At 53.8% G+C, this 281,979-nt stretch overlaps 3 protein-coding genes, 1 long non-coding RNA gene and 1 other non-coding gene across 6 annotated transcripts; 2 read left to right on the forward strand and 3 right to left on the reverse strand.

The window, feature by feature from the left end:
• Window positions 1-109,812: 109,812 nt before the first annotated feature.
• HPCAL1 (hippocalcin like 1) lies at window positions 109,813-219,189 on the forward strand. 2 transcript variants are annotated; one of them, XM_047745268.1, is made up of 4 exons: window positions 109,813-110,128; window positions 213,230-213,625; window positions 215,515-215,620; window positions 218,287-219,189. In XM_047745268.1, exons 2-4 carry the CDS (start codon window positions 213,248-213,250, stop codon window positions 218,382-218,384), a joined length of 582 nt encoding a protein of 193 aa, XP_047601224.1. In that variant the 5' UTR covers window positions 109,813-110,128; window positions 213,230-213,247; the 3' UTR covers window positions 218,385-219,189. The 2 variants fall into 2 exon arrangements, with proteins under 2 accessions (XP_047601224.1, XP_047601226.1); XM_047745270.1 differs by lacking the exon at window positions 109,813-110,128 and adding an exon at window positions 152,400-152,477.
• Window positions 219,190-229,154: 9,965 nt separating this feature from the next.
• Window positions 229,155-237,413, reverse strand: ODC1 (ornithine decarboxylase 1). The gene is made up of 12 exons (XM_047746282.1): window positions 237,229-237,413; window positions 234,154-234,301; window positions 233,748-233,880; window positions 233,311-233,484; window positions 232,953-233,125; window positions 232,180-232,314; window positions 231,982-232,063; window positions 231,707-231,790; window positions 230,833-230,995; window positions 230,638-230,750; window positions 230,340-230,554; window positions 229,155-229,631 (listed from the first exon to the last, which is right to left on the reverse strand). Exons 3-12 carry the CDS (start codon window positions 233,847-233,849, stop codon window positions 229,487-229,489), a joined length of 1,386 nt encoding a protein of 461 aa, XP_047602238.1. The 5' UTR covers window positions 233,850-233,880; window positions 234,154-234,301; window positions 237,229-237,413; the 3' UTR covers window positions 229,155-229,486.
• On the reverse strand, window positions 235,613-235,747 carry LOC125110184 (small nucleolar RNA SNORA42/SNORA80 family). The gene has a single exon (XR_007130506.1). It is a non-coding gene; the product is annotated as a small nucleolar RNA SNORA42/SNORA80 family (small nucleolar RNA).
• Window positions 237,414-255,886: 18,473 nt separating the features above from the next.
• LOC125108182 (uncharacterized) lies at window positions 255,887-259,186 on the reverse strand. The gene is made up of 3 exons (XR_007129835.1): window positions 259,158-259,186; window positions 257,644-258,016; window positions 255,887-256,043 (listed from the first exon to the last, which is right to left on the reverse strand). It is a non-coding gene; the product is annotated as an uncharacterized LOC125108182 (long non-coding RNA).
• A 3,494-nt stretch (window positions 259,187-262,680) lies between these two features.
• Window positions 262,681-263,547, forward strand: LOC125109938 (RNA-binding protein 3-like). Its single transcript, XM_047747043.1, has one exon. The coding sequence runs from the start codon at window positions 262,746-262,748 to the stop codon at window positions 263,214-263,216; it is 471 nt and encodes a 156-aa protein (XP_047602999.1). The 5' UTR covers window positions 262,681-262,745; the 3' UTR covers window positions 263,217-263,547.
• Window positions 263,548-281,979: the final 18,432 nt, after the last annotated feature.

Below are 281,979 nucleotides of genomic sequence, written 5' to 3' on the forward strand. Positions count from 1 at the left end.
CAGTCCTTGTCACAGCTTATTTGCTCATTGTCAAAGAAAAGGACATGGCTTCTGGTGTTATACATCAGCCATGTGAGCTTGGCTAATGTGAGTCTTCCCTGTAAGCGAATCTGTGCCCTGATCTTGGCACCGTAGTGAGGTTTCTGAGTTGGGTCAACTGCCAAAAGCCTCAAATGCTGTCTCTTGAGCCTTTTAGCAGTCAGCAAGCCAGTTTCAGCTATCAGCAATGTAGCTCTTCGTTTTTAGTCCTAGCACAAAGATTGTGAAGCCCAACGATGAAAAGCCAGATTAATTCCATTAACCCAGGCATTTCACAAGCCCTGCAGCCTGGGCTAGTGCAGGTGGTCATGATGTGGGCTGGGGAGAGATTTCCATCAGCTAGGCTGTCCCTCCTGTGTCCTGGAAAAAGAGCCGTCAGGGGCTGGGCCATTACTTCCTGCTGATCTGTGCTGCTTGTCTGCCATTCTGAACACAGAACATTGCTCCGAGCCCCTCGAGGCCCAGAGAGATGAATCCCACCCAGTTCTTGCCTTGAGGCCCTGGGGGCTCTGGAGAGGACTGGGGGTGTATGGCTTGAGAGGATGGGGAGGTTGGCCCTGCCCTGCCCTCACCTATCGGTACTTGGCTCTCTGTGTTTTTTCTCCTGATGGAGGGTGGTCACTTTAGGCCAGATTTCCATGAATTCTGTGAATTGGCTGTTCAGTCTGTTATGAAATGTGGTTCTGGATTCCATTGTTTCTGGAGGTTTTGACAGAATGCACAAGGAGCTAGCTGAAATTGAAACAAAATTGTAATCACCAAGTTAATGACTATGACAATACAAATAATCCAACAACCACATTAATGCAGTATTAGCTCTCATCATTATGCTAATAATTTGCTCCCAGCACTACACACAACTGTTGGTTGGGGAGCAATGGTTCACTGCACGGGAGAGCAAAGTTTGGGGGAAGTCTTGGAATTTTCTTCTGTGATCTGAGAAGGGAGAGAGGAGCTCAGATTTCTGAAGTGCCCATGGTGGGGGGCAGGATGCAGGGGGTGACAGAGGACAATCCTGCCTTGGAGAGGTGCTCAGGCTTACGTGGTGGGGACAGCTTAAATGACTGTAAAGTGAAGTGGCCTTGAGAGGAAGAGGGCCATAGGGAAGGCTTCCTGGAGGCAGCGGCATGAACTGAGCCTGGCAAGCTAGGCAGGATTCATTGGGTCTTGTCCCCTTTCTTCACCTCACTTTTCTCAGGAGTCTGCTTTTGTCCCCCTCTTCACCTCCAAAATGCTCTTAGCGAGTGACCTTCATGTTGCCAGACCCAAAGGACGTCCTCTGTCTTCTCTGGTCCCTGCAGCACGTGCTCCTGGAAGCTTTCATGGCATCTGGTTCCCACCAGCATCACCTGGCCCCCTTCTCTGTCTTCTCTGCTGGGTGCTCTTCCCTTCCTGACCTTGGAACAGGCCCCAGGGCCCCCTCCTGCCTCCTTTCTTCCCACCCTCACTGTGATCCAGACCCCTGTCTACAGAGCACCCCCCTGGGATGCCTAGTAGACTTTTTTTTTTTAAACCAGATTTCATAAAACAGAAAAATGCACGTGCTGTACGGGCACAGCTCAATGCCTGTCCACACAGTGAACATGCTTGGTGTTCCCAGATCAAGAAGGAACCCCCTCCTGCCCCTCCAGATGTCACTGTCACCGGGGGCTGGCTGTGTCCCCACTCCGTTGCCCGAGGTGGTCTTGCCTGGGTCGGTACTGGGGACAAAGGGAATCCTGGGAAATCCGGCGCCTTGGGTTCAGCATCCTGCCTGTGGACTCCTCCCTGTGGTAGCCATAACCCACCCTCTCTGCTGTTGGAAAGAGCATTCCACGTAGGAATATGCCACAGTCCATTCATTCAGCTCTTGCGTGCCAGTCTTGCTGTTTCCATTTGGACAATTATGAATAATCCTGGTAGAGGGGGTCGATGCCCGACTCTCCTCCTCACTGGGCAGACCACCTGGGCCTGCGGGGAGTTGGCCTGGCACGGGGAGAGGACAGTGCCTGTGACACTGTGTTAGCCGTGGCCTAATGGTGTTTGCTGTTGGATTCTCAGGCGTCCTGGCTGGCGTTTTTATTTATTTTATTTTATTTTTTATTTATTTTTCTGTGGCCTTTTTGTTGTAATAAGAGAGCGCGGAAGTTAAGGGAGGAATAAAGGAATGAATGTGAATGCATTTCTGTAAAGAATATTATTGTGTGTCTCCTTCCATCCATTACCGGGCTGGTCATTTTCGTAAACATTAGCATGTTTAATCCTTGCCACCATCCCTCGAGATGGGGATGATTACCTGGGTTTTAAGGAGAGAGTGAGTGGGCGACGCACATAAGGAAGCCAGCAGAGTCTGTCAGAGGAGGGGGCTCCACAGACGTGTTTGCTTGTTGTCTTTACGGAATGAGGTGACATAGCTTGTAAGTGGCCAAGCCAGGGCTTGAACCTGGGAACCTGGTGTCATCACACGGCGCAGTTCCCGCCACCCCCACCTCCTGTCTTTGGCGCGATGTGGGAGAGTGAACGGGTCCCAGCTGTATCTTGCCAGCCCCGGCCCATCTTCCTCTCTTGGGGCGGCAGGCTGTGTGGGGCTCCCTCCTGAGCCTCTGCTGTCCTCTCCCTGCCCACAACCCAACCCGGACTGTGGTGAGAGCCGGGGGCTTAGACCCAGCCCCGGGATCTGGCGCCCTCCCTCCCCTGACCTTCTTCAGCCAGGAGGATGAAATTGGCGTACAGTTGCAGTGGTCTCTGCTCACTAATTTCATTTTCTGTGTCTGGAGTAATCGGGCCTCTTGAACTCATTATGCTCATTTAAATTCAAATAATAAGCAGCTTGGTATCTGACTCTGGAGTTAGGGCTGAGGCTCTGCTCTGAGCTCTCAGAGCAGGCCTGGCGGCTCCCCGCGGAGAAACGGGCTCGGTGCAGCTGAGGAGCCAACCCTTCCACTGGGAGCTGGGGGTCACTGAGCTGGGACCATGCCGAAACCTCACCAGCCCAAGCTGGGCAGGTCCAGGAGAGCTCCCCCACAGCACACGTCCCTCTGGAGAACCAGCTGGTAGGTAGAACAGTGACCCATCAGGAGCCGTGCCCCTGAGGACCTGGACGGGATGTGAGCCCTTTGGACAGAATGGTCTCTTGGCTTTTTCTGTGAATTTGCCATTCACATCACACTCTTGGGCCAAGGGATGGATGTCACTTGGGGGCCAAATCTGGCCCTAATTTTTGTTTACCTCTGGTCCTGAGAGGTGAGGTGGGGGTGGGTGACATCCTCAAAGGGGTCCGGGACCCCAAATAGGACAAGAACCCCGCCCCTAGTGAGTGGAGACATCCTTAGTTCAGCTTGAGTGGCTGAGGGGCTGGGGACAGTGGTTCCCACCTCCTCTGATGCCAAGACAACGAGAGCGTCCCTGGGCGTCTCTTCCTCAGGCCCCCGGGGGTCCCAGAAGGCCACTGCCACATTTACTACCCACTGATTCCTGCCCTGTGGCACTGGGGATGCATGCTGAATTCCTTGTTTCTTCCAATGACCGATCCTTGGCTGGCAGTGTTGGCCTAGTGTCTGCTCCTTGGTCTGGCCCTCAGGAGCTGGGGCCAACCCCTCGGCCTCTCCTCCCATTCAGCTCCACACACCGCCCCGGCCTCCCTCTGCTGGTGATGCTGAGGTCAGACTTAGGGTCTTTCCATGAGGACCCCACAGAGAGGCAGGGCTCGAGTGCCATTCTCCAAGGCAGGATTTCATTGTATTTTATTATTTTATTTTAAAAAAGATTTTATTATTTATTTGAGAGAGAGAGAGCACAAGCTGAAGGTGGGGGGACAGAGGCAGAGGGAGAAGCAGACTCCCCAATGAGTGGGGAGCCAGACCTGGGGCTCGATCCTAGGACCCTGAGATCATGACCTGAGCCGAAGGCAGACACTTAACCAACTGAGCCACCCAGGATCCCCCAGGGCAGGATTCTTTTTCTTTTTCTTTTAAAGATTTTATTTATTTATTTGACAGAGAGACACACAGTGAGAGAGGGAGCACAAGCAGGGGGAGTGGGAGAGGGTAAAGCAGGCTTCCCGCCAAGCAGGGATCCTGATGTGGGGCTCGATCTCAGGATCCTGGGATCGTGACCTGAGCCAAAGGCAGATGCTTAACAGCTGAGGCCCCCAGGCATCCTGCAAGGCAGGAGTTTAGTAGTGCTACCAAAAAAACCAGCTCTAGAGGATGGAAGTTTAGGAAGCACTGGTTGAAACCATTCAACAGGCTTCCCTCCTGCAGGACTTGTCAGAGGCTTTATGGGCTGCTTGCTTGGTATAGGATGGGGACAGTTCCCAAACACAAGTGGGCATGACCTTCATGCCCTCTCTCGGGGTGGCAGACCCAAAGGATGTGCACTTGCGCCATGTGGCAACTGGACCAGGCACTCTCTGGGCCCTGGGAGGTCGGCAGCATCATCTCCGTTTTACAGATGAGGGACTGAGGAACCAAGAGGGCAGGGACTTATTCGGGTGCACAGAGCTCAAAGAAGAGGAGCCAGTTTACAGTGGGGTCCCCTCACTTGGAGTGATCTCTCTCGAGCCACTAGGCCCTCCAAAGTTGTTGTTCCGTGGAATGGTGTGGACCCTTTCCATGGTCCTGGGCTCTGAGTCAGTTAGGATGCCATCTTTCCAGAGATTTTATTTATTTATTTGACAGAGAGCATGAGGGGGACAAGGTCAGAGGGAGAAACAGACTCCCCACAGAGCTGGGAGCCCGATGCGGGACTTGATCCCAGGACTCCGGGATCATGACCTGAGCTGAAGGCAGTTGCTTAACCAACGGAGCCACCCAGGCGCCCAGGATGCCATCTTGTTAGGATTGCAGATACAGGGTTTTGGGGGACAGGGGCCCACTGATAGCTCTCCTGAGCTCTGGCCCAAGAATTGGGGGTGGTATGAAGGGTCTCAGATGTTTACTGGCTGGTGAGCTGGACTGGTCCTTCCTCTGTGTGGAGATAAAGGGTTCCTCTCTGTCCCTAGGAAAGCTACTGGCCATAGCTCCCCGGGCCTGTTGACAATCCGACACCCGTACCAATTCGGTGGGGGAAAACCCATTTCCTTTGTTTGGCTGGAAGCCCTGACTTTTTTCTGGCTGCGCATCTTAAGCTAGCCGAGTGGTCAGCATGAGATAAGGGCCCCTGCAGGGAGACTGGGTTCAAGTTGGGGTTCTGCCTCCACGTGCCGTGTGACCTCGGGGCTCCAGCTTTAGGAGAGGGGCATTGGACTTGCTAGTCTGCGGAGGTCCACTCTTCACTGACTCTTGACTGGGCTCTCTTGGCAGTGACAAATGTCCTGTGGTTGCGGCTGGCCAGGCCTGCCCAGGGAGGGGGCCTCCGGATACGACCACCCCCTACCACATCCCAGGAGACAGGTGCGGTCGGCTGGCTGTTCCCCACAACAGCTGCTAGCAGGGGTGAGAGGTAGGGTCTTGGTGGGGGTGGGCCAGCAGGACCCGCTCTCCTGCAAGCAGGGCCCTGGGGTCCGGTGCTCATCAGCTAAGCAGGTAATTATGCGTGCGCTTTGTTCCCCGCACAAAGAAGCTCTCAGAGAACTTTGAGAGGCTTTGGTTCCTCGCTGATTTGATTTTTTCAGAGTTGGAGTGTGAAAGCCAGGCTGAACCTGCCTAATTGTGCCTGCGAAGGCTATTCAGAGAGACCGTTCTTGGAAGGAAATCAGGACAATTAGCTCTTGGCTGCGGGGAGACGGGGAAGCGAGCTAATCATGGTGAATGTCAGCCTGTTCCCGGGGGAACCAAAGGGCACCGAGTTGGGAGAAGAAATAGCAGAAAGAGGCACATCTGCGAGGGGCCGGGTCAGCCCCCGCCAGGAGGGACCAGAAGCTGGGCCAGGACAGAGAGAGCCTGGGAGCGCCCGCCTCAGGCTGCTCGGCCCGGCTGTGTGACCTTGGGCAAGTCTCTTAGCCCCCAGGGTCTCTGTTTCCCTGATTCTGCCAAACAGTGCTGTGCAGAGTGAGCAGATGGGCCCATTCATCACCAGAGCGACAGGTGGGCGCCTTGGGCCCAGGGCAGGTGGTACCGGAAGGGCCTGAAGAGAGAGCTCCAGGGGTCAAGTGCAGACCCGGTCCTCTGGCCACTTCTCACCACCACAGCCTCCCCACCCTCCCTGTTTTCTGCCTGGGCTAGAGGAGAATTTCTAGTTCTAATGCAAGTGCCTCATCGGGCTTCCAAGCCAGGTGCAAGTTCAAGTCCCAGCTCTGCCTCTTCTTAGCTCTGTGACGTTAGGGATGCTCGGGTCACAGTTTCCTAAGTAATACATTAGAGTGCTCAGTGATCTGACCCCTAGCAGGCGATCAGGGCTCGTTGTCATTGCTCGGCCTCGGACACAAGGGTCCATGTGAGCTCCTTTCCCCCATAACCAGGGTGCGTGTGCACGTGTGTGTCCGTGTGTGTGCGTGCACGCACGTGTGTGTGTGTGTGTGTGCATGTGTGTGGCTGTTTAGACAGAAGTGTTTCTAAATGGAGTATGTGCTCTTTTTCTACATTTTTTGAATGGAGCCTGGGGAACATATTCCAGTGTGGTTTATTTTGTCCCCTTAAACAGACACAGCAGTGTTCCCAGCCACTGTGCCCGAGCCTGGCTCTCCCCCTCACCAAGTGTGTGCGATAATCACTCTGATCTCTCATTGCCTTATGGTGCGGTGGTGATTAGTTCTCGCTCCATCCATGCATGTGGGGACGATGCTGGCTAATGTCCTTGGAATGGGACCTAGCGCTTAACAAGTGCTTACGGTCATCATCGTGACTGGACGGTGCGGGGTGGCCCACTAAAGTCCTCGTGTGTCAGTGGTGATAAGTCTATTCCCCAGGGGCCAAAGTGGGCGAATCAGAGCTTGGGTTCAGCCAGTCCCGGACGGCTTGGATGACGTTAATGGTCACATATTTTAGTAACCACCCCCACCCCAAGGAGAAGAGATGGCCCTCATGGTTACTTCCAAATTTGGGGACTTAGGAGACAGATGTGGGAGTGGCCAGAGCACCCGGCCCAGAGATGAGCCAGTTCTGCCGTGTGGATCCAGGTCCCCTGGTCCCGGTGGCCCATGTGGGATGGGAGGCTGCCATGTTGGCCTCAGCCTTCTCAGCCAGGCACATGGGGATGGGCTGCCATGGGTTGCCAAGGCCACAATACAAAGCATCCTCATTTGAGTTCTATATCCTTTGGCTGTTCCTCCAATACAAGGCTGTCTGGGCTGTTCTGCCCACTCACAGGACAGTCCCCTTTACCTTTTAGTTCTCTTAATCTCAACACTTGAGAGGACGTTTGGGGGATCATCACGTACATTTCCTGGCAAGGTCCTCGTGGAACCCTGTGGGATGAAATTTCTGGCTGGGAGCAGGCTGAGACCAAATGTGGGACCTCCCAGTGGGTGGCCTCGTGGCTCGGGGTTATTATGACTGGTATCCTGTCCGGGACAATCAAGGTGGTGAAGGAGCTGAAAACATGACCTTTGAGGGGCATCTCAAAGGTCGACTGGTGGCTCAGTCGTTAGGTATCTGCCTTAGGCTCGAGTCACGATCCCAGGGTCCTAGGGTCCTGGGATCCAGCCCCGTGTCGGGCTCCCTGCTCTTTAGGGAACCTACTTCTCCCTCCAACTCCCTCTGCTTGTGTTCCCTTTCTCACTCTCTCTCTCTCTCTCAAATAAATAAAAAACAAAACAAACAAACAAAAACATGACTTTTGAGGACTGGTGACCGTACCAGGAGAACCCTTCCCTGGGAGAGACCTGGGAGATCTGCATCTGGCTTATTGGAGTAAGTGTGTGGTTGGAGGCAGTGTTGGCCACTCACCACGTGCCACACACACACACACACACATGCACGCACGCGCATATTCTCATGCTCATGTTGCTGGGGGTGCAGAGACGCAGTCTGGGCTCTGTATCGAGAAGCACTTTCAGGCAGTCGGTGGTGCTGGAAGGTGGAAAGGGCAGTAAGCAGCGCAGGTCCGTGGCTGATAGTGGTTCGCTGGGCTGTCGCGGGGTCCGGAGGTCCTTCCACCCCGGGTTTGCTGTGTGTGTGGTGGGGCTGGCCGGCAGGCCACAGATGGAGCCCTGCTCAGGGAGCTCTTTCCAGCGCCAGTCACTCCCCCCGCTGCCCACCTGCCGGGGACACACAATTCCATCTTAATGCCTTTTCAATAAAGCCTTAAAGACGACAAGCCCCATTTCCCGAGCAGAGCAGAACAGTTATTTTACACTTCATGTAATTGATTAAAATTACTCCTGTAAATTAACCAGGTCTGGCAGAGCAGAGCGAGGTGGGTGAGAGCCAGAGACAGGATGGCTTGCCCCGCAGGGAGAGATGCTGCAGGAACCGGGCAGTGGGGGCTGGTCCGAGTCCCGTGGTGAGGGCAATGGCCCTTCCCCTTGGCCCTGCTCTCCCCACCGCACCCAACCCCCTGCGCGACTTCCACTTTGCCTGCCTCCTGATACCCTACAAACCTCCGTCAGCCAACAGGACTCTGATGGCCCTCCCCAGACACTGGGCTGTACTAATCAGGCCCTTCCTCGGGGTCCGGGAGGGCTGGGGACTGGGCGGGGGCTCACTGCTCAGTGCTCACTGGGTAGCAAGTGGGCCAGGTGAGCGGCGTCCAGGTCTTATGTCTAAGCCTCCAGACTGCTGCAGGAGGTGGGGAAGTGTGATCCCACTTTATAGCTGAGGAGACTGAGGCCAGCTAAGAGGCACTGGGGACTGGGGCTTCCCCTGCGTGGCCCCCAGGGGGCTTGGAGAGGCACCCTGCTTTTGTAGGTCATCTGCAAAACCTGACGGGAGCATGCTGAGCCCCCGCGGTTCTCCTGGCATCTCACGATGAAGACTTGCTTATGAGGGTGCCCGTGTGCTCCCAGCCTCTCCGTGGGAAGCCTTGACCGCCTGGGAGGGCTGGGGCATGGCGCAGGGACAGTCTCTTATCAGGAGGGAATGGGGACACCCCTCGCTTTGCCGGGGCTGATGTCAACATGGTGGCAGACCCCTCAAGAATAAGAATGGGAGCTCGTGCCCTTTGCGACAGGATGTGACATTCTGTTTGATGCTCGCGTTCTGACACCTGTTGGGCACAATGTTTCGAGACCGGGCGCAGGTGCCGCCGCTTCCTCGCCATCTCTGGGTCCTTTGGCCTCCCCTAGAGCATCTCCCTGCTGTGAACCCCGTTACAGGGGCCCCTGTGCTGCACCATCTCCATGGCGTCGTGAGTGCCTCAGTTTCCCTGGGTTGGAAACCTCCTGCCCCACGGTGAGCGCTCAGTCAATGATCATTAGTGGAAAGAATGGGCAGATTGAGGTGCGAAGGAGCGAGTGAATGAGAAATGAATGATGGGTGCAAGTGGAGCCCCTGGATGGCTCCCGCTGCGCCCCTGATCCAGGGCCTCACCTCCGACCCTGCCAGCCTGGGCCGCAGGGGCCTGATAAACACCTCCTCACCATGGCCCGGGCCCACAACTGTGAATAGCCAGTGCCCTTGACCGTGCCCTACACAGCTGGTGGCCAGATTGGGAACTCGCTAGAGGGTGGGGCTCCCTCCTGGCCCACAGCCGAGGTGTGTGTCCAGGTGGGTCTGTATTAGGAGACAGGATGCATTGGGGCACGAAGGCGATGCCCACCTTGCTGGTCTTCCACACCGCGGCTGTGCTGGACCAGTTGGCTACTGACAAAGGACACAGCGATGGTGAAGATCCTCTTTCCCTTGGCTTTCCTGCCTCCTGGCTCACCCCTCTCTGCTCTCTGCCCTGGGCCAGGACGAGGTGGAGGTATAACTGAGGCAAAATGGAAGCCCAGAGCCTGGAGAGGAGCCTGGGGAGCGTAATTGGGTGGGGTTGGGGTGATCGGACCCAGCGAGTGTGATCAGGCGGGATCCTGGGGGAATGTCCACAGCAGAGGCCTCCCAGGGCTTAGAGCCCAGGTCCCCAGACCCTGGTGGGTCAGGCCGGGCTGTGGGTTACATGAGGATGGCAGGGGATGGCCGCGGTGGGTAGGACAGGAGAAGGCATGTTGGCTGGATCTCAGGTGAAGCAGAGAGAAGACGGGAGCAGTGGGATCTGGGCCAGCACCCCCTAACCCCACAGGCAGCATGTTCCGACCGTGCCTGCCCATCTTGAACTACTCGTGGCCCATGTTCGTGGCCTGCCCATTCCTGTTTCCCAAATTGAAGATGATCGTGGCTGTTCTGATTTCTGTTCCCTGGAAAGGCCGTGGTGGCCCACGGCCTCTGTGCAATGAATAAACCTTTGTCTGCTTGCCCAGAGGAATTATCTCCAGGGCTGTCTTGGAGACGGGTCTCAAACTGTTGGGAGGAAAACCGTTTCCTCCCCGGATTTGGGTCTGGTGGTGGGAGCCTGTGAACGTAGACGGAGTAACAAGAGAAAAGATAAAGTATTACTCGTATGCATGTGAGCACACAAAAGAAGGGGCTTAATACCCAGAGGTGGGGGATAAACTTAACCCCGGAGAGGGAAGGGACAGAGAGAACCTTTTTTTTTTTTTTTTTTTTTAAGGAAAAACTGATGCACCTTTAGGGGAACAAAATAGAAGGTGAGACTGTTGTGATGATATCTGCGCATGCGGCTGGTCTCTTCCGGCTTCTTCCTCCCCGGGGAGGGGACTGATGGCAGCCGCACCCCCAGAGAAGGGAAGCTTGGAAAAGGCTTCTTTCTGGACCTGTTGACTCCCAGATTTCTTTAGTTTAATATTATCTTCATCCCCACTCTGGGGCTCTAAGCAGGTCTCCACACTGCTCTCCCCTGCCGCAGCACCCCCACTTTCAAACAGTATAAAGATGGCTTGCGCATGAGTCCCCAGGCCCTGGCTGACATCCAGTTTATAGAGACAGGGTGGCCCACCTGCCAATTGTCACCCAAATTCTGTTCCCAAGCGAGAGGGGCGGTGGGGGTGGCGGCGGGGAGCAGTCCCAGCCCCTCCCTTCAGGCTGCCTGCCCCGTTCCCTCATTCTCTCTTGGTTCTCCTGCACTCTGGGACCCAGGGAGCTCCACCCAGGTTCCTCCTGCCCTAAGGCCAGCTCTGGGGAGCATCCTGAGGCCCAGACTCAGACTTTCTGGAGGGAAAGGGTCGGACTGCCTTTCTCTGCAGGTTCCCCGCTCTAAGGAGCACTCAGGAACATCCCAGTCTCCCCAGCCATGAGCTCCTGCACCTGCTAGAACCCCTTGCCACCTTTTGCAACTCCTAGAATGAACCATTCGTAATTTTCCCAATTAACTGTCACATTTCCTCCTTGGCTGGAACCTGGAATTTGTTTTTGAGGCTGAGCAGGTGGCTGGAGATACGGAACATAAATATATCATGCTTTGGAATTGGCTTGGTTATCATGGAAACAGATGTCCTCCCTCCTGAGAAGGGGGTTCCTAGCCAGGTTGCTGCACGATCCCATGGCTGGCTTTGATCTTGCCCGTAGGGGAGCCGCAGCCCCCAGCCCAGCGCCTGGCGCTGGAACCAGAGGGCAGCCTGGAGTAGGAGTCACGGATGCTGGAGTGGGGCGCTGGACGGGCTGTGTTCTCAGTCTTGTTTTCCTGTCTGGTGCGTGTGTGTGTGTGTGTGAGAGAGAGAGAGACAGACAGACAGAGGGAGAGACAGAGAATGAGAGAGAGAGAAAAAGAGAGGCACCGTGATACTAAGTAGACGATGTCTGGGTGGCTGATTAGCTCAGCTACCCTTGGTGGCTGCTGTCAATTTGGGCCTGTAATGGGGACAGACACAGACTCTGGCTGTGAGGTGGGTCACTTAAGGCCTGGGTCTCTCTCTCCCCTCCCTGTTCCTTCCTTCCAACCTGCCTTTCTGCCGGAAGGATCCGTGAGCCTCCCATAGGCCTTGCAGCAGCAGGGAGGGCAGGAGTCCTGGGCCCCTGCTCCCTCCCAGCCACAGCCCCTTGAAAACACAGGAGATGAACGCCTGATTAGAAATCAGATGCCAGACGGAGGCCGTTTTTTAAAAAAACAGTCTAAAGTGAGAGGCCAGGAGAGGCAGCGTCTGGTAGAGACTCTGCAGGCAGGGGCGGGCCAGCACCTCAGGGCCGCAGGCTGGTTTGAGATGCGGGGCCCGGGGCTCATCAGAGGAGAGGTCATGGAGCGCGCCCTCTGCCCCGAGCAGACGCACACGGAGCCTCTCATCACAGGTGTGGGGCCTGCTCAGACCCCAGGTGGCAAGTCTGCAGCGGGGCACTGCGGGCCATCACGGCCAGCCCCTCCTCCGCTCACTTGTAGAATGACCCAGCTTCCCCGAGGATAACCCTGGTCCCATCTCCCTGCAGGGCCGTTGAAGGGATAAAATGAGATAATCCAGAATAGAGCTTCGGAAAGAGGAAAAAAAGACCGTCTGTCAGTCTTCATGGAATATAATCTTCATGGAAAATAGGGAAGACGCACAAAGGGAGCAGAAGGAACCTCGGGCACAGGCGACTCCAAGTGGGGAAGCTGGGAGGTGTCTGTCTGCCTTTCCCGACGGCTGCCGGGCCTCCCGAGTCTGGCTCCCAGCCCAGCCCCCAGGCCTCTCTTGCCCCCATGGTGCTCCTGCCGTTGTCCAGGAGAGGGGCCTGCCGGGGACAGGCACGGGGCTAGCGGTGGGGGGCACCAGCCAGCTCCTAGCGCTCTATGCTGTGACCAGCCTGTCTGGAGGCATGATTCAGGAGCCACCGAGGAGCCGCCCTGGGTGTTGGGTCAGTGATGTCCCGGCTCCCTGTAGGACACGGTCCTTCCACATGGAACAGGGCAGGTCAGCTGGGCAGAGACCAGAACCGTCACGGACACCTCCCCAGAGCCAACATCACTTGAATAGTTTTTCTCATTAAAAATTATTGAGTGTCACCATGTGTCAGGCACTGCCTGGACACAGGGTCTTAGTGGCAAACACAATAGACAGAAACTCAGGGCTCATGGGGTCAGGGGAGGGAGAGCACCGGGAGCTGTGAGCATTTTCCCTAACCTGGCTGGGATCTGGAAGGATCTGGGAGAGGGTTCTACCTCTGGGAAGAAATCCTGCCGGAGGGACAGGGGCTGCTGTTCTAGGCCCGGGAGCCCCTATTGGCCAGGACCAGAAATCCCCTTTTGGGAATTAAAATGGGCCGTAGCATGAAGATATGGAGGGGGGGGTCATGGTCACCACGTGACCCTGGACAAGTTACAGTGTCTCGGCTCCAGATGGGGGTGCTGATCCCTCCCTCACACCACTCTGGGGAGGGCCCACCCTGCGCTGACATGCATGTGGCTCTGGGTCAACACCGCCCTCCTGTCGCTGCTGCTGCCTCCAGCCCTGAAGGAACGAGGGCAGGTAGGGAGGACAAAGCGAAGCGAGGCTCCCGTTTCCCCACTTGTCAGTGATTTATGGGCATCCAGCTCGGCTCCGAGCACGGGGAAGACGCAGCGAGTGCCCTTTTGTCTTTACTTCAATTCTGTGAGCAGAATGCTCCTGGGGCCGATAGACTTTTCCAGTAATGAAATTGTAAAAAGAATTGAGTTATGCCTCTCCAGCTTTAAAGGACAGTCCATGCCCTTTCCCCACCCTCCCTGCGATACCAGCAGACGCTCGGTTCCTCCGCTTTGGTCAGGCCCCTTGTCCCCCTTTCTTCTGACCTGTGGGTACAACCTCTAGACCGCTATCTTGCAAGGGGGGAGGGGGATTGGGGGTGTTTGTCTCACTTCTGTGCTCAGGAATAGAGACATAATTTGTGGAGTGTGGAGACCCTCCTTCAAACATGAGGAATTTCCACATGGTGACAGCATGGGCCTGGGTGACAGCCAGAGTCGCTGCCCATGGAGCCACCCGGATTGTCCCCAGGTCCTCAGTAGTGCCGTCAGGTAGGAGGCACTCAGGAAATGCCTGTCAGACAGGAGACCGAGGGTCCTTTTCCATCTCAAGCCTTCATTTCTTCTCTCTCTCCTTCTTCTACTGTTCACCAGCATCTGGCTGCTGGGGTTCAAGTGCGGCCCTGTTACTCCTCGTGTTAAACCCCGAGTCTGGTGACGAACTCTGTGCGGTTTCCTCCAAGTTCCTCCAGCTACCTGGCAGGCGTGAGGCTGGGGCTGCGCTCTGGAGGTGCTGGCTGTGGTTCCCTTTCTCTCTCCTCTCTCTCTCCTACTCCTTTGAGTGCCTTCCTTTCTTCTCCCTTCCCGAGGTCCCCTTTCTCCTCCACCACATCCCCAAAGGGCAGAGTAGCAGCTGATGCTGCTGAAAACCTCACACTTGGGGTCAGCAGGTCTTCCAGGAGCAGACGTGAGATGGAGAGCTGGGGGAGGGGTGATGGGGGCCCCTCCAGGTGCCCCTGCTCTGGGGCATCGCCTTCTGTTCTGTCTCGGTGTACATGCTTCTTTTGTTTAAAAAGTACATCGAGGTATATAACACACACAGCAGAGCATCCAGATCTGAAGTGTGTGGTTTGAGTAAGTGTCACAGGTATACACACCTGTGGTGCCCTCCCCCCCTAGTCAGGATGTAGGACATTCAGTGCCTGGAGGCCCCCTTGGCCCCCTTTGCAGGCAGTCCTTCGACTCCCTCAGCCGCTGCTCTTCCGACCCGTCGCTCTGGAATCGTTCTGCCTGCCCTTGAACTTCACATCAACGAACCATATAGTCTGTGGTCTTTGCGTCTGTCTTCTTTGGCTCGTCATCATATCCATGAGTCTCATCAGCTACATGAGCACTAGAATATGCCTTTTTTTTTAAATAAACATATAACGTATTATTAGCCCCAGGGGTACAGGTCTGTGAATCGCCAGGTTTACACACTTCACAGCACTCACCATAGCACATACCCTCCCCAATCTCCATAACCCCACCACCCTCTCCCTACCCCCCTCCCCCAGCAACCCTCAGTTTGTTTTGTGAGATTAAGAGTCTCTTATGGTTTGTCTCCCTCCCGATCCATCTTGTTTCATTTGTTCTTTTCCTACCCCCCAACTCCCCCACGTTGCATCTCCATCTCCTCATATCAGGGAGATCACATTTAGTTGTCGTTCTCTGATTGACTTATTTCGCTAAGCATAATACCCTCTAGTTCTAGCCACGTCGTCGCAAATGGCAAGATTTCATTTCTTTTGATGGTTACATAGTATTCCATTGTGTATATATACCACATCTTCTTTATCCATTCATCTGTTGATGGACATCTAGGTTCTTTCCATAGTTTGGCTATTGTGGACATTGCTGCTATAAACATTCGGGTGCATGTGCCCCTTCGGATCACTACGTTTGTATCTTTAGGGTAAATACCCAGTGGTGTGATTGCTGGGTCATAGGGTAACTCTATTTGCAACTTTTTGAGGAACCTCCATGCTGTTTTCCAGAGTGGTTGCACCAGCTTGCATTCCTAGATTATGCCTTTTTAATTGCCATGTTAATTTAATTGCCACAGGTTGACCATAACACAGTCTATCCATTCTACTCTGGACGGATGTCTGCGTTGTGTCCGACTGTTGGCTATTATGAATAAAGCTGCTGTTAGGAGATGCCTGGGTGGCTCAGTTGGTTAAGCAGCTGCCTTCGGCTCAGGTCATGATCCCAGCGTCCTGGGATCGAGTCCCACATCGGGCTCCTTGCTCAGCGGGGAGCCTGCTTCTCCCTCTGCCTCTGCCTGCCATTCTGTCTGCCTGTGCTCGCTCTCTCTCCCTCTCTCTCTGACAAATAAATAAAATCTTTAAAAAAACAAACAAACAAAAAAACCTGCTGTTAGCCTTACACAGGTTTTCTGGTGGCCACTCGCCCACGTTTGTCTTGGGAATATATTTAGGGGTGGGAATGCAGGGCCTGGGGTAGGCCAGGGTGTAGCTTTAGTACATGAGTGTGTGTGTGGCGGTCTGAGAATAGGACTGATAATGAGGCACTTTGGGTTTCATGGTTGGCCCTCTGCACTGAGCATTATACTGTAACTATTTGTTTAAGTTCAATCTTTTATTTCTGGATAGTCGTAGAGTCACCTGCAGGCGTAAGAGGACGCCTGAGTCATCCGGTGTCCCTGTTACCAGTTTCCCCCAGACATCTTGGCAAATGCTAGTCTAATGGGACCGTCCGTTTGTGGACAGCCATCCCCTCCCCCCATCTCCCTCGGATGTCCACGATTTTATCTGGGACTCATTTGTGTGTGTGTTTCTGTGGTCCTGGGCGCTTTGATCACCCATGCAAGGTGTGAGACCCACCACCACTGCGGGCACTGGATGAGGTCACCCTGGCGGTTCCCACCCCATGAGCCCATCCTCCATCTTTATACATTTGTCATGGCGAAAGTGTCACGTAAATGGACTGAAACGGTATGGAACATTTCAGGGTTGGCTCTTAGGACTCGGCGTGGTTCTTTATGAACCCAGGTTGTTGGGGGGATCGATCGTGTCCCCCTTTGTTGCTGACGGGTGGCCCGCAGCATGGATGCTACTTCCCACGCAGCCTTTCGGGAACATCTGGGTGTTTACAGGTTTTGCGTGTTCTAAGTAAAGCTGCCGTGAACACCTGTGTTCGGATTTTGAGTCATCATAACTTCCCCCGAGAGCACGCTTGCTGGGTCATGTGGCGATTGCCTCTTGACTATCTTTAGAGAAGTCCAAGTTTGTAGGTTATTCTGTTGGTGACCAATTGCAATGCAGACTCTTTCTGTGACCCTGATGTCTTCATTATGACCTCTAAGGGGTCCCCATCCCTCATTTTGAGGGAATTGGAACCTTCTCTATCTAACCTGGGTCTAGAAACATTTCCTCAGGGGAAGAAGGCGCTTTACCCCTAATGGGCCTCTCTCTGGAGGGTTCCCACTGAGACCCTCCTGGGGGGGTGTTGGAACCCACTGGCTTGGGCAGAGGACATGTCGGGTTGAAGCTCCTTCTCGCCAAAGGCAGGATCCCATGAGTTCACGGGCTAAGGTGTCCAGCCCCAGAAGCAAGATCTCTTTACCTGGGAAAATTGAAGGTGCGTATCCCCCGTTGGGTTGACTGAGGCTTTTGGGGAAGTGCCCAGAGCCCCACGGGACTCCTTTCTTCTGGGACACCCTGACTTGGTCTGTTGCCAACTTGCCCACTGGCTTCCAGCTGAAAAGAGCATCTCAGCCCGGAGAGAAGATTGTAATGAAATCATTCTCTTAACTAGAGAGAGGCTGGGCAAGGCCACTGCGTCTTCAACATCCTGGACAGAGATCGGTAACCAAATAGTTAAAAAAACATTCCAAGTTATCCATTATTTACCCCTGCTGCGTAATGCAGGAGCCCCAAGCAGAAGCCCACGGCCAGGCCCCTTTGTGTTCTCCACATTGGCCTCAAATGTCAGCCCACGGCTTGGCAGCCAGCCAAGAAGGGATTCGCCCCTTCTCCCCTTGAGCTTGTTTTATGGGGAAGGGACAGGCCTCAGGCCTCCAGGCTCGCTAGGCTCCCAGCCTGCATTGTCCTGCTCTTCCCATGAGTTCTTATCCTCCTCCAGAGCTAATTCTGGAAGTCGCTCCTCCCGATTCCTCCCAGGACAGAGTGGGTCCTCCCTTCCCGGCTCCTTCCCCCTGCGCCCCCAGCTCTCTGGGGCTCTGACAACATTTACAACCCCCGCCCTGGAACAATAACGACCCTGAGACATTGGTTTCTTAGGGAGGATGTTGTATTTCTTGATTTTGAGGAAACGCAGGCTGGAGAGGTTGCTCATGTCCCCCAAGGACACACAGTGCAGGTGTCTGGAACTTGCCTTCTGCCCATCCATTCTCCAGAACTTGACCCATTAGCTGTCTTTGCAGAAACCAACTTCAGCTTTTTCTGATTCTGTTCGTTTCCTCATTCTCGATTTGTGTTCTCATTTTTTCTCCTCCTTTCTACTTTCCTTGGGTTTATCCTGCTGTTGCTTTTGTAACGGATCCAGATGGATCTGAGCTAGTTGTTTTTTAAATTTTAATTGTTTTATTAAAGTCTAGTGGACATACGACGTCGTCTTAGTTCCCGGTGTGGGACACAGTCATTGGAAAATTGTGTCTGTCTCTCGGTGCTTTGCCAGGCAAGTATGGCCACCCAATGTCCCCAGGATCATGTGACTCCCCCCAGGGTCCCTCCTTTCTGCACGGAAGGCCCCCAGTTTCCCCTTGAGCACTGCTGTCCTGCCCCCCACGCCGTGTGCTCAGCGCGAGTTTGTTTTTCTACTCCAAATGCTTTCTCATTTTCATTGCAATCTCAAGCTGGAGTCGCACGCATACTTGACAGGCTCCCATGCTTGTTTTCGATGATTTTTTGGGCACCGAACAACCCATTTTCACGTCCACTCCTCCCTCAGGATCACGGTTCAGGTCTCCCCCAGCCGCACAGCAGGGCGGCTCCTGGTTGCCTGCCCCCCACTCCTGTAGGCTTGGCCGAGTGAGAGGCCACCTCGGGGTCACGACCACAGCGGGGCGAAGGATGAGGGGTGCGTGACCACAGGGATGCCATAGAAATAAGCAATCCAGAACGCTGGTGCTTTAGCCATTATCGGTCCTCTGTTTTGACCAGGCACCCCCTAACCGGAGCCCACCCGCCACGCATTCCCATTTTCCAGGAAAAAGGAAGGGGGTGACAAGGAACAAGGGGAGGGGAGCCATCTGAATCATGTGGTCCGGACTTCATGATGCAAGGCTGCCCTTTCACATAACCCGCTCAAATGCAGGCTGGTTCCAAATCGGGGAGCCTCCCCCCAGCCCCCAGCATGCGATGACAGGCCCGAGGTTGGCAGGTCCTTGGCAGGTGCCTGCGGGGCGGACGTGGCCTTAGACCGTGGCCTCTGGAAGGCATGTGGGCAGAGGCAGCATACACCAAAGCAGACGCTCTGGGCCTCCCCCCCGGCCCTCCCCGGTTAAGTCACCTTTCTTGGTCCGCGGGCACAACGGGGCTCTGTTTCTCATGGGCCGACGGACTCCCAGAGGCACGATCCTTCCTTTTGTCTCTGCTGCCTTTGCCGGCTGAGAGAGGCAAAGCCCAGTGACACCAGGACTGCGAATGATCTCACGGTCCGGTCTCGGAGATCAGCCCAGGCCTGGTATTTTTGCTGTTTGCATCACGGGGCCTGAAGTTCGTGAACAGCCTTGCACCCCTCCGCTCCCTGAACTGGGTCATCGTGACAAGACTTCATCTTGCTTCCCTTCCAGTAGTCCTCTTTGCTAAGCCAGCCTGACCATGAGCAGGACGACCAGCCAGTCAGGTCGACAGGGACTGGCCCAGGTTTAGCGCTGAAAGTCCAGTGTAGTGGGAGCTCCTCAGACTGGGCAGACTGGGACAGCTGCTCATCTCCTCTGGGAGGCCCCCACTGGGCAATGTTGGGCTACGCCTGTGGTTGGCAGCAAAGGGGGGAAGCAGGGACCCCGACAGAAGGGCTGGACGGGAGGGTTTGTTCCTGTGGCTCTAGCCTGGCTCGGGGCTGAGGCCCCCGTGCAGCCCCCTCCCCAGCTCCCGTTTCTCTCTCTGGCTCTGTGCAGTGTGTTGGGTGCCTGGAGTAGGAGACCCGAGCCCTTTCTGTCTCCCAGAGCGGACCCCAGTGTAGTAACGCCGCTGTCCCTGCAAGAAGGTTGGTGCTGAGCAGCGCCATGTCCTGGGGCTGGGAGGGGTTTAGTGATCATCTCGTCCTGCCAATTCGTTTATAGACGGGGAAACTGAGCCAGGAGAGGAGACTTTGCCGGATAATAATAATACCAAGTCAGCTTTGCTTCTGTGGCCTTCGTGGGTAGCCAGCTAGCCCGGGTCCCCCAGAGGGCGGCTGGGTATTAGTCCCATCCCCACCGTGAGAGCCGCATGGATATGGCTAGTGTGGGCAAATGGCCGAGTTGTCACACTTTTAACACTGATAGCAAATTGTGCAGGATGGCAGGGGTGGGGGTGGGATGTGGAAGGTTTCTGCGATGTTTTATTTGACTAATAGTTATTTTTCCTTTGTACCAGTATTTAACAAATGTTTTGGAGGAAAGACAGTGAAATCACTGTGCAGCTGCTAACGTCGGCTGGTGCTGACTTCCAGACGAGGGAGAGAGCGAGAGGAGGGGGCAGGAAACAGAGCGAGCTGAGAGACAGGGGTGCGGAAGGAAGGCTGAGGGCATTCATTCATTAATCCACTCTTCTTACAAAGAAAACTGCGTCTAAAAAACTGTTCATTACAAAACTCTGGAATGTATTGACTATATGCTTTTTAAAAGCTTTTTTATGATGGGAAATTTCAAACACACACAAATAGAGCAGAAGGAGCCCAACGTACCACATGCTTTCCAACAGTGATCAGTGCATGACCAGCTCTGTCTCACCTCTGTCCCCATGCATCCTCTCCTCTCCCAACCCGGATTATCGAGGAATCCCAGCCATTCGTGTCATCTGTCCATGGAGCTGTGTTCTCAAGCACACTACACGCATTCTGGAAAATGCCCTTAAATCTTGGCGATGAAGAATTGCTGCAAATACACATTTTTCACACCCCGAGTCTCCCCTTCCCTGCTTTTCAGCCTCCCTTCTCTGCCCTTTTGTCTCCTCCCTCACCCCACCACCTCCCCACTCTGTCCTCCACGGTCCCCCTAACCTGCGGATTCCACACTGACCGTTGGTGGCACCTGCTGGAGGTGGGCAATCCGGGTGGTGCTGAGCTGACTTCCCCACCCCCGGAACCCCCTCTCTCAGAGTTTCCTCCAGCTGGAGCAGTGGGGAGCTGGACGGAGCAAGTTCAACATTTACACAGTCAGGTCCAGAAGAGTGAGCCTCACCTGGCAGAAATCTTCAAACTCTTTAGAAGGTTCCACCTGTTCTGAATCACTGTAGAACTGTAAGTTACTAGGATCGATGACTGTGTTTGACTGACTTGCCGTTGGTGTATGGACTCGGGGCTGTGCGTTCCAGGACGGGTCATTTCGCCCCCCAGAGAATCCATTACCTCTTCTGTGAAGTGGGAAGGTTGGACCGTAACAGGGGTTTCCAGACCATTTCTGGAAGCAGAGTTCTTTTTCCCTGCAACCAGATCCTTGGTGAGCCCCAACAGTCAAAAGTGAAACCAGGGTCCCCGGGAGCAGACCTGAGATCATGCAGCCTGGACTCTCCCTGCTGCCCCTCTGTGCCTCAGTTGTCCATCTGCCCAGTGGGTGTGGTCATTGAGAGCTCCTGGGGTCAGGTATATCATGGACCTCAGTCTGGGCCTGGCACACAGTCCATGCTCAGCGAGCAGCAGCCCTCTTTATATATGACTTCCTGGCTAGGGCAGGATGGGGTCAGGGCACTGGCTGGGCCTTGGCCACCTCTCCTCTCCTCACCTTGGGCCAGCCCTCCCCCTCCACAGGGACGCAGGGACACCGGCCTTCTGCGATGTGTGTCTCACGTCCCAGAGAGGTTATGCTCTGATCAGCTCAAGTCAGACAGGGCCAGGACAAGAGGCCAGGCGCTCTGGTGCCCATGACCGTGCCCCGGCCCCTTTCCTGTCGGGGGGGGAGCTTAGAGGGGTAAATGTGGTGCTGGGGGGTGGGGGCCGTGACGCAGTCCCCGTACAGCCCACCCCCGTGGGGCCCCCAGCCTCCCATAGCACATTCTTCCCAAGTCCCATTCCCTGAAGGCTCCCAGAGCAGGAGTGACCCCGAGGCTCAGATGATCATTTCCTCTTGCTTCGGTTGCCTCTGCCTTTCCCACCAGAAGGGTCCAGGAAAATGATCAAGTCTGAAGTTAATTATAATTATGGACAACGGCAGCCTGGGTTGTCATAGAAACCCGTGGCGCCTGGCTCTGTCTGCGGGATCCAGTTCCCCGACCCGACAGCCGCAGCAGGGGACACACACTTTCCTTCCTACCTTGTCTGGGCCTTGACAGCTCTCGGGGAGAGTTTGGGAGGGGACTGCAGATTCTTGGATCCTAGCCATTTTGATCGGGCAGGAATCCTGGAGCCCAAGCAGCCAGAGAGGAGGGCTTTCTCTATATCTGTCTCTGTCTGCTGGCTCATGGTCAGAAGTGACATCTTGGGAGACGTGGATACTCTGAGGCCTGGGGATGTCCTGTGTTCCAGGTCATCGTGGTGGAGGGTCACCAGGAGAATGGGGAAGGTAGGGGCTGTGGCCCCATGTGTATCTGTGGGGCCCCAAGGGAATCACTTCGCCTCTCTGAGCTGGGGTCTGTCTGTAAAATGGGGATGGTAATGCCCACCCCCTCAGCCTATCCTGAAGATCCAAGTGGGCCTATGCACGGGCCCGACAATCAGGGGGCTTGATGTCCTTCCTCACTGCTGTCCTGGTTCCACGATAGCACTGTGGGATGGAAGAAGGGAGGGGGGGCGGTCCTCTGTTCTCTGCCTCTGACTTTGACCATTTGGCTCAGTATTCCCTCAGTGGTTCGTCAAGTGGGGTTCCCAGAGCAGGAGCATTGCCACACCTGGGAACTTGCTAGAAATGAGGAATCTTGTGACCTACTCTAGACTTACTGAGTCAGAAACTCCAGGGGTTGGGGGCGCAGCCATCTGTGTTTTGACATGTCCTCCAGGGGCTCCTGATGTTCTCTCAAGGGTGCAAACCACTGTTCTGACAGTTTGTGGATGGGACCCTCTGTGCCCCTTTCCCTGAGAAACACAACTCCCCACCCCGACCCCGTATCTGCTCTCCTTCCTGAGCCGCCGCCCCCACACCGCTCCCCTTCTACCCGCGCTGAGTCTGAGCAGGGTTCAGGATGTCAGTGGCACAGCGGGCTGGGCTAGGGCCACTGCGGGTCCCGCTTGGAGTCTGACGCCCCCTCAGGGTCTCAGTGCAGGCTGCCATCCAGATGCACAGCAGACATTCATCTCGACGGGTCTGGAGGCTGAAGTCCAGGGTCATGCGCCGGCAGACTCAGTTCTGCTGAGACCCTTCTTCCTGGCTTGCCCCGTGTCCCTGGTGGCCTTCTCTCTTATAAGGACACTAGTCCTGTCCGACCAGGGCCCCACCCAGATGCCCTCTTTAACCTGAATTACCTCCTTAAAGGCCCATCTCCATGTTCAGTCACACTGGGGTTTGGGCTTCCAAGTGGGAATGGGGGGACAAGCGTACACCCACGGGGTTTGATGCCCTGTCCTCCAGGCCTTGTCATCTTGTGGGACCCGAACATGCCGGGTCCTTGAGGAGTGAGGCCAAGGCTCAGCTGGGTTTCTTGTTCCCACAGGAGGTCTCCTGCGAGGTGCTCCTGCTGCGTCCTCCACAGACGTCTGTTCGAGAAGCTGCAGCTCTGGAAGTCCCAGTGCTGGCCCCAGTGCAGTCCCACAAATGAAAATATCGTCCTGCTGGGGCAACAGCATCCCTCTGGGATCCCGCCGTGTGCTGGGCATGTGTTATGCAGGATATGCCAAATGCGTTTCCTGCCTCCCTGCCCCGAGGGAGGGCCCGCAGTTAGTACCCCGCTTCCGGTGAGGCAGCCGGACGGGTGTTGGGGGTTGCCCGCACTGTCCGAGGCGGCGATGGCCAGACTCCTCCCCGGCGCTCGCAGGCTCTGGAGCACTGGCTGTCCGCACCCTGCTGGCCTGTCCCTGCCAGAGGCCCGGGCTGCTCTCAGGGTGTCTGCGAGGTGGGTGTAGAGCGGGCAGCGCCCCCTCCTTCGAGGGTGGCCAGCCTGTCCCATTCCGCAGGCTGCAAAGGTCAGGTGGAAACCCAGCCTGGGAGGGAAGGGGGTCATCGTGGAGGAGAGGGCAATGACTCATGGCCCCGAAGTGGGAGCAGACCAAAGCCTGGAAGCTAAAGGTGAGAAAGTCATGCGGGGCAACGGGGGACGAGGGTGCACACTCTGACTTTATGGCGTTCTAGGACTTGAGGATCAGGTCAGCTTGGCGGGGACAGGGGGCTATGTGATGGCAGAACCCTGTCCCCTTACAGCAGCTCTCAGCATTCTGGAACAGGGGGAACAGGCCTTCGGGAACCCTACCACATGGGGTGCAGTTGTCCTTGTTTGGCTCCTAGCGTTGCCTACTGTTGGCTGAAGTTTTTGGTCTCTCCAGTGTAGGAGCGACCTCAGGAAGCCCAAGCCTAAGTGGGAGAGGGACCCAGAGAGAGAGAGGTCGAGCACCATCCTCTGCCTCCTGGGTCTGGTCTCCTACGTCCCTGTTTCCTGTCTGAGGCTCTGGGAGACCCTGGTTCTACCCACTCAGGCTGATGGGGTCCCACTGGGATGGGTCCTGTGGTGCTGCCTCTCCTCCGGCAGGAAGAGCCCAGAAGGGGTGCATTTGGAGCCTGAAATCCCAACTTATGGTTCTGGTCCCTTCCTTGCCATGACTCAGCTTCCAACCCAACCCCCTCCACCGACAGCCTGCACCCTCCAGCGCGCCCTCCAGCAGGAGGCAGAACGAGTCTCTGGGCCTCTGCCCTGTGCCCTTCCTGCTGTCCCTCTCACACAAACCTGCCGGGGGCTCCCTCTCTGCCTCAGGCCTCAGGTGGGGGACTTGGGCCTTTGTCAAACCCCATATCTGTTCTCTGTAATTCTGTCCCATGTGGGTCCCCAGGGCTGGCTTGCATGGGCTCATCAATGACTCGCCTATCCCCAACTGTGTGCCCACTGGGCTGGGGATGCACAGGCAGGAGTGGGGAGCCTGGAACATTCCTCGGGCTCTTCTTTGCCTCAGAACTGCCATCTGGGCAGGGGCTCCTCCCCGCCCTTGGTCTGGGAGTGGTACCAGCTGCCCACAGAGCTGGACACCGTGGGCCTCAACATTTCTCGCTCTTCTGCTGTCCCTCTCGTTCCTCCCAATGCCCGCCGAGTGCATCCTGCCCAGGCCTGGACCTGCGCGTGGGCACAGCACAGAGATTTCTCAGCAAAACGGGCAAAGTCACAGAGCAGCCCTCCCCCTGGCCCCAGGTCAGGGCCGGGTTTTCTAGGAGCCGGCGCAAGATTGCAGCAAAGGCACAGCTGTCACACAGAGCAGGAACGACACCCAGGAATTAGCCGGGAAGTGGCCCCTGGGCTTGATGTCCCTAGCCAGACATTTGTCTCGTGGCAGGATCCTGGGCTGGAGAAGCCTTTCACAAATGAAGATAAATCTTGGGAACCTTCAGCCCATTTTGAAGCTTAATGCAAAACATAAACACATTAAGGTCATTTCAGAATCTGGAGGAGTTTGAATAATTCAGGCCCCATCATCATTTACTCCAAACGCCTCATTTCATTTTATGAGTCATCTTTGAAAGAAAAGGAAGAGAGAGATGTATGGTGGCAAATGATTCGGGACTGGAACCAAGAGAGCTGGAACGGCTACGAAGAGGAGGCTGCCAGCGTCTTGGATGGGCACGGCCGGGGCCAGTTTCAGAAGTGGTCCTGGGGACTGTCTGCCGGGCTGGGGTGCAGAGAGGTCTTAGGGGGCTGGGGGGAAGGCCAAACCTGAGTCCAACTCCCGGGGTGGGTTTGGGGGAAAGGCCTTGTTTGGCCCGGGCCTCAGTTTGCCCATCTGTGGGGGGCGGAGGGTGGGCGCCTCCCGTGCGTGCAGAGCAGCTGGATTTGTGACGTCTCTGACAGCCACGTCCTCAGATGGCCATGTTCCCAGCTGTGATCCCCTGTAGGTGAGGACCATGGCTTTACCCCTGTGCCCAGCACAGACTCTGGCCCCAGGGCCCCCGCTCAGGGGCTGGTGTCAGGACTCCAGTCCTCAGTCAGGCTGTGACTTCGGGGGGTGACATATTTCACCTCCGTCATATTAGTTTTTGGCGGGGGGTGGGGAGGTGGGGGGAAAGGGGCTAATGTACCTTCCGCTTCACCGCTGGGAGGCTCAGAGCCCATGTCTGTGAGGTGTGCAGCCCCCCAGCCCCACACCCCGGCCCAGGGGATGGCTGTCCTGGTTGTTCTGATCTGCAGACCTGCGATGTGTTTTCTAATCCTTCACTTCTGAACATCTGCGGAGTCCCGAGGTGGGACAGACACTTGTGGTGATGGCAGGGGCCACTGAGAAGAATGATGGTTTGGGCTCCCAGGGAGCTTGCTGGAGATGACAGACTGCGTTAAAATCACTGTGGTACCAGGGAAGGATGAGGGGGAGGGGAGCTGTGAGGGTCCCGGAGGTCTTCATGGAGGAGGGTGAGGGATCAGGTGGTCTCAGAAGGAGGGGTGGGGTTTGGAGGCAGAGGGGAGGGGAGGGAGGAGGAGAGCTAGCAGGACTCTTAGGGGGCACGAGTGCACAGGGGCAGCCCTGGGAACACTGAGTTCTGGCTGTGCCCATGTCATAAGCACAAGAGTGCTACACGGGTGTGCTGGGGAGAGAACTTGGTCCTGCCAGGCAGTCAAGGGGAGCAGAGACACGTTAGGTAAGATCTGGAGGGTGAGCACCTTCAGCTGGGTGAACAGGTGCGGGAGGGAGCATTCCTGGAGGAAGGGGTTATACTTACCGGAGCCAGAGAATGGGAAGCAAGGAAAAAGCCCGGTTGTGTAGAGGCTCGGGTGGACCAGTATGGTGGACGCACTGGCCATGACCCTGGTTGTGTCCAGCAGCAATGTGCTCCGGGGATGGGCTGTGATCATTGGTCATGGCAGTTCTGTGCCGGGTGATTGGTTTTAGAGATAGGGAGCTGAGCTGGTTTGGCCAGTGAGATGCTAGGGAAAACCTGCTGAAGAGTTTTTTTTTTTTTATCCAAATAATCACTTGAGGAAAATTGCTTTGTTCCCACCCTCCCAGTTTTGGACACACTTGTGCTAGAAAACGATGCCTGGAGCTCCTGTAGCCCCCTTGTGAGTGTGAGGGGCGAGGCAGAGCTGCCTACCCGATGACCTGATACTGCTGAATGGCTGAACCAGCCCTGGGCGTGCAGACCGGGTGTGGGCTATAAAATGACTTTATTCTGTAAGCAGTTAGTTCGAACGCTGCTTCGCATAAGCACGCACATTCCTCATTGATCCATTGGGTTAAGGATTATAATTTTATCCTAGAAGCAATAGGAAGCTATTAAATGGTTTAAACATTTGAAGAGGGCCATGATAGGATTATATGTGTGCCTTCTTAATATCACTCTGAAAATATATCAGTGTGATCTACTGTATCCACAGATAAAAGAAGAAAACCATATGATCATTTCAATAGATACAGAAAAAATATTGGCAAAATCCAATAATAATTCATGACAGATACTCTCAGCAAACTCGGACTGGAAAGGGACTTCTACAGTCTGATAAAGAGCACCTACACATACCCGACAGCTGACAGCATCCTTAGTACTGGAGGGCCGCTTCCCTCCAAAGTCAAGGGTAAGTTGAGGATGTTTGCTGTTGTCACCTCAGTTCAATATCAAACCGGGGGACCTAGCCAATGCAATAAGGCAAGAAAAAGAAATCACACAGACTCGAAAGCATAGACTAAAACTATTTCCATCCACAGGCGATGTAATTGTCTATGGAAAGAAAAATCCCAAGAAATCTATAAAAAAAACCTTACTAGAACTCGTAAGTGAGCCTAACAAAGTTGCAGGGTAGTGAGTCAATATACAAAAATCGATTGTATTTCATTCTGTCTAGAGTTGTGGTGGTTACGCAAACCTACATGGGATAAAATGTTAGAGAATTATACACACTCATTGTACTGATGTCAATTTCCCAGTTCTGATATCGTACTATCTCGTACTATCTTGTACTTGTACTATCTCCGTGTGCAAGATGTAATCATTAGGGAAAGCTGGGTGAGAGAACAGGAAACCTCTCTCTACTACCTTTGCCGACTTTTATGAATCTGTAATTAAATATCATGTTTTAAATCAATTATATTTCTATGTAGCAGCGATGAATGATTAAAAATTAAAGAAAACACTGTTTACAACAGCTTCCCCATCATGAACTACTTAGATATAAATCTAACAAATATGTAGAGGGTTTATATGTTGAAAACTAGGTGAATGTGACCACTGGAGGTTCATTTCTTAGAATTTTATGTTCTTTTCAATCCTCAAAATTCTCTTCTAAAATGAAAATTCAGGGCAACACCCTGAAGCTTTTCCTCTAACAGCCCTTGGCCTTGGCCAAGACCCTGCTGCGTCTGGACTCGTGTCCTCTTCTGAGGCACAGCCATCAGGGCCTCCAGACCCGTGGGGAGACAGAGGGCTGTGGAGAGGAAAGGCGGCGTGAGACCCCCTGAGGGCCATGCTGTCCCACAGACAGCAAGCCCAGGCCTCTCTGGCATCTCCAGAGGAGCCCCTCTTCTGTCCCCCATGGTTCTCATGGCTCCTCGGGAGATCTGGGCTTATTCCCAGGAAGCAGCTAGTTTAGGGACTGGCGCACAGCACCAGGAGCCCCAGAGCCCACTGTGTGGTGGTTTCTGCGGCAACCTGCAGCTGGGAGACGGGCTTGCAGCAGTTCCAGGGGGTGCCAATTTAGGAGACTGTGACCAGAGGTAAGACTGCCAGCCCAGACCCCTGCCAAGGGACAGGGGTGTGAAGAATCCAGAACCAGCCATCATCCCCCCAGTAGAATGCTCGTTAGACCCAGCCCTGTGAGGGCACTAGGGATCCAAGGATGAGCAGACTAGAGGCCGGAGGCACTAAGAGTCCACTGCTGGGACGAGGAAGGTAAGAACTAGGCCGTGACCATACGGCGGAACGGGTCTGGCAGGCCAGATGCCCAGTCTGAGCCAAGGGCCTGGGGCCACTGAAAGCTGAAGATGCCAGGAGCAGGGAAGGTGGAGCAGGGCTGGGGGCTCAAGTGGGATCCAAGGCCTGGGTCCCACTGAGACGTCAGGATGATAGAGAGCAGACCTTACAGAACCGGGATCCCCAGGCAGCATGTCCCCTCTGAGACCACAGTCCCCAGGACGCTCCCCGTCACTCAGATACTGACACCACCACTGGCCTTTCGGATGTCTGGGAAGAGGCTCTGGGATCCAGGGGAACCAGCTCTGCTTGCCCCAGAAATAAGGAAGAGGGGAGCAGTGAACACATGACTCCATGCTGTGCTCCAAACCAGCTCGACCCGCACCCCCAGCCCAGCACCTCGCTCTGGACTGGGATGTCCAGTTCCCCTACCCCAGCTCTGGACTTGCTCAGTCTCTGAGCTCTAACTCTCCCTCATTCAAAGGGTCCAGGACTCCTGCTTCAAAATATGACATGGGTCAGGTGAGGTCATAGCAGAGGACATTCTGAAGGGCTGACACGCATGCAGAGCGCTGCTGTGAACTCACCGGGAGCATGGGGCTAGAGAGGGGAAGGGCTCCACGGGGCTGGAAGGGCTCCACTGGCCAGTTCAGCCTGCTTCTGCGTCCTCGCTCCTGTGTTCTTTATTTTTGCATTTTCCCCTTCTGCTGATCTGGGGGGACATGATGGCTTCTGGGACAGGGCTGCTCAACCACCCTGGGCGGACACCCTCCAGCTGTGCTGGGCAGCAAGTAACCCAGGGACTGCGGGGAAGGAGGAGGGGATAAAGGCAGGAGATGGCCTGCCAGACACAAGTGAGGGGTTGAGGACACAGCGGCCACCAGGGCGGAAGAGCAGACATCATAATGTAGCATTTAATGAGGCTTACTGGGAAGGCGGCCCCAGCAGCTCCCAGGTCGTTCAACTCTTCTATCACGCTAAAACTCGAGGTTCGCTCCCAGGCAGGATCTGTGTGTCTGTTGCACAGTCCCCACTCCCTGATGTCCTGCTCATCCTGTCAGGATACCCAGCATGGCAGAGGCTGCAGGATTTTGGCCACACTCGCCTGGAGGTGGGCTGTGAAGGGGAGAAGGCTCTGAGAATGTCTGCAGCCGGCTGCTGGTGCAGATATCACCCTGTTCCACCCGTGGCAGCCTCCTCTGGGGGCAGGGCACAGATCTCCCCATGCATGGCCCTGATTCTTGGGTGTAAGCCCCAATCACCACTCACCCCGAAGGGGAACGCACCCCTCCTCTCTCCCCAGAGCCCATTTCCTGCCTCAGGAACTGAGGAGCTGCCTCTTTCCCACATGGGTCCCATAGACTACCACGTGGGAGTACACACTGACTTCATGGGACCCCATCCGCAGGGGCGCAGCTGCAGGAGAGCAGTTGTCTTAGCATCTTTGTCCAGGACCAGAGCAACTCTCAACTTCTGGTCCTCCCTGTGTTACCTAACATCTTGCCTGCAGTTACTTCTGTGTGCGGATCTGGAGACAAACCCAGGTTGCCCCGATGAACTCTACTCACGGGTTCCTGGGTCTTAGTTGCTAAGTAGTCAGCACCACCTTAAAATGAAATAGCCCAGACGGTGGGACACCCTGCCACCAAGCGGGGTCTCACCATCCTCCCGGCCCATTTCCTGAAGCTGCAGACTCCCTCCCGGACCACGCAAGACCGCACAGACCTCCACTTCGTCTACAAAACTTTTCTCCGGATCTCGTTGCAGAAAGAACACGGTGACTTTTCTGGGCTACAGCTTGGCCAGGAGGCCAGCGAGAGAGATATAATTACCTCGGCAGTGACAGGTGTGCCGGCCGTCTTTGCCCCGGGAAACATCACCCATCCATCAGGAAGCGCCCGGCGCCTGCCCACACCTAGCAGGGGGAGCAGCACGCTTCAGCCGGGGCCAGCTCGGTGCTAAGTTGACTAATTCGTTTGCTCAGTTGTTCAACACACATTTCCTTACTATGTAGCGCTAAGACAGTGTGGCTTAGAGGAGGATCTGGGCCCAGTCTGGCTGCTCTCCTTTCCTGATGGCCACCCATCAGCTGCTCCCATGCCTCAGTTTCCCCCACTATAAAACAGGGGACACTAATGGTATCTATACATATGGGGGTCTGTCAAACATGGAGTCTGGCTCCAAGCCACAACCCCTCTTGTTGAGAACCCCAACCAGACCAACCAACCGAGACCAAGAGAGGGCTCTATGGGAGGCAGGGGCATGGTCCCTAGAGGACGAGGCTGATCTAGTGGCCAGAAGCAGCTGCGTCGTCCACTTACAGTGCAATGAACCCTCTTATGCAACCCCCTGTCCACAGCTCCTTTGTCCTGGCCTTCCCTTCTGGTCACCCTGCTCCTACGTCTTGGCTCTTGTCCTGACAAGTGCAGGCTGGTAGCCACGAGTCAGAGACCTGGATAGGGGGAGAGAAGGATGAGGAGAAAGCATGGAGTTTGGGGCTGAGGCCGGGACTATGAGGAGGGGCTGAGTATTGGTGGTTATGGAACAGTCCATGAGGTGGCTATAGACATGAAATGGGGTTTTTGATATCTCCAGTCGCTGCCCTCAGTACATTCTGGTGAATCTTCCTTCCCTTCCTCAGAAAAGCATATCCAGAGTTTTCTCATCACTGCAATCCTGGGGGCCAGCTCGCTCATACAGCTCAATGCTTCTGTCTTGCATGGGGATTAGCTTTTCCTGTCCCTTCTGTGCCGGGGACTTAGGCCTGAAATGGGTGAAGGTAGGGGGAGGACTCTGGTTTTGTTTTTTTTTTTTTTCTTTTCATGCTCTACCTTCTCAAGGAGCATGGCAGGAAGAGAGATGTGAAAGCAACATGTGGGCCTTTCATTTTCCAGAATGTGACAGTCTGTGTGTCTGTGGGAGACTTGTGACTAGATGCTGGTTGAAAAGCAAACATCAAACATTTTGGGAGTTTCTAAAGTTAAACACACAGCTAACCTGTGACCCAGAAGTCCTCCTTTTAGGTATTTATCCAGGAGAAATAAAACACATGTTCATTAAAAAAAAAAAAAAGACTTGATAAGATTGTTTGTAACAGCTTTATTTATAAGCAGACATCTATTATATGTGAAAGAGTAAGCACAGAACGCCTAGCTTGGGATGCTACTCTACCGTAAAAGATGAAAAGAAGGTGTAGTTAGATCACAGGACATGAAAAATATAAAAGGGAAGTGAGAAGGTGAGGGGGCAGGATGGTAGACTGAGAAGGTCTAACATGTAACAGGTGACTAGCTGGTGCTTCAGGAGGAGATTACGCAGAGAATGGGGGAGAAGCCACAGAAGTCACCAGTCCTCAGATTCAGGAGCCCTAACAATTCCCAGAGAGAACAGATGAGCAGAAATCCACACCCGGACATGTAATAGCAAAACTGTGGATCACTGAAGACAAACAGAAGATCTGGGCAGCAGCTCACATAACGAGACACCTGCTCTCCAACGGCAGCAGGTAGGCTCACCGCTGACTTCTCAGCGGCAATCCTGGGAGGCACGATGCCGAAAGGAAATGAAAGCCGATTAGAATCCTGTACCCAGCCAAAATATTCTTCAAGGATGAGGGCAAAGGTACTTTCTGATAAAAACGGGGAGTAGTTGTTACAAAGAAACCTTCAACAAGCGAGTCCCACAATGTACTTTAGGAAGAAGGAGAAGGGCTTCGGAAGGAGGGCCTTGAATGCAAGAAGGAATGACTGTCTCAACGGCGATTCAGTGTGGCCAAGCTAAACTCATTATCTGCACCCCAGCCCTTTCTGCCTCCATGAACGGTGATTGTAATTACACGGGCCAGAAACAGAGAAATCATCTGATGTCCCTTCTTTCTCACCTCACCGTTATCTGATCTCCTGGAAGCCTCGGCATCTTTGCCTTCCAAGTAGCCCTCAAATCCATCCCCGTGTTTCCACCCCAACGCTGCAGCCAGGTTCTGCTACACCCCCTGCAGCAGCCTTCCAGCAGCCGGGCGCCCCTCTGATATGGTCTCCACACTGCAGCCTGGGTGACCTTCGGGAAGTGCAAATCTGACAACGTCTCCCCTCTGTTTAAAACACAAAATGGCATCCTATTACTCAGGATAGAGACAAAAATCTTTATCAGGTGAGAGAAGGTCTTATGGTCCAGTCCCTGCCTGCTTCTCACACTCACCTCTGCTGTCCCTGCCCGCTACCTCCCCAGGCCCTCTGGACTCTCTAAGTCCCTGATGTACTATCCGTTTTGCCCACATAGGCTGTTGCCTGTGTATTTGCCACTGCGCAGAGAGCCCTGTGTGTTTGCCACTGCGCAGAGAGCCCTTCCCTTCCTTCTTTTCCTAATTGATGTCCCTCATTCTTCAGATCTCAGTTTAATTGGCACTTCCTCCAAGAAGTCTGTCTTGATTTCCCTGCTGATGTCAGCTCTCCCCACCCCCTTTAATGCACTCATAGAACCATGGTACCCTCATCTATGGCACTTAATACTGGAACAATTTCACATTTATTTGTGTAATTAATTATGGTCTGGCTCCCCCGCTGGACTTCCATTTTCAGTAGAGAAAAGCCTTTCTCTTTTTTGTCTTTTTTGTATGTCTCCAGGACAAACACAAACATGGACACCTAATGAAATTCACCAAATAATGGTTGAATATATGAATCGCTGAATGGTGCCTGCTGTCCGGCGAGTCCCCTTGCGTGAAATTCTAGAATATGCAGAGTCACTTCTTTTTCACATCAAGAGAACACTGGTTCTCATATAAATGAATTGAGAGTCTGTGCAATGGGAAAAAATTGGAAATTGGGAAAAGAAAAAGAAAAACTCAGCAGAGATCGAGTTACAGCTTTTTGCAGTAAGGTGTAGGGGAGATGCAGACGGTCAGGGGGAGAGGAGGTGGGCCAATGGCAGGTGTTTGGGCGAGAGGTTTTCCGAGCAGAGCTGAGACCACCCAGCCTCCCAGAGGAGGGGCGGGGAGAGGGGCCGCTCAGCTCTGCTAAACGGTTTAAAAAAAAACCAATGGGGCCCTCTCCCCGTTTGAAAACATGCAATTCTCTATGTCTCTGGGACTGTGGTGAAGTCCAAGAGTCAGAAATAAACAACCCTGAGTCATACAATCATTAAGGCTCTGGACGTTAGAGTAGACGAACAGACACACAAATGAGCTCCGTGTGTGCATGGTGCCTGTAGCAAAGCCTCATTCTTTCTGCAACCATTCACAGTGCTCATCTTTGTGAATGTGAGATGTGTAAAGGATTATCGATTCTCTCTTTGTTTCATGAGCGGCTTTAATATTTAATTGTGGTGAACAAAAATATTTGTATGGGGGGGGCACCTGGGTGGCTCAGTAAGTTAAATGTCTGCCTTCGGCTTAGGTCATGATCCCGGGGTCCTGGGATGGAGTCCCACATCAGGCTTCTTGCTCAGCGGGGAGCCTGCTTCTCCCACTCCCTCTGCCGCTCCCCCTGCTTGTGCCCCATCCTCATCAAATAAATAAATAAAATCTTTAAAAAAAATTGTATGGGGGTTTTCATGGGTCCACTTGCAACCTGAATGCCCCCAGAGCTGCAGAACCATTGGATGTCTGTGTGTCCATGTCCTGCCGGTCCCTCGCACCCCACTGAGCCCAGCCCACGGCTCCTCTCACTGTGTCCTCTGCTCAGCACCACACGGGAAACCCGAACATCGTCCTCGATGCCTCTGCACACCATCCGCATCCAATGGACGCCCATCCCAGCGCCCTCAGCCCCTTGCATCCCGAGACCTCCTTCTCCTGCCATATCCTGCAAGGCTGCCCACCTGCTCTCCCCGAGTCTGGTCATGCCCCTGCAGCCTACTCTCCCCAGCGGGGTGAAGGGCAGCGGCTGTGAGGAGAGCTGCTGTGGGCAGGAGATCAGAGGCCCAAGGCAACCTAGAGTGAGAGTTTAGGCTGGCAAGCTCTGTGGCAGCCTGCCGGCCCCCCGCCCAGGGCCAGGTCTGCTCAGGGCTGGCTTTATCCTTCAGCCCAATGCTTGCAGGAACCCACTCTGTTTCATGGTATGGGGAACCAATGTTTATGTAGCACCTGTTACATGTGCAGGGCCCTGCTGTGGGCTCTGGGGGCAGAGGGGCAATTTCTGACAAAGGCAGAAATGTTCCATCTTGACATAAATACCAAACTCCTTACAGAGATCCCAAGGGGCCATGACAGAAGGTGTCCATCCCACAGGGGGTGGTGTCCACGGGTGTCCACTGCGGGGGTAGACGGTCAGGTGGTCCCTGGCAGACACACATGGGGCATGAGAGCTGTCCCTTGCTGGCAGACTTCTCTATTCTGTATGTGCCTCCGGGGCTGGACGCCTGTCACCTGCATGCCCCAGGCTCCTGAGCCAGCCAGGTTCCAGCTGCAGTCATCCACCAGGAGGCACTGGCTCCAGAAGAGAAGTGGGGCGTGTGGTCTGTCCACCCCCCGTCCCCCCACTCCCCTGCTGGCAAAGAGCCACAGACTGGGAGCTCCTGCTCCCGTCTGACCTCCCTTGACTAATGTCATCTACACTGATCCCAGTTTCTAATAAGGCCACATTCTCAAGCCCTTGGGGGTAGGATTTCAATATTCTAATTTGGCGGGGACACACTCAGCTGTAACAGTAGGCAGATGTGTAAGTCTTTGAGCTTCTAGTGGACGCTCTGGGCACTGGGGAAGCTGATAGCTTCCTCATCTCTGTGTACGCACCCACTGCACCCCAGCCTGGAAGTTCAGCGACTCCCTGATATCCGGGTCACCACCGCCTCTTCTTCTCTCCATTATTCCTCTGGGAGATAAACTCCTTTTTGCTTGAAATAGCGGGGTTTCTGGTTCATAACTGGTCAGTGACTGGTATGCATACCATACGACAGAAGTCACAGAAGTGATGTTCACGAAGCAACTCAGATGTGTGTGTGTGTGTGCGTGTGAAAATGGACAAGCTGATTCTAAAATTTATATGGAAATGCAATGGGCCAAGAAAACTAGATGACCTTAACACGGGAAAACAGAATGGAGGATCTATGCTGCCGGATTCCACGCCTTATTATGATACCCCAGCAATCAGGGGACGGCGTGCTAATTGCCGAGGATGAACACATAGACCCATGGGGCCGAAGGGAGATCCCAGAAGCAGCCCGCACATTCATCCTCACTTGGTTTTTAGCAAAGGTGCAAGCATCGTGTGATGGGGGAAAGGATGAGCTTTTTAAAAAAAAAAAAAAAAAGGTGTGGGACTCATTGGATATTCCTATGAAAAAAAAGTGAATTTTGATCCCTGCACAAAGGCCAATTTCAGGCAGATTGTAGGTATAAAATTTCAAAGCAAAATATAATGTTTCTAAAAAGAAACAGAATATCTTCATGACTGCGAGGCAGGCAAATATATCTTAAGCAAGACACAGAAGGCACGCTAACGACAGAGGAAGCAGTGATACATCAGACTCCATTAAAATTAAGCACATCTGTTCAACAAAAGACGCCACTAAGAAAGCGACAAGCCAAACCAAAGTGGTCGGAGAAACCCGCCATGCGTGCATTTGACCTAAGACTTGAAGTCAGAATATATGAAGAACTTCCTCATATCCTTAAGAGCGACAAGCCAACAGAAAAATCTGAACAGACACTTTGCAACAGAGCCTATGCACGGCACTGATAAACCCCTAAGAGCGATCAACTTCATTAGTCCGGGGAAGCAGACATTAAAGCCACCAGGCGGTCCCACCACAGACTCATGAGAAGGGCTGAAGTTCCAAGTCACCAGTTTTAAGAGCAGGAAGGATGTGAACCACCGTGACTCGCCTGCCTCGTGGGGGGGCACTGCTGGCGGTGTGAGTCGGGCTGGGTGTGAGCGCCCCCTGACGCAGCATGAGTCCTCATTCAACAAGTATGCGCCCTGAAGTTCACCCTGAAGTTCCTCAGATCATGTGCAGACGTTCACAGCAGCAGGTTCCCCACAGCCCAGACCTGGAAGCGATCCAGATGTTACCATAGGAACCGGCAAGCTCATGGTGTGTGCTCACGTGACGGAAAACCCGGCGCCCTGGGGAGGAAGCCACGCGCGGCAGTGGGGATGACCCCGTCCAAGTTCAAGACCCGCAGCCCTGGTCTGTCCCAGCGGACGTCAGGGTAGTGTTTACCCTCGGAAAGGGGCACGGGGGGCGCTCCACACACGTTTCATTGTTTGATCTGGTGAGCCCTTCTCAGATCTGCTGTCTTTGTGAGGATTCACTGAGCCGAAGGAAATACTGTACTTTTTCAAATAAAGAATTATGCCTCAGTTTGTGCTCCGTTGAACTTAAATTTTTACACAAAATGAAGCTCTAAGTGATTGCATGACTGACAGAATTGAAGTGACTCAAATTTCTTCCCTTGGTTTTGAAAATCACCCGGGGTCCACCCCATACCAGGAGCACCCCCCGCACACAGGTGGCCCCAGGCAGCAAGCCTGCCCACGCTCTGCGCCCACCCCGCCCTTCACAGACCCCTTTGGGCAGGAAGTCCCCAGGCCCAGGGTGCCTGGGAGAGTGGTCGGAGGGGAGGGGGGGCCCAGGCTCTGAGCGGATAGTCCCCTCAACCCTGCATGGCCGGAGGAGACCCAGAGCAGGAGGGCAGCTGGCTGGATGGGTCTTGGGGCAGTACGAGGGGCCAAGCCTGGCAGCCTTGGTTGCTGGCCTGGGAGCAGTGTGGGCACCATTTCCTGTTTCCTAGAGGAAACAGTATTGGTGACAAAATTAGATAAAGGCTGCACCCCCCTACCCACCAAAGGAGGATGTAGAGCAGGGGGCAGCACCTCCTTTAAGGAATTCTGGCTGTGAGTTTGGCATTATAGGGAGGGGCTGTGAATTTCAACGCAGGTGTGCCTGGCTGCTCCTGTCTCGGACGTGGGTGACCCCCTTAGCCAGCGTGGCCAAGGGCGGCATTCGGTCCCCATCCAGGCCTTCTGCAGTGCTCTCTGCCTCTCACCATGTGGTCTGGGCTGGGACACATCACCTTGAGCTTCCGGTTCTTAACACGCACCACGGGAAGTTCTTGGTCTTCGCTTCTGCGTGTGGGTCAATGCAGAGTCCCCAGGGCAGGGCTTGGGTCCCGGGAGGTCTCTGCTCAGCAAGACACACGAGCTGCTTGGAAAGGGACCCCCTCACTGTGCAGGAACTGGCCAAGGTCCCTTGGGTGCACCTGGATGATTATCCCTCAGAGACCCCACAGGTCTGGGAGAGAAGGAACCATACCAGAGAGTGGAAAGAGAACAGAGACCCACAGGTGGGGCATTTCCGCACAGTGATCTGAGCCAGGCGGCACCTCTGTGTTGGGCAATTAATGTTGCATTTAATCGAAACCTCTGTTAGATTCCTTAAGTCCAAGTCCTCTCTCTCTGCATGGCCTGAGATAACATGCTTACTTTCTTCGAGCTTTGGTTTCCTCATCTGTGAGAGGAGAGAAAGTCCTTTGAAAAACAGTCTATGCAAACACTGGGTTTTTCTTTTCTTTTCTTTTCTTTTTAAGATTTTATTTATTTCTTTGACAGAGACACAGTGAGAGAGGGAACACAAGCAGAAAGACTAGGGGAGGGAGAAGCAGGCTCCCTGCTGAGCAGGGAGCCTGATACGGAGCTTGATCCCAGGACCCTGGGATCATGACCTGAGCCAAAGGCAGCCACTTAACTGACTGAGCCACCCAGGTGCCCCAGATACTGGGTTTTTCCATATATGAGCACTTCCAAATGTGCTCTGTGACTTGTGGGTGTCTCCATATATGAGTAGGTCTTAACAGTTTTTTAAAAAAGATTCCTTGGTTAGTTCAGTCATGAGACACTGGGTTAAACAAAGTGAAGCAGATTTCCTTATTGCAGGACTTCTCAGGGCCTTTAAAATGTCAATATGCATCATAGGTTGCCAGGAGGGGGGGTATTATCTGTGGTATATCTCAGGCATCTCCAAAGAGCAGGGTGTGTGTGTGTGTGTGTGTGTGTGCCCGCGCACGCACGCGCACCATCTTACGGGATTAGTTAGAAATCTTGTCGTGGATATTCCGGCAACCAGTGAAGAACTTTGTTCTCATATGAACACCTGCATTTCTTTCCTAGTGCAAATTTCACAGCACAAACGGAATATAACAACATCTATTAGGGGTGAGGCAGGGGTTTTCTCTGATAGTTACCGTATATACTGCCTGGGTGTTGGGGAAAAGGCTGGGGCTTGTAAAGCCTCCAGACACATGGAAGCCTGGAAGAATCTTTTGCTCAAAAGATTTGGGGGTGGTGCTTTGTTTGCTTAAATCATGCTCCTAGCGACACTGCAAGGTGGGGTCCGAAGAGCTGGAGGCCCGCAACTGAGCAGTCTGAAGAGTGTAAATGAGAAACAGGTCTGTTTGGGTGAGTGTATCAGTTTGTTTTTGTTTTTATTGAGTTTCGGTCAATCAGTGTACTTTCTCTAGGCTGCAGCTGAAGAATGCTTTTATCAGAGGCATTTAAATTATTTAAATCCCTGCAAAGAAAAGACCGTGTTACTGCAAATCCGAAACACTCCGGCTCTTCGCTCCAGATTGCCCAGAGAAACAATTGTTTTCCGAAGGCACATGCAGGCGACGTGAGGTTTCTCGGGTGCATATCCTGCGCCGATCCTCCTTTCAGAGCAGACAGCCTGAGGTGGTCACCAGTCACCCCAGTGCACGTGTGGAAGTGTGGTCCTGGGTCCTATCTCCGCACCATTCTGTCTGCTTCTTCTTCTGGAGTGCAGACTTTCATCTAATTTTGTCACCAATACTAAATGGCCTTTCTATATTTTGACACACTGAATCACTGAGTCCGAATTTGTTCCATTATTTATGACGGCTCATGTTCGGGGATGATGAATCATGGCATTTTTTTTTTGAGCCCTTGCCTCCTGGAGCGGGGCCCTCCCTCCTCTCCTGCTCACCCCTCTTTGAAGCCAGATCCCTGGGGGGTGGGGTTGCCCACTAGGAGCCCTATGAAGGGTGGAAATCAAGATGAAAGGAAGGTTCTGGAATCTCCCAGGTCTGCAAGCCGGCAAATCCCTACTCAGCAGATAAATGGCCGGATGGCAAGAGGAGTCTACTGGAAAACAGAGCATCCCCAGGTCTCCATGGCAGCTGGGACCAAGAGAAAGTGAGCACGCGCTGCTTTGAGCCCCGTGACAAGGGAGCAGGGCGGGCCAGAGAGCAGAGCCCAGTGGCAGCCTCTCCTCCAGCCCACATCAGGCCTGTGTATGAGCACCCAGTCCCGCCTGGAGCCCAGAGCCTCGAGGCTGCTCTCCCTGGAGGGTGTGACTTTTCCACAGCTCAGTGCCAGTGTCCTCAGCTTCCTTCCCTTCCATGCTGGGACAGCTTCCCTGGGGATCCAAAATTCCTTATGCTTCTGCAGCCTTGGTCTGGTGCCCCGGCCTGGGCTGGCGTGCCGGGGGGGGGGGGGGGGGGGCAGGGCCCAGCAGTCTCTGCGTCTTGACACTAATGACTGGGTTGGAGGTCAGATGCCATGCCCTGACCAGCCTGTGAGAGCCTGCCCTCCTTTAACTTGGTCACTGACCGCATTGCTTGCTTTCTTCCAAGTCCTCCCTGGGAAACCTCCTGGGACCTCTCGGCTGGGGGAGGGCCTCCCTGTCCCCTTAGCTACCCTGTCTCACCAGATGCTAAATTATCCTTTGCTGCTACTATCAGTCTGGGTCTGCCTCCTCCATTGGACTGGGGTGTACCTTACTCACTTTCACATGCCCCATGCCTCAGAGTAATAACTCCTGCCAGTGTCTTCCAGGTCTGAAGCCAGGCACCCATGTCACATGCTTCTTCCAGAACAGACCCTGGGAGTGCCCACCTGCGAGGCTCTGCCTGCCACTCCGGGCTACCTCCAGCCAGATGAAGGGGACGGGACCTGACAGGGCTGGAGGAGGCGTCCTGATGGGAAGGAGGCCTTGTGTGCCGGAGTCTGACTCCTGGGAGTTTCTCACCCAGAGAGCACTCCTCTCGGGCCCTCGGCTTACAGCGGCGACTTGCAGAACTGCAATGCCGAGAGCATGGGCCCTTGGCCCGGCCTTGGCTACTGGGCCCTGGATGTCACCGCAGGTGCCCCTCAGATCCTGGTGTCGGCCACGCTGGATGGTGCTCCCAAGTGTGCTGGTCCTCATTCCCACAGAGCTCCTACTTAGGTCTGAGCATCACTAAGCACTGACCTCCTCCTCTGTGTGTTGGGGACGGGGCATCTCCCAGGATGACCGGCTGCTTATGACCGACCCTGTAGGCTACCATTTGCTTGGGACTTCATACACATCATGCCATGTAATCCTTGCAAAAATGCCACGAAATGGATACTGTGTTCCTGTCTATAGATGAGGCAACCGAGACACAGAGAAGCTCGAGGCCCAGCATCCCAGTGGTACTGAGTGGCAGAGCTGGGATTCAAACCCACTTACCTCTGTGTCCTGGTCGTGTGCATGTATCAGACCCCAGTAGAAGACTTTTTAAAGACTTATTTATTTATGAGAGAGAGCGCGCACGCAGCAGAGAGGGACAGAGGGAGAGGAGGGAGAAAATCTCAAGCAGATTCCATGCTGAGCCTGGGGCCTGATCCGGGGCTCGAGCTCATTCATGATTCTGAGATTAGGACCCGAGCCGAAACCAAGAGTTGGAGGCCCGACTGACTCTGCCACCCAGGCGCACCAGGCCAGCAGAAGCTTTTTATGTATTCTCTCTCTGATGAGACTTCACAAAACTCTAAAGGAGATGTATTGTTACTGTCTCTGTTTCACAGGTGAGGGAATTGAAACTCAGAGAGGTCAAGTGACTTACTCAAGGTCACACAGCCAGGGAGCAGCAAGGAAAGGACTCCATCTTAGTCTGTGTGGCTAGAACTCTGACCACATTTCTTCCTACCTTCTGCTGGCCGAGCTTAGAGGCACTATCTTCAGGGTGCTGGTCTTTGGAGGGGGGAGGGGCACCTCTGGCCATTGGATGGACTGGGCACCGTGTGATGAGCTGCCTTTTCCTCGGGGGGGGGGGGGCAGTCCTCCCCGAGAAGGAGCCAGCCCTCTTCCTGGTGAATAGGAGCACTGCCTCCCCTTTCCCACGGCAGGGCTGAGGCCAGGCCGTGTCAGGCACCGGCTTCACTGGAGAGCAGTGATTAGGCCTCTGAGCTGCTTGTGCTAATTTTCCTATTAAGCCATTGTTCGCAGCGGAGTAAGGCGGCCAGACTTGGGATAATTACTGGTTTTGCAGATCAGCAGAGTGCGAAGGAGATTCTGCTGTTGGTAAACAGTTTGGCAATTTGAAGAGCAAATTGTGGCTGCACGCGCACAGAGAGGATGCCAGACTATCCTCTGGAAACGCAGGGAAAGGAGGCGGCTGTCCAGGGCGGGAGCAGGGGAGGGGAGGCTGGTGAGGAAGGGGTGGGGTGGCACAGACAGAATTAAACTCAGCCTAGGGGGCGCCTGGCTGGCTCCATCCGTGGAGCATCTGACTCTTGATTTCAGCTCAGGTCATGATCTCAGGGTCATGGGATTGAGCCCCGAGTCGGTCTGGCTCCACACTCAGTGGGGAGTCTGCTGCTTTCTCTCTTTCCCTTTCCTTCTGCCCCTTCCCCCCTCTCTCTCCCTCAAATAAATAAATAAATCATAAAAAAAATTAAAATAAACTCAGCTTGGACCGCAGGCTCAACCCTGTGACCAGTGCCCCGCTGGGTTCTGAGGGGTCTTGTCCCCGGGATTTTGATCCGATGGGAGTCAGGCCTGTGAGCAGGTTCTTAAAACGGGAGCACCGGCTCAGCGAAAGCAATACCCGCGCACACCCACCAGGACAGCGGCCAGCAAACAAGAGAAAGAGGGAGCGCTGGCCCCGGGGTGGAGAAATTGGAACCCCTGAGCCACTGGGAGCGTGACGGGCGCAGATGCCGGGGAGAACCGTCTGGAGGGCCGTCAGCAGGTCAGACACCGAGTTCCTGCGTGGTCCAGTGGCCTGGGTGGAGACAAGCATCTTGTACTGCGCTCACAGCAGCGTCATCCTCGACAGTCCCAAGGTCCATCGGCGGGTGAGAGCATGAACCGTGCTGTCTGCATGGAGTATTATCCGGCCCCAAAAGGAAGGGGATTCTAACACACGGTATGACCTGGGTGAACCTGCAGGACCTCGTGCTCACGAGCCAGTCACCAAAGGACAAATACTGATGACTACTGTGTGTGGTACCAGACGAGTCAAATTTGCAGAGACGGACAGCCGGGGCCGGCGAGAGGCGCAGGGGAGTCGTTTTCTCCGGGGGACAGAGTTTCAGTCCGGGAAGATGAAGGCGCCCTGGAGACGGCTGGCTCGCACGGCAATGTGAAAGCAGTTGACTCCATGGAGCATGCCCTTAAAAACGATTAAAACAGTCAGTTTTATTTGAGATATTTTACTACGATAAAAACAAAACACAGCAGTGCTTGTGTGGGGATCTGGGAGCATAGAACTTGCTAGAAATCAGAGCAACTAGGCAGCTGTCCGTGCCCCCTGCCCCCACCTCCAGGAGATGGGTTGAGCGGGGATGACAGGTTCTAGTATCAAATACCGGTGGTGAGGCGCCCGACTCCTCAGTGATCCAGCAGGTGTCGACCACACGGTGTCAGGCACCTGCCGCCTGCGGAACCCAGGACACGCCCCTTTGGGGCGCTCCCGGCCCGAGGAGCCAGCGCAGGGCAGGGCGGAGGGCAGAGCCAAGGGCGTTCCAGGCCCTGGGGCCGCCAGGGACACGGCCAGGCTCCCTGTGAGGTTTTTTTTGTTTTGTTTTGTTTGCCGTTCCCATTAGGCCCCCATCAATAGCGAAAGGAATTTCGGGTTTGGCGGCGAAGAATGCCCTCCATCACCCAGCGCCTGTCATTTCCAGTAATGACTGTGTTCTGCTCCCTGCACCGCAAGGCGCCCCGAAGCACTTATTTTCTCAAACTCTGGAGCGGCTGCTGGGAGCTCCAGGGCTCCGGGGCCAGGGATCCCAACTCCGGCCTCTCCGCCCTCTTCAGGAATGTCGCTGTCCCAGCCAGGCGGATGGTGGCCTGCACCGGGCTCTGTGTCCCCAGGCACCCGCTTGACCTGTTGCGTTGGAGGCTGGCTGTCATTGGCGGCCTCCCTCTGAGGAGAGGCCATTCCTCAGGATGACATCAATGATGGCGATGGCCGCTTTCAGGTGCACGGCCCTTTGCAGTTAGGCCGCACGTCCCCGGGAGGCATCTCCTTTCATCTTTCCAGCCAGCCCGGGGTTTTAAGATTATCTGACTTTTCCCGGAGAGGCTCGGGTAGGGTTCAAGAAATGGCCTCACCCGACTGGTCACCGGGACGGATGACACTCCGCTCTGACGTGACCAAGGCCAGGACAGAGCTCTCCCCTGCCACAGACAGGGCTAGAGGTTCTGTGGCTCAATGACATGCCTTTTGACCTCCATAAAATGGTGTGACAGAGCTGTCCCTGTCGGCCTCACAGGCATGCTGGGGGCGCCTGACGATGTGGAAGATGGGACAGGGACACAGAAACTGGGGAGGGTCACGAGACTGGAGAAAAGGTCAGGGTTGGTGGTGTTATGTCTCTCCTCATTGACACCTTCCACCTCTCCCTCAGAATCCTTTTGGATGCTGTGAGTCAGCCTCACGCCAGGGGCCAGAGGCCAGGAGCAGCAGAGTGACAGGGCAAGTCGCATTATTTAGAAAGGAATAAAAACGAAGGACCCCTTCTGAGACACAATCAAGTGAGTGGCTAGGAGGAGCCAATGTCATGGAGGGAGCCCAGCAGACTTAATGGTGGGGCCACTGATTGAGGCCTGAGGGGAGGATGCTGGATGAAGCGAGTTAATGGGCACACGCCGGCCGAGGGCTGCCTGGCCCTTGGGTCCAGCCTGGGCTGTCCTTGAGGGCTGGGGGTCAGGGGAGCCGGCGACATTTGCACAGCCATACGAGCTGCTGGAGTTGTCCTACAGGTTCCTTGGGCTTCCAGGAACTCGGTCAAGTATGATTAAGTCAGTGCACTTGACTCATGCCTGAGATCAGTCTGGGGCTGGGGTGAGTAGGGAAGGGAGAGTCTCTCAAGGCTCCTGAATCCAGCGCCCGGGGGAAAGGCATTCTTAGCTCGACCAGACCCTCTCCCTCTTTGGGGGACCCACTCCTCATCCACCCACAGCCCTCGCCCTCGGTTCGGGGGGACCCCACGCTCCCTTGCCCCCAGGCATTCCAGAGGGGAGCATGGAACCAGGTCCGGCCAACTGCAGCTGCCATTCCCTGGGCCAGGATGGGAGGGATCCCGGCCCAAGTGCCGACTCCCAGCTGGAGCTACTGGGGACTAGAACGCCTTTCCTCATGGTTCCTGAGGCGGGAGGTAAAAGGCTGGAGGTGCCCGTGGATGCCTTTACCCTCTCTTGGGCTCCACATGGAAGAACGAAAGCAGCTGACAGAGAAAGACATCCCTGACTGGAGTCCCGGATCCAGCCGTGCCTGAACCCGGCAGCCCCCCCTGGACTTCCGAGCGTTGTGAGCTGACACCGCGCTCCCTTTTCTGTCTGAGCTCCATGGTGCCGAGTTCCTGTCATTAGCGACCAAACGCATTCCAACTAAAAATACACGAGGTATTTTAACTTCCTTAAACCTTGTTCTAAATTATGTATTGCTCCTTTAAATATAATCATTAGTGGTTGGTAATAATTTATCTTCAGGTCTTTTAATAAAATGTTCTGTTTTGTAGAAAACCCTAATTGAGTGGAGAAGCATTTAATAAAGGCGGCTTTCTTTGCTCCAACGCGGCTCCTGAGGCCTCGGCTGTGGACAAGGTGGCCGCCGCAGGGCCTGCGGAGGTAAACTGTCCTCGGGGGGCCGGCCCCGCAGGCTGGTGATGCCCATCTAGGTGCCGAGATGGGGTGAGGCCGGTCAGGGAGGCTGCGGCCCACTGAGGAAGTGCTCCCCATCCAGGAGGAGCAGAGGGCATGGGCGCAGCTCCATGTCTCAGGCATCCTGTGACACAGGTCCCCAGCCAGGCCCCTAACCCACTGGCTCATGTCATGCTCAACAGCAAGGCTACTGTAGGTGTCCTTGTCCCCGTCTTGCTGCCCAGAACCGGAGGTTCGGACCCCACTGATGAGGTCAGTTAGTCAGTGGCAAGGTAGGGACTCAAAGCCCAGTCTCTCCACCCTCAGTCACATGCCCTTGGGGATTAGAGGGACAACTGTCATCTCCTCAGAGGCAGCAGGAAATGCATTGCTGTTCCCAGCCTACAGATGGTCAAACTGAGGACCAAAGAGTTAGGGGCCTTGCCTGGGGGACAGAGGATTTCCCTGGGATCCAATATCCCGTGGGCTTCTTTTTTTCTTTTTTAAAATATTACTTATTTATGTATTTAGTAGAAAAGAGAGAGTACAAGCAGGGGGAACAGCAGGCAGAGAGAGAAGCAGGCTCCCCACTGAGCAGAGAGCTCCATGCGGGACTCGAACCCAGGACCCTGGGATCATGATCTGAGCCAAAGGCAGACTCTCAACCGACTGAGCCACCCAGGTGCCCCTCCCTGGGTTTCTTTCACTGGGTGTTCTCCAAAGGATTTGTGCAAGTCCCAGCCCCATGACCTTATTTGGAAACTGGGCTTTGGAGGATATAATCAAGGTAACATGAAGGTCGTATTGGAATAGGGCCCTAACCCCAAATGATGGTGTCCTTACAAGAGGGAAGACAGACACTCACAGGGACAGCACTTCGCTAAGGTGGCCCTGGGAAATGAGCGCACCTGGCGGGCTGGGCAGGACCTGGCTTCCCAGGACATGCAGCCGGCATTCTCAGTGCAGAAGCAGGGCAAGTGAGCTAGGGGTGTGGGGTAGAGGGGAGCCAGTTGTGAAGCCTGAGGAGCACTATTAGCTGTGGAGCAGTGCGGCAAAGCTCAATCCCGAGGAGCAGGGAGTCACAGCAGCTGTCCCACTGCCACCCCCACAGAGCTGCCCCCTTGCACTGAGAGCTCAGCAGCTCGGGGAGCCGGAAGCACAGGAGGCTCTCCTAGGGGGAGTCTGTTCAGGACGGCACATGTTGCATGGAGCACTGGCTGTTACAGGCAAACAATGAATCATGGAACTTCAAAATCTGATCATGTATTTTATGGTGACAAACATAATAAAAAATTATTAAAAAATGAAATTATGCCATTTCCATTAAAAAAAAAAAAAAAACCCAAGGGGAGTTTGTGACACCAAGAAAAGCTCAGAACCGTCAGAGACACAGATGGTGCGCAAGCATCGTAGCTTCCGGGCTGGGCTTCTGGGTGAGAGGGGGAGCCCGGATGAGGAGTGGACACATCAGAGCAGACCACTCAGTTGTATGCCTAAGTTGCCCTCGGCTCTGCGTGACCCCCTAAAGAGGGAAGGACACTCACGATGACCAGACAAATCACGTCTAAAATCCAGATTACACTATACATGAAAAAGTGGCTTTTCTTAGCTTTGAATTTCCCAAGTATGCACCCCGAGCAGTGAGGTCTTCCCTGGGCCAGGGTCTGTGGCCGGCGCTTGCCCAAACGGGGCCCATTCACTTCTCACAGCTCTGGGAACAGGGGTTACCCCTCCCCTCCATCAACAAAGGAGGATGCTGGACTCAGGTTTAGTCTCTTGGACAGGCCTAACAGTAGGAAGTGGCCGAGCCCAGGTTTGGGCCCAGGCCTGCGGGACTCCATAGCTTGGTGCACCCCTATCCCCCTCATGTCTACCTCCACTGGGGCCTTGGGCAGAGTTAGGGTGCCCACAGCCTTCTCATGGCAACCCCCTTGATCAAAGAGCAGGAGTCAGGAGGAGGCTTGGAATCTTCCATGCTGCCTCCTGCGGTGCCCCGGGGGCCTGGCCCATGTCATTTCATTGAGTCCTGTTCTCTTCCTCTCTCCGTGCTACATCCAGAGACTTTTTTAAAAGTCCGTTTTGCTGGTCTCAAAGCGTGAGTGTTTGAATATGGCATCCTCTAGGAACCCATTTTCCTGAAGATACACCTGGCCCTGGTCCCCAGGAAAGCAGCCCACCTCTCCTGCTCCCTCACCGCCCCCTGTGGTTGCTGGCTGTTGTTTTGTTCCAAGGCCAAATGCCCCTTGTCCCCAGCCCTGCTCTGGTCGACACGCTGGAGGCCATAGGCCCTGTGGACCAGGAGGCCCCTCCCATCACCCCCACTGACCTGCATCCTGTCTTTTGCTCCATTGGGCATCCCCTGTTTGGGGGTCTCCCTGGGTCTGCCCCAGGTGAGGCTGGCCAGGTTGCCACAGTGCTAGGACCCAACCAGCTTTTCCTGACCTTGGGTCACCCCCTGGGTATCCCAACCCATGAAGGGCAAGGGCTCAAGGGAAGCCCAGACAGGCTGCCCCTGAGCCTGACCTCACAGCCTCATCTGTGCCTCTAGATTGTGTGGCTGGGTGATGTTAGTTGTGGCCCGGAACTTCGCAAGCCTCTGAGACACCATTTCAACTCTGACCCAGAAGCTTCTGAAATATTAAAATCTCGTTAGCTCCCTGAACTTCTCGGGGCTGCAGAGTCCGTGACTTCCTCTGGTCTCAAAAGTCAATTTTGGATCGTGGACATTCACTTCCCTTTGCAGGGTGAGATGGGGCAGGGAACGATACCCCTCTTGGTTTCCCCTACCTGCCCCCAGCCCTTGGCTACTGCCCTGTCCTTGCTCCCCAGGGAGGGCTCGCCGGGCTGCCCTAAGCCACCCTTGCTGCTCCCCCGGCCACAGCACCCTGCAGACAGTTCGAGAGAGGAAGCGGCTCCCCACAGCAGGCACAGCTCTGATCCATTTGACCTTCCTCAGCAGACCCAGCCTCCCAGGGCGGGGGGGGGGGGGGTCGCCTGCCAACATTCTCTTTTCCCCAAAGCCCTCTGACTTGGGATTTTGCCAGCATTCCCTTAATCCCTCAAACAAGGCATTCCAGTTACATGTTGCTGGGTAAGAAATCACCCTAAAATGTGGTGGCCCCAATACCACCAATCTTTTTGTTGTCTCTCGTGGTTTCTGTGGGTCAGGGATTTGGGGAGGGTCCCATGGAAAGGTTCTAACTCAGGATCTCCTATGGCCACAGTCAGACAGACTTCGAATCCGAACAGCAGAGGCTGAAGGCTTTGGGGGCCAGCCAGGCATCGCTGTCTGGAAGTCTTGGGGGTTCTTCGGGCATTCTCTCTCATAGGCCGGTTTGGGCTTCCTGACAACATGGCAGCCAACGTTTGTCCAGCTGTTTGTATGGTGGCTGAAGTCTTCCCCAGCAAATATCCCAGTGACCAAAGCAGAAGCCGGTGAAGGGGATGGTTGGAGGGATGTGGGCTGAGATAGGTCGACTCGGTACAAGGTGAGCTTAAGCCCAAGGTGGCCTCTGGCCTGTCAGCAGCCTCCCAGGACAGCCATCACCGACTCCTGGGCCGGGGGCATGATGGCGAGCCTCCTGTCACCCCACACGGCTTTCTCTTACTCTAGGGCCTCTGGAACGTGCTCAAGCTCTTTCACCATGGACTTCTTTACTTTTGGTTGAAGTGAAAAATAGAGAAAAGCACACACATCCCAAGTGCGGGAGTGAGCACTATTCTGGTGTCTACTGCATGAGCTTCATTTCACCCGTTTTCTAAACTGAGCTGGAACCACAGAGTGTCTTCCTTCTATGCACACGCCTCTTGGGTCTGGATCCTTCTGCCCATGTCTGTTTGTGGGATTCAGCCCTACCGCTGCACACAGTTCTAGTTCCTTCCTGCTCACGGTTCCAGTTCCTTCCTGCTCACGGCTTTGGAGGAGTCCCTCCCACAACTGTACTGCTGTGCATTTTTCCATTCTCTTCCATTTTAAAAAAGATTTTATTTATTTATTTGACACAGAGAGAGAGATCACAGGTAGGCAGAGAGGCAGGCAGAGAGAGAGGGAAAAGCAGGCTCCCCTTGGAGCAGAGAGCCCAACGCAGGGCTCCATCCCAGGACCCTGAGATCATGACCTGAGCTGAAGGCAGAGGCTCAACCCACTGAGCCACCCAGGCGCCCCCATTCTCTTCCATTTTTGATGGGCATTGGGGTCCTTTTGCTTCTTGGTTAATACAAAGAGTGCCGCTAAGAACATTCCAGTACATATTTCTGGTACATAAGCGTACCCATTGTTGTCAGGTTCAAACACGGGAGCTTCTTGGGGGCAGAGGTAGCCATGTATTTCAGAAGGCTCTCAAAGGATCTGTAAAGATGAATCTTTTCACCTAGAATTACCCCTTCCTTATGAGAGAGTGGGCAGAGCTCGCTGGGCCATGCTGTAACAGCATCCTTCACCTCAACCCTGAGAAGCTTTGGAGAAACCCCAGCTATTGGACTCCGGGGTTGGGCAGACTCTGGGAAGACAGAGATGCCTGCTATCAGGACCTGGCGTGCTCAATCCTGCTTCCACGGGCCAACTGACCCTCTGAGGTGAACGGGGAGTGGACGTTTTGATTGCAGGTTAATAATTAACCATTGTCACAGTGAGGATGGAAGCTACAAGCAAGCAGGCCTGGGATGCCAGCTCTGTTCCCCAGCATCTGCACAGTGAAAGTGCGTGTGCACTTGTGCGTATGTTTATAAGAGATTTGTTATAGGGATTTTACCTTGGGCAGCTTGCAACTCTGGGGGCTGGTTAAGGAGTTCCTGGAAAGCTGTCATCTTTGCAGCTGATGCCGGAGCTTGAAGTCCCCCAGGCAGGCAGGGAGGGAGGGGACTGTAGTCCGCAGGACAGAAAGGTGGGAGGGAAGAGGAAGAATAAGCTGAAACCCTTAATGAGCTGGAGCTCACAAGGGTGGACTAAGATGCACGTCAGTCCCATTGCCTCTGACCTTGGGATGAGGGTGTCCTCCCGAAGCAGCTCCCTCATCATAGAACAAAGCACACACACCTGCTTTCTTCATTTCTTTTCTTTTTGTAACTGGTTTCTGAATTTCCTTCCCAGATTGGCCATTGGTAGGGGATAGAAACACAACTGCTTTTACGTGTTGATTTTGCGTCCTGATACTTTGCTGAACTCCTTTATTAGTTCTAATAGTTATTTTAGTGACATCTTTAGGGTTTTCTACACATAAGGTCATATCATCTGCAAACAGATCATTTTACATCTTCCTTTTCAATTTGGATGCCCTTTCTTTCTCTCTCTTGCCTAATTTCTCTGGATGGAACTTCTAGTACATATGCTGCACCAACGTGATGGAGGTGTATATCCTTGCCCTGTTCCTGGTATTACAGAGAAAGCTTTCAGTCCTCCACCACTGAATATGGTGTTTATGGTGGATTTTCCATATGTGGCTTTCATTATGTGGAGGTACTTTCCTTCTATTCCTAGTTTACTGAATGTTCTTGTCATGAATGGGTGTTGTATTTTATCAAATGCTTTTTCTGCATCAGTTGAGAGGACATATGGTCCTCCCCCGCCTTCATTCTGTTGATGGGGTGACATTGATCACTCTTGGTATGTCAAACCATCCTTGCATTCCAGCAAGAAATCCCATTTGGCCATGCTTAATGGAGTTTGCTAGTATTTTGTTGAGGGTTTTTGCATCAATAGTGATAAAGGGTTACCTTTTCTTGCAATGTCTTTGGCATCAGGGCAGTGCGGGCCTCATAGAGTGACTCAGGCAGCATTCCTTCCTCTTCCGTCTTTTGGGAAAAGTTGGGGAAGGATTGGTGTTTGTTATTCTCTAACTATTTCGTAGGATTCACCAGGGAAGCTATTAGATCCAGGGATGTCTTTCTTCTTCTCCTTCTTCTTCTCCTTCTTCTTTTGTCAGAAGATTTTGATTACCGATTCAATCTCCTTACAAGTTTTAGATTTACTCAGATTTTCTCCTCCTTCTTGATTCAGTCTTGGTAAGTTCCACGTTTCTAGGGATTGCATCTAGGTTTTCTGCTTACACGTTCATAGTGCTCTCTTATAACCCTTTTATTTCTCTACTATCAGTAGTAATGTTCCCACTTTCATTTCTGATCTTTGTAAATGGATCTTTCTCTCTCTTTTCTTTTGAAGTCATCCAAACTAAAAGTGTGTCTGTTTTGTTGGTATTTTTCAAAGAACCGACTTTTGATTTTTTAAAATTTTCTCTATTTTTTTTCTATTCTCTATTTCACTTATCTCTGCTCTGATCTTGATTCTTTCTTTCTTTCTACTAGCTTTCGATTTAGTTTGTTCTTCTTTTTCTAGTTCCTTATGCTGTAAAGTGAGGTTGTTGGTTTGAGATTTTCTTCTTTTTAAAGGTAAGCATATATCCCTACAAACAGAGCTTTTGTTCGCTTGTCTCTAAGTATTTTCTGATTTCCCTTATTATTTCTTCTTTGGCTCATTGGTAGTTTCAGACTATGTTATTTAATTTCCATGACTTCCTGAATTTTCTGGTTTTCCTGCTGTTCTTGATTTCTGACTTTATCCTGTCATGGTCAGAGAAGATACTTTCTATGATACTTATCTTTTTCAGTCTGTTGATACATCATTTGCAATCTGGTATATGGTCCATGTCATGGGAGGGTGTCCCATGTGCACTTGAGAAGAATGTGGGTTCTGTTTTGGGGCACAGTGTTCCATGATGTCTGTTAGATCCACTTGACTTATTGTGTAGTCCAAGTCCTCTAGTTTCCTATTTATTTTCTGTCTGGTTCTTCTATCTCTTATGATAGTGGGATACCAAAGTCTCCAACCATTAGTGTAGAATGAATGTATCTTTTTGGGAGACAGAATTCAACCCATAACACCCCCAACAATATCCATGTCAGAATGCTTAAAACCTGTGAATATGTTGTCTGACATGGTATAACGACTTTACAGTTGTGATTAAATTAAGGATCTTGAGGGGCGCCTGGGTGGCTCAGTGGGTGAAGCCTCTGCCTTTGGCTCAGGTCATGATCCCGGGGTCCTGAGATCAAGTCTCGCATCGGGCTCCCTGCTCCATGAGGAGTTTCCCCCTCCTTCTGCCCCTCCCCCCTGCCTGTGTGCTCTCTCTCTCAAATAAATAAATAAAATCTTTAAAAAAAACCCAAAGTAATCATAACAATCCTCATAAAGAAGAGAGGGGCAGGAGGATCAGAACCAGAGGAAGGTCCGTGAAGACAGAATTGGGAGTCAAAGTGACAAGGGCATGAGCCAAGATCCAGGGCAAACACTAGAAGCTGGAAAGGCGAGGAAATGGAGTCTTCCCTAGAGCCTCCGGAAGGAACACAGCCCTGCCCACCCATTGCAGACTGCTGCCTTCTAGAACTCGGCGAGAATAAACTTGTGTTGTTTTAAGCCACTATGTTTGTGGGAATTTATCACCACAGCCTGTGGAAGCTGGTACAATACTGGTGACACGAAAGGCCTCCTGGATCTTGAACGGGGCTGGAGCCAGGAGGAGGCCCTACATTCTTGAACCCAAGTTCAGACTGTGAGCGGTTCTCCATATGACCTAGGGCAAGTTACTCCCTCTCCCCTGCCCCTCAGTCATCTGTCTGTTCAGGAGGGAGTTGAACCACACCCATCATTTCCAGATTCTCTAACTCCCAGGCCTAACATCATCTTTCCCAGTGGGACAGGACCCACAGAGAGTCACCGATTTCCCATTATAAGAAGGGGAGACTTCTACAAACACCAGCAACTGCCCTCCATTCTCCCGTCATCTCCTGAAGGAGTGGACATGGCTACACACCTCAGTACCAAGGCCAGAATGCCAGTGGACACACTGAGCATTGGGAACCCCTCGACCCACAAATGCGGTTCTCACTTGGTTGCAGGCCACCAAAACCCTCACAGACTTGAAGCAGGACCTCTGGTCAAGGCTCCTGATGGCACCGCTCACCCCGAACCAGGTCCTGACTGGCTTTCTCCTGGCACCAGGAGAGATGTCAGCCTGTCACATCTTCTCACCCTCCATCAGATTCTGTCACTCCCTCCCAACTGTGGGATCCAGTTAGGGCCCCAATGTTAATAAGTGGAAGCCCGTCAAGACCCGTTCCCCTGAGTATGGGGGGAGGAAGGGGAGCTGAAGACACAGGCCTGAGTGCTGGGAATGCGTTCCCTTGACCTCTGCTAGCCCGAGAGTCTGGAGGTATCACTAGTATCTTCCAGAATCTTCTAGTCATCTTGTCTCCCGAGATTCTTTCCTTAAACTCACCTTAACTTGCCTCCTTGATCTCAGAGACATTACTTGGTGGCACTACTGGCTGTGCTAAGCCTTCCATCTGCTTTTCAGCTGGACACTTTCTGCCCCTGCGCTAAATGACTCCATGCCATGGTCCGTCCCCTCAGCTTCCACTGTCAGGAAAGCTTTGACTTTCTGTCCCCCTTTGGTCTTTAATGGGGTCTCAGCTTTGTTCTGACAGCTGGGAAGCTTCCTTCCGGCTGTGTTCTGTGCCGACCAAGAGAAGTGGTACAAGTGTCCTCCCGGTGAGGCGATGGTGTGGGGCGAGCCCAGCGGGAGAAGGGGGCAGTTTCCCACGCTGGTTGTCAAAGGCGGTGAACTGGTGGGGAGTGGACCGCACTGCCACTGGAACCATGGCAGTGGGTGTCTGGCCCCCACACAGGGCTGGGGCTCCTGGAACCCTGGGTCTTCCTCATTTAGCTCAGTGAGTTTCAGCCCTGGCTCACAATGGAGTCGCCTAGCCACCCCCACCCCAAATCAACTAAATCAAAGTCTCTGGGACCAGGGTGTGTGCATCGGTATTTTAGTTACCCGGTGACTTTTTTTTTTTTAATTATTTATTTATTTGTCATAGAGAGAGAAGCGAGAGTGAGCACAGGCAGACAGAGTGGCAGGCAGAGGCAGAGGGAGAAGCAGGCTCGCTGCCAAGCAAGGAGCCCGATGTGGGACTCGATCCCAGGACGCTGGGATCATGACCTGAGCCGAAGGCAGCCGCTTAACCAACTGAGCCACCCAGGCGTCCCATCCCGGTGACTTTAATGTGCAGCCAAAGTTGAGAACCAAGAGCGGAATCTGTCTTCTGAGACGTTCGCCCCCAGTAGACCAGCTAGATGGGCCGACTCTGACCCTGCTGCTCATTGCCCAGAATGGGGCTGGGGTCCATCTGGGGAGACGGGAAGGGGCTGCTCTGTAACTGAAGAAAGGGTGTTTGTGTCACAGACCAGCCCCCTATTCCCAGACTGGGTATTTACCCAAGACTTCACTGGCTCTTTACGTCTCAGTAGAAAGCACCTGGGACACTCTGCTGTGGGGGCTGGGGCAGGGGCATATACTTTCCAGGTTACAAACACACCTGTTTATTAACCTCCCTGGTGAACTTAGTGAGCCCTGCCCTTCCCTGGTCCTCTGTCTGGGGACTGGGGCTCAGGCGGGAGCCAGGAAGCCCCTCCAGCTTGGCCCCTGCGGACTGTTGGGGCTGGGATCAGGTGGTCTCTTTCCTTGTCGACAGATGCCCTCAGAGAGGGGAGAAGACCCCTAGGATCCTGGACAGCAGGGAGCAGGGCTCGGCTGGGAGCCAGCCTCCTTTGGATATCATGCTGCCTCCGGGATGTGAGCTCCAGGGTCCCCAGCTCCCCCAGAAAGCCCAAGGCCGGACTGAGGGCCTGGAGGGGAGGTAGGAACTCAAAGGAAGGGTGAGGACTCTGGGGACCCGGGGGCTGGGGGAGGGAAGCTATCCAGAGGCCTGCCCCGGCCCATGCAACGCAGCTCCACGTTCCTCTCTGACATGACCTGTTTGCGGCAGGGACCTTGCTAAGGAAGTGGAGGCCTAACCACCAACAGACACTCATCCCCCCAGTTCCCTCCTGAAAAGAGCTGCACTCACGTGAATACCAGGGCCTGCCCTCGCTCTGCTTCCTCCCTCTGGAATAATTCAGAGATGTGAGACCGAGGTTATTGCTGGAGTCCCGCTGGGACACCCACTTGGTGTTGATGACCCACCTCAGAGGAACATCAAGCCACCAGGTCCCTCTTCTAGGCAGCACCCACTGACCAGCCCCGAAGGGGCCTCTTGTCACCTGGGAGAATGATTCTCCCAGGCTTTGGGGTTTTTCCTAAGGGACTGTTAGCCCCACAAGAAGAAGAGCCACCCGGTGTCCTACCAGTCACAGATTCAGGTAGCAGGAGAAAGGATAGAGAGTGGGACGTGGGCTCAGGCAGACTGAGTCCAAATCCTGTTTCAGTCCCTTACTAGCCATGGGAGCCCCTTGGGATTCATATTAGAGCCAATGACACCCCACTGCTCCCCAGATCCCCCTCCCAGGTCTGCCTCCTGGCCTCCCTGCCCTTCCACGTACTCACATGAGTGGGTCTTAGCGGGCGGAACATGAGCGTACACCTTGAGCGGAATTCCTGTGTCGGGGATTCTGAGAAGTAAGGATGCGCTCTCCCATGTCTGTTGTCCTCTGTCAGCTGAATGCGGAGGATGTTCAGGCCCACGTAGCCGGTGGAGCCCCAAGATGGAAGGAGTCGGGGTCTCTGAAGTTCTACCTTGAGTGAGAAGCAGACCTCTGTTGTTGCCGGGCCATTGTGTATTCTGGACTGTTTGTTGTAGCATCTGGAGCTACTCTCAGTAACACTGTCTCCTAGCACTGTTGGGGACATGGAATAAAACATGCAGCAGAGCCTAGCACGGTGCCTGGAACACAGAGAACAGGGTACTTATAAGATGTTAGCTTCGTTCTTTCTTAATTTGCATTAACTTTTCCCAAGCACATGGATAGACGTGGCCTTGGACCTTTCTTGACTCTGGATTGATGGTTTAACCTATTTATAATTATGTTATTGACTAGAATGAATTATAAGATACATATAGTCATTTTATTATGACTCTAAGCTTAGACTTTGTTAGGAACCCAGTTTTGTTTTTTTTGTTTTTTAAAGATTTCTTTATTTATTTGAGAGAGAGAGAGAGAATGAGCAAGGAGAGTGGCAGAGGGAGAAGTAGACTCCACACCGAGCAGGGAGCCCAATGTAGGGCTTGATCCCAGGACTCTGGAATCATGACCTGAGCCAAAGGCAGATGCTTAATTGACTAAGCCACCCAGGTGCCCAGGAATCCAGTTTTTAAGATGCCACTATCAAATACTTTGTGTTCACAAAGCTGTGGCAGTCAGAGAGCTTTGGGTCGTAAGCGACAGAAAACCACTTCAAACTGGCTTAAACAAAATAAGCAATTGATTGGCAAGTAAAGACACCAACAGGAATGCAGATGCTTACAATGTGTATGCAGGTATGGCTGTATCCAGGCACCCAAATAATGCTTGTGAGTTCTCTCCGCATCTCTCAGCTCACCTTCCCAGCGGGGGGAAGTTTCTTCTGTATGGCCACACCCTGTCAACTCAGCACCCAGCTCAAAAGAAAAGCCCCTCCCCAACATTGCAGTTTGGGGGGGAATATTTACATTTTACACATCACACATTTGACTGCAGGGACCAAGGTGCTGCCACTACTGTCCTGAAGCAGTTTTACCAAAGTCTCCAGGCCCCTTTCTAAAAACCCAGACCAGAAACTTCCTCTGATTTCTGCCCCTCAGGCCTGCCAGACAGAAAACCAAGTCACAAGAGGACAAGCAGAAGGGACTAGGAAAATTTTAAGCTGGAGAAGGGATGCTTGAGGAGGTCAGGAAACTGTCTTCAATCTCTGAAGGGACAGCTGGATTTTGCTCAAGCCGAGGGAGCACTTTTTGCAAGTCAGGGCACCCCAGTTCTGGAAGGGCTGTCTCGGAGTGGTAAGCTCTCTCTGAAGCCATGAGGGTGCTCAGCCTGAGGGGACACTGCGGGCAGAGTCAGGACCTTGGAGAGGAACGTGCCTCGCGGCTCTGCCTTGGACCTCCTGAGCCCCAGGTTTTCTTCTGCCTAGAGGGGTAGTGATAACGCCCTCCTGGCGTGGAGATCGGATGACGGCAATTGAGGTGGTGTTTTGCAAACAGTAGCACGCTAAAACAAATATGACCAGGTTCGGTCCAGGAAGCTGCAAGGGCAAAGGACAGTGGGAGCTCAGGGTCAAGTGCATGCGACATGCAGACTGTGTGTGTAACCATTAGGGGGAGTCAAGGCCTCTGAGGCCACGAAGGGGTGCTGACTGGGTGCCATGGGCCAGGGCTCTGTAGAGGCCACTGACCAGAGTCTTCAGCTTCCTACAAACGCCAGGCTCCCTCTGTAGGGCAACGGATACAGGACTTGAGCAAGCTTATTGCTGAAAGAAGGTGTGATCAGTGCTTTGGGGGGAATGTGGGGCAGGATAAAGGAGGCTGAGTGCGGGCGCTCAGGTGCTGCACGTTCACAGACCTCCAGGAGAAGCTGGGGTTCCAGCAAGAACAGGAAGCGTGTGAAAAGTCTGAAGCCAAGCTTCCCACTGGAGCTGGTCCCGCCCCGTGAGCCTGGTAGCCCCGGTTCCCACTGTGGGACTCCCCCACTGGGCTGAGCTCAGGAGCCACTGGGACGAGCAGGAGGGGGTGGAGCAGAGACTCTTCCTGTAGGAGAGTCAGGGAGACTCAGAGAGACCGAGCCACCCTCCCCCCAGGCCCCCCCAGGCCACCAGAGGTCACCAGGGCTGGCCTGGAGTTTCGGGCATGCCGGCAGACCAGCAGACATCATCTTACCGACATCTCAGGAAACACAGACCTGTGTGTGCGTCCTTCTAGCCACTTCCTGTCAGTGGGCTCCAGGCCAGCCCCTGTCCACTTTCCTGGGAACATCCTAGGGGGCGGCTGTGGGCTGCAGAGTAGGCAGAAGAGGGTTCTAATCCCCGCTTGACCCTGGGGCTCGGGATCTACCTCTGGGGGCCTTTGTTCCTTCTGGAAATGAGGAAGATGGCAGCCCTTTTAGGGTGATGGTCAAAAGGGTCACGACCAAGGTGTGGAGCCAGTGCCTGGCTTATGGGAACTGCTCAGGAATTCCCGGCAGAAATGGGGGTGTGGGCAGGAGGCAATGGGCCTTGAGTGGTTGTAGTGGTCTGGACCCTGACCCCAGCGCTGCCATCCTCCCAGTGGGACTGTCGGGAATGTCCCAGGAGATGATGACGGGACAGGGCTCCTCAGGGAAATAGGAGGCACTGCAGATCATCCCTGTTTGGGGATTGGGAATTTTCCAAGGAGCTTCTCAGCAGCTCATCGTCCTCAGATATGGCTTTCCCTGTCATCCCAGGACTGTTCCTGAAAGAGGAGGAAAGTTATCCCATAACCGCTTCCTGTCCTTCCCATCCCGGAGCACCTGCTCATGAGGATGTGGCAGTGACTCGTGACTTCTGACTAGTGCTGTGGAGTTTACGAAGTGAAGCCACATCTGCTCTCTCAGCTTGCCCTCAGACACCCCCAGGGGTTATGTCTTACTGTACCCATTTTCATAAATGAGAAGACTGAGGCCCAGAGAGATCAGGTGCCATCCTCAGGTGTACACAGCTGGCAAATGCTGAGCCCGGCCTAGCCCAGGGTCTTCTGGAACAGGGTGTGTGTGTACCTGCTGTCTTGACGGGTCCGGTGTATTTCTGTCACTAGCACCACACCCTTTGGTTTTCTGCCTTTTCCGTGCCCCAAAGCTCCCTGTTTGGATTCTAAGTTAAATGGTCTGAAATGAAGGCCATGATGGTTTCTACTATATCCCTGATGATTTGAAGGGGTTCAGCCTAAGTGGGAGAGCACAGCCCACCCTGTAGAACTGGGGGAGAAGGGAAAGTAGTCAGCTCCCCGCTGCCGTCTGCTTCTGGTGGACTGATCCCAGTCTAGCTTTTCCCAGCACCACACGGGCACTTCCCTGCCCGCTGTCCTCCCTTCCACTCCTCCCTCTCCTATTCCATCCTCCCAGGACTCCCTGCCGCTCTGGCCACCTGCTCCCCCCAGCTCTCCAGGAGTCCACACGCAGACACCCCAGCGGATCCCCACTGGGCACTCTCTAGGGACAGTTCTGTCTAAAGATATGGGCGTGGTCCAGCGGATCCTGATGTGCCCTCATCCCTCACCACGGGGGGCCCACCCTCTCCCCCCAACTCTCACCACTGGGGACCCACCTTCCCCCACCTCCGTCCCTCACCACCGGGGACCCATTTTCATCCAGAGGCAGAGCTCCGGACCCTCAACCAAGTCAGCCAGATGTTGCCAGGTGCTGCTCCCCTCCCTCCTTTACCCTGAGTGAGCCATGTCTCACTCACGGTACCCATTGTGCTGACGGACCCTGAGACAGATGTTCTAGATCCAGGGGCCGCCAGGAAAAGGAGGGAAGGAGCCCCTCCAGTTGCAGGCCGAGCCGGTTGGGGGTGTAACGGAGCCTGGGACCCTGTCTGGGGTAGAAGGTACGTCCCAGATCCAAAGAGCTAGCGTTTGGAGACATCGGAAGGGTCCTGTGGAATGCGTGACTCCGACTGAGCTCAGGTAGCTGGCGGACGCGGGGGCGGGTGAGTCACGCATGGCTGTGGGACGGATCCCCAGAAGTGCCCTGGAAAAGTACAAAGCCATTATTTACAGGGCGGCGTGACGCCAGCTTCCTTTGACATCGATTGTCGCTGGGCCGCTGCTGCATGCATTTCTGAAAATGCCTCCGGTGGGTGACATTTATCAGATCAAGTGCTTTCTAGTTTTATTCCCCAAATACATAGACAATTCTCTTTGAAGCTAACGCTGCCAGCCCACCCGCGCCTGCGCGGTGAACAATCCGATCGGAGGCGGCGCCGCCTCTCCTGCCGGCGGAGAGAGGGGAGAGCGGGGCGCGGGGAGCGGAAAGCCGGAGCGACTCGTCCGCTTCAGCCTTCTCCTTCCTAACGGTGCTGTGTTGGTGCAGATGGGGTGAGGAGGCAGGGCCCTGTCCCTGCTGGTGTTGTGCACAGATCTTTGGAGACACTCAGGCCACCCAAGGGCCTTCCTGCAAACTGACCCCCGAGCTGGGCTGCAGCCAGGGCCGCAGTGGGAGGCGTGAGCAGCAGCCGCCCTCCTGTTGGTGTCCAGCTCCGGAGAGCTGTCCCTCCTGTCAGCCAGAGGGGCTCCACTGTGGGCCAACACGAGGAGTGATCAGCCCTGCGACCCCACCCCCCCAATTCATGCTCTCTTGCCACCTGTTGGAGGAAGCGCTGTGTGCCAGGCCCTGTGCCAGGCTCTCCATGGTCATCCCGTCTACCCCAAGGGATAGATTTTGGTCTCCTCCCTTTTTATGGGCAAGAGGGTTTCCTCACCCAAGGTGACCCATCTGGCGTCGGGCAGAGCTGGGGCGGTGTCCCTTCTCTCGCCCTCTCTGCTGCGCCCATGACCTTGACACTGTTGCATCTGCTCTTCCTCCCGGCACACACGGGCTGCCCTGCCAATGGCTCCCTAGGCTGGGCTCTTCCCAGGGTCAACCCTGAACCTCAGGACACGCTGAGGGGCCCTTGGCAGAACCCTGGGATAGAGGAAGCCAAGTCTGAAACCCAACGCCCAACATCTTACCTCTGATTTGGAGAGGCATCCCTCTAGAGGCAGGGCACAGAGAGGTCGAGATGGTCTCCCAGGCCCTCCGGCTCCTGCTCCTGCTGCTGCGGCGTCCTGTGATATCCTGGGAGAAGCATGAGACCAGTCACTAGACAGAAGACAGTTCCTTCGGAGGGGCGTGTGGACACCGACAGCTGAGCACGGTCTTGGTCAGGACAGCCCCGCAGGATGGCCAGAGCGAGGCCACGCACACCCTCGCTCATCAGCTGCTCCTCTCCGGACTCTCGGGGCTGCCGGCAGGGGCAGCCATACCCGTCGGCGGGTAAGGCAGTGAAGCCCAGACACGAGAGCCCTGCCTGCTGCCCCCTCCACAGAGGGAGGAGCTCCTTCCTCCTGCCTCTGGATGGGCACTAAGTGGGTGAGCGCTGTGACGTCTCAGACCCGCGGGGTCATCTGGTTCCACCCTCTTTCTGTGCTCGTGAGGAACTGAGGCTCAGGCGGGCGGTGTCCCGGAATTGGAGGCAGAACCTTCCAGAAGTTTCACCCATTGTGGATGGATCTCGGCTGTTAACTCACGCACATCTGTGGCTGGGTCAATGATGCTGGTCCACCTGTCACCCTCCCACCGCGGGCTGCCTTGACGGCGTTGGTTTTCCTAAAGCTCCCTCGTCGCCCTGAGCCCTGAGGCCTGAGAGTCCCCTCCCGTCCCCCTACCGCGCCAGGGGAAGGTCCAAGGGCCTGGATCCAAGGAGGCTTGGTGCTAGGCAAGACAGGAAGGAGTGTGACTCCTTACTGTGGGCCCCACAGAGGCCTTGGGGCCAGGTCTCTCTGCAGCACCCCCCCAGGGGACAGAAACTGCCTGATAAGACATCTTGTTGCCCGAGATGAGCTGTCCTTTCCAGTTGGCTTCCGTGGAGTCCCCACCAAGTCCCTACCTCAGCGGCCCAGCTCCGCACAAGGTCTCAGGTGACCCTTCAGAGGCGGGGGTTGGGGGGGGAGCCAGGGGAGGGCACTGGGCCTTCCAGCCCACCCCACCCTGAGGTGCTCAGCCTGCATTTTCAACATCTACTTAATTCTCTTTCAAATGGAAAGAAAAGAAAAAAAAAAAAAAAAGGCCAAGGGAAGGTCCCAGAAGCTCTAAAAGGTTTTCACTGCTCGGAGCACTTAGGCTGCTGGCTGAGTGGGGAAGTGGCAGGCGTGCTGCGGGGAGGGCACGCAGGGAAACAGAATCACAGGCGGAGTTTTCCATCACGCTCTCCTCCCGTCATGGTGTGAGTCCCTGTGAGGGGGTCCCTCAAGACAGAGGCGTCTCTGAGAATCCTGGGGCACCTGCTCCCTTCAGCGCCGATCCCCAGCCACCCACTGCGTGCCCTCCTTCCTGCAGGGGGAGCAAGGGGATCCCAATGCACGGGGTGAGTCAGAGGTGGGCTGGGCTTGCAGTGCTGGCAGAGAGGGGCGGGCACCCCATGCCTAGACGCACTCCAGAGCAGACGAGGCCCTACTGTGTGCTAGCTGCAGGAAGCTTGGAGGGGGGAATCCTAGGCAGCAGCACATCCTAACCCCAAGGAGGCCCGCTTTCTCAGGGGAAAGTAGTTAAAAGAGGCCCAGAGCCCGCACCGAGCCGTAGCCTCCTTGGAGACCCCTTAACTCACACCCAGGCCCTCAGCCTCACCATGCCCCTTTCACACCCCCGCAGATGGCTGCCCCGGCCCAGCCGAGAACAGTTCACACAACACATTCACTGACGTGCACTTGAGCTCCATCCCACGGCGGGAGGTGCCCAGAGCAGCACACATGGGGCAAGGCCCGGGGGCTGCAGCGGGTTGCCTCATCTCCCCGAGCCTCAGTGTCCTTGTGTCAAATACAGCTGGTCACATCTCCTCCCTGGGGAGTCCATCTGTGTAGCTGGGGCCTGCCTGGCTAGAAGGCCCTGGAAAAGACCACTGCGCTGCACGCACACGTGTACACACATGCGCCATGCGTGTGCACACACACGTTAGCTGGGACACCAGGGCTGAGCAGAGGTCTGGCAGGGAAGAGCACATGAGCAAAACTTGGGGATCTGGGTCTGCATGTCCTGGTGGGAGCGAGGGGGACTGAGGCGGTGGGCAGGGCCGGCTGGGGGGCCAGGTTCCTGCCTCTGTGGATCCCAGTAAAACCCCTTCACACCACAAGTTTCCTGGGGTGATGGGGGTCCCCCAGCCAGGAGCGTTTCCCAGGAATGGCTGCTTCCTCCCTCATCACGGTCTCCCGTCACGAAAGCCCAGGCCGGTATCTGCAGTTCGCCTTTTCCAGAGCCGCAGCCTCAGAGATGAATCGTTATCTGCAAACACTGCCTACTCCTCACGGGAGAGGCAGGGCATGAGCCGCTGCTGCTGGCAGTTCGGAAGGAATGAGGTGGAGGCCGTGAGGGGCAGGAGGCAGAAGATCCGGTCTGCAGGCTCCGAGCAGGCCGACGACCGCGGCCATGACGGGTGCCTGGACCTTTGGGGCTGTGAGTTGTTAATTCTCACGGCTCCCCCAGCCGTGGGGCAGGACTGGAGGCGGGGGCTAGACTGTAGGTGACCACATCCACGTTCAAGCCCAAATGTCCACTCGAGAACCGCCCCCTCCAAACTCGCCCCCGTGACCAGCCAACCTCTTCCCAAGTATCTTTGCATCATTCAGCCTGTTCTTTGGGCGCAGAGATTTTATAAAGCAGGTCAGCCAAGGGCACTTCTGACTCAACCTTGTATTTCTAAGAAACACTCACATTCATGTGTAGCCCTCCCCAGCCACGGATTGGCCCCATGCCGCTGACCTCCTCCACACTGGGTCACCACAGCCGGCCCAGCTCAAGCCAGCCGGAGTCTGGAGTAAATGCAGGGACATGCTGTTTCTCCACATTTTTTTTTTTTAAAGATTTTATTCATTTATTTGACAGAGAGAGATCACAAGTAGAGAGGCAGGCAGAGAGAGAGAGGGAAGCAGGCTCCCCACTGAGCAGGGAGCCGGATGTGGGACTCGATGCCAGGACCCTAAGATCATGACCCAAGCCGAAGGCAGAGGCTTAACCGACTGAGTCTCCCAGATGCCCCTATTCTCTCAATTGTTAAATGGAGTATTTAGTTCTCTGGGGATGTTGGGGTGTGTCCAATGCTGTGACGCATGTATGGGGAGGGACCCTACTCCCACCTCACTCTTCCTGACGTTGGATCATGGGATCTGCGGTTGGATGAAGCTGCATCTTCGGCTGCTCACACGAGCCTGTTTCTGTGCCTGGTGTCCCCTCCTGCAAGTGGAGAGGTGGCAGCAGAGACCGCTCAGGCCTCTCGTGGCTCTGGGCCCTTCTGGAGGACACCCCGGCCGGCGCACACCAGCCAGGACTCCTTGCCAGCCGTGGGGCCCCAGCCCGTCCCCGCCCGAAGGCACGAGTCCCCCGGGCTACAGAGCCAGGACATAGACGCCGCCCAAAGCATCCGTTGCTGTCCTGCTCTGTGACGGTGGGGTGTCGAGAAAGGGGCAGCCCCAAGAAACTGCCTCTGACCTTCGCTAAAATTGGGTCCTAAGTCCCAAGGGGCAACTGAAATGAGGATGAAAAATGAGAAAACGAATTGAGGGCACCGGAGAATGTTAAAAATATGCGTCTATATTAATGGAAGCCATGAACGCAGGCAGGGCTCCCACAGGCCATAAAGCGCTTCTGTGACCATCATTATTATCATCGTCAGAACATTCAGGGCCCCAGGGGCCCCGTGGAGCACCTGCTCCTCCAAGCCTCTTGTTCTACCTACAGGGAAGCTGCCCACAGCTGGGGGCGGTGGGGGGGGGTTAGGGGGCAGGGACGTGTCTGAGGCTGCAAACAGAGCGACCCTAGGCCAGGGAGACATGTAGACCCAAACACACCCCTGGAGGGAAGGACCCTTGGTCAGCCTCGAAGGGGCAGGATTTGGTGTGGGAGGGAGGGTTGCCTCAGCCCCTCCTGGCTACACAGCGCTTATCACTGGGCCTGGCATGTTATCGGTGCCTAATAAACTTCGCTTACTGCCTTCATTATTCATATTGATCAGTGGAGTGGAGTGACGTGAGGACAATGTTTGCAGGAAATGACTTCTCCCCAGCGGACTGAGTAGGGAGGGAAAAGCAGGGCTGCGCCAGCCCTGGGCCAGGTGGGGAGGTCAGAGAGGCCAAGGGTGTGACGCCTGGGTTCACAGACACAGCGGCGACAATCAATGATGGGAGCCCCTGTTCCCCCTCCCGCCAGGCTCCTCCCGCAGTCTTTCACCCCTGCTGGCCTACAGACCCCACCCTGGGCAGACCCCTCTCCCTGGAGCTCGCCTGGGGCAAAGGGCCTGGTTCACCCCGTCTGCTCTGGGCCTCGGTTTCCTCGTATATTCAGTGAGCCCCAAGAACCCCAGAAGCCTCCGGCTGGAGAACAAGCCCAGGATTGCCTCCTGGGAAAGTTCTGTGGGGCTGGCTCAGCCTTTAGCCTCACGTGATGTCCTCTCCATGGGCTGGGGCCCCGCACGATGGAAAAAGGAAAACTTTCCTTGCCCCCAGTAACTAAACACAGAGACCAGGCGAGGGAGGGCGTGGAGAAGCCCCAGTCCTGCCCTGGCAGGAGCGCACCCAGGACCCCAGCCCCTGCAGGCTCAGACCCACCTGCGGAGCCTGGTTCCAGGACTAGAGGGTGGGAGGGTGGAGGCAGAGGGTAGAAGAGAAAAGGGGAGAAGAACGGAAGGTGAGGGGCTCTGCCCCCTCCCTGGGTTCCACCTGACTTGTCTGCACAATCGGGAGGTGTATTGGGGTGGTTTTCCCCGCAAGTGACAAAATTCAGTGCTCACTGATTTCCGTGATAAAGTCTATTTGCTCTGCTGGTCTCTATTTGAAATATTTCATAATACAAATACAAACATGAAAATGAGTGCTGAAGGGATGAACCGCTTCGTGGATCCATCAAGGAGATGTAATGGCTCACCTACAGAAAGCCCAGGCGTTGTCATTTTCAGGCCTGGTTAGAAGGGTTCTGGCTGTTTCTCTGCAGGTCTCCGAGCTAAGCCAGCATAATGGGGACACTCCCAGTCACCGGGGTGAACGCAACCTCACCTGCTCTTTGGACACAGACGGGCTTTCCCACAACCTGATTCGGGGCAGGACCCTCGTGAGAGGCATCCCACTGGCCTCGCACGGTCTCCTGGGTGCGGACGAGGCCGATCACAGCCGGGATAGGCCATGGAGCAGGATAGAGAGCCCAGAAATAAACCTGTCCTTGATGGTCAGGGACCGTGCAACAAAGCAAGCAAGGATGCACAATGGAGAAAAGACAGTCTCTTCAATAAAACGTGTTAAAAAAAAAAAAAAAAACCAACAAAAAACCAGACAGCTCCACGCAAAAGAATGAAACTAGACCGCTTGCGTACACCGTACACAAAAATAAACTCCAAAGGGATCAAAGACCCGAGTGTGAGATCTGAAACCATAAAACTCCTAAAAGCAAACAAAGGCAGTAATCTCTGGGACATCGACCTTAGCAACGTAGTTATGGATCTGTGTCCTCGGGCAAGGGAAGCAAAAGCAAAAAGAAACAAGTGGGACTACACCAAAATAAAACACCTTTGCACAGCGGAGGAACCCATCAACAGAACAAAAAGGAAACCTCGTGACTGGGGGAAGATATTTGCTAATAATATGTCTGATAAGGGGTTGCTATCCCCAAAACACAAAGAACTTCTGTAACTCATATAATCCAATTAAAAATGGGCAGACACCCTGATTAGACATTTTCCTAGAGATCATTTATTTATTTATTTATTCGAGAGCGAGAGAAAGCACGAGCAGGGGGAGGGGCAGAGGGAGAAGCAGGCTCCTCGCTGAGCAGGGAGCCCCATGCGGGGCTCGATTCCAGAACCCTGGGATCATGACCTACGTTGAAGGCAGACGCTTAACCTACTGAGCCACCCAGGTGCCCTGAATAGACATTTTTCTTTCCAGAGAAAATACACAGATGGCCAACAGACACATAAAAAGATACTCAGCATTGCTCATCATTAAAAAAATGCAAATTGAAACCACAATGAGACATCACCTCACCTCTGTCAGAATGGCCAGGCTCAAAAAAACAAGTAACCAGTGTTGGTGAATATGTGGGGAAAAAGGAGCCTTGTCACTTTGGATGGGAATGTAGTTTGGTGTCTCTGCATAGAAGCCTCCAGTGGCATCAGTCCCAGGGCAAACCCCAACTCGTAACGCCCTGCAAGTCTTGGGCCTGGTCTGGCTCCGCCCCTTCCAGCTCCCTTTCCTGTCACCTCGGGTCTTCCTCCTCCTGGACACCCAGAGCTGCCATGTCCTCAGGGCCTTTGCTCGAGCTCTTCCCTCTGACCTCTGAAAGCTGGGCTCTTCCCGTCCCTCAGGTCTCAGTGTCACCTCCGTGGAGAGGCCCTCCTCGACAGGAGTCACAAAGCTGGGATACATGGAAGGTTTGGCAGGTTGGGGGGAATAACAAGACATGTGTCTGTTGGACAGAAATATCCTGGGAGGTCCCATGCGTCCTCTCCCACACCCACCAGTCTTAACTTCTGACCCAACCATCCTGCTTGCCTAAGCAAAGAAACTCTCACTGTGCAGTCCACGGGGCTCACTCTGAGTCTACATTTCACTCACTCATTTGCATGTGCATGTGTGTGGCGGCCTGTGCAATGGTGCCCCACATGCAGCCGTGTGTAACCACGACCACCATCGAGATCCCTGACGACGCCACCCCTCAAGGCTCCCCACATTGGGCCTTTGGAGTCATGCGCGCGTCCTCTCTTCTCCCATCCCGAAGGGACAGCTCTGTTTCCACCTCTGTGATGACGTTAGTTCACGAAAGCCACAGAACTGGGGTCACGGGGTAGGTATCCGCTTGAGATGGGCTTTTTTCCGCTTCCCATCACTTCCTCGCGTTCTGGCTGCACTGCTCTGTGTTTCAAGAGTTCATTTCTGGGGTGCCTGGGTGGCTCAGTGGGTTAAGCTGCTGCCTTCGGCTCAGGTCATGATCTCAGGGTCCTGGGATCGAGTCCCGCATCGGGCTTTCTGCTCAGCGGGGAGCCTGCTTCCCTCTCTCTCTCTCTCTCTCTGCCTGCCTCTCTGTCTACTTGTGATCTCTCTCTGTCAAATAAATAAATAAAATCTTTAAAAAAAAAAAAGAGTTCATTTCTGTGTGTTGCTGCAAGGATAGAACTCGGCTTTTTTAACCATTAACCCCTTGAAGAACATGGATCATGTCCACTTCGGGGTTACCATGAATAAAGAAGCGTTTCCGGAACAGGCCTCCAATGAACTTGTTGGAATGAAGAAAAGTAGAAGCCGGAGAACACTGTGTGTCTGTCGTGGTCCCGGGAAAAGGGATGGTGGGTTGAGCCCGCAGGTTGGTGGGAGAGACAGAAAGATGGTCACATCTCCCTTGTGTTTGAGGTGGAGCCAGTGAGGTTTGCTGACGGGGAGAGTTGAGAGCAGAGAGGAATCTTATGATTTGGGCTTAAGAAATAGAGCAGACAGTGGTGCGACAGGGTTGTCGCTGTGTCTGAGCCGGAGGGCGGGATGGAGCCACAATATCCGCACGGCGAGGGCGCTCGGGTCGGGGTCTCAGACCGCGCACAGCTGGAAGGAGCTGAGGGTTGAAGGCCTATGCTTGCTGCCATGGGGTCTGCAAGTCCCAGAGATTCCCTGCTCGCCTCCCATCACCTTCCCTGCCGCTACTCCCCAGCATGGAGGGAGGCTCTCAAACTGGAGTGTGCGTGACAGCCCCCCAGGACATTTGAGCCCTGGCCTCAAGACTCCGAATTGGAAGCCTGCGTGCGGCTCAGGACTCTGCTGGCTTCACCGGCTCCCACGGTGGGTCTGGTGCAGTGGGCCTGAGCCGAATCTTCCAGATCCATGCACAGCCTGCAAGGGTCTGTGGGGGAGTGTGGAGGGTGCACGGGCCCCATCACGAGAGCCCCCGTCACAGTGAAGCCCTTGTGTGTTGGGGGGGAGAGCAGGGGGAGCTCTTGGAGGGAGATGAGGTCAGTCGTTCGTCCTTAACAGAGAAGGGTGTCACCCTTGAAGGTCTGGAGACCGCAGCCCCCCGGTGAAGGTGACAGCAGGGAAAGAGTGGGGTGTTGGGGACATTCCCCTAGAAGGAACTCGGCTCCAGCGCAGCCTGTGTTCTGCTCGAGGGGAACACACCTTGCACTCCACGATTCAAGCAGGGGACGATGCTGGCACAGCTGCCGTGGGACAGAAGTCTAGGGGGCGCTGGGGGGCCAGTAGGGGGAGAACGCTGTCTAACCCCCGGGGTGAGAGGAGCGGGCTCCTTACAGCAGCGGACTCCCCCCCGCCACCGCCCTTCCCGAGATCTTCTCTGTGCACTGGTCACTGGCCCCTGGGTTGCTGGGGACATGGAGGGAAAAGCAAGGAGGCAGAGGGCAGCGGGGGCTGCATGGCTAGCGCAGCCAGATGAAATAGGGGGTGCTCAGTTAAATGGGAACTTCAGATAAACCCCAAGTAACTGCTTTGTATTGGTCCCAAATAAGGCACAGTTCTATTTGCTCAATCTGGCTGCCATGTGTGCATAGGACACGAGGGCCTTTTATACACTAAATACTCTGCTGAGTGATACTTTCAACTCTGCCCTTTGTTCTGTTAATTAATACTGATGGGATGCCTATTAGGTGCAAGGACCATTCCAGGGGGAGAGAGGGATTCGGCAGTGAGCAAGGCAGGTGTAAACCCTGCCCTCTTAGCACCTGCCTTGGAGGAAGGGGACAAGAAGGAAATAGGCAGATAAAAATATAATGTCAGGTGGTTAAAGGGCTAACTAGAAAAGAAAGAAGATTAATGGAGGAAGGGGGGCTCTGTTGCTAACCTATGTGGGGAAGAAGAAAGTCTACTCTAAGCAAAGACAGGCAAGGAGGTGAGCATGCCTGAGGGAGGCACTGCAGGTAGAAGGACCAGCATGTGCAAAGGCCCTGAGGGTGACCTGCTGGGAGACGTACAGGTGCAGAGAGGCTGGAGCAGAGGGAGCAGGGGCTGGTGCTACAGGGAACAAGGTGGGAGCAGGGCCCACGTGATGTCAGTCACCACATGGTTTGGTTCTGAGCAAGACGGGAGCCCTAGGAGGCTTTCAGCCTAAGGAGCCCAGGAGCTGCTGTCATGTTCGAAGGCTCACTCCCGCTTTTGATACTGGATCTCATCCAATCCGCACAGCGGCCCTGCACTCACTCTGCAGGTGGCCAGATGAGGGCTGGGTGCTCCTGGGCGCTTGTCTGCCCTGCCTGCTTGCTGATCTCCAGAAGCCAAGGAAGGACAGGACTTAGAGGCAGCACCCATTGGCAGCAGGAAGGAAAGGCTAGTCTGAAAGCTGCTTGCTGGGAGGGGAAAATGTCACTGTCGTCCACCCAGGTAACGGGACAGGAGGGGCCGGGCAGGCCCACGTCCATCACAGAGAGAGAGCTGCATACCATGCCCTGCATGGGCACCGGCGTCCCCTCTAAGGGTAGCCTGGGGCTCCCAAAGCAAGCGGTTCACCCACGTTCATGACCAGACTCAGGTTCAGGAGCCCCCATGGCTTCCAGACCCAGGAAGGGGCTCTGCAGTTGCTCTTTGTGTTTTCATGCATTTTTTTCAATCACTTGTGTCCCACAGATGTTTCCCGAGGGCCTGGCAGGTGCCAGGGGCTCTGCTAGATGGCCTACCCAGGATCATTCCAGAAGGCAACAGTAATGGCAAAGCCAAGGACAGGGCAGAGCAGAGCAGACGCAGAGCAGATGAGGGGGTGGAAGATGGGGGAGACCAGAAAGCCCCCCTGAGAAGGGTGCATCTAGGCCAAGGAAGGAGAGCCTGGACAGAGCTGCAGGGGGAGGTGGCGCCAAGCCCTGTGTCATCTGTAACCCCCAGGTGGGCATCAGATCTCAGTGCCTGGGGACGGCATCCAGTGGGTGTCAGGCTGAACTTGAACCTGGCCTTGGGGATGGCAGTCTTCACTCTTATGGGCAGCTGGGGTATGAGTGCTCCCAGGAGAGGCAGGGTCATCCTTCAGCGGCCGGCAGAGCCCAGATCTCTGTGGCTCTTTCTGTCCCCAGCTGCGTCCCTCTGTTTCTGGTCTTGCGTGGTCGGCCTGTGATCCCGGCACCCTAGCTGACCCCAGGGGAATCCCCTCCAGCCTGTGGTCCTGGCACCCCATAATGGCCTTCGGGTGAACACTCTGGCCTGATAGGAGCCTTCCTCCTCCCGTCCGGGACCAGCCCTGCATTTTGAACTTATTCGGAAAGGTCTGCTCTCCAGGGCTCCTCCCCAGCAGGGAGTGGGGGCAATCGCAGAACCTCGACGCCTGATGAGCCCTCGGCCGGCCCAGCTCAGTGCGCCTTCAGGTCAGGGGTGGCCTCAAGGTGGCCTCTTGACTGCCCCTGGGCCCCCGTCTCCATGCTTGGCAAAGCCAACTCTGCGGTTCCAAGGATGGCTTTCCTCTCCCTGATCTGGCAGGACCACGGCTGCCTGCAAGGTGGTGAGTCACAGCCAGGCCGGTGGGCGAGCCCCGCATCCAGCAGCCACCTACAGACAGCCCTGCTGCCGGCCGGGCTGTGGGCACCGAGCAGACACAGATGTGGGGAAATGCTCGTCTTCCTTGAAAAGTCCTCTGCGGGGGAGCTGTTTGCTGGGCTCTGTGTGTATGTGTCTATGTGCGTGGGGGGGGGGGCGTGTGTGGTGTGTATGTGTACGCGGTGTGTGCATATGGTGTGTGTGTGTGTGTGTGTGTGTGTGTGTGTGTGCGGTGTGTGTGTGTGCATAGGGGAGTGTGTGTATGTGCATGTGCACGAGCGTGTGGAGATCCTTGTGGACACTTGGCCGGGGGTGCCCGGATACACCATCAACACAGCCGCGGTCCCATGGAGCCTGGGGGTGGAGCGGGGGGGGGGGGGTTGTGCTGGTGGAGAGGTTGGGGGTTGGGTGCCCCTTCTCCAGACTTCTGCCCCAATGCCCCACACTCATCATGACCACCCAGGCAGGAGACCCCCCAAATCATGCTCTATGTCTGCCCTGTCACCGCCACCCCACGTCTTGCAACCATTTCTTGACTCTGTTGGATTTCCCCCCACCCTTCCCAGACAGCAAGAAAAACTGGCAAGTAGCATAGCAGCTGCAAGGAAGGGTGCCGGAGTCAGGGGTTCAGAGGCTTTTCTGGGAAGGGGGCTTCTCCTGGACTTCTTCCATTCTCAAGCTGGAGAGGATGTGGGCTGGGAGCGTTAGCTAAATTCTTAGGGCACCATCGGGAGGCTGCTCTGGCAAACAGTACCGGCTTTCTGGAATGTGCGGGAGTCCCGTTAATTTCAGCCCTCCCCTGGGCTCGCTGGTGTCCCTGAGGCCACCCCGGGACATCACTTGCCAAGAAAGAAGTAGAGGCCCAGAGAAAACAGGCAGCGGGTGGCAGAGTGGGAGCCAGGGCCAGGGCTGTGGGAGCCCAGATTGGCCCTTCCGTCTGTCACCGCCGCAGAGCCGGGAGTCTGCTCGGTGACCTTCACCTACGCCACGCCTGGCACCTGGGAGGGCTGGCGGGGTGGGGGGCTTCCACCGGCTAAGGCCCCCTGACTATAAGCCCACTTTACAGATGAGAAAACAGAGGTTGAGCAAGCTGAGGGATCTTTGGTGAGGCCGAGAAGCTGAAGAACCTGGAGTCAGTCCAGGGCTGTCTAGCTCCAAGTCTGGCTCTCCTCAAAGTCCTCCGGGCCAGGGGTCCTCAGGGAGGATAGGTTGTGTTGGGGCATGGGGTGGGGTGGGGGGTGTGCTGAAGGTGGAGCCCTCCTGCGGTGGGAGTAGGCAGGGTGGCAGGAGTGCCACGGGGAGGACAGTGTGCAGAGCTGATCCAGGCTGCTCGGCCCAGAGGAGTGGCCCTCCCAGGGCATCGAGCCGCTGTTGCTGGGCGCAGGCGCAGGTCAGAGCCGTTCCCAGGAGGGACAGAGCCTTCTGCATATGCTGCTCGTTGTTTTGCTTCCAAGGAAAAAAAAAATTAACCTTTGCCCTAGCCAGCTGAGCGTGTCCCCAGGTAGCTCGTGACTGAACCCCCACAGCTCCCCGGTGGGGGGGGTGGTCACACTGCCAGCTGGAAGCCCCCACCAGAACCCACATCCAGGGACCAGGGCTCACTTTTCTTGCTGAGACCTGGGAGGTTGCTGGAAAGGGAGGGGAGAGGCACGATGGAGGGAGGGCACATCCAGGGTGACCCCCTTTTCATGGCCTTCTTTCACATGCCTGTGAAGGATGGGAGTGGGAGGTGGCCTGGCAGGGCACCCCTTTGTCCCCCTGCTGCTGGAGGAGGGGTCTGCTGATCACCCAGGTGGGCCTGTTCCCTGGGAGCCTAGGGAAGGCTTGGGTTAGGGTTGGGGTTAGTTCACTGATTTAAATATTTGACTCATAGAAAATTAGCCTCCTAGAAACATCCAGAATAATATTTGACCAGATACCTGGCACCATGGCCCAGCCAAGCAGACACACAGAATCGTTGTTATTATTGTTATTATTATCATCATCATTATTTTGCTCTGATCAAGAGGAGACAGACCAACAGGACAGAAAAGGAACCTAATGGGTTGGATGCTGAAAATTCCCCGTCTGGGTGGCCGCCATCATGGGGGACCCTGAGGCCCGAAAGGAGTGTGAGAAAAGGGGTAGAAAGCCTTGGTGGTAACAGACGCCTTGAGTGTGGTGCTTCTGGAATTCGCCAGCAATTGTTAACTCTCTGGGGCCTTGTAAGAGTTCCTGGCCAAGGAACCCCAACACCATCTCTCGACTCCCTTGAGGTTGATGCATCCGTGCTCTACTCAGCTGGTCCCCATGCAAACCTGGACCCCACCCCCTGTCTATGGGACCTGTCATAGGTGACAACCCCTGGCTCCCTCCTTTCCCTGAAGCTGAGGGTAGGGCCAGAGCCCTATATCGGGGTGCCAAGATGGAAGTCGAGACTTGTGGTGTCATTCTGAGAACCTGGGGTGGGGGGCAGTGCCGAGACAGGCTCCCAGCGGGCCGGGACACTGGTGAATGCAGGTGGAAGGGACCCAGTGGGGAGTGGGCTGCCTAGGGCACTGGTGATGGCCTGTGGATCTTAGGGTGGCCCAGCCAGGGGCCCTGGACCCTGTGAAGAGGCAGAGGAGACCGTCCTGCTCCTTGTCCCTCTCCTGCCCCCAGCACCCTACCCTGGGGGGCCGCTGTCCTTGTCTATACAGTTCGCCCTAGCTCTCCATGCTGTGCCTGGGGCTGCAGGGGCGTCCCAGGTGTGGGGGTCAAGGCTGCCATAGTACCCAGCATTTGTCTTCCCCAGCCCTGGAGCCCTCGCTTGCCTGCTGGTGTCTATCGAGACTCGCTTTCTGGCCGTTCAGCTCCCAACCCCCAATACCAAATACAGCTCTCCGGGTTCCAAGGTGAGCCCCCGCCCCACCTATGGGAGGCGCAGTTTCCAGGAAGGAACTCGGGAAGGTTCTGATGCAGGGTCTCTCCCAGGGGCCTGGCTGTGCTTCCTGCCAGGAACTCAGTCTCCTTCATGCCCTCCAGCCCCTACCTGGCCAAGGCAGGGAGCACTGGCAGGGGCTGCTTCCAAGTTCTTCTTCCTCCCTCTGTCATTCCAGCGGCCCAGAGAGAGAACACATTCCTGCTAGACTTTTCCTTTTCTGATCATGAGCAGCATTTGACCGGGGATGGACTGAGCCAGGCTGTGGGTTGGAGAATGACTCTGATCACACAGCTGGGGTTTGTAAATGTGCTGGAGTCTTCCCTGCCCTGGGCCTCCCAGGCTCAGACCCGCAAAACCCAGAGCAGACTTGTCTGTCTGCAGTGAGCATGATTGTCCCTTATTGTTACCAGGCCTAGCACCTTCTCCACCCTCGCCACACTCCCATACCACCTCTGTTACTGGCATCGCTGCCACCAACCACTTATTACATCTTCTGTTTGGTGGGCACTGCTTTATACCCTCCTCACACCATATCTTATCAGATATGGCCCCAAGCAACAAACAAGCCAATGCCACAAACAACAAGTGATGAGATTATATCCAGGGACACACAATATACCTGGAGCTTTACTGGAGGTTGGTCGATGGGGGACATGGTGGGCTGACAACTCTGGGAGGGATGGAGGGAGCTGCGTGAGCCCCCAGGGCCTGAAGGAGGCTGTGGGGGAGGCGATCCACCCGGAAGACAAAGTTCTGCTCCAGACCCTCTCGGGGACCACCTTGTTCTCGTGCCCTGCCTGGGTCTGCCCTGTGCTTGTTTTTGAACCTCATGCAGAAATAGCTCAAGGTCGCACACTGTGTTTCTGTGCCTAGCCCGGGCCTGGAGACACCCAGCAATGTAGCCTCTTAGAATGCCCTGGTATATCGGGGGCAAAACACACTGCTCCCTTGTCCGTGTGGCCCGTGAAGGTGAGCTCACGCTTGTGCGATGTGAGTTCCCGCCCCTGTGGGCTCCCCTCCTTTGTGCTGGGCTGCCATTGTCTCTGGGACCTGCTCCCCACATCCCCTCGGCCAAAATGCTTTCAAGAAATGTCAGGGAGGAGGGTAGCACAGGGGTCTTCTTGTTAAAAAAGACACCGGGAGCCAAGCGGGTCTGGGAAGAAGCAGGGGCACAGAAGGAGGCGAGGGCTGGGACCGCGAGACACACCCTTTCCGCAAGGGCCCTCCCTCATTCTGCAGCCGGGACCACCATCAGGCTGGCGTCAGGTTAAGGGAGCTCCTGGGAAGGCTGCGGTACTGGAGCAAAGCATTGCCCTTTCGCTTCTCTGAGCCAGGACGTAGGCATTGATGACCTTGGCTTCCTTATAAGCAGTACCTAATACCTACCTCTCCATCCCCCCATCTGTCTCCCGGAGCAGGAGGATCAGGTCAAGACAAAGGCGCTTTGCACACTGCAACTCAAACGAGAAACAGGCCATGTTGTTCTGCATCTGTCTGGTAGGAGTTTGTTAATCAGCTGTAACTAAAAGGAATTTCTTTATTTATTTATTCCATAAACATTTGCAGAGTGATATCCCCAGTTGTCTTTGTGGAAGCCACCGGCCCAGTGGCCAGGTTGCTAATACCACCCCATGCTGTTAGCACAGAAAAAACAGGACTTCACAGCTAAGCTGGTCTGTGGTTCCTATTTCTTAAACCACCAGAAAAAAAAAGCAAACCCCTGTCAGGCGGGAACCAGAGGTCCCCTCCAAGATCACATATCGGGGAGCACAAAGCAAGCCCATCGGTGGATCCGTTCCCAGGGGCCCCCAGAGCTCCGAGCCTGCCGCGACGGCCTGGGGCAATCAGAGCTCATGCCCAGTGATGCGCCCATTGTGCTGAGTGAGGTGACAGCCTTTGCCGGGAACCCTAGAGCCTTTCCAGCAGAGGAGAGGCTGGCCCAGCCTTAGTGCAGGTCTGGATGTGGGGCCGGACCTTGGGGAGCCCAGAATGGACCCAATCCCTGCCTCTGTCTCTGCCTGTGCCCTGAAGCATGGGCCCCAGGGGTCCCGCCGAGGTTCCTGCCTGTCTCCTGCACGGCCCACAAGCTCTTCTCTTCCTAGGTTCCCACTTGGAGCCTCAGGAGAGGCAGCGGTGGGGCGTCCCCGAGGGGAGTGAGTGCTCTGGCTCAGGCGCCTGCACACAGAAGTCCTAGGAGCCTTGGGGCTGCTGTGTCCCAGGTGGGAGAGGGAGGGCCAGTGTCTTCCAGGACTGACTCCCTGGACCCTCACAGCACCTTGAGCAGGAGGCTCAATCAACACCATTTTATAAAGAAAACAGAATTCCAACCAGCTCTTTGTAAGTCCAAAGGGCCTTCTTGCCTGAGGCTGTCATTAAATCTTGGAGCTTGGGCATACTGGAGCCATCCCAAGGGGCATCTAAGGGCAACAGTGGAGCCGAGGCATCCCGGAATTCCACCCCCCCAAATGCGGTGGGTGCTCTCTGCCTCAGTTTACCCAATATCACCTAGGTACATCACCTCGGAGACGTCCTGGACAAATGCAAGTTCACTTCCAAATTACAGGGCACAGCCATTCTCCAGAAGGATGGTTAATGCCCATTGTTCAGGGCACACCTCAACTGCCTAGCACCCAGGAGTGGGGTGTGCCGTGTTGGGAAGGGGGTGATTAAAACTTTATTGCTCTATTAGCTTTCCCTGTGGCAGGCCCAGTGCCGTACTTTGGAGACAGGTGAATTAAGCTAAGTCATTGTCCTCAAAAAGCTAAGGACATAGGGAGACAAGGAATATCCGGGGCCTCTGGGAGGCTCAGTCGTTTTAAGTGTCCACCTCTTGCTTTTGGCTCAGGTCATGATCTCAAGGTGGTGAGATCAAGTCCTGGGTCAGGCTCTACACTCCGTGTGGACCTGCTTGAGATCCTCTCTCTCCCTCTCCCTGGACCCTTCCCTTCCCTCCTCTCTCAAATAAATGAATAGATCTTAAAAAAAGAAGAAGAAGAAGAAGAAGAAGAAGAAGAAGAAGAAGAAGAAGAAGAAGAAGAAGAAGAAGAAGAAGAAGAAGAAGAAGAAGAAGAAGAAGAAGAACCAGGAGGCTTTTGGTTGCCTATGGAAGAAATCTAGACCATTCCAAAAGGAATCGTCTTTGGCCCACATGGCTGCGGAGTGCAGGGTTGAGGCAGGCCTTAAATGATTCTGTCTGGGCTCTCACTGTCTCCTCCACGCCTCTGTCCTGTTTATCTCGGCTGCCCTGGGCACATTAGCCTGATGCCCTCCTGCTTCAAATGGGCCCCAGACTTAGGAGGAAAGAGAACTGCTCTTTCCTCTTTTGGTTTGCTAATTGAACTAAACTAAAAAGAGAGAAGATCACTCCCTTTCAGCAAGCATATGGACGATCTCCTAAGGAGGGTTGTATAGCGAGCTTGGGTCCTAAGCAGACGTCCACAAATTTCAGTGGCTGCAGTTTTGGCTGGGGTTAGCTGATCTTCGGTCTTTGCATTCAGCTTTGCCCCTGAGTTGCGGGCGCAGGCTCGCTCCCCGTGCATCTGCTCTGGCGGGGCTGAGGGTGCAGCGGGCACCCAGAGAAGCTCTTTTCATGCTGATGGGAGGGGAAGTGCAAAGCTTGAGCAGAAACACTCAAGGCCTCAAGCCAACACTCAGAACTGGCACCTTCTCTCTCCCTCCTAGTCCTGGGGTGCGGTGGTCGGCAGGGGTCCCTCTTCCCCTTGTTCAGGTTGATGGTGTGAGGAGGTGGGGCCTTTGAGAGGTGCTGAGGTCCCAAAGGTTTGGGATCAGCGCTCTGATAAAGGAGACCTTGGAGAGCTCCCTTCCGTGATCTCTGTGAGGGTCCGGAGGAAAGATGGCCATCCAAGAACGAGGCAGCAGGACCCCCACCCAAGACCCAAGTCTGCTGGTGCCTTGACCCTGGATGTCCAAGCCTCCAGAAAGGTGAGAAATAAATTTCTGTTGTTTTTAAGCCACCCAGACTGCGGTATTTCTACTATAGCAGCTCAAATGGACCATGGCCAAACCTGAAAGATGAATGTGGGAGGGGACACTTCAGTGTCATGTGGCGAAAGTTCTGACTGCAGGAAAGGTGAAGGGTCGGAGCCAATCACACCTTGACCACAGTTATGATGGGCCTGATGGGCGCACGACATCATGCTGTGATGGGTCAGGTCCCAGCCAGGTGCCTGGATAGAGGGCCCCCCAGAACCCCAGAACCTAGGGAGAGGGTGGACAGCTCCCCAACTGGGTGCTGGGCAGACAGAACCCCACGCACGTCTCCTCCACTCAGGAAAGCAGGCCTCCATGGGACAGAGCTGGCGTGAACCCAGAGTGAGGGGAGCCTGGAGGGGCTGGGGAAGCCCTTCCAGAGTGAGACCCCCAAACTGAGGCTTGGGTGTGGGCAGAGGGCCATAGGAGCAGGGGAGCCAAGCATGAAGGGGACCGCCATGCAAGGAGAGTGTTTGGAACCCGGGTGGCACGCAAGTGGCAACAGTGGGGGGTGGGGAGGCAGGCAGTGGGCAGACCACAGAAGGGCCACGGCCAGGGCAGGGGCTTGGAGTTGGTCCCGAAGGCAATGGAAATCCCTGTGGGGGATTAAGGAGGGACATGATGTGATCAGCCCAATGTGCGGGAGGTGACGCGGGCGGCAGCAGGAGGATACATGGGGTGGGTCCTGCAGACAGTGAGGGGACGAGAGATGCGGAGGCCAGAAAAACGGAGAGAGGCCATCCAGAGACACCCGGCACGTTGATGGGGGAATCAGCTTCTCTCCAATGGGAGATAAAAGAGGTGGGGAGGGGGGTGGAGTGATGCCAGGTACACCGGTCGGGGACAGCTTCTGCTCTAGCCGAGGACCTCACCATCTCAGGAGCTCGACACAGAAATCTGTCACTCAGGCAATAGTCAGATCTGGGTGTCTGGGGGGTGGGGTGGGGGGCAGCTCTCCTGGGCAGCTAGAGGTAAGCAGAGACCCGGGATCCAGGCGTCTTCCATCTTGTAGGGCTACCCTTTTGCCACATGGCTCCCAAGGTCACCCTGCGGGCTGCCTCCCCTCCAGCCCATTAGGAGGGAAGAGGAGAACAGAGGGTGAGCACAAGAAGGTGGTGATGGGCCAGGCCCGAGAGAGCCGTAAGTCACATCCGCCATCCACCCCAATCCCTGAGAGGCCTGATGGTCGTCTCCGCAGGTATCTAATCGAATGCACTGCCAGGGAGGGGCAAAGAGGGCAGGTGGGCGATCTGGAGGAGGAAGACCTCCGTGGGGGCTCTGAACAGAGGAAGGAGGAAGGAGTTCCTACCAGAGCCGGAGTCCAGGGAACACCATCTTGATTCTGGGGACAATGGGGAGTCATTGCAGATCTTTGAGCCCGGGAGTGACTTATGTAGACTGCTTTGAAAGGAAGGCCACCCCTGGGGCCCCCCACAGGGAAGGGAAGCTGGGGGGTCTAGTGGCCTGGGGTCAGGTTCAATGAGCGTTCTCTGAGCCCATGACACAGGGAGGGGTTTGGTTCTTGTTAATCTGCATGGAAGCTTATTCCTTTTCTTGAAGCTATTTTTGTTTCCTGATTAAAGCCAAATCCACTGAGAAAATTTTTGTTAGGAGAAAGCCTCAGACATTAGAATCGGGAGAGAGGAAGGTTGATCTGGACCCAAGTTAATGGAGGTTTTCTGTTTTAGGTTTCTTTATAGTTTCTGCAAAATACGTGACTGCTAATGTTTTCGCTTTCAGTGAAAGCAGAGACTGGGGATAAAAGAAAATCAGGAAATTAATCTGCTTTTTCTCTAATTGAGACCTAACCTATTTTCCCTTTCATTTTCTTTCCCTCATTCATCATATACTTCCTTGATTCTATTTTCAGAGTCTCTTGTTGGTGCTTTACAAACCCCTCCTGAAGCTAGGCTCCCCGTCCCTACATTTGTGCTTCATGTCCTTGTTCCCTGGTGACCTGATTCTGAAACCTGATGATTGTCAGGTGCTTTCCGGGGTGGGAGGGGAGGGGTGGAGGAGGGGAGGCCATAGCTTCCCAGTGAGCGTCCCCTGCCCCTCCCAGTCCACCAGCACTACCAGCTCCAAAGGCAGGCGACACCCTCGTCCTTGTTGGAGAGCCCTTGGCTTTCTCCTTACCTGGTGCTTTTTTGGTTACGTCTTCTGCATGTCACCTTGGTCCATACATTCTTCTTCTTTTTTTTTTTTTAAAGATTTTATTTATTTATTTGAGAGAGAGCGCAAGTGAGCACAAGCAGGGGGAGAGACAGAGGGAGAGGGAGAAGCAAGCTCCACGCTTAGCAGAGACCCCGATGAGGGACTTGATCCCAGGACGCTGGGACCATGACCTGAGCCGAAAGCAGAGGTTTAACCATCTGAGCCACCCCAGGTGCCCCTGGTCCATACGGTCTTGAGCTCAGTGTCGTCCCAAATGCGGCCCCTTGGCTCTGGTTGGTCATGGCTTCTGACGCCTGAGAATAACTTCATCGTGGATAATGTACTCTTCTCCCACAGGTGCTTAAAACCATGCACGTTCAAGAGGATGAGAACACAAGCTCCAAGTCCAAATGTGAGAATATTTGCAAAAAAATTACTTGATAAAGGGCTGTTACCCAAAATATACAAAAACCCTTAAGGCTCACCAATAAACAAATAACCCGACTTTTAAAAAAATGGGCTAAAGACCTCAAGAGACATCCCACCAAAGAAGACACTCAGATAGCAAATAAGCAGATGAAAAATGCTCCCCCATCATCGGTCTTGGGTGAATCGCAAACGAAAACCACGACAGGACAGCAGTTCGCCTCTCGTGGCTCAAGTGCAGAGCTCCGCCAACACCAAATGCCAGCGAGGCAGGACAGGAGAGCGACAGGAATGCTCGCTCACCGCGGGCGGGAATGCAGAAGGGGCTGCCACTTTGGAAGACCGTTTGGGGATTTCTTACAAAACCGAACATGTTCTTACCGTATGATCCAGCTGTCGTGCTCCTTGGTGTTTCCCCAAAGGAGCTGAAAGCCACTGTCTACACAAAAACCTGCACACAGATGTGTGTAGCAGCTTTGCTCCTCATCACCAGCGTTTGGGAAGCGCCCAAGACGTCCTGTAGCCCGTGAGTGGATAAACCGAGGTCGTCCAGACCATGGAGTATTACGCAGCACTAAAGGGAAATAAACTATCAAACCATGACAAGACACGGAGGAAACTTACATGTATGGTTCTGAGTGAGATATTCCAATCTGGAAAAGCTGTAGACTGTATGATTCCAGCTACATGACGTTCTAGAAAAGGCAAAACTCCAGAGTCTATAAGAAGAGCAGTGGTTGGTAGAGGTTATGGAGGGGAGAGGGGAGAGATGATCGGCAGAGCACGGAGGGTTTTTAGGGCCCAGAAACTACTCTGTGTCTATGATCAGGGTGTTCACATGCACCTGTGTATGTGCCCAAACCCCTAGAATGTCCTACACTAAGACCAGACCGTGATGTCAGCCATGGACTTTGGGTGACACTGCCGAAGACAAGTCACTGTAGGGTGGCCAACCATAACAAACGTCGCGCTCTGGAGGGGGCTGTTGATAAGGGGGAGGCTGTGCCTATGTGGGGCAAGGGGTAGAGGGGAACTCTCTGTACCGTCCTCCTGTGAACCTAAAACTGCTCTAAAAAATAAAGTACATCCAAACCCAAAACACCACATGTTAATTCCTTTACCGTTCTGGAAGTTGGAAGTCCAAAGTCAGGTTCTCAGAGCTAAAACCCAGGCGCTGGCGGGGCTCCTGGGGAGAGTCTGTCTCCTCGCCTTTTGGTTCTGGGCAGCTCCATTCTTTTTTTTTTTTTTTTTTTTAAAGATTTTATTTATTTATTTGACAGAGAGAGATCACAAGCAGGCAGAGAGACAGGAGGAAGCAGGCTCCCCGCTGAGCAGAGAGCCCGATGCGGGACTCGATCCCAGGACTCCGAGATCATGACCTGAGCCGAAGGCAGCGGCTTAACCCGCTGAGCCACCCAGGCGCCCCTGGGCAGCTCCATTCTCGTCCCACGGCCCTTCCCGCCACCTTCAAGGGCAGCAGTGGGGGCATCTCCAGATCTTTCTCCGATTCATCTTGCCATTTTCTCCTCTCTGGGAAAAAACTCCTTTTGCCTCCCCCTCCTAAGGCCGCCCGGGGATGTGTTTAGGACCCACAGGTGATCCCCCAGGATAAAAGTCCCATCTCAAGAACTTCAGCCACACCTGTGAAGACCCTTTCTCATACCAGGGAACATTTACAGATTCCTGGGATTAGGACACGAGTGCTTTTGGGGGCTGTGACCCAGCTGACCGCAGGCAGACAGGGGCCCTGAGCTGCACACGACCCTGACAGGAGGCGGGCAGCCCAGAGTCCCTCCCTGTGGCAAGAGCACCCCTGCGCCTGGTCCCCACCCCAAGCAGTTACTCCCTGGGGTCGGCTTAAGGCTGACCACCCCCAGGACCCCACTCTCCCCTTCCCAGTTCTGGCCCATCTGAGACCGGTGCCCAGAGTTTCAGGGTTGGGTGGGACCTTGGGATGATTCCCCTTCTGACCACAGGGGACACTGTGAAGCTCATGGCCGGGAGGGCCAGTCCGCGGGAGGGCAGACTTGACCCCCGGGACCTGTGTGCCCTGTCTGAGGCTCTTCACTCACACTTGCAAGTCCAAGTCCAAATGTGGACGGAACTTCTCTGGAGGAGGCTGCCCCAACCCCTGGACCCAATGCCAGAGGGGCTGGCCCCTGTATGGTCCTTTGTCGCTGAGGCTTGTACCCCTAGGTCACCTGCTCTGGAGGAGGAATTCAGCTCACCTCCTTAGCAGACATCCTACTCTGATTCAGCTGTCTCCTCCCCACCTCCTCTGAGCTCCCAGGGAGGTGGTCCTAGGGGCTCCTGGTGTTCTGCGGTCCCCAGGATGGGGGAGGGGGCGTGTTCTTCAACATGAGTAATGGGCTGCCTGGTGGCCAGCTTGGGCCCTCACTCTCCAAGGAAAGGGTCCAGGATTTGCTGACTCAGGACCAACCTCGGTTTCCCCGGGAAACTTGTGTCTCCTGGGGCTCAGGGTTCTTTCTTGTACCATGAGGGTAAGCTCTTGAGTCCATCCCGTTGAGTGCCGGTTCCCGAATTCCCAAGACTGGCTAGCTTTCAACTTGACCAAGCCCAGGGCAATGATGAGGTCTTGGTTGGTTTTCATTTTTTGTTTTACATCTTTTTTTTTTTTTTAAAGATTTTACTTATTTATTTGAGAGAGAGAGAAAGCACATGGAAGGGGAGGAGTGGAGGGAGAAGGACAAGCAGACTCTGCGCTGAGCACAGAGCCCGACATGGGGTGCGATCCCACGACCCTAAGATCATGACCAGAGCCAAAATCAAGCGTCAGACACTCAACCAACTGGGCCACCCAGTCGCCCCAAGGTCTTGCTTTTTTTTTTTTTTAAGGTTTTGTTTATTTATTTGAGAGAGTGTGTGTGCAAGTGGGGCGTGGAGGGAGAAGCAGACTCCCCACTGAGCAGGGAGCCCAACATGGGGCTCTATCCCAGGACCCTAAAATCATGAACTGAGCCAAAACTGGAAGCTTAACTGACTGAGCCACCCAGGAGCCGCGCTCCCCCCACCACACCCCCGACCTCCCACCCCTGCCCCGAAGTCTTGGTTTTTAAAGACTTAACAAAGTGGCTCTCAAACTTTTCACTGCAGAGCGCCTGGTGGCAGAGTCTGAGAATGTGTGGTCTGGAGGGTGAACGTCTTAGGGTATCCCAGGGGGCCTGCCTATAAACCAGAAATGTTCTTGAAGATTCCCGATTCTAATCCAAAACACACAAACATAGTTATTTTTCATTCACTTCCATAAAATATCTATGTTTGCTTGAACATAAAAGTTATGCTTTCCTTCCCAGTCTGTGAGCAGAGAATGCCCCGGGAGAGCCCAGCACCAAAGCAGGTGCCTTGTGTACTCTCAAAGCCCACCCTCTGAGGCACTCACACCCCAGTTTGAAAAGTCCAGATTTCACAGATACGGGGTTCTTTGTAAAAACAAACACACAAAATAAAACAAATGACAAACAGAAAAAAAAAAAAAGAGGGAAAGACCTTTATTGACTTAGCCCCACAAGTGAGTTGTTTATATGGGGTTTTTAGGAACTATTCCAGGATTGTGGTAGAAAAATACACAGGTTCTATTCTGTGCCTCTCACATCTCCTCCCTCCTTTACCCTCCACACTCTGAGACCTGCCTGGAGTGAGAATGAGGACCCAGACCCACAAGGCAGGCTCCCCCTTTCTTTGCCTGTTCCCAGCAGTTTGGAATGACTGAGGAGGCTGCCCTAATCTCTGGCTTTGTTCCCTTCACCTTTCTCGACGTCCTGTGAACTTTCTAGAATTTTCTGACTCACAGATGGCATCTCCACGAGGACACCCCCAAGGAGCTGCCCCAGTTCCCCCAAAAGCCTCCAGACGGTCCTTGGCCCCTGAGGCTTGTCCCCCTTGGTCCCTGTAGCCTTCCTTGTGTCCCCCTCTGGAGGAAGAATTCAGCTCACCCCCTCTGCAGACGTCCTGCCCGATTTGGTGAGAATTCCCGAGCTTTCCGGCTGCCTTAGGTGTGAGCGCCCAGTGGGCTAGTGTAGGAAAGTCCACACGAGTCCGTGAGGGCCCCGGGTCTCAATCCAGATTAAAACTTTACACGGCGGGGGGGCGCCTGGGTGGCTCAGTGGGTTAAGCCTCTGCCTTCAGCTCAGGTCATGATCTCGGGGTCCTGGGATCGAGCCCCGCATCAGGCTCTCTGCACAGCAGGGAGCCTGCTTCCCCCTCTCTCTCTGCCTGCTTCTCTGCCTACTTGTGATCTCTCTCTCTCTGTTGAATAAATCAATAAAATCTTAAAAAAAAAAAAAAACTTTACACGGCGGCTCAGTCACCTCGCTGCTCCTGCCCCTGCCCACCGCCTGGTGAATTTAAAATATTCAGTTCCACAGCCCTGTCTTTGGGGCCCTGCACTGCGATGGGTCCTGGCCTGGCGGCCCCGGAGAGAACAAGCAAAACAATTCCCCAGAACTGTAAGCAGGTGGGGAGCTGTACCCAGCGCGCGCAGCGGGGGGGGGGGGGGGGGTTGGCGATCGAAGCCATCGAGGGGCACCTCTGACCAGAGGACGTCCCTGGAGGCTACCCTGGGGCCATGTTCCCCCCAAGCTGCCTTTCTTCATGAGGATCTCCAGACACCACCTCTTGTGTGGAGCGAGCTCCCTGCCTGCTGGCACCGCATGCCCCGCAGCAGCTGCCCTGCGATCCCCCCACCCCACCCCCAGCTCTGCCCTCCGTCTGCTCCCAGGAATGGGCCGTTGCAGGCTAAGGTTTCCCTAGCTGACGGGGCAGAACCTGCCAGTCCCCTTTCTCCGACAGCTGGGGGTTGGCTGCGCGCCGAGTCTCGGCTTGGGAAACGAGGCTATAAAATTGGAAAAGATACCCTCCCTCCCCGCAGGTGCCCGCAGCCTGGTGGGGAGGCAGACCCGTGGGCAAACTGGGCAACAGCTTGTCCCCGGACAAGCACACAGGCCGTGGAAGGAAGAGACCAGACCCACCCGGCGTGCCCCAGGAGGCAGTGAGCCGAGGCAGGGCTGGAGTGTTCCTCCTGCAGTCTGCGGGCTGGCCTCACCCCTGCCCCATGCCCCTGCCTCAGCCTTCAATCACTTTCTGTTCCAGCCAGTGTAGGCTGGGCGCCTTGTGCTGGGAGCCGTCTGGAGAGGCCCCCATCAGTGATCATTATGATCCAGCGTCCCCGACTGTAAGAGGCCACCTACTAAAAGACGTACCTGCAATGGCAAAAGAGCGTGGGGGGAGGGACACCCCAAGTGTAGCTGGATTGGGATCAGGATTTTACGAATAGTATCCCATCACGGCAGGGGCAGGGGACGCGGCTCAGAAGCAACGAGATGTGGTGAAGGAAGATGAGGTAGGAAGCAAACCGCACCACAGAGATGGTAGTGCAGTGGTTCTCAAAGTTTGGTCCAGGGGCACCCCTGCAGAACCCCAAGACTGGCTCGAGGAAAACTAGTCCGATAAAAATAATAAGACATTAATTGCTTTTTATTGTTCTTGTTCTCTCATGAATGTGCAGTGGAGTTTAAACGCAGAGTCCTCTATCAAGCTGAACATCAAAGGTATTTGCAAAAATGTAAAAGCATGATATTTTTCTCACTAAATTTGAAAATACAGGTTTTTAAAATTTTTTTTAATTTTAATTTTAAAATTTTTTAAATTTTTTTTTTAAATTTATTTGACAGAGATCACAAGTAGACAGAGAGGCAGGCAGAGAGAGGAAGGAAAGCAGGCTCCCTGCTAAGCAGAGACCCCAATGCGGGGCTCGATCCCAAGACCCTGGGCTCATGACCTGAGCTGAAAGCAGAGGCTTTAACCCACTGAGCCACCCAGGCGCCCCTAATTTTTATTTTTTAAAAAGATTTTGTTTATTTATTTGATGGAGAGAGAGAGAGAGATCACAAGTAGGCAGAGAGGCAGGCAGAGAGAGAAGCAGAAGCAGGCTCCCCGCTGAGCAGAGAGCCCGAAGCGGAACTCCATCCCAGGACCCTGAGACCAGAGGCTTAACCCACTGAGCCATGTAGGCGCCCCCCCCCCCTTTTTTCATTTCAAATGTTATTATGCTAGCATGGAATGGACCTATTTTAAAGCAAATCAATAAGAAGTATTGCTGAAATTGTTTTAATTCCTAACCCAGTAAATATCAGTAAATATAACTCCGCTACACAAAGCAGCTTTTGGGTCCTCAGTAATTTTTCAGAGCGCAGAGGGGGTCCTGAGACTGCTGGTCTAGAGCCGGCCCTAAAATGAAATCTATTAAGATGTAACATGGGGGCAGGAGAGATGACTCTGAACTTGACGCAGGAGACAAGGGCTTGTGAGCTCTGCACACTTCATCTATCTGCCCGTCCTTCTCCTCCTGTGCCCGGGATGGTAATTCCACTCCACACCCAGTGTGTGTGTGTGTGTGTGTGTGTCCCCGCGGAGGGACTTGGCTTCAAGCTGAAATTCTGTGCAAATAATGACTTTACCACCTTTCCCGTTGTTCCTTGTGCTTCTCTGGGTATCAGGAGGGCATGTGGCCAACGAGAGTCCAACTATGGAAGCCATGTAAGTGGCAGACGGGGAGTGGTTTCTTTCTTTCTGTTTCTCTCTCTCTCTCTCTCTCTCTCACACACACACACACACACACACAAACACACACGCACACACACGCACACACATGCACACACACCTGCTGTGGGAGGTTGCTCAGGGACTGGCCTGTTTCGGGCAGGTGAGTCAGGTCTTCTGGTTTTAAGAGCCGGGGAGAGCAGACGCGTTACCAGGAACAGCGCTGGCCAGTAGGGTCACCTTGGGCATTTTTTTCTTCTGCCATAGCCTCAGTCGGCCAGCTGTGAAGTGAGAGGGTCAGAGTCTCCTCTGGGAGAGGGACTTCTCCAAGGGGAAGGTGCCCAGGGACCAAGCCCATAAGGGCTGCCTGGCTCCACCTGGCAGACGGGCCAAGGGCGTCAGCCGGGCCCTGGAGCCATGCCAGCTGGCCTGCCTGGTGCCAATCCCCTTTCCTGGGCCAACACAGGAGCCTTATCAGGTGGCCCTCCCCAAGACACCCCATCTAGAGCTGGCAGACCTGGCGCCTTGGGCTGAATGGGCAGCGTGTGTGTGTGTGTGTGTGTGTGTGTGTACGCACACGCACATGCTCACATGCTTGCTCTGCCTGTTTACACCAGAAGGACGTTTCTAATCGGCCCCTCCTTGACCTCAGGAAAACGCAGAGCCAGAGGTCTCCCCACACATCACCTCCTGCCCCAGAGGGACGGCTTGTCCCCGAGCCACTGCCCAGGGTGGAGGTAGGGAGGTGCTTAGACCCCTGAGTGCCAGGCAGGGGGTGCGGGCTACAGGGGTTGAGACCATGCGCCCCTACAAGAAAGAAATTCTGAGGGACACCTGGGTGGCTCTGTCCATTAAGCCTCCAACTCGGTTTCGGCTCAGGTCATGATCTCAGGTTTGTCTCAGGGAGTCTGTTTGAAGATTTCTCCCTCGGACCCTCTCCTAACCTGTGCTCTCTCTCTCCCTCTCTCTCTCTCAAATACATCAATTTTTAAAGAAAAAAAAGGTTTTGAACCCAAAGAATACAAAAAAACACTAATTCAGGGTTGCCTGGGTGGCTCAGTTAGTTAAATGTTAGTTAAATGTCTGCCTTCAGCTCAGGTCATGATCCCAGGGTCTTGGAATCAAGCCCCACATCAGGGTCCCTGGTCAGTGGGGAGGGTGCTTCTTCCTCTCCCCCTGCCCACCCCCCACTCATGCACTCTCTCTCCCTTGCTATCGCTCTCTCTCTCTCAAATAAATAAATAAGTAACCACGCTAACTTAAAGGGACCCTGCAGCCCAAGTTTATAGCAGTATTACCTACAATAGCCAAGACAGAGAAGCCGCCCCAGTGTCCATCAACCGACGAGTGGATAAAGAAGACAGGGTGTAGACACGCAATGGAATATTATTCAGCTGTTAAAAAGAGAACAGAAACTTGCCGTTCACAACAACATGGACGGAGCTAGAAAATGCAAGGCCAAGTGAACCATCCGAGAAAGAGAAACAGCACCTGATTTCACTCGTGTGGGGTTTAAGAAACAAAAGGACAAGCAAAGGGAAAAACTGAGGGAGTCAAAGCAAGAAACAGACTTTTAATTATAGAGAACAATCTGAGGGTTACAGGAGGGGGGGGATGGGGGCGATGGGGGAAAGAGAGGGCAGGGAGGAAGGGGAGCCCTGGTCCCGATGAGCACTGGGGGAAGTACAAAGGGTCGAATTACTATATTGTACTCCTGAAACTAATACCACATTCTATGTTAACTAAGTGGAATCAACATAAGAACTTGGGAAAAAAGAGGTTTTGAGCACACACCCTGCTGTGTACACCTTCGTTCAGCTTTGTATTATACACAAGTGTTCTGTACTGTGTTGTATAAATTACGAAACATTCCCCAAAGAGAAATTTTAAAGGGCGAATCCAATCCCACAGCGAGGCTTTATTTTGTCACTTGGGTTGTTCCCTACCCGCACCCCAGGTGGGTCTACCCCCCAGCTTGGGGGACCTTTGGAGGGCTCTAGCCTTGGGGGACCCGAGCCTGTTCTACTCAGGCTGTGCCTCCCCCTGGCAGCATAGCCCTTTCCAGGCCCAGATCCGGGCTGTCCCCTGAGGCTGGCATCGTGTCGGGAAGGCCCGGCCCCTGCAGGTGCGCCCAGCCCGGGGTGCGTTCCCACCTGCTGCCTGAAGCTCGCCGTCGTGCCCACGGTCAGCCTCTGCCCTGCCCCGTGTCAGAAGCACAGTGAGACCCCGAATGAGCAGAGGCTGAGCCGATCTGTAGGACTCTGAACCCACTCTCAGCGTGTGTGTGCACTTTGTGTGTGTGTGTGAGCCTGTACCCTCCCTCCGTTTCCTGCCAGTGCTTCCGTTGCGAGGTGTAGCTTCTGAGACTGATCGCTTATAACCCGCCTTTTCCTTCCCAGAGACTGGAGTCCAACACCCGCAGCCAAGCTGGCAAGAGGAGAAAAACCGAAGTTTCTTTGGAAGGGTGACAGACACGGTCACACGGGGCCGGACTCCCTATGCGCGGCCAGGCAGACTGCCTCCGGAGAGGCAGCTACACACACACGCACACACACACACACACCCCTCCCTGCTTTACTCATTTTCCTTCAGACTGTCTGGCCGATTCATATTTTCCTCAAGTCCTGGTGACCTCACCACGTCTTTATCGCTCCTGTGGTCGTGGCTGGGTTAAAATGTTTTCCAACTTCCTTTTACTCTTTCCAGCTGATTTAACTTTCCACGCTCAAGGCCAAACTACACACCGGCTACTCCCCGTAAGCAGCGGCGGTCCTGGTTCACACCATGGTGCAAGGTGCCGGGTTCCGAGGTGGGAGCCCCCTCCCCACACGCTCTCCACACAGGTGGGAGGCGAAGTCCTGAGAAGGGAGAGGCAGGGCTGGGTGGAGGGGACCCAGGACCTGTTCTAAAACAGGAGGGCTTCTCCTGCTTGAGCCCACGTTCCATGCTGATGGCTGAGACCCACCTCCCCCGCTGGTCACACAGAGCACGTCTCCCCACCCCCACCCTCTGTCTGCCGGGAAAACTCCTATCCATCCGTCAGGACCCGGCTGGGGCAGTGCCGGCTTTGAAGCCCACTCAGATTTCCCGGGATGGACTTGATGCTCTTCCCTCCTGTGAGGGTTGAATTCTGTTCCCTCCAAATTCATACAGAGAAGCCCTAACCCCCCTCAGAACTCCGGTGCACCAGAGATAGGGCCTTGAAAGAGGTAATTAAGGTAAAATGAGGTCACAGGAGTGGGCTCTGATCTTAGGAGACTAGTGTCCTTATAAGAGGAGATTAGGACACAGAGAACACAGAGGGAGGGCCCTGTGTGGAACAGGGAGAGGAGGGCAGGCTGTGAGCCCAGGAGAGAGGCCTCAGGGAAACTAGCCCCGCTGACACCTTGACCTTGGACTTCCTGCCTCCAAGACTGGGAGAAAATAAATGTCTGTTGTTAAAGCAGCCCACCTCCCCCACCCCTACTGTGGTATTTTGTTATGGAGGCCCCAGGCAAACTAATACCCTCCCTTGGCTTCCTTTAGCTTCCCTCCGGGCTTCCCTCCGCCCCACCCCCGGGAGCACCTGCTGGAAACATTCTCTGTGCCTCTGTTCCCCTCACCGGCCGGCCACTTCCCTGGAGAATTCGGTTCCTTCCGGGCCTGGATCTTCGACGGTTCAGGAAACGCCTCTTGGAGTGAACTAACCTTTTTTTTGGCCCCAACACACCATACTTTGTACAGTTCCTAGGTTCACCGAAGACATCAAGCGTGGACCCGGGTTCAGGTGTTTTCAGCCCTCTCAAGGGCTGCAGGGGCACCAGATGGCCCATCAGCCTCTGTTTCTCCATTTCTGACCCGGCACAGAGCATCTCCCGCTGTCCCTGGGGCGTCTGCGTCCCTGGGCGGCCGCAGCAAGAGGGACCTGATCACCTGTCAGTCCATTATGCTCCCAAATCCATTTATGTTCCTTACGCTTATTATTATAACGACATGGTAATTCAATACACATAAAATGATAAAGTAGGAATTCAAAGAGAGGGTTTCTCTATGAACGCTAAATTAAATGCTTTGAAAAAGATTCATTAAGGGTGAGCTGCTTTAAAACCATCGCTGTCGAATTAAGCTTGGTGGGACAGCCAGTGTCCACACTGGCTCCCCCCAGGGTCGGTCGCCTCTTGGTGTTCACAGCTTCTCAGAGGCTCCCCCACACGGGGTCAACACTGCCCTGTGAGACCCCAAGAAAACGGTGTCCGTGACCCTGTGTCTTCCGAGGATAAAGTAAAAGGCGTCGCAGCCTCTGCCGGACCGTCCCAGGTCATGAGTTCTGGACAAAGCTGTCCACACCTCGAGGACACTCCAGCCTCTTTGGAGAGACCCACGTGGGGAGGAGCAGGGGCCTCCCATGGGAGGGCCTGCACCTGGCTCCACTGTGGGGGTGAGCGGATTTGGAGGGCGACCCGATGGCCCCGAGCAATCCTTCTCTGGAGGGCAGGCCCGGGTGCCAGCTGGCCACAGCCTCAGAGGAAACCCTGGGACAACCTGTATGATTCACCATGTACTGGAGTCATTTGTTACGTGGCCAGAGGTAACTAGCTCCCACAGGCAAGGCCTCTGTGACTGAATCACAGAAAAACGATAAAAATCTCAGTGGAGCCCGCACTTGGCCTGTCTCTCAAGTGTTTTTAAGCTCAATTTGGATTTCAAAGAAGTACTAAGCAGGGGTCAGGAGGACGGTGTGGGGGTTGTTGGAGGGAGAGGGCATACTCTTGCTCCAAGCATGGGACGCCTGCCCAGAGACGCCTTTGCCCCTCTGTCCAAGTTGACTGGACAGAGGGGCAAAGGATTTCAGTTAAAAATAAAAATTATAGGGGCACCTGGGTGGCTCAGTCAGTCAAGCGTCCGACTCCCCGTTTCGGCTCAGGTCATGATCCCAGGGTCATGAGATCGAGCCCCGGGCGGAGCTCCACTCTCAGCAAGGCGTCTACTTGAGATTCTCTCTCCCTTCACCTGCCCCTCCCAGGCTCACCTTCTTTCTCTCTCAAAATTATTTACAAGTAATAATTATTTACAAATAATTACAAAATTATTTACAAATAATTACAAATAATTTTCCACCTTGACCAACTTTTTGTTGAGCTGAAGGGATACCAGCCCTGAGAGATCGTGAGAGGGTTTCTGTGGCCTTCTTTCTGCTGATACACGGGGATGCACCCTTGTGTGGTGACCTGAAAGGTTATGTGTCTATCAGACTGAGAATAATCGAGTTATACTTCAAACATCCAACCGGAGGCTTTACACAGAAAACAAATCCTTAAACCTAGTTTGAGTTTGGGGCAGCAGGTCCGCGGGGGGGAGGACCCCCACAGAGAGCTGTTTTTGGTGAGTGGGTGGCCCCTCCCTCCCTGAGCCGCCGCCTGACTGAGTTTTTTCTTCCTCTGTGTTTTCACGAACCGAAAGAGGGTTGACAAAGGGCCTGGCAGCTCGGCTGGCCACTGGCTTTCTGTGTCGTGCTAGGTCTGCCCCACACGGCTCCTCCCCGTGCTTGGCCACTTCCTCCCACTGCCACCCACCATCATCCCTGCCCCAGGCCCCGTTCCTGCGTATCCAGCCGTGGGCCGGCATCCAGCCCATGCCCCATGTCTTGCCGTGACCTTCTCTTCCTCACCCAAACCCTCACCCTTCTAGAGCCCTCTTCCAGCCCACGGTGCTGCCATCCACCCGGCTCCTGAGCCAAGAGCCTGGGCCCTTCTCTCCCCTGCTCCCCTCCAATCACCTCCCTTTCTGTTCTCACGGCCTGAGGACCCAAGAGTGGCTGTCTTGGGGCCAGGAGACCTGGGTCCCCAACCAGGATATGCCAGCCAGGAAGAGGGTCTCCAGCAAGAGCAATCTACCGACACCGTGACCTCGGACTTCCCGCCTCTAGGACTGTAAGAAATAGTCGCTTAAACCCCTCCCCACCCCCCAAGCTGACCACCTCAGAGACCAACCCCAGGGAATCGAGCTCTTGAGGGGCTGTTCCAACAGGGAAGAAGTTTGGAGGTTGGCCATCCAGCGTGGGCATGATGGTGACTCTCTCGTATCTGCCCTCCTGTGTGTCTCTCTCGCACGCAGCTCGGTAATTTCACTGCCTCCTGAGCTCCCTCCGGGCCCTGGGTCTGCAGGCCAGGGTCAGCCTGTGCCTCAGCCCCAGCCCTGCAGAAATGGCAGAAACGAGGCAAAGGTGAGAGAGCTGGTTCTTTCTTTGGAAAGCGAAAGCCCAGGACTCGGGGCGAGGACACACCAGAAGCATGCCGGGAGAGGGGAGTGCCATGCCTTTAGGCAGGACAGCGACCGTGCCTGTGCCCACGGCTGTTTCCTCTGGGGTGTGCAGCCGGGAGACGTAGCAGGCACTCGGGTTGAAGAGAGGGAAACACGTCTGCACAGGCACACTCTCCCAGTTCCTGCTGATCCCCATTCCCCGCAGGGCGCTCCTGGGGTCCGGGGTGCGTCCTCCGGGAAACAGGTGCAGGGTGCTTCGGCTAATTCCCAAGGTGAGGGTGCACCCTGCATGGACAGCTGCCCGGAAAGAGAGGGAAGCAGCAGGAGGCCCGGGAGCCTCGAGGGCCCAGGTGTTCCGGACTGAGTGTCCTCTGCTCAACTCCTATGTGACTCCAAGGGGAGTTTCTCCCAGGAGAAAGGGCCTTTACGGGGTAATCAGAGTTAAGTGAGATCATGAGGATGGGGACCTCATTGGATAGGACTGGTGTCCTTAAAAGAAGAGACACCAAAGAACCCTTTCTCTCTTCTCCCTCCCTTAGCCTCAAGGACACAGAGGGAAGGCTGACTTTCAAGCCCTGGAGAGCTTCCTCACCTAACAAATCTGCCACCAACTTGATCTTGGTCTTCTAGCCCCCAAACTGTGAGAAATAAGTATCTGTTGTTTAAATCACCCACTTTGTGGTATTTTGTTGTGGCAGCCTGTGATACTGTGATTTTTTTTAAAGGATTTTATTTATTGATTTGAGAGAGAGAGAGAGCGAGTGATCCCAAGCAAGGAGGAGGGGTAGAGGGAGAAGCAGACCTCCTCTGAGCACAGAGCCCGATGCAGGCCTCGACCCCAGCACCCTGGGATCATGACCTCAGCCAAAGGCAGACGCTTAACCGACTGAGCCACATGGACATCCTGATATTGTGATTTATAATAAGAAATATATATTTGGTCTTCATTTCTCCTGCTCCCCCCCCCCCCACTTCCTGGCACAGGGCTCCCAAGCCCTTGGAATTTCCTAAGTGATGAGACACTATGCTTCTTTCCAACCACACCTGAGTTCACCTTATTGAGGTGACTTTTGGTAAACCCTTGAGGGTGGGGGCTGGTTGCCAGGGAAACCAACCCCTGCGATTAGAGGCTTAGAACTTTCAATCCCAACTCCTGACTCCTGGGCGGAGAGGGGGCTGGAGATTGAGCTCAGTCACCAATGGCCAGTAACCTAACCAGTCTGGCCTCTCCAATGAAGCTTCCGTAAGAGCCCCAAAGGCAGGGTTCAGAGAGTTCCAGATTGGGGAAGGCGTGGAGGCCCTGGGAGGGTGATGTCCCTGGAGAGGGGGAGCTCCACTCCTTACCACATCCCCAGTCCGGGGAAAACCCACATGTCTGGGATCCAGAGTATTCTGTGAGTGGATGGAACCGAGGAGTTTTTCCTAGACACAGTGGGTTTGGGACCAATACTGTGAGCAAGAAGTCAAAGTCACCTCTGCTTTCTACGCTGTCCCGGGCGGGGTGCCGGGTCCAAATCTGTCCCAAGGAGGAGAGGGATGACCTGTGTCCCTGGTCACCTCTGACAAGGATGGAGCAGTAGCGAGGAGCCCACCTGCGCACAGGGAGGGCTCCATGGCCTTCTCCCTGTGCCTTCTTACCTGGCTCGTCCCAGGGAGAGGGGGTCCTCGGGCCCTGAAACGGGTTTGGCAGAAGAGCTAGGAAAGGTAGGGAAAAGCGGGGGGAATGTCCCAGCTGTGGCCTTGAAGCCAATGGAGCCTTGGGCTGTCCTCCGAGAGCCACCACGTCGCCTCTCTACATCACACCTCTCCCCCACTACCTCAACTATCATGAGGGGTCACCAAGCACCACCCAGCGCGGAGGCCTGTCCCCAGCCTGAGCCCCGCGGCCACGCAGCCCCGTCCGGCTGGCTGGTGTTCCGGGCCCTTCAGTTCCGGGCTCGTAAGCGCCGGCCTGTGGGGAGAGTTTCGTCCTTCACACCCAGCCCCTGGACCCCTATCTCAAGGCCACTCGCAGCCCAGCCCTCCCCCGACAAGAGCCCCTCATCCCCACTCACCCCTCCAGAATGGAGGGGCCCCTTTGGCCGGAGCAGCTCCCCGCCTGGGCGGCTACCCCCTGTCTCTCACCCTTGTCTTCTTGATCTCTCCACCCTGAGGCCCTCGTCTCTTCTTTTTCCTTCACCTCAGACCCCAGGGGGCCTCGATCCCCTCTCTGCAAAGGCCAGGATGGCTTAACTTCCAGACACTTCCTGGATATAAGGGGAAATATTTGCATTTTCTCCTGGGAGGTGAATTCAGCCCCAAAATGGGTTGGATCCTTCTTATGCAACAAAGAAAATGAATAGGGAAAAAAACATCATAGTTTCCGTATCAAACCAGGTTGTACCTTTATTTCCTGTCCCATGTCACTCAGCTGCTTGTTGTCAGGACTCTAACAATAAGCTGGGGGCACGGAGGGGAGTAAGACCAGCGCCTGCCCTGGCTCCACTTGGCCAGAGCCCAGCGTCACAGTGTAGAGGTGGTGCGGACTGAAAGGTGGCCCTGGGCCCCTGGGACTCTGGGGCAGAGGCTTCCGGCTAACCCAGCAGGGAAGGCAGGGAGGGCTCCCTTGGCCTGGCTTCAGGACCCAGGCCTCAAAGCACGGAAGCAGAAGGCGCTCCAGCATTCCGGGAAGAAGGGCAAGCTTGAAGAGAGAAGATACCACCCCTGCTTTCCCCCTGGGAGGTCCTGGGACTCCCATGCCTCAGGAACTCTTGGAACCAGGTGGGAGCTGGGCTGCACGGGGGTGGGGAGGGGGGCGTACTCAGGGGTGCCCTGCCATGCTCCAGGCCTCTCTGCCATTAGGGTGCAGGGAGCTGAGGCCTGTGATGGGCTTGCCTTGTCGGAGCCTGGCACGGATGCCAGGTGGAGTACAAAGCCGCATTGTGCCCTCTGGCAGGCGCTCACGGACCCCGTGCAGGGCCTGGCACCAGAGGGTGGCTGCTCCCGCAGGCTCCATCTGTGGCCAAGCAGAACCCCCTTCCCCTGGAGATCTGAGCATATCGCCCTGCACAGCAGCCTCAGCACCCAGAATCACCAGGACAAGCACCTCTCCCCACTGCCAATCTGGGCGTCCCAATGTGGGGCTTGGAAAACACAACCACAGACGCTATGCCCGCTCGTGGCCCCAAGACCTGGCCCCAAGATCGTGACCTCCGTGAACTATTCTGTCCCAGCGGCACTCACCTTTGCAGGCCTGCCTGTGACACAGGGCACTTCCTGAAGGGGAACTCGTTCGAGCCCAGCACACCCACAAGAGGGAAGGCCACGCACCGTCAGAGACGCCTCCTGAAGCTGGGCGTGGGCAGGAGTGAGGGCTCTGCCTCGGGGCCCGTGGCAGAAGCAGAAATTTGTATTTGAGTTTGAATTTAGTCCATGACCCACAGTCCATGGCTTTTCCTTTGCCTCCAATGGGCCTCCCCTCTTGTAAGGAGAGAAACTTGGGGAACGCCTTCCCAGAGCAGGAAGGGAACAGACCTGCAGAGAGGCACCACAGCGTACCCAAGGGCTATAAGGAGGGGTTGTGAGGTGCTGGGAGCCACACATCCTCTTGCGGGGACCCAGGTGACAGCGGGGAGGGTTCTCAGGGACCGAGGCAGGAGGGACTGAAGGAGCTGCTGGGCAGAGGTAGGAGAGAGCAAGGCACCTGTCGCTGAGCGGTGAGCGGCAGGATGTTCAGGGCAAAGGTCACGGTTACTTAATTCCTGAACCAGCTCTGGGAGGAACGCTGAGCCGCAAGCCCTACTTCCCAGAAATAAGCAAACCCAGACTCAGAGAGGTTGTGCAACACGCCTAAGGCTACCCAGCTGCAAATGGTTTATAGGAAGCTCAAGTCTGACCCCTGGTCCAGGGCTGGCATCTCGGAACCACAGGCCCCAGGTGCTAGAAGGGACTCGAGCTCCCGGCTGGCTGGCTGGCTGGCTGGCTGAAGGAAGTGGCTGGGCTTTCAGCAGGAAGCCGGCCTCCCGTGCTGAGTCACTCTGGCCCCTGACTGGTATGGGGCACGAGGAAGATGTGGGCCCAGCAGCCCCATGGGTCCTGTCCAGCGTGAACAAGCCAACCCACTCACCACTGGGGGCCTGCTGCACGGGTACTGGGCGAGGGCTGCTGCGTGCGGCTCTCAGCATGGGGGGCCAGGGTACAGGCAGGGAACCAGGTAGCAGAGCTCAGCCACAGTGCTCTGAGAGGGCCACCCAGGAACTGCAGGCACAGGCCGGAGCATCTGGGGCCGCTCGCGCTAGCAGCTGGAAAGGTGCTTAGGGACGTGACATTGAGCCTTGAGACAAGTTGTGAAGGGTGAAAGGTGCTTGATAAGTAGGTAATGTGGGGGCCGCTCTCTGGCCCGGAGCTGCAGGTAAGGCTGGCGAGTGCCAGGAGGAAAAAATTCCAGGGTGGGCCTGTGCAGACTGGCCTTCAGGGGAGCAAGGGAGAGAGGAGGCCTATTTTCTGGCTCTGCAGGCCTTCCGGCCTGTGGTGGGTCCTGCGTTCTCAGCTGACTCCACTCTAACCAGCTTCTGGTAGGCTCTGAGCAAGGAAGACTGGTGTGGCTCCGGGAGGGATCCAGAGCAAGAAAAGTCTGCAATGCCCTCCTGTCTTTACTGAGCTTAGAAGACAGGTCTTGGGTGCCAATCCATTGGAAGGGTTCCTACCCATGTACAGGCTTCCCTGGATATAGAGCTCTGATGGGGAGTCCTATCTGGAGAGCAGGCCTGCCGGGGCAGGGAGATGCCAGGCCTCCCCCGCCTCTGGTGCAGACAGCCGCTGGCCTTCCCTTGCCTGTGCTCTGGGCCAGGGAACTCGGGCCCGGGGCCGCTCCCTCTGAGCTGGGGCATCCTCTGACAAACCAGGACAGCTGGGGTCTCCTGGGAAGGTGGTAGGAAACCAGAACAGCCCCTGAATCCGAGCTAGCAGATCCTCCCTCCCCCCACCCACCCCGAGCAGAGCCTGGCACCCTTCCAGCTGACCCAGCACACTGGTAGTCCGCAGCCCTGAAAAGAGAAACAAAACAAGGGGCTTTACTGCCTGCAAAGCTTTCGAGTTCCTTTTCTTGCTGGTGTCTTGCCCACTCCTCCCCGGGGACAGTGATGGGGATAAAGCTTCTGCCCTGGGCTTTGGGGCAAAGGAAAAGAAGGAGGGGATAGCACAGAGTGGGAAGGACCCACTGTGGCTTGGGTGGGGCCAGAGCCCTGGTGTCTGAGTGGGAACTGTCACTGGCTCGGAGAGGAACCTGGGTCCTCTCGCCCTCCTCCACCTGTTAAGTGATGTGGGTAGAATATTCCAGGAGCCGCCTCCTGTGAGCCTCTATACCATCTGCCCAGGACTTGGCTGAGACGTTCCTGCTAGTATGTCAAAGCCAGGGGTTCTATCGGCACACGGTCTGAATGCAGGGACCGTGGGCCTAGAAGGGGCCGTCTTTTCCCCAAGCCCCAAACACAGTGCTGCACAGCCAGCCCGGGTTAGGCCTGAAGATAAAAGCCTGGCCCACCAAGCCTCTGAAGCTCCAAGCAGCTTTCCCCGGGAGATAAAAAGAACTTGGGTTACTTCTTTGTTTTGCTTTCCAAGAGGTGGGGAGGGCAGACACGGAGACCCATACTGGGTCCCTAGTTCGTGAATTCAGCCGCTTGGTGACAGCCTGCTTCCGTCCAGGCTGTCCAGGAATATATAAGAAAAGTCCTGCCCCCAGGGAACTCGCAGTTTGGTGGCAGAGACAGGCCGATACTAAGTTTGTGACAGCTGTGGGACAGACTTCCAGAGAAGCAGGACAAGCAGACAGAAGGCTTCTGCGAAGCAAGGATCAGGGCGAGGAGAGTGAGGCCCTCACCTTACACATAAGATGTAAACGGGCACCAAAAACTCAGTCCTCAAGACAATTCAATTTTAATGTCATGTTTTTAAAACTCAAAGTTGATGTAAAAAAAATCCCTGATGAACAAAATATTGAAAACTAAACAGAGACAGGCTGTTGTTTCTTGTATGAACCTGCATTATTGAGCAATGGGAACAAGTGTGTCTAATCTACCCAAGGTCACGGCCGATGGGGTCTTCTTGTGCTCTGGACAGATGTGACCGGGGCTAAGTCCTATATACACACTGGGCGACTTGGGGTTTCCACATAGAGTGGAGTGTAGAACTCGCTTCCCATTTGGGTTCAGAAATGGGACGAATTGTGATAAGTGTACAGAGCGGCGCACACTTCCCTTCAGCCCGGGGCTGTGCTGTGGTTCAGGACTCCTGAGGCGCTTCTCAAGGCTAAATGTGTTTCTAGGTGGAGGAGGGGTGGGGAGAGCCTTGGGCAGAGAGCACGGCGTGTGCAAAGGCCTGGAGGCAGGAATGCTCCTCAGGTGACTGCCAAGAAGATACAGGAAAATGAAATCTTTTGTTGTTTTTGAAAAAGCTTTATTGAGATATAATTCACATAGTATGCAGTTTACCCATTTAAGTGCACAGCTCAATGGTTTCTGTATGTTCACAGAGCTGTGCAACTGATACCATGACCAATTTCAGAATTTGTCCGTCACCCCAAGAAGAAACCCATCCCCTTTAGCGGATAATCCCGCATTGTACTCATCCCTGACTCCAGCCCTAGTAAACCATGAGTTTATTAAGAAAATAAAGTGACTTACTAAGAAAATAAGTGATTTTTCCTTTGGATGTTTGATCTTTGCAGATCCTAAACCTGTCTCCATGGTACAGACACAGATCTGTGAGGACATTTGGATTGTGCGCCTTTGCCGGGACAGCCCCAAGACCTCCACATGGTCAGTTTTCTAGCTTGATCCTTTCCCTTTTAAGCATGCAAAAAAAAAAAAAAAAAAAAAAAAGGAAAAAAAATATATACCAATCAATAACTTCATCATAGAAATCTAAGATATTGTGAAAATCGGCCCTACAGTGGTTCTCTTCCTGTCCCTTAACAGCAGGATCCGCAATTTATTTGGAACTGCAAAGACCCTTTAAGACCCCATTTATCTGGAGTGCAAAGGCCCCATTTCCAGCTTCCTTATTGAACGATGTGGCCATATGACTAAGTTCTGGCCAACGGAGATGTGAGCAGAAGCCCTGTGTGGCACTTGCCTTCTCTTTAGGAGGAGGGGATGGCCCTCTTCCCTTTCCTTCTTCCTTCTGCCTGGACAAGGATATAAATGCTGGAACTTCTGCAGCCATTCTGAGCCATGAGGTGCCCTTGAGACCAAAGATCATGGAAGGAGGAGAAACACAATAAAAGAAGACTGTGTACCTGTTATCTGGGACCATTTTTTTTTTTAAATTTTATTTATTTGATAGAGAGAGAGATCACAAGTAGGCAGTGAGGCAGGCTAGGTGGGGGGGAAGCAGACTCCCTGCAGAGCAGAGAGAACAATGAGGGGCTCGATCCCAGGACCCTGAGATCACGACTTGATCTGAAGACAGAGGCCCAACCCACTGAGTCACCCAGGTGCCCCTATCTGGGACCATTTTAATCCCAGACTTCCTGTCTCTGGACTACTTAAAAAAAATTTTTTTAAGTCAACTTTATTGAGTTATAATTTACTTAAAATGCACCCATTTTAAGTATATCGTTCATTGGGGCTTGACAAATGTATGCCTGTGCACCATCCCAGTTAAGATGTAGGCTATTTCCATCACTCCCCAAAGTGTTCTGCAGCCCTCTGCTTTCCATCCCTGCTCCCACGACCCTCCATGCAGCTGCCTCAGGTACCGCCTTCCTGCGTTTTGTCCTGTAGAATAGTTCTGCTCCGGGCTGCTCCTCAACGAGAAAGAACTAAGTGCTTATCTCACTGAAGCCAATATTTTGGGGGCCTTTATGATTTGCAGCTGATTCTAATGCAGAAGTGACTATAGATATATTACACCCAGCCTCAAAGAGAGGTTCCTAAACACGCTGTAATATTGTCTTGACTGCCGGTAGCCATCCCCTATCTTCGATTGTTCCCTAGGAAACAGATTTGGAGATGAGATTTTCAAACTGGAGGTTTATTAGGGAGTGCCGGTGGTCACGCACCTCTGCGGGAGGGAAGGGCCACAGGGCGAGGGCAGCTTCACCAGAACCTCAGCTGTCCCCATGGGGAGCTCTGAGGCCAAGGTGACCTTCAGAGATATCCTGGGCTACATGCCCAAGTTACCAGTTATTGGATGGGGGCTGAACCTGGGGAGCAGGGAAGGCAGCTCTTTTCACTCAAAGGCAATTTCCAGGGAGGAATCAGCCAAGAGTCATGAGCAGCCACCACTCCCGGTAGTGGAGGGATGCGTGTCCCGGCTCCGATGGGGAACCTAGGAAGCGTGTCACAGCAGTGGTGACACCGTGTCCTCAGGGGTTCCATGGCTGTGTGGGAGCAGCCTGCACCTGCTTGGAAGACCTTGGAGGACCACTGATGGGGCAGATGCCCCGCTCTGTGGGTCCTGCCTTCCCCTCTGCACAGGATCCCCTCCCGCCCAGGAAGCTGTGGCGTCAGATGCTTTCTCTACCTGTCTCTCGAGCTGACCCTTGGTGGGCTGTCTTTGCACACGCTGACTTTGGCAATGCCTCCCTGTGTCCTGGCCCTTCCTTATTTTGAGCTTCACGGTGACGTCACTGATGCTTCTCCAAAGATGTGAAATTTAACATCCTTCTGAGCTACGGGCATTTCTCTGCTCTGAGGATGGCTCCCTGGTTTCCATGTGTCTGCCTCATTTGGCCAGCGAAGGCTGAATTCAGGACCTGGTCTGCCTAACAACCTTCTCCATGGCAAGAGCCGTTTCCTCCACTTGGTCTGAGTGCTGCGTTCCCAAAGGTTAGGGTTCCTGGCACTCTGCCATTTTACGAGCGCTGGGCATGGCCATAAATTAGAATCCAAACTTCGTAACAGATGAAATGAGGGACGAGAGATACTGTTCGTGTTACTTTTTTTTTAATGAGAAATATTGTAAAACACAGATAAATTTAGAGACACATATATATCAGACACATACATTTCTGCAACAGAGTTGCTATCGGAACAGATTGGCTTCATATTTTTAGAAATAATGCCCGTCAGGTACAGTCGAGTAGCACTGTACTCTCTTTCCCATCTCGCGCTGTCCCAGAAGCAATCACTTACAGCAATCCCGGCGCTGTCTTTCAGCCCACGTTGATGCTTTTGCTATGTTTGCATACATTTACACAAATGTACATTGTATTGTTATAGCTGAACTTAACAGTAACATACCATTCTGTTTCCATTCTTTTTTTTTTAAAATTCAATGCTTTTTTTAAAGATCTCCCCATGTTGATTTGGACATATCTAGTTGATGGATTTTACTACCATTTATAGTAAACCGTCATGTGAATATAAGGGGCCTTTTTCACTCCTTCCCCCCCTCAACCCCCCATGCAGGACACTGAGGCAGTTTTTCTCTCCTGTGTTGGGACGTGTTGTCTCCACATGGCTTTTCGGCTTATGTATGCACAGAGGTTTTCTCCGGGTGGGTAACTGGAGGGACAATCGCTGGGGTGGGGGTATCTGTCTCTCCAACTTTGCCAGATATTGGCAAATCGTTCTCCCGAGGGACTGTTGTTGCCATTTACACTCTCAGCTCAATGCCTGGGAATGTCTCTTTCCCCATGTCCCCTTCATCACTTTGTAGCAATTATGAAGAATGCTGCGATCAACATCCAGCCCAAGTTTTGGGGTGGATGTATATTGGAAGAACTGCCAGACTGGCCTCCATAGCTGGCACACCATTTTGTACTACCACCGGCAAAGAACGTGGGTGGGTTCCAGCTTCTCCGGTCCTCACCCACACTTCTTACTGTTCCTCTTTTTTATTATAAACATGCTCGTATGTGTCAAGGAATCTCATAGAGGTTTTGCTTTGTATTTCCCTGATAACTAATAATGTTGGTCTTTTCATGTGCTTTTTGGCCCTGTACACATATTGTCCTTAGAGAGATGTCCACTCAGAACAAATCCCTTCCCATTTTTAAGTTGGGTCATTTGTCTTTTTATTGTTGAGTTGTGAGAATTCAATTTATATGCCATAGAGACTCCTTATTAGATATACAGTTTGCAAATATTTTCTCCCCTTCTGGGGGTTGTCTTTTCATTTTCCTGATGGTGCCCTTTGAAGTCCCAGAGTTTTAAGCTTTGTCAACTTTTCTTTTGATTGCCTGTACGTTTGCTGTCATACCTAAGGAGCCATCGCCTGATCCAAGGTCCCAAAGATTTACACTTGTGTTTTCTTCTAAAGCTTTATTGATTTAGCTCTGACATTCAGGTCTTTGATCCATTTGGAGTTAAACTTTTGTATGTGGTGTGAGGTAGGGGCCCAACTTCATTCTTCTACTACAGGTGACCATCTGTGCCCATCCAGTGGTTCCAACATCATTTGTTGGAAAGACTGTTCTTTCTCCCACTGATTGTTTTGGCACCCTTGTCAAAAAGCAATCGGTTACAAATGGGAGGGCTTATTTCTGGATTTCGATTTTGCTCCGTTCATCTGTATACGCGTCCTTATGCCAGTACCACACTCTCTTGATTACGGCAGCTTTGTTGCAGCGATACAGCTTTGCCAGCTGTATATTGTAAAGCGCACTTCTGCTGTTTCAGAAGACTGCCTAGGTCAGTGGTTCTCCAAGTGTGGACTCCTGACGGGCAGCATCATCATCACCGGGTAATTTGTTACAAATGCAAATCCTCAGACCAGACCCTAGACTTGTGGATCATTAACTCTGGGGATGGAGCTTAGCGATGTGTGTCCTTGCAAGCTCTTCAGGGTATTCCAACGTACGCGAAAGTTGGGGATCCCTTGCTCTGTATCCATCTAAATGACAGCTGCCGGTCGCCTATGGCTATTAAGCCCTTGAATGGTGCTAGCCCGAACTGAGATGTGTGATAAATATAGAACACACACTGAATGTCAAAGACTTAATATGAAAAAAAGAATGCAAAATATCTGATTCATAGGTTTTATAGTGATTGCATGTTGAAGTAATAATATTTCCTCTATGTTGAATTAAAAAATGTATCATTCAAATTAATTTCGCCTGTGTCTTTTTACACTTAAAAATGTGTCTGCGTATGTGGGTCACATTTCCTTTCTGCTGGAATGTGGACAGTTGGCTAGAAGGTGAAATGAGAGACAAGCAGCGCTGTGGGGGTGTTATTTCCATACCACATTAGCCGCTGAACTGTTCTGGGCACAGGGTCACCTGCTGTCCTGCTCAGAACATGTACCAAGTTCTCGGGCTGCAGGAGCGCCATTTCTCCAGAGAGAACCCATCCGGAGCTGAGCTGGAAAGGCAAGCGGCCTTTTCCGGTTCAGACTGGTTGGGGACAGCGGTCAGAGCCGGTCAGAGCTCCTGTTTGTGTTTGCCTTTGGGTTTCGTGCTTGAGCTGGAGTGTGGTGCCGCCAGACAGACTCTTGGCTGCTTCCCTCATGGTTCACCAGCGTGCAAAGGATGTCGGGCCGGGTGTGGGGCTTCCCAGGCTGGAGGCTTGGCTGGACATACTGGGGGCCTGGCAGGCTACTGCTGGGTGCGCCCTGCCTACCCCGGGTCATCGTGCGGGACACGGACACAGGCCCCCTTGCATCCAGCTGTGCCAACCAGCAAGGTACACCTGTTCCGGGGCTCCAGTCCTATGCACCGTGAGCACGCCTTGTGCAGCCGCGACTTCAAGATCGCCGCTCCAAGTCCTCAGCAGGTGCTTCGACAGGGTCTTGGGCCACTTCCCAAATCCTTGCTGCATCTGACCTTCTCCCCTGCCCTGGTCACCTGTGGGGAGCGCTATCCTGAGGAAGAAAGCTCCCAGAGGTTAGGGGGTCTTGTTCAGGTGACACAGCTAGAACGTACCAGAACTGGGTCTCCCGAGATTCCCTGGGATGCTCTCTTCTATACATTTGTACTGAGTCGGTCAGCCTTTGGTGAGCTGCTGATGATGCTGAAGGTAATGTCTTCTTATCTACCATGCCGCAGGCCCTTTTCATGCATTGTCTTTTTAAGTCCAAGGGAGACGTGAATATCCACGTTTTACAAATTAGGAAATTGGAACCCTGATTAGGGTTCCACTGGGATGGCTGAAGAGAATGTTCTGGACCTACTAAGGGGGAAGGAGGGAGGAGGGGAGAGGGAAGGAAGAAGGGAGTTATTACCAAGGTCCCCATGCGGGATCCAGACCTGCCTGTAGGTCTGCCTGCCCCGGAACCCTGCTCACTCTCCCCTGCACCTCAGTGCGCGTGCCTTAGGTGACTCCGAAAGACAGCCCAGCCCCTGAGCCCTCACCAGAGAGCCAGGCTCCCCTCCGCACCCTTCCCCTGTTCCTCGGGGAGCAGGGGCAAGTGGGTGATACACTGTTCAAGGAACAAAACAAGGTCCTGAGAGCCCCGGGTCCTGATGACCGGGTCCCAGGGTCCAGCTTTGAGACTCGAGGGGGACAGCTGGGCAGGTGGGGTGGGAAACAGAAGATGAGAAGATATGTTGGCCTGTCTTAGCTTGTGTGGCCATAACAATATCTTGAGACCGAGAGGCCTGACATTTCTCTCTCACAGCTTCGGAGCCTGGAAGTCCAAGACCAAGGTGTTGGCAGACTCAGAATCTGTTGAGGGCTCCTTCCCCGGCTTGTACTTGGTAGCCTTCTCACCGTGTCCTCGCATGGCCCCTATGGAGAGCCAGAGAGATCTCATTCCCTCCTCCTCTTCTTATAAGGCACCAATCCTCTTGGATGAGGAGCCCATCCTTATGACCTCATTAACCTTAATTACTTCCTAAAAGGCCCCTCTCCAAATACAGGCAGGTGTGCTGGGGCTTCAGTGTACGACTCTGAAGGGGCGCAGCTCAGTCCATAGCAGGGGAGTCTCTCTAGGCGAAGGGACACTCTAGTTTATCTTGATACCTGGGCACCTGCAAGGGGGAAGGGGGAAGGGAGACCCATCTGAATGTGCCTCTGAGTCACGATCCCTAGGTAAGCCATGGGTCACAGCATCTGCCTCGGGGTCCTTCACAAGCACTGGTGGACCTCAGGGAGAGGCAAGGTGGCTTCGCCCTCCCATTTCCCTGATCAACCTCTGATCCACGCTGACCCCGGGCAGGATCCAGCCATCCCAGCAAGTCTTGCTCTTGGCGCTGCGAGCAAGTTCTCTGACTGTGTCGTCCGGGTTGCACTTCTGGGGTCAGGGGCAGGGTGGGCAGCCAGAGGGCTGTATCTAGCCCAAGGGAGCGTGGTCCACTCCATCCCCAGCAGCCACACTTCTCTCCTCTGCAGTTACAGTGACACAGGACCAGAGTCAAAAGAGGACCTGGAGACGAGTGGGCCTTCACTTCTTCAAGCTTTCAGAAGCAGGGGCCTGTGGGCTAGAACCCTGGTTATTGGAAAGGACCTCCTCAGATAGGATTATCATTATTATTTTTAAAGATTTTATTCATTTATTTTGAGAGAGAGAGAGCATAAGCACGGGGAGCAGCAGGCAGAGGGAGAGGAGAAGCAGGATCCCCACGGAGCAGGGAGCCCAATGTGGAACTTGATCCCAGGACCCTGGGATCATGACCTTCGAGGAAGGCAGACGCTTAACCGACTAAGCCACCCAGGTGCCCTAAATCAGTTATTATTACGACTAATGAGGCTCATTCCTGACTTAAATTGTTTATAGCCATGGTATGGAAGACAAATTGTATATAGAGCAGGCCACCTCTTACATGTTGAATTGTTCCCCCATAAAGATGTTGAAGTCCTAATCTCTGGTACCTGTGAACATGACCCTGCTTGGAAACAGCGTCTTTGCCCATGGTCAAGCTCATTAGAACGGGCTCTAATCCAGTATGACTGGTGTTCTTCCACAAGGGGGGGGAATTTGGACACGGAGGCAGACACGCACAGAGGAACGATGACAGGAAGACATAGGGAGAAGACGGCCATCTGTAAGCCAAGAAGCCCCTGATGGAAATCAGGGGAGAGGCCTGGAACAGATTCCCCCTCAGGTCCCTCAGAAGGAACCTACCTTGCTGACACACAGATCCTGGACCTCCCAGCCTCCAGAACTCTGAGACAATAAATGTCTTGGTTTGAGCCAGCCAGCCTGGGGTACTTCCTTACGGCGGCCCCAGGACGCTCACAGGGCACCATATCCTGTGTTTGCTTGTTGCTTTGCTCTAGTTTATTAAATTCAGAAGTACCTACTGAGTCACTACGGCATGGCCCGCAAGAATGGAAGGAAGAGGTCAGGTTGTCTCTCACCTGAGGGAGACGCTCCTCCTTTAGATGTTCTGAATCGGAGGTAGAGGCATGGCGACGTGCTCACCCACTCCATGGTTTTCTCCCAGACCCCTGCAGCCAGGTAGCCCGGTGTGACTAATTCTGGTCCCTGAATGCGGACCCATGTTACGTGTGCCTCCTCTAGGCCTGGCTCCCGATGACCCTGAAACCCCCGCTTACCCTCAATATCCCCCCCGCCCCCGCCACCAGCACGATCTCTTCCCTTGTTGCTGGCTGGAAGTCAAGGGGCAGCGGTTCCTCAGAAGACCCGAAAGAAGACTCTCGAAATGGAAGAGATGTTGGTGGAATCTCGAGACGGAAGAACGCCCGTGAGGAGCCTTCCCCGTGCCCCCTGACCTGGCGTCAAAGCACAGCCCGAGTGAGAAGTGGGTCTTACGTGTGACCACGGCAGAACATGACCTACGCCACTGAACCCAGTATCTGTGGTCACCCGGCTGACGGGCCTGGGCTCGACTGGGGGGTGGGTGGTTCTCACCTACAGCCCTACCCTCTGCGCCGACAGACAGAGGAAGGCTGCTCAGTGCCCCTGGCCCCTGGTCTGCGGAGAAGGAGAGATGCGGCCCCTGGTCTGCGGAGAAGGAGAGATGCTGCCCCTGGGTACCAGAGCCATTCCGTGTGACCTCACCACAGCCCCACACGGCTGACTCTCACTGTCACTACTGCATTTAATCCCCACAGTGGGGCTGCCTAGGAGACTAACTCCCTGTGGGGCTGGTTTTGCCATTTGCTTGCTGAGAGAGGGGTCTGGGCTCTCAGACCACCTGGCCTGCCGGCCCCTCTCTTCCTGCCCAGCTGCCCACCAACGTTCCTCCCGGCAGCCTCCCGTGGTGTGGGAGTTCACTCGCGGTGTTTTTGTGGAGGAGGGTTTGCAGGAGGATTTGAGTTTTCCCCTGGAGACGCCAGAAAGACAGTCTGTCTCAGCCTAACACTAACGCCCAGCTCCACATTCAGGCTGTTTCTGTGGTTACCTTTCTTCGGGGATATTTGGGGTGGGTGGTGGTGGTAGTGGTGGGTGTGGGTATGTGTTTGCTTTTCCCAGGGCCCAGATTTTCCGGAGCTACTGGGGTGAGAGGCTCTGGGAAGCACAGTCCCTTATTCCTTCCCTCTGTGCAGGTGCCTTAGAAGGGGGACAGAGGAAGTCCGTAGGAAACACAGGTCTGTTTCCCTCCCTGACTCCCAGGCCACCTGTCCCTGGGACCGAGATGTCCACCAAACCCCTTCCTCAGCAGAGACGGAAGACCCACAGCATGTCGGGGAGGGAAGGACCAGAAGAAGCCTGCTCCTCCTCCCGTCCTTTTTATAGACGGGGAAACCAAGCCCTCCGGAGTTTCGGGGACTCGCCCAAATCACCCAGAACCGACAAAGGCGACCAGAACTGGAACTCAGGTGTCCCTCCTCCGGGTTCTCAGCTCCTTCCCAGAAAGAGGCGCGGGAAGGCTGGTGGTAACAAACAGCTCAGGGGCCTGGCGGCGAGGGGGCCAGAGGGCGCAGGGAGGCGGCCTGGGCCGAATCCGGCCTCTTCCCTTTCTGGGCCACACTTCCTGCAGAGGACCGGGGAGGCGGGGGAGTGGGCGCCGAGCTGGTCCCTCCCGGTGCCGCCTCCCCGCCTCTCCCACACCCGCAGGCCAGAGGCCAAGGGTTAGGGAGGCGGAACCCGCGCTCAGCTCCGCTCCTGCCCCGAAAGCCACCAGGCCTGGGGCCGGGTCAGAGCCTAGGCTGGGCGGAGAGCGCCCTAAAGCGCATCGAGGGACCCGGCTCGGACCGCTCCGAGGCCCGGCACCCGAGGGCCAGCAAGAGGCGTGGTTAGGGACAGGGGCGTGACCCGAGCGGGCTTGGTGGGCGGGGGCCAAGTCTGGGGGCGTGGCCGGGCGGGGGCGGGTCCGCAGGAAACTTGAGCGCCAGCCCCGGCCGCACGCCCCGCCCCCGGCCTCCGCCTCCGGGTCCCGCCTTCAAGTCCCTTCCTTCCCGGTGCTGGCGGGCGGGCCGCGGCGACTGCAGGCGGCGGACGGGCGGACCGGCGGACGGGCGGGCGTCTCCACCTCGCTCCCTCCCTCGCTGCCGGCTTCCTTTTGTTTTTCTGGGAGGCGATGAGCACAGGGCCGGCGCGGAGGCTGCGGGCGCACGGAGGCCCGCGCTCCTAGCCACCCTCCCGGCCTCGGCGCGCTAGTCCCGGGCAGCGGCCCGCGCCCGCCCCAGCACCAGCTGCGCCGAACTTGGGCTCGGGAAGCCGGCGGACCGCGTCCTGCGCCGGAGCAGGTAGGGCAGCAGGGACTGCCGGCTGCGGGCAGTGCGGGCGTGTGCACCGGCGTGAGCTGCGACCGGGCTCTCTGCGTGTGTGTGTGTGTGTGTCCGCGCGCGTGTGTGTTGGGGGTGCCTGTGTTTGCGTCGTAGAGTTGTGGGTGACCGCGGACGGTGGTGTATCCCTGGAATGGCGTATCCTCGTGGGGATCCGTGTGTGCTGTGGGTGTGCACATTTGGGGTTGCGTTTGTGGAATTGTGTGTCCGGGCGCAGTTGCTGGTGGGGACGGGTGCGGGGCGGGTGGCTGGTGTGAGCGGCTGCGCGTGGGGCGCGGGCAGCGGGGTGGGCGTGGGCAGTCCATTCCTGCGTGCGGAGCCCTCTGTCCCCCGCCGGCCGGCGCAGTGCGGAGCTCCAGGGGCCCCGGGGACAGCTGGCATCCGAAGGAGCTAGCGCGGGCCTCTGGGGCAGCGTGGGCTAGCCCTCCTGGGGGGCCGGTCCGTGCGGCCCACGTGGGTGGCAGGTGGGCTCCGGCCAGGGTAGGGGACCGGCTCGGCGGCCATCTGCTCCCTCCCCACTAGGCCGAGGGGCGACGGACAGAGCCGTGCTCCGGAGTTAGGAGACCTGGCCTCGCCGTGACCCACACTGCGACCTGGGCCAGACACGCCACCTTCTCTGGTAGAGGTTTGCTTCTCTAGCAAATGGGGACAGTTCCTCCCCCGGGGTCTGCCGTGACATTTCAAAGGAGAACGCATCAAAGATGGCTCTTGGCCCGGTGCTTGGCACATAGTAGGTGCTAAGTTAATTGAATTAGTGTCAATTGGTGCCCCCCCTTTTTTTTTTAACCCTTTTTTTATTCTTTATCTTGGGTGGGGCTATTGCACCCCCTGCCCCCCACCCCCACCCATCACACCCCTAACTTAACTGCGAAGCACCGAGATTCGAGAAAGTTTAGGCTGCCGGCTGCGCTGCCTGCTCGCCGCACCTCCCTGGCGGCGCCGCCTCGGGCGTGCAGCAGGGAAGGCTCCCGCGCCCGAGCTGGGGGTCCCTCTCCTGGCCAACTGCGGCGGCTGCTGAATGAGTCGGGAGCCTTTTTGTTCAACAAGTGCCTAGTCCCCGGGGCTTGCGGCTCACAGAGTCAGGGCGTGAAAGTGGCGCTCCCCGCAGAGACGGACCTCGGGCTCCCAGGGCATCCTGGCCGGGCCTGGTCAAGCTGAACGCCATCCCCCTTGACTCCCGGCCCATACCGAGTCCCCCTAGAGGAGGGTGTTTGCCAGGACCGCAAGTCCTGCCTGGGGCCTCGGAGTCGGACCCTTCGACCCTCCCCCCATCCACCCAAGGGCCTTTCTGTTGATCAGCCTTAGGCAGGAGCCCAGGGGTCCGGGGGATCCTTCCTCCTAGTCCTACACCTTAATTTTTAAAATATTTAGTTCGAAGCCTACTACTACCTAACACTGAACTGCAGTGAACACGCACACCCTGGAACCACGATTCGCTCTCAGGGAGAGTCCTGCCAACTGCAGCATGGAGCTTGCGAGACCCAGCGGGGCCAGCTGGCCCAGGCTGGCCTGCTGCCTTCTGCCAGAGCTGGTGATTCCTTCCCTCCATCGCTGTGGCTTCTTTCTTCCTCTCAGGACCCTTCCCAGTCGGAAAAACAAATAAGCTTTCGCGATGGGAGTTGCGGAGGGCATGGTGCATGGTTTTCTCAAAATGGAGCAAAGGCCTGGAAGGGGCATGGGGGGGCATGGGGCTGAGCAGCGGGGCTGTGCCCAGGGATGGGATGTGTCTCCCGGGGTCACCTGCCCCCGTGGGTGTGCTCAGGAAAGCTGGAATCCTTTGCAGGATTTTATGACACAGGAGCAGAAAGCTCTTGCTTGGTCTGTCTTCGGCCGGCCCCAGATGCTGAGGTCTTAGCGGTGACGGCAGGTCGGGGGACCTGGAGGAGCCAAGTGTTCATCCGATTGGGTGTGAGGGGCACACTTAGAATGCAACCTGCTTTTTTTCTGTTGCAGAAAATGATTTTATAACCTAGAGGAGAAAAGGGCTTTTCATCTGAATCCTACTATCTTCCCCATAATCAGATTGAGTAATAATGGGGAAAAAAAAATCAGGCTGGCTTTCTTAGCTCAGGAGACAGACCAAAAGCTGGGCTGTTTGTTGTTGGGGTTGCTGTTTTGTATTTTCCTGCTTAAAACCAGCCCTTTGTCTCAAGCAAACCAGTGCTTCGGCCCTAGATCTATTTCTGTTTCACTTTTGAGAGCGCCTCTAATTACTGAGCTCTTGAGGTTTTGTTGGATAATGTGCCGGAGGGAAGGCCCGGGGGCTCTGCCTCCCGCCTGCCTGCCGTGGGATGTGCTGACTTTTAGCCTTGCCTGCTCCCTTCGGGTCCCACTTGGATGCTTTCCGAAAGGTGAAAAATAGATGTCAACGTGCGATAATAATTTGGGACACCTGGCATTGGCCATCAGATGCCTGGAAGCGCAGACTTGTGGAGAAACAACATGTCAGACCCCCAGAAGAACAGAGATTTGCCCAAACCTGAGCTGGTGATCCGTTCATTTCCAATAAGCCCTCTAGAGGGAAACTCTAAGAGATAGAAAGGAGCTCAGACTAATGCCTTCAGAATTTTATCTTAATGCCCCTTTCTGGCCACTGGGCTGTGCAGAATTAGAAATACAAGCTGTTGAGGGACAAGCAGTGGCCTCTCCTTAGTGCACAGTCCCCATGGGGGCCTCCTCCTTCCTGAGCTCTGTCTCTACCTGGAGCTGCTCTGGAGTTTCATCCTGGTAAAGCAGTAGTGCTGTCTTTTGAGGGGGGGTCCTGGGGGGTGGGGGGCTGGGACCCACTGCCTTTTTTGACTCCATGTGCACACTTACTTGTAAGGCTTGCTTTTTCCCATAGAATACCCTATTGAGCGTTTGTGTATCAGGCAGTCTGTCTCCCCCTTATGCCTGTGGTCCTTCCCCGGTCCCAACTTATCCTGGGACCTTGTATGGCCACTTGTAAGTGACAAAAGCGCCCAGGTCACTTGGGGACCGGTGTTAATCCGGGATACTATTAAGGAGCCCCACAGTTACTTGGCACTACAGAGTAAGCTGTTTGGCGACTGACATTTTATCTAGATGAGGATCAAGTTTGTGTTAGAACTGAGCGTGCGAGCGAGCCCTGAACAAGCTTGTTTGTGAGGGGACAGTCTTTCCAATTTGTGAGTCGCCAGCCTAGGATCAGTGGGGGATTAGGTGTGTTTTGCTAGTGTGTCAGTCCCGGATGTCATTGTGTTTGTGGAAGGAGGGCACTTACCAACCTTAACCGTGCTCTGTCTACCTTGGGATTCACCATTCTCCTACAGTCTCATTGGATTTCTTTGGTGTTTCCCCTGCCCACACGTAAGGCCGTGCATCTCACGTGGCTCTTGTCCTCTTCCCTTTGGGTTGAGTTTCTAATCAGGGGATGACAGGTAGTGGTATATGGAGATAGCAGAATAGGCTTAGGGGCTGTCCCGGTGACTCTTGCTCCATGGGGGGGTAAATGTTTCTTTCAAATCACTTTCCACCCCCCACCCCCCCCAGAAAAAGGTTGGACTAGTGGCATGGGTTTTAATGTAACTTCCGGTAATCAGTATGGTTTGACAGGTGAACGTTTCTTAGGCACTGATGAGCAAGGTACGAGTCTAAAGAATTATTTTTTTTTTATCATCAGGAAAGCACAGTAAATCCTTTAAGAGAGCCCTGCCTTGGCCATGTCCTTTCAAGTATAATTGAATTTCAGAGGCAAAGCTTCATATCTCTGTATTTGTGAGGCATGACTAACTAAAGACACTTACGGAGAGATCCCAGGCTCTTCCTGTCACAGCCCTCCCCTGCTGGCATCAGGTGGGCAAAGATGTCTTCTTGGGGCTCTTTTCATCTACCTTTTTTTTTTTTTTTTTTAAAGATTTTATTTATTTATTTGAGAGCAAGAGCAAGCGAGCAAGAGGGAGCACATGAGCGGGGGCGGGGAGCAGAGAGAGAGGAAGAGCCAGACGCCCCCTGCTGAAGCAGGGAGCCCACTTCGGGACTCGATCTCAGGACCTGAGATCACGACCCCTGAGCTGAAGGCAAACGCTTCACTGACTGAGCCCCCTGTGTGCCCCTTCATTTACCTTCATAAGCCAAGTGCACCCCGCCCTCCCCCGCTAATCCAGCAGCCGTGTTTTCCAGATATCTGTTGCTTTGAGCTCTTGAGGTGCAGCTCAGGTTGGCAGGAAGCCAGGAGACGGGTCAGGGTGCTGGCATCAGTCCCACCTGCCTCACTTGACGATGAGAAGTTTCTGAGGAATGAGGGATGGGTCGGTGACCCTTGGCTAAGAAGCACTCAGGCTAGTTAAGTTTGTATTCCCCGGGTAAGGCTGCCGAGATCTGCAGACAGGAAGAAGGCTTTGGGGGGTGTGTGGTTCCTGTGGGAGTCTCCCTAGATTGCCTCGGGACCCTGATGCCCCAGCTGGAAGCTTCCTTTGCTCTGTGCCTCTTTCGGCCAGGGAGGGTCCCTTAGGCACCCTTCTACGTGCTCTCCTCTCACCTGGGCTCACGTCTGTGCGCTGGCTGGCAGGTGAGCAGACCTGAGCTCTTCCCACGCTCAGACCCAGCCCTGTGGTACACGCTCCGTGCTGCTCCACATCAAAGCAGAGCCCAGAACTTTCCTCCAGGCGGGTCCCTCTGCCTGTTGTAGTGATTGCCTCTTGCCTACTCGTTCAGTACAGCTAGAAATCTCAGGGAGTGTTTCTGGGCTCTTTCCCCTTTTCTTCATCCAGGAATCCTGAGTTGGTCAGTCCTCTGAGGCCCTAGCCCTCCTCTTCAACCCCACGACTCCTGTCTCTACAGGGCCAAGCTTTCTTATCCCTTATCCTGGGGCCCTGCTTCCACCTGGGTCATTGCTGTCATCAGATCACTGTGGGAAACAGATTTTGTCATCTCACTCTACACTATGGTCCCCGCCCCCGAGTCCCCCACCCCCGCTCCTCCCCACCCCCGCTCCTCCCCACCCCAAGTTCACGCTCTTGCTCTGTAAGACACCTGCTGGGTGCCTTGCTCCAAGCCGGACTCTGAAACCCAGACCCGGGCTTCCTTCCTGCCAGAGCCCAGCTTGGGCTGCGGGTTGGGGAGCCGTCCTGAGGAGCCCTCAGACCTTGATAAGAGCTCCAAGGAAGCTCCTCCCCCTGGGCTGGGGGTGGGCAGGGGGTGGGGTGGGGGGATGCTGGCTTCCAGCTGTGCTAGAAGGGGTGCAGGTGTCTGGGGGGAGGTGGGACCTGGAGGGTGAGCCTGGTGGGGTTGCCACAGCACCTGCCTTTCTTCTCTCCCACCCAGACTTCTTTATCGGCTAAACTCCTACTCATCCTAGGGGGAAAAAAAATCTTTTTAACTAACAGCTTTATTGAGATACAGTTTATATACCGTGAAGTGTACCCATTTCAAATGTACAATCCAGTAGTTTTCAGTAAATTTACAGAATTATGCAGCCGTCACCACAATCCAGTTTTAGAACCTTTGCATCACCCCAGAAAGCTCCCTCCTGCCCGTTTACTGTCACTCTCTGTCCCCGCCCCCATCCCCAGGCAACCGCCAATGGGCTTTCTGTCTCTACATCTGCCTTTTCTTCCTCCCTCTCGGTTATAGATTTGGCTGCAGGGCCTTCTCCTTGAGGCTTTCCTGGAGTTTTCCATTGAGAATTGGTTGCTCCCTCAGGCTGATCAAAGAGGCTGGGTGCTCGCCCGCAGGCGGGCCGGCCAGCTCTTTGACGCCCTGATTTGGTCCTTCTGGCCCCCATCCCTCCCCTAGCGCAGCGCTGGGCCCCTGGGCTGCTCCCAGGGCCTGTTGGCTGCTCTGCGCTCAGGTGAAGTTGCTCCCCCCCATTTCTTTTGTGGGCTCCTGAGTATCCAGCAGGGGGGTTTGGATTTAAAGTACAGAGTGAGGCAAAAGGGGCCAAACCCATTATTTATTTATCTATTTATATATATATTTTTAAAAGATTTTATTTACTTGACAGAGATCACAAGTAGGCAGAGAGGCAGGCAGAGAGAGAGGGGGAAGCAGACGCCCCGCTGAATAGAGAGCCCGATGCGGGCCTCGATCCCAGAACCCTGAGATCATGACCTGAGCCAAAGGCAGAGGCTTAACCCACTGAGCCACCCAGGCGCTCTAAACCTATTTTTTAAACGAGAAAATCTAGGATGCCTGGAGCACACCAATTCACCCAAAACCTTGGGCAGGGAGAAGAACCAAGAATGAAGCCAGGTCAAGTTCTCTCCCACCCATGTTTGGTAGCCACGATCTGCCCTTCTGGGGCTTTTCCCAGAGTGATGTTCAGTTTCTCTTGTCAGGGTCTCCAAGCCATGGAAGTTCCTTGTAGGGCATGAGTGGTGCATGCCGCGTCTCCATTTGCCCCAGTACTTGGCTCACAGCTGATGGGGTAGCAGTGACGTAAGTGTGCTTGGGCGCAGGGAGGTGTCCCAGGAGGTAGACAGACAGGGGCCCTGGGAGGAGAGCATACTTGCCTGGGTTGTGCATTTCAGAAGAACTTCCCTTCTTGGGTTATTTTTGTTCTTCAAGGAAAAGCAGAGGAGAAGACCCATTTTGCAGATTGCAAATTGAGTCACAGAAATGTACAGACAGGTAGATCTGGGTCGGGTTTGTAGGCCACTGGGTCCCAAATGGTCTCTCTTCACTGTCTGTTAACTAACAAAATTAAAAAAACAAAAACAAAAGGAAAGCTCTCCAATAGGGCTAAAAAACAAAACTAAAAGAAAGCACAAATGGGGGCGCCTGGGTGGCTCAGTGGGTTAAGCCGCTGCCTTCGGCTCAGGTCATGATCTCAGGGTCCTGGGATCGAGTCCCGAGTTGGGCTCTCTGCTCAGCAGGGAGCCTGCTTCCCTCTCTCTCTTTCTCTCTCTCTGCCTGCCTCTCTGTCTACTTGTGATCTCTCTCTGTCAAATAAATAAATAAAAAAAATCTTTAAAAAAAAAAAAAGAAAGCACAAATGGTGTCTCTCTCCTGCTGAGGCAGAGAACTTTCTCGGTAGACAGCAAGAGTGTCTTGTGTCTTTCGGAAGATGGCGGATGTTGGGGTCCGGCAGGCCTGGGTTTGAGTCAGGTTCTGTTCCGTCATTTTTCTTCTGGGTGATGCTTTCTGAGCCTGTTCATGAAGGGATTCCGTGGCCACGTTAGACTGTCACGTGGGATGTGGATGTAGAGTTGTCGTGGTGGAGTCATCAACTAGTCACGTTTCTGTGTTAAGTGGCGGCCATTACTGCTATTTAACGTTCCCGGGAGGCGTTCCTCCTCTGCCACTAAGGTTTTCTTCTCATATTCGGGTTTATTAGGCACCTTTTGACCCAGACTGTAGGAGCAAAGCATTTGTTGTGAGAGCCTGTGCGTGTGTGTGAAGGCTCCCGGAAGGGAGCTGGTGCAGGCCATGATTTGGAAGTCAGGGAGCTGCCATCTTGGATTGCCCAGCTCATGTCTTCTCAGAAGCCTTTCTGAGGGTCTCTGTACTCTGGGGGCTGCCCAAAGCTATCTAGGCGAGGTCATTCTGCAGATCTAGGTAGGTTGTTCCTCAGACCTACCCTTGATCCCTTGCCTCCAAGAGTGGTTGGAACCATTTTTGGGGTTGGCTTGCGAGCGTGCTAGTGTGCCTGGAGACTCTTGGGAACACCGGCAGCGTTTCCATTCTCTGTGGCTGTGTGTCTGGATCACAGCACGTTTTTTCCCCCTCCAGCAGCAAAATGCTCAAGTCCCTGCTTCCTTCCTGTGCATTTAACAGACGTTTCCAGAAAATAGAATTGACGACAGCTCCCCACCCTTCCCTGTCACTCCCATCCTTTCCCTTTGCCGTGCTGCAATCCATTTTTGGAGGGAAGCGAGAACCTCTCAAAATCAATCATCTGGGTTTAAAAACAAATCATTTCCAACATCGTACGATTTTCTGTATTTACATGTGGGGCTGGGGAGTCACTCCTGCCAGAGTGAGTGTGGGATGTCTAGAAAAGCCTGTGCCCCAACCGTGGGCCCAAGGCAGGGCTGTGGGTGGGCAGGACTGGTGGCTCTCTCTCTCTCTCGCTCTCTCTCTCTCAGCCCTCTCCAAAGCGTGGGGCGGCAGTGGCAGGAATAAGCCTTTATTAAAAATCCTCAGTCATGCAGTGCCAATCCCATGCTTGGTGACGCAGCCTGGACAGTCTGGCTCGGCTTCCAAGGGTGGGAGACGAAATCTGTTGGCTGCTTTGCCGTCTTTGGGTGTCTTTCTTGTAAGTACGGGAAGGTAGGAAGAGGCCTGGGACAGTGTTGAGGCTTGGCTTTCGTTCACGCTGCACCTTTGGCCCTTAGGGTCCATTCTTATTCTCTGGGGTGTGTTTGTCCCTCCTCTTTCTCTCTGAAGGTGGGATAAAGAATTGCCGCTTTTATTAGCTTATATTCTTGGTGATACGCTATTATCTGCCCTCAAAACAAATGGCCTGGCTGATTGTTTTCAGAGCTAGCTGTGAGGAGAAAGCTTATGCATTTGGGAGTGATTTTTGCTGTCTTGGAGGAAGTAGGGGGAGGGGGTTTGTAGCATAGGTGAGGAATTCCAGGTCCTCTCGGCCAGGGCCCCCCAAGCAGCGTGAAGATCTCACTGTGGCCCATTTCCCCTTCCCCTGTGCTTTATCCTGGGCCACATGCTGGCTTCCCACACACCTGTGTTATCAGTCTCACCATTACTATCCCCGTCATCACCGCCATCACTGTCATCACCATCCTCCTCCCCTCCTCCTCACTGTCATCGCCACCATCGCCGTCATCTTCTTCATCACCACCATCCCCCTCTCCACCACCATCACTTTTCTATTCCTTCTCACCATCACCACCACCATCACCATCATCATTCTCTTTCTTCTCATCACCCTCATCGCCATCATTACCATCACCCTCCTCCTCCTTCCCTCCTCCTCACCATCATCATCCCATCGTCATCATCACCACCATCACCATCATCATCACCATCACCACCACTATCACCATCATCATTCTCTTCTTCCTCCTCATCACTGTCATCACCATTAGCACCACCATCACCATCGTCATCACTGCCATCACCATCGTCACCATCGTTACCACCATCACCATCATCATTCTTTTCCTCCTCATCGCTGCCATCACCACCATCACTATCATTACCATCACCTTCCTCCTCCTCCTCCTCATCACTACCATCATTACCACCATTACCATCACCACCATCATCACCATCAATATCACCACCGTCACTGCCATAACCATCATCATCCTCCTTAAAATCATCACTGTCACCGTTACCACCATCACCGTCATCGTCATCATCACCTTCACCACTGCCATCAACACCACCATCCAGTCTCCACATTGCTTCCTCATGTTTAGGTCACTGCTTCATAGAGCCCATTTCTGTTGAGTTAGCTGTTCTTTGCCGACAGGTTGTGTGGGGACACCTACTGTTAGGAGGGTAATGAGGAGAGTTAGTACAAGATGATGGTAGGCAGAGAGAACCCAAATGGGTGGGTGATGGAATGTTACTCTAACAAAGGCTTCACAAGACTCGTTGATCTGGAATATTCTTGGAAAAATCCCACCTGTGATGGTTAATTTTATGTGTCAATTTGACTTGGCCAAGGGATGCCCACATAACTGGTAAAACTGTATTTCAGGGTGTGTCTGTGAGGATGTTTCTGGAAGAGATAAGCATTTGTGGGATGCCTGGGTGGTTCAGTGGGTTAAAGCCTCTGCCTTCGGCTCAGGTCATGATCCCAGCGTCCTGGGATCGATTCCCACATTGGGCTCCTTGCTCGGCAGGGAGCCTGCTTCTCCCTCTGCCTCTGCTGCCTCTCTCTGCCTGTGCTCGCTGGCTCTCTCTCCGTCTCTCTCTCTCTGATTTAAAAAAAAAAAAAGAGAGAGATAAGCATTTGAATTGGTAGACTGAATAAGGAAGACCCCCTTCCCCACTGTGTGCAGGCATCATTCAATCCCCTGAGGGCCTGAATACAACAAAAATGAGGGGGAAAGTAGAATTTGCTTTATTTGAGCTCTAGTGTCTGTCTTCCCTTGTCCTTGGAGATCAGTGCCCTGGTTCTCCGGCCTTTGGACTCAGACTGACACTTAGACCATCAGCTCCTTTGATTCTTGGGCCTTTGGAGTTGGACTGAATAACACCAGCTTTCCTGGGTTTCTAGCTTGCAGTTGGGAGGTTGTGGGACTCCTAAGCGTCCAAAGTCGCATGAGCCAATTCCAGTAAGTCTTCCTCGACTGAGAAATCACCTGTCTGCAGGCCCAGGAGAGACCCAGTGGTTCCTATTCTGTTGAGCTCCACACGGCCCTTCCAGGGAGGATAAATTTGGCCCCTGTTGTATTGTGTAGGCCCTTTGCTGGCCCTCTTCACCAGTGCTGGCTGGAACCTCACCTTCCTGGTTGTGCAACTGTGCTTGTCTGCCTCTCCTAGGGCAGTGGGCTTCTTTGCATGTAGAACCTTGTGGATTTCTCCTCCATGGGCCCCCATTCCTGGCATAGAACCTGGAACACAGTGGATGCCCAGATGTGTGCCTAAACCATGGCTTCCTTCCCTCGGCGGGAGGATGGTGGGGGAGTTGAAGTATTTAACCTCAACGCCTTTGCCAAAAGGGCCTGCTTTGCTGGCTGGATGTGTGATTGGCGGGGCAGCACTATTTTCTGTGCTCATCACTGATGGCAAGTGTTTTTCCCATTTGCTAAAATTGCAGCACCGCGGTGTAGAAACCATCAGGGCTTTCTGGGCTGGTGGAACGAGTCCCATCTGATTGTTGGTGTCTGGCTTTAACTTCGCATGAGTGGTTTTTCCTCTCTAGATCTCAGTTTCTTGGTTTGTTGAATGGAGCTTGGGACTAGGTAATCTCTGCATTCTCTGTCAGCTCTACAGTTCAGGAAAAATGTTTAAAAATGTAAACTTGAGAGGCACCTGTTTGGCTCAGTCCATGGAACATGCAACTTTTGATCTCAGGGTTGTGAATTCGAGCCCCACGTTGGGTGTGGAAATTACTTAAATATAAAATCTTTTTTTCTATAAAGACTCTATTTATTCACTTGAGGGGGAGAAAGACAGTACGAGCAGAGGGGAGAGGGAGAAGGAGACTCCCCACTGAGCAGGGAGCCCAATGCCGGGCTCGATCTCAAGACCTAGAGATCATGGCCTGAGCTGAAGGTAGATGCTTAACCAGCTGAGCCACTCAGGCTCCCCTTAAAAATAAAATCTTAAAAAAAAAATGTAAACTTGAGTTATAGGGCACACCCAACATAAGCATGGAGAGAATTTTCCTAGCTCAACTGACTGCAATAAAATGAACGTTCTAGAAAGCACAGACACCTTAGTAAGTGCTATTTCATGGGCCAGCACCTTGATTCAGAAGAAGCTGGTCCTGTAGAGGGACAAGCCTATGGAGCACAGATGAGAAGGAAGGGGAAGGTCAGAGGATACTGAACTTGGGGAGGTGACCTCTGTATGTTTTATCCATCCCTCTGTCATTCAGCACGTTCCTATCACTTCCTGTCCCAGGACCGGTGCTGTATATGAACTAAGAGGATGGGCTCATGGTGCAAAGGTGGTGAGCGATGTTGGTAGGAGCACAGAAGCCTGGCGGTGGAGCCGCCAAGTTCTCAGGCCCTAGATCTGGTGCCTGATTCAGGAGCTGTTGACTATCCCTTTAAGAGGACACACCCAGGGAAAACCAGTGCAGAAGATAGAGCCCTCCTTTTTGTAATGGAGCAACTCTCTTCTTGCTGGGAGGCCCTTACTGCTGATTATCACCAAACTGGTAGACTCAACTTTCTGTTTTGATTAACCATGACTCAGGGAGAATTAGGGAGTATTATAGAAGACAAGGAATTGGGTTATTCTTGGACAAAAGCGTGTGTTAACACAAACTCCTGAATTAATTGAGCTAATGTAATTATTGAGAATTCTTTGAGGGGCACCTGGGCGGCTCAGTGGGCTAAACTGAGTTTCGGTTTCGGCTCAGGTCAGTCGGGGTCATGAGATCGAGTTCTGTGTTGGGCTCTGTGTTCAGGCCAGAGTCTGTTCAAGAGTCTCTTCTCTCCCTCTGCCCTTCTCCTTGTGCTCTCCCCAACCCCATAAGCAAACAAACAAACAAATAAATAAATCTTAAAAAATAATTCTTTGAAATGAGCACATTTATGGTAATAGGCTGCTAGGTTTTTGCTAAAGGGGTTGAAAACAAGCAATTTAGGCATTTCTCCTATATATACAGGGCTGGGGAGCAAGGTATAGAACTATATGGGCAGTTTCATTCCAGTTATGTTTATGAAGGAAAAAAAGAGAGAAAAACATGAGAAGGGCTTACACTGAACTTTCTGCAGTGGTTGAGTCTGATGAGATCGTGAGTGGTTTCTCTTCCCTGCCTTTTCATATTCCTCTATACTCTGAATTTTCACCAGTGGCTGTGTATTACTCTTGCAACTCGAAGGAAAAAAAGGTTTTAAAAGAAACCCCAAGGACACATTCCTCTGGTAACCTTGTTTACCCTGTTATTTGCTTAGCAAACTTTCTTTTTATAGTCAGACTGTCTGGAACCCATGAGGTCCATAGTTGTGATGATTTGAATTAATGGAAATTTATCGTAATGCATCATTAGAATTTGCTAATCTCATCTAAATTCGATGCGGAGTAACTTTATTAACTGGGTTTGAAGAAGAATGTTGTGAGCCTTCTCAGAAATTCGCCATTTCAACATGGCAACACGCAGAGTTTGTTTAAGGTCGAGAATATGCCGCTTCTTTTTTACTTGCTCGAATTTAGGGGTTCCCTTTGTTTCTTGATCTGGGAGAGCCTTCGTGGCTCCCACTGGGTCTGTCCAGGGTGTTTGAATGAGGAGGTCGGTGTCCTCACCCCGCCCATATCTGGTCTCGGCTCTTACTGGTTTTCCTTTGCTTTCCTCACCACCAGATGTTAAGCACAGTGGCCTTCCTCCAGGGATGATCTCCTCGCTGTTTGTCGGTTAGGCTGCTGTTCCGCTCCCTTTTTGAAAATAACTTTTTCTGTTCCCCATTCTTGACCTCCCTGGCTTCGTGCCCGCCCGAGAGCAGAGCCGCTGGTCTTCATCCTCTTCCAGTTGGAGGCCAGTCTTCCCCACTCCCTGTGCTGCTCGGGCCTCGGACCTTGTGTTGACTTGGGTTGGTGTTGGGTTGACCGTCTTTCCTTACTGGCTGGGGAGCAGGACCCCCGCAGCCCTTGTTAGGGCCGTGCCTGACTCTTGGTGGCATCACTCCAGACGCTTCTTAGGCAGCTTTTTTTCCCAGAGGTTTGATCTGCCTGAGTCCAGGATACTGAGTCAGCAGTGGGAGGTTATGAAGTTGAGGCCAGTCATCAGAGGACTTGGCTAACATGAGGGATAGATTTCAGGGAGAATGAGGGAGAGATCCTGGTGGCTGGGCCGTATAATGTGAAATACCAGATGTTGCCTCTGCCCCTAGCTCAGAGTCTGCTTATAGTTTAGTTCCCTGGATTTGAAATTAAAAAAAAAAAAATCACAACTTTATGGTCTGAGGTCCATATTTCTGATCCTGAGCTAGAAAATAGTTGTCAGCAAAATTCCGTACACATCGGGTAGACTATGTCAGGATCTTAACCATAAGGAACCCATATTTAAAAAAAAAAAAATTAGTCTGGCTACAGTGTTCAGAAATTATTATTTTTGAAAGCTGGGTCCTCAGTGTATTGTAGGATTCCACATGGAGGCAGGAAGGAAGCCCTCCAAATCACTGGAAACAGGTAGGTTACCATGGAGACCGGGCGTGTCCCTGTGGTTTCCCAGTTGTCCTGGAAAAGGAGCAAGCCTGACTTCTACTTCCGAAATTATGCGTGTGAATTAAATTTTTCTAAACAAGGGTCATATGTTTTGTGGACTTAGACTAGTGATTTCTGACATGATTTTGCCCTCCTTTCTGTTTGTCTAATTGTTAATGCTGTGTGCTCCTGCCTTTCCTGCCAGAAACACTTAAAAAAAAAAAAATCAAGGGAACACCTACTGGAAACACAACCAGAACAAAATCTTTTAATAAAGCTAGGGATGCTCTCTTTAGCGCGGACGATGATTACTCCACAGTTCGGCAAATTAGTTCTACTCTTTTGTCTTGTACGCTGGGCTGGGCTCTGGGCCCTGGGGACCAACAGGGAGTACGATGTTGGGGGCCCTGCCCTTGCCAGGCTGGTGTTCTGGTTGTGACCCATAAGGAGACAGCGTGAAGCCAGGAGAGGTCCAGCGTGAAGCCAAGGAGGGGCCCTGGGCTGATCGGCAGCCAGCTCCCACCGGCAGCCACGGAGCCACAGACAGCCTCCCACAGCAGCAGCTGCAGGCTCGTGGCGGGCCTCCCTGCCTCCCTCTCCTTCTCCCTCTCCTGCCGAATGCTTCCTTCCGCAGAGAAGGCATGTCCTCTTTGTCCTGCCTGCTGCACGTTTGTAGTAAGCAAGGACCTGTGCCACCTCACCACTGGGTGGCTCGTTTTGCACAAGCTTGTTGACTGGCGGGGACCTCGAGTGGGCTTGTCACAGCTGCAGAGGCTGCCGGTAGGCACGGAGCAGAGCTGGTGGCCACACTGGGCGTCGGGGACGTTGAGGAAGCAGCAGACTCCAGCCTCTGTGCACCCCGTGCTTAGACCAGCGGTCATGGCTGCAGAGGATGCTGTCATCTGAATGAGAAAACCACCCTCAGGCCCCCAGGGTCCGGGGCCCTGAGGAGACTTCCTGCCTCATTGAGCTGCAGAGGGTGACCCCAGACTAGAGCTGTCTCTTCTTGTTTGTTTGTTTGTTTAAAGATTTTATTTATTTATTTGAGAGAGAATGAGTGAGAGAGAGCATGAGAGAGAAGGTCAGAGGGAGAAGCAGGCTCCCCAAGGAGCTGGGAGCCCAATGCGGGACTCGATTCTGGAAGTCCAGGAACATGACCTGAGCCGAAGGCAGTCGCTCAACCAGCTGAGCCACCCAGGCACCCTTGTTTTGTTTTTTTAAAGTAGCCACTGTGCCCACCCTGGATCCCAATCTGGGGCTTGAACTCACAACCCTGAGATCCAGACCTGAGCTGAAATCAAGAGTCGGGTGCTTAACCAACTGAGCCAGGTGGCGCTAAAGATGTCTCTTCTTGACACTGGACTGACTTCTGTTCTAAAAACTGTTCTTTTCCAAAGGAGAAAAGGCACCTGTGTGGACTCGGTCCCTATCTTGCTCCCCTTCCCAAGGTGTAAACAGTGCCCACTGTTGCTTCCCCAGGCAGGTCCCTTGGGTCTGTTGGAACACAGCCCCGGGAATCCCTTTCTTCATCTGACGTGGGAATTATAAAACCCTCCCTCCCCGGATTGTTGTAAGAAATCGCCATTAGAACTCTTGTAAACTACAAAGTGCTGTATTTGTGGAAAGACTGTTACCATCATTGTCATCATTAATCTTTTTATATTCACATCCTGTAGCCCCTGACCCATGGTGGTCTAACTCGGCCGCTCTACCTTGCTGGGTCTTTATGCCCGCTCCCCTCCCCCGAAACCAAATTCTGAGTCTTCTGCCCTTTCTCTTCTCCCACTTGGGGTTCCTTTTTCCCTCCTGCAAGGTGTCAGCCCGCAGCAGAGACCGGAGAACTGTATTGTCCGAGACTCACAAAAGAAATGGAAATTTGTATCTGCTCACCCGTCCTCTGGGACTCTTGGATCTTCTCCATCTTTCTAAGTCTGCCAGGAGGGGAGTCACTGGCTGATTGTATGTCAGGCAGCCTGGAAACTTACTGGTCAGATTAAAAACACTTGTTCAAATACAGACAGTCAGGCTGGGCTCAGATCAGTTATGTGTTCAGCAAGCAGAGGGCGTTCCCTGTCTGGGTTCTTGGTTCTTGGGTTATGGGGAAAGAGAACCCTCACCTTGACTCTCATCCTTTGAGGAGAGGACGCCTCCCCCCCACAACCTGGTGAGCCCCCACACGTCCTTCAAGAAGCTTTGAGAAGCTATGCCTTTTCACCTGCCTGCGCCCTGCGCACCTGTATTTTGCTGTCATTATCAGAGCATCTTTTAGAGGGAATGGCATGAAAAAGTAAGTTTTTCTTCCCAGCACGCAGAGTCCCCTGGGGAGTGGAGACCAAATGTGTTCCCGTCCATCTCTCTGTTCCCTGTTAGGCTGTGCGTTGGGGCTGTTAACTCCCCTTGCCACGGAGGTGGTTGTTCAGTGACATTGACGGGATGGGACTGAGGCAGCTCCAGAGGAAGGCTCCCGGGTGAGCCCCTCACAGTTGTACCCCTTATACTTACAGCCCTAGAAAGGTACCCCTGTCTCCAGACTCGAACCACACCTCGCTCAGGATGAAAATAGTAAAATCTTGAGTAACCAGCACCATCCCGAATGGCCCTTGATCGCGGGCCGTGAGAATTAGCCCTCATTCATTCATTCGACACACAGTCGCCCCCAGTGCCTGCTCTCTGCGGGGACGCAAGGCTGGAGGGATGTGTCCGTGGGGAGGAAGGTACCTCTTGGAGCTCCTCTTGGAACTCACCTGTGCTTCCATTGTCGCTCGTCCACACGCCTTGAACGGACACAGAAAGCATTCGAATCAGATTACCCTCTCAGTGTGATGCCGGGATAGTCTAAAGGATGAACTCCAACCTGGGGAAGGTCCTACTGTCTTCTCAGAAAAAAAAGGAGACTGAAGCAAAAACCTACTTCCAGAAAGTCAGCGAAGAATTTTTCCAAACATGAAAACGCTAAATTATTAGCTTTCTTTGGTCCGCCTAGGAAAAACTCCCTCGCTCTTGTTGTTATTAACAGGGCGAAGCCCAGAGGTTTAGTTATGTAAAAGCCAATTAAAATAAATTAAATGCAAATACTGTTTCATTGTAATGTAAATTTTGGGAACCGGATCAATCAAAGGTTGTGGAAATGCCAAAGTTGTTAAGACTTGGGTTGCCATGACAACGGCGCTCTGTCGCGAGTGGTCTGTTCCTGGGGAATTCTTGGGGAGGCCTGGCTCTTGGAGTGACTGCATCTCTGGGGGCAGGGGCGGAACTCTCTGGAGGGAGGTCCCAGTCCAGCCAGGCTACCTGTGTCATGACCTTTTGGGGAAGCCAGAATAAGAGTGCCCAGGGCTGGTCCTGCTTTGTCTGTCTTCCCTGCCCTTTGGTGAAGGTGCTGTTCTTTGTCATCTTGGCTCCTGGCCAGTGGGGACCTTACCTGCCCTGTCGCTCCATTCTGGGTGGGGGTGGAGGGGTCGGGGGGGTTGTTCGGATGGAACCCACCAGCTGCCATCACCACACCTTCTCAGGGCTTTCAGTTCAGACAAGGCTCTCCAGGCTTCATTTCATTTTGCTCCGGAGCTCCAGCCTCTGGGGCCATAATTATTTTACAGGAGAAGGACTCACAGACGTTGGGATTCAGAGCGTGACTTGCCCAAGGTCTCAGGGCCCTAAGATAGCCATGCCAGGATTGCCGTGGGCTCCTGAGTGCTGGGCAGAGATGGCGCTGTGTCCCACAGAGGCCCTGGGGACCCACACTTCCGAGCCTTTCCCTGCACCTGCTTCCGCAGAAGCCTGCTCAGAGCTGGCCCCCTCCTCCTCCAGACTCCAGCTGACCAGGCCTCTTGGTTCCTAACGCTGGGCCCAGAGCCGCCATGATGTCTCTTTTGAGGTGTCCCTGCAAAGAAGCTTCCTAACACGTACATGCGTTTAGGATGTCAAAATCCCACACAGCCGGTGCATATGAAGCCTCTGCTCTCTTAGCGGGAGGAGGGCCCGGAAGCATCTGCCAGGTGCCAATTAGTGCCTCCGCGGGGCTGCGGTCCAGGACCTTGTGGATGAGACCCCACGGGCCTCTTTCCGCTCCATGGAGGGGGGCTGGCGATGGTTGGGAGATGCTGCCGCAGTTGGGGATCCTTAAACTCTGTAGGAACGAGGTTGTTGCCCTGCCGTTATGTCACCTTCCACACACCAGTCCGTTCACACCCCAGACAGAGCGACAGCCTGATCGGTCCGCTGAGGCAGAGGCCTGTGAGACTGAGGGCTGCAGGTGGGCGGTGGGCTGCCCCGTGTCCCCTCTCTGCTGTGGCCACGCTCCCTCTTGGTGTGCCTGCCTGCTGGTGCCCAGTGAGCACATAGGGGTGGAATAATTCCAGAAGGCAGGGGTTTGCGTTGGAGGAAAGGTGTGCTCTCCCAGTCTGGCCTGGGGGGTGTAGAGTTTAATGAACTTAGCCACGTTTTCTTGGAGTTGCTTCTCAGAGTAAGCACAGGGGGTGTCCCTGCCTCACGGGGCCACGGGGCCACGAGCAGATGCTGCGCCAGGAGTCGCAGGGAGGGTGGGAGGTTGCTTTGAGTGTGTGTTGAAGGAGGCTGGTGTGTCATCTTCTCATCCTCAGACTCTTAAAGTGGATGGTGGGAACCCTGTGGTTGGTCCTGTTTTGGACACCTTGACCTCTGACACTCTTATCCTTGACCTCCAAAACCTTGGCAGGCCACTCTTTGGGGGTGTGGGGGTGGGGGTCCGGTCATGTTGGCTGGACACCCGGGCCAGGAGTGAGCCGACCTGGGGCCTCCCTTCACCTCTGCCCCCAGCCTTGGTGCCCTCACCGGTGTGTTAGGCTCCGCCGGCTTTCTGTGACTCGAGGGGAGAGTGTGCAGGGCTGGCCTGAAGTCTGGGGTGTCCTGTGTGAGGGATTCTCCTGTCTCAGTGGCAGTGCTGACAAATATATGAGACGGGGCGTTTCTCCCTCTGGGGAGAATTGGGGCACTGTCGCTTGACACATATTCTGTCTTTTAGAGAACGCTGTCCCCCCCCTCCCCCTCCCGTGCACTTTGAAGTTGGCTGGTGCTTGTTAACAGATGCTCCAGGCTCTCAGCCTGGGCCGCGGGCCACCATGTCCTCCCCCGGATCCACCCCGCATTCCAGCTGGGCTGGACCGTCGCCACCCCGCAAACACATCAGCGTGTCCTTCTGGCCTCCAGCTTGCTGTCTTTGCTGTCCCTCCCTCACCCAGCCAGAGCAAGCTTTGTGTCCGGGTGGCCAGAGCACGTGGGGCTGTTCCCTACTTTGACCTGTGGACCCCACATCTTAGAGGGACACGGCCCAGAGCCTCTCTGCTGCGGCGTCCCCAAGGAGGGGAGCCCGTGTGGGGCACGCCCTGGGGCTCCTCTTCCCCGGGACCCCAGCCTCGATGCAGCGTGTGCAAGGGTTCCTGTCTCATGAGTCTACCCAGAGTCCAGCCTCGCCTTCCCATTACTCTGTGACTTGCAGCCATGGCTGAGAGTCGGAGAAATCCTTGCAAGTGTTCTAGATTGTGTTAGAAATCTCAAAATGTGCATTTCGTGGCTGTTGGTTCTATAACCCCAGAATGTATAAAACGGCTCCCTGGGCGGCCGTGGTGGGCCTGCTGTCGGAGGGACCATACCCATTGCTTCTCTGGATCTCCCGTGGCTCCGTTTCTTGGCCCTGTGAGCCCCATGCAAGTCACTCCGAGCCTCAGTGTCCACCGCATTAACTGTACTGGCCTGGTAAGGCTGGCATGAGGATTATGGGCTCGTTTGTAGTAGAGTGCTGTGTTCGTGTTAGTTTATTAGTGTACTTTTAAGACGGAACAGGAACCAATTTGCCTGTCATCTGTGGGCGTAAGTACTCTTACCTTCAGCCATTCAGAACAAGAGCCTTGGCTTGTTCTGCCGGAGAACAGTGTTATTCAGAGCCTGGTTGTATGGGACTGAATTCTCCGGGTGCCATTCTTTGCAGCCGGCGTTCGCGCTGATGACTTACTATATATGTACTCGCAAGTGGGTAATTTATTGGTTCACACTCAACCCGTAACTTTTCATTTCCTGGCTGATGTATCAGAAGCTGCGTTTGTAGTGGCCTGTAAGTGTAGTAAGCGGAAAAGGACGTAAGCTGAGGCCGTTTCTGTCCAAGCTGTGTGTGTGCTTCTAGAATCCTGGCCCCGTGAGGCACGGAGGGGGTGGCTGAGGGGCCGCCCTGTGCACCTGGCTGTGTGTGGGCTCAGGTGTGTTCCCCAGCAGGCTGGTGGTGGCAAGGATCCCACTGCACAGTGGGGACGCTTGGGCCCAGAGAGGTTAAGCGACTTCTCCAAGGGTTCACAGCTCGGAAGTGACGATGTGCCTGGAGGTCAGGTATGTCCCACTCCAGCCTGGGACAGTGCCTCGCTTGGAGCAGGTGCTCAGTCAGGTTTTGTCCAAGATCTGGTCAACTCGCCCACCTGAATATTCTGTACTCTAGATATTCAAGCCTGTTGGGGTATGGGGGTTGTTGAGGAAGATGATTAAAATGCAGCTTCCTGGCCCCAGCCCACCTCGTTGGCATTGGGGAAAATAGGGGTGAGCCTCAGAATACCTTTGAGCCATTCCGGGGGCCTCTGAACCCACAAGTTAGAAACCACTGCTCCAGCTTTGTGGAATCCATCTCCTTCACGGTCACGTGGCACGTAGGATGGTGGCCTCCCCCACTCCTCCCACCTCCCTGGACGGGGGTCCACATTCCCGATCCTAGTAAGGTAGCCAAGTCAACCTTACATGGCAAAGAACTTGGCAGTGCAATTAATATTGGGGATCTTGGCTCAGGGACCATGTCCCAGACTCTCCAGGTGGACCCACGACCTCGAGAGGGAGGGGCCTCCTGCAGCTGCAGTCGGTCTGACGTGATGTGACTGAGAAAGGGCTGGGAGATGCCGGCCAGCGCTGCGGCTGGCTTGGCGGAGGAGGACGGGGCCACCAGCCAAGAGATGTGGGCGTCCGTTCGAAGCTGGGAAAGGCAGGGAAGCAGAGTCCCCCCGGAGCCTCCATGCAGCCCTGCAGCCCCTCTGTCCCAGCGAGGCCAGTCTCTTCCTCGTCACTTCCTGCTCTCCCTCCAGAGCGTCCCCCCTTCTCACCCCTCTGCTCCCTCGGCCCCACCCCTGCCCGTGCCCAGAGTCCAGGACTTGGGGTCTTGGGCCAGAGTGGTTCCCAGCCGCGGGGACTCGGAGTTCAGGATCCGGCGGTTTGTGAGCATTTAAGTGGTGCTGGGCCCGTCTTGTCACATTTTTCCTGCATGACGTGGGCTAACCGTCAGAGGAGGTGGAGGCCGTGACCGTGACCGGCGGTGCCTGGCTCCAGGACCCCAGCTTCTTCTCTGTAGCTCACTCCCTCCTTCCACCTGCACACTTGGCCTGCAGGGTCTGCAGCCTTCAGAACACTTCCTGTTATTTAAATCTTGGTCCTTTTGATTTTTTTTTTTTCCTTTCAAACTAGAGTCTTGACTTTGTACAGTTTTGTGGTGAGCCAGACGCATTTTCTTTTTCTGAGCGGCCTGGTGATCTCTGAGTGTGTGAGGAGGGCCTCATAACGGGGTCTGTGAGGCCCCCTTGGTGCTCCCACTGTAGACACCTCTGATGAGGAGGAAAGATGATCTCTTGACCTTTCGGGGGGACATTTACCAGGCATAGAATGTTCTCATAGGAAATGGTCTTAGTCCTTTAAGGAGAGTGGTTGGGAACATTTTCTTTGGAGAGGCCTAGGGGACTCGGGGCCTATGCCTTCCTGACCCTTACTGGTAAGTTCCTTAACTGGGCCTCTCTCTGGTGGGGGTGCTCACACATCAGAAATGTCTTCTCACGGTCCTGGAGGCTAAGTCTGGAGGCCTTCCGGGCCTTCTGAGCCGTCCTGCTGAGGCCTCTTTTCTTGGCTTGTGGACAGCTGCCTCCCAACTGTGTCCTTACAGGGTCGTCTCTGTGTGTATGTCTGTGTCCTGATTTCCTCCTCAGATAAGAGCACCAGCCAGATGGGACTCGGTCATTCCAGTCACTTCTGTAAAGAACCTGTCTCCAAGTCTGGTCACATTCTGAGGTCCTGGGGTTGGGGCATCAACATATAAATGTGGGGGAAACGTACACCTCAGCCCACAGCTGAGTTCCCATTCACATGGGAACTACAGTGCTCATCGGAATCAGGTTGGTGAGGGATTAATTTGAATGCTGATGTATTTAAGTGCTTGGCACACTCAAGAGGTGGCAGCCAGCACTAGCTGTGGAAAATTTGGAGGGACTTTTCTCGAGTGCCTCTTGCATGCCAGGTCTAGGTTCTTCTTGCTAGACATTAACTTGCTTCACGCGCCGGCGGTTGCTGTCCCTGTTGTGTTTCTGGAAGTGTGGATCCTATCCACATCTATCCAAGACCGTAGGTACCTGGGCCCCACACCAGGCTTTGGGAGTCAGACACCGCTGGGCAAGGGCCTGGGAATTGCATTTTAAGTAAGTATTCCCAAGCACGAACCGCAGTGCGTGACCCAAGCTCCCGTCCACGGCCCTCATCATTATCTTGGTCCACGCTTGCCCCTCTCCTGTGGACTGGGCTGTCCCCCCTTCCCTGGGTGGCCGGCTCCCTTTCCACCTCATGTGTCCATCTGTCCTACCGCCTGCAAGAGTGACTTCTTTGAGCCACATGGCCTCCTGCTCTACGCTCCGAGGCCTTGCCAGCAATCTGCAGAAGGCAGCTCGAGCTCAGGGGACTGCCTGGCGTCCAAGTGGGTCCTGCCTGGCCTCCTGCCCACCTCTCTGCCACACTCCAGGTGTCCCTGGCCCCAGGCTTAGAGAGCCGTGTGCCATCTGCTGAGCAAGGCACCCCCCCGCCTCCTCAGCTTCGGACGTGGCCCCCCCGCTGCCGGAGGACCCTCCCTGGCAACCCTCCTCCTGTATTTCCTCCCGCCTGTGTTCTCAAGCACAGGCTCCTTCGTGTCCTCTGTGGCCCCGAGCACCGTTTCCGAACCCGGAGACACTCAGGAAACGTCTGTCGGCCGAGTGGATGTGAGAAGTGATTTTCCAGGGTAAGAAATGAGCTCCCAGTAGCTTTCTTGAGGCCGCGTCACGGCCCGCGGCCAAGCAGAGCTGGTCATCCTGTCTTCCTGGGCGTGCTCCTCGGGCGAGGCCGTGCTTGCCTTTCGCCGAACACCCCCACGCTGTGGTGAGTTCTCAGGTTTTCTATGGTTTCGGTCTCCTTCTTTGTTCACGGCTCTTCTGGTGTCTCCAGCCGCTTCTTCCTCCCCGTCTGATCCTCTGGGGACTTGGAAAGGATCCTGGTGTCACCTGTTGTCATTTCACCAGGGAGCTCAGTGTCACCTGTTGTCAGCTCACTGGGGAGGTCTGTGTCACCTGTGTCATCTCAGGAGGCAGCCCTGTGATACCTGTCGTCATTTCACGCCCTTGGCTCCTGGCTGTGCAGTAACCCGCCGCACACATGGGCTGCCGGCCCCGAGCCTCAGTGTGAGTCCGCCCCGGGCGGGCCTGGGGTCTGGTTGAACTGGGGAGCAAGGGGCAAGCAGCCCTACCTGCCTTCCCATCTCAGCTCCCCACCCCACTCCCCATGGGTGCATTTTAGTGAGGTTCTGGGAGAAGTTCCTTTTTTAAATCCTTAGCCAAAGTGTCTGAAAACACGAACCCAGGCAATTTCTAAGGCCCTTCCCGTGCCAACCTTCCTTGGCTTCTAGAACAAATCCTTCATAACCATCTGTGGATTTGCTAGAGGTCAGTGAGGTCAGGTTGGCCTGTCCTGGCTGTCACTAGGAGCTGTCGTGGTCATCCAGAAATGGCAGGTGAGCCTGGCTGAGAGGGAAGGCAGCGTGGGGTGTGGTGGGGGGGCTGGCATTTGCCTGACTTGGGGTGTCCGTGGCGTCCCCCCGCCAGTAGCTGGGTAGAGTGAGGTGGCAGGCAGGGAGCTTGCTCCGGGTGTACAGCAGAGCCTGGGGCCGTGGCCTGGAGGGACCACAGCTTTGGGGAGCAGGGTGATGGGGGGGTCCATGCCCCAGCTGATAGGTGGAGGCTGAGCGCCCTGGGCTATTGTGGTTGGTCAGTGAGGGCACCTGGTCATCCGATGGCCAAGCCCGAGAGAGAGATCACAGCCTGCCGGTGAGCTGTGATGGGTTTCCTAAAAGTGTTTCAAGTCTCAGGCCGTTGAACTCAAAAGTTTAGTTCTGAGTGTTGATTTGCCTGGCGGTGTGTGGAGACAGGCTGCTGTATGTGCACTTCCCATGTCACGCCTTGAGCATCCTGAGTGTGTCCCTTCTCTCGGGGCAGACGTGTGTCCCTCTTGCCAAACAGACCTACGGACAGGAGAGAAGAATGGCTCGTTTTGCTGGGACAGTGGTTCCTTATCTCGCATCCTCTTCCTTCCTACTTCCATGGAAGATGCCAGAGGGCGATTCTGGGGGAAGTGACTTGCCTGAGGTCACACAGAGTTGAGGTCACACTGGGACCCGAGCCCTGTCCTGTCACCACTTTCCCCCACGCCTCCCACAGCCAACCTCCTTTTTCCTTCTCTCTCCTTCCCCGGGTCTCCTCCGAGTTCCCATTCAGTCCATGCGAGGCTTCACAGCGGCACGACGGTCACCATGTTCTCTGACCTTTTCCCAGCCGTGTGTTTAAGGCCCATCGGCCTGGCCCGCCCGCCCAGTGTCTTGGGAATTGTCTCTGTGACCCCCGTTCTTCTCTGGGCAGGTGGCGGGGTGGGGGTCGTGTGCAGGGAGGGACCCGGAGCTCCCGGCCGGCTGCTGGCTGTCAAGGAAGGAACCATCCCCACGCATGGTAAGCGGCAGGGGACCTAGACTCAGGAGCAGGGCAGGGGGTGGGCCTCTGTGGCCGCAGAAGGGAGAGCACGGCCCAGATGAGCAGGGATGGAGCCAGCAGAACTGCAGGGGGGCAGTCAGCAGACAGTCCATCGTTTATCGGGACCTCCAGGGTTGGAGGAATCTTGTTGGGCTCGTTGCTCAAGACAGGCCAAGGGTTAATAACACATCCAAGGTCAGGGATGAGGAACGGGGGTCAGGGATGAGGAACGGGGTTAGGGTTGCGGTGGTCAGATGTGGAGGGTGGGGAACTCTCACTGACCTGGCAGCAGCCAGGAGGGACTCTGGGGGGCGGGGCGACCCGGGGTTGGTCTTTCATCAGCCTCTTGGGGATTGTGGACCTGTGCAAGTAGAGATATTTCCCTTTAAAGTCACTGGTTGGGGCGCCTGGGAGGCTTAGTGGGTTGGAGCCTCTGCCTTTGGCTCAGGTCATGATCCCAGGGTCCTAGGATCTCTGCTCAGCGGGGAGCCTGCTTCCTGCTTCCCTTCCTCTTTCTCTGCCTGCCTCTCTGCCTACTTGGGATTTCTGTCTGTCAAATAAGCAAATACAATCTTAAAATAAAATAAAATAAAATAAAGTCACTTGTTCGCCTGTGACGAAAGTAATGTGTTCTCACTGTAGACTTAGGAAGCAGAGAGGGCATCAGTCGGGTGGTCATAACTTTTGTACCCGTGGAGCCTGTGCTCTGGGAGTTGGCTTGACCCCCGCTAATCTGTGAGCCCTCGGGGGGCCAGAGCGGGGTGCCCAGGAGCTTGCACGCTGTTGTCACCAGCTTCTTCCCTTCAACACCTGCAGCAGAAAGCCTTTCCCTGCAGGGATGGGAGCCAGGCTGCTGCCTCCCACACAGCTCCTCGGGGTCCTGACAACAGGTGCCACTTCCCCGGGGCACCCCTGGGGCAGGCTGCCACCTAGGATGAGCTTCCAGGGGCCTGTGTCTTCCGAAGATGCAGGTGTTTCCCCCCAAACTTTCCCCTGTAAACTGGAATTCCTTTATGCTCTCAAAACTCATGTGCTCCGGTATCAACTGTGGCCATTTTACTGTTGTGTTGACTTAATCTTTGGAGAAATTTTTCATTTTCCTGCACAAAATTCTGCATCACTTTGTAAGATAGGCAAACACAGAAAAACAAAGGGAAAAAGATCCTTTATAAAATTGTAAGCACTCACCGCCCCCCCTGTAACCCTTGTTAGGTTTCTGTTTTGTACCCCTTGAGCCTCATTTCTGTCTACAAAACGGTGTCCGTGATGTCTGGAAATGTAGGCAGATAGATACGATGTCATCTTTAATCTGTAAAAGAATTAAAGAGTGTCCTCTGTGTCCAGACTTTATAGATGTCCTATAGAGACGTATAATAAAACTTGTATATATTTTAGCAAAAAAAGATCATAGTTTCATTTCATTTTGACTTACTGTTCTATAAAGACCCATAAACGTGACAGGCCCGCCAATGCCAATGCCCAACCTCTCCTTCTCTCTGCCCGCCCCTTCCCTAGGGCGCCCCTCTGCTGAGGGACTAGGGCTGTGTCTATCTGTGTTTTGGGTTCTTGCCACAGGCGTGGTAAGAGCTTTAAACAAACATTAGTTTCTGTGTGTTAGAAATACTCCTTAATCTACTTATTATTCATATCTTTTAAAAATTTATTTATTTATTTATTTGTCAGAGAAAGAGAGCGAGCACAAGCAGGGGGAGGGGCAGAGGGAGAGGAAGAAACAGGCTCCCCGCTGAGCAAGAAGCCCCGTGCGGGCCTCGATCCCAGGACCCCGGGATCATGACCTGAGTCAAAGGCAGATGCTTAACCCACTGAGCTACCCAGGTGCCCTCTTCATGTTGTTTTGTAGTTTGGCCTTTGACGATATATCCAACACTGTCTTTGAGGTCAGTCGTAGTGATATGTGGATATGGTCCATGGTCTTCTTTTCCCTCTTTTTGTTAACTGCTGGATAGCGTTCCCTTGTCTCAATAAACCGCATTTCCCAAGTTGTGTCCAGTTTTTTCTTACTGTTACAGAGAGCGCTGTAGCGAGCACTGTGTTTTTCCTGAGTGCCACCCGTCAATCCCCCTCCTTTCTTCCTCCCTCCCTCCCTCCCTCTCCTCTCCCTCCTTCCTACCTACCTACCTCTCTTTCTTTCTCTCTTCCTTTCTCCTTTCATATAAATTTCAGGTAGTTAACATACAGTGCACTACTGGTTTCTGGAGGAGAATTCATCACGAATTCATCACTTACATACAACACCTGTGCTTATCACAAGTGCCCTCCTTAGTCCCCAGTCCCTGGGAGGGCCATGTGCCCCCCCCCCCGCCCCCCAGCATCTTTCAGTTTGTTCTCTGTCCTTAAGAGTCTCTTCTGGCTTGTCTCTCTCTCTCCTTTTTTCTTTTCCCCCTTCCCATATGTTCATCTGTTTTCTTTCTTAAATTCTGCATGCGAGGGAGATTGTATGGATTTGTCTTTCTCCGACTGACTTGTTTTGCTCAGCATAATACCTTCTAGTTCCATCCATGTTGTTGCAGATGGCAAGATTGCATTTTTTTTTTTTTTTTTTTTTGATGGCTGAGTAGTATATACACCTTCTTTATCATTCAGCAGGTGATGGACATCTGGGCTCTCTCCACAGTTTGGCTGTTGTAGATAATGCTGCTCTACACGGGTATCCCTTCGAATCTGTATTTTTGTATCCTTTGGGTAAATCCCTAGTAGTGCAGTTGCTGGATCGTAAGGCCGTTCTCTTTCCCCTCACATCGCAGTGGCTAAAGCAAACTATATGGTGAGGCCTGATGTTAGTGGGGTGAGAAGTATCGTTCCCCCCATGGGAAGGGGCAATGACGATTTTGAGCAATAAAATTTTCCATGTGCTGTGATGAACGTTTCTAAACCCCTCGCCCTCGCCACTTTGTGTCATTAGGCCTCAGGATTCTTAGAAGTAGAATTGCTAGGTTAGGAACATGCACGTTTGTAAAGATTTTGCTCTTTATTATGTTAGGTTTTAACTGTTACTGAATTCCTGTTGTAAAATTAGAAATAATTATTAGTCCCGATGACTCATTTTCAAAGGAAAAAAATACTATTGCGTGGAAATACTCCCCTGCAACCCCCCGCATGACCATAACATCTTTATTTACTTCTCGTAGCTGCTTTGTGAGGTTTGGTGGTGCAGATGTTTTATCGCTCTTTCATAAGCGAGAAGCCTCGAGGCTCAGAGAGGTTGAGAAATTTGCCTGGAATTACACAGCAAGTAATGAGGAGAGACCCTGACTCCTAGTCAGGGCTGGGCTCCTTCTCTGCCCCTCTGGCTTTTGGAGTCTGTGACGAGAAGCCCCCCAACCTTTTGTTCCCCCCCCGCCGCCCAGCTCCTGCTCCGTTTGCAGACGTGCCCTGTGGCTGGCCGTGTGGCCCTCCGAGAGGTGCCGGGCCCAGGCCCTGCGCTGAGGAAGCCCATCAGAGCCTGCCCTCCGAGGATGAGCCGGCCTTGGCGACACTGGCTTAATCGGCATTAAGATATCGCTGACCATCTTTGGACCTGGGGAGGGGATTTACTATTATTAGAAAACCTAAGGGAACGTTATAAATCCTGTTAGCCCCCAGAACTGAAGACAGATGCTTGTTTATCGAGGAGGAAGCCTCTTTCCCGGAGGTGGCACATTTTGGACCCGGGGACCGGGGTGCGTGATGGGTATGTGTTGCAATTGAAGTAAACCTCACAGGGGGGCCCAACAAAATGCCCTTCCTTCCTTGGCTCCTCGTTGAACCTCATGCCTCTTCGTGGTCTCCAGACCAGGGGAGGGAGCTGAGCTAGGAATGGATTGCTTTGAGATCGAGGTGACGTTTGTGTCATGTTATTCATTGTCTCTGGGCCTGCCATTAGCTCATCTGTCAAATGTAAAATTTGGGGCGCCTGGGTGGCTCCGAGGGTTAAGCGTCTGCCTTCGGCTCAGGTCGTGATCTCTGGGTCCTGGGATCGAGCTCTCGCATGGGGTTCCCGGCCCAGCGCGGAGTCCGCTTCTCCCTTTGTCTTCCCCTCCATCCCTGCTCATTCTTTCTCTCTTTCTCTCTCTCAAATGAGTAAATAAAATCTTAAAAAAAAGTAAAATTCTTTCCTGCCTCCTTTCCATGTTGGCTGTGGGAGCCCGTGAGATCTCTCAGAGGTGCGGCGTGAGCTGTGAATGCCTAGACCGTAAAGGGATCACCTGCTGGGAAAGCCAGAACCCAAAAGACGGCCAGTAACAAGTGTTGGTGACGAAGGGGAGAAATTAGAACTCTCATGGACGGTGGGGATGTACACTGGGGCAGCCACGTTGGAGAAACCATCCAGCAGTGTTCCTCAAACAATTAGTATATAGAGTTACTATGTGACCCGTAGCTCTGTTTGCAGGTATGTGCCCAAGAAAACACACGTCCGCACAGACCTGCACACGAATGTTCACAGCAGCGGTGTTCCGAAGAACCAGGAGTGGAAACAACCCACGTGTCCCTGAGGTGGTGCACGGATAAACGGAGTGTGGTCTATCCGTGCGATGGAATGTTAGTGAGCTGTAAACAGGAGGAAGGTGCCGACTCTCGCTTCGGCGTGAATGAGGCTAGAAGACAGGGTGCTTGCGCAGAAGACGCCAGACGCAAAGGGCCCCAACTCGTAAGATTTCACTGATACGAAACATCCAGGATGGGCAAGTCTGAAGAGACAGATAGTGGATCAGTGGTTGCCAGGGCCGGAGGTGAGGGGGGATGGGGGTGTCTTTGGGGGAGGTGAGAACGCTCTGAATTAGGCAGTGGTGATGCCCGCACAACCTTGTGGATATGCCAGGAACCACAGAACTGTGTCTTCTTAAACAAAGCAAAGCGAATGATAATGAACAATATTTTGATAAGTGATTAGGGGTAACACAAGGGGACAGGGTGCGAACTTCGAAATCCGACAGGTCTAGTTGTCGTGTGATTTTCATCCTTTTGAGCCTCAGGCTCCCTGTTGGTAAAGCAGGGGAGTTGCCACTCTAGGGGGGAGGACGGACTCGGCAAGGTGATGTTTGCATGGGCCGGCATGAGCAGGTGCTCGCAGAGCTGTAGCGCTGAGGGTTAGGCCACCTTCTCTGGGCCCGCCCTGTGTGGGCAGCGGGCTTTGAAGACGGTAAGGCACAGTCATGACCTGTGACTCGGCAAGACCCCGTGACACCGTGTTTTTGGAGGGCACTGTCCAGAGGGCCCACCCCGGTGCCGATCTTCCTCTGCTGATGGTGAGGTGACGTCCCCGATCAACCCAGTGCAAGTGGCCAGTGCAGTGAACACACCCGACCTGTCCGACGTTGTAGCTTCTTGCTGGGCTGCCTTCAGCACGCTCCGAACACTTCCGTCAGCCGACGGCTGGCAAAGTCTTCTCACCCGCAGCCTGTGTTGAAACCGAGGGCTGAGCATCTCCTGTAGTTGATTGAACACTGTCCTGAACGTGAGAAACAGAATGGCTCTGGGGACGCAGCATGGCTGTCCGTGTCTCGACGGCTTGCCCCTGTGATTGTGGGGCGGCCTAGGAGCCGCAGCTGCCACCGAGCATCGTGTCGCCAGCCTGGGAAAGACCCAAATCCAGACTCAAAGGCCAGATTCTACGGAATGCTGGCTTCTGCACACCGTCAGGTCAAAAAGTGTTGGTGGCGCCATCGTCCATCTGGGACTGGCTGTGTTCCGTAGAGCTCTGAAGTGTCCCTGCGAGGTGGACCAGGCAGGTGACAGTGGCCCCACCCATAGAACAGCGATGCGTGGTGGTGGTGGTGGCGGCGGAGGCCGCCTGGAGTGTGGCTGTGGTGGTGTCGTGCCGGCTCACTTAATCAGAGCAAGGGAGGGGGTGGAGAGATAGGGGGGTTGGAGGGGGGGTGGGGCTGGGGGGCTGGGCAGGGAATGTGCCCAAGAGGGGACAAGAGGCACCGTGTGCTGGCCTCTGACACTGGGTCACGGGTACCTGGCACTCAGGGTTCTAGTCCTCTCTCTTTTCTGTGTATTGGCAGTTTTTTTATGAGAAAAAGTTTTAAACACCGACATGGTGAGGTAGGACGCTGTTCTCTTCGTTGTGCAGAATGGGAAGTCAAGGTACAGAGCATGCGAGGTTAGGGAGCTCGCCACCTTCTTCCGGATGGTGAGGCTTAGGCACCAGGCTGGCGGGGTGGGTCCCCTGGGCCAGGGGACCTCTTGGGGTACTTGTGACCAGTACTTCCTCCTGCCAGAACCCTTGAGGATCCGGGGCCCTGTGTCCCCAGCCACGACTGATACGCTCCCCTCTTTGCCTATCACAAGAGCTCTGGGCTTGAGAGATGGGGGGGCGGGGCGGGGAGCCAAAAGGCCACAATTTGGGGATTCTTGGTGGTTCTGGCCTTCGTGGTGCCGAGGGTTCATTCACCAGATTCTGTTAGTCTGGTAGAGTCTGTGGGCGCATGACGTCACTTGATTTCTCATCCTGTGACTTTTCGAAAATGTGAGAATCAAGTGGGGGGTGGGTGCCTGCACTGCTTTCTGGCCTACCCTCCCCTTCCCTGCAGAGCAAAAGTCCCACGTACCTCACTGTGACGTTTTGTCCCTCCCTGGCTGCGTGACTTTGCAGGTGTTGTCTAACCTCTCTGAGCCCAGTTTCCTCCCTTGAACGGAAAGGATATTAACGCCTCCTTTCCTTATTCCTGGAGCTCCTCAGTGTGGGCGTCCAGAATGTTCTGACCACGTAAAGAAATGGTGTTATATGGTAGGGCCTGTTACTAGAAACTGCACGATCTCGGTAAAGGGTGATGTTTTCCGGAGGCTGGTGGAGAGATGTTCTGGTTATTAGTGTTTCTTTCCTATTGGATAACTCAGAATACTGCTTATGGTAGAAGGGGGGTATATTTGAGAGACCAGCTGTGGGGGGGCGTGGCACACCCCCTGCGGGGTGGCACCCCGTTTGTGCCCTCAGTTGCAGGCTCAGAGGGGGCTGAGCTTGCTAGGCCCATGCTGTTGCTGCCCAAAGCTTTGCTTTTAGGCTCTCACTCCAGATGCCCTGGGATGCTCCTCTGGGACTTGGCTGTCCTGCAACGCCCTGTAAATTTCCTCCTGGCCCTGCCCCCCAGCCAACCCAAATGCCTGTAGCCCCTTTCCTCTCCCGTATCTGGGTATCTGCGTGCCTGTCCTGTTTATTGCCTTCTGGGTAAGAAAGAGTTTTTAGAATCATGATGATTTTACTTAATTAACCCTCAGACTTCTGTTCTCGGGGCTAAATCGTTCCCCGCCCAAACACATCCCAAACATCTGTTATAAATTCTAGATGCTGTATTGGATCTGTCTTAAATGCCTAATGAATTCCATGTGATGGCCCGCTACACTGTAATGCATCTAGACACAGGATCTCAGTAAGATTATGCTTTCAATGGGCCGTCCTGGGCAGTTTTTCTGACAGCCTGGGTTGACGATGACCCAGGGGTCTGGATTCATAATGGAAATCTTGGCAGAGACCAAACTGTATTCACGCCATCAGTCCCTCTCTGTCAGGTTTGGTGGTGACCCCGGGGTAAGGGCTTGTGGGGTCTGGGGTCTTTTTTTTTTTTTTTTAAAGATTTTATTTATTTATTTGACAGAGAGAGATCACAAGTAGGCAGAGACGCAGGTAGAGAGAGAGGAGGAAGCAGGCTCCTCGCGAAGCAGAGAGCCCAATGCAGGGCTCAATCCCAAGACCCTGGGATCATGACCTGAGCTGGAGGCAGAGGCTTTAACCCACTGAGCCACCCAGGCGCCCCGGGTCTGGGGTCTTTAAGCAGGAACTCTCCCTGATAGGCTGGCAGCTGCCCAGAGACCCAGAAACCTGAATGGGAGACCTTGACTTTGTTAAAATCAGAAGTGATTCTGGGGCTGCTCTGTCTGTTATAACCTCTGAGGGAGGGCGGGCCCAGCAGCCGGAGCAGGGGCTGGCGGGTGGGGGGGACAGGGGGTTCCTTGCCAACAGTGCCACTGTCTTTGGGGCAGCCCCCTCCGATTACCCTGGAGAAAATGCAAATATTTCACAGAGATCCCCAAATCTGAACTTAAAGGAAGGGGTCCTTCCTTTCACAGCGGTGCTGTTGGTGTCATTTAGGTGGGATTCGGTGTGAATTAGGATGGAATTTCATGGCTGGTGAGGACTCTGTGACTCCACACTGAGCAAGTGTGGGAAGTGGGGGCTGTGTTCCTTCTCCCCGGGGTGGGGGTGCGGCGGGGGGCTCACTGCATTCTCTCCAAGGCCACAGCCCAGCATCCCCTGTGCCAGGCCAGATAGTTCTGGGTCCTGGCCTCGGGTGATAAAGACTCCAGCCCGATCAGGGAGGGGGTACACACATAATACCGCCCACGGGGACAAGTGCCCAGGGAGCTCCAGGAGGAACGAATTAGCCCAGCCTGGGCAGGGTTAGGGACGCCTCCCAGGGAGGTGCGCTCGCCTGGGCTTCTAAGGATGCTAGACGTTTGGCATGGGAAGAAGTTGTGGTGGGCGCATTCCAGGCATAAGGAACAGCATATGCTAAGGTGTCTGGGCTGTGAGGAGCCAGATATGTTGAAGCCTCTTGATAAGCATCCTTCTGTGGTTCTTTCTCTAGCTGAGTTTTGTTTTGTCACTGGTCAAGGACCAGTATGTTCCCAGGCTGGGCTGTCTGCCTTCCAGGGGCTGGGCCAGAACATTCTGGCCTGGCCTCTGAGGATTCTCTCTGTCTGTCCTGTGGCCTGAATCCAAGGCTGTGGCGTGTACGTGGCCATTTTGTTTCTCCTCTCAGCGGCCTCCGTCCCCCATACGGGCAGGCGGACCCTCAAGCCGGGGCGTGGCTGAGCCACGCAGCAGAGACACGACAGGCTGTGGTGATGGTCTGCTCCTGGTCGGGGTCCCATGTGGGACAGGAGGGAGAAGGAGGAGCTATTTCCTTCCCCCTACCTAAGGTCAGGGTTGAGAATGGTGGAGTTTTAGGACAAGAGAAACATTTGTTCCTTTTTATTCCTCTTTGCACCCCTTCCCCTAGCATGTCCCTCCTGCTAGAGACTGTTCCTTCGTAAGGTGTGCACGCCAGTAGCCCGTGGAGGCTTGTCCCACTTCCTAAAACACAGCACACTCATTACTTACCCCCCTTTCCCTTGCCTCCATTAAGGCCCATCCTCAGAGAGTGGCTTTCTTCTGGAGCAAGAGGAATGAAACCTGCTGGTAATTCTCACTAGGGTGTGAAGGACTGACCGCACCTGATCCCCGCCAGGACTCTTGGCAGAGGGTGGTGGGCCACCAGGCAGGGGAGTAGCCCAGTGTCTGCCCCCTGACTTCTGCGTAAGCCAGTCCTACTGTTCCCAGGATTCTTTCTTCTGGTTCCGGATTTGGAGGTTTCTGGAAGGCTAGCATTTTCAGGGTGAGGAGTGGCTTTGGGTAGAGGACCTGGGGGACAGGTTTGCAAGCTGCAGGTACCTTTGACTGTAGAGCCTGGACTGAGCGAGGCCCCTGCTGGCTCAGAGTGATCCAGCTGGAAGCGACTAAAGCCAAAGGCCAGAAACAAAACGCATCCTCATGGAGGGACGTTCAGATCAGCCGCAGTGGCATATAAAGTCTTTCTGCTGTTCTCCTGTTGGGAGGTGGGTAAGGGGTGAGGGGTGTGGGGGGACCAGAGAAGAGAGAGAAAGGGTCCGTCTTGGGTCTCTCTGGTGCAGGCTGGACAAATGGCCTGGGGCCGCACTCTTCCTAAGCAAGTAATTTGAGAGCCAACCTCCGGCTCAGGAAGACCCGCGCGGCTCTCTGGGTTATTGAGAACATCAGGGCACCCGTTCTTTGAAGTCACACGCAGCCCAGCCTGAGCCCGGCTTGCGCCTCCGTGGAAAGCCCTGACCTGTTGTGTTTTTAACTGGGTTATTGAGCTGTCGAAGGAGCAAGGATGAAGGGTCTCTTATTAAAAATTAAAACAAGAAACAAAAAAGGCAGGACAAGCCAAGCAGAAGAGGGAGTGCTATGGTGAACTCATCAACCCCGCGGCTTTGATCTTGGAGGACAAGGGAGATGTGGTCTTTGATGATGTCCGCTCCCCCCACGGCCGTCCTGCGCCAGCCGGGGGAGTGCTGCGCCTCTGAGCCGGGATTAATTATGTAAGAGAGCTCCGATCTCCGATCTCCCGGGCCGGCGCGGGAAGGGGCCCCGGCAGGCTCTGCCCGAGTGCCCCCGGCGTCTCAGGATTAGCCCAAGGCCCGCTGATCTGGGAAGCGTGAACAGGCTCATGTCTGGGAAGCGGGGGCACTGCAGGGCGTTTCTTCAATTCTCCTGTTATTGTCTTCATGGAACTCCAGAACAGCTTCTTGGATATCACTCTTCAGGTCCCTGAAATGGAGCCCTGTGCGGAGAAATGAAGAAAAGTATCTGGGCATCCACAGCCGCTGTTAGACCATCTGGTGGCTCAGAAATATTTTATAATCAAATGAGTAAGACGGGCAGGCGTCTGGCTCACCGCGCGTAAGAGGGTCCCCTTCTTCCCTCTCCTCCTGTTTGTGCTCCCTGCTGCCTTCGGGAAGCACCAGAGAAGCCTTTTCGCAGGTGTGAGGACAACCCCTTTGCCAGCTTTGACCTTGGGCTGGCCGGGCGACCTTGGGCCGCTCTGTGGGCTCCCTCGTCCTCACTCCGTTTCCGTGTAACATGGAGGCCCTCGTGCTCAGTGCTGCGAAGGGAATCGGGGCGAGGTTAATAGTGTGTCCTGCGAGGAGGCTGTCCGTGCTACTTGTCTTAGAAAGACTTTTTAAAAAATGTGCACCAAGGGGCACCTGGGTGGCTCAGTCGGTTAAGCTTCTGCCTTTGGCTCTGGTCATGATTCTGGGGTCCTGGGATCGAGCCCTGCATGGGGCTCTCTGCTCAGTGCGCAGTCTGCCTCTCCCTCTGTGCTCTATCACTCTCTCAAATCAATAAATAAAATCTTAAAAAAGATTGTGCACTTGAACTTTTTCTGAACAGAAATGTGATATATGCATATTCACAGTACAATATTTAAAAAATTAAAGTAGGAAATGAATTCATATTGTACAATACCCCCTGCCTCCAAAGGGGTGACCATTGAGAATTTGGCCACGTTTGGGAAGGTTTCTGTCATGGCTTGCACACACACACATGCACTCACAGAGATGATCTGTCTGCCTAAAGCACGAGGAGTAATTGTGGACACAATGGAAGTGTGAGTCTGAGTGTGTCTGACATGTGCACACGTGGTGCACTCAGAGCTCTCCAGGTCAGGGCAAGGCCCTGGCACATTTCTGTTTGTGCCTTTCTCTCAGAGGAAGTGAGGGTGCTGGTGTTGCCAGGGGACGTGGTGGGGGGGGGCAAGGCTGGCCTCCCCTGCTGTCCTGTAGGAACGCGCGTCCCGGGATGGCCAGGAGGTAGAAGGAGACAGACATACAAATGCCCGTGTGTCTCGTTCAGGACCAGCATTTGAGGGTGCTCCCTCCGTCCCCAGCACTAACTCTGTCTGCCTGCCCCCTTCCCCCACCGTGCACCGCCCCTTGTGACTTCTTGTTTTGAGTCGGGAGGCCGATCTGTCTTCTTGAGACTGTTAGCACAAAACAAACCTCCTTACACCTTTTGAGGGAGCCTAAGTCCTGAGCCAGTTGGAGTGAATGAGCCCTGCAGAGTGTCCCCCGCATTGGAGTAATGGGCAGCCGAGCTGAGAACCATAGACCCCAGATGGCTGATGATTTGCGTCAATGAGGTATGGGGAGGGCTTCATCCGGTGTGGAGTGAAGTAGAAATACTGTGTTTCTGCAAAAACGCTCTGAATTCTGGTCTTCTCCCAGGAAACTGAGATTTGCCTGGTGTGGGGTTACTTGAATCTTCTTCTGAAAGCAAGCCTGCCTTTCAGCAGGTGAACCAAAGAACTCTGCAGAGGGGCCTCTCTCAGCTCCAGCCAAATCAAGGGAGTCGATTTCAGTGTTAATTAGCTTGCAAAGAAAATGGCAATGCACTTGAGCCAGGGAATCCTGATTAGTTTGGTGTTCTGTATTGTTCCTTTTCTGTATTTCTTGTTGACCTTCGTTAATGTTGGGGTGCTTTGTCAGCTCCAGAAACAATGCTGGCTAGGACAGGGTGGCATTTCTGGATTCCTTCCCATTGTTAGCAGGAAGTAATAGAATCTGGGTCTTTAAAAAAAAAGTATTTTATTACACATTTTCTCTGCTGTAAAAGCAATGCATACTCACTGGAATGTTTTGAAAAAACCAAATGGTAAAAGGGAGATAGAAAAAAAGTGATATCTTGTCATACCTGCCGAGATAACCGCCATTATATTTATGTCCCAGAAGAAGCCCTCTTCCAGTGCCATCGACCCTGGCAGTGAGTTGCTTGATTGAAAAAGATCAGTAAAGAGGGGATCAAAAAATGATGCAGACATACCTGAACGTCTTATTTTAACATGAAACATGAATTTGTTCCACTTGTCCCCTGATTTAAGACCAGTGCCTTTCTTGTATTATGGGTCTACTGGACCTTTTTTGTAGTACCTTTTAATGCCCCATCTACTTTCTTTGATTCTCAGTTTCTATTTCTATCAAGTGAAATAGGGAACACCCTCCCAATATCATATAGTGATTTTTGTCCATGCCTAATTTAGCAGTGATCGTCCCCAAATATCCAACATTTGTTTCATAAAAACAATTCCTTTTTAACTCCTATTCCAATGGTTTACATAAAATTTAATTGTTATGTAATTACATAAGTACAACCTGTGTAGGCAGGTTTGAGGACAAGCACGGCTGAGTCTTGGTGAATTTGGAGACCAGCCCCCCACAAGCACCCGGCAGGCCCTGTTCCTCACAGGGAATGCTGAACATTCCATAGTCCAAGGGAAGTTCAGGGAGGCATCTGTGCTCATTTTACGCGATTCCTTAAGAATCTCTTAACTACTCAAGAGAAGTCTTATAATATTATCAATTCCAGGCTGAAATTTATAAATTAAATTAAACACATAACAGCTAATGTCATACTTAATGGTGAAGTACTAAAAGCTTTCTCTCTAAGATCAGGAATTGAGACAAGGATGGCCACAATTGCCACTTATTGTACTGGAAGTTCTAGTCAAAGAGAGCAGTTAGGCAGACAAACAAACAGACAAAAAACCCACAGGCAACCAAACCAAAAACATAAAACCCCATAAATAAATGAAAGACATCTAGGTTGGGAAATAAGTATTAAAACTATTTGTAGGCAAGATGATTTTGCATATAGAAGAGCCTAAGGAATCCACTAAGAACAGTCAGAGCTTATAAACAATTTTGGTAAGCTTGTTGGATACAAGACTGATACAAAAAATGAATTGGCATTTCTGTGCACTGCAGTGAAGAACCTGAAAATTAAATGAAAAAAATAAATCCATTTGGAGTAGTATCAAAAAGAATAGAATATTTGGGCATAAATTTAACAAAATAAGTGCAAGACTTACTCTGAAACTGACAATGTACTTTGAAAGAAATTAACAACCTCAGTAAATGGAAAGACATCCCATGTTCATGGATCAGAAGGCTTAATATTATGAAGAGCGCATCATTCCCAAATTATAGATTCCACACAGCTCCCTATGAAAATTCCAGCAGAATTCTTTGCAGAAATTGACAAGTTGATTCTAAAATTCATACAGAAATTCAAGGAACCCAGAATAGCCAAAACAGTCTTGAAAAAGAAAAACCCAGTAGGAGGGCTTATACTTCCCGATTTCAAAGCTTATTACAAAGCAATAGTAATCTATACAGTGTAGTACTGGCACAAAGGGAGACGTATAGATTAGTGGAATAGAGTTCAAACTCCAGAAATAAACTCTGATATTTACAGTCAATTGATTTTCAAAGGTAGTAAATAATTCTATAGAGAATAGGCTTTTCAACAAATGGTACTGGTACAAATCAACTGGTAAAAGAATGAGGTTGGACCCCTACCTCACACCGTTTATAAATATTAATGGATCAAAGACCTAAATGTAAGAGCGAAAACCATAAAACTCTTAGGAGAAAAATAGGTGTAAATCTTCTGGACCTTGAATTAGGCAGTTGTTTCTTGAATATAATAACAAAAGGATAAATGACCAAAGGACGAAATAGGCAAATAGGACTTCATCAAAATTAAAAACTTCTGTGCTACTTAGGACACTATCAAGAAAGTGAAAAGACAGCCCACAAAATGGAACACAGCATTTGCAAGTCACATGTATTCTATACTTGGACCTAGAATAAAGAACTCAGAACTTAATATTGAAAAAAAAAATAGTCCATTGAAAGTAGGGCAAAGATCTTGAACAGGCATTTTCCATGGTACAAGCCCCTGGAAAGATGCTCAGCATCATTAGTCATCAGGGAGATGCAAATCAAAACCACAAGATACCACTTCACGCCCACTGAGATTTCTAGAGTCGACAAGCCCGATAAATGCAAGTGTTGGCGAGGACTCGGAGAACTTGGAACACTTCAACACTGCTGGTAGGGATGTAACTGGTGCGGCTGTTTTGGAAAATAACCTGGCAGTTCCTCACAAGTTTAGACAGAGAGTTCCCACATGACACAGCAGTTCCCCTCCCAGGTGTACACACCAAGGAGAGGAAAACTCACATCCCCGTGAAACATGCTTGTACGTGTGGAGACAAGCCAGGTGTCCATCTGCTGATGAATGAGTAAACAAAATGTGTTAGATCCGCAGAATGGAATATTATTTGGCAATGAAAAGGAAGTCCCATTCACGTGCTATACAACAGAAGAAGCTGGAAAACAATATGCTGAGTGAATGGAGTAAGTCATGAAAGACCAAGGATTATGTGATTTCACCTTTGTGCAATGTCCAGAATGGCAAATCTGTAGAGACAGGAAGTAGATTAGGGTTGCCCAGAGCTGGGACTGGGGGCTTGGAGGGAAATGAGAGTGACTCTTAATAGGTGTGGGTGTCTTTTGAGGGAGACGAAAATGTCCTGAAGTTGATTGTGGTGATGGTTGCACAACTCTGTGCGATTGCTGAGTTGCATACCTGAGATCTGTGAGTTGTGTGCTTTGTGAATCGTATCTCAAGAAAGCTATTATTTTTTTTTCAAAGGTTTTATTTATCTATTTGACAGAGATCACAAGTAGGCAGAGAGGCAGGCAGGGAGAGAGGGGGTGAAGCAGATTCCCCGCCGAACAGAGAGCCCAACGCAGGGCTCGCTCCCAGGAGCCTGGGATCATGACCTGAGCCAAAGGCAGAGGCTTTAACCCACTGAGCCACCCAGGTGTCCCAAGAAAGCTACTATTTTAAAAACAAAACACCAGCAGCCCTGCTGTCTATCCACACTACACCCTCGACCTCTCCTCTCCGACCCCTTCCCTTTTCCCCATCTCAGATTTCTAGTAGAGGGAGGTTCTGCATGGAGGTCCCCTTGCCGTCTTTGGGACTTTGTTCCTTCCCTAATCCCTACGCCCCTTAGAATATAGAATATACCTTGATTCCTTCTCACATATTGCTGAAACTTCCCCATTCTGGTCTTGAGTCTCTTTGTTAATGGACTGATTTTCCAGTAGGTTTGTGTCTGATTCTAAATTAATTATCCTGGAAACAATTGACTTCATCCCCCATCGGCAACTGGTTCCATTGGCACAGGTCACTCATGCTGGGGCGAGACCCAGGCATGTCCCTTCCTCTCTGTCTTCTGGGGAACTGGTTTCAATATTGGGGGATCCTGAGAGCTCAGGCCTCCACAGAGAGGTGTGGAAGGAGCTTAAGGCCTGGCACTACCAGCAGGAGCACTGTAGGAGTCTCCCTGCTCTGCCAGGCCTTCTGGAATGTTCCAGATGTGGAAGGTTCCAGCTCTCTGCACTCTCTGGAGCAGAATGAAAAAGAATCTTCTAGTCTTTCTGACCAGCCAGTAAGTTCTTTAAAGGTGTTACCATTCTTGACATTAAAAAAAAAAATTGTGAGCAGGTTAGACACTTAATTTTTTATTTGAACCGGTCACTGAAAACACAGACTAAGCGAAGATGATACTTTATCAGTCCTGCTGTCAGAGGCTATCAGAGATGTGTGGTCGGCCAGGTTAAGATGAAGGCAGAGAGACTCCGCACTGCCTGGGGCTGGTAGGCCGTCAGTGGAGACACACTTCTCTGCCTGCGGTTGGTTTGCTGGAGGAAAATGGACGGGTCATTTGGCCTTTCTGTACCTCAGTTTTCTGTCTTGCTAGCCTCGAAGGTTTGTTTGAGAACCAACAGAGGCCTGTGCATGTGCCTTGAGCATGGGACCATGAGGTCAGGGTGGCATCCCATGACAAGGCATGTCCCCTGCACTCCTTTGCCTCTGCCGTGGGCACCCTGGGGCTGCAGCCGTCCTGGGGGTAGCAGAGGACCTGGGGGCATCACACAGGTGCTTCACGTGGGAGATTGGGTCTTGGAGGGGTGAGGCTGGGGGGGGTGGAGAAGCCTGAGGGAAAGTCAAATTTAGGACCCAAGGAGGGGGCAGGAGCTCCCAGACTTTAGGATCCGAACTGGCAAAAACAAACAAACAAATTAATTAATTAATTAATTAATCAGGGCCCATATAGGGTTACTACCTTTAACTTTTGTCACATAAGGGCATAAAACATTGTCACCTAAATTATTCTTTGTGATAGAAGGGACATTTTCATAGCAACAATCGTTAAGGGAAAGTGTGATCGCAGAAGAAAAGAGCGTCCTCTGAAAAGGCACCTCAACTTGTAGAGAAACCTCTGACATGGTCATCCTTCCTCTCTCCACTGCGTCTGGTCCCAGTGCTGGCAGTGGGGGGCCCTGGTGGGGGGCCACTGGTTCAGGGCCCTGTGGCTTGTGGTGGTTTAGAGATGGCAGGACTGAGACGGTCAGCTTTCTACGTGGGTCTGGATTCTGGGAAGCCTTCTTTTTCTTTTCTTTCTTCTCTTTAAATCTTTTTTATGACCGAAAATTTCAACCATAGGCAAATGCAGCAAGAATAGTAAAATACATGGTCAAAGGTCAAAGAGATTGGGGGGTGCCTAGGATGATTTAAATTGGGCCTGAGGGCAAAGCAGTGTGTATTATCTGCTAGACACTCAGGGGGGAGCCATCACTACCAGTTGCCCGCAGCTTCACTTGCCGAGATCATCCGTCTAGAACTAGGGGCCCAGGGCCTAATCTGGCCCCTTGCTTGTGTTTGCAAATAAAGTTTTATTGGCACAGCCATGTTCATTTGTCATTTAGGTCATTATCTTCGGCAACTATTGCTCAGTAGGCAAAGTTGAAGAGTTGGGGCAGAGACCCATAACCTGTAAAGCCCAAAATATTTACTCTGGCCCTTTACAGAGGTTTGCTGACCCTTGGCCTAGCATGTAGAATGCCGGAAGTCAGGTGGAAAGGGGCTGAGAGAGTTTTTATTCTAAGCACCCACGCAATGCTTGGGTTTTTTAGCTGTATTATAGTTCTATGAAGTGATCTTTCATCTGCTCTGGGCTTGCATTCTTCCAGCGACGGGGTGCTCACCCTCCAGCTGCAGTGTGTTCCAACATCGTGTGGTTCTTTTCCTTATTGTCTCTCAGCTCACTCTCCCCAACTCACTCTCCCCAAGTTGCGGCTTACAGGTCTTTGTTTGCAGCCCTGCAGGCCCAGCGGGGTTCTGTTTCCCCCTCCCTACGCACAGTCCGTCAGCTGTGCGCTCATTCTCATCATCGTCCCTTCCCTCCTTCATCCCACGGGTGTTTTCTGAGTGCCTTCTACTGCCAGGCGGTTACAGACCTCTTGGGAGCCTCAGTGCCTTCATTCTCCCCTGCACTGTAAGTGGTCCCTCCCCTCCACAGCTCCCGTGAACAGATCTCAGAAATTTGGGGTGCAAACCCAGGCCAACTTTGCCAAGTTAATGCTAGGTCAGATAACAGTTAATGCTTTTACCTCCTCCTGGCACCTTACAGGTTCCCTTGCCAAGGGGGCCTGGAGGCATCAGTGTCGTCCTTGCACGGAGGAGTAAACTGAGGCTCCTGGCTCGTCAGGTGACACCAGCCTCACACTCTGAGGCCCCGCACTGTCAAGGCGGGGACAGGCTTCTGACTACTCAGACCTTCTTTCTGCCTCTCTCTGGGTTCTTGCATAGCTCCGGGGTGGGGAGCAGGGATGGGGGCTTATCGTACAAGTGACCTAGACTTCCCAAGGGCTTCTGATCCTAAAGGTGCAGCCCTGTGCATGGGCCTAGTGTGAAAACTTGTGATGTGACCTTAGTTTTGCAAACTGCTGTTATCTCCTCCCAGCTCCTTCACCTGTCAAGCCCTCTGAACCTCCTCCACGAACCAGGCATGTCTGGTTAGGTGCTCTGGAGCACATGGTGGGGAAGACGGTGTCGTTGTGCCCCTGTAGCTCACCGGCTGTGGGAGGTCAGAAGGCAGATGGGCCTCTGCACTGGCCTTCTGAAAGCCGGGGGGGAGCAGTGGTGGGATACCTTCTTGAGGCTGGTGGTGGCAGCCAAGAGGGAGGGCATTTGGATTGGGCATTGAAGGGTGCATAGGAGTTTGCGGGAGAGACACAGCGTTAACTGGTCACTGAAAATGAAGTGGAGAGCAACACTGGGTGTTTTGTCATGACAGCTCTTCCTGGAGACTGTCTGCAACTGTGTAACTTTGTGGAGAAACACCGGAAGACTGGCTGGGAAAATCGATAAAGGCTTGACCTCCTTTGTTATCTGCTTCCCGCCCAGGGAGATGGAGAAGCTAGTTTTGCAAAGGCCTGGGAGCATTAAACTCCATGTTAGATGTACGCATTTTTTCTAAGTAGGTAAGTAATGACTTTATGCAAGTTTCCTTTGGCTCCATGTGTGTGGCGGGGAGGGGGGGCACAGGGCATTGCTCTGAGGGTCCTGGATTTCGGTACCTATTTTCTCTTATTTGGAGAGAGGAGCCCCAGGCTGAGGTGCTGGGCTGTCTCGGAGAGTGCGTTCTCTTCCCCAGGAACATTAGTCACAAACCAGTAATTTACCTCAGCAACCGCACTGAGTGGGATGATGGCGATTCGTTGGCCTTCGGCAAAACATGCTTGTTTATAACTGGCGAGAGAAGCAGCCTGAAGACATTCTGCGTGACGCCCAACTGCACGGTCACGGCGGAGGGCCTGCCCTGCTCTCCACGGACAGGGGGAGAGAGGAGGGGGAAGGGATGCGGGGGGTGGGGTGCGGGAGATGCAGAGACAGACAGCAAGAAAGAAGGTGAGGGGCGAACAGGAGGAGGGAGAGGGAGGTTGGCCCCTGCCCTGAGTCCACCCCCACCTGGCCTTTGTCTCCCCTTGGGAAGCACCCTTCGGGGTCCGGCCCCCTGGCTTGGGATCCTCAGGGCCCCTGCCTCACATCTGGGAAGGCACAGCGTCTCCCAGGTGCAGGGCTGGGCTCTCCCTCTCTCTGAGGAGCCGGGCCAACCTCCACTGCCCTCCCTCCTGCGTGGGCCTCCCCTGGCCAGATGGAGGCACCAGCTCCAACGTTCCGGGCTTCCTCGGGCTTGGGAATTGGGAAATCAGCTTTCCACTCCCTGGCAGGGGCAGTGACAACAAGCGTGCGTGGAGATCCCCCCATCCCCGCCCCCCAGCCCTCAAGGGGCTCAGTCTGGATGTCGCTGACGCCTGTCGCATGCTGGCTCCCCGCCAGGCCCTTTCCTCTCCTTATTTGTTTATTCCTTCCTTCATTTGCTCTTCTGATGCCAGCAGTGACCTTCCGAGGCAGGTCTTACTGTCTCTGTTTCATTATACATAAACTGACGCCCAGCAAGGTTAGGTAACTTTCCTAAAGACACACAGCGCCTAAGTTCATCATGGGATACCCCTTCTAGCTTGGGAGGACCTGGTGGGGGGCCTTGAATTAGGCCTCAAAGGACAGCCGAGAAGTTTGAGGCAGGGAGGGGCACGCCAGGACAGCGGGGGGCAGCAGCAGCACTGCTCTGTGCCAGGTGCCCGGATGTGGCATCACGCACACAGTCCCCTTCATCCTGCAGGCAGCCGGAAAGGCTAAGTGGCTGGGCCGAGCTGTAAAGGTAGGACCGGGACCCAGCTCTGTCTGGTGCCATAGTCGGTCTATGCCCTCTATCCACACCACCCTGGGGCATGGCCATCAGGAAAGGGCACCCCAGGGTTGGTGGTACAAAGTGAGCGGTGGGTATATGATAAAACCCTCACCTTTGTTCTCAGGGCTCTCCCATGGGGTCCTGGGCCCCGTGGCCCCAGCTTTCCCCCAGGTCTCAGCCGCCCACCTCCCCTAGGTCCAGCTCCTGCCCTGCCCTGCCCCTGTGTGGGCCTCTCCCCACACACTCCTCCAGTCTCACCACGTTCAGGGGCTTGCACCGGCCCTGCTCCCATCCCACAAACCCTCACATAACATCCTTTGCAAAGCTGTTTAAAATAGTGATCTCTCGACTCGTGGGTGAGCACCTGCTCTGGTGTTCCCAGGCTGTCTGTTCAGGGACCTGCGTCCGGAGGACCAGGGAGAGGGCCAGAGGCAGTGTGCTGGGAGCACAGGAGTCCAGGCAGCCGGGGAGTGGGGGTAGGGGTGGGGGAGGAGATGAGGGAGAGCCTCAGCAGGTGAGGGCCAGAGGATGGAATTCATGACTCTGGTCTCGCCCAGGCTCCTCCTTGGACGTGCATTTTCCTTATTACGTGGCAGCGCTAGCTTGTCTTACTTCTTCCTTGGGGGCGTGAGCTGTGCCAGGAGGCCGAGTCTCGCACCTTCTGCGGGGCTGCCGTGGCCAGGAAGCTGCCACAGGTGCAGCGGACGCCCTTGGGTGGATGCGGGAAGGAGGCTCTGCGCTGCGAGGTTCTGCCCTGATCGGTTTCACACCGTCGCTCACGATGCGTTTCCTCCAAGGAGTGGGCTAGGGAGAGCGCAGGTGCCTCTTGCCTCTTTATTGGATCACTCTAGATGGGGACCCGCCTCCGAACCAGCAGGTTCTTTGAAACATCGTGACCTTCCCTCCCCGTGAGGTGTCTGCAGAACAGTGATATTTCCTCCTGTCATTTGCCCGCCTGCAGTGGAGAGATCAAGAAACCGTGTTTTTCTCCTCCACGCAGCCCCATCCCCACCGGTGATAACGACAGAGCTGTTTTCCTGTAGGAAACGGTGCCCTCGCCTTTAGGCAGAGAAAGCGTGTTGTTGTGTTTGCTGGGAGCGAGACAGCGGAAGGTGGTGGAGGGGGGCATGGCTACGCCTTCCCAGGTCTGCACCCCCCAGAGCTTCTGCCCCTGAGGGGGAAACATGGCTGTGACTTGGGGCCATAGCCCCTGCCCGTCCTCTTCCCCTGAGCCCACTTCCTTTCACGTTTCAAACTCGGCTTTGCTGTGTGCAGCTCTGATGAGCACAGCCGTTCTCTGGGGCCCCGGGGACTTGCCGTATGAAAGAAGAGGGTTTGGCTCCAGTTTCTGGCTACATGTGTCCCTGATCGCAATGCTTCTGGTCCCACTTTATAAATGGGGGACAGATGTGATGTCTGGGTGTTGGGATCACTGGGTTGAGCCCCCCTCCTTTTTTTTTTTTTTTTTTTTAAAGATGTTATCCATTTATCTGTCAGAGAGAGAGAGAGGCAGGCAGAGGGAGAAGTAGGCTCCCCGCTGAGCAAGGAGCCTGATTCGGGAGTCGATCCCAGGACCCCGACATCATGACCTGAGCTGAAGGCAGATGCCCAACTGACTGAGCCATCCAGGTGTCCCGGGCCCCATTTTTTTAAGTAGAAAGTATGAAGAGAAAAGCAGGGGTGAAGCGGGGCCATAACCATCTAGAGAGCCTTTGGAAATATGGTCTCTGGAAATGCCAGGTGACCCAGATGACGACCGGCTAGCAGCAGGGGTGCAGACTGGCCAGCGAGGGGCTCCAGGCAGCCCCCAGGATGGAAGCGAGGTGTTGTAGAGCCGTGGCTGAGAAACTGAAACCAGGAGGCTTGGTTACCGTCTCTCCTTTCCGCCACCCTGATGGCCTGTGTGGCCGCAGCCAGTCTTCGAGTGGGCACGGGGGACTTTGCTTCTGCTCTCTGCTTCTTGGGGAGCCACGAAGCCATGGGGCCTTGTCTCTCTGGCCCTCTGCCCAGGTAGATAGAGCCTCCCACCTATAGCCCTGCGGCCATGGAAGGAAGGTTCTAGACCATTAACCCCGACCCCCACCTCCCAGGCCCCCTTGGGTGGCTGGGGCCTCACCCTCCAACCCCAGACAAACCACAGCCCTCAATTCCCGGCCTCCCGTGATCCTGACCCTGACCCTCACGCCACTGCCTGGTGGGCGGACGGACAAGACAGCTCCTCTTCACTCTGAGTAAGGTGCCCCCTTTCCTAGAGGCCAGTACCCCCAGCAGTGGTGGGCAGTTTTAGCTCCATATTTACTGATGCATTAATGGACACTTTTCAAAGAAGGCTAGGTTAACTCTGCTGTCTTCACCAGGCCCGGGAGCCCCTGAACTTGCCTCTTACTCACTTCCCTATCACCTGCGAGTCTGCCTTCTGGGCGGATCAGTGCCTCCTTTAATTTCTCCTCCTTTAATTTCTCCGTCTGTCCGTTCATCTGTCACCTGACAGTCCACAGGTCTCGTGCTGCGGGGTGTGGGATACTGGCAAGGGCCCCCAGTCTTGAGAGGGCGGTCATACCCCTAAAAGGCACATTGATGAAGGAGGCATGGGGCTGGGGAAGAGACCCTGACTCCCTGTGGTGGGTTGGAGGGTATGGGGGGCGTGTCCCTGGAAGGGGCTGCACGGAGCTGCTGCCCTAGGAGCCCCCGGGGTGAGGGTGTCGAACAAGGAGGGCGTTCGGGCTTAGGAAGCCTCCCCCAGGAGACTGAGTTCCCCAGACACCCAGCACGCGTGAGCGGGACCCGTGAGCCAAGGGCTTTGGCTGTCCCGTTGCACGAGGGACTTTCACATAGTTACTAAGTGCTCAGCTATGAACGACGAACAGTGGAAAGCAAAACCCAAAATACAACAATCCTTTCACTAAACTTTCCTTTGGAAAACAAATCCTATGTGACGGGAGACCAACCATCTTCGTAGTACGAGAGTGGAGGCCTGTGCACATTCCAGAAGAATTCTTTGGGGTTCTTTCCCTTCCTCTCTCCATTGTTCCTCTCCTGCCTTCTCCTCCCTCTCCTCTTCCCTCCTTCCTTCCTCCCTTCTCTCTCTCTCTCTCCTTTTGAACTTTTTTCTTTTTTTTTTTTGTTTTTTAAGATTTTTCTTTATTTATTCAACAGACAGGGATCACAAGTAGGCAGAGAGGCAGGCAGAGAGAGGGGGAAGCAGGCTCCTGCTGTGCAGAGAGCCCGACGTGGGGCTCCATCCCAGGACCCTGAGATCATGACCTGAGCCGAAGGCAGAGGCTTAACCCACTGGGCCACCCAGGCTCCCCATCCTTTTGAACTTTCTTCATTGCATTTTCATCCCTTGTCCCTCAGCCTCCCTCAGTAGAGATGTCAGGGCTCCTGGTATGTGCCCTGCGTTTGCGGAGCTCTGACGACACATGGGAGCGAGGTGGCTGGATGTGGGCCCTGCTCTCATGGAGCTCCCTGTCCAGCCTGTTGGTCGGGGGGCCCTATTTCTAGAATACTACCTGAGGATGGGTGAGCCTGCTGTGTAGGGTCACCTCAGGACACTGTCATGGCTCTCTGAAATTTGAATCAGTTACCCTACTTGGCTTCAAATTATCAGACAACAGAATCTCTAACCAAAGACCTTGACCAGTCCCAGCTCCCTGGACGTTTGTCGTGCCTCCTCGTCGGTGCTGTGAAACCATCGTGTTTGGGAACCTGAGATGAATGATTCGCCGGTTATTTTAAACGGATTCCCTAAGCTGTGTACACAGTACTTACCGTTGTGTTTAAAGCTCTCCATTGTTGCAGCGATTACTTTGGTACATTGGAAGGTTAGAGTCTCTCTTATGGTGATGATGTCTTTTCATAATAACATTGGTAACATTTCTGTAGCCCTTGAAAGCTTGCCAGTTGCCTTCCTATACTTTAGGTAATTTGAGTCTGTGGTATCAGCTGGAGTTACCCTCTCAACCATAACAGGGACACAGAAGCTCAGAGAGGGTAAGGAAGGTGCTCAGGGTCACACAGCTAGCGAGTGCTGGAGAAGGGGTGTAGGGCTGGTTCCACTTGACTCTGCCTCACTGAATCTGAGTTGCTCAACCAATGAGTCTTTATTGAGCGCCTACTATATGCTAGCATTATGGAGGTGAGCAGGTACACATGCGGGATCGGCGGGAGCAGGTGGTGCTCGAGTGGTGATGGGGACTGAGGGTGGCAGCTGTGGGCTGGGACCCAGGCAGGTGGGAGGAGCCCTTGGCAGGTGTGTGGCGGGCGTGTCGGGCTGTCAAGTGAGGAAGCGAAGGGGGCATCCTAGGGAGGGTGGCATGACAGCAGGCCGAGCTCCGGATGGCTCTGGGTCCTGCTTCCCAGAGAGGTAAGGCTGGAGTTCTCAGGGGTTAATGTCTGTGGAGGGGTGTTCCGGGGCGTGTGAGGGACGGAGTTTCCAGCAGTGGGAAGAACAGGGAAGGACCGTTTCTGCTTGTCTCTGTTTCCTTATTTAGATGATCTTTGTTCCTTTAGGAAAGAGAGGTGGGCCGTGGGGATGGAGGGCGGCCGAGGCCTTCACCGTGACCTGATGTAACGTTCTGCCAGTTGGCAGCTCAACGAGGGACACGGCTGCCCCGGGCGCTTATCTGCAGAACCGGATCCCGTTTCTGCGGTGGTGGGAGAGGAGGGAGGCAGTCCTGGAGGCTGTGCGGACGGCACGGAGGGCCTCTCACGGGCAAAGCTGCAGCCCCTCGTGGTCCTGTGCCAGAAAGAAGTGCCCAGCACTGGGACTGGTTTCAGTGGTGGCTTTTGCACCTGCATTAGAAAAGACGCGGTCATATTATTCTGGAACAGAGACTCCCAGGCTCAGAGGGGGAAAGCGGATTTCCCGGAGTTACACCGCGCCAGTCTCCATCTATCCCAACCTGTGTCTAACTTTATTTTTTTTTTTCTGAAGTTGACTGGAAGATGAGAAGATTTTAAATTTTTTATAAAGGCAGTGCCGAGCAGAGCCACGGAGAAACAGATTTCTCCTAAAGCTGGTCTTCTGAGGTCACTGTGACACCGTGGCAGGGAGCATTTCTGACTCTGGAGAATTCTGCAGTGTGAAGCAAGCCATGCGCCCTCGCGGGGTTGGGGGCTGGAGGTTTGTGCCCCAGCAACCCCGTTCCTGTTCCCCCGGGCCTTGGATGGTGCTGGAGACACACGTGGGACTTTTTTTTGGCTGTTCATAGAAGCTGCTAGAAGGGACCTTTTAGGATGTGCTGGCACATCGTCAGGTGTCTGAGCTCTCCTTATGGCATTCCACTTCAGTGACAGGTGTGGGGCGTCTTTATATTTCTGAATGGTGTGGCCCGCCCTCTGTCGGACCCACCAGGCAGCTGGCGGGCTAGGGTGTAGACTCCCGGGTCCTCCCAGTCCTACTGATCAGGATCTCTCGGGCTGGACAAGGCAGCTGCATGTTAAGTGGGCCCCGAGGTCACCCCTGGTGTGAACTCCTCGGCGCGGAGCCGGGATCTGGAGTCAGCGTCCGTGGGCTGCCTGACCTCCAGGGAGCTGCTTGCCATCGCCGAGCCTTGGGTTTCTGGTCTAAAAGATGGATCTGCCACACCTACCGCTTTAGGTCATGGTCACCTAACGTGGAGAAAGTGTTCCGTGCCCAGCGAGCGGTGGCCTTAACTGGGTCTGGCAAGCAGTTTGGGGAGGGCAGGTGGGATTTAGGGTGTGGAGTGGGGTGCAGGCCCCTGGGCTGGGGGACGTCCCTGCTGCTGGGAAGCTGCCTGGCCGGGATTGACAGGGGCCTCCTGGAGGAGTGGGGGCCTCTGGGAGTGGGGAGGAGGCTGCGGTTTGGGAAGAGCCTACAGTGATACTGGGTAATGGTGTCCTTCTTGCCTTTGCCCCAGGGCGCAGGCTCCAGGGGCACCCAGAAGGAGGGTCCTGCTTGGGGTAGCCCTGCTTGCTTTTCAATCCGGGCTCCCTCCCGTGGCGGTTTTCCCCGAGAGATGAGGAGGGCCCAGCGAGCCGGACACAGCCATGGGGGACCTGCTCAGCTACCTGGGTGTGGCTGTGGATGCAGGGAGAAGGGGCCGGGACCTGGACTTGGGTTTCCAGGGAGGCAGAAACTGGGAGGATGTGTGTGCAAGGGGCGGGGGCAGGGACCCTGGGGAGACAGAGCCCTGGGGAGACAGAGCCCATAAGTCCCATGGGAGGCACCCTCCCGGCTGTCCACTGATTATCAGAAGGAACTGTTCCCTTTCCTGTTGGCTGGTTTTCGAGAAACTTCCCTTCCCTTCCTTGACTTCTTGCCAAGGAGTCTCCTCTTGCCTGGATCGTTCTGAACGCTCTCCTCTCGCTGCTGTCCCTCCAGCAGGTGCAGTTCCCCCTTAAAGGAGGGGCTGTTTGAAGGAGATGGTCCCCTCCCCCTCCTTCACGAGTTCCCACTGCTTGTCTTTTCATAGCTGGGGCCTGGGCCCACGAAAGCTGGCCATACCCTGAACCGGGAGCTCCTATGTGAGGTCACCCCGGTGTCACTGGGCGGGTGTGTCCTGTCCCCTCTGACCGCCAGCCTGGAAATACCGTGAGTCCCGGGGAGCTGGATGCAAGGGATCTGTGGCCCCTTTGCCTGCACATGTGCAGACCCAGCCCCCAGAGGCAGTCGTGGGCAGGGCTGTCCCTGTGCTCCGGAACTTGGTTATCGACATGGTTTATAGGGGAGGAAACCGATGTCTTGGAGCTAGAACTCAGGTTCCCTGTCCCTGCTGTTGCCCCTCTCCTGTGATGTTCTAGGACAGTGGGCTCCTGGCTGTCTCTGCGGGCGACCCCACCTTCTGTGCACCTGCCCTAGGCCCGTGCGTGTGTGTGTGTGTGTGTGTGTGTGCGCGCGTGTGCGCGTCTGGGGAGTGGCTGTTTGCCACCGACTGAGCCCTGACTCTGGGGATGTGCTTGGAAATCAGTGCACCGTCCAGCCCCAAGGTGCACAGGTGGGGCGTCTGCCCAGAGTCCATGCAGGAGGCTGGGGGAGCTGACGCTGGCCTGGGGAGGGACAGGCAGGTCTTCCTCAGAGATGGCCATTTCTGGGGCTTGCAGCTGGGAGCCATTGCTTCTCTTCCCACCCGATCTGGATGGTTCGTCTACCTGGCCCCATAGTCTTTACCTCCCTCCCCAGCTGCAGAGAGTAAGTTGTAAGGACAGCTGACAGAAACTAGGCTTTACAGGTCACCCCACCGTCCCTCAGGCTCCCACTCATCCAAGTGGCCTCTGGTCCTCATCTCATGAACAGGCTCCCAGAAGGCAGAGTATGAGAGTCCTGAGCCGCTGGTCTGGACCAGCCCCAGGTCTTCTGGTTTCTGGAATAGCATCGTTCCTGTAGAAGGACCTCCTCGGCTGGACGTTCGTCCCACCCTGTGTCCCCAGAGGCCCTCCCCCTGAGCTCACGCAGACTGAATGTGGACCGGGGAGGGACGCTTTGTGTACCCGAGGAGCTCTCTGCTCGGCTCTCACAAATAACACAGTCTCCCTGTTTGCTTTCAGGGCTGGTTTCCCGAGAGCACTTCCCTGGTCCAGGACCAGGGGAAGCACGGGTGCCAAACTCGTGGCTTTGGCCCGTCCTGGTGTGCCCCTCCCCAGCCCACCTGCAGTCCCATTCTGTCACCTCAGGGCTTGGGTGTCACTTCTGGAAGCTTCCGATGCCTGCCTTGCCTGCCATGGGCTCCCCCACGGGCTGCTGTCCTGATTTCCACCCCCTGATGTGGACACCACTGTGAGGATCTCGGCTCCCAGCAATGGCACAGGGAAAACTTAGCACCCCGAGACTACACTGTTGTTTGGCTATCAGATGGACGATGTTGGGGGCCCTGGGACTCCCGAGTGTATCTCATACAGTGCCCTTGTTTTCAGGGCTGCACCAGCCTGGGACTTTCTGGTGGGGGCAACCAGTGGCAGGGCAGACACCGGCTCCCCCCCGTGTGTGAGGAGGGGTGTTCGGCCCAGCAAGGGGAGCCGGGAGCCACATGGAGTGGTGCCGGCCCTGCCTGTGCTGAGAGGCCCCCACGTCACCATGGGGAGTCTGAAGGAGAGGAGTCTGTCTAGAGACTTCTGGTCGTTCCTCTAGTTTATTGTCATCTGCCAAGGACTTAAGGAGAACCTGGTCCCTGCGTGTGCGGCATGTATTATGTAAGATACTTAATCTAGGCAGGGTGGGCGGAGACAGATGCGGTTCTCATGTGGCACTTTGTTGTCATGATTTGAACAAAAATTTTAATATCTCTTATTGAAAATTCATAAACTTCAGAAAGAAACCAGTAAAGCAGAAGAGTAGTTTTGCCAATTCTGATGTCCATTTTCAGCTTCCCAGCATGAATGTGTCAAAGTGCCAGGAGACGTCCTCTCCTGTTCCACAGCCCCTGCCTGAAGCTCCCGTGGGAAGCCGTGGGTCCATGCTGGGTGGGGGTGTGAACGCAGCTGCCCCGGAGCCGGGGCAGCCCTCTGCCCCTCACGCCAGAGCCGGTGCCATGTGGGATCCCTGCGCCTCATCTGATCCTTGCCCTCTCCTGTGGGACTGTGCGTGTGCACACGTGTTCATGTGGGCATCTCTGTGCACAGGTGTGTGTGCGTGCACACACGTGTGTCTCTGTTGCCAGTGGACATATATACATGCTAGTGTGCACGCTCATGTGTCCGAATGCTAACATGCATGTCAGCACGTGTGCTATGTGTGGGATGTGTGCACGCGTGTGTCTGCATGTCAACATGCATGTCTGTATGCTCCGGTGGGGGCATGCATGTACGTGTGTGCATGTGAGTTCATGTGTCTTCATGCCACACGTGTGTGTCACTGTACATATGTGCCTGTGTACTTGGGGGCATGCACTTATGTGCACATGCTTGTGTGTGCATATGTGCTCATATGTCTATGTGTCTCTCATGCATGCCAGTGTGTACATATGTGCCCATGCACGTGGGGTGTGTGTATATGTGTGCATGTGTCTGTGTGTCACACATGTGTGTTTGCCCATGTATGCAGGGGCATGCAAACGTGTGTGCATGTGTGTGTGCACTTGTGCCTGCATCTCCAACAGGCATGTCAGTGTGCATATGTGTATGTCCCTGTATATGGGGGCGCACATCTATGTGTGTGCATGTAAATGAGTGTGCATGTGTGTCTATGCACACATCCGTGTCAGTGTGTGCATGTGCGTGCATGACCGATGTGCATCCACATTTATTGGACCAGAGCCCCCAAGGGCAGGGCGGGTCCCCTCCTATCAGCTGGTCAGTGGAGCTTTGGGGTTGGCTTTGGCGTGGCTGGAGAGCCCCCTGACTCCCCCAGGTGCACTGAGCCCCCTTTCCTTGCGCTCAGTGCGGGTCCTCAGCGTCTCCAGCGGCACACCTCCTGCGCCATCGTCAGCACTTCTTTGTGGCCATGGCTCTTCCCCGGGACCACTGTTCCTCAGGGCCTGCTGGCTCTGGCTTCCTCGGGAGCCGGCCTCCCGCACAGCGCCGGGCACCAGGTCTCAAGGTCGGTGCGTGTGTTTGGGCTTGAACGGTGGCGTGTTTACTGGGCTGCTCTGCCACCCGCACCAGCAGCTCCAAATGACATTTCAGGAATTGAATTACATTTCAGTACTTGCAGAATCCAGGAATAGATCATTTGATTGTATCTGTTGGAAGTCATTGCCACAACCGGCTTCATTTTCTTAGCCAACATCTATCCCGAGTCGGGAGACATGGCCGAGGAATGCCATCATGACCGGATTTTCCCAAAAGCACGTCTCCCGAGCTGGCGGCGGCCCATGCTTTCCCCCAAGACTGGGGGACGGCTGGCACTGGACACCGCCACCGCCTGATCAGTGCACTTGGTGCCTGATCCAGTGGCAGAATCTGTCCAAAGCACGGCCAGCCCAGTCCTGCCGAAGATACCGCTTTGGGGTGGCTGCAGTGAGGAAGCTGTCCCCGCCTCTGTGGGGCCGGAGGGAGGGAGCCGTCTCTTCTGCCCAGGAAAGTCATGGAATGCCTGTGCCGGATTGCCATGCCCCATCTGGCCTTTTAGGGGTATGTTTCCTCGGGGGCTCACTTTGCTCTTCTCTCAACCCCCTGGAAATTCTCTTGGGGTTTTCCCAGCCTCACGGTATCTCAGATGCCCTTCCTAGGCCCTTCCTGCTGTCCAGGTGCTGGGTGGTTGCAGGTCCAGGAGGCTGGGGGCCGGGTGAGGACAGCCACTTACCCTGTGCTCGCATTTGGGTTCTCTGTGGAGCCGGGCCCAGGGACGGGTTGTGAATCTGGAGCGGCCTGCTGCTTCAGAGAGGTGGGAACAGTCAGCAGAAAGCGGTTTCAACCCCAGTGCACCTCCTACCCCTGCTACTTCCGGGGAGAAGGGGGCTTTCCTAAGGAACTCCTGAGGGGAGAGCCTGTCTTCCAGAAAGCCAGTTGGCAGCCCTCTGCCGCTGCTCCCATCCCCTTCCCAAGCCCCAGAGTGGTCCTTCTCTCCACCCCACCTTTGCTGTTGACTTGAGGGAGTCGGCCTGGCCTGTCTTGCTCTGGGGAGATTTATGCTTCAGGTCAAACTTGGAAAGATCCAGGTTGATGGCTGGGCCTCTGATTTCGTCTTCCACTACGGTTCCCACCTGGTGTTGGGCACGGGTCTGTGTGAATACAAGTGGCCTTGCCCTAGGAAATGAGAATCAGGTCTCTGGCAAAGGCCAGAGAGTTCATAAAAACATGCTTTTGTGTGTGGTGATTTTAACGGGTGAATGCATGTGCCCGTGGATGGTTCTAGATGTGCGTGCCTGTGGATGGTTCTAGATGCGTCTGCCCATAGTTCTAGATGTGTGTACCTGTGGGTGGTTCTAGATGCACATGCCCGTGGATGGTTCTAGATGCATCTGCCTGTACATGGTTTTGGATGTGCGTGCCCATGGATGGTTCTAGATGCACGTGCCCGTGGATGGTTCTAGATGCGTCTGCCCATAAATGGTTCTAGATGTGTGTCCCTATGGGTGGTTCTAGATGCACATGCCCGTGGATGGTTCTAGATGCATCTGCCTGTACATGGTTTTGGATGTGCGTGCCTGTGGATGGTTCTAGATGTGCGTGCCGGTGGATGGTTCTAGATGCGCGTGCCCGTGGGTGGTTCTTGATGCGTGTGCCCGTGGGTGGTTCTGGTTACGCCTACCTGTGGATGGTTCTCGATGTGCATGCCTGTGGGCCTCCTGGTCACTTTATATTTCAGCTCTACCTGACAGGCATCAATAAGCACCGCCTGGTGCAGGAGCAAGTTCCAGAACTGCAGGCCCCTCCCCCGCCCTGGGGCGGGTGGGGGTGGGTGGCCCACAGCAGGTGGGGGATGGAGATAGGGCCCTGGTGTGGCGGGAACCCTCGGAGGGGTCCCTCAGGCCTTGTTGGAGGAAGTGGTGGCTAAGGAAGCCAATATTGTCCGTTGGAAACCGTTCCCTATTAATCAAATAATAACTAATGTGCCGTGTTTGGATCCACCAGGGAAAGCACCGTGAGCTAAAAGGCAATGCGAGCTCAGGCAGGCCAGATTTAAGTTCAGCTTATGGTTTTGGAAAAGGAAAAGGCTCTGGCCTCATTAGGCCACCCCCCATGTGTCCTTGAAACCTTTTCCCTTCTTGAAATGTGCTTCTTAACATTCTGGAAAAAACAACTTTCTCCTTCTATATATGGACCTTATCTGGACGTGCAGACGCATACCTGGTCCTCTTATCTTCAGCAAACGACTGGGTTGGGCCCTGGGGAGGTGGTGGGAGGGGTGGTGGGACACAGATATTGGATTTGGCATTGTGCCCAGCCAGGTAGGGCTAAACACTGGTGTGGGGGTCCTTGCTGGAGATTGCTAGGAGCCCTTTGCTGCTTGCCTTCCTGAATTTCTCCTTTCCCTTGGAGGTGATGACTCCCCCGGTGCCCGGCAGTGCTGCAGCCCAGTGGGGCGTGTGGCAGAGGAGAGAGGGGCAGCATGTGTGCGTGTCCCACAGGGACATGCATGGAATTGGTGGCAGGGGGTGTGGGATTTCGGCCTGGCAGGTGTCCGGCCTGTTCCGCGCATTTGTGCGCACCTGCGGACACTCTAGGGCCTCGTGCAGCACTGGACTGTCTCTGTGAGGAGCGGTTGGTTCAGTCCTGACAGGAAGAGGCTCCAAGGGGTGTCAGAGGTGCTGGCCTCGGGGTGGGTTGTTGTGTCTGACCCCAGGCAGGGTCCCCCATGGAGGACAGAGGGGTGACAGTGAGCAGGCCCTCGGACAGGCTGTCCTGGGATGCCTGGACACGGGGGTCGGGCTCTAGACACGAAGTGACCACTGACACTGGCCCCTTGCAGCCACAGGAGCCTGCCCAGGGGGGTGACTCACAAAGACACCACCAGAGCCACTCGGTGAGAGAGGAAGGGTGCTTTCCTCTGTCAAGTGGCACCCTGCTCTTGGGTCACGACGGGCTTGCAGGTGGCGGCCACGTCGAGGGAGGATCGGGTTCTAATCCTGATCCCCCCACAAGCTTCTGTCCTCCCTCTCTGTGGTCCTCAGTCTCCCCACCTGTACGGTGAAGGGCTTATCTGAGGCTGTTACTGAATTGGACATGTTATGGGGTGCCGGCCCAACCCACAGCCTTCAGCCCCAGGGTCCCCAGCAGGGAGAGAGGACCCTGGAGGGACCGCATCCTTCTTCCCATGGCCTGTGGACACTAGCCTTCGTTTCCGGGTGGCCTTCTGCTTGGCCTCCTCACCCCTGCTCCGCACTTTCCCTGCAGGGCTGCTCCATGCATCTAAAAAGCGCCCCCGAGCAGCCAGGTGAGGCACCCAGGAAGTCCCCCCTGCCGAGCCTGGGCCGTCTCACCCACGGATGGCAGTGTGCGTGGAGGACAGGGACCTGGCTTCCAGCCATGGTCCTTTGCTGCCCTTGTGGCGCTGTGCCCGGGTTTGGTCCTGGTCCTGGTCGTGAAACTTCCACACAGCTACTCATGGGTGATGACACAGACAACAGGCCAGCCGCCCCCTCCTCGTGTCACGACTGGGTCTTGGGACTTTTCTCTCTCCCTCAGAGGCCCGTTCCTCTGGCCCTGAGCTTCAGAGATGATGGATACCCCGTGGGGGGTCTTCCTCTTACATTAAAGCACAGCAGCACGCTGTTGGAACGTGGGAGTACAGTGGACGGTCCCCGTCTAGTGTCACCAGAGGTCCCGATTTCACGTCTGCTTTATCTCTGCTTCTGGTCATCCCCCTGTGGGGCTGAGGAGCAGAAACACTGCATTTCCTTGGCATGAGCCACACTGGAGGGCCGTGGGCCATGCCGCCTAAGGACGGGGGAGACCTTGTGTGAGAGGCATTTCCTTTGGGCGCCGTTGGGAATCCACTCAAGTGCGTGGAGCGTCCACTCCATGTCCTCCGTCCATGACCGAGCGCCTGTTGTGTTCCAGACACTGTTCCATGGAGGGGATGCGGGATGGGGGAGGCTGGTCGCCTGCGAGCCTCCAGTGCAGCAGCCGGGGCCCCACAGCTCCCTGGCCTGGAAGCCAAGGCTGGTCCTGGAGAAGGTGGCCAGCTTGAGGGTTTCCCCCGCCCCCTGCCTCTGGAAGACCCCTGGGTACCCCCTCCCTGTCCTTCATCCCTTCGGTGCCCTCCCTGGTGAGCAGAGCAGTGCTCCAGAGCCCCCGAGAACGGGAGCACTGCCTTGCTGCCCTGCACGTTGACCTGACCTTCCAGTAAGAACGCTGAACAGGTTGCTCCCCAGAGCAACAGCTATGGGCCGGGCCTGTGAGGACAGCGGCCCTGAGTGGCTGAGGACAATGGCCTGTGGGCCTATGGGCCATGGGCCCGGGGTAAGGGACAGGTGGACAAGATTCCCTGACTGGAAGGGGAGGCAGGAGAGGAAACTGAGGCCATGGGCGGAGGGGCTTGTCCAGGAAGGGGCAGTACGGGGCCTCCCAGCAAGTTCTCTCAGCACCACACTGAGGTGCTTCTCCATGAATAAGACATGTGGTGGGTGGAGGCTGGAAGTATCATCCTTATCCTCTGACTGATAATAGAAAAATTAAAATTTAAAGTGATCTAAAGTGACAAGTGACAGGAGCGTTCCTAGAAACCGGAGATTGGGTGTGGGAGCGGATCTCAGTGTAGACGATACCATCACAAAATCCCCTGCTATCGGTGGGGTTTTAATGTTTCAGAGTTTTGTCAGCCAAGGAAATAAATAAGGTCTCCCGGTTTGGGAGATGGTGGGAGTTCCTTAGTTTTCGCCACCTCGTGTCCCAGCTCAGGGCTCAGAGTCACACCACAGTGTTGCTTCTTGTGGGAAGTCCGGGGACTTCCGTCCCAGGGACTCTAGGACACTGGAGTTGGCACCCTAGGACCTGAGGCCCCTTCCTGCCCAGATTCCCCACCGGCCTTGAGAAGCTGGCCCTCTCCCCCGCTGGCCCTCAGCCTTCTAGAGCCAGAAAAGCCTCCCAAATTGAGTATGTCTGGGCCCTTGGGCAAGCTAGAAGCCCTGGCTGGCCCGGCCAGCTCCCCAGAGATCTGTGGTGTCCTTCCTCTGGATCACCTGGCCGTGTGCTTGGGATCTCTCTCCTTTGTCCCAGTCTGGGTCAAACCTTGGGAACTCACAGTCCAGACCCACCTTAGCCCCCGCTCACCTGGGCTCCTGCAGAATTGACTTTGTGTACATTTTAGCTTCTAAGTCAGTGTTTTCTGACTGGGCCTGGGGCCTCTAGCAAACACAGCCTGGACAGGTCCTCAAGTCCCCAAGTCTCCTGACCGGCTCTTCCAGGAGCTCGAGGCAACCTGGCTGTGTAGGCAAGGCCACCTCCTTCCCTCCCTCCCTCCCTCCCTCCTTCAGGGTGTCCTAGATCATCCCCCTCACTCACTGGGCCCTGTCTTCGAGGTCAGTGGGGCAGAACACGAGAACCCAGGAGACACTGGACTGCCTAAAACCCTTACTTTAATTAGAAAAGTTATGTAATACAATACATAACACGCATCAGGAAGTTGGCGAGATATAGGACAAAAAAAAAGTCACCCATCGTGGCCTTCCAACACGATGTCCCCGCCCCCCCCCCCCCCCGCCACGTGTTCCCTTCTGGCCTTGTTTGTCTTCATACGCACCCCTGCCTCGGGGTGGGGGGGTTGCCTGTTGACCCCTGACCTGACCATTCTCAGGGGCTTTAGGGTCGTAACAGGGAGCAGTTGCTTCTCGTATGTGTATGAAGGCCAGGATGCAGGGACAGAAGTCTGCCCTGCCGTCCGGGAGCTGCTCATGCAGACGGGAGGCCTGCGCTGGCTCTGAGGGAGGTACGGCTTCAAAGCAGCCGTGCCCTCTCGGAGCGCATGGGGAGACAGGCACAGGTGTCCGATCCAAAGACAACGCACGGGACAAGAGTTTAGGTAGAGGGGGGAGCACAGTGTTGAGTGCTGGATGGAAAGGGAAAGAATGCTTTGGACTGTGTACATCCGAGAAGGCTTCTTGGAAGAGCCTCTTGGGAGGGCCTGGGAACTGAGCTGAGGGTCCACAGTGGGAGGAGCTGGGCAGAGGGGAGGCGGGCAGAGCCTTGTGCCCGAGGGCAGAGAGGAGGCGTCCTGACCCCGCCCCCCCCACACCAGAGTGGCAGCTCCATGGGACAGGACCTTGTTGGTCTGCTCACCACCCAGAACAGGTTGCCTTGAAGTGTTGAGTGGAAGGGTGGGCAGATAGGCAGGTGTCTGTGTCCGTGCCTGGCCACACAGGAGTGGTCTTTGGGAGATCTGGGCCTAGAGGGTCTTTGGAAGGATCTGGAGGGATCTGGGCCCAGAGATCTTTGGCGGGGGAATAGGGGGGATCTTCCCTAGTTAGCTGTCTTTAGGGAAGGAAATCCTACAAGAACAAAAGGGTGGGGGCAGGGGGTAGAGAAGTCCTACCCGTAATCCCAGCATAAGAGACCACATTCTGGTACCTGTCCTACCCCAGGAGAACAACCCTGCAGGCACATAGCCCTATAGATGGCATTTCGTACATGAGATCATTCCTTAGGTACTGTGTGAAAACCTCTTTTTTTCATTCAGCAGCACTTTGTTCTCTGTAGAATTCTCTAGGCCCTGCCTGGACATTCGGCTGCTCATCCTGGGGCTGGGGGGTTTTGGGGGCTCTGCTTGTCCCCAGAGCTGTGTGTCTGAGGCGTCTGGGTGAAGAAGGGAGTTCGCAGGCAAACTGGGCAGAGGGCATGGGATCGACAGCCCCCCTATTTCATAGCGTGCAGGAAATTCAAGGCAAGGCTGTCTCACCAGATGCAGAACGAGCAGGGATTGGAACCACCCTGTTGTCATTCACAGTTTTGACAGTGACCCCATTGTTGTTTGCTGGGATGAACGTGACTTCTGAAGTCAGAATCTACCTGATGGAGGGAAGCCTCAGCCTCTTTGTAGCCCTGTGACCTTGGGTGGGGGGTTCATTCTCTGACTGTGGTTTCCTCTCCTGTGCCGTGGATGCAGCACCTCCCTCGGAGGGTTCCGGGAGAAAATGAGACCCAGGAAGGTGTCTCCATGCCAGTGCCTGACACGTACCCGGCGCTCAGCAAACGTTGGTTTCCTTTCTGCCCTTCTTTTGTATCTGGGGAGAGAAAGAAGAACCAGCTGCAAAACCACCAATTAGTGAAATAATTAGGAGACTAGTTGGAGAGAAGATAAATATTTCTATTAGCTGTGACTGCTTATTAATATATAATTTTCAAAAATCCCATCCTTGTGCTGAAAATGTCATGTTGGGGATCATACAACTGTGTGCATTTGTCAAACTCACTGAACTGTGTACCTAAAAGGGGCGAATTTTAGTACATGTAAATTATACCTTAAAGAACTTGTCTTTACAAAAAAAGATCCATTCTTAATGCTGATAAAGCATCTGAAAATACCCAGGTCTCACGTTAAGGGGAAATGTGCCTGATCTAGATGAAGAAGAAAAAACCCCAACATTTAAATTTTTTTTGACATTTAAATATTTTGCTATTGTTATTTCTTCTCTTGCTATAGAAGATAGACACGTGAATTCAACAGGTGTCTATTGAATGCCCGCTATGTGCCAGGCACTGTTTTTGGCTCTGAGGATACTCCTAAAACATAAAGTAACAAAGCTCCCGCCTTGAGGACGGGGGTAGGAGGGGACCAACGTGATAACTGAGCAAATTCCATCACGTTGGGAAGGAGCTGAGCAGGGTAATGGGGAGTGGGGGCGTTGGAGGGAGGGGCTTACAATTTGAGATAAGTCAAATTATCTTAATAATTTAAGATATTTAAATATCTTAAGAAGATATTAAGAAGGTGATATTTGAGGGGTGCGTGGGTGGTGTGGTCGGTTGAGCGTCTGACTCTTGGTTTTGGCTCAGGTCATGATCTCAGGGTTGTGGCATCGAGGCTGCATCAGGTTCCACGCTCAGTGGGGACTCTTGCTTGTCCCCCACATTCTGCCCCTCACCTCACTCATGCTCTCTGTGTCTCAAATAAATAAATAAAATCTTAAAAAAAAAAAAAAAAAGGAAAAGGAAGAGATATTTGACCAAGTATGGGGACCGTCACCAGGGAGGATGGTCTAGGCAGAGCCAGTGCCAGATCCAAAGTGGGACTGGGCCTGGCGGGCTTGTGGGGGAGAGCAATTTTGGAAGCAACGGCACGTAGCCTAGCAGGGTAGCCCCGGATCACACTGCTTTATAGTTTCTAGTCTCATGAATGTCAGAAAATGCGTGTCTCATTAAAGTTCACTATAATGACTATTCACTATAATGAGACTGTTTTTTACATACTGCGTCATAACCTGTTTAACGTAACTTATTGAAAACATTCTTCCATTTTATTAAAACCATCCTTCGTGGCCCGATTTTGCAGGCTTTGGCCGCGCTTCATTCCTGGGCGTGCACCACTTATTTCACAGACCCCCCGCTGTTCAGCGCCAGGTCCTTCCAGAAGGCACCGTGGAGAGGCGGGGTGAGCTGGACGGGGCGTAGGCTGCACCCGCCCACAGTGGGTGGTTGGTGGGAGGGGGCCCAGCGGAAGCCCAGCTAAGGCATGGTACCTGTATGTCCAGACCTGCTGGGCACTCGGGATTCATTCTGGTTTTTTCCACTGCTTTAGCACTTACCCGGAGAGGTGTATGGATAGGACCTGAGAATGTCACTGGCCTACTGCTCGCAGGTGAGTCGGGACACTGGCACCCACGTGCCCGGCCGTGCTGGACCCCCCAGTGGGCACATCCCCTTCTGGTCCTGTCTTGTGCACTTTGCTTCTCCTGGCCCACATCCAAGCCCACCTTCTGGAAGGTTCCGTTTGTCTCGGCTCACGTCATGCCGCCACCTACCTGAATGTTGTACTTGGAGGGTATCCGGCAGATTAGCAACTTCAGGGTGGAGCCAAGGCCAAGTTACTCACTGTAACACACCAACGGAGGCCGGCTCGCCTCTCTCCCTTCCGTTGGGCCCAAGGGCTGTGTTTGGCACTGAAATACGAAAGTGGTGATTAGTGGTGATTCCTCCTGCCCTGAGGAACTGTCAGCCCAGCATCGAAGGTAAACCGATACACACAGAAGAACATCCAAAGTCCTCCTGGGCACAGCAGGCTGTCCTCTGAGCGGGGACAGGGGGACACGCAGAAGAAAGCTTGTCTGAGCAGCGTGCAGACAGGGGCTGCTGGAGAAAAACCACCTCACTTGGGGCCGAAGGCCTTCCTTGAGCCTAGCGGGCATTTCCAGGCCGTGGCCTCCTGTCGGCCTGGATGCTGGAGGCCAGGATGACACTGGCCCTTTGGGGTACTTGCTTGGTTTTAGGGCTCTTAATGGGATTTGTGACATTGTGGGATCCTGAAGGTGGATTCAGCTGCCTACGTCCCTGGGCATTTTCCAGATCCGCTCTGCACCTGCCTTGCCCACGGCAAAGTGCAGGGAGATAGAATTTCGATTTGGGATTGTTTTGGTGTTTTTTTTTTTAAAGGCTGCTTTGAAGGGAGGTGTGGGACTTATCTGTGCGAATAATCACCATTTCCAGGGTGCTCAGGGCTGGGGAAATTTGGTTGCAGCCGTGTTTTACCCCTTGTCTCCAAAGTAGGGCACTGCCCGGTACAGGGCCCAGCCGCTGGGGTGAGGCTACGGTCCGCTGGGCACCTGGGCTGGAGAAGCGTGTCCTTCAAAGTATTTTGGGTCTGGTTATATATGTTTGGTGCGTATTGTAAAGAAGGTGAAAAATGCAGAAAAAAAAAGAAAGATCTAAGCCCCTGTCCTGCGATTCAGAGAAATCACAGCTAACGTGGGCCGTTTCTTCTAGTTGGTATGTATTTATATATAGGACGGTGAGTGGACACAGTGGCCATACCACAAATTCATTTCATATCCCACCTTTCCAGTGAGCGTCATCGCCCATTCCCCTGGGTGGTTCACAAGCATTTATAAACTTAACTTTTAATGGCAAATCACGGAAGGTTCTAGACATGGACCCGCTTCGGCTAGCCTCTCATTTCACAGGAGGCCGGCCTTGCCCTCCTGGGGATGTCGTGGGGGTGGAGCGGGGTGTGGGCCTGCAGGCTGCACCTGCCTGCCTGCCCCCTCCCGCCGGGAGCACGGTCAAGTCTCCAGCACCCAGGCCTGGGCTGTCCGCCTGCGCAAGTCCGCGATTCCGGAGACCGGATCTGAAGTTCGGCCCCGCTGCTTCCCCCAGACCCGGCCTCCTCCTTTCTGTTTGTAAAATGCCCTTCACTGTGTGTTTCTAGAAAAGCTGTGGAGGTGGGCGAGGTGTTAGTTGTGGGGGTGACTGACGGGGCATGGCCCTGGGAGCGGGTCTGAGGGCGGCCGCCAGTGAGGATGCCACAAACCTTTTTCTGGGGTGGCTGGGTTGTGTCTTTGCCCTTAGACTTCCGCGGGCTGCTGGAGGCTCTGGCGGTGGGGGCTGAGCCGTGGTGGCCTGGGACCCCAGGGACAGCGGCCTGACCCCTCCCCGCAGTCCTCGAGCGGTGGGGCCATGGCGACCCTGGACCGCTCCCTCCCAACAGCTGCCGTGGGCTTGGCCCTGACTGCATCTGCCTCTTCCCCCACTCCTGCTGTGTATGACGTCATACCTGCTCACCGTGGATAAAACCTGGGAGGGTTGGGGGGCGCGGAATCCCAGAAGCTCTGCGAGTTTGAAAGGATGAGCTGAAAATGAGCTGAAATGTAGAGAGTTAAAGGCGGGCTTTGCACTTTGGTTCAAGTGCAGATGCGTTCATTCACGAGCGTACAGGTGTGAGAAAGACCTGAGAAGCCGTGCGAGGCAGGTGCGCACCCCCGAGTCCACGGTTGCTCCCCATTGGTCGAACAGGACACGTCGCAGCCCCTGCCCTGGAATCAGGAGTAGGCCCGGCGGCCCGTGTCCTCTGGGCAAAGTGTCTTGTAAGGGAAGGTGGACTCCCTACCCCGGGGCCACCTGGGGGTCCAGGCAGGAACCATCATCCCCACAGACGAGCTTGGCACAATTTAACTACGCCAGAGCCCATGCCCCGAGGGGGCCCCTGGAAGCTGCTGGTGCTGCTCTCTTGGCCTCAGTAAACTTGAAATTAAAAGAAGAACCCAGCTCTCAGGAAGTGTGCAACTTGCTCGGGCCTGGAGATCCCAGGCTCCCTTGCCCTGGGGCCGCCAGAAAGGTGTGTGGGCAGGTGCATGTTGGCAGAGCCCCGGGTCTCAGGCTACCCCGCTTGTGGGCACAGCGGCCCATGAGAACCGGCGAGGATCTGGGCAGGGGTGCTGCTGTGGGCAGGGCGTGGGTGGAGGAGTGTTTGCTCTTTGCCTCTCGAGTACACCCAGCCCCTAGGCTTTTTCCAGCCAAGCCAGCCGTGCGGGACCAAGCCTGAGGCCACCTGGCTGCCAGCCTCCCTGACTGTGACCCACCCAGGTGCCTTGCATGCCAGGGGCACTGACCGCAGGAGCCCACTGACTATGGTCTGTCCCTAGAGTGCCTGGGCCCCGAGGGCCTGCTTTGCCCTGCCTGGAAGGAGCTTCTTGGGAAGTCTCTGGCAAGGCTGTTCCCTACCGTCCTCCCCTCCGTGTTTCCTCTCTCTCTCTGCATGACCAACTCATATTCATCCTTTAGGTCTCTGGATGTCACCTCCTCTAAGAAGCCTTCCCAGATCCTTAGGTAGGGCTCTAGGCCTGTCCGTGCCCACGGCCGCCAGCATCCCACACTCAGCCCTTCATGGCACATGTCACCTTGCCCTGGAATCTTCTGGCAGGGGGCCTGCTGCCATCTCTCGGAGGCATCTGGGTGCCCCAGAAGCAGGTGCCACGGGGAGGCCCATCTAACTATGAAACACCCAGTAGGCCCTTGACCAAGCGAGAAGCCACCTGTGCTCCTTAAAGATTAGAGGTGCTTTGAGCAACAGTGCAGGCCTGAGTCACTGAGCCCCAGGACAAGTCTTGCCCAGGGACCTCAGATCCCCCTTCCCGCTCAGACCTCTGCCGGCCGCCCACCTTCTCCGGCCTGGGCTGCCAGGTCCAGAGGGTTGAGGGACAACGTGGATGCAGTGGGGTGGGCGGTGGGAGCATTCAGCTGAGGCCGAGCAAAGGAGACAGACGTTTACTGAGTACAGTGCGGCGGAGTGCGGACGGGACCCCCGCGAAGAGGTAGTCTGCGGGGGCAGTGGGTGGGGCCTGCTTTTAAACGGGGAAGATGAGGAGGAGATGCGGCAAAATCTGGAATTCTCCCTTTTTTGGTAACTGTGCCTGGTTGTAAGTAGCCCACGGGTCAGTTAGGGCCTGTGGGTTTGGGGGGGTGGTGCAGAGTGAGAAGGAGGGAGAGAACCTTCAGCAGACTCCACGCCCAGCGCAGAGCCCAGTGTGGGGCTCGATCTCACAGCCCTGAGATCATGACCCGAGCTGAAATCGAGAGTCTGATGTTCAGCTGACGGGGCGGACCAGGCACCCATGGATATTTTGAGGTGGGTCACCTGAAGGGCCTGTCTAGGGGGTCGCTGCCGTGGGAACTTCTACCTTCCATTGCTCAAGCTGTTTGCCTCCAAGCGGCCTCTCTGTAAGGAACGCATTTGTCAGGCTCCCTCTCCCCTGAAGAACTTGGGGCGGGGGGTGCGTTGCTGATACCTTTTGTATAAATTCCCCACCCAGGTCCCCTGTGCCACCAGAACCTCCCGTCTGTAGAGCTCTCTGATGGAACGTTTGAGACTTTGGCCTGCAGAAAGACCCCCTCTTGTGGGATCTTAAAAAAAGTTGGGAAGGGAGGTGCGCCTGGGTGTCAGTTAAGCCTTTCCCTTCGGCTCAGGTCCTGATCCCAAGGTCCTGGGATCGAGTCCCGTGTCGACCTCCCTGCTCTGCAGGGAGCCTGCTTCTCCTTCTCCCTCTGCCCCTCCCCACTCTGGCTCCCCCTTCCCTCTCCTTCTCTCTCTCATATAAATACATAAAATCTTAAAAAAAAAAAAAATAGGGCTCAGAGGGAAATGGCCACATGCCAAGTCCTGCAGGAAGGGCCGTGGCCGAGCTTCCCAGCCCACGTCAGCCAGAGGAGAGGCCCTGGGCTGCACCCTGGCCCGTGTGGGAGGAGTGTCAAGTGCGTGTGCCTGCCGTCATGGCCGAGTGTGGTCTACGCAAACCAGCCGCAGGGCTGCACGTCTTCCTGTCCTGCCCAGCCACACGACAGGTCCTTCCACAACTGACGCGAGTCCTCAACCATTGAAACTCAGCTGCTAGAGCCCCTGCCTGCTGGAGAGAAGTGTGGGGAGCGTGGGCCTGCTTGTGCAAGACGTTCTGGAGCCGGGGGGAGGGGGCTCTGTGCCCTGCAGGACTCTTGGTCCTTTATTTGGGACGGAGGGACCTGCTTCCATCAGGGAAGTCCTCACTCAGGGCGACGTTCTGTCACCAGATGGGGGCAAGCAAAGGCACAGGGGAATGTATCCACAGCAGGGGCTCTCGCCCTCTGCACAGCTGGGGGTCCAGCTTCATCATTCTGTGTGGGGGTGTGGAGGGCTCCGGTTCCCTGGAGAAGGTTCAGGGGCGTCCTTGGCCTCCACCTGCTAGATGCCAGCAGGGACCCCACGCCCCAGTTGTAATAAAAAAAAATGTCTGCAGACACTTCCAAATGTCCCAGGGGAGCAAAATTGCCTGCAGAGGAGAACCACTAAATTGTGTGTGTGTGTGTGCATGTGTGTGTGTGACAGCATGCACACACACTCCTTTCTGCAGGTGGCTGCGGGTGGGCAAGCTTGCTCTCTGGCCAGAGTCTGCTTCCTGTTACTTGCCCCTACTCGTAAAAACAGATTTCCCTTTCATACACAGACAGCCAAGCAACTGTTGACCTCCGCCCTCGGGGTGGATGGGGGGTGGCAGCGTGGAGGAGGCGGGGGCCCCAGGCTGAAAGGTCAGTCATTTCTTCAGTCGGGTCAGAAAGCCTCTTCGTCCCCAGGAGCCGGGGCAGGGCCTGGAAACCCAGCAAGCCAGGGTTGTGCTTGCGCAGACCAGTCATGGAGGGGTGGGGACAGAGGGACAAGGCCTGTCTGCTCACGTCACATGGCATGACTAGCTTCTGCAAAGAGAAAGTGGTTAGTTTTCACTCCCCACGCTAACCCTATGGCTCTGGGCCAGGCGGTGTGCTAGGCCCCCAGGTAAGACCTCATTCTTCAGGATGCCTGGGTGGCTCAGTTGTTAAGTGTCTGCCTTCGGCTCAGGTCATGATCCTAGGGTCCTGGGATCGAGCCCCGCATCAAGGTCCTTGCTCAGCGGGGAGCCTGCTTCTCCCTCTCCCACTCCCCCTGCTTGTGTTCCCTCTATTGAGAGAAACATCTCTCTGTCAAATAAGTAAATAAAATCTAAAAAAAAAAACAAAAAAACCTCAGTCCTTGTTCTGTCCCTCTGCTTGTGGGACTCCAGACGCTGGTCAGCAAGTTGTAGCAAAGTGAGCTATAGAAGGGAGTGCCCGCCGGGAATTTGGGGCGGGGTGGGGAGCACTGAGAGCTGGGGTCCAAAGGAAGGAGGGGTTCTCTGGACACTCAGGGGGCATTCTAGACAAGCGCGTAGCTCGTTGGTGGGCCAGAGCTTGGCAGTCAGAGAAACCTCCAGGTTCTCCTTCCCAACTGTGACCCGAGCTGAGCAGATGTGAATCAAAAAAGATATAAAATTGGAGATGTGAGGCTCTGCAAAGACCCCGCTGTGAGCGGCCTCCGCTGAGCGCCGGTGCGTGCAAGGGCTTTGCAAATGTTCTTTCTTGCCATCCCCCAAAAGCCCACCAGGGCACCTGGGGCCACAGAGGTGAGAACCTGCCCCGGGTTGCCCAGGGGTGCGAGGCTAGCTATGCTGTGATCGATCCAGGTGATTCCTCCTGGTGGGCCCAGCCGGGAAGTGCAGTGTCCGCCCCCCTGCTTTCCCCTCCTCCCTGGACTGAATCCTGGAGGTGTCCAGGCCCAGAAATCCGCATGCTAGCCAGCAGGCCAACTCCGGGCTTGTGTCCCTGGTCCAGACGGTCGACCCCGTGGCCCCCACGGGGGAGCGGTCAGGGTCAGGAGGCGGTGGGTAAAAGGCCAGTCCTTCAGTGTAGACGCGCTCTGCACAGAAGCGCCCCGCGTCTCCCAGGCCAGGCCGGGCTGGGCTGTGATTTTCCATTTGACGCTGGGCTGATGTCACTTGTGGCTGCAGGGTGGAAAGCCACAGTGTGGGCAGGTCTCGGGCGACAGCCGTCTACATGGGGTGACGGCAGAATCTGCTGTCTGCTCCGCAGAGCAGTATCGCTAATAGGATTTGCTGAGCCTTTGGGGTGTTTGTGGTGCCGTGGCTATTGCAGGAACTGAGGGGCTGCTCATTTGTGGGGAATGAATAATTTATTTGTGTTTTCGGATGACTTACTCCTTCATCACAGATACGGCGGCCGAGCTCAGCATGCTATGTTGGCTACTGAGTAAATGGCTTGAGCAGGAGAACTGGCCATTATCCCCATGGCTCCGGGTGCCTGTTTCCTGGCTCTTGTGAAGGCTGCGTTTTGGGGGAACCAGATCTGCCCCCCTCGGGCCACTTTCCTTTCTGTCTGTGGGGAGATTGTGCTTTCTCTGCTGGTCTCTGCTTCAGCGAGCGTGGCCCCCAGCTGGCTTGGGGGTGTCTAGAGTCCAAGCTGTGTGTGGTCACAGTCACCCTTGAAAATGTCCCATTTGCACAAATGCCTGTGCCTGGGTTGCTCCCTGCTTTGGCCCCCGACATCATCCTTCACAATGCCGTCCTTCCCGTCCAGCCCGCCCAGCCCATCTTCCTCCAAGCCCACACCCGAGAGCCCACCAGGACGCTGTGTTCCAAAAGCGACACGAAGCCCAGTGTCACAAGCCCTCCGTGGTTCAGCCCTGTCGTTCCTCTGCAGCCCCACCCCACGACTCGTCTCTGAGCTGCCAGCTCCCCGGTTCATTAATCAAGCAGGGACCAAGAGCCCCCCATACCCCAGGCACCATGCCGGGGGTTTGCTGGGAGACGCGGGAGCAAGACCCTGCTGTCCCAAGGGGCAGGGAGCCCCAGTGGAAGGGTTCCAGGCAGGCCTCACAGACCCCCAGGGTCCTGGGGACGCTGGGGACCAGGGAGGGTTGATGGCAGGGAGGCTCAGAATTGTTGTTGTCTTTAACCTGCCACACCTGCGGGGGAGGCTGGGGCCTCCAGAGGTAAACCACTGGGGTTGGGGGGGCATGGGACCACCAGTGCCTTCAGTGGGGGCGAGAGGCTGGCACCTGGAGCCTGACCTGAGGGGACCGCTCTGCAGGCAGCCTGGCCCGGAGCCCCTCTGTCCACCCACCCTTCTCGCCCCTGCACGGACCCCACCTCAGCCCTCCCCTTTGCACTGCCGTCCACTTCCCGACTTCCTGGTGCTGCCCTCCTTGCTCTTTCATCGATCCCTGAGGGCAGATTCGGTCTCCGGCGTCCCTGTGGCCGGTGGGGGACACGTGGCCTACAAGCCAGCTAGTCTCAGTGGGCACAGTTCCGCCTGCCTTTGTGGCCTTGAGAAGGTGCCTTCCTGTTTCTGAGCTGAGTTTCCCCACCCATCTTGGGGCAGTGACCCCAAGAGTGGGACGAGGTGTGGATGGATCCAGAGGTCCTGAGGTAGAGCTTTAGCCACTGCCGTTAGATCCTGGGGTCGGGCGTCGGGGCTGCACAAGTGTCCTTGGGATTCACTGCTTCCCAGGGTCCTCGAAGCTGCTTCCGGGCGCCCAAGAGCAGGAAGGAGAAGCAGCCCCAGAAGGACAGGTGACTTGCCCAGGGCCACGCGGCAGTAAGTCAGAGTCCAAATCTGAGGCGCTCTGGGCCATGTGCCTGGGAAGGGGAGCTTGGTACCCCTCCGCCCCCCGCTCCCGGCGCTCTGAGTACCTGCTGTCCCAGAGGCCTCCAGGCGGGGAATAGGTTTCCTGTCCTCTGCCACCTGGCCAGCCCCGTGGTTATGAGAGGAGGGGACTTTGGGATGGCGGGTGCAGTAAGGGTGCCCTCACACCCCCTCTCTCCAGCTGGGTCTGCATCTGGAGAGCAGAGAGCCAGGCTGTCCCCATGCTGCAAGGCTTGGCCCCCGTCCCCCCGTGACACCTTCCTTGGATCCTGCTTCAAATGCCAGGCAGAGCGGCAGGGGGGCCGGCCAGAGGCCACTCCCACAAGTCTGGGACCAGCCTCCTCCCTGGGAGGAGCAGCCGCCTTGACCGAGGACACGGGGCAGCCTCCTCTGGGCAGGACAGTGCCTCAGCCCACTTCCCTGAGTCAGAGTCCGGAGCCCACGCTCCCCTCCTCTTCCTGGCTCTGGGGTTCCAGGCAAGACCCCGAGTTTGTCTGGGCCTCGGTGTCCTCGGTGCATGAAGAGACTAATTTGCTGTGCCTACCCCGGGCTGTCCCGGAGGCCGGTTGGCGTCATGCGTGGGGACCCGTGGCTGCCGTTCACCCGACGTGGAATGCCTGTGCTTTCCTGCGCCACGGGCTGTCGTGGAAAAGGGCAGTCTTGACAGCCCGTCCCAAACCTTTTCTCTCGCTCCTCCGACCTCATTATTAACAAAACTTCGCAGGGTGTTTAAGGGAGAGGCCTGTGGCCTGGCCCATGGGCTGCGTGGTACAGAGCCTGAGCACCAGGAGTCTGCGTGTGCCCAGCAAACCCAGGTGCCTGCGTGCCCCCCACCCCGAGTTTGGGGCCCCACTTACATTTCCCCTGCGGCCACCTCATTGTTGTGATGTTGGCAGAGGCTCGATTTTTCTTCATCTGACCGAACAGGACGTGCCTCCGACACGGCCAGAGAGGAGCACCAGAACGGCGATCCTGCGGCCTCTGGTCCAGGGCTCGGGGGCATCGGGGAGCTGCGGGGTTGGGGGCAGCAGCGGCCAGTACGCGGGAGGTTCCAAGGATTCTGTTCGTGGGCATTAAGCCATTTTATTTGCTTTCCTAGAGAGTCAAGAGTGAACAAACTTGAATTTTATGTCTCCAGAAAATGTACTTTGGGGAGAGAGACCTCACTTCCTTGCTGCCCCTCAGGCCAGGGGCTCTTAGAAGCCCTTCTCCAGGGCCTGGTATTCTGGTAGTACTCTCTTGTTTTCAAAATTCTTCTGCCACAGCGGTGCTTAAACTAAAACTTTTTTTTTTTTTTTTTTTTTTAAACCGCAAGGCTCAGGGGGAAAATCAAAGGACCCCTAAAGGCTCAGCAGTTTGGAATAGAAGAAATCCAGACTTGAGCTGGATCTTGTTCTGAAATGCGTTTCATGTCATCTTGTCCTGTGGTTGGTTACTCCATGAAAGTAAGGTTTCCACAGCCAAGCCCACGGGGGCAGTCAGGCGTGCCACTATGCCCCCCTCAAAGTTGAGTACATAAATCTGAGTCACAAAGATTGAAGGTTAATAAACTGGTCAGGGATGCCTGAGCGGCTCAGTCAGTTAAGCGTCTGGCTTTGGCTCAGGTCATGATCCTAGGGTCGTGGTATCGAGCCCTGCGTTCGGGTTCCCTGTTGAGCGGGGAGCCTGCTTCTCCCTCTGCCTCTGCTCCCCCTGCTTGTGCTCTCTCTGTCTCTCACAAATAAATAAATAACATCTTTAGAAACAAACAAACCAGTCATATGTTAAAGGGTCTGAGAAGTCCTGCAGTAAAGAAACCCATTTAACTCTGTGGCAGGAAGTAATTTGCACATTTCCGTGACCAGGAGCCTCTCTTACCTTTCACATTCTGTGAGTGCAGCACCCCAAACTAATGTTCCTTGGAAGACATTGTTGGGAATACTGTATGTCAGCAAGAGCAGGAAGATGAGGACGTTTCAGCATTTAAAGGTCCTTTAGTGGAACAGTGGAGCCCCGAGGAGGATGAGACGCGGTCGTATTTTCCTTCGCAAGAGTATAAGGCATCTCGCGTCAGTTCGGACTCTGTTGAAAGGGATAGAAAAAACGGTCTCAAAGTGGGTTAAAGCAAACAAGGGTAATTCAATACCTCACAACACGGAGGGGTCCCGGCGGGACTGGGTGGGGACATGGCCTGGCTCCAGGATCTCCACCGCCATGCTGCCCCTGTTCTCCGAGCCCCCATGTGCCACCTGCAGGCCCACCCGCTGTGGCTGAGGGCGGCCGGACGTCCCGTCATTCATGGTGTCGGGACAGAGCCCGCCTGTGCTGGGAAAGCGAGGGAGTCCCCTTCGCGTCCGATGCGTTGGGGATGCTGGCAGTGTGGACCCTTAAGAGGCACCGATAACAATTGCTATAAGAGGGAATGGATGCTGGGGGACACACAATCCAAGTGCCATTTCCCTGGTTCCTTTTTCTGTTGTCCTGGCGAGGCTGGCGGTGGGAGGGGGGCAGTCTTAGAACACGCATTAAAGATCTGGGTGCTGACCTGAGAGAGCGAGACAGGAGGAGTCAGGGGTGTTGACCGGGTGCCCCTGTTGTGCTGGGCAAACTGGAGAGAGACCCATCATCGGTGGAGGGAAAGGAAGGCAGGGGCTCTTAGATGGACGAGCACATGAGGCTGCTGAACTCCGGGTTGGAAACATGGCCCTGGGAGTTCCACCAGCCCTTCGCTTTGCCAGTCCTCCTCCTCCTTCCAGATCTCTGAGAATCTCTCTTTCCCAATGATCACATGCTACCCCTGGCCGCCGTGGCTTGGTTCTGAGATGCTCCTTATGGCGGGCCCTTGCGGACAGATGACATCAATTATTATCTACCGTAAAGAGGGGAGACCCTTCCCTTGCGAGGTGAGGTGGCAGTCGGAGCGATTTCCCTTCTCCCCACCCATGACCAGCGTGGTGGTCCTTTATGGGCGTTCTAGTGCAATCTCTGTGTGTTTGTTTATTTATTTTTTGCCTTTTGACCCCTTTCACCCATTTTTCCTGCCCCACTCCCATTTGTGTCTTGGAAAGTCAGCCCTTTCAAGGCAGACTGCTTGACAAAATTCAGGAATTCCCAGTGCCTGGCCCAGAGTAATTTCTTATAAATTTCAGCCTAGTAAGTGGATGGCTGGTGTTGTGGGGAATGTAGGCTGGCCGCTCATAACACAGGGCCGTTGCTTCGTGGACGTTCACGTCCCTGGGAGCCTCCCTGGACAGAGGTGACAGCTGTGCTCAAGTGAGGAAGGTGGGGTACAGAGAGGCTAGCCAGCCTGGGGGAGGTCAGGGCTGAGCTGGCTTGCTGTCTTCCCACCATTTCACAGGTGACAGGTGACGAGAAGACACCCCTGGCCTATGGCCTCAGCCAGGCTGAGGAGTGCTGGGAATCCTTCAGCCCTGCCTGGGGTGGGCCAGGGGGGATGCAGGGATGACAGGGGGTGCTTTGCCCTCTTTGCTTGGCTTTTTGGTGAGGTTTCACTTGGGTGCATTTAAGTACGCATTTTCCCAAGAGGAGACAGCGCCCAGAAGCCCCCTCATGACTTTCTAATCCTTAGCCCCACCAGGCATAGCCAGTCTCGATTTCCATCACCGTGCATTTGTTTTCCCTGCGTTCATTCTTCTCGTAAATGGAACCCTAGAGCATGGAGTATTATGTGTCCGGCTGCTTTGCTCAGTGCCCTGCTTGGACACGTGTCCGGGTCGCGCCGCTGAGGTTCATTCTGATGCTTTGTGGTCTCCGTCGGTACGGACACCCCACAGTTCATTCACTGGTCTGTTGCAGACGGACTTGGGCATTTCCAGCAGGGGCCGTGACACATCTTGTGTTTTGGTGGACGTGTGCCAATTCTGCCGCTGGGAATTGAGCAAGAAGTTGAGCTCCTAGTGTATGCGGTGTGTGCGGGCACCTTGGTAAATAACTCAACAGTTTCTCAGAGCAGTCGGAGAGAGGCTCCTTCGGATTTGTGGCAGGATCGCAAACCCCTGGTGACGGGAGCGGCCTCGGGGGCTACCGCCAAACAGCAGGCACACTCAGTGGAAGTCAGGGAGGCCGTCGGCCCAGGTGACCAGGGGGCTGGTGCCAGGCCATGTGTGTGACTGTGCCGGGCTCAGGCATTTTTCCCCTGGGTGTCCTTTCCAGCCCTGCTCCCCTCTGTGAGACTTGTGGCCTCGGTGGGGTCCCCTCTGGAGGGCACGCAGCCCCTTGCTGTCCTTGAACCGAGCCGTGGAGGGAAATGCCTCTCGCAAGTGGCTGTTGTGCAAAACGTCTGCGCACTAGCATTCTGCGAGCGTCCTGCCTCACACCTGGGGGCCGTGCTGGAATTAGTCGTTCCTAAGACTGCAGTTCCCTCAGACATAGTCATAATCCAAAACCCATCCATCTGGACTCCAGACCCCACTCCATTTTCCTCCCTCGGGGACTTTGCTCTCTAATGAAGTTAGAGTTCAGGATATATTAAAATAATTTGTCAGCTCTTGAGCACACATCCACCCCTGGTGTGAGCGGTGGGAGAGGCTGCGGGACCCAGGCAGGGTGGGAAGTCTGTGTCCAGGTGTGAGGAGGTGTCGGGCACGGAAGGAAGACGATTTCTAGCTGTTTCCTCAGGACTGGCCAGCAAGGTCAGTGGGCACTGCATCCCTCCTTGTGTGGGTCCAGGAACTGGCCCCAGAAAGGCCCCCAGAACTGTAACTCCTAGGTGGGGCAGGGAGGGGGGCTGCCTGGGCCATTTCGGGAGCTGAACTGAGTGTTCAATGCTGTGTCCCTCCCTGAGTGTGTATCCTGAGAGACTGCCCCCCCCTTCCTGCTGTGCACTGGGTCACGCCCTTGACTGCAGAGTGATCGCGTGAGCTTGTGTCTGGGCCCACCCCGGACATGGGGCGCACATCTGAGCCTACCCAACTGGCTGTGGGCTCAGAAGTGGGGCTGTTGTCCCTGCATCTCACACACGCGTCGGGCATACACACAGCTTGTGTGTGGAGTACATGCTGTGTCTGGCGGGGGGGTCTCCGAGGCAGGGCTGCAGCTCAGCCTGCAACGTGTGCCTAGGGGACACGTCCCCGGGATCGAGGCCACCAGGCTCTGGCGGGTAGCCCTGCGGTTTGCCTACCTGCTCCTGTGAGCCTGCTCTTTGCCCTTCTGTCCGAAGACCTTGACCTAGAGTCCTCCCCACCCCCCCAAAACAGCTTTGTTGAAGCATAACTCACACGCCATATAATTCACCCATTTGAAGTACACAATGCACAAATAAATAAATCAAAATAAAGTACACAATGCGATGGGTTTTAGTACATTTACAAGTGTGTGCAACCATCCCTACAGTCAATTTTAGAATACTTCCATCACCTTGAAAGGAACCTCCCATACCCTGTGGCTGTCCACTTCTACCTCCCCATCTCCCAGGCCTAAGAAACCATGAATTCCTGTCTCTCTAGATTTCTTATCTGGACACTTTATGTAATGGGATCATGTCATATTTATCCTTCTGCGTCTGATTTTTTTCACTTGGTATAATCTTTTCAGGATTCAGCTGTGTTGTAACGTGTGTCAATTTCATTTCTTTTTATGACTGAATAATATTTCACCATATGAATATACCACGTTCTGTTCTCATTCATCTGTTGATGGACATCTGGTTGTTTCCACCTTTTGGTTATTATGCGCAATGCTGCTGCGAACATTGTGTATGAGTCTTTGTGTGGCTCTGTGTTTTCCTATCTCTTGGGTATACGCCCAGGAGCCAAGTTTCTGGGTTACATGGTGACTATATGTTTAATCATTTGAGGAACTGCCAGACTGTTTTCCAAAGCAGCTGCACCATTAAATTCCTAATAGCAATGTATGAGGGTTCTGATTTTTCCAAATCCTTGCCAGTACTTGTGTAGATCTGACTTTTTAAGTTCTAGAAATCTTAGCAGGTGTGAAGTGGTATCTCATTGTGCTTCTGATTTGTGTCTCTCTAATAACTAATGTTGAGAATCTTTTCATGTGTTTTATTGGTCTTTGTATGTCTTCTTAGAGGACTGTCTATTCACAACCTTTGCCCATACTTTAATTGGTTTATAAGTCTTTCTATTGAATTATAAGGGTTCTTTATATATTCTAGATACAAGTCCTTTATCAGTTATATGATTTGCAAATATGTCCACCCATTTTGTGGGTTGTCTTTTCATTTTCTTGTCTATGTCCTCTAAAGCACAAATCTTAAATTTTGATGAATTCCAATTTATTTATCTTAGGTGGTTTTTTTGGCTTTTGGTATTATATCTAAGGATCCTTTGCCAAATCCAAGATTATGAAGATTTAACCTTATGGTTTTTTCTAAGAGTTTTATAGTTTGGGTTCTTGCATTAAATTCTCTGACCCATTTTGAGTTAATTTTCTATATGATGTGAGGTAAGGGTCCAGCTTCATTCTTTTGCATGTGGCTATGCAGTCGTCCCATCACCATTTGTCTACAAGATACTCTTTCCCTATCAGCTAGTCGAGGCACACTGGTTCCAAATCAGTTGACCAAAGATGTGTGGGTTTATTTTTGGATCCTTAATTCTGTTTCATTGATTCTGATTCATGGGCCAATACCATACTATCTTGGTTATTATTGCTTTGCAGTAAGTTTTGAAAATTGAGAAGTGTGACTCCTATGTTGTTCTCGTTCTTTAGGATTGTTCTGACTATCCTGGGTCCCTTGCAATTCCATATGAAATTTAGAATCAGCTTGTCAGTTTCTGCAAAGAAGTAAGCTGGGATTCTGATGGGGGATTGTATGGAATCTATAGATTAGTTTGGGGAGTATTGCCATCTTAATAATGTTAAGTCCTTCTGATTCATGAACATAGGATGTTTTCCCAATTATTTAGATCTTTTTTCCCCCCAACAATATTTTATATGTTTTCAAAGTATAAATTTTGCACTTCTTTTGTTATATTTGTTCCTATTCTATTCTTTTTGATGCTATTACTAATGGAATTATTTTCTCAATTTCATTTTTGGGTTTTTCATTGCAAATATATGGAAATGCAATTGATTTTTTTTCAAGATTATTTGTTTATTTATTTGACAGAGAGAGACACACATGGGAGAGGGGAACACAAGCAGGGGGAGTGGGAGAGGGAGAAGCAGGCTTCCCAGGGAGGGAGCGAGATGCGGGGCTCCATTCCAGGACTCTGAGATCATGACCTGAGTCAAAGGTAGACGCCTAATGACTGAGCCACACAGGTGCCCTATGACTGATTTTTGTATATTGATCGTATATCCAGCAACCTTACTGAAGTGTTAGGCCTTTTTTTTTTTTTTTTTTTTAGCAGAATCTTTAGGATTTTCTATGTACAAGATAATGTCATCTGCAGATAGAGATCATTTTACTTCTTTTCTAATCCTGTACTTCATTTTCTTGCCTTATTAGCCTGGTTAGAACCTCTAGGATATTGTTGAATAGAAGTGGTGAGAGCGGGCAACCTTGTCTCAGTGCTCATCTGAGGTAGAGAGCATTTCGTCTTTCACCATTAAGTAGGATGTTGGCCTCATCAGGTTGAAGAAATTCCCTTCTATTCCTAGACTATTTAGTGTTTTTATTATGAAAGTGTTGGATTTTGTCAAGTACTTTTTCTGCATCAATTAAGCGTGTGATTTTTGTTTTTTATTTTTATTGATAAGCTATACTTCACGAATTGATTTTCAGATGGTAAGCCAACCTTGCGTTCCTGAGATAAATCCCACTTGGTCATGGTGTAAAATTCTTTCTGTTCTTCAGGTCCCTGGTTTAGGTACGCTAGTGCTTTGTTGATTTTTGGTTTTGCATCTGTGTGCATTAGAGACCTGGTCTGTATCTTCTCTGCTGAAGTCTGTCTGGTTTTGATATCAGGTAATACTGGCCTTATAGGACAAGTTGGGAAGTGTTCCCTCTTATTCTATTTTTTTGGAAGAATTTGTGAAAATTGGTATTGATTCTTTTGATGTTTGTGGAATTCAGCAGTGAAGCCTTTTGGGTCTGGGCTTTTTTGTGTGTGAGTCGTATGTCACTTGCTGATTCTATCCATTGCCTCGTCCGTCATAGGCATTTCGGATTGTCTCCTTTGTTCCAGCTTGTCTGTTCTTCTCGGGGAAGGGGTGGTGTCCGGGTCTCTCCACCGGCTCCGAGTCCTAGAAGCACATTCCTTCTGCTCTTTCGGTCACTGTTCTCATTCACTGACTCTTCTGTGTGCCAAACACGTTTCTGTGCATTAGCTCGTTTAGTTTTTACAAGAACTGGATGCACCAGGTGGGGGCGATTATCATCTCCCTTTTACATACCTAGAAACTGAGGCAGAGAGAAGTTAAACAGTGGGTCAGGGTCACACAGCGGGGCAACAGAAGAGCTAGGATTCAAGCCCAGGCGGTCCAGCCACACAGCCCTCTCCAGTGTCCTTCTCCCTGCTCTCCTGAGGCCCTGATTTCTGCTAGGAGCTGGGAGTACAAAAATAGGTCAGACCTGATCATTGCCCAAGTGACTCCCCAGGAACCCCAAACCTGAGAGAAGGCGGTATCTTATATCTAACATGAGCAAGGAGCTGGGGAAGGTGGGGTGTCAGGAAGGACCCCATGGGGCAAGTGATGTGGGAAGTGAGCTTCGAAGGAGGGTCCAGTTCAGGGGTGCTTGTGGCTTTTGTCCAGGCCTTTGTCTTTCGTGCCTCGTCTCTCCCAGGTCCTCAGCAGAAGGGCCTCACAGAGAACCTTACCCTGGGATGCTGATGGCCTCTCCCCACCAGCGGGGGTCTGGAGCAGTGGGACTGTGCCCCGTGTGTCTGTTTGAATCACCCAGGCCTCTGCACTTAGCTCTTCTGGAGAGAAAGAGGCCGAGCATTTGCAAGACAATTGCTAGACAGAAATCAGGAGCCGCCAGACATAACTCAACATAATTATTTCTGCATAATGACTTCTGCTACTTGATTCAGTCTTGAGCAACGACTGTAATCTTTATCTGTCACGGAAAGCTGGTGGCTCGGGAGCCCCTGTGGCTCAGCGATAGAGCCCGGAGGAAATTTGCAATTTGAGTTAATGGAGTGTTCCCAGGCAGCTGGGGAGACAGAGCCTTCAAGGCCTCCAGAATGATGGACCCTCCTCTGGCAAGGAAGCCTGATGGCAGTGCCAGCCGGCCTCTGAGGGGACACAGCCCACAGGCTTTGTCGCAGATGGGGAAACAGAATGGCAGAGATGACAGGGCGTGCCCAGGTCACAAGGCCACTTAGCGGCAGAGGCATACCGGGAAACAGAGCTTCTCCTCCTCTGCTCTCTTGCCACACAGTACTTTCCCCGAACGAGCTGGTATGTGCCTCTGGGACCGGAAGAGTTTCGATGGAAGGTGTCTGTGTGGACTAGGAATGTTCTCGGCTGGCACCTGGGGCCCTGAGGTGGTAACTGAGCATGTTGACTGTTGAGGGTTGCCCCCAGGAGGCTGGAAGTGGTAGGGCCTTTGTAGCGGACAGGCAATTGACCTTGACCCAAGCGCGGTCCAGCGGCATGAACCATGCAGTGCGTGTGGTGGCTGAGTGTGTCCTGGAGGGCAGGGTCTCCCTGAGAGGGCTGAGGGCTGGGGGAGCCCTTGCTCTGGCTCCAGGCTCCCCTGACCCACAGGGGCGCCTGCTCACGGCATTCCCACAGTCTCCTAGAGGCTCCTGTAATTAATGGAGAGAGCAGGCATGGGTTTAGGAATTTGCATTTTTGGCATTCCACTTAGCCACATCTGACCATGGCAAATGTCCCCAAGTATGTTTGCCCCTCTGTAAACTGGGGGTTAGAATGGGCTCTCCCTGCCAGGACTGCTAAAAGGGTGGAACTCAAGGCTTTTAGCACATTCCGCTGCTGGCTCTGTTACTGGGTTTTGCGAAGGTGACCTTGGGGAGGGCCCTTGACCCTGTCTGGACCTGATTTTCCCTGAGTGTCAAAGCAGGGTTTACAGAGCCACAAGATGGCTTAGCTAAGATCATGGACTTGAAAGTGCCTTTAAAAAATATGGGACAAGGGGGAGCACAGAGGACTTTTGGGGAAGTAAAACTTCTCTGTATGATACTGTCATGGTGGACATATGTCATCATACACCTGTCTAGACGCACAGAAGGAACGCCAGCAAGAGTGGATGCCAGCTATGGGTTTGGGGTGACGTGTGTCGACCTAGGTTCATCAGCTGTCAGAAACGTGCTGCCGTATGGGTGCATCGATCCTGGGGAAGGCTGCTCACGTTTGCCGTGAACATTTAACTGCTCTAAAAATAAAGTCTATTAAAAAAAATACATTATATAATGGATTAAAATAATACATAAATATTTGAAATACCTGTATACACGTGTGTGTGTGTGTGTGTGTGTGTGTGTGTGTGTGTGTGTGTGTCAGTGGCTCTGTCTAAAAGCTCAGTGACCTTCCCGTGGGAATTTCTGGTGGGGAGATGTATGACTTTTCTACTCCGGGCCTCAGAGCCCAGCAGGGAGTTTAAATAACGTACTTGGCTTAGAAGTTCTGTATTGGTGACTTGGGATAGAATTTTAACCCTGAGGCAAGTGCGCTCTGCTTCCGGGAACGTCTATGTGGTGCCTCTGGGGGCCCTCATTTGTCAAATGTTGATTACTTTTTGAGTGCCACTGTATACCCACCGCCAGAAGCAGAGGCAGTCCCTTCCAGCCCTCCCGCCTCTCCGAGCCAGTTGGAGGAGACGCAGCCCCTCCTGCAGGAGCAAAGGCGCGAGGGGTGCCCGGCTCGCACCTGTACCGTCCAGGGGCCGTATTTTCTGGGCCAAGTGAGCTGCTTGGCTCCCTTCCTCAGGACCACTCCAGTGAGTGTATAAACCGTGGTCACTGTAGGAGACAACCACGGGTTATCGGAAAAGAGCTGGGAAGTGTGTTTAGATTAGGAAGAAGAATGGGGTCTCAGGCGAAGGGACGCATGACAGGAGACTGAGGCTCGAGAAGGAGCCAGCCAGAGGGGAAGGCGGCTGAGAGAGCCCAGGACAGTCTGGGCTCCATTCTGGCTCTGCCGCTTGGAAGACACATGCCCTTGAGCGAGTAGTTAGCTTCTCTGAGCCTCAGCTTCCCCACCTGGAACATGGGGTTAGTCGTTACACCTACCTCATAGGGCCCTTGGGAGGATGGAACTGGCCAGTGCAAATAAGTGCCCAGAAAGTTCTTAGCGCGGACGCAGCAGCTGGTGACCGTGAGCACATTGTATTTACGCGCCCCGTCCAGGGTGCAGCCCGTTCACAGGAAGGGGTGAAGGAGGAGGTCAGCTCTCCATCGGCCACGCAGGCAGGGTGTGTGGAATGTGCTAGAAGCTGGTGGTGTGATGATTGGAGGCGGTGGGGGAGTGGTTCGGGCCACCCAGGATGCCCACGGTGCCTGGGCATCTCTTCTCACAGTGACCATGTGACTCCGAGTGGTTGGCTCTAGGTCGCTCGAGGTCGGCGACGCCTTTGGACCATTTTTGCATGCAGGGGCGGGAGCTTGTCTGTGGGAGCCCCTTTGAGCCTGCTCTGTGCCAGGCCGTGGTGTGCACGATCCCGGGGCCCTGATGGTGACCCTGTGGGTCAGAGCGTTGGGACAGGCCCCAGTGACTCAGTGACGCTGCCAGCACCCCAGCTCCGGGTGTGCGGACCGCCGAGGCCAAAGGCCACCGGCCTGGCCTGGCTTTTGCTCTGACGTGTGGTAGCTGGTGCCCTCACCCACAGCGTGGCCAGCATCTCCCCCAGAGACTGCTCCCGACAGGACCGCAGCAGGGCAGCAGGGACATATGCTCGTGGCCCTTGCCCTCGATGGCTGGACCTTCCTGTGCTCCGTGTGGGGCTCACAAAAGCTGTAGTCCCCCCGATAGGCACACAGAAGCCACCAGAAAGGCAGTGGGCTCCGGGCCGGGGCTGTACGCACCCTAAATGACCCATTGTTCCCCTCTCCTGGGTCATGGTCTCCAGCCCAGACAAGGCTGTGGAACGTGCCCCTGCAGCTTCCGGTCCCGACTGTCTCCACCTCCACTTGGCCTTGGGTAAGTCACTCTGGGAGGCCAGAGGGGCCTGGAAGCAGGGAGGACCCGTCGCTGGGGTGGGGTGAGGTCCTGCCTGTCGCTGGCATATGAGGACTTCACCCAGCTCAGTGGGAAGAGACCAGGAGTCGGGGTACAGCCTGCCCGGCACCCCCACGAGGTGGTCGGGACACAGACTCTGGGTTGTGAAGAGCCCACCCAGGTCCCGTGACCATTTTGGTTCTCGCCTAAAGCCAGCCAGGTGTTTCTAGTAGGTCGTTTGATCTGTGATGCTTTGATCTGGGAATTAGAACATTCCTGAAGCTTCTATCTCCCAGGCCTTGCCCACCTTCTACCTCCACAGAGGGGGAGGAGCTGCCTTCCCAGGGCCCCAGGGCTGAGCCTTCCTGCCCCCACCTCCTTTCTCCCCCTTTCGGCGGGGTCTCTGAAACCTTGGGTTCAGATGCCCCCTTCTCTGGTCCCACCCCTGTCCTCCCAGACTTTTCTCTGGCCTCCCAGATTTCTCCCAGCCCCTCCACTTGGCTGTCCTTCCTGCCGCCCCAAGGGTTTGACCAGCCTTTCTCACTCACAGTCCCACGCCCCTCCTGCCCTCCAGCGCACAGCAAGCCCTTGCTGGGCCCGGCCCCCAAACCTGGAACCCATCTGCTGTCCTCTCAGACAAGGGGTCAAGTCCACAGTAATTCACATGACCTATAAACCCTTGGTCTGTTTGAACCCACCACCCTCCGGGCCCCATCTCAGACCACTGCCTGCTTCGGGTTCTCGTGAGAGCAGAGGGCCTGTAATGTTGAACGTGCCGTCCAGCCCGCAGGCTTTTGCTCACTGGTGGCCTCTGCGTAGACCACCGTCCCCTTTCTTGGCCTGGCCCACTCCTGTCCATCCTGTACAGCAGAGCTCAGGAGTTTCACCCTTTCTCAATGCCTTCCTGGCCCCCGGGGCTGAGCCTACTGCCTGTCCTCTGTCCTCTAGAGGCCCTCCCTAGGGCTCCCTTGCCATCAGATGGTGTCCCCAATAGGAAGTGCTGGCTGTGCACTGAACAAGCCCCCCTGGGGGCCCAGGACCTCACTGCCTCTGCTGTGCTGTCTGTCGCTCCTGCTGGGCTCAGGGTTCGGTTCTGTTCCCAGGTGAGGAAGTAGGTGGTAAGTGGGAGAAAGGGCTCTGCCCTTGGGTTTGTGCCCTCACATCCCATTGGGTCCACTTCGTGGCCTCCCCGCCTCATCTGTAAGAGGGTCAGTCACGCCTCCCCCTTGGGGTGGTTGCAAGAGTAGAGGCTTGGGGAGGCCTCAGCTGCCCCACAACCCTTCTTCTTTTTCCTCCTCCTGCCCAGCTTCTGGTAATTAGGACAGTGGCTGTCATTAGTCACCGGCCCTGCGCTGCTCGGCCTCACCCACCCCAGGACTGTGAGCCCCAGCTGCGGCCCAGGATGTGGGGTCTGTGGCTGAAGACCAGCCAACCAAGGGGCAGGGGGCAGTGTGGAGGAAGGGCTGCTGGGGGCTCAGCCCTGCGGGGCCAGGACTAGCTTAGGAGAGCCTACCCAGAGCCCTCGCAGAAAGTCCGGACTTTTCTAGGCCCTCCAAGGAATCACCTTTATGGCTCAGCTGTGAGGCTACTATTTGCGTCCAAAACCGACCTCAATTTCCACCTTAATAAACCACCCTGAGGTGGCTGGGTGCCCGGCACCCTAGCCCTGAGGGCGTCTGAGGAGGCAGAGGCCTGGCTGCTGGTTCCCCATAAGTCCCCTCCAATGGCTGTGTGTGGCAGGTGGGTCAGACCAGCAGGCTCCCAGCAGCCTCCAGATAGCAGAGCTCGCCTCCCTGCTCCCTGCTCCCTCCAGGAAGCCTGCATCTCTTGGGCATGGGGGTCCCCCCATCTCGTGTTTGGGTGTCCTTCCTTCTCTCATCTGTCCTCCTCACCTTTGTGAAATGCTCCCGTGGTAGCCTCTGCCTCAGGGGAGAGAGGAGCTGGGAAGGTACAGCTTTCACTCATTCTATCTCTTTCCGCCAGCCCTGTGGGAGCTGGGAAACAGGAGAAAGTGGGGCTCTGTGTCCCCCAGACCTTGTCTGTGTCCAGGCACACCTCAGAGACGCTGCGGCCTCCCTTCCAGACCACAGCCACAAGGCAAGTGTCCCAGTAAAGCGAGTCAGTGACTGTTTCCGTTTCCCAGTGTGCGCAAAACCTGTGATTATACTATACTGTAGTCTGTTAGGTGTGAAAAAGCATTATGTCTAAAAAAAAACAATGCTCGTACCTTCATTTAAAAATACTCTATCACTAAAAATGCTAATCGTCATCTGAGCTTACTGTGAGTGGCCACCGCTATCAGAGAATCACCGTAACAAATAGAACCATAATGCAGTCATTTGAAATAAGGCAAGAATTACCAAAATGTGACACAGAGACGCGAAGTCAGCAAATGCCCTTGGGCAATGCCGCTGATAGACTAACTTGATGCGTGGTTGGGACAAACCTTGAATTTGTAAAAATGTATTATCTGTGGGGCGCCTGGGTGGCTCAGTCGGTTAGGCCTCTGACTTCGGCTCAGGTCATGATCCCGGGGTCCTGGGATCGAGCCCCGTGTGGGGCTCCCTGCTCAGTGGGGAGTCTGCCTCTCCCTCTCCCTCTGCCCCCCACCTCCACTTGTGCCCCCTCTATCTTTCTGCGAATAAATAAATAAAATCTTCAGAAAAAAATGCATTATCCACAAGGTATGAGAAAGCACAAGCCCGGTAAAACTGAGGTGTACCTGTACGCGTGTCCCAGCTAGAGGCTCAGGGGTTGGCACAGGTGTGTGGGTTGGGGTTCGGGGAGGCTTCTGGCCAGGTCAAGTCCTGCTGAGGCTAGTAGCTAGATGTCAGGAGCAGGAATAGGGGCCCAAGGGTCAGTCAAGGAGTGTTTCTTCCCAGCCCAGGGTCCCAGTGCCCACAGCAGAGACCCACTAACCCCTGCTCCTACCCCCACCGCTACCACCAAAAGAGATGAGGAACTCTGGGAGTCCAGTGGTATTTCTCGCACATCAGTATCCTTAGCAGTGGATGTCCTAGGTCAGGTGATAGCAAATGGGAGGACCCCTTCTTTTTACTCCCAGGCACTGGAGGAGAAGCACCTGTGTGTGAGGCCGTGGATTCCAGGCGTCCCCCCAGCAACCCTGCGTTCATTTACTTAATGGATAGTTATTGATCACACACTCTGCGCCAGGAAGCGTCTAGATTCTGGGCTTCCGATAGAGAACAAACCAGAATAAAGCCTGGCCCCGGGGACCTTGCCTTCTAGTTCTGGGGGGAGAGAGACAATGAACTCAATAAAATACGGAGGGAAAAATCAAATAGGACAGGAGAATAAAGAATGTGTGGTAGGGTTTTGGCTTTGATATAATACTTGGGAAGGCCTCGCTGGGGAGCGTGTTGAGGAAAGACCTGAAGGAGGAAGCTATTTTATATCTGAGGAACAGCCAGTGCAAAGTGCTTGTGGCAGAAGACGCCCAGGTCGTTAAGGAGCAGCAGGAGGATTGGTGTCACTGCCTGGGGATGAACAGGTGCAGGGGTGGATGGACCAGGCAGGTGGGATGGGAGTGGGCGTAGGTCATACACGGGGGCAGGACACCTGCAGTGCTAAACCCGACGAGGAACACGGGGAATAACGCGCGATCTCAGTGCCACCAAAATCAAACCATGCAGGGGACCTCCTTGGTCCTTTCAATAGTGACCCCCTCCTCAAAAATTTCATAATTATTGCTCACAGAGATCTGTGTAGCCACGGTTCTGCTGGCAAATGTTAAGTGAACAGGGGCAGGAGACTTGGGTTTTGCATGACTGGGCTGACCTCTCCTCTGGGTACTGGCCTTGTGGCCCGCAAGAGTGTTGCTGGTCTGCGGATCCCAGGTGGTCTGCGGGTCCCACGGGGCAGAGGGCTGTCCCCTTGCCGTTCTGAAGTGGCCTGCAAAGTAGAAACGGCTCCAGTTTTGAGGCAGGGCGCCGGGAGAGGGGAAACCCTTCCTGTGTTGCAAGTTGAGCGTTATTTTTATAGTGACTGGGGATGACTTTGCAACATTGCTTCCTGTGGGCATCTCCTTCAAGCCTCAACCCAGGGGGCAGGTCCTGCATGGCGGGCACGGTGGGCAGCCTGCAGTGTGGGCACCTGTGTGTGTGCATGCACAGACACACACGTGCACACGCACCATGGGCACGCACGACTCGGCTTGGCGTTCTCATCCAGTGGGGAATCCACGGAGGGAGTGTTGTTCCGGCCCAAATCAGGACTGCCAGCACCCGGCCAGGGAATCACTGTCTTGGGTCTCCCTGAGCTTCCGCTCAGGGTAGGATTCTGCATTGTGTTGGGGAGTTGAAAGGCAGAGATAAAAGGAGGGGTGCTTTACGGGCTGATCAGCCTTTGCTCCGTGCCGAAAGGGCGGGACACAGAGGGAGCCTCCACATCCAATGAATGAATGAATGAATGAATGAATGCAAGCGATGACCCCAAGATCTTGCAGCTTGTTGGCTCCTGGGCCAGGGCCTCCTGCCAGGTCCGCATCCGCACAGGCCCTTCCTCTTAGTTCGGCCGACACTGATCCTTCTCGCTTCCCAAAGCCCTGATTTCCGGGTCAGCCCACATTTCACGTTTTCTGTCCTGTGGACCTCTTGACTCTTCTTGGACCCATCAGACTGTATGTGTGGGTTTGTGGCTGAAAGTCCCCCCTGGGAACATACTTCACAAAGGTTTGCTCTGGTGGATGCACCTGGGACCTCCCAGCATCTCCCGGAGACGGGCTCCTTCCCTGAAGTTGAAGACTGTCTGGGTTGGGAAATCCAGAGAGCCAGGAAGGTGGGCCCCACGGGGCCAGGCCAAGTTCCCCATGCAAGGGCTGGGGCCGCAAAGGAGCTGGGGGTCGTCAGGCCTACCTTTTCACCCTGTGTCCCTGACTTCCTCCTTCTCACCGAGTGCCAAGTACTGCAACTTTCCCATGTTTCAGGCACCGTGCTAATTGGTTACAGGCTTTTCCCCAGCTGCACTCCGGGTGAACGGAGCTCAGCTATGTCCTTGGGGAAGAGGGTCAGGAAAGGACGTGGGCCCCAGCCTGAAAGCTAAAGTCTGTTGGTTCCTCCCAGAACACCACCTTCCGTCGCCCCCCTTTATGCCACCAGCCCTGGGGCTCGGCGCCTGGCCAGCAGAGGCGCTCACTTGGCATAGAGAAGAAGGAAGGGCATGCCTTGCCTTCCCATCTGCACCGTAAGCAGTCTGAGAGCCCCCGTCCTTCAGTGTGTCCCCAGCACGTTGCGCGCTGGTTTTCACTCGGTATGTGCTCAGTTAACGTGTGCCGATCGACATCGTCCGTGCGCGAGTTTGCACGCTGGTCTCCGCTCTCCCTGCAGATCCGTGGCTTCCGATGTTGTGATTTAAAGAATGAAAGTGGCAACGGGCAGCTTTTGTGAGCCGTCTGCACTCCTGATCGGAAACACGCTCCTAATGACAAGTGAAGCCCGCGCCCGCTGTGGTCACTGATGGCAGCCGGCACGTCCCTGTTTGGGGGCCTGGTGTTTTAGCCCGACTGATGCCGTTTTTGTTGCGAATGACTTACTGTTTTTATTTCTTCCCAAAGACATTAAACATGAATCAAATAGCATATGAGATGATTCACTGGAAGTTTCCTTCCAAGTTTAAAAAAAAAAAAGAAAGAAAAAAATTTCCGGACTAGGGAGCTGCGCCATGAACAAGCTACCGACCGGCCCCTGGTGGCAGCCAGGCACTCCGGGAGCTCTGCTGTGGGCAGCACCTCGTGCAGTGCACTTTCCTGGGGACAGAGCCACTTGTCGGCGCCCACAAACCCCCAGGGGGCTCTGCGCGTCTTGAAAACATCTTTGAAATCCGGTATCTGGGGGCGCCTGGGTGGCTCAGTGGGTTAAGCCTCTGCCTTCCGCTCAGGTCATGATCTCAGAGTCCTGGGATCGAGTCCCACATCGGGCTCTCGGCTCAGCGGGGAGCCTGCTTTCTCCTCTCTCTCTGCCTGCCTCTCTGCCTACTCATGATCTCTGTCAAATAAATAAATAAAATATTAAAAAAAAAAAAAAGAAAAATCCGGTATCTGTAATGACATTTTTTTTTTTTTTTTTGTAATGACATTTCTTACAGTTTCTATCCTTGGTGTCTTAGGATGTGGCCAGACCTCATTCATCAGGGGCATGTGAATTCAGAGTTTGGAAGCAGTTCATTTGGGGCGTGTGTGTTGTGGATTGAGCTGTCACTCAAGCAGGAGCCTGGTGGAAATTTAGCTTTCCATCTGCGACGGGGATGGGTCTGTCAGCCGGGATCCTGGGAAGGGGTGCCTGGGTGGCTCAGTCAGCTAAGCTTTGGGTCAGGTCATGATCCCAGGGTCCTGGGTTCGAGCCCTGAGTTGAGGTCCCTGCTTGAGGGAGGAGCCTGCTTCTCCCTCTGCCCACCCCACGCCCTCACCCAACTCGTGCTCTCTCTTTCGCAAATAAATAAAATAAATAAATAAAATCTTAAAAAAAAAAAAAAAAGATCCGGGTGCCTGGGTGGCTCAGTGGGTTAAAGCCTCTGCCTTCTGCTTGGGTCATGATCCCAGGGTCCTGGGATCGAGCCCTGCGTCGGGCTCTCTGCTCAGCAGGGAGCCTGCTTCCCTCTCTCTCTCTCTGCCTGCCTCTCTGCCTACTTGTGATCTCTGTCTGTCAAATAAATAATCAATAATCTTTAAAAAAAAAAAAAAAGAAAGAAAGAAAGAAAGATCCCGGGGAGAGGGACATACATTCCAGCCAAGCAAGTGGGCTTGCTGGGTGAATGCCTCAGGGGCCACTAATCCCAAGGCATAATTCACAGATGAGGAAAGCAGCCTTTTGAGGCACAGGACTTCCCGGGTCCGGGTCCAGCCCTCACCCTTTACCTGAGAAAGAATTCAGAGGCACCTTTTCAGTTATTTTTTGAGTTGGACTTGACACATTTGAACCATACTTTGACGAATTAGTCTGAATTCCTTGGATCTGATGGTATTTTTTCTTCTGTCCCCTAGTTGCCCTCCTCTTCACACCCTACATTTGTTAATCTATCCCTTTGTTCCAGACTGCCCTGTACTGTTCGGTACTGTTATATTGCTGGCCCAGTCATTGCTCATGAAGGTGTTACCTCAAGAAGTAACAGGCCCAGGGCTGTGGAGCAGGGACCGGTCTGGGCTGGTGGCCTTATCCTGGCACCCCCAGGGTAAAGTCCCGAAGCTAGCCCTGCCCACCCCTCTGCCACGTGCCCCAAGCTGGCATTTCTGCAGCCACGCTGTGCTATTTCACGCCATCACCCACACCTCTGCGGACACTGGGGACTCCCTTGAAGGCCACTTTTCAACCCTTCTCCGCTGGGAGAATGTTTTCCCAGACGTCAGCTCTGGTGGCCTGTCCCTGCCCGCCCCAGCAGAGGCCCCAGCGTGTTCTTCGTCATGTCGGGCCCACAGTGGCTGCCTTTTTCCAGTCTGGGGTCCTGGTGCCTAAGCAGTCTGTGCAGGTTCAGTGAGGGGCAGGATAGCAGATAGCCGCGGAATGAATGAGCGAAGGGTCAGCATGTCCCGTGCTGTTTTCTCTAAGATGAGAGCACTCCCAGGGTGAAATCCTGGCCGTCCCAGGCACTGATGAGTCGGAAAGGTCTTTGTCCTGGGAGCACCTCCAGCCCCTGCCCAGCCAGGCCTGGGTTCTCTTCTGCCGGCTCCCGGGAGCAGGCGGAGGCATTGGGACAGTCAGTGGCATGTGTATACGTGATGTATGTGAGCCATATGTGTGGTGTGTGCGTAGCGTATGTGCCATGTGCTGTGGTAGAGTGTGGGGGTGTGGGGGTGCATGTGTGTGTGTGTGTGTGTGTGTGTGTGCACCCTGTCCTGCACAGATCTGAACAGCCCAGCCTCCTCAGAATGCTGGGGGTCGCTCTGGGCAAATTCCAGACCTTTTCTTCAGTCTCTGCAAAGCTCCCTGTCCTTCCGGGCATTTGTCCTGTGCAGAAACCAGCTCCTATGTGGACCAGAACTGCGTAGAAGCTACAGACTCCCCAGGAGACATCTTGCCCTTAGAGCAGAACCCATCCGCTCCCTGAGGGGTTCCCCCTCCTTCTCACTCCCCTGGGGGCCGGTCACAGTGTCCGTGGCCGGCGGGAGCGGAGCGGGGCTCCCACGGAGCCTCAGGCGGCTTTGCGGGACTCACAACCTGGGCAGCCCGAGCTCGCTGGAGGCTCTGCTCTGCCCCCGGAGGACTGTCCTTTCCTTCTCTCCTTTTTTCTCATTTTCTCTGAAGAACAGAAGTTAGAATTTCAGGGACTCGGACCTGCACTGGTTGTATCTGGGCCGCTGGGATCCCAGGTTTTCATGCTCTGTGCTGAGCATGCGGGCGAGAGGTGAGTGCAAAAGCGCTGGCAGCCCGTGAGCCCTCGCCAGCCTCGGCCTCTAGCCTCAGCCTCAGCCTCCAGCTCCCAGCCTGGCTCTGCTCAATCCTGCAATTAAGCTCATTAAGCTCATTTCCTGTATCCTAAAAGCTGTGATGTGACTTCCAGATACTTGAGGTTTTAAATTCTTCAGTCCTTTTATGCCTTCATCTCCCTCTACTCTCGGCGACACGGGTCACAGCAGCAGGCGAGGGCTGTTATTCCCGTTTACAGTTCAGGAAACAGAGGCCCAGAGAAGTTATGAGACAGCCGAGACCATAAGGTGCGGCAGGGGAGCCCGGGAAGAGCACGGGCTGCCCATTTTCCACGTACCCGCTGCCCCGTGTGGCCCCTTCCGTGCACAGCCGCCACCGAGCGGGCGTTCTGGTCCCACGACGGAGGAGCGAGCAGACGCTGGCCTGAGGCACCGAACCTGGGACCCACCGCACCCCAGAGCCTGGCTCGGGGCACCCCCCGCCTCCCAGGAGGTGCCCCGCTGGCCAGGGTGTGTAGGCACCGCCTGTGGGTTTCCCTCCCGCAGGGGGTAGGAGGACGGGAGTCCGCATCCTGGCCGGGAGCATCAGTGCAGAATCTGGGGCTCGCTCGGTCACATGCCGTGTGGATCTGTCCCACGCAGGCGGGGCGGGCGCTGGAGTCATTCTGCGGCCGGACACGTGCAGCCTGGAGGCATTTGTGCAGATGTGTGCGGGCTGGCGTCCCAGATCTCCACACCTGAGAAGCACAGCTGAGCCGGGTGGGCACCGCCCCCCAAGCTCTGTGCCCCCAGGGCTGACTGAAGCGGGGGTCCGATCTATGGAGGGGGTGGGGGGGGGCTTCTGAAATCTCAGGTTTCTGTTGAAAGAGCAGCCAACCCTGGTGGGCTCCGGATCCCATCCGGGGGGAAGGCGGGTGATTCCCAGGTGTGGACTGTCGAGCAGTGAGAGAGTCCCTGAGTCCTGGGCTGGTTGTCTTGTTCTGAGGGTTTCAGGGGGCTTGGACACCCGCTGGGCATGGTGAGCGGACATTGGCAGCCTCGCCTCCTCCAGTCCCCACTTGTTCTCTCCTGGACCCTCTCCTCAGTGTTGCGTGGCTCCACAGTCGTGCTCACTGACAGTGTCCCAGGTTCTGTAGCCTCGGGTGGGCTCCCTCCCAGCCTCACCACCCCCGCATGAAGCCCTTTCCTTCATCTGCCTGCCTGGAGAGCTCCCCGGAGCCTTTAAGCCTGGCCCAGAGCTCACCTATCCGACCTCCCAGCCATTGCCTGGGGACAGGCTAGCTCTGCTTCTGGTCCCTCCTGAGGAAGCCTCCTTGTGCACAGTACCCCTGGGGCCCGTGGGTGTGCCGGGGGGGGCACTTTAGGCACCTTTGTCTTTGTGGTTCATCCAGCTGTTCCCACACCTGGCAGAGGGGAAATGGAACTGCGGGAAATGTTTGCTGGCGCAAGGGAGCAATTTCAGAAACTTCCAACCCCCCACTCCAGCCTGGCAGGGGTGGGCTCCCACCGGAAGCCCCTGAATCTGAACCTCACATATGGGTGGTCTGACAAGGCAGTTCGGGGATAAGAAAAATCCCAGGTCTTGTTTTGGATCCTACCTGGAATTCTCTTCCTGTTGCGTTAGCAGATTCTACAAGGGGGAGGACCGGTCTCTGGGGCATTTTCTCTTCCTCTGCCCTCTGACTTTTCTCCCCAGAGGCTCGTCTGTGTCTCTTCCTCTAAGCCACCTTCCTCCACTGGGCAAGTAGCTCCGAGGGCTCGTCCTTTGGAGACTCAGAGAGCAGCGATGTTGCTCTGGGGAAAAGATCCCAGCCGGAGGGGGAGTGGGAACCCTGGCTGAGGGCCACCTAGCTGGGGTGTGTTCACAGACGGAGAGAGGGGATGGCACAGGTTTGGTGATTGGACCCCGGGGTCTGACATGCCCCAGGCAGGCCCTCTGCTCAGCTATGGCTGTTCCCGTGCCAATAAGTGGAACGTTCCAAAATACCAAGTCTGGATTACAGAATGTCCCTCTTGGACCTTCAGATCTGGGCAAGAGAGTGCTTTAACGTCCTGATCTGTGATGCGCCTTCCTGGGTCCCTAATACTGGGGAAGTCACAAAATGTTGGGGCGAGAGGGTCCTAGAAGAGAAACCCATTTACTCATTCACCAGCTCCTCCATTCAGGCACTGTGCTAGGCCCTCGGAACCCACAACCCTTACTGCAGATGGATTTACCGAGCACCGAGCCCTGTTCTGGGCAACATGGGGATACAGGGGAACGAGAGGAGACAGTCAATAAATGTGTCAGTGTGGTGCCAAGGAGTAGGGAACGCTAGGACAAGGGGGCAGGGTGAGGGACCAGAGCGTGAGGGCCGATGCTATTTGAGATGGGTTCCTTGGAGGAGGCACCCCCAAGAAGACTCGAGCAAAGACGTGAGCGTTGAGGGAAGGCACCTGGAGACCAGGTGGAGGGAGCAGCACACAGCAAAGGCCTTGTGGCTGGACAGTGCTTCGGGATGAATGAGGTATTCTCTTTCCACAATAAGCTCACAGTCCAATGAGGGAAAGACACAAGTAAATGGTGTTATAAAGGCTGAGGCCATAATAGAAATGGGTTAAAAATTGGTATTGGGGTGCAAAAGAAAGAGTAATTGTTGGGGGCTGGGACGCACAGCCCCGAATAGGGAACTTGTGAGCTGGGCTTTGGAGGTTGAGTAGAAGTTCGCTGGGCAGCTGAGGCGAGCAGTCACATGGACAAACCAGTGTTGTCAGAGGCACGAGATGTGTGGGGAAAGCCACCCACAGTTTCTGCTGCATTGGCAGCTTCTGCGGGGGGGAAAGAACGTTCTCTTGGGAGTTTCTCTCTCCTCTTCTCCACCTTTTCCTTTCTCTGAGCCTCATTTAGGGCATTTCAGCCTGCGCTGAGTGGAGAGGAAGGCTCCAGACAGGGAGGGGAGTTCTAGGTCTCAGCCAAATCCCTCCCTCCGTCCCTCCCTCTTTTCTTTTATTACTATTTTTTTTTATGGCTTTTGGAGAGTCATGAGGATTTAAGCTTCGGGAGATGGGTGCAGAAGTCAAGAGGGTTTTCAGCGGGATTTCTCAACCAAAGCTCACTGGCCTGGTAAGCTGGATGCAGCAGATTTCCAGGAAGCCCTCTGAAAACGGGCTCCTGGAGGTCAGAGGGCTGAGTTTGGACCTGGGTGCACCCTGTAACTGAGCTCCCAAGGGGTCTGCCACCGCCGGCCTCTGTCCCCCTGATCTCATTCAAGGGCTTCGGCTGTTCTTCCTGAGAGAACACTTTCTACGCTTCTGATCCTCTGCCATATAAGGATCTGGGCCATCACTGCAGCTGGGCTCTAGGAAAGTTCTCGAAAATGCTTGAAATAGAACTTGTGACTGATTGGGAAATGGAAATGCCACGATCTTTCATTCATGGGTACCTGCCCCAGCTGGGTGGCAGTTAGTAATGGGCCTGTTAACAGGATGGTCATGAGCTTCAGGAGTCCCTGTGTGGTGGCCCCAGATCTGCAGGGTCCCAAGGGTCTAACCCAGGGCTGAGCAGCCAGTAGGAACGGAACATCGGCCACTTTCATGTGTCATTTTTCTAGTAGCCACGTTAGAAGGTAAAATGAGGGGCTGCCTGGATGGCTCAATGGGTTAAGCCTCTGCCTTCGGCTTGGGTCCTGATCTCAGGGTCCTGGGATCGAGTCCCACATTGGGCTCTCTGCTAGGCGGGGAGCCTGCTTCCTCCTCTCTCTCTCTCTACTTGTGATCTCTCTCTCTGTCAAATAAATAAAATCTTTAAAAAAAGAAAGAAGGTAAAATGAAACAGAGGAGATTAAGGTTATCAACATGATTCGTTTAACCCCTCGATATCGCAGACGGTGTCACTTATCACTCCACATGTCATCAGGATAGCAAAATCATGATGAGATAGTTTACATTATTTTTATGTGGGAAGTCCTCAAAGGCCAATGTGTGTCTTACTCTGTGGGCACATCTGCAAATTTAGACGGGCCACATTTTCCGTGCTCAATAGCCACATGAGGCTGGTGATTACTGAACTGGACAAATCTAGGTTATAGACAGAGAAACTGAGGCACCCGTGACGTGGACGAGGCGAGGTGAGGGGGATGGGCGGGGGAGGCGGGGTCTCCAGTCCGGTCCCAAGGAGTCCGCCTGCCTGCGTCCTCTAGGGTCCGCCCAGCCGCATTGCAGCCTGAGCCGCCCCAAGGGTGCTGTTCCTGCTGGGGGCTATCCGGCAATGGTCACAGACCCTTTGGGACAGGACTGGCCCCCTCCTCAGACCAGCTGCACTAGAAGCCAAGGCTGCCTGCAGCTTGCCTCTCACCTGCTTCCTTGGAGAAGAGAAGGGCCAATTCTCAGTATTTGTCCATTTGTTAATGAGTCACCAGAGCAAACTGCCCGTTTTCTGTGGGTCCCTTCAGCCCAGACTTTCCTGTTCGACCCCAGGCAAAACTAGCTCTCATCCCCAGAAGAACCCAAGGGTTGCTTGAAGTTCAGATTCACCGTGGATCCCACCCCTCCCCCTGCCCCCCAGCCTCATCCTGAGCTTTGGCCTTTCATAAGGACTTGCTTCCTCCCGTCCTTCCCATCGTTTTTCCTCCGAGTGCTTGTAAGTCCGCTTGGCCCAGCGAGCTCTGGAGATCTAACCCGACGAAAGCATTTTAAAGCGATGGCTGCAGTGTCGACCCACAGCCAGTGTGGAGCCGCGATTAATGACACGCTCGGTACTTGGTTCCCCGGAGCTCACCAAGCATTTGGAAGAGCTACGCCATTAAAAAGGCTTTAATTTGCTGCCGATACCTACTTTGGGTTAAATATTTTCACAGGGCTCCCCAGCTACATGTTTGCGCTTTTTTTTTTTTTTCTCTTGGAACAATTTAGCACATTAAGAACGATAGATAGAGTAACCGAGAGCCAGAGAGATGGACGGATGTAAGTGCTCCATTAACCGTCTCCCCATTCTTCCATTACTGGGAATGAAAATGCGATCTTTGATGCATTCAGAAGGCTGTTGGCTGTCTGATCCGAGCCCTGCTTGATCACGAAGCTTTTCAAGCGGAGTGAGACGGTGACTCTGATCCCGAATTGATCACCCTTCCTGGCACGCCCATTCTTTACCCCATCCATCAGCGGAGATGAGAGATTATCTGGTCTACGGATGAAGGATGGGTGTGTGCCTGAGCACCAGGGCTGTGGGGCCATTTCTGCTGAGAAAGGGGGTGGTTGCTTTGTCTCTGCAGAAAGGCTGGCTTGTTAGCATCCATCTTCCCAGCCAGCCAGTCATCAATAACGGTTCCTTGGCGTGATTAGTAAAAGACGGGTCAGTGTTCATGCAGTGTTCCCCCGCCCTGGGTCCCTGGGAGGCTGCGTGCTCTGGGCTGAGCGCCTCCGGGACAGAGCTAAAACGAGGTTCTCGGGGTTAACTGTTTCGTCTGAGTCTTCGGGAAGCATATGGGAGCTGGCCCAGTGAGGGGCTCCATTTCGCCTTCATGGGCGCCACTTCATGGTGGGGGAACTATCCGCTGGGAGCACCGTGGTGGCCTCCATCACTGCCTGTGGCCCTGGGCAAGGAAGGGACCCCAGAGAAGGTCACAGATGAGTTTGTGCTTCATGGAAACCTCACTTGTGTCTAAGATGAAGATAACATTGCCCCCTCCCAGTCTGGCCAAGGTGGCCCCTGCCTTCCCAGCGCCTGGACTCTGCCTAGAGGTGGCCTGTGGGCATCAACCTCCAGTGGCTTTTTGGTTTGGTTTTATTTGTTGTAGTAGGCTCCATGCCCAGCGTGGAGCCCAATGTGGGGCTTGAACTCACAACCCTGAGATCAAGACCTGAGCTGAAATCACGTGTTGGGCATGTGACCAAGGAGCTACCCAGGCGCCCTGACCTCCAATGGCTTTTAAACTCCTCCTTATAGATGGGGTCCGTTATCAAAGGAGCGAGACTGATATGAAGCGAAGGTTAAGCAAAGCTTTATTTGTGCCAAGCATCAAGAATCAACTGACCGGTCAGGGCCGCCCCTGAAGAGAGCGACCACTCCCAGTCTCACAGGCTACTACCTTTTATTGGGTAAAACCGCAACCCATATCTTGTTCTTTTAACCTACCGGGTTTGTGTGTCTTTTCACTCTGGTCATAATTGGCGGCCAAAAGGCGGGGTTTACGTTCTTTGGTGGTTAGGGAAGTTGCATATGTGCTTTTTACTGATTAGATGTTTTCATCTGGCCTGACTTGTCCTTGTATTCTGGGCTCTGTTATCAGGGACTAGCCAACTACACTTTACTGGTTTCCTGGACTTGCTTTTAAGTAAGTTCTTCTCGGGGGGAGGGTTAATTTAAGTTTACCGCACAAACAACAAAACAGCTGTTTAACCAAGATGGAGTTGCTCTGGCTAAGTAGGCCCTTACACTTATCTTTCGGTTTTGATTACGCATGCTGTCTTCCTAGGCAGACTACCTAGCCGCCCCCCCCCCCCCCCCGCCCCGTCCCTGTGGGAATGTAATCGTTTGTCCCAGGAGTACCACCCACCCCACCCCCACCCCATCCATAGGCACCTGTGTGGTAACTGCCTGAGCACATCGAGAACAAGAAGGTGCATCCCTGGCCATTCAGAGGGCCTGATGGGCTCCAGGAGACTGCACCCCCTGTGTGCCCAGCCTGGTGCCAGGCCCCGAAAACATGCTGATGGCCAGGGTGCCCCCACTTCTGGGCTTGGGTTTTTGGGGTACAGAGCACCGGCTTGGGGACATGTGCGGGTAAGCATCCCCACAATTAAATGACTCAGGACCCAGTACAGGGTGAGGTGGGGCACACCAACATGTAGACCTCACATTTCCAGAATCTTCCAGGGAATGCTGTATTCCCTTCCCGGAATCCTTTACCTTTCTTGGGAGGGGTCACTGCTTGTGGTGAGAGACTCCCCCACCTGGGACCTCCAGACCTGGGGATATTAGACTGTCAGGAAGAAACCCTAGTTTAGGAAGGAGGCCCTCTCCCTGCACGCAGCCTCTCAGGAACACCCTCCACCCCCCATTTGGAAGCACTGTGAGAAGGGGGACTCACAGTCTCATGGGTCAGCTTCAGGGACACACGCAGGAAGGAGCTGGCAAGGTGTGAGGCCACCCCTCGGGCGCACCGCTGAGCTCTCTCTCTGCCTGTGACCTTTCAGCTTTGGGTTGACCATACTGGTCCCTCTCCCTAATCTGGTGCCTTCCTTTCCGTAAACACGTGTTGTCTCAGGCAGAGCAGGTGTCGGGGGTTTGGCGTTTCTGTGGGATCTGAAAGAACATAAATCACAGACACATCCTGAGGCAGACCGATAGCATCATTCTGAGTGTGGATTTGGTCTTCAGCGAGGTGAGTGGACTCTGAAGGGACCGATCCTGAGCCCGCAGAGCCTAGAACTTGACAGAAGGCCGCTTGTTTCCATGGTGAAAGAGACAGGATGCTAATCAGGGTAAAGGATGAGCCATCAACGATCCGAGGCGGCCCGGTGAAGGTGCTGTCCATGCCCACGTGGCCCTCCCGTGGACCCTCCCGTGGCTCCTCCCATGGCTGCCCGCTGCAGGGTGTGGGGCAGGGGCCGGACAGCCCTGGGCCGAGTGCTGGCTTTGCCTCTGGAGCCTGCTGGCAGGTTGGGAGGGAGGCCGTGGGAACCTCCCGGTGCCCGGCCCACAGACACTAATGGCATCTGCTGACGCAGTCCGTGGCCAGGGGCAGCTGAGCTAGCATCCCGGGGCTGTCAGAACCAAGTAACACAGACCGGGCAGCTTCAGAAACATTATTTTCTGACAATCCCGGAGGCCAGAAGTCTGAGATCAAGGTGTCACGGGTTTGGTCCCTTCTGAGGCCTCTCCTGGGCTTGCAGACGGCTATCTTCTTGCTGTGACCTCGCGTGGCCTTCCATCTGTGTCTTTTTTCTTTTTGAAGATACAATTTTATTTATTTGAGATAGAGAGCACAAGAGAGAGCATGAGCAGAGAAAGAGACTCCCCGCTGAGCAGGGAGCCTGACGTGGGGCTCGATCCCACAACCCTGAATGACCTGAGCTGAAGGCAGATACTTAACCAACTGAGCCACCGAGACGCCCTTCCCTCTGTGTCTCCTAAGGGCCCCAGTCACATTGGGTCAGGACCCACCCCAATGACTTCATTTGACCTTAATTACCTCTTAAAGACCCCGTTTCCAAATCCAGTCGCATTCCAAGGTGAATTTGGGGGTTCCGTCCAGAACGGCGGCCGGCCCGCCCTGCTCACGCTGGTCCTCTCCCGCTGCACCCCACGTGGTATGATGTGCCCCCTTTGGGGACACGGGGACACACGCTGCTGCTGGTGGGAACAGCAGACGGAGTGAAGAACGAGGATGAGCAGGTGCGGAAGGAACCATCCGAGGCCCAGGCCCACCGTGCGTGGGGCTCTGCGGCCGCTGAAGCTGCAGGTGGGAGGCCCCATGGGGAGACCCTGGACAACTGTTGGGGTGCCCACCCGGGTCGCTGGCTAGGACATGCCCACAACTCGAGGAGAGCATGCCGTATCGGGGCTTCGAGAGCAGCTGAACTGATGAAAGGGTTGGAAATGAGCCCGTTTCAGGCCCACGTGCCTCTGACCTGGAAGTGCTTAAAGCCCTCAGGATGTCCTAGGTGGCGTCTGGGAGCCCTGGGGCGGGTGCTGCTCAGTGCTCCGAGGACACAGAGAGGCGAGGCTGCCAGTAGGAAGCCACGCAGCGCGTCATCCTGTGTGGGGGTTTCTCTGGCCACCCGCCGGGCCAGCTGGGCTCCAAGTTTTGCAGTCCCAAATTTGCCTTGCAGAAGTCCTAAGTGACAGGAGGAGGCCAGGAGGCCGTTTAAACAGAGCAGACAAAGCAGGGGTGCGGCTGGCAGGTTAATAAAGGGACCCTCATGGGAGCAGAGAAAGCACTTGGGAGCTGGGCTGCAGAAGGGTGCCCTGGAGACAGAGAGAGCGGAGGGTGTCCGTAGCCCTGAGCTCTGAGGGCTCTCCCTGCGGCCTGGCCTGCCCGCTCAGTGGCTTCTGCGGGGTCACCTTTGGGGGGTCCCCACGCTGCACCAGGGGCCTCCTGGATTCCGAGCTCCCCTCCGTGTGTGTAGACATGTGTGCTCGAGAACACGCCCCCAGGAGGCTGGCCTGGGCAGGGGGTGCCTCAGCGAGGGGACCAGCCTCAGGGCGGGTCTCGGGGTCATGCCCAAGGCTGCCTGGATCTGATCCCCACCTTGGAGTGGGAGCAGGAGAGCCTGTGGGTGGACAGATGGACAGGCAGAGAAGGATGGGCACCTGACCTAAGGCCATGACAACACCCACGTGGTTTCTCCCTGTGCCCTCAGCTCCGGTCCTTGGGTTTGGCAGGCAAGGCCATACCAATGGCCTGCCATCAGGCCCGCCAGGAGGACACCTGGAAGGACTGGGGAGCTGGTCTGGGTGGGGCCCCAAGAGCATGACAGAAAACGCAGAATCAAGAGGCAGCCGCAGCCCCAAACCTGGCCTGAAGGTTTCCCAGTGGACAGAGATCTGACCTGCTTCTTGGTTGGTTTTCCTTCTCCCGTCCGACATCTTGATTTCCACATTCACCTTTATTTTTCATGTAGGAATCACAGTGGTCATTACAAAAAAAAAAAAAAAAAATCTTACTAATTAACTGAGTTTCTGAAGGGACCAGAAGCAGAATCAGCGACCTGTGAATGCCAGGACTTTTGGGGGCCTTCCAGACCGTGCCGCTGCACGTCCTAGGGTGGGTCAGAGAGCTGACTGGTGAAGGCGTGGGGTTCCCTGACCTTGAGACCTTGACTTCCTGTGACCTCTCAGCTCCTGTGGAACAAAGGTCATGTGTGTCCTCGTTCTAGGACACGCTGCACTTGGCGAGGTGACCTCGAAGGTTCTGTGTGGACTGGAGTGAGGCAAGGATGGTTCCCCCAGGGCGGGTCCTACCCTGACAATTAGCTTCCTCAAACATTCGCTGGTTTCTGCTTTTTTAGGATCAGCCCATAGGTAAGGGCAGAAAGTAGAGATTGTAAACCCTGACGTTGTAAAAATGGTGGTTCTCAGAACAGAAGCTGATAAAGAAAAGGGGAGATCAGTAACTTAATCTTATGGGGAGAGAACCAAGAGGGAAGTTTCTCAATGAAGAAATAGAGGTCGGGCTATTTTTATTTTTGTTTATTTATTTATTTTTAGAGATGTTATTTATTTATTTATTTGAGAAAGAGCGTGAGTGTGCCCGTGAGCAGGGGGAGCAACAGAAGGAGAGGGAAGTAGGCTCCCCACTGAGCAGGGAGCCGGAGCAGGACTGGATCCCAGGACCCTGAGATCATGACCCGAGCGGAAGGCAGAGGCTTAACCGACGGAGCCCCCCAGGTGCTCCTTGTATGAAGATACATACACAGAGGTCAGCATTTTAAAATTGCAAAAGGATTTACAATAAAAACTCCCCATTCCAACCTTGTCCATCAGCCATCTCTCTCTAGGCAATGCCACATCCTCACGGGTCCTTGCAGACACGGAAACACGCATGTGTACATTGTTTTCTGTCTTTTTCACGAAGGGCAGCAAACTCTGTGCTGCTGCGCACTTTCTCTTTTCACTTAAAAACACATCTTGGTTACTGCTTCTCGGTACGCGGTGACGGACGCCTGGGTTGTTACAGAAATCGGGGCAGCAAGCCCAGCACATGTGTGCTGTTTTCCCGGCTGGAGTATCTGTAGCTACTCCGAATGGAAGAGCTGGGCATTTGCAGCTTTGGAAAGACATGGCCAGGCTGCCCTCCATAGAAGTTAGGAAAGGAACTTGAACTATGTAATTTAAAGTCATAAAGGGGCACCTGGGTGGCTCGGTCAGTCAAGCGTCTGGCTCTCACTCTCAGCTCAGGATCGCGAGATCGAGCCCTGTGTCGGGGGCGGGGGGGGGGGGGGGGTCTGCCTGAGATCCTCTCTCCTTCTGCCCCTCCCCCCAATTGCACCTGCTTGCTTTCTCCCACAAATGAATAAATAAAATCTTTTTAAAAAGATAAAGCTGTATAGATAACAAGTAAAAACAGGGATATGTATCATAAAGCTAATAAAACCCAGGAGGGAGTCAGGAGGACGTGCCGGGGAGAAGAGATGAGCTCCGGCTGTCCTCTTACTGAATGGGGGTGCGGTGCACACTGTTTGGGGTTCCTAAATACGGAAGCAGTTCCAAGCGGGCGTCTCCGGGACGGGGGCGGGAAACATTTCACTCTGATGGTCTCATCTTCTGTATGTTTGAAAAATGATGACTGTTCCATGTTACCGTCAGAGCCGGACCATGAAATGAGCTGGGGAGGTGACAGCTGGGTCAGTGTGTGGCCGCCATGTCACTGCGGATCAGTCCTCCATCCGGGCCGCGCCGGGAGCTGCATGGGGGGCACGTCCCGCGCTCCCACGGCGCCCGATTTGCTACTGGTCGCATTCGGGAAACATGGTGGGCTGCTCCGTTCTAATTCTAGAGCCACCCCACCCCGCCCCCCACCCCGGGGAGCTTCTCAGAGGCAAAACAGAGAGGGGACACCTTCAGAGTTTCTGGACTCCTGTTCCAAAAGCAGAACATGGTGCCGAAGAGAGGAGAGAGCCGTTCAGATCCCAGGGTCACGGGTGCGCTCGGCCGGCAGCGACCACCTCATTCCACTGATTTCGGTTGCATCCCGCCCCTCCCCCCAATTAACACAATCCCGGAGACAGGATGTGCCCACGAATGGTCCCCCTCCCCGCAGGGCGTTCGTGCACGGTGGGGGCCTCTCCACGCAGCAGCCCCCTCCCGGGGGCACCTGCCCCTGCTGACCCCCTCCCCCCGCCCCCGCCCGTCTTGCAGGGGTGACCAGCCGCTGCCATGGGCAAGCAGAACAGCAAGCTGCGGCCCGAGGTGCTGCAGGACCTACGCGAGAACACGGAGTTCACCGACCACGAGCTGCAGGAGTGGTACAAGGGCTTCCTGAAGGACTGCCCCACCGGCCACCTGACCGTGGACGAGTTCAAGAAGATCTATGCCAACTTCTTCCCATACGGCGACGCCTCCAAGTTCGCCGAGCACGTCTTCCGCACCTTCGACACCAACGGGGACGGCACCATCGACTTCCGGGAGTTCATCATCGCGCTGAGCGTCACGTCCCGGGGCAAGCTGGAGCAGAAGCTCAAGTGGGCCTTCAGCATGTACGACCTGGACGGCAACGGCTACATCAGCCGGAGTGAGATGCTGGAGATCGTGCAGGTAGGGCCCCACTCTGGCCCGCCCCGAGTCCCTCGAATGCCACCTGCCCCCTGCCCTGGCGCGAGGTCATGCAGGTAGGGCCCCGCCCCGCCCGCCCCGGGCCCCTTGCAGCCACCTGCCACCTGCCCCAGCGCAAGATGCTGGAGGTCGCGCAGGTAAGGCCCCCGCCCCCTCCTGCCCCATCCCCTCGAAGCCACCTGTCCCCTGCCCCAGCATGGACTGCCTGTCACCTGGCCGGGGAGGTCCCTGCCGTAGGGATGATAAGACCCAATATTTCTGGACCAGACCTGGGCTAAGGGCAGGGTGGGGGATCCTTCTCCGCATTTCACGAAGTCCGAGGCTCAGAGAGGGCATGTCCTAAGAATTAGCAGAGCTGAAAATCCTAAAGGAGAGGTCCCTTGCTCCCTGCTAAGCCCTTCTCGAGTCTCCGTATTTGAGACGGCGACACGCAGCTTGCCACGTCCCCAGGAGCGTGCCACATCCCCAGGATCGTGCCGCGGTAAAGGAAAACCGAAATATTAGTGGTCCCAGAGTAACAGGCTCCGACTCATAAGGAACATCTCCCCGTGAGGCCTTTTTCCCCCTTCATGCCTTCATGCCTGTCAGAGGCAGGTGAGGCCGTTTTCCAGAAAGAAATCTCGTTCGGTTCCCTTCACCAGCTGCCTGGGTTTGTGGGAGGGGAGAGAGCCGGAAGCTGCTGCTCCCTGGGGCCCCTGGAGCCGGGGGGATTCGGTTCTAGAATTCCTGAGAAGAGGCCTTCTCTGCATGTAAGGAACTTTGTGGCCCAGGAGCTAAGTCTTGAGCAAAGAGCGTCAACCCCATGAGCTCCCGCACCAGCCGCACTTGGCCTGAGGAGTGACCACCCCGCTGCCCCCTATAGCTGGTTCTCGTGCAGAGTAAGTCAGCACAGGTGGGACCTGTGTGGCTCAGTTGTCCCTTCTGGCCCTTCGCTGTAAGAGGCGGTGGGAGTGAGAATTCTTTTTCCCTGGAATCCTAGCCTACCTGTCACCCCTTTTGCAAACGGGCATGCCCATCGCTGGCTGAGCAGACCAGCCTGGCCAAAACCAAGACACATTAGGTAGGGGGTGCGCCACACCTGTGCGAATGGGATCCGGCTGCTAGGTGCCCCCACCACAATCCCAAACCCAAGACCCTTCCCCGTGGCCCCTCAGCCTGCCGGGTGAGATACTGACCTCCTATACCCTTCTCAGCATGGACTGGAGTTTTAAGTACTTCGGAAGCCGACCAAGACCTTGGAGCGGCTTGGTGCTGCCTTTGGCTCTGCCCTTGGGCGTGCTGCGTGGCCCAGTCCCGTGAGGATGTCCTGTCCCAGGGGGTGTGCACCTGTGCATTCTCCATCCTTCTGGAGAGACCTTTCTGGGGGTCACAATGTGGTTCTCCCTATGGGTGTCAGGGGCAAAATCTTGCTTGTTTTAAGCGGAGGTCTAACAGTCACACAGTGAAATGCTCACAGCTGTGTGCTGGGGAACGGTGGGTCGTGCACATATGCCTGTAAGACCACCACCCTTGGTGAGTTAGAGACATTCGCAGTCCCCCAGAAGGGTCCCTCAAGTGTCGTCCCGAGCACTATCCCACCTGCCACCCCAGACAGCCCCCAGTCTCCGGGCTGTCCCTGTGGTGTGGTTTTGCTTGATCTCTAACGTCACATAAATTAGTCTGGTTTCCTTTGCCCGGTGTGCTGTCTGTGATAGTCCCTGTGGAACATTCTGGAAATGTTCCTCTAGAAAGCTGAGGAAGGATCCTGACGGCTGCTCGCATCCCGACCTCTCTGTGCCTTTCTGTGGCCTGGGCAGAAGTTCACACCTGCCCCACCTGCCCAGGAACATTCCAGAATCTCGGAGCACATGCTTCTACGTGTCTCTTTGCAGGCTATATACAAAATGGTGTCCTCTGTGATGAAAATGCCCGAGGATGAGTCCACTCCGGAGAAACGAACGGACAAGATCTTCAGGCAGATGGACACCAACAACGACGGTAAGAAGTGGGTGTGTGTGCGTGTGTGTGCGTGTGTGCGTGTGTGCGTGTGTGCAGGGCTACTGAGAGCAGAGGTATGTTTAGAACACTTCCCTCTCCCTCAGCGGCTCCTCAGGCCTCCCCCAGCTCCCCCTGGCCTGAGGGAGGAGGCAGGATTCAGTCAGGGAGACCCGGGTCTGTGTCCTGGCTGTGTCCTCTGTGCTCCCTGTCCCCGCTGAGCCCTAGTGTCGTTTTAAAGTGCTTTTAAAATAGGAGAGACTGTCAGCCCCATGGATGTGTCCCAGGGACAGGGAGGCAGGGGCACTGATGGCACCTGGGCCCTTCTTGGGTTTGGGGGGAGGGTGCAGATCAAGGGTCCCGAATGGTGGGACCCTTGCTGTCATCCTGAGATGCCAGGCTCCCCAGCGGCCCCCAGGGGCTCTGTTGGGGGACCGTGGCAGTGGGACTCTGCAGGATCCATGTAAGAGCAGGCAGCTACGACCCGGTAGGTCCAGGCCTCCTGCCGGCTTTGTCAAGTGCAGTCTGAGAGTCAGGTTGGATTTGCTTTTGAACAATAAAAAAATGGGACATACAGAGTAGAAAAGGAAACACCCCCTGGGTTGAGCTGGACAAAAAGCAAGCTAATGCATCAGGAAATGCTCCGTAAGGTCTGCAGCGCTGCTGGCAAATGGGTTTGAGGACTGAGCTGGCCCAGGGACAGGCTTACTGTGTGAGCACAGGGGCAGAAGGCACGCCGGGCACAGCAGACAGCCTGGCAGCGGTTCCCTAGTCATGGTCACGAGTGGAACAAGACAGCCTTTAACCTGGCATTGCCCTTGGGCAGATTTAAAGCCTGGCTTCACCCTCCAGGGTAGCAAGACGCAGGCTTCAGACTCCGATGGACCTGCACCGAGTCTTGGCTCTCCTGAGCCTTGGCTTCCTCCTCTGTGAAATGGGCATAATAAATGCAGGCTCATGTGGTTGTGAGGATTCAGGGAGACGATGCCCAAAGTGCTGTGAGCACAGAGCCCTGGGCATGGCACTCTCGACCCCTCTCCCCTGCCTGGCTTTCCAGCCTGAGCTCCCCGCGCCGCTCCTCCGGAGGCCAACTGGGCCCACCCCTTCCCAGCTTGTTTGGGATCCCTGTGGTGTGGTGCGGGTCTCTGCACTGTGATGCGGGGCACCTCTGTGAGCCCCGGGGTCCATCTGTCCCAGGCCTTGGTGCGGGAAGGGAGAGTTGCTGTTGGAGAGATGAAGGTAAAGGCAGGGGTGCTCAGGGGCACCCCTTCTTGAGGGGGCTGCTAGAGTGGGCAGGGCCCTGCACGTTGTCTTAACTTCCCTGCCACCCTCCCCAGGGGTCGGGGGGGCCTGGCGGGTTCCCCCCAGCACAGCGTTCTCCCGTCCACACCCATCCCGGCCGTCAGTGTACATGGAGACGGGCTGAGCGCCAGGAACATGCCGACTGCTGCTGGACAGACCCAGACTGTGCTCAGGAACCCCCAGAGCCCCTTGGGTCCCCCGTCAGCCCCTCACCTGTCCTGCTGTCTACCAGGAGGAGGGGCTCTGCTCTCAGAAGCTTCTCGCTCTGAGTGATCAGAGTTGGAGTGGTGGGTAAAAGTCCCTACCAACCACAGGAGAGCACCAGAGCCCAGCAGCCCCTCTGTGCAGGCACAGGGCCCCGGAGAACTTCTCCTCCATTGAGGGGGCTGCTTCCCAGTCCGTCCTTGAGCCTGGGTGTTGTATTGTCTCCCCTGGGGCCAGCCTGCCTGCCTCCTGCTGAGTGGGTGTTCCTCTCGGGCAGGGGGCTGGCGGGAGGTCTCTGCCTGGAAGCTTTTGGATGCCTCTTCTGGCTCCCTGGCCCCAGCTTGCTGAGCGCATCTTCCAGACCAGGTCAGGGCTAAAGATCTTGAGATGTGGAAACATTGGTATCTTGCCTGTGGCGGCGTGGTGCAGGCCACAGGCTTCTCGGGCCCTTTACTGCCGATCTGCAGGGTCACTGTCACGACAGCCTCACAGCCACAGACTCCCCCAAGGCATAAGTCACTGGAACAGGGCCAGCTTCAGACCTAGGTCCTTCCACGTTGACAGGGGGGCGGGGGTGTCCCAACATGGCTTCCCTCCAGAACTCACTAAAGTTTTCAAACCCACTTTCCTACTCCCGGTCCTAGCAGTAACAGGGTCGGTGGTGTGGGAGGGACAGAGGATGAGGGCGTCACTGGCCGATCCTGCCAGCGAGCAGCAAGCCATGCCACCACCAGGGGAAAGCAGGCACTGGGCAGTGATGGGTGGGGGTCCCCAGCTGCCCCCTGCCCCCCCCAGCCATGGTCCCCTCAGCTCCAAATCAGTTACGGGTGACTTTCTTTCCGGACGAGTCCCACCTTTCTTACGTAAAGCCTGGGGTGGCTTCCAAAAGGATTGACGTTGTCCCATAAGCCACAGCGCCTGTCATACTCAGGGTGTGTCCTTTAAGGTGCCTGATACTTTGCCCTGGGTGGTGAAAGCAGAAAGGGATTTTCCAGAAAGGTGTGCAAAGTTAGTGGAGTCCCACTTTGGTCAAGCTTCGGAAGGTGCGAGCCTTGGACCAAAGGGGGCGTCCCCCGGTGTGGGAGCGGCGGCCGGGACCTCCGGACGCATGAAGAGTGCGGAGCTCCGGCTGAGCCGCATTTCTCCTCTCTCCTGCGCCGCAGGCAAACTGTCCCTGGAAGAATTCATTAAAGGTGCCAAGAGCGACCCCTCCATCGTCCGGCTGTTGCAATGCGACCCCAGCAGTGCCAGTCAGTTCTGAGGGGCCGGGCGCCCCGACGGTGGCGGAGGAACCCAGGCTCGTCCCGCCGTCGAAGCTTTGCTTGCAGAAGCGGACGCCGCCTCCACCGTTCCTGCTCACCGGGGCCCAGGCGACCTGCCCGGCCTGGTGGCTGGGCCTCCCTCCTCCACCTGGCCTCCTCCTGTCCCCCTGCCCGGCCCCCCACCAGGGACCCCACCCCCACCCCCCGGGGAGGCGTTTACACGCAGGGCTCACAGTTCCGGCTCCCGGGGCATGTCCCCGCCCCAGGGAGCCCGGAGAACACCGCCAAGGACACGGATGGGACTTGCTGAGATCGAGACCAGGCCAGCTGTTGTATGTGGTGTTGGCAGGTGGCCGTGGGAAAGGTGGGGACGAGAGCGGAGGGAAAGTAGACGGGCGAGCCCTCCCCGTGCATGGCCCCACCTCGCTCGTGCATTTCCTCTGACCAAAGCTGCTTGCACGTACGGATACTGTGGCCTCCTTCCTTTACGTGTATAAATTATGCCCCTGGTGAAGTGACGTGTGCCGTGTAGGTCCCGTATTTCGTGCCTCCGTTGCCTGTGATGCGTGGTCCCCCCCCCCCGCCCCAGTGGCCCGTGATCCGCCCCCGAGCCTGATTATTTTGTGGTATTTATGCGCTCTCTCAATCTGCCCGTTTCCAAGGAAATGCATGCGTGCCCAGTGCCGTGGTGACCGTCCGTCCATCCACGTAGTGAACGCAGGCATCTGTGTAAGGTCTGTCCTCCCTGTTGATTGGTCTGGCATTTCCTGTATTAAAAATGATCAAATAAATGGAATTCTCGGAGTTTCGTGTTGGCCCCCGAGAGCCTCCGGGCTGCTCCAGACCCTCGGGTCAAGGCGGGTTCAGCGGGCTGCTGTCGGTCAGCTCAGCCCCTGTCGTGTCCCTGTGTCTGTAAGTCTTCGCAGCCTTTTCTTCAATGCCTGCCCCGTTTGTGCCAAGAAATGCTCTTGGAAATAAAAGGTGACCGTCCCTGGCAGGTCTGACTCTCAGGCCCCGTGAGGACAGAGCGGGGACCCAAGCCATTGGCACGGGCCTGGAGGGAGACCTGGTTTTTCAGCCAGTGGCTGGAGGGACACCTCTGGTCCCAGCAGCACAAAACCATGCAGAAGGTGCTTGTACTGTAAGACGTTTGTCTCACACGTCAACTTCAAAGACAGCGTGCTGTAGGCTTGGCGAGGCCAGCCTCTGGAGAGAGCATATCCCTGGAGCCCCCAGGTACCCTCCACTGTACCCTCCACCCCTGCCTACCACCTCACCACCCAATCTCTCATTTAGCTTTTGTCCTCACACTTGTCTCCTTGGGGTCCCCGCAGTCCAGCTGACACAGCATTCCACAGGCAGGATAAGAAGCAACCCGGTCTTCTCTTCTTCCTGGAGAGGGAGGAGAACTTTCCAGAATTCTCCCCACCAGCTTCCCCTCTCCTTGGCTGAAACCTAGGTCAGTGCCTTGGCAGGGGGGTTTGAGGTGACCGTGACTGGCCAGTCAAGAGGCACCCTTGGCTGAGGAGGGCCCACCTTCCCCGGAGGGCATGGCAGCGGGAAGGGCTGATCAGGACTGGAGATGTATAGTCAAGACGGGCGCCAGCCGTGTCTGTCACACCTGCCTTGGGCTGCGGGGCCTCTCAGAGCCTCAGTGTCTTCTCCGGTGGAAGGGCTGAAACGGAGAGGCGGGCGATGGAGGTAAGTGGGCAGAGCCTGAACTCGGAGCCAACCTCGCAGGTGGGCAGGGGCGATGGCTGTCTCGTTAGTGAACTCCAGCTGTCCCCGAGTGCCTGGCGAGTCAGTGGCACCACCAGAGGCTCGTTCCCGGCGCGCCCCCAACTGTGGGTCTCGGCGGGCGGCACTGTCTGTGCTAGAAAGTGACAAGGTGGTGTCTTGACAACTCTGCCTGGCGGAGGGGTGGGGGGGTGAGCTTCCAGGGGGGCTCCCCTCCCATGAGGGACTTGAATTTTACAGAAGACATTAATCAGTACTGCCTGTTGGGGGCGCTTCGGGGCCAGGAATGGGGGTGGGGCATGGATGGGAATGACTGCTGTCGCAGGACCCTCCAGGGAAGCAGACCCAATCGGAGATCTAAACACACACACCCTTATTATAAGGCATTGGCCCCCATGATTCTGGAAGCTGGACAGTCCCAATATCTGTGAGCTGGAGCTCCACCCGGGAGAACCGATGGCATCATTCCAGAAAGGGTCTGAAGGCAAGAGATCAGCATCCCAGTTCAAGACCCTCAGAGCAGAATTGCCCTTGACTGAATCCTGCTCTGTTCAGCCCTTCAACAAATTGGCTGCGGCCCACCTGCGTTGGGAAGGGCCATCAGATATCTGCTCTACTCAGGTGACTAACTGAAATGTCAATTTCATCCAGAAATACCTGCATAGACACACCCAGAATAATGTTTGACCAGGTGTCTGGGCCCCCATGACTCAGTTAAAATGGCACATAAAGCTATCAGGGGCGTGTGGGTGGCACAGTTGGTTAAGTGTCTGACTCTTGTTTTTGGCTCAGGTTGTGATCTCACGGTCATGAGATCGAGCCCCAAATGGGGCTCTGCTCTCAGCACATAGTCTGATTAAGTTCCTCTCTTCTGCTCTCCCCCACCCCCGCCCCCACTGTGTGTGCTCTCAAATAAATAAATCTTTATTTTTATTTTAATTTTTTTAAAAGATATTTATTTATTTGACAGAGATCACAAATAGGCAGAGAGGCAGACAGAGAGAGAGGAGGAAGCAGGCTCCCCACTGAGGAGAGAGTCCGATGTGGGGCTCGATCTCAGGACCCCGGGATCCTGAACCGAGCCGAAGGCAGAGGCTTTAACCCACTGAGCCACCCAGGCGCCCCGAATAAATAAATCTTAAAAAAAAAAAAAAAAAAAACCCAAAACTATCACAAGTGCTTCTGCCCAGATGTGGAAGATGTGGGTCTGGGCGTCCTCTTCGACCCTGCCCCAGCAGGAGCTCACAGAAGTCAGTGTGGCCCCCCCCCACCCCCCCCACCCAAGGACCTACAACAATAGGAACCACTCCTGAAGCAGGAACGTTGTTTCAGATCTCAGGAAGGAGGCCTGGGATGTGGAGGGGAGAGTGGGAGGGCGGGGCTCGATGTCTAAGGTATTCATCTGGGCAGGTCCTGATCAAGCCCTGGGGGGCAGGGCTATACCCCCTCATTCTCAACCCTGGCTTTTCATTAATGCAGCCTGAGGCTTTCTCTGGGTAGGCTCGCCTCCTCTGTGGGAACTGGCATTAAGCCAGCAAGATGCAAGCCCCCATCTGCTGAGGGCTTCTTCCTAGGACGGACACTGATGAATGTGCTGCTGTAAACCTCCCATCAGCCTGCAAGGTAGCTGTGACTACCTGCGTGGTACAGATGGCTGGCCTGGGGTATGGAGAAGTCGCTTGCTCCAGAAAGGGGTTGCAGATTCGGGCCTGGAGCCCAGGATAAGCTCCCGAGGACCCAAGTTGGGACGACTCATAATCACAGAGTGGTCTTCAGGTAGCTGAAGCCACTTTCGGGCCCCATGTGTCTGGGGAAATGCAGGGCCTTGTTCCTGGGTCCCTAAGTAGGGCTCAGCTCTGGGCGCCCTGGCCTAATCTCCATCCCCGACCGAGGCACTGCGCGGGGCACCGCTGGGGGCCGGGAGTGGGGGGCCGTCTGCTGTGCTCCCTACTCCTGTCCGGACCTCGTAGACCAGGTGGCCCCCCGCTGGACCACTGGCACTGACTTCCAGTCCCATCACAGCTGCCTGAGGAGGGGACATCAGACTTCTGATGGGGAGGCTGGAGGCCTGCAGAAAGTCTTCCAGAGGGAGGAGAGTTTGTGCAAAAGTCCGTTCTGTCCCCAACCTTTCCCAGAGCTGCCCTGCACTGGGTTACGGGCCAGCAGTGAGCGCATAGTCCGCTTCGAGGAGCCTAGGGGCCAGAGGGGAGACTCGGGCATCCAGAAGAAGGGCCCCAGCTCAGAACTGGGCCTGACCGCCTCTAAGGGGACGAGGGGGAATGCGCCACCGAGTGGGGCGGTGGGCACAGGGCTCGGCCTATGGGGCCCAAGTCGGCCTCCCACCAGCCACCAGCCTTGGGCCGTCCTGAGTCTGCTGAGTTGAGCTGGTGCCGGGCGCGGGCTCCTTGTCGGCCGTTCCGTCGAGGGGGGCCCAGTGCGAGGCCGGTGGAGGTGGGCTCCAGGGCCCCTGGGTGCCGCGGGCAGCGGGGGGCCTGGCACCTCTGCCGGTTTCCCTCAGCCTGGGGACCCCGGGGGTCCTCAGGGAGTCAGAGCCCTGTAGCGTGGCCTTCTCCTGGGCTTGGGGGACATGCAGAAGACCTCTGAGAGGACAAGGGGTGAGAGTAGAGTAGATGGGGGAGACGCAGTGGTGCAGGAGCCCAGTGAGCCTGGGCCTGGACGGAGGCGTGTTTATGCGGGAGCCGCTCCCGAGGGAGAGCTTGGGACATGGCCACGTGGGACGCCACCCTGGGTCAGGGCCCAGAGGAGCCATGGGGTGAGTGCCGCCTGGCTAGTGCAGGGAACTGGCGAGGGAAGGCAGCTGCCCACGGAGGGCAAACTTCCCCTCTGTCCCCTACAGGACTCTTTCCAGAAGCTTCTGAGACTGCCCTAGGGTGGGGGGACACCTCTGGGCTCAGACCCAAAGGGGAGCCATCTCTGAGGAACTGCCAGGCCACCTGACTCCTGCAGTTCACGAGAGGGCACACTTGGGCCCATCCTGGCCAGTCTCCCCACCTGTGGGCTGGGTGTGTCCCCATCTCCCACATGTGTGCCACACGCGCAACCCCCCCCACCCCGCATCCCTGTTCTCCGGGACCCTGCTGCTCTGTTTCCAAGGGTCTCTGTGGTGCACGTGCTCCACCTGGTGGCGAGCAGAGAGGAGACTGGGGAGGGGAGGGGACGGGTCCCAGGGACATGCCACTGGCTCCCAGTGCTCTACGAGCCATCAGCCAGGCCCCTCGGGCTTGCTCAGGTCCCAGAAGTCAGTAGCAGAATGAGAACTAGCTGCATCACGGCCCCCAGACCGTCCCCCTTGCCCTGGATGTGTGTGCGTGTGTGTCTGTGTGTGTCTGTGTGTCTGTGGACCAGTGGTGTGTTTGGTTCTGGAGCCTCCGCAGATGGGAGCCTGGCTGGTCCAGGCTGGAGCGTGTGTCCGTCCTGTGTGGAGGGGTCACAGACACACAGCCAGGCATGTCCTATGCAGATGTGGCGTCCAGGGTCCGCTGCACCTGGCCTGGGCCTGTGTGGGCAAGTGGCTGGCTCCAGAAGACAGGGGTGAGGCTGTGTTGAGTGGTAGCCCCGGCCGCCCATCCTAGTGTGTGGGGTGGAAACCCCTGTGCCTCTGGCCTCAGCCTGGCCCGACTTGGCTGCTGGGGCTCTTGTCCCCAGTTTCGACAACAGCGGCCTTCCTGCCTCGTCCTCCCTGAACCGCATGCTCACCCACACTCCGAGCCCTTTTCAAGACTACATGCAAATGTCCCTTCCTCCAGGAAGCCATCCCCGACTCCTCCCAGATGGCTTATAGCGCCCCAGGCTCCCCTCAGTCATAGCACTGCTTCCCTCGTACTGACCTCGGATTGTCCACCCAACTCCTCACTTTGTCTTGGATCCAGTGCCTGGCCCAGCATCGGGTTAGCGACGGGGAATGATGACTGAGACTCAGCACGTGGCCCGTCCCTATTCTCTGGTGCTGCAGGGAAGCCACGGCCACCCCAGACACAGGGGCAGAGGGACGAGTCTCAGCTTGGCCAATGAGGAGCCCCGTGACCCTGGACAAGGCCCTCCTTGACGTCTCCTGTAAGACAGTGACATTGACCCTGCACATCGGCTGCCAGAAGGAAGGGCTGGCTGCAGGGCCTTGGGGGAGGGGGAAGCTACTCCCTGAGTCAACACCTGCTCTTCAGACTCCCCAGTTCAGAGGGAGAGCTACCAAGTGGCTCCTCGATCCCCCGGATGTGGGGGCCATGGGGCCAGAGCCAGGGTTAGGAAGGGACGCCTGCCCCCCCGCCACGGCCATGGAGGCAGCTCTGGTGTGGGAAGAACCTGGGCCTGGGACCATGCACAAAGACGGGGAGGGAGGAAGCCTGGTAGCCTTAGGTACCGATGCATGGAGGTGGGCGGGGACCTGGACCCTGGCTCCCAGGAGAGCACAGTGGGTGGGGATCCCATGAGAGCAGCGCCCCTCTGCCTCCCAACCCCACACTGCAGCAGGGAGGCCGAGCTGCAACGCCACCGTCTTATAGGAGAGGACAGGGAGGGCCGTGTCCAGGGCAAGAGGGCTAGTAGGCAGGGTCACCAGGTCACCTCAGGATGTGGCTGGGGTGTTACCCACTCTGGACAGGCATGGGGAGCAAGGCTGTTAAAAGGCTGGTGCAGCGGGTGTGAGGCAGGAGGGGCGATGGCTGGGCTGGGGGATGAGCTTCACCTATGGGGCTCAGGAAGAGTTTTGGGGGGCGGTGGCCTGGTTGGGGCCAAGGCTGCCTGGAGCCCCTTTCTCAAAGCCCCAGATCCACTACTATGGCTGGCCCTGGATCTCCTTCTGAGCCAGAGCACGCTCCTGTTCCCACAGACCTCCTGGCACAGTCAGGGCTCTCCAGGGGCCTTGGTCTCGAGTTTGCAGAGTGACTGGAACCTGACAGTTGGGTCACGCTCCCAGCTGGGCAGAGGAGCCTGGAGCGTGAGGTGCTGCTGCCCCCTGGTGGCTGTGGCTGGGAATGTGGTTTCAGGCTTGGGGGTGCTGATCCCCAAGGCCTCCCCGCCCGGTTTCAGAGCCTCTTGGACGTGCTTCATGACGCTTTCTGTCCCTGTTCCACTTGGCAGATGAGACTGAGGCTCCGAGGAGCGCCTTTCGTTGTTTTTGTTTTTTTTTTTATTTTTTTTTTTCCAGCGGAACAGTATTCATTGTCTTTGCACCACACCCAGTGCTGCATGCAGTCCGTGCCCTCTCCAACACCCACCACCTGGATCCAACCTCCCACCCCCCGCTCCTTCAAAACCCTCAGATAGTTTTTCAGAGTCCATAGTCTCTCATGGTTCACCTCCCCTTCCAATTTCCCTCAACTCCCTTCTCCTCTCCATTTCCCCTTGTCCTCCATGCTATTTGTTATGCTCCACAAATCAGTGAAACCACATGATAATTGACTCTCTCTGCTTGACTGATTTCACTCAGCATCATCTCTTCCAGCCCCGTCCATGTTGCTACAAAAGTTGGGGATTCATCCTTTCTGATGGAGGCATCATACTCCATAGTGTCTATGGACCACATCTTCCTTATCCATTCGTCCGTGGAAGGGCATCTTGGTTCTTCCCACAGTTTGGCGACTGCGGCCGTTGCCGCTATGAACATCGAGGAGCGCCTTTCTGTGGGCCACACCGCACACACAGGCTGAGGCTGGGCTCCTGATACCCAGGACTCTGAGGCCTCCCGATAGTGTTACGCAGTTCAATTTCAATTTCAGACAACAAATACGTGTCCCATGCAGTTTCTTAAATTTTTACTTGCTGAGTCTGGCAACTCTACTTGTCAAGCCAAGGAGCTGAGTGTGCACGGTCCCCGGGGCGGGTCAGAAGCTGCGGAGGCCAGTCCACCCCGGGCCCATCCGCTCATGACCCTCCCCATCCAACAGTCAGCCGCAGGGATGGAACCAGCCTTCGGCCCCAGGAACAGCAGCGAGGACTCCTCAGGTGTTTTCACTCGGGGGCCTACATTTGGGGCTTCACTGACCCTCCCTCATAACAACCGCCAGTGCGGGACTGGAAAGCCTCAGGCTTCAAGTTCAGCAACGCATTTGTGGGCTAGGAGAGGCTCCAAGTGGACGTGGGAGTCACAGGGCCTGCCTCTGGCCTCCGCCGTGGGACGGGACTCGAGCAATTGGTTTCTGAGCCTCTTTCCTCCCTTGGGAGGCTCGAGATTTAAGATGAGTCTCGCGGACACATGCCCAGGGCTGTGTAGTCTCCTCGGGCCCCCAGTCTCCTCCCACCCCTTTGTCTGCTCTTTCAGAAAGGCTCTGTGCACACGCGGGAATGTGTGCACACACACACGCGCGCGCACACACACGCGCACACGCATGGCCTGCTGGGTGTTTGCTCTCCCCACACTGCTTGTGCTCACTCAGGCTGGGACGCAGGCCCCATCAGCTCTGGCAGCTTCGAGCGGCCACGGGCCCCGTTCTACTGAATGCCTTGACCGTCTGTACCCGACGGTTATGTGGGCGTCTCCTACGAGTGGTTACAGTGCAGTGAAGAGCCCGCAAAGGGGTTTCTGTCAGCAGATCCTTAGAATTGCCAGGTCAGATACGATTATTTGCAACGTGGCCCAGTGGCCTGCAGAGAGGACTCCCGCCGTCGCCTTTCTCGGCAACCAGGGTGCTTAGCCGGCACCTGGGGAAACCCCTTCACCTGCTCCCCACCCACCCCCGACACAGGACCATCCGTGTTAGTGCGCTTTTGAGTCTGGAAATCTCAGACTTCTGAGTCCGTGTTGTGTCTCAGCTGCTATTGTATTGTTCTGTTAGTGACCAGAGTCCAGCTAATATGAAAAAAGGCAGCTCGGTTCACACGGTTCTCTTACCTTTTTGACTTCAAGTGTGTTTTGTGTCTGCTCATTACAACGCTCACCCCGAATGTAGGACGCGAGGAGCTGGGGAGGCCCTTCTTGCTCTTCCCAGGCCATGACCCCCCATCCCCACTACCCCATCTCCGGAGTGCGGGGTGCGCCCTGCGACCTGCACTTGGAAGATGGTCCCCAAGTGAACCGAATGCGGAGCCCGATGGGCTGAGACCCGCCTTCATCCTGGATCAACAGCTTGAGACCCCCGGGTCCCTTCCCATGGGGAGCCTATCCAGTCTCCAGCACTCTCAGGAGGAAAATCCCCCCGGCTGCCTGGTGCAGGCCCAGAGCCACAGTCACTTCACAGTCTATTAAGTCTGGGAGTGTCAGTTTTCTGTGAATGACTTTTTTTTTTTTTTGAGAGCAAGGGCACCCCAGAGCATGGGGTGGAACGGAGGGAGGGAGAAGCGGACTCCATGCTGAGCCCGACGTTGGGCTCAATCTCACAGCCAAGATCATGACCTGAGCCAAGATCAAGGGTCAACCAACCAGCCCCCCAGGTGCCCCTAGACAGTGTCATCTTTCTTCACCACTTGGCGTAGGTAACTACACGCGGCAACCGAAGACTTTCGGGGTCTCGGAGTGGACACACACCCAGCATGAGATCTCCATCCTCTTTGGCTAAACTCATCTGCCCACTCTCAGGTCTAAGGACCAGAGGTGGCCATTTGGCCCAGGCCAGGCCATACTGCCCTCCAGACCCAAACATGGCCTTGGCAAACCCCAGAAGCCCTGTCGGCTGACAAGTGGTTTAAGGAGGGGGTCAGGAGCGAGGCGGAGGCTGTCGTGTGGGTGGGAACAGGACGACCTGGGGTGGCTTCCCTCCCACTGGCGCTGCCCAGCTGGATGGGCTGGCTGAGAGCAGAGCACTTTCCAGATCCTTGGCCCATGAGTGGCAAGTACACACTCCCCCTCTCTCTCTCCCATCTAAGCTTAATGCTGCCACTAGGAGAGCTCACTCCCTTCCTGTTCACACTGAAGTCCTCGTTTACCAAGATCCCAGGCTTGGGGACTAGCTCCCGTTTCTCAACACCAATTCCTTTATTTTGAACATCCTGAGGAATCAGGAAAGGATGTGCTCACAGAAGCGGGACAGTCGGAGAGGTTTTCCCCTCCCCTTGGATCCCACTCTAGTCAGAACTATTGTGTTTGTAGCTTCTGATGTATGTTCGTACGTACAACAACTAAAACCCTATCCTCAGGTCTAGGGAGAACAGAGCTGGTGACACGCCCAGCCTGAGCCTGGCTGAGCAGCTAAAGAGGAAACTCAGCAACCACAACAATGCAGTGCCCATGGGGAACCCAGGTCTTGGGCAGGGCAGGGAAGGTGGTTTTTAGGAAATAGGTTGTTCCCCTGGAATCCACTCTACAGCACTCCCTGCCATCTGGACTCGTCTTGCCACACCTCCCCGGTGTAGCTGGTGAGACAATGCTTGCTCTGTGACAGTGGGGCCCAGGGGCTTACTAGAGACCCGTCAGGCTTTTGCACACCTTCCTTCCCCACATATGGCTACCACAGGATTGGACATGCTCTTCTTGGGGCTTCCACAGTATGAGAACCTGATGTCCTTTGGGGGCAGGAGGAGTACGAGTCGAGTAAGGGAATATAAAAGGCCAGCGGTTAAAGTCAAAGAGAAGAGAGACCTACAACACAGGGTACTGTGGAATTTATTAAAATGAGCTGACCGCCCAATGTTGTACCACATTCTTAACCTGCCGCTCTGCAACTTGTCCCTGGAGAGATGATGATAGAAGATAAGCGGGAAGGGAACATCTGTCCTGCGGCAGCGCTCGGGGGCTCCACGGGTCCTCCCCCGGCACAGCCCTGACACATGCTGATAACAAAGAGCTCTGGGTGCTCCCTCACAGCCACGTCTGGGGACATTCAGGGCCTGTGTCACCCACGCTTTTCCCTCCACCTATGTGTGGGCCAAACCCTCTGTTCTTTGTGAGGATCCACAGCAAACTTCATACAAGACTCCCAGACTCGAAATGGAAGTGCTGAACAGGAAGACGGCATTTCAATGCACTTTCAAAACACTGAAAACCACCAACTTCTAAGTTCTCTGGGACGAATTCCCACTTATAAAACATTTGAGGCAAGCCACTGGGAATGGACACACTGTAAAAACTCTCCAATGCCCAATTATTTCAAGATACTTTATTTTTAAAACAGGTCACAACACTAAGCTTTTGGCCCGTTCTGCCAAAGTACAAGCTACAAACGCTTGCTCAGCAGCGGAGGGGCGCCCCTTAGTAGCATGTTTGAAAATTGAATAAAAATCCATATAAAACAAATATTCAAATAGTTTCCATAGGAACACAGATAAGTGACCCCATCTCCTCGTCTTCCACACTGTTGCGTCCGTGCCGACCCTACTTACAGACATCTCAAAACTAGCAGGAATTAAGTTAAACGGTCCCCCCCGGTCCCCCAATCCAAGCTCAACTCGAAGCTAACAGCTACAGGAGCGGCACCTACACGTTAATGCTGGCGGAGGCACAGGTGGCCGGGGGGCGCTTCAGTCCACTCTCCCGGGCGCAGGACACGGGCAGGGGGCTGGCATCTGGCTCCTCCAGCTCGGCCGGGAAGTCGCGACTCTGGATCTGCTGCATCAGTTGCCTGAGAGATAGAAGTGGCAGGTTCAGAAACCCCAAGTCCCCCGGAACTGGGCGGCCTCCCAAGCGTCCCTTCCCCGAGAGCCTGTGTGCTCCCTTGGTCACTACATCCCCAGGAAGCGAGTCAGCACATTCCAGAAGCAAGCCTGTCTTCAGGACCACCTTTTCAGTGACAGGGAAAGCACAAGTCATGTGCATTCGTGACAATATTCTATTTACACAGAAATACCCCAGGCTTTTTTTTTTTTTTTTGAAAGAGTTACACCTCTATAAAAATCTGAGAATAGGGGCGCCTGGGTGGCTCAGTGGGTTAAGCCCCTGCCTTCGGCTCAGGTCTTGATCTCAGGGTCCTGGGATCGAGTCCCACATCGGGCTCTCTGCTCAGCAGGGAGCCTGCTTCCTCCTCTCTCTCTGCCTGCCTCTCTGCCTGCTTGTGATCGCTCTCTGTCAAATAAATAAATAAAATCTTTAAAAAAAAAAAAACTGAGAATACAGATTAATATCACCAGAGGGATCTTCCACTTATATTTTCCAAATTTCCTCAAGCATATATTCTTAATGCAGGCAGAAAATGAACTATTTTTAAAAAACCTTTTTAGTATTTACACCTAAACAAGATGATTTTCTTCTGACTCAACCAGGCAAGAGCCAGCAGAAACCCCAGGAGAAATCTGTTCTTATCAAACCAGAAATACGCGCCGTCGTCACTAACCACGTCGGCCCCGACATCACGTAGTAGATGGTCGGTCTCTGGAACCCATTGAAAGTAGAAGCAGCAGCGACAGTGTAGGCACCCATATTTTCAAACACCATCCAATCACCCACATGCATCTCGGGCAGGTCGCAGCGCTCGACAATGCGATCCAGGCCGTCGCACGTTGGTCCCCATATGCTGGTTGAATAGTACTTCTCATCTGGTTTGGGTCTCTGCACCGAGAGAGAAAAACGTTATCTAGCTGCCTCATTACAACCACAGCCTCACTGCCACGCGGACCGTGCTCAGAGGGTACCTTCTGCAGGAGGGGCTTCACGTGGGCGTGATCGTAGAGGATGCAGTTGAACGATCCGTACACACCATCGTTCACGTAATACATAAAGGTTCGTTCACTGGACTCCTCTTCATCTGGAAGGACACCAGAGTCTCAATTACCACTTTCTGTACCACCGTATAGCCATGTGTGCGATGACTCGGCCTTTATACGTACCATCAGAGCCTGTCTGTTCCTTTAAAACGAGTTTTTTGGCAATGATGTTAACTGCGAGCGTGAAGGCGGACGCAACGTAGTATCTGCCCGGCTCGGCTATGACGCGCACGCCCGAGTCGGCCGGGAAGTACTTGTCCAGGGCTGGGTTGATGACATTAGTGATCTGCAAGAGACAGTGAGGGCTGTCACCAAGGGGAGCTCACCGCAGAGAGAAAACCAGTGCCGTGACAGGACGCCAGCAGCAGGCAGGTCACGGACGCCAGCAGCAGGCAGGTTTACTGTCAAGCAACAGCAGCGAAAGAAAAACCGACAGCGGCATCTCCCTGTGGTTCCACGTGGATTTCCCTTTGGGATTTGATGGGTAGGATTCTATCAAACAACACTTTAAATTTATTACTGCTTACTGAGGTATGAAGGTGCCTAAATATTTTAATCTACCAAATACACGTCAACAGGACAGACTCTACTCTGCTCATCTCACAAAACTGTTAACAAGAAGGTGGATCTATTTCATAAACAACCACTGCAAAATGGCCCATATTTAGTAAGATGTCCATTTAAACTTCGTAACTGACTGAAACAATTAGTGTTCAAAAGTACAAAATTTAGAAAACCCTATTTGGGTAATGATGTACGGAAGTCTGCATGCTCTTTCCTACCTAATCAACTATTTCCCACAATCTGGGGGGAAACGAACTGTGGTTAAGAAAACCAAAGCACATTAAATACAATTTTACATAACAGAACTCACTGAAAATATACCAAAACATTTTTATGTTTGTACAATTTCTTTTGTTATTACTTAAAACACTTAAGTTTGGAAATACATGAAAATGGAACTTGCTAAAATAGCTGTATTTCTGTTATAAATTACCTCTTCAAATTTAAGCTTCACATCCTCAGATCCAGGAAAGCCACCACCAATATCAAGCAGATACATGTTGAAACCAACCTCAGCCTAGAGTCAAGAAAGTCAAGTCAATCGAGCAGCCAGATCGGTAACAAGCCGTAAAAATGTATGCAGCAGCTGGGTTTAAGCCTCTGGAATATGGAATGACTTCTGGAAAAGGTTAATTCTAGAACTGAGGCTCGTTACCGTCAGCCCCGCTCCCCAGCCCACAGCCCAGAACTGGGTTTACGTATACTCACTCCCATGTCGAAGACACAGCGGGCATCGGAGATGGCTTGCACAAAGGTCTCAGGATCGGTGCAGCCACTTCCCACATGGAAGCTGGGGCAAAGAAAGGAGAATATGCTATTTCTGAAAATCACTATTTATAGTGGAAGAAAAACCTGAGATGTGCACTGTCCAGTATCTTAGTCTCTGTGCCACCGCCAAGATCTCACCTGACACCGATGACATCAATATTCAGCTCTCTCGCCCGTTCCAAGAGAAGCCTGCTGATTTTGAGTGTGGCACCGAATTTAACACTGAGGCGACAGACTGCTTTGGAATCATCGGTGGCAATCCGCAAAACCAACCTAGACGCAGAAAAAGTGTATGAAATTTCCCCCGACAGAAGACCACTGATAGCCATGATTATAATAAAAAGCATCTGTGGCTGATGCCCTCTGATTTGAGTCTCATACTTTTTTTTTTAAGAATCTCTATTTATTTGGGGCGCCTGGGTGGCTCAGTGGGGCTCAGGTCATGATCCCAGGTCCTGGGTTCGAGCCCCACATCGGGCTTTCTGCTCAGCAGGGAGCCTGCTTCCTCTTCTCTCTCTGCCTGCTTCTCTGCCTACTTGTGATTTCTCTCTGTCAAATAAATAAAATCTTTAAAAAAAAAAAAAAAGAATCTTTATTTATTTACTTGGGAGAGAGTCAGAGAGAACAGAGGGAAAAGGAGAAGCAGATTTCCGCTCCCCCATCAGTCCTAGGACCCTGGGATCACGACCTGTGCAGAAGGCAGACGCTTAACCGACTGAGCCACCCAGGCGCCCCAAGACTCTCCTACAGCTTTATTCATCAAGAGGATTTAAGATTTTCTCCTCTGCCTCTGATCCAGCACACTCCTATACTTTATACTCAAGTATAGAAATCTTGAAACTGGAAACCTGAATTTGACACAACGTGTAGATTCCGTATGTGACCTGCCCGCAAACGAGGAGTCAACTCACTTTGCCTTCGGATGTGCCCTGGCAACCTTCATCAATTCAACTTCACTATCGAAAGTCATCATCTGGACTCCGTTGTTGGCAGCGTACTTAATCTGAGACACTTGTTTACAAGGATTTGCATAGATAATCCTCTCCGGAGGCACCCCAAGACTTTGGACCAATTGTATTTCAGTCTGAAAAACAGCAGTATGTTATTTATATATATGAAGCCAATCAAAGAAAGAAACAGGAAAATGGGAATTCAGTCCCCCCACTTTCACTGCTGTCTATTGCCCAAGAAACCCAACTCTGACCTGCCCTGCTGGGAGCACCAGGGCCTTCTGAGATCATCATTCCCGAGTCCCGCTGCTTTGCTTACCTTGCTGGCACAGTCAAATCCTGTCCCAATGGTAGCAAGGGTCTTCACTATGGTTCTGCTATCATTGCATTTGACTGCATAAAAGGGGGTGACCCGAGGAAGAGCTTTTAACCATCTCAGATGTTTCTTTAGAATGTCTCCCAGGTCGGCAACATAGAAGGCATCCTTATCATCCTACAGCAAGAGTGGTTGCAGGGAACTCATTAGCAGCCTAATCACACTCCCACATGCAGCCTCCCCCTGTCGTTCCCATCAGTCTCAAGGAACCCACTTTTCTTTACCCTGGTCACTATTACCACAGAGTGATTCGTAGCTAATAAATTCTGAATTACCTAACATGCCATGTTCCATTCTAATTCCTTAAGACCCCACTCAAGTTTCTCACTCAGGTGCCCATGATTTTTAAAGCTGCACTGCTAGCACGGACTTAAACTTACAGAAGATGAAACTTCATTAATTTTTTGGTCCAGAATATCCTTGGCAGTAAAGCCTTCATCGAGGAAATGGCAGTCTAATTCCGCATTACTGAAGTTGTTCATGGTTTCTTGGAGTTCCTCCAAAACGTAACAAACTGCAAATAAGGTGAAAAAATTTACTCAGAAGCCATAGCAATACTCAGCTAATTTTTTTTTTTTTTTTAATATTTATTTGAGAGAGACCGTTCGGGGGGGGTGGAGGGGGACAGAGGGAAAGGGAGAAGCAGACTCTCTGCTGAGCAGGGAGCCAGATGTGGGGCTCCATCCAGGATGACCTGAGCCTAAGGCACAGGCCTAACTGAACCACCCAGGAGCCCCAACACTCAGTAATTGTTAACAATAACCTACAACAACCATGAATACTTACATGGAAAACTAAGAAGAGATGGAACTTAAAGAAATGGTGGCCAATTTCTCACAAAGGCAATTCTCCGGAATTCCAAATCCCGCTGAGGATGCGTGCGCCCCAGTGCAGCAGGGGGAATGGTCTGATCAACACCGAATCTGCTGTCCACCTTAGGAAGGCATCAGATGGAAAGATCAGGCACGGACTGTGATGTGAGCACCCAGAAAGCAGGGCTGCACAGGCGCGTTCCGGAGATCGCTCGCTCACTCACTGGACTTCAGAATCCCATCCTTCCGGGCGTAAGCCACAGGATTCCATAAACCTCTCCACTATCCAAGGACACTGCAGATTCAACACTAGACTTTCTCAAAGCAACACACTAAATCTTTTAAGATTTTATTTATTTATTTGATAGAGAGACAGTGAGAGAGGGAACACAAGCCAGGGGAGGAGGAGAGAGAGAAGCAGGCTTCCTGCTGAGCAGGGGAGCCGGATGGCGGCTCCAGCCCAGGACCCTGGGATCATAACCTGAGCCAAAGGCAGACGCTTAACGACTGAGCCACGCAGGCGCCCCAACGCTAAAATCCTACGTGTACTACTATATACCTCAAAATAAGCACTTCAAATATTCATGCTAAAAAATCTATAGAAAGGAGGTTTCAGAATCCTCATTTCACTAAAATGGAAAAACTGTTTATAATGGCCAGTTTATTTGATTTCAGGGATACATTAACTCTTTAGAAGCTTAAGAGAACATTTCAGTAATTACTGAAAGGCGCCTTATAAACATCTACCTTCTGTTTTCCCAAAGTCTTCACAAAAGTTTTAATAACTGAAAGGCATTGTGGAAATGTCTAAACTAAACTTACTGAGTGCTCTGAAGTTTCCTAAGAATTTTCTGAGTTCATTTTTATGCTACTTTATTTTCATGTCATGAAATGCCATTATTTTTCATGCCAAAGAAAGATTTTATTTTTTTGACAGAAAGATCACAAGTAGGCAGAGAGGCAAGCAGAGAGGGAAGCAGGCTCCCTGCTAAGCAGAGAGACCAATGTGAGGCTCCATCCCCAGGACCCTGAGATCACGACCTGAGCTGAGCCTAAGGCAGAGGCTTAAACCACTGAGCCACCCAGGCGCCCCCCACACCTGTATTTTTACAGTGAGCAATCTTCATTATCAACAAAATATATTACAGCTCCTGTATCTGATCAGAAATCAGCATTCTTAAACCAGAGTTGGCGATCAAGTCAGCAATTCTGCAAATCTCATCTCATCCTTGCTTAGTTAATGAACAATAATCACATGGAAGTTAATTTCTGGCTAACTTTATGAATAAAAATAAGGAGGCAGACACAAATTATGAATAAGCAAAAATAAAGCTCGTAACATTCAGAGCCGCTGTCCTTGGGTCTTCATGAAATGTGACGCAAATTATTGATTTTACCCTATAGAATTTCTGCTAGGCAGGACTTTCTTTTTTTACTGTGCGACCCGCTTCAGTGCCTGCAGCCTACGGCAGAGAGGCCAGGCAATGGTTCGGGACCGTGGTTTGCTCTGGCATGGGACACTATGAGAGGCCCAGGGGGACGAGCCTGCCATAAATCCAAACCCATGCACGGTACAACTTGTCCTTTGTTGTGCGTTTTTTTTTTCCCCTTTCTTAAGACTTTATTTACTTTTTTAAATCTCTACACCCAACGTGGGGCTTGAACTTACAACCCCATGATCAAGAGTCACATCCTCTACCGACTGAGCCAGCGGAAGAACTTGTTCTAAGACTTGATCTAATGTGACTTTCTGGCATTGTAAACCTCCTACGTTGCTGAAACCACCTCTAGGGGAAGTCAAGAGTCTAAGGCACAGCAAATCCGTTGTGTCTATGTTCCACACTGAACGCAGGTTCACACAGTAACAGATTGTTAGACTCTTTAGTTAGGAGCTTGTTAGAAAAGCTTTAAAGCAATGTTCAAGCTTAAGCTTGGGAAATTATTACTTTGAAATGTTACTGTTAAGCATCTTTTAAAGCTTTAATTCGAAAACCTGCAACACAATAATTTCACCCTTTAGTGTTCTGTATAGCTAAGTCACTCGAAATGATGGGTCAGTGAGCACAGGACAGCACTCCCCTACTAGGAACGTCTCTCCTGCCAACCGGGAAGTATTACAAAAGAGAGACCAATTTAAGCAAACTGAAAAAAATTTCACAAGTCAACTAAATCATGCCCAATTTTGGCTTTAAATAAAGTCAACCCATTCTTTGTGCTCCCCAGACCTTTCTAAAAAGTTCTGCTCCCCACACTTACCCATTATTTGGGATTCTCAAAACCACCACAATCAGCTTGTTTGGAAAACCTTAAGGGCTGCCTCCTACGGATCAGTCTGTTGCCTGGACTGGGATCTCAATCTTCTAGACCTTTCTTAGATCTCTAAGTCATTCAAAGACTCCTCACAGAGCCGACTCTACGGCACAGCTGATGGAGAATGTACTACCGTAGTTCAGACAAGGCTATCTCACACTTGAGCTCCAGCAACTCCGGAGAACTGCTCTATCGGGCCGTTTCCTCCGTACACAGAAACTAAGAGAAAATTCCACGACAGGGAGGCAGAATGGCCTGCCTCATGCTGATAAAAGTGAGCTGAGCGACGGGAGCCCGAGGCTTGGGGCCCGCTCGTCCCTCTCCTGCACCTGCTGCCGGGCGGGCCGCATGGGTTTTTAAAAAAGAACAGCGGTTGAAAGTACCGCGGGCCTTCCCGGCAGCTTCCGGCTCCGAGTCCCCACTGACGCGGTTCGGAAAAGGTGAGACGCAGTCCCCTCCGGCCCTGGCTGCCCCAAGCCGGGGCGATCCCGAGCAGGACTGGCCGCGGCGAAGGTGGCCGCCGGGCGCGCGCAGAATCAGGGGGTCCGAAGTCCCGCTCCACGGAGGGACGCGGGCCCCGGAGGGCAGGGGGGTCAGGGACCCGCGGTCGGCGCGACGACCACGTGTCCCTCGCAGCTCCAGGCACAGGGTCAGCCCCGGGCCTCCGGCCCGCCGCGCAGGGACACGTGGCCGTCCCCCCCCCGCCTCCCGCCTCCCAACCGGACGCGCCCCCTCTCACCTTAGAGCGCTGGGGCGCCGCGGGCTAGCCCCATGGAGATGCCGCCGCCGAGCGCGCAGGACCGCCGGCCGCCCCGCCGCCCCCGTCAGCCGGCCGCCCGCCGGCCGCCCGCCGGCCGCCCGCCGCCTCGCTGCCTCCCGCGGAGGACCGCCGGCCCGAGGTGGCGCCGGAGCTCTGGCAGAGGGGCGGCGGCGGCGGAGGCTGAGGGGACTGACAAAGCCGACGCGCCGCCGCTCCGCTACTTATAGCACAGCGCGTGTCGTCATGGAGACGCACCAGCTCAAACCAGCCGCGATCGGTTCCGTCCGGGCGTCCTCCGAGGAAGGGGGCGGAGCGCGCCCGCGGCGGCCAACCCGCGGCCGGACGGAGGCTGGGGAGCGCGGGCCCTTCAACGTCAGCGGCTCCGAGCGCCAGCGGGCCCGCCCCCGGCCTCGCGCCCCTCCCGGCCCTGCGGCAGACTTGCGCACGCGCACGACGCCACATGACGCCTCCGGCGGCCTCTCACCCCTCCCTGCCCTGCGGCGAGCACGCGCACGACGCCGCGGGGCATCCCTGGTGGCCTTGCGCCCTTCCCGGCCCTGCGGCGGGCCCGCGCACGCGCACGACGCCTGAGGTCCTGGGCCCGCCGGCGCCGGCCGCTCTCCGGGACCCCAGCCTTGGGGCACGAGCGGGCGCCTGCCCGCGAACGAGGCCGAATTTCAGCATCCGCGCTGGGCAGAACTGTTCTTCCTCTTGACTTTGAGTGCCTCGTGTCCTAGGGCAGAGAAAGGAGATCGCGGGCGCAAGCGGGCCACGTGGACACCGGGTGGACTCTGGCCCCTCCTGCCAGGCGCCTCCTGTCCTAGGAAAGGGGACCTGTGACAATTCCAAGAATGGGGCGCAGACGCAGACGGGGCCGGGTGCGTGCTGAGGGTCACCTGGCAAGTCGGTGGCCCCGCTTCGGGCCGCTCCCACTGCGCCTGTCAACGTATCCAGGTGTGTTCCGTCTGGACGGCCGGCAGCGACGGCCACGCGAAGACACACAGGCGGTGTTAAGCCAGAGGCTTGTCTAGGGGCCTTAGGGGAAGGAGGTAGAGAGACCACAGGCTACCAAGTCCCTCCACTGCCCTTTACCATAGTGGACGGCATTCGCGGTGACTAGACGTCTCTAAGGGCAGGTGCGAGTGCCTCGCTTGGACAGAGCCTGTTAAGTCCCAGCACAGCGACAGTCTGCACAATGAAGCCGGAGGCAAAGCCCTAGGCAGTCAGTTATCCCTGAGTATGCAGCCCCTGCAGGAGGACGATGCCTCTCTGGGATGTGGGCCACACCCGGCTGCTGACCCCAGGGAGGGGAGAAGGAACGTGGGGGGCACTTCTTTTTTCTTTCATTTTACCATTCTTTCCCTTGAAGACAAAGTGCAACAGTCACATCCCATCCTCAAGTGTGGGGTGTGCCCCACCGGAGTGTCCCCGTGAGGATTTAAAGGGCATGGGACGCTAGTCCAGGCAGGTTGCCAGTTTGGTGCAGAGGGACCTTGGAGGAGCTCAGTGCTGTACCCCGTCCCTGGTGCAGGAGTGCTGTGTGAACTTGGGGCTATTACTTCCCTTCTCTGGGCCTCCAAGGAGGTTTGACCAGAGGATACAAGGATGTTTACAGCTGCAAAATCCCTGTGAGGTTTTGAAAAACTTCCCCTGCACTGTCCCCAGGCCCGAGGCACACCTTGCTCAACTTTATTTTTACATAGTCCTTGAGCAGCCAATGGGTGGGTACCCGGCACGGCTCAACTAGGGAAGGGAGGAGGGGAGTTATCTCCACCCTGACAAGCTTAATTCCTACCCAAGGATGAGATTAACAACCCGTCAGAGAACCAGACAGCCCAGACACAAAATGAGATAGCTTCAGAATCACGGGAAACACCGTGGTATTTGTCCCCGATCTGTGAAGAAACATTTTGTCCCAATGACAGACTTTTCCTCACATTCCAGAAGTCTCGCGGGTTCAGTGCCGTGGCCAAGTGGGGAAGAGTGTCCACACCCTCAGCTCTCTTTGGCAGGTCAATCAGCCAGCCATTGCCAGGAGAACATTGTCCCCGCTCTGCAGCCTCCTCCAGGCAGCAGGGACGGGATGTCTCAGCATGTGGGGTCCTGGTAGCGGCCTGGCGTGGAGGGAAGCACAGTCATTCCCTGTCTCGCCAACAGCTTGCTGCCCTCGGAGTGTGACCTGGCCGCCTCCCTGACTCTCTGAGCCTCTGTGTCTCCAGCCATTAAGGGAACGTTTTGGGTCAGCTCAAGCGTCCTGTTCCCGCTCAGCTGTGTGATTGTATTTTAGATATGGAGATACTAACCGAAATGAGAGGCGAGTTCTAGATTGAGGAAGCCAGGTGGTCTGCCCCTCTCCTGTACATACATGCAGCTCACTCGCGGGTCACCTGTATACGCTGCTGCTTCGGCTAGCCCGTGCCAGACGTGGAAACCCCTGCCCGCACGCCATACTTTCCTCTGGGGAGGCCCCGTCTTGCCCAGATGATCCATCTGACCCAGATTAGGAAACAGAAACAAAGGAAGGAGGCAGTGCTGCTTCCGTGAGCACTGGCCCGGCTGGCTGCAGGCAAACTCTTGGAGCGGCCCTTGGCCTAGGGTCTGGGAGTTAGCAGGGCGTGAGTCATTAAACCCAGCTACTAATCTGGATTTGGAAGACAAATCGTTGATGACTAAACTCGGCCTTTTCACATGCGTGGCATTAATGTCTTTCTGCATATTTTCGGTAGATTCTGTCGTCTCCCAGACTATCTCTTCCCTTGGAGAAAAGCAACAGATCCTTGTCAACTACGCGGTGGCCAATGCCTAAAAGTTACACTAACGTGAAGGTGAGGTTTTTGTGTTTGGAGCAGAAGCCGTAATGGCAGCAAAAAATATATAAATAAATAAATAAAAATAAAAAATCATATTGGATGTGCCAGTAGGATCTGTATCCTTAGTCATCCCACCTAAGCTACAGGACCAACTCCATGTTTTCTAGCTACCCCTACCACCGAGCTCCTTCTGGAGCCCGGGGCTTCCCTTTCCCTGGCTGGGTCTCCGGCTGCTTGTAAAATGCTCTGTGGCTAGATCGGCGTACATAAACAGCAAGCCGTTGCGCTCTGATGTTCTAAGAATCTTTCACAATGAGGCTCATGTATAAATCTACTATGTATGTTTTTGAACCAAAAAAATGAGGCTATGTCTGAAGAAGGGGTGTTTTTTTCTTCATGAACTTATTAACACGAAAGGGCTTATGAAGGTGTATATAGCAAATTCAAATTTAAGGAGTCACCTTTACTGGAAATAATTAAATAACATAAAAGATAGCACTCGGTGAACATTTACGTATCCACACGGTCGCTACTGGAATATTAGACTTCGAGAGCCTCCTGGAAAATAGGTTTGTGTTCTGTCCACATGTCCAAGGTCATCTGCTACTGCACCAGATATCTTCCCAGAAACACAAGAGTCGGCTCTGGAGTGAGGCGCGTGACCTCCAGTTACACGAAGACTTCCCAGAACGCCTGGGAAGCAGGGGATGCTCTAGTCACCTGTGGATGTCTGACTGTGTGTTTGGACGCTCTGTCACTCACCACTCACTGGCCTTGCCCTCGAATCACTTGAAGTGTTTCCAAAAATCCAGTCCACCCTCCAAGGTGGAAAGTGTGCCATCTTTGCCAATATGCAAATGATGTGCCCCAGGCACAGAGAGTTTCCGGGAGGCCCTCCTTGCTCTGAGCAACACAGGCGTCATCACAGAAGGGAAGCACCTCCAAAGTGTCTGTCAGAAGCCAAAGAACAGCTCTGTGTAAGTGGAAGTCCCAGGACATTATAAAGTGTGGTCTGATGGCCCCACCTTGACCCACCCTGGTGTGGCTCCCCAGGAAGTTGCTGGAACGCAGCCCGGACCTCCTGGATCCCAAGGGTGCCCCGTGGCAGGTCAGTGGCCACATGGTACATTGCAGAGAAAAGGTGGCCTCTGTCCAGACATTAAGAGCAGGAGTTTCATTTGACTGGCAAATTGATTCTAGCAATGCTTTCCTTCCCGCAGCCTGCCTTCCGAACCGCCTGAGGACAGAGTCCCAGGACGTCTGAACTGAGCAGTGGTTCACATATGCCACCTTCCTCACCCTGACAGCAGGACAAAGGTTTTCAGATCTGACCACTTTACTCCTTTATCTATAACTGTTCCCTGGTGGCCTTGGGCCCAGAGGGTAAAGTCTGGATGCTTTAGCCCGGCACCCAGCTGTCCCGCTCCCTTTCCCAGTCTCCTCTCCTGCACTGGGCTGTGTGCCAGCCCCCCTAAACCACCTCGTTCTGTGGGGCCTGCCTGCCTGCCATCCCAGCGCGCCTCACACAGGATGGGCACCTTGGGTCTTGGCCCCTGTCTCTTCCCACTCCCGTTGAAGTCAGGACCACAGCTTACTTACTTTCACACATCCAGTTGCTAGCCCAGTACCTGGCGCACGACAGCCACTCAACATTGTTAGGTTGGAGAGAGGGGCTCCCCCGGGGAATCTGTGACTTGTGGTTATGCGGCTGATTAGCTCATGGGAATTTCTCCCTATGTGCTGTCCAAAATCAGAGGGCAAAAAGACATCGAATATTCTTCCTGAACATTCATTCATTCAATCTGTGTTTATCCTGAGTGTCTCCTACATGCAGCTGGTGTTCTGGCCGATGGAGGATCCCGGGGCTCCCGCTCAGGGCTGGGTGCTTGGGCATCTCAGCACACCAGCCAAGGGCCCGGCCTTCCAACCCACCACCACCTCTTTTGTTCAATTTTCTCTGAGCCTCCTGGCGACTGCCTGTGACCCCACGTGTCGTGGCCCCTGTGCTGAGTTTTGCCACCGCCCCACTTCTTGCTGGAACCGTGGCGATGGGAACCCCGGGGCCAGCAAGAGTTCTTTCTCCCGTGGCGGGCAACAGCATATGGAGGGCCCTGGCGCAGTGCAGGCCTTCTGGAAAGTGTGTGCTCTGCCTGGGGTTAGTGTGAGCTCCACATCCTTGCCATGTCAGACCCAAGACCCAAGGGCCAAGAGTATCATGATGGACTGAGCCCCGGGAGGGCCCCAGCATAAGGCAACTTCTGTCTGGGCTCATCAGGAGAGCCTGTAGGAGCAACTCAAGGGGACACATGTTTTCCTGGCTCTGATTCTAGCCCAGGCCGCCTCTAGCTGCCAAGGAGGAGATGGGCCAAGGAGGTCCCTGTCCTCAAGGAGCGTGCAGTCAGAGGGGAACCCAGGTCCCAGGCGAGTGCTCTGTTTCTGGTCACCAGCGCGGTGGGCCCATGGGGTACCCCCAGCGGGTCCCAAGGACAAAGGCATGAGCAAGCTCTGGTTATTAGAAACAGTGAAGCCTGGGCTTGGGAAGACTCCTGCAAGGCTGGGCTGAGCTGTGGAGGGGCAGAGGGCACCCAGCGTCAAGGCGTGGAGAGAGGTCGCCATCCATGTACCGAGCTCCACGTGGGAAAGGAACTGAGGGCTGTATGATGGGACTCACTCCGGGTACAGCCTCTGACCCCAGGGGCCACTCCTTGGTTGAGCAGACAGATCGCAGCCTGCATTTCCCATCAGCCCAACTAATTCCTTGCTGACAACAGGACTCCGTGATCTCGAAGGGCAGGAGGAGGGCTTAGCCACCCAATGCAGATATTAAACATTCCCCTTTGGCATGCCATGCCCTGTATCATTCAAGGCCCCAGCCCACAGTTCCGTGGAGTGAATTAACATGGGAACTGGTTACAGAGATAACGGAATATCTAACAGCTGCAGAAAGCCCCTACCGCCCACAGGCTGGGTGTGAAAGGGAGGAAGGGCGCCCAGCAGAGCTGTGGCCACCACAGAGAGGCACTGACCGAGGGAAAGCAGCCAATGCCAGAGACACTGCTCGAAGCAGAGGGACAGGAGGAGACAGACATGGCTTCTCCCATCCTCCACTCTCTTCCTGGGACCTCCTGATTGGACCCTATCGGCAAGAGATCTGGCAAGCGATTTTCAGGGCTCAGCCCCCGCCCCGTCTCCATCCCCCCGAAAAACAGCCCTGACCTGGGGGTTAGGGGGATGGGCATGAGATCAAGCCGGCTAATGACAAGCACAGCTCCCTTTCCAAAGGCTTGTCAATATCTTCTTCCTGCTAACTTGGAGGACACGTCCCAAGAAGAGCTCCAGTAAGCACAAGATCACGTTTCCTATTGGCTTGAGAACAGGGAAAACTAATCACCTCGCTTGCCAAGAAGTGTCACGGAAGGGAGGCTCCAGATTCATTCATTCAGGAACACTTGACTGCCACCAAAGACCCAGGTCCTGTTGGTCTTTCTCACTTCCGTGCCCAGGGTGAGGGCCCAGCTCTCTTCATGGTTGCAGATGGCTGGCCTGGCTCTAGACATCAGACACAGTTTATAAAAGCAAAGGCTCATGGAAAGAGGGAGAAGGCATCTCTTCCTCTATCTCTCTTTACCCGAACACTACCTCTCCCCAGCGTACTTCCCTTCCCGTCTCATTAAGGGGAAAGGATCACATCCCCTTGCCTTCTCAGTCTCTAGGGAGGAGGGTGGGACCTCCCTGGTTGACTTCTACTGATTTCTATTCACCCACTAGCACTAGAAATCTTCTCTTATCTTCTGCCTCTCCCGGGGCACACCCAGCAGTGTCATCTGGGCTGGGGCCACCTGAGGGACCCGGGTCTGAAGGAGGCCAGAAGTCCCAGGAAGAGCCTAGCTCAAAGCTGGGCCCGGAAGAGTGAGAAGCAGCTGGATAACAAGAGAGAGAAGCGACCCAGATTGGATTTTACAAAGGCAGCCCTCCCCTCCCCCACCCTTCAAGACCTGATGTGCAACGTGGGCTGCCTTCGGGCTTGTTTAAACTTCCAGAATGAGGCAAAGGCGAGGCAACTTCCACCTTGCAAGCTGGGACGCTGACCTTTGGAGCCCTGGGTTACCTTGGAAGATAAGAGGCTGCCCTGAGGCCACTGTGCTCTGGGAACCCTAGGCCAGGTGAAGAGTCCCGTGCAGATGTTTTCTCCCAGCAGAACTGAGCTCCTAGCCAGCTGAGAGCCAGCGCCAGCACAAACAATCCCACCCCAAGGCAGGGAGTCACTTGGCCACCAGATGTTCTCTGCTGAAGACCCAGACGTCATGGAACAGAGACAACCCGGGCCCCACCATCCCTGACTCACCAAATCTGCACATGTAATGGATGGTAGCTTTACCCCGCTAAAGTTTGGAATAATTTGTTACATAGCCTTTACAACTGGAAGAAGCAGCTATAATGTTCTTACCAAAAATTCTGAGTGGGGCACCTGGGTGGTTCAGTGGATTAAGCATCTGGTTCTTGGTTTCGGCTCCCGTCATGATCTCAGAGTCATGAGATCGAGCCCCAAGTCAGGCTCTGGGCTCTGCAGGGAGTCTGCTTGAAGATTCTTTTTCTCTCTTCCTCTGCCCTTCCCCCCCACTGACGGGCATACTCTCTCTCCCTCTCTCCATCTCCCTCTCTCTTCTCCCTTCTCTCTCTAAAATAAATAAATCTGCTGGGCTTGCATACCCTGGTGAGTAGCTCTCTCTGGAATAGCCCAGTTTTGGGGTTATTTCCTAGGACAGGAGTCAGAGAGCGAGCTCTGGCGACAGAGTGTACAGATTTGAATCCTAGCCCTCCCTGGCAAGTCAGTTCGTTTTCCTGAATCTCAGTCTTCTCGTCTCTAAACGGGGTAGATAATAGAAGCCTCCTCTTGGGGTTGCCATGGGGATTAAATGAGATAAATTACGCATAGCACCAGTCTCCTGAATTTGACACCTGCAACAGAAAACTTTCTAATGTCCTTCTCCTTGATACAACTAAATTGTTTTCTGTTAGTAACTTCTGCAAAAACCAGCAGCAATGATCACTTTCTTGACTTGTTCTTTAGGTTTAAAACGACCAAGAAACTGTTTTAAAAGAAAAAAACTCAATTCTACAGATACCATCCAAATTGAATTAAACATTTCACGTATGAACGAGAATCCGTACCCGTCAAAGGCAAACATCCCGTGTCGCATTCAGCACACCCACCTTCTACGCAGCTTACATTTCTACACCGAAACGACAGAGGGAAGGACGGAACAATTCAAGCTCTGTCCTGCCTTCACAACCTTGCGCCGTTGTTTATTTCATTCTCTGTCGTGGGAGGTGGAGGCGTGGCTTGTTCCCGGGCTGGGCGCACAGGCCGGGACGTTCGGTGTCAAAGGCAGAACCGTCCTGGGCCACCGGGGAGGACCAGCCGGTTCGCCTCCCGCAGCTCTGCAAACCACGAGAGATGGCCGACACGCGCAGCCAGGTCTGTGTGAATCAGGGGCCGGCTACAGAACGGAGAGATTTCCCAACTACTCTGAGGCGCAGAGTGGGACGGTTATGAACCAGGGGAGCAATGAAAACGTTTCACAGACCTATTACTCAAACGGGATCATGACCGCAATGACTGTTTAGAACGAAGGAACTTTTCAAGGAGGAGTATTTCATCTGTGCCGCTGGAGAGACTTGATGGGCCAGGGGACAGTGACGGCAAGGCCGCTTCCGGTCAGCTTTATTATCGTTTCCAAATTACCTGCAGACCTGGCAGGTCCCTACTGCCTGTCCTGGGGGCTGTCTCGCCTGTCTGAACCACAGGTCCTGGTGAGCAGAAACAGAAGCTCTCATTACAGCTGGCCCTGGGCTCTTGGGAGAAAGTCTTTCCCCTCTCCGTGAGTGGGAGCATCTAACTGTTATTTTGTAGGACTGCGGGATGTAGGAATTCGCATGGTTGTTGGTTACTGGATTATTCCATAGATAATAGGTCCCTGGTGCCGGCCTTGACATTTGGGAGCGGCTCGACAACAAACAGTTGAGAACTCTCATATCTGCTTCCGAATCTACCCCAGCCAGTTTCCTCTCCTGGAATGCCTTCCCCTTAGATCTTTGCTGATTGAAATTTGCCTCATCTCTAATCAGTGAAATCCTAGTAACTACATTCCTACGGATCTGTTTACGTCTGCCCTCTCCTGGGTCTCTGGGCCGTATCTGGTCTTGTCTGGTCTCGGCTTCCTTGACGAGGTGGTTTATTAGCTTTGCGATGCACGTGTTTTCCTGTTACCCCATGAAACTGCACTTTCACAGGACAACAAGGCCATATTTTCCCTTTGTTGCATCCATTTAGAAACCAAACACCCACAGTCCTTAATTAGGTCCTCATTTCTGATGTCTGGGGTCCCATTCCATACAGACTCTTGGTGCTGACTTTAGGGTAGACATGTGTCCCAGATGACATTGTAAGGCGGGTATAAATCCTGGTTTGCCTGGGACAGTCAGCCCTGGCTTTCGCTGTTGTTCCTGTGTAATGAGTGATTGTGTCCTCTTCACTCTCAACATGTCCTGGTTTGGCTGAGAAGTCTCATTGTCCCCTCCCTTTAGGTGACCCTCCTCTCATCTCTCAGATCTTCTCATGGCCTCCTGGGCACTCCTCTTTCATTGTCTCTCTCCAGAATGCATCTGCCTGAACCTTGGGCTCAGGCCATACGCCCATCTCTGGGATTCTGGGAGGCCTGTCGCCAATGACCTTTCAGACGAGTCTGAGACAGTAGCCTGAGCTTTCAAGTTCAAGTGGCCTGGGTTGAAAGCCGTGACTGGGCTTTCAACCAACAGCAGCACATGGAGGGTGAAAGCAAGACTCAGGCAGGAGGAAGGGAGGAGCCATGAGCTGCCCGGGACCTTCACCGATGAACCTGTCTGGGCTGCAGGTGTGACAGTCACTCTCCCATACAGCGAGGACACTGTACGGCGAGGACAGTTTAAATCGGTACTGCGCTTACCAAACGCAGTCTTGCAGTAAGTATGAGAAACCTTAAACATGTTGTACCCTTGAATCTAGAAGACCCACTTTTAGGGCTCTACCTATCCACAGACAGACTCTGAAAAGCAGATGACATTTTAGTCACAAGGGTGTTCATGAAAATGTCGTTTATAATAACAAAAATGGGAAACACTTCAAACATCCAACATGAGTGGAAGGAGGGTAAAATTATGCTGTAGCCGTAGGATAAAAGAGTACTCCGTCTTTACAAGTGTGTTTATGAATGTTTTATAATGATTTGGACAAATGTGCTATGTGATAACGTGTGAACAGATCTATGAAGCTGTGTTCTGGGTAGAGCCAGTCTGGCACCTCGATGTAGCTGGAGAATTTCTCCTTGTAGGATGGCCTCACTGTCCCCAGCTCTAGATCTTCTGACCACATCTAGACTTACAGAATCTCCCACATGCTCTTATAGTTTGGGCCTTTCTGGTTGGCTCCCCAGGTCTACATGATACGCTCTCCACCCCCTCCTGCCAGCGGTGCTCACTTTCTATGCCTGCACCAGTCGATTGTCTGATGATGGAAGTGTTGGGTATTTCTTTTTTTTTTTTTTAAGATTTTATTTATTTATTTATTTGACAGACAGAGATCACAAGTAGGCAGAGAGGCAGGCAGAGAGAGAGAGAGGAGGAAACAGGTTCCCAGCTGAGCAGAGAGCCCAACTCAGGACTCGATCCCAGACCCCGGGATCATGACTGGAGCCAAAGGCAGAGGCTTTAACCCACTGAGCCACCCAGGCACCCCGTAAGTGTTGGGTATTTCTGCTGTCCAATTGGCAGCTGCGAGCCACATGTGGCTCTTGAAATGAGGCCGGAGTGACTGAGACATCAAACTTATTATATTTCATTTTGATTAGTGTAAACTTTTAAATAGCCGTGCCTGCCTGGTGGTTACCATGTCGGACCCCGAAGCTCCAGGGGAATGCTATCAATGTTGATTTCAGACGTACAAATTGCAACATTTGTACAATTTGTACAAATTGTACAACATACAAATGCCCAACGGCATTTGCGTTTTGAAGACCATCCGAACGTACTGAACCCGTGACTCCTTTCAGCCTGGCCCTCCAGGAACCGTGTTCCCAGGACGGGACTGCGGCCGAGGACACGATATTCCTTGGAAAGTCTGTTGACTCAGCGCTTTAGAAGCAAGTGGGGACGGCTCCCTGAGCCACAGGCTGGGCAGCCTCAGCTCTGACCTCCCTTTGGATGAAAGCACCCCTGTAGCTCTCTGCTGAGGTGTGAGACATTGCCGGAGTCTGAGAGCCACCCCATGACATAATTTTAACTTTTCAAATCCACTTTTTCATGCTGCTGGACAAAGGCACTTCCTCCTGCTTATAAAACCAAACCCCTTATTACACTAAGTGGACTCTCCTCTAACCATTACTCTCAAGAAGCGCTCGCTGGCCGGATGAAGGATCCGGAGGGATGCTGAGTTGCAGATTTGAAGCCCAGGGGAAGTGTAGCCATCCCTGTCCCCCATTGTGAAGTCACACATGGACAACTCCCATTTACATCACTGCACGCGGCTCACAGAGAGGCCTTGTGGCTCCCTGACTGCGGGGGTGATGGCTCCGTCCGGCTTAATTGCACCTGTGCGCTTGGGAGAATTACAGTGCTCTGACCTGCACCCTGCCAAGAGCTTGGCCAGGTTGCCTCCCTGTTCCGAACCTCACTTTTCCAGTCTATAAAATGGGAGGGAGGGACCACTGACCAAGGAGCCCTAAGGTCTCTGCAGTGCTGACTTCCTCCAGGTCTAAAATGAAGCAGAAGGAGGGAAAAGTTCCGCTCCGTGGAGTGAGTGGCCGAACAGGGCAGGAGCTCTAGCTTCCTGTGCACGAACAGAGCCATACTTCTCCGTGCTTTGCAAACACCATCTTCATGACCCACCTTCACGGAGAAGTAAACCGGTCACCTTAAATAAGGCTCGGTAAACGCCAGCTGCCTTAGCTAGAGAAGAGCTTAGGTTTTGAGGCAGACAAGCTAGGTTGGGTTCAGCTCTTAGGCTTGCCGTTCAATAGTCGTGTGACCTTGGGCAAGTCACGAATCTGTGCGTCTCTGCTTCCTCGTATATAAAATGAGGAAAACGATATCTGAATATGAGCTTGTCACTTCTTGGCATCCTTCATTTCTGCCTTTAATTCCCGTGCAACAACTGGTAATATTAGCATTATCCAGAGTTGGAACGTGGGTGCCGAGACCACGCCCACTGTTTCCATGTTGAAGTAATTCTGCAGTCCTGAGCCTTCTGACTGCTCAGCCCCCCCCACTTGAGACCCTCCCTCCCCCTTCTCCTTCCTCCCTCCATTCCCAGAAGAGCTGCAGCCTATCCCCCACGGACTCTGTTTCCATTTGATTGGTCAGTGTCAGCATAAAGCCAGTTGTTAATTTTTAAAAAATTAATAGGCTTTATTTTTCAGAACATTAGGTTTACAGAAAACTTGAGCATAAAATAGAGTTCTCATACACCTGCCCTCTTGCCCACCCACGTCCTCCCTATTATTAGCATCCTGCATTAAATGTGGTATGTTACAATTGATGAATCAATATTGAAATAATACATTATCGTCAACACATATTTTATTTTAATCAAAAACAGACTATAAAGATTGTGTTTGTTTGGTAAGTCTGCCAGCCTGCAATGAAATGTCTTCAGCTGAACATTGAGATGATCTGGGGAGCTTTCAAAATACACCAGTGCCCAGACCCCCACCTTGACAAGCAAAGCAGAAAGCTTGGAGGGGAGTGATGCCCAAGAGCCTAGAGGCGGTCTGGTATGCTGCCAGGGACAAGGACCATTGTCTCCAGCCAGCCCCGCCCTTCAGAGGGAGGCCTGACCTACAGGAGGCCTGGGGGCTCGGTAGGAATCCAGACTCTCAGGACCCTCCCCAGACCTAGTGACCCAGAACCTGTGTTTTAACAAGACCCGGGAGATCTGTGAGCACACAGATGTTGGAGAAACGAAGATCTAGAGCACGGGCTGTGCGAGTAGGATGTGTGATGTCACGTGCTCCCTTCCCCGATTCAGGGCCTTCCCACCCCCTGGAAACCCATCCAAAGGACAGGTAATGGGCCTCCGCTCTAGGTCCACACACTGGAGCGTTTAAAATTGTCAGGAGTCGGAGCATCTGGGGGGCTCAGTTGGTTAAACAGCTGCCTTCGTTCGGCTCAGGTCATGATCCCAGAGTCCTGGGATTGAGCACAACATCCGGATCTCTGCTCAGTGAGGACCCTGCTTCTCCCTTTCCCTCTGTCTGCTACTCTGCCTACTTGTGCTGTCTCTATCTCTCTGTCAAATAAATAAATAAAATCTTAAAAAAAAAAAAAAAAAAGGAATTGTCCTGGGTCTCTAGGAAAGAAATGACGTCCGCTGGGCTACCATTTCTGTGTGTCGTTATGGGTGCACCTGTGCAGAAGGAGAAGAGGGATTTTCTCTTTACTTTTTATATTTCTGGATTTTGAAAAATGAGAAGTTTGTCATGTATGTATGTCCTTCTTTTTGAGTTCACCTTGTTTTAGACAGGAAGAGGCAACATTCGGAGGTGGCCATGGGCCCAAGCCTTTGCTCGACTATTAACTTTTGTCACCGAGCAAACGACAAGAAGACCCCGGAAGAACCCACACCCCAAAATCATCTGGCCACCCTCTCCCCATTTCCTTAGTTATTTGACATTTATCTAGTGCTTCCAGTTCACAAAAATGCTTCTGTGGGCTTGGTCAACTTTAACTCTCGCCACAGCCCAGCAAGGCAATGACCCTGTCCGAGACAAGGAAAGGAAAGCTCGGGGGAATCCTGTGCTTCTAGTCCCAACAGCAGGTGCACATCCAGGCTTTCTGTCCTGAGATACTCGGGCTTCTTTAGGTCTACAGCTGAAGAACAAGCACACAGTTGGTGCCCAGTAAAGATGTACAGGCTGAATGAACAAATTAAGGGTAGGGAAGGTTGCTCTCTGGTTCTCCAACCTTGAGTTCTGGAAAGTTCTTGCGATGGCCTCAGCAGAAATGACTGGGCACGAAGGCATCATTTGCCTCCAGTTGACACCCAGCTGTATCCACTCCGGTCAGTAAGTGTGGGTCTCAGATCTGACTGGAGTCTGCTGGGGTGACTGTAAAGGGGCTTCGCAGCCCTGCCTGCTTCGCCCAGCTCCCCTAAAGGCCCCAGGTGAGGCTTTAGTGGCTAAAGGCCCTCGAGACTCAAGATGGCAGTACCAAGGCAAGGCTGCTCAAAGGCTCCCCCAGGCCGTATGCTTGTGGCTCAGCACCCACGCAAGGGTCTGCCAGAGACAGACACAGGACGCGGGATGGCTCTGAGGGGGCTGGTCCTGTGTGAGCAGCTGTGGGGAGGGCTACTGAAGGTCTTGGATGCACTTTTTCTGGACCTGCCCGCACCCTTAGGCGAATGAGATTAGGACAACCAGGATCTCATGGGTTCTAGGGCCATTAGAGTCTAGACTGACTGGTGTGCAGCATTTCAAACGTGAGCTGAGCTGGTTTTGTGGGCAATTTTGGGCAACTGGTCACCTTTCACAGGAGGGTTTCTAGAAACACACACCTTACATTCCAAGTAACTGACTTCCACACGAAATCTAGAACACAGCCCCTTCTTGTAAGTTCCAGAAGGGGGCTGCTTCCAAGGGGCCAATGTGCGAGATGGGCTGCGTGTACTGCAGAGAACACCGTCTGTCCTCTGAAAATAGTGACATGGACGGACCCCATTTCCACCTAACCTGCCCGAAGGACATGTCTCCTTAGCAGTGATCGCTTGGCCACTCCCAGCCATAGGCTAACACTCTTGCACTGAAGGCCTCTGCTCGACTTATGGGAGGAAGCCCCTTTGTGGGGAGGACAAGGTCCACCCCGTCGTGTCGTTAGCCCCTAAGTGTCCCCTCACCATGTGCTGAAGAAACAAGTCTTGCTTGGCTGTGGGGGTGGGGGGCGGCCCAGGAACTATGCCATGCTTCGGCTCTAGAAGTTCTGCCATCTAGCAGGGGCCATAAGCTCTGTATGGAGATCAGTGCAACCCAGGGCAGAAAGGGACAAGGACAGAGATGCAAGGACAGAGGGCTTTGGCTCTAGCCACAAGCATGGAGGAAAGCTTTATGAAGAGGGGCACCTGGGACCCCCCTCTGGCGAGGAGGAAGTGCTCACCCCTCTTCTCACAGGCCTCCCTGCTCCTGCTGCCAGAACCCCTTCCCCAGCCCACCTGGTCCTCCCACCTCCTCAAGGTACCTTCCAGCCTCGACGCTGCCTTGCTCCTGCCAGCCTCCGTGGGGACCTGGCCGAAGGCTCTGGGCGCAGGTTGGCTTCGCCCCGTGCGGTGGAGGGCCAGCCGGGCCACCCAGCCTGCTTGTGACTGGGGCAGAGAAAGGGCAAGCCCGGGAGGAAGTTTTAGCATCAAGCTGACCAAGACCTTGAGCGTCGGGGAAAGAGGTACTTGTGATAAGTTAAGATTTGAAAAGTTGTCTATTAGAAACATGCTATCTATAAGAAATAAATTTTATTTATATATTAAAAAAAAAAGATTCAGCAGTTGAGCCGAACAGAACACAGAGGAGCCCGCAGATAAAGGAGAGAGAGAAAGGTAGGGCCGGTATTTTAGAACTGATTTAAACCTTAAATGTTGTGTGATGATTCTTACTTTTTAAAGAGATTATCCAATAGGAAACTGTGTTAGATTTTTTTCAGATTTGCCACCCCTGAGAGAATCCTGAGTGTTCAAGCCGTGGGACTGAACTCTTATGCCTGCCCCTTGCCGAGGGGTGCTGGCAAGGGGCAGGCTCCTGGTTTCCCAAGGTTCTGCTTGTGGCTCAAACAAACATGGGGGCAGAGGGGATCCTGGGACGTCAGGACACATCTTCATGGCCCTGGGCCATTAAGCTCATTGGTCCAACACTCCAACTCAGGGACGAGGGTCTAAGGCTCAGGATCCAAAAGAGGCAAAAGCAGCACCCACCGTGGTGAGAGGCAGGGCTGGGTGACCCCCAGCCAATGCCCAGTGGTCACAGGGGACTGTGGGGAGGGCTTTGGTGACCACTGGTGGGTGTGACAATGACCTGGGGGAGGTGTGGCAGGGTCTCACGAGTCTGAGCCCAGCTGTTGGCAAAGCCAACAAGGAAACAAAAGAACGAGGTAGCACTGGTGTGAGTCGTTCAACTCCATGATGGTAGCGTGTAGGCAATGACCAAGCAAGAAGACAAGGGGGGAGAGGACATTAATGAGCACCTACTGAGTGCAGACCCTGTGCCATGAGCCTTTTGTGTTCATCAGCTCATTTAATCCTGGCAACCAGTCCCTCTACTGATGAGGAGACTGGGGTGTGCAGAGGTTGGGGCTTGCCCAAGATTAACCATAAGTCAGTACAGAACCAGAATTCAAATCCAGGCTTGTCCAACTCCAACAGTAATGTTGGAGGAAAGTGAAGCATCCTGAGCCATCCCAGTGTCTCAAGCCCCAGGGAAGGAGTTTTGCTGCCCGTGGTAAGAGGCCGTTGAGTAAGGAAGGACGGAGTGGTGTGGACAGGCCGTTAAAGCCTTCTGTTGGCGCGCTTTGGAAAGAGGAAAGGTTCTGGAGGAACCATGTCCCTTCCTGAAATGTTACATAGAGCGAGACCTTCCTAGGAGAGTTCCCGGTTAATTCATGCATCCAAGAAGAGAAGCTATGAGCTTGACCTGGCTTCCAATGACAATAGAAATCCCTTACTCTCCGGCTGTTGCCTCATGCAAAAGCCACAGCCTTTCCTGTGACACAGCCAGCTGCCAGTTGTCAGCTGGCCGAGTGACAAGATCACCCCCATCTTGGAGCCAGAACCTGGTTGGCGTTCTGGTCCTACCGTGTGACCTTGGACATGCCACTCCACTTTCTTGGCCTCCAGTGTCCTCACCTGCAAGGGAGGGGTCATGACATCACTCCAAGGAGGACCACAAGAATTAATTTAGAGGAGGTGACATGGGTAAAGTGTCCCTATGCCCATGCCTGGCTCACAGCAGATGCTTGCTCGAGTCCAAATAGGAGGGAAAAGAGGGTCTACCGGCCGGAGACGGATTTGTAGCCAAGCAGCGCTCCGATCTGAGAAGTGGGTTCGCAGGCTTTGCCCAGCTCACCTGAAGATACGCCAGTACCCGGGGGCAAAACATGAGTCAACCTCATTAATTCCCCATAACGCCTGTAAGGCCAACAACATGTACTTACCATGGGCGCTGCAATCAGTTGAGGCCTCCCCATCAATCACGCCCGGGGGGCCCCGGGGAGACCAGCGGGGCAGCCCCGGCAGGCCAAGTAGGGCCTGAGACAGGCGTTTTGCGGTCTTGTTCAGACTTAGCTACTAAATGCTTTGGGGCCTTTGGCAAATTACTTAACTTCTCAATGTCTCGCTCTCCTTATCTGTAAAATGGGGTTAATAATGCTTACCTACCTCACGGGGCTTGCTGCAAGAATTAATTAAAGTTTATGAAGTGCTTTGAGATTCCTGGATAAAAGGCCCGACAAAAGTATAAAGTATTATTATCATAATCTAGTAGGCTATAAAAGATAATTTTGCAGGAAAAGGCAAAATTTTAATTTCCATACAAGCAGAAACAAAGGCAGATATAGTCATAGAAAGTTTAAAAAAAAGTCTAGAAGATAATTTATATAATTTTTAAAAATTATACTGTGTTTGCGCCCTGCCAATAATCAATGCAGCATGATAATTAGAGATCTCAGCCAGAGGCCAGCAAATCGTAACAGTAAGTGTCTAATACCTATGCGGTATTAGACACTTTGGGTTTAAGGATTCTCTGCGAGTTCTCTCCTGGAATCCTGTGACAACCCCACGAGATGAAGGTCATCTCCCTAGGAGATGGGACAGGACAAAGTCTAGAATCTTCTCCTGGCCTTCGTCACTGCTCTTGGTGCTTGAGCTGGGAGGAGGGCTTGATGACACGTTGATCTCCCTTGGCAGGTGGTCTTTAAGCAGGTCCGAGACGCGACCACAAAGGGAAACGGAGACAGGTGGGGGTCAAGTTGTCTGATGGGAAAGCAGAGGTGTTGCCATTCTGCTTTCTACCTCATGTTCAAAGGCCCAGCCTACAGAAAGCCGCCCAGCCCGCACCTCTAGGCTTCTTTCTTCCTGAGAAAAAAAAAGAAACACCGTCTCCTCCTGCCTCTGAGCTGTGTTGGGAGAGTCAATTACCTTCTTTTAAAAACATTAATAGGGGCATCTGGGTGGCTCAGCGGGTTAAAGCCTCTGCCTTTGGCTCAGGTCATGATCCCAGGGTCCTGGGATCGAGCCCCACATCGGGCTCTCTGTCAGCAGGGAGCCTGCTTCCTCCTCTGTCTCTCTTTCTCTGCCTACTTGTGGTCTCTGTCTGTCAAATAAATAAATAAATAAAAATCTTAAAAGAAAAAAAAACATTAATAGACGATAAATAGATAGATGGGGCTTCGGGATGAGAAGCCCGTGTGTGGAAAAGTCTATATTCTTTCTTCTCTCATCTCCAAGATGAACACTTGCCCCGTGCGCAATGAAGCCCAAGACTGGGGGCTCCTGGGGCAGGTGGGCAGGCAGACCCAGGCCCTGCGGCGGATTCTCTCCTGGGGGAAGAGTGGGATAGCCACGGGCCTGGGGTCCGAGGGGACCTGGACCGATTCTAGCGTGGCCCCCAATCGCTGTGAGATTTGAGGGTGAAAGTTAAGCCCCTGTTTTGTATTAGTCATGCTTATAAAGCAAGCGAACCCGAGAAAGACAGAGCTATTGTGTTGTAGATCAGATGCCCCGAGAAACAAGAGAATGCAAGGAGGCAGAAGAGTCATATAATTTCATCGCTTCTCTGGCAAATTAAAAAAATAATACATTGAGACTTGGAAATTATAAAATGAATGGGTATCCATAGAAAAGAAAAGGGTGTATCCGCTTTGCTCATTGCAGGATCCCGGACGTCTGGGGAGAGGTCTGTGCTGGCGGGGGGAGGCTATCTGAGAAAGGACAAGGCGGGGGGTACATAGAGGCAATGCTGAAAGCACCATCGGGGTCACAGCCCACCCCAGCTGCTTGCTCTGGGCACCAAATGCGGAAGGGCCAATAACTTCCCTTTCTTCAAATCTCAGCTTTACCACTCGTTTTCTGTGACTCCGGGAGTATTTTCATTTCTCTGGGCATTTTCTTATCTGGAAAACAGGGATGCCCTCCCCACAGCGTGGCCATGGCCCCTCCGCACCTGGGGAGCTGCCCACTTTCAGGTTCCTGGTCCTGCGAGGCCCCTCCGTGCCCCGTCTGGGCTAGCTCCTTGCTGAAGGTTCTTTTAAAAAGTCTCACTTCATCGGTTTCCTCCAAGCGATCTATGAGGTGAAGTGTTAGCATCTTAATTTTACCTTCCAGAAAAAAATCTCCTTCTTCGGAAACAAAGGGAGCAAGATAAAATCTGAGACGTCATGGGGCAGACACAAGAGCCTTCTCTCGGTCTCCAGGGCGCACGCAGCCGCCTTCCAGGAAGGATTTGAACAGGAAGCCGAGGGCTTGAGGAGCACCTGGCAGGCGGGAGCTCGGAGACACTCTGTCATCTCCTGCAAGTGCCCGCATTCCTGGGCAGGTGACTAAGAGCCAGGGAGAGTCCAACACCTGGAGATCAGGCCAATGGGGCTGCGATCCCACCAAATATGGGCACCCAGACTGGCCCCGGGCTCTGTTGGCTCAGACCTCCAAGGCAGGGTTGGGCACAGATGGACCAGAGGAAGGAAATCCTTTCCCCTGATTCTTGGAATTTGAGGAGTTAACTAAGCAGTGAGGGGACTTTTGAGAGAATCTAATTTACAGATAAGGAAGCTGGGACTCAGAGCGGCCCGGGGACTTTCCTATGGTACCAAAGTAGAAGACATGCTCTTCCTGGGTGGGGAAGACCAGGGTCCTCTTACTGCATTTCTCACAGACTCACAGACATTTTGGGGGACCTCCCAGGCCTCTGTTTCCCGATCTGCAAAGCTGGGATAACAGCCGCTCCCGGGCCTGCCCCACAGGGCCGTGGGGCGGCCTGAGCGGTCACGAGAACGGAAACTATGGCTGGCAAGGCCACCTGGGGGTGGCGAGGGCCGCGGGCAATTATCTATGAACCGGGAGAGGGGGCTGGAGGCCGGGCTTTGGGGCGCTGGTATTTCTGGGCCTGCTTTTGCAGAAATGGCTTTGTCAGGACCTTGCCAGCCTTCTCTCACAGCCTCTGCTGAAGGCTCTCTCTGTTCATTCCCTGCGCTGAATCCAGGCGGGCGCCTAGCTCTGGGCCAATGCAGGCCCTGTTTCATGAGGAAGCAGGCTGGGGAGGGCACCCTGCTCCCTGACCAGCACTGCTCCCCCCACACTGGCTTTCCACTGGCCGGTGCTCCGGATGGCTGTCACTGGGTGGCCGTCTCTGAGAGGCCGTGTTGGAAGACATCAGGTTGCTGTGCGTAGCCTGCCCGGCCAGGGGGTGCGGGAAAGGCTCACCCCCTTGTGTGGCCACCTCACCCCATCCTGCAGTGGAAGCCGTGGGGGCGTCCCTGTTCCACAGATGAGGGCACTGGAACTCAGCGCTGTCAGGGGACTCACCTGAGGCCCCAGAGCATGGGAAGGCTGTGGGGAGAGCCACCTCTGTGCACGCACTCACCCAGCCTCTGGCCTCTTGTCTGTGCAGGGGGAGCTGCAGGGGGCTGACGGTAGCCTAAGCCTTTTCTAGCCACCTTTCTGGGGCCTGTGGTCTGGATGAGGTTTGGAGGGGGTCCCCGGGGGGCTCTGGCCCCTCTGCCTGAGGTACGGCGGAGGGCGGCATGTGTGGGACCTGGCCTGTCATCTTGCTGGGCCCTGGACACTCAGTCCGTCTGTGGTTAATGCGAGGAGTCCCGAGTGGGAGCTGCGGTCTCCAGGACCTCCCCGCGCGGGGCTCAGTGGGCAGACGGGAGTCTCTGTGCCTTGGTGTCCTTACCTGTCAGAGCAAAAGGGGTGGAGGTACAGATTTTAGTAATGAAAAAAAGCTTTCATACTCCGCTGAGAGAGAGATCTTCAAGATGAATGGAGACATAGAAGCATGGTACATATATAGTATGCGAACTTAAAAATTATATGTATAAATAAAAGTTATATGCATATTAGGTGATATAACATGTATATATACATGACATGATACAGATCCACATTCAAAATGTAGACGCGAGATATATTCACTCATTTTTCACAAAAAATCAATGAGTGAACGATGATTGATTTAGAATTTTTTTTAATTTATATTTTTTGAAGATTTATTTATTTGAGAGAGAGAGAGAGCATGAGCAGGAGGAGGGACAGAGGGAGAGGGAGAAGCAGACTCCCCGCTGAGCAAGGAGCCCGATGTAGGACTCTTTCCTGGGACCTGGGATCATGACCTGAGCCTAAGGCAGATGCTACTGACTTGCTTGACTGACCCCCCGGGCGCCCTCATTTGAAAAAGTAGCCTGTCAGCAGAGGGCAAGGGCAGGGCCAGAGGGGACATGGGCATGGAAACCAGATGCCTCCAGATGTGTCTTGTGCTCCCAGGCTAATTTTGGAAACTGCACATACTTACAAAATTTAGAAAGACAAAGGTTAGTAAAAAAATGACAAAGCCATCCATAAAAAAGAAAACACACTAATTAAGGAAATGTGTGTCTAACAACTTGGTGACATAAACGTCCATGGAAAAGTGGTTTCCGTTGGCACTGCGATGCTGGCGAGGACAATCGCCCGAAGGGACCCACCAGGAGGTCTACACTGCATTCGGTGGCGGTCCTCACCGTGCTAAGGTGGATGCACGGTGTGTATGAGCACAGACAGCAGGACCCACGGTGGTGCCGTTGAGAACCAAGGGTCTCAGAGTAAGAAAAAGGGGAAGCAAACTGCATGCCACATCTAAGACCGTGAAGTAAGTGCTTCTGGACTTGTGTGTCTCTGACCTCGAAGGTCCCCTGGGGAGACGCCAGAGGATTTGACATCTCCTCCTCCCCCCTAACCCCCCCACTCCCCACCTGCCCCTGGCTCTTCGTCACTGCCTGGGAGAGTTTTATGGTCTCAGGGGAACCAATGACTTAGTTCGGAGGAACTGAGTTTCGTACGTAAAACCGACAGCCAGGAAGCCCTGGAGGAGGTGGTCATGAACGGTCCCCTCGGCGCTGAGGTCTCATGGTTCTAGAACCTAAGGATGCTCAGCCGCCAGGCTTCCACGGAGCTCGCGCCTGGTTTAACGCAGCACGGAGGCCCCAGCCAAGTGAAACGGCTCCAGCACCTTCCAGCAGAGAGCTGCCTGGTCACCCCCCGCCGACAGCACTGCTGTCACGCTCTGTGCTCTGCCTTCACAGCTTGGCCTCATCACTTGGACCGAACCAGACGGGACCATTTACCATGTCCGTGAACCTGCTCTGCGCCCGGAACTTTTCCATCTGTCTCCCCACTTCCTCCTCACCAAGACCTTGTGAAGGAGAGATTGTTGACTCCATTTGCTCAGCGGAGGTGAGAGGAGCGTGAGGAGGCTAAGTGACCCAACCCCAGCAGTGCCACAGTACAGCCAGACCCCGGGTGTGGCCCGACTGAATCCAAGGCCGGTGCTCTGCCCCTGAGCCCTGAGCACCTGTCCCAGAGAGCATAGTCTCCCGGCTCTTTCCAAATGTGTAAGAATGAGTTAAGCCAACAGAGTTAAGCTGACAGAGAGAGGACTTAGTAGCCAGCAGGGGGAACGGCAGAGGGAGAGGGAGAAGCAGGCTCTCCACTGAGCAAGAAGCCTGATGCGGGGCTCGATCCCAGAATCCTGGGATCACAGACCTGAGCCGAAGGCAGATGCTTAACCGATTGAGCCGCCTGGGCGCCCCCTATGATGTCAATCTCTGTCCTAACACCGCAGGCTAGGAAGAGGACGGCCACCAGCTAGAGGAAGGAGCACCCACTCTCTGACCAAGGAAGTCTCTGAGTTGAGGCTACGGGTACCACATTTTGTTTAGAGCCAAGAATAGAAGAACAGACGCTACAGGTCTAGCCCGGAAGTTCTCATCGGGGGTGATTTGGGCCTCGCAGGGGACATTCAGCAATGTCTGGAGACACCTGGTTGTCATAATGGGGGGTGCGTGTGCCCCTGCCATCTCGGGTCGGGGGGAGGCCAGGGATGCTGCCACCGGTGTCACAAAGCCCCTAGCAGCCCCCACGACGGAGAGTGATTGGGTCCTAAGGTCAACAGCACCGCTAAGGTTGGGAAACTCGCTGTGGTCCAGACCCGGGGTGTCTGTGTTTCTCGCTGTGGTCCAGACCCGGCCCTCCCTGTGTTTCTCGTTCTGCTCGTGAGTGTTCCAGAAGCCACTCGCTCTTCAAAGCTTCAAGAACATCTCCATCGGCATGGGAGCCAGGTCAGCGAGAAAGGAAGCGTCTCTTTCATCTCTCCAGGAGGGTTGGGTGCTGGAAGACAGGGGCCTGCGAGCTCCACGTGATGCCAATTATTCAAATGGCTTCTCCTCTGAGAATCTGCTCTCCTCTGAACTTCAAACACCTTGACCAATACTAATTTAGCAACAGAACACCTCAGGAAGGTTCTGTCAGCTCCCAAACCAATTAGTTTAACTCTGGGCAAGTTTACCAAACATTCTTCTTTGATCAAAGAATTAATTTTTTTTTAAAGGGTATGATCTTCTACCCATTTGTCTTTCTTTGAAATTAATTGATAGACCAAAAAGGAGGATAAAAAAAATCCTGGTTTTGGGGATGGCATTAGTGTTCTTTCTGTAAACGGGTACAGAGAGAGGAAGAATCTTGGGGTTTTGAGGGACCCACAAAGCTCTCAGATCAGAATCCCAAGTCTCAGGATCTGCTGAAGGAGGAAGGATGCCAAGTCCTGGCTGGGCCAGGACAGGATGGAGCCCACGGCGGGCTCACCAGGTGATGGCCTCTGTTTGAATCACTCTCTACTCATGAGTAGCCCCACCTGTATCAAGCCCATTGTGGGGTGCTGGGGCTCCCACAAAGGAAGGAAATGCCATCTGTGCGCTCACCTTCACAGTCCACTGGGCAAGATACGCAGCCCAACAAACAAGGATGGTACTTTGGTGTGTCTACGGGCTGCCCGCCCACCCCGCTGCTGGAGGAGTCCGAGGTCACTGCCTTTCCCTCTTCTGAACATTTGTACCTACCTGCTGGTTCTTTTCCTGGTCTACTCAGCCTTCCAGACCCAGTGAGGGAGCCGCCTCTATCCCGAGTGAAGCCAGTGGTCTGCCTGTCCACCCGACTGCCCAGAGCTGCTCTCTGCGGGGCACTGGGCACTGGTCCTTTGTGTGTTTCCTCTTCTGCCCCCCAAGTGGGAGCTCCTTAAGGTGGGATCCTAGGTTCTTTGTGTATCCTCAACACGTGGAAGATACCAGATACCTGTGGAATGAACAATGGAGTGAATTCAGTTGGTGTATGCAAGGCACAAGGGCAGCCAGGAGTTGTGGTGAAGAAAGGCTAAAGTAAATCAAGGAAAACTTTTCAGCTGATGCTTTGTCATCACTATGTCTGCTGGTGCGGTTCTGGTATTTTCCCTCTAGAACAATGCTGACAAGCATCCAATCAAATAAATTAATATTCCCTTCCCACCATGAGAGACTCATTTCGTGGGAACAATTCCACACAGCAGTGTGTGGGTGTATGCCCCACACATCAACCCCAGCAGAAACCATAATGTGTTTGCCTGTGTCTTTCTGTCAGCAAGAGATGAGGAGGGTTTAGCTCTCCCCTCTCATGATGGTCGTTGACCCTGGTCTGACCTTGCCACTCTGTAATGGCGGGGAAATGAAGAAGAGGTGGGAAATCAGAGAGGAGAGATGGAAGAGAAATGTTGCCACTCTGCAAAGGCCATAAACTTTGTGCCTATGGAATGTTCTTCTGGAAGTTTCCATTTTAAAAAAAATCACTAATTTTTATGAAGTTTCTCTTCCCTTCAAGGTAGTAGAAATAAATTTCTCTGGTTTTGTGCGAATTGGATTTAGAGCTAACAGTGGTGGTCGTATAAACTCCGTCACACAGAGTTTAAGCCACCTCTTAAAGTTGATATTTGAATTTTTGAAGACCAACCACCATTATTAAGTTGTTCTGGGGGCCGTCATGCCACTCAGTGTAGCATGAGTAGATGTGCTCACTTGAAAACATTTATCAGCAGTTTCAAGATGGTGAAATGACCCACAATTTTTTTTTTAAAGATTTTATTTATTTATTTGTCAGAAAGAGAGAGAGCGAGCGAGCACAGGCAGACAGAGTGGCAGGCAGAGGCAGAGGGAGAAGCAGGCTCCCCACAGAACAAGGAGCCCGATGTGGGACTCGATCCCAGGACGCTGGGATCATGACCTGAGCCAAAGGCAGCTGCTTAACCAACTGAGCCACCCAGGCGTCCCCAACCCACAATTTTTTTAAATTTAATTTTATTTTCTTTAAATTCAATTTATTAACATATAGTGTATTACTAGTTTTAGAGGAAAAGGTTAGCAATTCATTAGTTTTATTTAACACAGTGCTCATTCCATCAAGTACCCTCCTTAATGCCCATCCTCCAGTTACCCCATCCCCCTACCCTCCTCCCCTCCAGCAACCCTCAGTTTGATTAAGAGTCTCTAATGGGAGTCTCTCCGCTCCTGCACAGTAGCTGTTCTTCCAGTTCTTTTGCATAATTTGCAGTACTCAAATTGACGGCCATGTCTTCTGAAGAAGGGAAGCTTTTCGTGGGAGGTCTCAACTTCAACACCGACGAACAGGCTCTTGAAGACCACTTCAGCAGCTTCGGTCCTATTTCGGAGGTGGTTGTTGTCAAAGACCGGGAGACTCAGCGATCCCGGGGTTTTGGTTTCATCACCTTCACCAATCCAGAGCATGCCTCAGATGCCATGAGAGCCATGAATGGAGAGTCTCTGGATGGTCGCCAGATCCGTGTGGATCACACGGGCAAGTCGGCCAGGGGAACTAGAGGGGGTGCCTTTGGGGCCCATGGGCGTGGTCGCAGCTACTCTAGAGGTGGTGGGGACCAGGGCTATGGGAGTGGCAGATATGACAGTCGACCTGGAGGATATGGGTATGGATATGGGAGGACCAGAGACTATGGTGGCAGAAGCCAGGGTGTTTATGACCGCTACTCTGGAGGAAATTACAGAGAGAGTTACGACAACTGAGATGAGGCATGTGCACCTAATGTAGATACACAAGGAATAAAACTTCTGGTCCAGGATCATCCTTCCAAATGGCTATATTTATAAAGATTTTTGGAGCTGCACTGACATCTGTTGTAGTACATCAACTTCTATTTTTGAACTGAGCTCCCAAGGTAGCTTGTCACAAAGAACTTTTAGAAAGCTCCATGTGTTTTTAAAATTTTTTTCTCTTTTAAATAATAATCCTGGGACTTTTGTAGAGTTTGGGTATTTTTTTCCTTCTACCAATTTTTCAGTTTGGGCTCTCAGGATTACTGATTATGGCAAAAAAATAATGTTCAGACTGTTTTTTTTTTAATAACGTGCATTTATCATAAGGAAGCATTTCCAAATGCAAGTACAAGAAATCAGCACAATTAGAGGTGGGTTTTTTTTTATTCAAGGTCCCCACCCTTGAGAATACAGAAGTTTCTTAAAGTATTTGTGAGTGTCCTTTTTTTTTAGTACTGGAAGAAAAAATACTCTGTTGTGTCTCACTAGCATTTTAGGATGTTCTTCACGGAGCTGATTAAAAAGTTTAAAAATGAAAAAAAAAAAAGAGTCTCTAATGGTTTGTCTCCCTCTCTGATTTTGTCTTGTTTTATTTTTCTATCCCTTCCCCTCTGCTCCTCTGTTTTGTTTCTTAAATTCCACATGAGTAAAATCGTATGATAATTGTCATTCTCTGATTGACTTATTTTGCTTACATAATACCTCTAGTTCCATCCATGTCACTGCAAATGGTAAGATTTCATTTTTTGGATCAATGCATAGCACTCCAGTATGTGTGTACATATCTGACCACATCATCTTTATCCATTCATCTGTTGATGAACTTCTGGGCTCTTTCCATAGTTGGGCTGTTGTGGACACTGCTGCTATGGGGTGCAGGTGCCCTTTGAGGTCACTACATTTGTATCTTTGGGGTAAATACCTAGCAATGCAATTGGGGTAAATACCTAGCAATGCAATTGCAGAATGACCCACAAATTTGCCTGTGGCAATCATGATACTCTTTAGTAGCCTGAAGTGATCTAAAGTCTTGTTAGTTCCTTGAAGATTAATGGAGAGCAGAGAAAGAGACATGACATGCTATGTCATGATTTTTTTTTTAAAGATTTTATTTATTTATTTGACAGACAGAGATCACAAGTAGACAGAGAGGCAGGCAGAGAGAGGTGGTGGGGGAGCAGGCTCCCTGCAGAGCAGAGAGCCAGATGTGGGGTTCGATCCCAGGACCCTGGGATCATGACCTGAGTTGAAGGCAGAGGCTTAACCCGCTGAGCCACCCAGGTGCCCCTGCACTGTGTCATGGAAACCAATTCGTCACTTGCGTCACTGGGCAGCGAATGAGCACTGACTTGGTTTCCGCTAACTGTAATGCTCACGGAGTACTTGCCAAGTGCCAGACCCCGTGCTGAGTGCCCGAGATACCCCCCTTGGCGGATCCCGCTGATGGGCGTGTCACCATCACCGCCGAACAGATGAGAAAGTGGAACGAAACACCGCCTGGGGTGCAGATCTCATAAGCCACCAAGCTAAGATGGGAACATGGTGGCCCATATCCGTGAATGTCGCATGCCAGGGGAACGTGGGACACAGGCTCTTGCTGTGTTCAGCACCAGGAGGAATCTTCTCCCCATCCATACTCTTTGAGGAAGGAGCCAGCAGAGGCACAGGGCCCTTGGTCTTCCAGAACGCACCCCCCCATGGAGTCAGGTGTCCTCATCATCACTCTCCGCAATCCTGCTTCCCCAGCCCCAACGGTCATCCCAACCCCGGCTCGGTATGACCTCCTGGTGCGAAAGCTTGCAATCACCAAACGACTGACCAATGACTGTCCTGGTGTCTTCTCAGCTCCCACTTTCACCCTGATTCCAGCTGGCCTGCCTCCGCTGCCAATGGACAAGCTACCCGAGTCGGGTGGCCCTCACGGGCTGTAGGCACTGTGGGGAGTGAGGTTGTCCCAGAAAGGGTTTGCGCTGGGACAGCTACTGCGTCTCATCACCCATATGAGGGACGGACGAGGTGAGAATTTCCATTACTGCTTTCTTGCTAAAAAAGCTACAGTAAGAATATACTGACCAGCTCAGAGTCCTATTAAGCAAAAACTGATAAGCTCATGTCTCCCAGTTTCCACTCCCTAAGTATTAGAGGAAAAGCCTCCATGCTGGGTCTTTCTATCAAGATACTGCGAATAGAACACACCATCCCCACCCTTTGGTCTGTTTTTCTTTTGGGTGCTAATTTTTTCCTTCTCCTTTTTTCTGCCAACCCTCCACCCCCTCCCAGCTCTACCTACAGCAACTCTCCAGGATGTCTATGCTAACAACCCAATACATATTCGCCTCACTCACATAACAACATACAAACACAGAGAGGGTTTTAATCCTATTGTTGGTGAAAACAAGGTCATACTTCATACAGGTTTTTACATTCCGTTTTCTCGAAGATGTCAACAGCTACAGCCCTAATTTACCCTTCCTAACGGTTCTATTATATTCTAAGGTGAGAGTCACCATGCTTTATTCAACCTCTTTTGACAGGTATGTATTTCCTCTGTTCCCACAGTCATCGAGGGCCACAATTCTTGAAGATAAAGGCTTATATCCTGATGTTTTAATTCTATGCTCTAGATTCCCAGGCATGGAATTATTGTTGGAATTATTGTTGAATTATTGTTGGGTTGCCTCTCAATTAAGCTGTAACCAGTAACTGAGTACTGATTCGCCCATATCCCCAAGAGTAAAAGGTATTATTGTTGTTTGTAAATTTTACTAATTTTATCATTTTGAAGAGTTATCTCAGTTAATATGAACTACCTTTCCTATACCATTAGAGTTTTGAGAATCATTAAAATAATTTGTTAGTCCCTTGGATTTGCGCTTCTATGAATTGTTTCTCCATATCCTTGATTTCCATTTTTTAACTGGGTGATTGTCTCATCAATTTCTGTATAATAGATGCTAAGCCACTGTCTGTCTCTGAATTGCAAGTATATATAATTGGCAACTTGTTTAAGGTCTTCTGCCGTGAACAGTTCTAAGTGGTTCAATATTGATAAACAAGCCTATCTTTTTTTCCCTTTTAACAGCTTCTGAGTTTCTAGAAAAAGGTTTTCTTATTGCTAAATTGTTACGTAGCTTCCTAAAAAAGAAAAGAAATTAAATCCCTCTTCTGAGATTTTTTTTTTTTTAAGATTTTATTTATTTGTACGACAGAGAGAGATCACAAGCAGGCAGAGAGGCAGGCAGAGAGAGGGGGGGAAGCAGGTTCCCTGCTGAGCAGAGAGCCCGATGCGGGGCTCGATCCCAGGACCCCGAGATCATGACCTGAGCCGAAGGCAGAGGCTTACTGAGCCACCCAGGCGCCCCAAAAGGTTTCTTGTTTTTTTTTTTTTAAGATTTTATTTATTTATTTGACAGAGATTGAGCACAAGTAGGGGAAGCAACAGGCAGAGGGAGAAGGAGAAGCAGGCTCCCTGCGGAGCCTGGCAGCCTGGTGTGGGGCCCCAGCCCAGGACCCTGGGATCATGACCTGAGCCAAAGGCAGATGCTTAACTGACTGAGCCACCCAGGCACCCCTCTTCTGAGATTTTTATTCTTTCCTTTTCTATTTAAGTTTTTATCTGAAATTGATCATTGTAAAGTTGTAAGCTTGAAGACCAATTTATCTTTTCCCATTACTAAAGACCATCATTTTCATGTATTATGTTTTTTTTAAGATTTTATTTATTTATTTTACAGAGAGAGAGAGAGAGAGATCACAAGTAGGCAGAGAGGCAGGCAGAGAGAGAGGAGGAAGCAGGCTCCCCGCTGAGCAGAGAGCCCGATTCGGGGCTCTATCCCAGGACCCTGAGATCATGACCTGAGCCACCCAGGTGCCCCTCATGTATTATGTTTTTAAACATACTTCTTTTTGCTTTCTATTTCTACTTTCCCATTTTGTCCTAGATATAATGTTCTCTTCCTATACCTATACCATATTTATTCACGTAGAGTATATTTCTGGTATGTCGTGGTTGGGAAATGTAAATTCCTCTAATTATTCTTTTTCAAAAAGTTGGTTTTTTTGTTTTGTTTTTTGAGAGAGAGAGAGAGAGAGAGCAAGCGCACACATATGTGTGCACAGGGCAGGGAAGGGACAGAGGGAGAGGGAGAGAGAATCTTAAGCAGGCTCCACACGCGGCACATAGCCCAATGTGGTCTCAGTCTCGTAACCCTGAGATCATGACCTGAGCCAAAATTAACAGTCGATGCTCAACTGACTGAACCAACCAGGTGCCCCTCAAAAAATTGGTATTCTTAAGAATTTATTTTCCCGGGGCGCCTGGGTGGCTCAGTGGGTTGAGCCGCTGCCTTCGGCTCGGGTCATGATCCCAGGTCCTGGGTTCGAGCCCTGCATCGGGCTTTCTGCTCAGCGGGGAGCCTGCTTCCTCCTCTCTCTCTGCCTGCCTCTCTGCCTACTTGTGATTTCTCTCTGTCAAATAAATAAATAAAATCTTTAAAAAAAAAAAAGAATTTATTTTCCCAAATAAACTTCATAATCATTTTGTCCAATTATCTGTCCTAAAACACAGACATACACACAAAACTCTGTTAGGGGTCTATTTCGAATTGAATTAAATATATATATTAATTCTAGGAGGGGCAAATTTAAATATATGTTATATCTTCTCATCCAAGAATAGGATATGGCTTTCCTTTTATTCATGTCTTGGTTTATATAATATGATAATATTTTATTGTTTTTTTTTAAGATTTTATTTATTTATTTGACACAGAGAGATTACAAGTAGGCAGAGAGGCAGGCAGAGAGAGAGAGAGAGAGAGAGAGGAGGAAGCAGGCTCCCCGCTGAGCAGAGAGCCCAATGCGGGGCTTGATCCCAGAACCCTGGGATCATGACCTGAGCCGAAGGCAGAGGCTTTAACTCACTGAGCCACCCAGGTGCCCCAATATTTTATTGTTTTTAGGCAAATGTTTTTCTTTTTTGTATATTGTATTCCCAAGTACTTGATAGTTTTATTTGCTGTTGTGAATATATTTTTTTCCATTTCTAATTACTTAAGGCTAGAAAAGAAACTGTCAATATTTGCTTATTTATCTTGTATCTAGCTATGTTAGCAAATACTTTTTAATTTTGGTCACTTTGCTAATTGGGGGCTTCTGAGTATATAGTCATATCATCAAGAAAAATAAATTAATTTCTTATTTTCCAAGGTTCAAATCAGTTTTATAGTATTTTTATCTTATTGCATTTGCTGGAAGCACCAAGACCAAGTTCAATAATAATAATGGTGGTAGTATCATCATTGTTTATAGTATCATCATTGTTCTTGATTTCACTGAACATTGTTCTAAAGTTTCACCATTTAGAAAACTATTCCCTGTTCCTGGTGAATGGTCTTTTTTCTAAAGTTTCCGTGATCTATTAGTTAGAATTTTTTAGGAGAGGATACAAAATGCTTGTCAAATGTTTTTTAGACTTAATCAGTCTCTGTGTGTGTGTGTGTGTGTGTGTGTGTGCGTGTGTGTGATTTTCTTTTCTTTACATTGCTCAGACTTTGTTTTCTAAGAACAGACTTTCAAGCTTGGAAATTTATACAGGCATCTATCCTGTTTCTCCTTCTTTCTGTTTTAATTCATTTCTATGGTTTAACAAAGACAAAAATCAAGGAAAATTTTTATTTTTATTTTTTTTAAGATTTTATTTATTTATTTGACAGAGAGAGATCACAAGTAGGCAGAGAGGCAGGCAGAGAGAGAGGAGGAAGCAGGCTCCCTGCCGAGCAGAGAGCCCGATGTGGGGCTCAATCCCAGAACCCTGAGATCATGACCTGAGCTGAAGGCGAGGCTTTAACCCACTGAGCCACCCAGGCACCCTGGAAAATTTTTATTTTTAAAGACAAAAGTCACGGGGAAAGTTAAAGTTAAGTTAAAGTGGGGGAAAAAAAAACAAACCAGGATGCAAAACCTTATACAGCATGATTCCAAGTCCTTAAAAAAGAAATAGCTATCTATACAAGAAGAATGTCAGGAAGGAAATATATAAGATTAGTAGAAATATGGATGCTTTTTATATTGTTCCTCATAGTTCTTTGGATTTTCAAGATTTTCTACAATCAATTTGTCATGCTGTTATAATCAGGAGGAAAAACTACATTTTCATTTTGAGATGGCCATGGCAAGATTTTTATGTCCTTCAAAGGCGAACAGCACCCAGAGCTCTTCCAGTACAGCCTGGTCAGAGCCCAGTGAAGGACTGAGGCTCACAGATTCTGCTTGGTTCCTGCCATGCCTCAATACCACACAATAATTTCATTATAGGAACCCACATTGCAGTATTTTATTTAATCCAAAGTTCCCACTCTTTCCAGCACTGAAGACGGCCACGCGATAGAGGTTCTCTGCAACCTAGCCTGCCCCGGTAGAGCCAAGTCTGAAATGGGGTCCGGGAGACCAGCCCAGTCTTGGCTCTGTCTTTTTCCTGCTGTGTGACTTTGGGAAAGTCACTTGGCACCTCTGAGCCATAAAATTACTCCTTGCTCATAAAACGGGGGAATCATACCTGGTCTTCTCTTCTTCTTCTTCTTCTGGTTGTGTGGATCAAAAATCAAAAAGAGACCATACTGGTGGGGCCATCTTCTTAACCAGCCCATGTAGTATAACCCCAAGGGATTGTTCATGCTTCCACAGAGAGAGCTCCTTGCCATCATCGGAACAGCTGATTGCAAAATAATTCTATTTAATTGGATTTATCTGAGTAGGTCAAACAATAATAATAATAATTACTGAGAGTGGTAATCATATCAAGAACAACTCACTATGCTTCTATTACATAACCCAAGCTTCTCTCCAACGCCCCGATTTGAAAGCCTCTCCCATTCACCTGCTTGTGACTCAGGAATCACAGATCAATCCTGTGCTTGGAGAAAGGCCCTTGGCCTTGTCATCCTTTCCTTGGTCTCTTCACACCCAACCACACAGTAAATATGAGAGGATTGCTCAACCTGCTTCAAAACACATGTTGTCACTGCCTCACATACAGGTATGACAGCAGATGAAGGTTTACCCCAAGGGGGTAGGGGGGGTGTCATGGTATCATCTGTTCTTTCTGCCAAAATGCACTTAAAGCACCCCTCCCTCACCCATCACAGATTCACCCCGTGGAGCCTTCAAGGATCCCTGTTCCTGATGCCCCTGTTCCAGACCCTAGTTCTTTTCTCCAGCTCCCCAGGAAGTCAGCAGGCATTGGAGGGTTGGTGTTGAGGGTGCCTGGACCTCTAAAGGAGTTCCTACACTCAGGCTCGACCTCACTTCCCTTTGGTAAGCTTCTCCTCTGATGAGACCCTGCTCATCCTACATTTCCTCCTGTGACATTTGGACACAAGAAAAGTCTCAGGTGGTTCCCAAGGGTGGAAGGAGGGAGCATGTTTCAAGAAGTGGTGGGGACACACAGGGCACAGGCCCTGGCGCTCTATCTGAGCGGCAAACATGCAAAGCCTCCCCTTTCGTTCCATCTGCAAAGCCTTCTCACCCACCAGAACCAGGGGCCTCCCTTCATATTTTACAACTTTTCAGAGAAATAAAAATCAAGCCACTTCCCAGGGAAGCCTTGGTCATTTGTCCATTTGCCTCCACCGTACTGTAACTCAGTGCCATTCTCAACCCTCGGACCTTTAGGTTGGGAAACTTTTTCTTGAATTATTTTGTTGTTATTTCCTCTCCTCTTTTCTTGGCTTCTCTTTCCAGAATGTATTCCCTTCTATTCTATTGTAAATGGGTCTTTTGCACTAGACCATTAGTTTTCCTGTTTCTCTTCTCCTACACCTTCACTTACCTTTTCGCTTTACTTCCTGGGAGAGTTCCTTAATTTTCTTGCCTTTCTATCAAGCATTTTATTATTGCTTCCTTTGTGAGTGGAATTAATATTTCTTTCAGGATTTTAATAAGAATGATTTTTTTTTTCTTTCCTCTGCACAAACTATTTCTTCTGGCTTATTTGTTTGGGTCTCTGTATTTCTAGGTCCTGGGTCCTTGGTTGTCTGAGGTGCTGAAATGGCAATGAGAAGCCCTTGGCATGTAGACAGGGCTGTAGGGTCAATTGTCTGAGGACTTTTCTTTGGGAGGGACAACCATGTGTGTATCCTTAAGTTTTTGTTTTTGTGCTGTTGGAAATTCCAAAAGGCAATGGAGTATGAAGATACAATTGGGGGTTATTTGCTAACCTCTTCTGTTTGAGAGCATGGTCACAGGGCCACACTGTCCAGTGAGGGGGACACAAGGGGCAGCAGGACTGGTTCTGTAGGTGGTGGCCCAAGATACCAGACTTGGAAGCCTGGTGGCCCAGCCAGTCTGAGGCTCCAACGTCCCTGGCTTATGTTGTTCCAAGGCAGTGTTTGGGGGCCTGTGCTCCGGGCTCACGTTGGGAGGCCTTCTTCAGGTGCCTCTGGCAATGCTGACCCAGGACCCCCCTCTGGCGAGGAGAAAGTGCTCATCCCTCTTCTCACGGGCCTCCCTGCTCCTGCTGCCAGACCCCCTTTCCCAGCCCACCTGGTCCTTCCACCTCCTCAAGGTACCTTCCAGCCTCGATGCTGCCTTGCTCCTGCCAGCCTCCATGGGGACCCGGCTGAAGGCTCTGGGCACAGGTTGGCTTTGCCCCGTGTGGTGGAGGGCCAGCTGGGCCACCTAGCCTGCTTGTGACTGGGGCAGAGAAAGGGCAAGTCTGGGAGGAACTTTTAGCATCAAGCTGACCAAGACCTTGAGTGTTGGGGTAAAAGGTTCTTGTGATAAATTCAGATTCAACAGTTGGGCCGAACAGAACACAGAGGAGCCCACAGGTAAAGAAGAGAGAGAAAGGTAGGGCTGGTGTTTTAGAACTTGTTTAAACCTTAAATGTTGTTGTGTGACAATTCTTATATTTTGAACAGAGAATCCAATGAGAAACTTGTTAGGTTTTCTCAGATTTGCCAACTCTGAGAGAAGCCTGAGGGTTCAGGCTGTGGGACTGAAGCCCAGTGCTTGCCCCTTGCCGAGGGGCACTGCGGAGGGGCTCTTGGTTTCCCAAGGTTCAGCTGTGGCTCAAACATGGGGGCAGAAGGGACCCTGGGGTGTTAGGGCCTGAAGGGCTGGAGCTCACTAAGTCAACACTCCACCTCAGGGCAGAAGGGTTTGAGTCTCAGGATCTGAAAGACGCAAAGCAGAACCCACTGTGGGTGAGAGGCAAGGCTGGGCGACCCCCAGCCAATCCATCAATAAGCATTTGAGAGCAGATTCCCACAAAACAGGATCAGTTCATAAAACTCACATTTCTATAGTGCTCTGAGAAAGAACGATGCCCCAGAATGTAGGACCAGACCAAGGAATACCAATGGCACCTACTTTGGAATTTCCGTTGGGTGAGCAGAATCACCCCGGCAACTTGGGGTGAGGATCCAGAATGTTCTGTCAAAAGAGAATGTACTATACCCACCTGGTATCTGGACAGCAGCAGGGTGTCAGTGACCCGACTGGTGGGGTTTTTCTAGGTAGCCTAACTCAGTGAGACCCTCCCGAGTGAGGAGCGTGGGCAGAATGTCTGGCAATTCACAGCTTGATTCCCCAAGGAAACTCTCAGGCTCATATCCAGTGTCTTCTGTTGTGACTGGTCTTGTTTCTGCCCTACCGGGGAAACTTCCGACTATGTCTGTCCCCTGAAACATTGTACCTCAAGAACAGCCTCTTCACACTCTCCCGAGTGTCTCCTGTGAACCTGAGTCATGGTTCTCACTATTCGCAATTCCTATCTGAACGTGCTGCATGTTGCCTGCAGGCGCTGGAAGGCGCCACCCAAACCAAACATTTAATTTAAAGACTTAGGCCCCAGGAGAGGAGAGTATTATTATTATTATTATTATTATTATTATTATTATTTATCACATTTAAAGTGTTCCATCTCTGAGCCTCTGGGTTCTCATAAAGTGAACAATGGTCCTATTTAAGCACCCAAGCTAGAGCTAAATGTCCTGAGTCGTCACTTTGAAGCAGGCTATGGAATGAGAGAAGAAGGATGGGAATTTCCAATGATGGTCAGAACGCTTGGTTTCCAAAGAGGGATTTTAACGTTCAGATATGCCATGAGATCACCAGTTTCTGGGAGCATCCCAAGGTGTTCTCTTTGGTGGAATTCACAGCTCTCTAGATCCAAAATAAGGAAGCCCCCTTGTTCTGCAAACATTCGCAAAAGCTCTAGAGTCAGTCCCTGGAGACACAGAGCTGGCTGAGCCTGGGTTACTGCCTCTGACCAGTTCACAGCGTCCTGGGGGAAGCAGATGAGTGAACACCGAGGACCAGCATGCTGCCATCTAGGAGCAAGTAGGTTACTGGAGGTCAGCATGGCATCCTAGGGAGTGGAGGGGATCCCAAGGAGCAGTCCTCTTCGCCTGAGATGCAGGCCAGACTGGGAGCATGGTGCTTAGGGGTTCTTCAGACAAACAGGAACACATTCAGAGGACCAGCCAGAAGGCCAAGGGGCTTATACCCATGTCCTGGGTGTAACCTGGAAGGACTGTAGGTTTTGAGATACGAGAAAAGTTTGAGTGGACCCAAAGAGAGGGGGAGAACATTGTTGAAAGAAATTAAAGCAAACCTAAATAAATAGAAAGACATTCCCAGTTTATGGATTGGAAGAGCTCATATTGTTAAGAAGACAATACTTCCCAAATTCATTTATAGATTCAATGCAATCCTTAGCAAAATGCCAGATGAGTGGTTTTTTGGTTTGTTTGTTTTTAGAGAGTGACAAGCTGATCCTTAAATTCATATGGAAATACAAGGGATGCAGAATGGCCAAAACAATATTGATAAGGAAATACAGAGTTGGAGGACTTACACTTGCCACTTTCAAAGCTTACTACAAAGCTACTAATTGGGTACTAGTGTAAGGACAGACATATCAATGGGATAAATTTGAGAACCTAGAAATAAGCCCATATACATATGAACAATTGATTTTCAATAGTGGTTCCGGGACAGTTCAATGAGGGAGAGAATAGTCTTCTCAAAAAATGTGCTGAGACAGATGGATAGTGACCTGTGAAAGCATGAAGGTGGACCCCTACCTCACACCATATACAGAAAATCACTCAAAATGGATCAAAGATTTTTTTTTAAAGATTTTATTTATTTATTTATTTATTTGACAGAGAGAGAGAAATCACAAGTAGGCAGAGAGTCAGGCAGAGAGAGAGGGGGAAGCAGGCTCTCTGCTCAGCAGGGATGCTGAGGCAGATGCGGGGCTCGATCCCAGGAACCTGAGATCATGACCCAAGCCAAAGGCAGCGGCTTAATCCACTGAGCCACCCAGGCACCCCTGGATCAAAGATTTTTAAATATAAGAGCTAAATCGGGGGCACCTGGGTGGCTAAGTGGGTTAGGCCTCTGCCTTCAGCTCAGGTCTTGACCTGCTTCCCCCTCTTTCTGCCTGCCTCTCTGCCTACTTGTGATCTCTTTCTGTCAAATAAATAAATAAACTCTTTTTTAAAAAAAAAAAAGCTAAAACTATAAAACTCTTAGGAAAAAAAAACACTTAGCTATGAATCTTCGTGAGCTTAAATGAGGCAATGACTTCTTAAATGTAACACCCAAAGCACAAGAGACAAAAAAAATTGCTAGATTAAACCTTATCAAAATTAAAATTTTGGGGGTGTGGCTGGCTGGTTCAGTGGGTGGACCATGTATCTCTTGATCTCCGGGTGGTGAATTTGAGCCCCACCTTGGGCACAGAGATTACTTTTAAAAAACAAGACCTTAAAAATTTTAAATGTTTTTCAAATCATCATGTTGTACACTTTAAATATCTTACAATTTAACTGTCAATCATACATCAATAGAGCTGGAAAAATTTTTTTAAATGTTTGTGTGTCAAAGGATATTATCAAGAAAGTAAAAAAAAAAACAAACCAGAATGACAGAAACTATTTGTAAATCATATATTTTAGAAGAGTTTAGTACCCACAATATATAAAGAGCTCTTATAGCTCAACAAAAAAAGACAAAGGATCCAATTTTAAAACTGGGCCAAGGTTTTGAATAGATGTGATTCTCAAGAAGACATATGACTGTCCAGTAAGCGCATGAAAAGATGCTCAACATGGTTAGCCATTAGGAAAGTGGAAATGAAAACCACAATGAGATGCCACCACGCATCAGCTAGGATGGCTGTAATTTAAAAAAACAGACAATAACAAGTATTAGAGAGAAATCATGAAAAGCAGAAACAGCCAACAGGTTTGCGTTTAAAACACCTGGATGGCTGGCAGGTGGGTGAGGGCCCCGTGGCTCCAGAGTCTGTGCCAATCCAATCCAAGCTTCTGGGGTGATTTACTAAATCCTGGATGATTTGCTAAGGATTTACTAAAATCCTCATTTTTTTTTTTGTTTTTTATTTTTTGGTTAAATACTTTAATTTTAAAAAAATTTTTTTAAATTTATTTTCAGCGCAACAGTATTCATTGTTTTTGCATCACACCCAGTGCTCCATGCAATCTGTGCCCTCTCCAATACCCACCACCTAGTTCCCCCAACCTCCCACCCCCCGCCCCTTCAAACCCCTCAGATAGTTTTTCAGAGTCCATAGTCTCTCATGGTTCACCTCCCCTTCCAATTTCCCTCAACTCCCTTCTCCTCTCCATCTCCCCTTGTCCTCCATGCTATTTGTTATGCTCCACAAATAAGTGAAACCATAGGATAATTGACTCTCTCTGCTTGACTCATTTCACTCAGCATCATCTCTTCCAGTCCCGTCCATGTTGCTACAAAAGTTGGGTATTCATCCTTTCTGATGGAGGCATCATACTCCAAAGTGTATATGGACCACATCTTCCTAAAATCCTCATTTTTAAGAAAATCTACCAGTGTAAAGTGCTATAAGACGGCCCTGACCACTTCGTAAGGCAGTGAGTTTTTTGGCACTGAAGGATTCAACAAAGCAGGGATTGATCTGTCTGGCTGAGCCCCTAGAGAGATTACTCAAGCGTAGTTTAGGAAGGCAGGGTTGGACTAGATGACCGTGCACGTCCTTTCTGACTGTAAAACACTGTAATTTCATGACAGGGTAAGAGGAGCTCTCATGAGCATACAGTAGGTGTCTAGAGGAATGTTTGCTGGGTCCAACTGCTCATGAATTACCCTTTGAGTCCCTAAGGCTTGAGCTGCCTTCAAGGTACTGAACCTTACACCACAAGGAAGCCGGGTGTCTCACCCTGGAGATGACTTGACTTTGTAGGTTCGGAGGCAGGGTCTGCCTGTCCCCTGGACTGGCACCTTGAGATCCAGACAACATAAGAAGAACAGGGGCCAGAAACACCAGTGGCGGTTTCAGGAACCTGTGTCCTCCCTGCGCTGGGCCCTACGTCACCTTTCACCAGAAGCGTCTACCTCAGCAGCTGGCCTTTGTTTGCGCTCTTCATGGGCTATTTGCACAATGCAGGCCATGATGTTGGGTCAGAGCCCACGTGGAGACGACAAGCTTTCTATAGATCACATCCTGGAAAGAGGGGAACTCCCAGGAGAGAAGACGATTACTTAACAGGACATGTACACTCTCTCATTGATTCACCCGGAAACCATTCAGGGAGCCATCAAGACTAAGCCATGTTTATTTTAGCAGAACGTGGGACAGTGCCGTGGACTCGGGTGAGCTCTGGGGACGCCCCTGTGCCCGATGAGGTCCCTGAAGTCGGTGGGGAGCTACAACCCAAAGAAGACCACTGTGGCTTTTCACGGTGGCATCATGGAGACTGACCGTTGACACACTGAGATTCCCTGAGTACTGGGGCCAGTACTGTCTGGCAAGAATCATGCTCCCCTTACACGATACTATCTGCACAGGATGTCCGCGCGCGCGGCCTTGCCCAAGCTTGGCAATGACCCAATGTGTTTATGCCCATTTCACCGAAGAGTACACTGAGGATGGGTAGAGCTGCGACAAGAATCAAGGTCACAGACGCTTTCTGTGACCTCCTCCTAGGACCCGTGGTTCCCATTTGAATCGCTGGGTTCCCATGGTGCGAACAGTCCGATGCTGTGTGACTGGGTCCAGCTGGTGTTGGTGTGCCTGTGGTCAGGACTAGAGTCCCCTGCAGAAGGGTGGGGCCGTCTCTGAGAAACGTATCCCACCCCAAACAAACCCCGCCATGGGCGCACCTGCTCCAGAGTCCTGTCCCCTTCTTCCTCCTTTGCAGGATTCACTTACTCCATCGGGGCGCCCATGACCCGGCCTCTTGTGCACTACGCAACCCATGGGGTTTTGGCTGTAGTGCTGGTCCATCCTGGTAGAACTCTCCAGCAATGGTTGCACTGTCAATCCAATGAGCAAATGTCATGTTTTGCCTGCCTCCATCTGACATTAAGATTGCTCCCAGATCCTCTTTCCATCTTGGTTTCCATGACTGCTCCCTCCTTCCTGCCCTGCTCACCCTTTATGTTGAGGTGCCCTTAACTTGACCCCCCCCCACCCTTCTCACTTTCGAGGATCCACTTGAGGGACCCAAGAGATTCGGCTGTCACCTCTCTGCTCACAACGCCGACCCTCAGTTTCCACCCATGCTGAGGAGGATGCACTCACCTCCCGGAGAGTTTCAATGGGAGCCACGTTCAGCCTTGGGGTCCATCCCACATGCCTTCCTCTCCACTTTTCAGATTCCACAAGTCATCCCAGCCAGGTATCAGGGAGGGGGGCACCCAGAGCCCTGACCGCGCCTCCATCTGATCAAAGCCCAGCCCTGCTGATTTTTCTCTGCAATGATACCAGCCCCTTTGCTGGGGCGTCCCAGCTGGTCCTTGGCTCCCTCCAATCTTTTCCCCATGGCTATGAGTGAAACGAACTTTCTGAAAATCATCTCGCTGCAAGCCCTTCTACTTGGTGCAACCTCCAGGGCTCTTCCTGTCTCCAGATGGAGGCCCAGTGATACAGGCAGCCACTGCTACCGTCGGCTGGCCACCTGCCCAGCTTTGTTATCTCCCACATGTGGTGTCACAAGTCACCCTCGTCCAGAACTGCCTGGGGCCCGCCGTGCACCCCGCATGTTCGTTCAGTCTGTCCTCCCTGCTGAAATGCCCTTCAGCAGACCTCGAACAGACCTCGTCTCCTTAGGAAGGCCTCCTTTGGGGCTCGTCTCCAGCAGATGAGCTGTTAATGGCTCCCTCCTCGATTCCGCTGCAAGCACTGGGAGCCGGCCCTCTGCTCCTGGTCTTCGATTCCCCAGCCTGCTGTAGAATCAGCCTCAGTAAAAATCGTTGCTAAATCTGTCCCATGTCAGTCAATGGGAGTGTCCCGAACCAACCCAAGAGTTGGCCTGACCCACAGACAATGATTTTCATTTAACCGTTTTATTTCGAAAAACACCAGACCTGGCCAATGTCGACAGAAGGGTGTAAGGACCCCGTGTGCCCCTGGCCTAGCCTGAACAGGTACCATCTTTGTTCCATCCTTCTGCCACCCACGGCCCCGCAGCCTGAGGGATTTTCTATAATTCAGGATTTTTCTTGCATTGAAAAGAGCATTTGCATCGGGCCATTTGATGGAGAGGAGAGGAAAAGAACCGTCGAGTGTCGTTCCGGCTGCACCGGATGCGCCGTTCGTGGATGCGCTCCGATTCTGTGTTGGGCACGTGGGGCGTGGGCTCTACGGGGCATCATCGCATTGAACTTAAGATGCCAGGAGAAGCAGGTGCCGTCACATCCCAGGTTTCCGGCTGGCGGAACAGCTCAGAGATGCTAGAATGGCTCCCAGAGTCCCAGCGGGCCGGGGGTGGCCCTCGCCCCCACACTGACCCGCGGCCCCAGCCCGCTCCATGTGCATCACTGACCCTGATGACTGAAGCTGTCCCCGGGCTGCTGGTGGCTGGTCACAGAGGCCCATTGGGAGACAACCCCAGGTCCCACGGAGCCCTGGGCGGGCATTCTAAGCCACCTCACCCCAGGAGACAGAGAGGCTGCTCACGACACACTCCCCGTAATGATCTGGGCAAGAACAGGAGCCGGGGTGCCGAGGCAAGACGGGGCCCGCCAGCTGGCGAGGGAGGCCGTAGGGAGTTCCCGGCATGATGCATCGCGGGCCGGGACCAGGGCTGGGGCGTTGTCCTGCGTGCTGGGTGGGTGACCGCGGCCGGGCGTGCGGGCTGTGATGTAAGAGGCCGTGGCCGCTGCAGGCTGCCAGGGCCACGGACTAACTTGCCTCCTCTGTCGACGGCCTGGGATCGCCTCCCCCGAGAGAGGGGGTGGGTGTGTCGGGTCCCGCAGCCGAGACAGCCGGCCCAGCACAGAACAGCCCCCACGCCACCAAGCAGCCTCTGTGGGCCACCAAGGCTCCCCTTAGCCCCGGGCCAGATGCTTGGCTGGGTCCATCCCAGCAGAGAGCACGGCGTAGGAAGAGAGCGAAATGCAAGGCAGGCCCCCAAAGTGGGGCCTCCGTGTACAAAGGAGTGGATATGCAGCAAGGTTTTCTTCTTTTGACCTAGAGAATGAGGTAAAATAAGGAAATGCTCACATATGGTGTACCTGCTGGGTGCCAAGTGGGCGTAAGCGCCCTTTATCCTACTAAGTCTTTACAACTGCCCAGTAAGGTGGCCTGCCTGCCTGCCTTCCTCCCTCTCTCCCTTCCTTCCTTCCTTCCAATATTTCTGAGCAGCCCCCAGGTGTCAGTACTCACATGGTTTTACAGATAAGGAAACTGAAGCTCAGAGGTGCTCTGACTCCCCAGGCCAGCCTGTGGCTGGTGCCGAGAGCTGCGTTCCTGTGCTCCGAAAGGGGGAACATCTCTAGGAAAATACAGTCCCCACCAGGTACTCGGCTTGGCAAGGGAACCCCTTAACCAGGAAGCCCCAGCTCTGCCCCACGGATCCCGTGGCCAGTGGGCAGTGGAACCTGGGCCCCCGAGATCCTGCCATACACCCTCTCCTGAGCCACACCACCTCCCTCTGCCACCAAAGGACTCACGGTGGTGATCACCTTAATGGACTCTCTGGCAAAATTTATAAGCTGACATAGATGTTTCTGCTTTAAATAGGAGACAGAAGATCTCTTGTGGAACAGCAAGCGGCCGTGAGCCCAGGAAGGCTGGGCGCTGGAGACAGGAGCTGGGCATCCTCCGTGGAAGGGACAGAGTCAATGCCGGGTCCTGTACCCCTGAAGGTGAATGAGTGGTACCCCATGCAGACGTGACTGCAGCTTGGTTGGCCCACGTGAGCCCTGTTTTCTAGCAGCTGAAATGTTCTGTAGAAAAGGATAAAGGTTGGCCTGGGCTGCTGTAAGGATACATGTGTCAACCACCAAGGAGAAAACTTCATACATTTCTAATAAGAGCCATCAAGAAGAGGAATGAGCTGCCTTAAACATAGTGAGGTCCCCGTCGTGGGAGGCATTCAAGCAAGGGCAGGCTAGCCTCCTGTTCAGGCCACATTCGTATGGATTGCATAAAGTCAAGGGGACTTTCCAATGGCGAAACTCAAGGATTCTGATTTTTTTGACAAACCCATTTAGGTGACTGCCTCAGGTCATTGTGCCAGAATTCCATCCGGGCCAGGATCCTGAAGAAGGAAGCGAAGGATGGCTGGAGGGGTCGTGTCCAGGGGTGTGTCTGGGGAAGCCAGAGTTCTGGGAGAGCCCCTCCCAGCTGTCACCCCAAGCTGGCTCATTCGTGTGTTTCTCTGGGGGGCCCGGGACGGTCCTCGCACTGCTGGCCCATCTCCCAGTGGCTTCCCCCAACACCCTGGCCCAGGAAGTGGGGGCAGAAGCAGAAGATCAGGTGCCCACGTGAGGCCCAAGCACCCCAGCCTATCTACACTGGCCATTGCAATAGGGATACTCTTCTACACCAGAGGTGTGACCTCTCCGGCCCCCAGGATTCGGAGCCCCCAACTCAGCTGGGCAGAAAGCACCCACTATATGTGGATTGATTTCACATGCATAAATAACAGGAATGAATGAATGAATGAATGAATGAACAATGTGCACAGCACTGCTGTGCCCTTGGACTCCTCAATCCCAAAGGCACCCCCAATGGCCAGGCTCACCGCTGACGTCTCCTGCACCAGTGGGGGTGGGAGCCGGATCGCAGGGGCCGGGAAAGAAGTCGGGTCAGCTGGGGCTCCCCCTGGAAACTCTCCTTTTTTTTTTAAATCTCTTTTCGATCTTGACTATCTCATGTCAGATTGCCATTGAGTAAGAGTTTGTGGTTAAAAAGGCTGGACTACTTCTGGTCCAAAGTGCTCATTTCATCAGTGAAGGAACCCATGACCGTGGGAGGAGGAAGTTGTCTGTCCACAGGCTACACACCCGTCCCATACCACACACACACACACACACACACACACACCATACACACACCGTACGCCCACACCACACACGCACGCACACACCACACCACACCCCACACAACACATACCCCACACAGCCCACACTCCACACACCCGGCACACCACATACACACCATATCCTCTGGGCATCCCGAGCCTCGGTGGGCCACAGCACAGAGCTCGGGGCTGGCTTTGCTCCTGCTGTTGTGACTTCTTCACATGCCCCTGCTTGGCAGCCTGCCTCAGTTTCCCCATCTGTAATGAGGGACACTGCTCCCTCTGAGGGCTGCAGTGAACCTTCCCTGAGGTAATCCGTGTGAAGGGCCGTGGGGAGCTCCAAGCACTGCGCTCGGTTAAAGCTAATCATTAGTATTTGGCATGGGGCCTGTTCCCTATTAGCTGTTCAATTA

Source organism: Lutra lutra, chromosome 9 (assembly GCF_902655055.1).
Source record: "Lutra lutra chromosome 9, mLutLut1.2, whole genome shotgun sequence".
NCBI classification, from domain to species: Eukaryota; Metazoa; Chordata; class Mammalia; order Carnivora; family Mustelidae; genus Lutra; species Lutra lutra.

Coding starts and splice junctions, on each gene's coding strand:
- ODC1 (XM_047746282.1), bottom strand. CDS start 233,849: ATGAACAACTTCAGTAATGCGGAATTAGACTGCCATTTCCTCGATGAA. Junction 232,315..232,952: donor AGGGCACATCCGAAGGCAAA/GTGAGTTGACTC, acceptor TTCTGCGTCTAG/GTTGGTTTTGCGGATTGCCA. Junction 229,632..230,339: donor GTGATGTCGGGGCCGACGTG/GTTAGTGACGAC, acceptor TCTATCTCTCAG/GCAACTGATGCAGCAGATCC.
- HPCAL1 (XM_047745268.1), top strand. CDS start 213,248: ATGGGCAAGCAGAACAGCAAGCTGCGGCCCGAGGTGCTGCAGGACCTA. Junction 213,626..215,514: donor AGATGCTGGAGATCGTGCAG/GTAGGGCCCCAC, acceptor GTCTCTTTGCAG/GCTATATACAAAATGGTGTC. Junction 215,621..218,286: donor GATGGACACCAACAACGACG/GTAAGAAGTGGG, acceptor CCTGCGCCGCAG/GCAAACTGTCCCTGGAAGAA.
- LOC125109938 (XM_047747043.1), top strand. CDS start 262,746: ATGTCTTCTGAAGAAGGGAAGCTTTTCGTGGGAGGTCTCAACTTCAAC.